Here is a 288358-nt window from a genome sequence, read left to right on the forward strand (position 1 = left end):
TCCTACTCAGACCCTCAGTGAGGTGGACAGCATAAAGATTTTAAAGTCAAATCGTCTGGGAAGATTTCTTTTCTTTCAACCATTTAAACATTTAATAGGTTTTGGAAATCATGCCTACCCACCAGAAAATAAGTTAAATATATTAATGGGAGACTGGAAATCGTCTGCCAAGCCTTCTCTTACTGTGCACATGAGGAAGTTCCCATTGAAGCAGAGCTATACGACACAATTATTCTCGAACACGGTGGGCAAACTACAGTCCTCCCATCTAAATCTAATCCGCCACTTAATTTTGCATGGCCCACGAGCTCAAAATGACTTTTCAATTTTCAAGTGGTTGAAAATAATCAAAAGAACATTTTGTGACACGTGAAAATTATATGAAGTTCACATTTCGGTGTCTATAAAGTTTTATTGGAATACAGCCAGGTTCATCCATATTGTCTAGGGCTGCTTTCTCGCTATAACGCTGCCGAGTAGTTGCCCCCAAAGCCTAAAATATTTACTATCTGGCTCCTTTTAGAAAAACGTTTACCAACCAGTGTTTTAGAACAAGAGGGCTGTATTGTTTAAACACCCTTCCAACCCTCTTCCCTCTCCAGCCGCTCCCCCCTTCCCCAGCTTCAGTCACATTCCTGAGGCTGACATGAAAGGGAGAGCGTTATAATAATGAATTGTACCATATCGGAAACCAGAGACACCAGACAGTAAATTTCTATATAAGGTAATACGAGTGGTTCTGCCACGGACTAGAGTAATGCCTGGGTTCGTTTCCCGATCATAAAAGTGGACATCAGAGCAGCAACCGCACGATTTCGTTTCAGAATCACCATCGTCATTTGCAAGAAGGTGCTTGGAAAGCATCACGGCAGCAAGTGTCCCGGCGCGGGGGTGCTTTTGCAGCGGGAGCCTCTCGGAGTCTGGATGTAGACTGAGGCTCCCTTTGCACTAGGCACCTCGGCCACCTCCCCCCAGCCCGTCCCCTCTGCTCCTGGCTCTCATTTTCATTCCCTTTTGGCCTTGCAGCCTGCTTTCTCCTCACCCCCGAGCACTCCTTAGGGGCTACCAAGTTCCAGGGCAGAGCAAGCCTCCGGCAAGCCGGCGCAGGTCAGCTGTGCCCAGCTCTTTCCAGCTTCGCCAGCTTGGGGTGGGGCCACACTGGGACCCCCGCAGGTGACAAGTATGACTCAGCAGGGCCCGGGGCTAGGACAGAGACCAGAACGCCAGTGCAGGGACAAAATCGCCCGCAGTACGAGAGGCCTCAAACATAATTTGAAGGACTCAAATTTGTGAACAACCAAAAATGTAATTCAAATCAGCTTCGGAGCGTTTGCGGCCTGTGCCTGAACAGGCCGCAGGTTTAGCCTACTAGGGAGGCCCGGCGGCTTCTGCAGTCACAAAACACCCGCGGCCTCTGCAAAAGGCCCCCTTTGCCTCCGACAAACCCTACCTCGGCTCGACCAGGCCCCAGAAAAGGCCAGTCGGCTGGAGGAAGAACTTTCGGGTGCAGAGAATTGCATGCCCGCGACTGTCAGGGAGACTTTGAGGGCACAGTAGTCTCTCGAGACTAGAAACCATTTTCCTTTCTCGCTCTGAGATTTTGCTTGGCTAAGCGGCGACAGCCTCCCTGCCCCATACCCCCACCGCCACGGCCACGGCCGCTGCAAGCAGCCACGCCCCGCCGCCTCGGGGCTCGCCGCCCCGGGGCTCGCAGCCCCCACGCAGCTTGCAAGCCGCGCCTCCTTTCGCCCCACCCCCGCGCGCCCCCATCCGCCCCCGCGGCCGGCCCTGGGAGCGCCGGGCGAGTCCTTGCGCCTGCGCCTCGCCGACTTCCTGCCGCGGAACGCCCCGCCCACCCCTAGAAGCCCGCCTCCGAACGCCGCGTGAAACCTGCCTGCCGCACGTCATTGGTCGAGGCGACGAAGCCGTCGGCTCCCAGGCCCGCCTCGCCACCGCCTCTCACTTTTCCCAGGGCGGATGCGCCTGCGCTCAGCTGCCTGGGCGGGCTGGGAGGCGCGGGTTGAAAAGTCTCGTTCCAAGTTTGGAGAGAGAGAGAAGAGCGCCTCAGACCTCGGTACCCGTAAGCGGGGAGGAGGTGAGAGAGAAGGACGCAGCGTCTGGGGAGCACCCAGGCTGTAAGACGGAGCTCAGGCTTCGAGAGCTAGAAGTGTGTGACGTGCCTGGGAAAGGCAGGAGCGCCTGCGGTTGGGCTGCTCTTGGCTAGCAAGGGGAGTCCGAGGAGGCGGCGAGGGGCGAACACCCGACGCAAGATGGCGAGTAAAGAGAGTAAGAGGCCCTGCGGGGCGGCGCGCGGCGGGGGGCGGCGGGCGTGCGAGGCCGCGGCACGCGCCGGCGAAAGGCGCGAATTGGCGTGAGGAGCAGGGGGCGGGGCCGGGCGCGAGGCTCGGCGCGCGGCTCGAGGGGCCTACGCGGGACGGGGCCGCAGCGCGGAGGGCTCCGAGCACTTCCGGAGCCGGGCGTGGGGCCGCGGGTTGGGCCCCCTTCCCGCCACCCTCCCCTCCCGCCACCCCCCTCCAGCGGCGGCGCTCCCTAGGCCCCCGGGCGGAGGCGGCCTCTGCCGCCGGAAAGCGGGCACGGCGCCTCCTAACACGCGCGCGCGTCGACCGCCTCGGGGTCGCGGCCCTTGTCCGGGGGATTCTGGAACCCGCTGGCTTATGGCTGCCGACGCGGGCTTCGTGGGATCAGAGGCCTCTCCTGGTGGGGGATGGAGGGAGCGGGCTGATGGGTTTCTGCTACACGTGGATTCGTCTCGCCGGGTGGGTCGGGGAGGTCCTCTACATACGGGTCGTCATCTTGGAACAGGTGCGAACAGCTGTAACCTGCAAAGCAATTGCGTTGTCTGTGTAATTACCCAATTTTGTATACGCAGGCGGTATTGATTTTAAAGTGCAAAAAAATAAGCTCCCTGGTGTTAATATTCTCTCCACGTTCTGGAAGAGCGGTTGGTTGTTCGTGTCCAAATTAGAGGTAAAGGGAAAGAGGAGATTAGGTGTGGTCGTCTTGAGGTGACCTCCAGTGGAGATTGTGACTCCGATTCCTCTCAGCCACTTAATCGTGTGGGCTTTCTCCAAATTTCAGTGTTTGAAGATACTGTGGAGGAGCGTGTCATCAATGAAGAATATAAAATCTGGAAGAAGAATACACCGTTTCTGTATGACCTGGTTATGACCCATGCTCTTCAGTGGCCGAGCCTTACCGTTCAGTGGCTTCCTGAAGTGACTAAGTAAGGGTTTCTGGCAACTTTTATTTCGCATAAATTTAACTATTGACTTGAATTTCCTAGGATTTTTTTTTGGCGTTTTATACATAGAACATACGCAAGTCATCAATTTAGACCTTGCGTGATGTGGCAGGTGATTTTTATTTTCAGGACTTAAGCGATTTATGGGGTGGTTTCTGACGTATAAATGTGGCGTTAAAAGGGGACAAAGAATCTGTTGTGAGATTAAGGATATATGTAGGATACACTGGATATATTTGACATTTCTTGGACTTAAATATAGATCAGCATTTCTTTGGGCCCCAGACTAATGGATTTCTTAATAACTTTATGGGAAAATAGCATGTGTACAGAAAAGTGCACAAATCATAAGCGTGTGGCTTGATGAATTTTTACAAAGTGAATACACCCTTGTAACCAGCCCCCAAGATGAATACGTCTTAATTGGCAAAGGTGAAGAGAATTTAGCAGCAGTTCACCAACGAAAAGGTGGTGGTGTTGGCTTATAGTATGGGATACACTTTGAGGTTGCTGTTGGTTTTTATAAGAGTGTTCTTTGCACCTCTTTGTAAAATTTCTCTGGTAATAATTGCTGACATTTATTGAGCACTTAGAACAGGGCCTGGCGCATCTGAAGAGCTTTATGTCCTATTATTTGGTTTAATACAACAGTACAATAATTACTTTTTAATCATTCTTTTTTTTAAATCATGTGGAAACTGGGGCTGAGATATGACATAACATGCCCCAGGTCACACAGTTGGTAAGTGGTGGAGCAGGCTTTCAAACCCAAACCAGGTGGCCCCAGAGTTGAGGCAACCTCTGCACTAGGTTATCTTTCTAATACAGTTGCACTTTTCCTAGTAGGAACTTGGCCTTGTACTTTATTTTTTTTTAATATAAATTTATTTATTTATTTATTTTTGGCTGCGTTGGGTCTTCATTGCTGCGCGCGGGCTTTTCTCTATTTGTGGCAAGCGGGGGCTACTCTTTGTTGCGGTGCGCGTGCCTTTGTACTTTAAAAGTGTATTAATTTTTGAGTATTGTGAGCATATAACTTAATGAGGATTAATCAAACTCTAGAGAGGGGATTTTGCAAGAACTTTTAAAAATAAGAGTAAATTACCTTCATATAAAACTCTTCATATGATGGCCAGATTTTCCATATGTGAACATTGACTTCCATACAGTTAGGGACTTCCACTGGGCCTCCCAAAAATCTCAATGTAAATGTGCAGATGTGGGAAGAAGAGCCAAGAACTAAATAGTGGAGGTTTCTAATCCTTGACATTTATAACTTTGACCGTCAAATGCTTAAGGGTATTGAGGTTCTGGTTTAGGGCATCATGTGCATTTGACTCTTTGTGTCTTCCTGTTAAGCAGATGATTTACATTGGCTTGGATCTTTTTGACCTACTCTAACTGTAGAAAAGAGCCGAGGCTTTAAAGTTAGAGACGTGAGTTTGAATTCTGCCCCTTGCTTCTTAGCTTTGTGAATTAGGGCAAGTTGATCAGTCTCTATCCTGGAGTAGTCTGGTCCGTAAATGGAGGTGCTCATGGTTCTGACAGCCTACACTTGAGGAAGTAAATAAGATCGTGCATGTTTAAGTGCTGGCACAGAGTGAGTACACAGTAAATGGTGACTGATGGTAATTCTCCCACCCTTTCCTATTCAGAAATCATTTGTTAGGGTGGAATATCTCTCTTTTTCCATTTGTATTTCAATGAATGCTGTTTACTGAAGTCTTTTTATTTTTATTTATTTATTTTAACATCTTCATTGGAGTATAATTGCTTTACAATGGTGTGTTAGTTTCTGCTGTATAACAAAGTGAATCAGCTGTACATATACATATATCCCCATATCTCCTCCCTCTTGCGTCTCCCTCCTCCCACCCTCCCTATCCCACCCGTCTAGGTGGTCACAAAGCACCGAGCTGATCTCCCTGTGCTATGTGGTTGCTTCTCACTAGCTATCGGTTTTACGTTTGGTAGTGTATATATGTCCATGCCACTCTCACTTTGTCCCAGCTTACCCTTCCCCCTCCCCGTGTCCTTAAGTCCATTGTCTAGTAGGTCTGCGTCTTTATTCCCGTCTTACCCCTAGACTTTTTTTTTCTTTAGATTCCATATGTATGTGTTAGCATACAGTATTTGTTTTTCTCTTTCTGACTTACTTCACTCGGTATGACAGACTCTAGGTCCATCCACCTCACTACAGATAATTCAATTTCATTTCTTTTTATGGCTGAGTAATATACTGAAGTCTTTTTAAAATGTTACCGATAACATGTTTTGCGTAAAGATTTTAAAATTATAGATCTGTGTATATCAGCCTTATAGATCTGTGTATATCAGCCCAGATATTACTTTTTTTTTAATTTATTTTTTTTTAACTTTTTAATTTTTATTTTTGGCTGCTTTGGGTCTTTGTTGCTGTGCGCAGGCTTTCTCTAGTTGCGGTGAGCAGGGGCTACTCTTCTTTGCAGTGTGTGGGCTTCTCATTGCAGTGGCTTCTCTTATTGTGGAGCACGGGCTCTAGGCACATGGGCTTCAGTAGTTGCAGCACACAGGCTCAGTAGTTGTAGCTTACAGGCTCTAGGGCGCAGGCTCAGTAGTTGTGGTGCACGGGCTTAGTTGCTCCATGACATGTGGGATCTTCCCAGATCAGGGCTCGAACCCATGTCCCCTGCATTGGCAGGCGGATTCTTAACCACTGTGCCACCAGGGAAGCCCCCCAGATATTACTTTTATATTAACACTTAGGAACTTAACAGAAAATACTTTAACTAAATTATATATTCCATGGTGTTCTTTGCATGCCAAGAAGTGGGATCTGGTTGTGGTACGTGCAGTGGCTCTGGGAATGCAAGAAAATGCCAGCCAGCCTGCATTCTTGGGTGTTGAGGACGGCTGTCTGGTGCTTTGCAGGGTTCTGTTTAGGGTATGAAGGGACTGTGATTGTGTTTCGTCACTATGTAGGACAGTAAAAATGTTGGCTACTCTTATAGCCTGGCTCTTTGAGAGATAGGCTCTACTCAACCTCATCAGGCTGGCCTTCTGCCTACATACAGCATGCTTCCGAATGATTACTTGCACTTTCTGAGCTGTTGTCCTTAAATTCACTTAGGTGATCATCCATATAATTGATTTGGCTCTTTAAACTTTTTATTTAGGTATTTCTAAGAAATTATTTTCCAAAACTGATAGATCATTATTTCATATCTCTTAATTGGATAATTTCTTAAACATGTTAAGACTTACTCTCTACCCAAAAACCTGTGTATACATTCAAACTCAGATGATACAAAACTGCATAAGTCCCCCTTCCACATCCTCTATTCTCCCAGTTCCCTTACCCAGAGTGGAGGCAGTCCTTGTTTGGTGATTTCTTATCCATCCTGCCGGCATGAAGAAGTACATGCTGTGTCCCTCCATCTTTTTTTCTGGTAGCAAGTTGTTGACTTGACTTTGCATCTTAGTTCCCTGACCATGCCCCCTGCAGTGGAAGCATGGAGTCCTAACCACTGGACTACCAGGGAATTCCCAATTCACTTGACTTTTTAATTAGAAGTTTATATTGGAGACTTTTTTCCTATCAGCATGCTTATATATATGTTCTTTTGTTTTAAAGGCTCCATAAAATTCCGTTTATGGATATACTATAATTTATGTCACCAGTTCCTTATTGATGGATATTTGTTTTCAATCTTTTGCTGCTTCAGGCAATGCTACCGAGAATAACCTTGTGATAATCTGTGGTTGTTGGGTGAATGTCTTAGCAGTAGAGTTAAAGTGGTCAAAGGATTCTGGCACTGAAAATGCACAAGGTCTTTTATAATGAGTGCTTCTGCAGCCTTAGGTGCATCCAGTATTGGAGGAAAATAGATATTGATTGGCTCAGGAAAATAGTCTTGTATTTTAATGATGGAGATGAAAGAATTTGTAGTAAAAAGAAAAATCCTTATGTGATGATCGGGTCAGGGGAAACCAGAATAATTGAATTTTAGAGTCAAAAGGAGTTTTTCAGACCCTCTAGTCCATCTGTGGTCCTGCTCCTTAGAAAGGTCATATGATGGATTGACGTGTTTAACCTGTAACTTTACCTGCTGGTCTTAGTTTTTTCTGCTTAATGACATTAAAAAGAAGTCACTTTCTTCCTTTTATGTCAGTCCTAACATTGCTCTGTGCTGCCTCCTTTCTCTCAAGTATTCCTATTTCTTTTCAAACGGTTCTCATGAGATATGTTTAGGTTCCCTTTCATTTTAAGCCACTATTCCTTGTAAAGGTTTCATTTTGTCCAAATCCTCCTAAAGTACATTGCTAGAGCCTAATTTTCTAAGTGTAGTTTTTCCAGTTAAAAATGAGTGAATGCTCATGTGTTTTGCCTTCTTCCCTATATAAGTTCATCTCAGATGAAATTAATTATCTTTTTTGATAGCCACGTCGTATTCTTGGTCACTGAATGCACGTCGACTCAGACCCATGTCTTTTTTCAAATAAACTGCTGTTGCTTAGCCATGGCTGCCTTATTCTTTTCTTGGCGTTTTTGTGTATTTATTGCTGTTTTTTACCCTAAGCCAAATATTGGTAAAATTTCGTCTTGTATTTTTTAGTTATTAATAGATTTTTAAAAATAAATTTATTCACTTTTATCTGTGTTGGGTCCTTGTTGCTGCACGTGGGCTTTCTCTAGTTGTGGTGAACGGGGGCTGCTCTTTGTTGCGGTGCGCGGGCTTCTCTTTGCTGTGGCTTCTCGTTGCGGAGCACCGGCTCCAGGTGCGCGGGCTTCAGTAGTTGTGGCTTTCGGGCTCTAGAGCACAGAGTCAGTAGTTGTGGTGCCCGGGCTTAGATGCTCCGTGGCATGTGGGATCTTCCCGGGCCAGGGCTCGAACCTGTGTCCTCTGCATTGGCAGTCAGATTCTTAACCACTGCGCCACCAGGGAAGCCCAGTTATTAATAAATTACATGCCTAGAAGTAACCCACAAACCTTTTTTTCTAAACCACTGAATCCTTTGTGCAACTGGAATTTAGAAACAGATAGTCTAGGCTGTCTGATGCTGGGGCCCAGAGCCTTACTTCTCAGCCTTCCTTACTGAGATGGGACCATGGAACACAGGTGAAAATTGCTCTTCTAGATAGTACAAATGGGAAAGCATTGTTAATAGATCCAGATGCAGAATCATTGCTTAAGCATTGTTAATAGATGCAGATGCAAAATCATTTCTTGGACCAGGGTGCCAAGAGGTATCAGTGATTTCTTCAGCCACAAAGTGAGTTTCCACAGAATAGGGTAACAAAGACCCACCTCCCCTCTCCCGTAAAAATGAGAATGCCTATTTTATAAGCTTTAAGCACCGTAAATATAAACAAGGGGTTTTCACGTAGTGCCATTTTCACTCATAACCTGTTGTTTAGGTGAAGAAACTGAGGCCCACAGGGAAGTTGTGATTTAAGGAATTGCGTATAACTAATTTTAGTTTGAGCCAGGATTTAAACCCAGTTTTTCTGACTCAGCACTTTTTTTTTCCGTTGTACTTTGTTGCTTCTTACTCGGAAACCAGAAACAACTAGTGTATTTAAAATTGAAGATTTTTTTTTAGGCAGTAAGTCATGATTTATGAACATGGGGATGGGTGATGGACTGGATTTGTTAGCAACTGATTTCTTAAAGGATTAGTATGACTTTCTTTCTTTCCTAAACAGACCAGAAGGAAAGGATTATGCCCTTCATTGGCTAGTGCTGGGGACTCACACATCTGATGAGCAGAATCATCTTGTGGTTGCTCGAGTCCATATTCCGAATGATGATGCACAGTTTGATGCTTCCCACTGTGACAGTGAGAAGGGTGGTAGGTATACCATATATTCCAGCATTGGTGTCAAGGAATAGGCCTCTAATTATATGCTATTAAAACGTTGTACTAATATCTTTTGGCCCAGCAGTTTAACTTCTAGGACTTTATCCTACAGAACTACTCACCCACATGTGCACAAGGATTTTACAGTAGCAGTATTTGCAAGATTGAAAAATTAGGCTCAACCTAGCAACCCAGATGTTAGTTCATAAGAAGTTGGTCAAACACATTATGGTATGTTTGAAATACTGTGCAGCAGTTACTAAGAATGACCTAACTTTGAATTTTACACACAGACAGGGAGATAAATCTGTATGCACTGGTATGGAAAGGTTTCCAAAATAAAGTGAGTAACTGGTATGTGTGATTATAGTAACTGTTTTGGTAACAGTAAGAATATGTGTTGGTGTAGGCATAGGAAAAAGTCAGGAGGCATTTACACCAAACAGTTAATAGTGGGTTTTTTATGGAAGCTGTTGACTCCCATCCCCCAATCCAATCATACATCCCCCTGTTTTGGTATTCCCACAACCACCCAAGTTTGGTGATTTTGCTAGGAGGACTCACAAGACTCAGCAGATTATGCTCATGGCTAAAGTTTGTTACAATGAAAAATACAAAAGCAGCAGGAAAAAGATGAGCATCAGGGAGTCTCAGGGAGTCTACAGAGGTCCAGCACAAGTCTCATCCAGGGCCACACAGGATGTGCTTTCCCTCTGGCAGCAAACGACAGGGACAAGTGTGGACTATCTCTGCTCAGGGACACCCATTCGAGGGTCAGGGTCTCAATCTTTCATGGCGGTTGGTTTTGTAGGCACATCATATTGGCAGCCAGCCATGACAGCTGAACTCGGGACCCCCGTAATGAAATCAGGTGCGTATCATCAGTCTTGATATTTGTGCAAAGCAACCCTGACAGACTGGTATAGCATGGTCCCTTGCTTCAGATGTACCCCACAAAATCAACCCATCAGTGACATCGAGAACATTCTGAGGTCATGGTCCCAGGAGTTGGTCAAGGGTCAGTCATGGGCCCAGTGTCCGTCAGAACTGTGAGGGCTAAGCAACCAGACCTGCTGGGTTAGTGCTTTCCCCACAGCCCCAAATGGTTGAATAGAGCTTTCTTATTGAAAATAAAATTCTACTTTTTAGCTAAAGTCTTGCCACCCCTACTCCATTCCTCCTTGCTTGCTTCTCCAGAATTCATCACGGTCCTGAAATTAGTGTGCCGTTTTCAACTATTTGTATTTTTTATTATTCATACAGTAATAAACATACATAATGTTGTTTTGCAGTTTGCTTTTTTCATTCAGTTTTGTCTGTGTATACTATGTAAATGCCTAGGTCATTCTTTTAACAACCGTATAGTATTCCATTATGCTTAAACCTTAATTTATTCTTCTATCAAGGGGCAGTTGGATTGTATCTGTGTGGGTGTTTTGCTGTTAAGAGCAATGCTTCAGTGAACATCCTTGTTCCATCTCCTCGTACACGTGAGAGAACTTATGTAGTGGAGTGGAATTGCTGAGTTGTGTGGTATATTCATTGTCAACCTAAAATAATATAAACCTTTTCCAAAATGATTTACTCAGTTTACCACTTCCACAATTCATAGTCCATTACCCTACAACCTTATGCATTATTTCTGTAAATATTGTTGTAATCAGAAAAATTTTAATGGCTGTTAGTCCTAAACTATGTACTTAATTGGACTTTCAGCTTAAGAATTAGTCTCTGTGCATGATACATGGAGATATTGTTATTAGTAACTTGTCCAGTGAATTACATTCTAACAAGTGACTACAGTAATTCACAGTTAACGCCTTTTAAAATTTTCAGTTATGGTATTTTTAATGGATACTATTGTCATTAAGATAGTGATTTTTCAAGCTTTTCCTTTTGAGTTTGAGAAAACAAAGCCCTGTGTACACAGTAAATCTTACCTGGAAGCCCAGCTTTTATTAAAGGAGAGCTGTTCAGTTTGTTTTCACTAAAGGAATTTGGAAACTTGAGTATCTTTGTAGCAGAAGGGTGAGAAAGAATCCTTGGGGTCCACGGTGGTGGGAGATTGAAAATATAAAAGCGGCAGCTTTGGAGCAGGGTCTCTGGTGGTGGCAGGTGATAGGATCAGGAGGGGTGTCTTGGAAAGGCTGAGGCATTTTCTTCCATTGACTCAATGGGAAGGGGAAGTGCTAAGAGGGAAATGGGTGATTGCGTATGGTTGTGTGAGAGTTGTTGTGTGAAATGGGCTATGACTTTGAGCCTCAGAAATAGTAAGCAGTGTTTGCCATAGAGAAGAATGGCTAAATTCTTCCCCCCATCCCCCCACCCCCGGCCCCGTGGCTTGCGGGATCTTAGTTCCCCAACCAAGGATCAAACCCGGGCCCCGAAGTGAAAGCACTGAGTCCTAACAACTGGACCGCCAGGGAATTCCCAAGAATGGCTAAATTCTGATAGTAAGGCATGGGAGCTAGTGTTGCTTGAGCATTCCCACATAGCAGGGCCTGGCTGAAACTGAGAAAAGGCTTACTGCTTTCGGTGTGTTTTCGCCAGGCCCCAGCCAGTCTGTTTTAGTTGTTACCTGCCTGGTTTCATTAGGCATTTGAGTTAGTGTTACTTGACCTGAGACACAGGGTGAGCTGAAAAGGAATGTGCAAAGGAGAAGAGATATAGGTCAGGAAGAAGTAACAGTTATAATGTGAAGCCTCCGAATTTTTTCAAGTCAGCAACTAATTCAGATTTGTATCTACGAGCACAAAAGAGAACATGTTCTTGTTTGCTCTTATCTGCTTAGATGTTCTCTACTTGTATTCTTTCTGCTATCACCTTGCTTCTGCTCCGAAGTTACACTTTTTATGTGGCTTTCTCACTTTTCCAAGGCCTTTTTTTTCCCCCAAGGCCTTTTTAGTAACTATTTAACATTGTAGTCATATTCCTACACCAGATAGGGAGGTTAGCCCACTCATTTTAGCTTTGGCACTCCACTAGCAGTTGAACCGACATGTTCAACTGGATTGAATGTGTTCAGGGATTCTGGTGGAACTGACGTACGTGTGTGTGTGTGTGTGTGTGTGTGTCTGTCTGTCTGTCTGCCTGTCTGCCTGTCTGTCTTGGGATTGAGTGGGTGTTAGTTGGATTTCCGATACGAGGATGTTTTTGACTTTAGACTCAAGGAGTGTTCATACTCCTGAGGATGAACCTGTCTTAATGAAACCTAAAATACAATTCTAATTTCAGCACTTCCAAATGAGTTGTATTTGAACTAAAAGGCTGAGGTGTGTTAATTGTGTGGTTGTTTGAATTTTCGTGAATAATTACATCATCTTCACAACTGAAAGAAGCTTATTTTTAAATGGTTTAAGTCCAAGGTGGAACTGAACTGCATAAAATAGGTATCAACATTTTCCAATTCACATGGGCTTCGAGAATAAATTAATTCCAAGTGACAAGCAAGCCTGTATTTTTGTGTTCTTGCGTGCCCTCTCTCCCTCTCTCTTGGCAATTTGTGTTGTATTCTGTCAGATTAAAATCTCAGGTTGATTAAACTGAGTGACTTGTGAATTTTAATCGTAAGTGTATGTGTTTATTTCTTTCTTCTCACATTAGAATTTGGTGGCTTTGGTTCTGTAACAGGAAAAATTGAATGTGAAATTAAAATTAACCACGAAGGAGAAGTAAACCGTGCTCGTTACATGCCGCAGAATCCTCACATCATTGCTACAAAAACGCCGTCTTCTGACGTGCTGGTTTTTGACTATACAAAGCACCCTGCTAAACCAGGTATGTAGTAATAAAGTCAGACCATTGCTTGACCCTTCTTCTTGATTCAAAATGATAATAGCTTTGACGTCATTCAAACTAGTATACTCTAATTTTTAAAGGTTTAGAAATTGTTTCAGGGGTCCCAAAACCATGCCAAGTTCAGTGATTTAACAGAAGAACCTCACAGCAGGTTATTATATTCCTGGCTAAAGTTTATTAGAGCAAAGGATATAGAGCAGAAAAACGGGAATAAAAACTGGCTAAGGTTTATTACAGCAAAGGTTACAGAGCAAAGGCAGGAGGAGAAAGATACACATCAGGCAGAGTCCAGAGAGGTCAGGCATAGTCTTGTGAATCCTTCTCCTCTGGGGCCACATACCACAGGGGCATAAATATCTCTGCCCAGGGAAGCCCATTTGAGTCTCAGTGTCTGGGGATTTTATGGAGGTCTGGTCACACAGGTACATTCTGCTCTGTGACCAGCCATGGTAAGGGAAACTCAGGACCCCAGCAGTGAAGCCAGATGCATCATGAATCTTGCTCAACAATCCTACAGGTCTCGACAAGCTGCCACAGCATGCCCCACTGCTCTGGGCATACACAGCTTCATCAGACGGCGACATGAAGAATTTTGTGAGAGTCACATTCCCAGGGGCTGGCTAGGTCAGTCATGGTTGCAGGCTACCTTGGAGACATGCAAGGACTGAACAGCCAGACCTGCTGTGTTAACTGTTTCCTCACAAAAATGTTCTTAAAACTGGACTTGGAGCTGGGGTGGGTTGTCACCATGTAAATTTGTGGGCTGGTATAGTTTTCAGTATTTTGTGTTAGAGCTTAGTACTAGGTTTTGCAAAGGAACAAGTCATTTTATGGTCACGAAACCTGGTTTGCACTGAGTATTTGAAATGAAGCACAGAGAACAGCTTTTCAGGGAAGCAGAGAGAACAGCTTTTCAGGGTGGTCGTGGGTGAAACCAAGTCCTTGCTTGTGTGTGGTGCTTTTCCAGGCATTATGATAAATGTTACGGCTCACTCAGGAGTGGGAATTTGCTCTTACCAGTTCTGATAAACAGATAATCACTTAGTAGTTAATGTATTTCTTTTTCTTTTTTTTTCTTTTCTTTTCTTTCCTCCTCTTTTTTTTTTGTTTTTTGTTTTTTTTAGACCCAAGTGGAGAATGTAATCCTGATCTTAGGTTAAGAGGCCACCAAAAGGAAGGCTATGGTCTTTCTTGGAATTCTAATTTGAGTGGACATCTCTTAAGTGCATCTGACGACCATGTGAGAAACCTATTCTTCCTAATCTACTCATGCACTGAGAGTTAAAGACTGTGTCACGGACAGCTCTGCACTGATGGAGACTAATAGATGAAAGGTTTTCTAAGATAATACTGATTGTTGTGATAACATTTCCACAGGATTTAGAGAAATGGTTATCACACTGCCCTTTTGGAGCCTTAGAATTCCACAAAGCTCTTCTGAAGCAGCCTTAGAGTGGAAGGAAAGTGGGCAAAAGGTGTCCCATTATTTAACAGTGGACCTCTGTAATGGAGACTCTTTTTAAAGTGTTTGTGAGGCCTGATTAATATAAATTACATTTTAGTTTAGTTGTTTTTTGGTTGTTTTGGGTTTTTTATACTGTTTTTTAAGTGTACAATCTGTAGGTTTTAGTATATTTACAAAGTTGTGAAACCATCACTAGTATCTAATTCTAAAACATTTTCATCAAATGTCACAAAAAGTAACTCCATACCCATTAACAGTCACTCCTTCCTTCCCTGAGCTCCTGGCAACCACTAGTTTACTTTCAATCAATAGATTTGTCTTTTCTTGATATTACATATAAATGGAATCATATAGTATGTGGCTCTTTCTGTCTGGCTGCTTTTATTGAGCATTAATGTTTTCAAGGTTCATCCATGTGAAAGCAGTGTCGGTACTTCATCCCTTTTTATGGCTGAACAATACTCCATTATATAGATATACCACAATTTAGTCATTTATCAGTTGGTAGACATTTGGGTTGTTTCCCCTGGGGCTACTTTTGAGTATTGCTACTCTGAACATTTTTGTACAGGTTTTTGTGTAGGTATGTTTTCATTTCTCTTGGGTAGTCACCTAGGAGTTGAATTACTGAGTCATGTGGTAACTTTATGTTTAGCTGTTTGAAGAACTGCCAAACTTTTCCAAAGCAGCTGCACCACTTCACATTCCTACCAACAATGTATGAGGCTACCAGTTTCTCCATGTCCTCACCAACACTTGTTATGGTCTGTCTTTATTATAGCCATTCTAGTGGGTGTGAAGTAGTATTTCATTGTGGTTTTGACTTATATGTACTAATGGTGTTGAGCATCTTTTCATGTGCTTACTGGCCATTTCTGTACCATCTTTGGAAAAATTTGTATTGAAATCCTTTGTCCATTTTCATTTTGTATTTCCTTGAGAGTGCTTTATATATTCTAGATTCAAGTCCTTTATCAGATATATGATTTTTTAAAAATTTCTCCCATTCTTTGGGTTGTCTCTTCACTTTTTTTTTCCCCCCCGGTATGCGGGCCTCTTACTGTTGTGGCCTCTCCCGTTGCGGAGCACAGGCTCCAGACACGCAGGCTCAGCGGCCGTGGCTCACGGGCCCAGCCGCTCCGCGGCACATGGGATCTTCCCGGACCGGGGCACGAACCCGTGTCCCCTGCATCGGCAGGAGGACTCTCAACCACTGCGCCACCACGGAAGCCCTCTTTTCACTTTTTTGATGATTTCCTCTGAAGCCCAGAAGTTTTAAATTTTGAGTTCAGTTTATATATTTTATGTCACTTTTGCTTTTGATACCATATCTAAGAAACCATTACATAATCCAACATCACAAAAATTTACACCTATGTTTTTTCTAAGAATTTTACAGTTTTAGCTCTTATATTTAGGTCTTTGATCCATTTTGATATGGTGTGAGGTGTAGAGGTCCAACTTCATCCTCTGTGTGTGGCTATCTAGCTTTCCCAGCCAATCTTTCCCTGTTGAGTTGCCTTGGCATCTTTTAATATAAAGTGTTTTAATTAATGAAAAGTACCACACAAATGCAAAGTGATCTTGTTAATTTATTATAGATCAACGTTTGTAGCATTCTTGCCACTAACAGCCCCATATTTTCTTTCATGGTTCCCATGCTGTAAGCCTGAAGTGTCTGGTATGACTCCAAGTACAAGCCGAGAGTAGACTTCTGGAGCTTTTGAAAGCTCATGTAACTTGGCCACAGTTAGCGTTTTATGTCAGCTTTGTGAGAGAAGGTTACTTGCCTTCTTCCTTAGTATATCCCCATACCTAGAACAGGGCCTGTCACATCACAGACCTTCTTTATTTGTCTGTTAATTGCAGTTTCTGTTCAGCTTTTTGAAATATTGAAAGTAGGCAATTGGCCCAATCAAGATTGTTTAGTTACAAACAACCAAAACCAACTCTGGCTGATGGTTTTGTTTTGTTTTGTTTTCTATAATTTTTCTCTACATTTTTGTAAATTTTAAATTTTTACTATTTTTATTTTTTGTTTTTAAGGATATTCTTCAGGGGCATTTTCTGAGTGCTTTTAAAAAATATCTCTTTTAATTTGTTTTTAAAAAATAAATGTATACCCCCTTCACCTATTTCTCCCACCCTCCACCCCTGGCAACCACCAATCTGTTCTTTGTGTCTATGAGCTTGTTTTTTGTTGTTGTTTTTAAGTTTCCATATATAAGAGAGATCATGTGGTATTTGTCTTTCTCTAACTTACTTCGCTTAGCATACTGCCCTCAAAGTTCATTTTGTCACAGATGACAAGATTTCCTCTTTTTATGGCTGAGTAGTATTCCATTGCGTATATACAGCACATCTTTATCCGTTCATGCATTGATGGATACTTAGGTTGTTTCCTTGTCTTGGCTATTGTAAATAATGCCACAGTGAACATGGGGGTGCAGATATCTTTACGAGTTAGTGTTTTCGTTTTCTTTGCATAAATACCCAAGTGGGATTGCTGGATCATGTGGTAGTGCCATTTTTACTTTTTTGAGAACTTCCATAACTATTTTCCTTGGTGGCTGCAAAGATGGTGCTGGCTGATTTAAACAGAAAAGTAATTGATTGGAAGGGCCTTGGGTAGGGTAGCTCACAGAAGTGCTGTGGCGGCTAGAAAATGGTCTGGAAAAGAGGGGAGGCCGGGTCGTTGACCCAAATTAGGCCAGTGAGGATGTCATTCTTGCCACCCTTGGAAAGTGGATGTAACACCCCCGCCCCCCAATCATCAGAACAGATTCTCCTTTTGTTGCTGTTCACAATTCAAAGACCTGGTCAGATGATTGAGCCCATGTCATGTTCTTGCAACCATGCTCCAAGGGAGGCCGGGAAGCAAGGGTCTACCTCAGTTCTCTGGAAGGAAGCTTTCCTTTGTTTCCCTCAAAGTGAACATCCTCCCAACAGGGAGGATGGGTTATACTCAGGAACTTAACTGCTAGTACTTTTTGAAGACACCAGGCTGGGAGTTGCTAGTCATAATTAATAGCTGACGTTTCCCAAGGGCTCCACATATGCCAGGGATCTTGCTAATGTTCCCAGGATCCTTCTGAGGTGAGGAACAGGTGATGGCAAGAGTTCCACACGTTCCGTCTCTTCCGTGCATGTACATTGTGCAAGTACCAACAGAGACTAAGGGCCATGTGTATTATGTAACAGAAACCCTTTCAGGTAAAAAAAAGTGATTTATAAAGAGATGAAGCTGATACTAGTGTCAGTGGAATTAGGTCGAATATAGCTTAATGGAATTACCTCTTGTTTTAAACCATTGAGATGAGAATCATTGCGCTATAGCTTGCAGTATTTTTTCATAGAAACTTAAGACTTTTCTCAACTATTTTTATGATGAGATGTTAAGAAGAGACTCAACTCCCAGAGCCTGCTGATCTGTGATCTTTGAGGTGTGGGCAGGCCCTGTGGCGTCTTCCAGTAGCCTCATAGGGGTTCCTAGGTCATTCACCTTTTGCACTTCCCGATGTGTGTAGTGGTTTCTGCCATGAAGTGAGACTTGGCCAAAGGCTTTTGCTTTTTAAGAGGCATATTTTAGTTTTAATTCCCAGTCTCCCAACCCAGCGTTAAGTTTTAAGATGTGCATTTCTGTTCAGTAGATACCGAACACCAGGCTGTCAGTGTTGTGTTGTGTAATCTGGGTGAATTTTAGATACTTGACTGAATGTATGTAGGTGGAAACTCTATCTTGAATTTCTTGCCTGCCACCATGCTGTCTTCCTGTCCCCATTACACTGTATCTTCCTTGCCCTCTGCATCTCAGATTGTGGAAGCTGTACCAATACACTCTTCTGTTTATGAAGCTTTACTTTTGTTTATATTTCCTCCTCGTGTTTATTTGTAACTTTTATATAGTTAAGTAGTTTTGTTTTTAATAAAGGTGTTTTAAATAAGGTGTTAGCATTTAAATTCAGTATCTTATAACTTGTTTTGTTCCTTCTTCAGACTGTCTGTCTGTGGGATATTAATGCAGGACCAAAGGAAGGCAAAATTGTGGATGCTAAAGCGATTTTTACTGGCCACTCGGCTGTTGTAGAGGATGTGGCCTGGCACCTGCTGCATGAATCATTGTTTGGATCTGTTGCTGATGATCAGAAACTTATGATGTAAGGTGGAAAATTCAGTGGGGTCTCATTATATGGGTGTCCTGAATGGCCATCAGTGATTGTGGTGGCCTGTGGTTTGATTTCTTTTTTTTGTAATTATGTCTTGGCCTTCAAAAAAAAGAAAAAAAATAGCTTTAGTGAGGTATAATTGACATAATAAACTGCAAGTAGGTATGGCCTTTTTACATAAAAGTTACTGTGCTGTATGGTTGAACACAACTTTTTATTTAGAAAAAGAAAGGAAAACAGGTATGTACACACAAAGAAACATGCTTAGGGCAGTGGTATGTATCAAAATTGGGATCAGGGTGGTTTGCATTGAAGTTGAGGGAGAGAGTGATTGCATCAAGGCATGGCCACGGGGCTGCATTCAACTGCCTGGAATGCTTTTTATCTCATAAGCTAATATCTGAGGCAAACAAAGCAAAACACGGAAATTTGACAAGGCTAGGTTGTAGGTATCAAATTGTTATTTTCTTTATGTAGTATTTTGTGTACGCTTGAAATAGCTGGTAATCCAGACAGGAACGTAAGGAACAAGAAAGCAGAAATAGCCCTAGTTTGTTTTGCGCAGGTTTAGCACATATCAGTTAGTGGTTGGAAGTCCAACTCTGCGTGGTTGGAAGTCCAACTCTGCGTGGTTGGTGTCCCTGAAGGGGCGAGTTAGCGAGAGAACAGTGGCGTGGGGTGGTGCTGGTGTGGGCGCCGAGCGTTGGGGAGAGAGGCTGGGTCGGGTTGAGCAGCCTGCTCGTGTGCTATGTGCCTTGCTTGTACCTTTGTGTTTTAGATGGGACACCAGGTCCAACACCACCTCCAAGCCGAGCCACCTGGTTGATGCGCACACCGCTGAGGTCAATTGCCTGTCGTTCAATCCCTACAGCGAGTTCATTCTCGCAACTGGCTCTGCGGATAAGGTTTCTTAAGTTTTTGCATACTTGGTGTTTACAAACCCAGTGGTCTTGTTACTGCAATATTTTAAAATTCTTATGTAAAGTGCATAAATGAATTCCTTTTCATTTATTTTTCTTCAGACTGTAGCTTTATGGGATCTGCGTAATTTAAAATTGAAACTCCATACCTTCGAATCTCATAAAGATGAAATTTTCCAGGTATGTGACAGTTTTCTGATATCTGTCAGATTTTAGTAACGTTTTGGTAGAGGGAAATCAAAAAATTTTTTTCTTTTATATCATGGTCAGTGGGCATTGTTTTTTTGTTGTTGTTTTGTTTTTTTTGGCCAAACCTCGTGACTTGCAGGATCTTAGTTCCCCGACCAGGGATTGAACCTACGCCCTCGGCAGTGAAAGCGCAGAGTCCGAACCACTGGACTGCCAGGGGAATCCCTGTTTTTTATTTTTGAAAGCTCCTCTTCTCCTATGTAAGTTAACTAGTGAGAAATAACTTGGATCTTTTTAGAAACTCTTAGTTCAGAAGTAGAAGGAAAAAACCTTGCAAAATAGGATCAGTTTAAAAAGTGAAGGGAGTTCCCTGGTGGTCTAGTGGTTAGGATTCGGCACTGTCACTACTATGGCCTGGGTTCAGTCCCTGGTCGGGGAACTGAGATCAGCGGTGTGGCACGGCAATCAATCAATAAAATAAGTAAATAAAATTTTAAAAAGTGAAATCCAGAGATTCTTCCCTTAAGGTATATCAGCATGGTGGGTCCTCTAGTGAAAAATATCTTGTATGTGGTTTAAAACAGAGATTTGCATAGGCTAAAATATACTTCATTGAAAATGTTAAAAGCTTCTGGGATGGTTTTGGGGCTGAATAAGTTTATTTGGACCCCTAGCTGAGTTCCCTTGTGTTGGGGAGTATGACCTTCCTGGGGGAAAGCTGAGGAGATGGTCCAACAAAATTGAGTTATTTGCAGTGAGGTGGATGGACCTAGAGTCTGTCATACAGAGTGAAGTAAGTCAGAAAGAGAAAAATACCGTATGCTAACACATATATATGGAATCTAAGAAAGAAAAAAGGTCATGAAGAACCTAGGGGTAAGACGGGAATAAAGACAGACCTACTAGAGCATGGACTTGAGGATACGGGGAGGGGGAAGGGTAAGCTGGGACGAAGTGAGAGTGGCATGGACATAAATACACTACCAAACGTAAAACAGATAGCTAGTGGGAAGCAGCCGCATAGCACAGGGAGATCGGCTCGGTGCTTTGTGAGCACCTGGGAGGGTGGGAGGGAGGGAGACACAAGAGGGAAGAGAGATGGGGATATATGTATATGTATAACTGATTCACTTCGTTATAAAGCAGAAACTAACACACCATTGTAAAGCAATTATACTCCAATAAAGGTGTTTAAAAAAAAAAAAGAGTACCTGAAGGGACAGAACAAAGAGGGTGAGGGCTTGTAGGCCAAGGAGAGGGTATAGAACACGAAATGGGAAAATGTCAAGGATTAGAACAATATCCACAAACTTAGGAACGGATGATTCTTTACATTTTCAAATATGTATTGCTAGGTCCACTGGTCTCCACATAACGAAACTATTCTGGCTTCAAGTGGTACTGATCGCCGCCTGAACGTGTGGGATTTAAGGTAACTCGGTATCTGGTGACAAGAAATTGCATAAATATGCTAATCTGGCAGATTATGTAGTAATTCATAAACTAGAAGAGCAATTTGCTAACCCCAGTTTAATAAGTCTAATATTAATTTTAAGTACCTTCCTGAAGAGTCTGTTCCATAAAATAGAAGTGAATCAGCAAATGGACTATAAAGTAAATTTATGCATATGTGAGTTTTGTTTTTCTATTGATAATTAGGACTGAAGTCAGGGGGCGGGGGTGCATGTGTGTTTCAACATCAAAATGATGGCATTGAAAACACTTCTGCTGTAGAAGGGGGTAAAAACATTAGCTGTTCATGTCTCCTTGGGTCACACTTACACCTGCAGGACTAGTCTTTCTCAGGTTTTTTACCATTTGCTCTTCTGTGCTTTCATTGGTTCTCTTCGCAGGTATGAGCTCCCGCTGTGGGTTGTGTAGCTGCTGGGGTAAACTTGGGAACAGGATAAGCACAGCCCGTGCTGTCAGAGATCTTAAGTTCTTCTGGGCGCTCATTGTGTAAAGAGTTGCTCCCAATTCTTAAAGTTCCTTGACTGCAGAGTTGCTGTTGCAAGAATTTCAGACTCCTTTGCTTTTTTTGAGCCTTTAGAGCCATTAATAATGTTCCGTTACATACATCTCTGTAAGATGTCCTTATCTCAAATTTAAATCATTAAATTCCTGAAAATAACTTCTTTCCTACCTGTATTGCTTTGAAGTGGACTAAGTTTTTAGTCAAGGCTGCCTTACTTACAGAGACAGTATAGACCCACTTTTCAGTGTATGGAATAGAGACACTGCAGAATAAAATGCTTGTGTTGTAAAACTGCTAAACATCTAATGTTCTGTGTTCTTATGGAACAAACTCTGGCTGTGATAGATGCTTGAAAATGTAGAGAATCTTTAAAACAGACACTTGAGTGATTTTTTTTTTAACTTGAAAACAATTTTAGTAGTAAAATTAGAAACCTTAAACAAAAACTACAGTGTTGTATGAACTGGTGCAGCAAGGTTTGAAAGTCTGATGTCCTGGCAACTGGATTGTCTTTAGGGGTGCCGTAAATAAATTTGCAGGCATTGTATAATTTCTTCTTAAAGTTTATTCATGTCTTGCTTGCTGTTAAAAGCATATATTAGATAAAATTATGGATTAAAATGGTCGATGTTAGCGATTGTTCTCCTGACAGTGGGAGGAGAAACATAATTGTCTAGCAGTCCCATGTGTTTGGCTTGTTCGATTAGCTTTATTGGAAAGAAAAAGTCTAGCACATGGAAAGTTGTGTATTTTGGCTGTATTTTTTTTTTTTTTAAGCAGCTATTACTAGCAAAGTCCACCTGTGTACCTAGGTATCAGGGCTGATGATTGGTGTGTAACGAGTGATTTCACTGTTGGAACTGCTGGCAGCAAATTCTACAAATTGACGTTTTTAAGATAAGAAAAAATTAAAACTTAACCTTTCCTTGGCTTATATATTCCATAGTTAAAGTTGTTTTGTTGTCATATCTTTAGACACATCTACAGTACTGATGTGTAATTGTATTTCACTCCTGGGATGAAAAAGGCTTTAAGAGTGAAGTGTAGGGACTGGGCATCAGTTCTTCTGTAGATATTTTATATTCTTTTCACCTTTTAATCCTAATGCAGGAAACACCTCAGTTAAAATAGTGAATGAATTTTAAGTTAATATTTATTAACAATAATTACTATTCTTCAGCTTCAGTTATGAACGGCTCTTATTACCATTTCCAGGAAGTAAGCACCACACCCTCCCACCAAATAATTAATACAAAAACTCTAACCGATAACACTAGAGAAGTAAGTTGCTTTTAGAGTGTGTGTTTTAGGATGGGATTTGTGGGCTGATGCTGGCTTTGCAAACATAGATGCTAGAAGAATTTCAGTAATGAAGGCATTGTGTTCTTTCTCAATAGCAAAATTGGAGAAGAACAATCAGCAGAAGATGCAGAAGACGGGCCTCCAGAACTCCTGGTATATATTGGCTTTTCTTAATGCAAGATGAAATGTCATATGCAGACTGGACTATTTGTTATTGTTTCATGTATCTGGAAAATGAGTCAAGAACTTCAAATTCTAGCTCTTGAAGATGATTTCAAATTGGAGGCCTTGGAGGTTATTGTGATAGAGTTTTGACATTTATTGAAAATAGTAAATAGAGCCCAGTAGGTTTTACCAATGTTTCACTAAGAATAATTTAGGCTCCTGGAAAAATAGTGTATAATAATTTCTCACTGATTCTTTCAATTATGATGTTTCTGAGGGTTTGGGGGTGAGGGGCATTGATATTCAATTAGCAATACTTAACACTTTCTAACAGTATGGAAAAACTTAATGACCTGATTAAGTTCCCTGCTCAGAAAAATGAATGCTTCCTCGATCTTGTTGATGCCAACAGTGCCCACCATCTTCCTCCCATTCCTAATTAAATTATCTTGGCATCTCCTTGGCCCTTTGAAGGTTTGCATGGTGGTATCTGTCCTCATCCTTCCTGACTCTGAGTCCTTCATTGTACACTTCAGGTCACTTTTCTATGATTCATTGCCAGACTTGGTAATGGTTCTTTGTCCTCACTCTGAATTCAACATTTATCTCCACCAGTCATTTGGCAGATAACCACTCGTTCCTCTGTAACGTATATTTAGCTCTTAGGCCAGTACTAATTTTTGGAATGCTTGGGCTTTGCCCACCACTTTTAAAAGGTAAAGAAGGCCATTGAGGATGAGCCCTGCACACAGAAGATGTTCACTAGATGCCACATAGTATGGCCATCCGAGACCCCCTTACTCCTTGCCCTGTGTGTTACCGTGCCTGATGTACTAGCACGTTCAGTGTTAATACTTCTGCTGCTTATAGTATTTCTCAATAAAGTGCTACCATAGACAGATGACAGCATCTAAATGCTGTATTCTGTATTGGGTGTCTTAATTTGAGAAGTCTGTTTTGTGATGCAGGGCCTCGTAAATTTTTTAAGTCTTTTTTTAGCTAAGGTGTTGCTACCAACCATTTTTACTTTTTTCTTTTTTTTTTACTTTGTTAACGCTTACTGAGATATAATTTACAGGTCATACAGTTCACTGAAGTATACACTTCAGTGATTTTTACTATGTTCATAGAGTTGGACAACTGTCACCACAAGTCAATTTCAGAATATTTTTTTTACCTCAAAAAGAAATTGTACCCTTAACCATCACTTCCCAGTCTTCTTTTGTGAGCCCCCGGCTACCACTAATCTACTTTCTATCTCTCTAGATTTGCCTGTTCTGGATGTTTCATATGACAGGAATCATGCAGTATGTGGTCTTTTGTGACTGATCCTTGCACTTAGTGTATAATGTTTTTAAGGTTTCCTGCTAGTTTTTGATATTGCAGGGAGAGGACAATGTATTTGTACAATGTCTCTGTAACAGTTTCATGGGCCTTGACAAAATCCACTAGTATTTTGCTTCTTTTTTCATGAGAGTCTGAAATCAAGGGACATTTAAGTGTAGTAAACTGGATACTAACAAGAATTTAAATATAACAATGTCTTGATTTAATGACTCCTGTATATATTCCAAGCCTGTGGCCTGAAAGGATTTTCACTTATGTCCCCTTTATGACTATATTTAAAAGCTGTTTATCCCATTTTATACTAGGTAAAATAGTTACATTGCATATAACCTAATTGGTGTAGATAGATCTCACTGTCAAACTAAAGTCAAATCTGACTTTCTGTCAGGAAGGGTGACTTACCAGTTCATAACAAAGTATTCATATTCTCCATGTGAAAATTGTTTCTTTTTTTTAATTTTAATTTTTTTTTTGGCTACACTGGGTCTTGGTTGCTGTGCGCAGGCTTTTTCTCTAGTTGCAGTGAGCACGGGCTACTCTTTGTTGTGGTGTGCGGGCTTCTCGTTGCAGAGCATGGGCTCTAGACCACAGGCTCAGTAGTTGTGGTGCACGGGTTTAGTTGCTCCGCGGCACATGGGATCTTCCCAGACCAGGGCTCGAACCTGTGTCCCCTGCATTGGCAAGCGGATTTGTAACCACTGTGCCACCAGGGAAGTCCTCTTTTTTTTTTGGCCGCGCTGCGTGGCACGTGGGATCTTAGTTCCCTGACTAGGGCTCGAACCTGCGCCCCCTGCAGTGGAAGCACGGAGTCTTAACCACTGGACCACCAAGGAAGTCCCAAGAACTGTTTCTTCTGAATCTTAATTCTAAGATAAATAAAGCCCAGTGCAGGAAGTAAGACTGCCCGCTTCAGCATTTCTTAGCAAATACCTCGGTTTAGGTCTTATGGGGGACCTTCTGGAGTCCCAAGAATTCTTTTTTTCCCCCAGCCTTGGGGCAGTGTGCCTTGGAAAGATTGAAGGATGGCTGAGAAGTATGCCTTTCCATTAGTAAGGGGGAGAAGGGGATCTTTCAGGGGGCCACAGAAGAACCAGGAGACTCCAGGTTGGCCAGTTTTAGGAGAGTATGTATAACATAAGACATCCTGGAAATGTATGACCTTGAATATTTGTATCTATATATTTGCTAATGAGGCAGAATTTTAGTGTTAATTATATTAGCTATGGAAATGGCACTGTGGTCGTGAAGGAAAATGTCCTTTGTTTTTGGTGATGCAGGCTGAAGTATTTAGGGGTTAGGTGTGCTGTCTGCAACTTTGTGGTGGCTCAGCAGGTGGTGTGTTAACGAAATAGTATTTGGGGAACCTAGGTGATGGTTATCCAGGCGTTCGTTGTACTATCCTATCACCTTTTTTGGAGGGTTTGGAAGTTGCCAAAATCAAGAGTGGTGGAGGGCTGGCTTACTAAGCCTGTACCACCCTCACTCCAAACTGCAGTTCAGCGACCCGTTACAAGACTGATGCTCTAAAAACTAACTTCTAACATGAGATATGAAACCAAGGCTTTTTTTCTTCTTATTAACAGTTTATTCATGGAGGACACACCGCCAAGATATCAGATTTTAGTTGGAACCCCAATGAGCCTTGGGTCATTTGCTCGGTGTCCGAGGATAACATCATGCAGATATGGCAAATGGTGAGCCTAAAGTATTTATTTTTCCTCAATGACTATCTTGGAGAGATTTTACTAATGATGTAATGTAATAGACATATATCAAACATTTAGGTACATATTATATCAAATATTTATAGAAAGTCTGAAAAGACCTTTTTCCATTTTAACAGCAGTCTTTAAGTTCAATATGCACCTGTTGGGTTGGGAGAAATCTGTGCACGTTGAGGTAGACATAGCACCTGCTCCGATTTTCATGATCGTTACGCCCTTTATCAGCTGGGCTCTTGGCATCACTGCTCCATGTCCAGTGTCTGATATGTCGTAGGCATGAAGGATACGGGAGGAAACATCAGTGCGTTCACACTGAGATACTGAGTTCTGTGGTGATGTGCACTAAGCACTTCAGGACTATCACTCCGTCGAAGTGTCTGAAATGCTTTTGGAAAACACCTTTTATGGATAACTGAAATAAGTAGTAGTGCATGGGCAGCTAGGTGTGTGTGTGGAGTTACATGCTGGCAAATAATTTTTGAGAACACTGGCGTGCCTTTTCCTCATGAAATTTATTGGTCTTTGGGGGTAAAACAAAAAGGAAACTAAGTTTTACTCCAAAATGTGTCCACATTTAATTTCCAGCACTAAATCACGCTGGCCAGTGACAGCTAAAATCTGGATAGAACTAGTGAATGCTATTTTTAGATAGTCTTGTAAAATCTTTGGGGAGTTTTACCTCTGATTTTATTTGGTTGTCTCCAGGCTGAAAATATTTACAATGATGAAGAGTCAGATGTCACAACATCGGAACTGGAGGGGCAAGGATCTTAAACCCAAAGTATGAGAAATGTTTCTATTGAATGTAATGCTACACAAATGCTTGATTTATCAAGCGCCAAAATGGCATTGTATAGTAGAAAGTCTAAGTGGGGTGGCATATGGCGTTCTTTACCTTCTGATCCTAGCACTTTTCAAGTGAGCTATTGCGTACTGTATCATATTGTAGCTTTTAGGGAAGAAAGGAATGTTGCTTAAGAAAGATCATCAGCCATTGTTTTAAAATACAGTAGCAGGGTACTGCCTTTGATTCAACTATTTTAAGTCCTTGTTTTCTCAAACTAAGTGCTTGCTCTTCCTAAATATGCAAGAATAATTAACTTTTACACTTTTTCCCTCCAACACTTCTTGATTGGCTTTGCAGAAATAAAGTTTTAAAATAAACTTTGTTTTATTCTTTTAGAACCTGGGTTGGGTGTGTGTGTGTGTGTGTATGGATGGATCTATGTATGTCCCTTCATGAGGAGGCTGTCAGGGTATACATGCTGAGAACTACCTGAATTTCTTTCCAAGGTACGCGATGGTATCCTATGCAGACGTGGGGAGAAGTTAGGTGTCTGTATTTTGTGCTTGATTGGTGAATCTAGAACTACCTAAAACTTAATGTCATTTGACCCATATGCTATTTCTGCCTTAACTTGGGCAGCTTTAAACAAACACGAGATTTCTCCCCAAGAAAGAAAAGCTTGTGTGGCAGGTGAGCAAAGGGGACAGACTGGCCTGCAGCTTGGCCCTCAACCTCTTCTGTGAGGCCTGCCAGCTAGGGATGGTTTTCGCATTGATTTTTTTTAAAGAAATATTTTTTAAGCATTTTAGTGAGTCAGTCAGTCAGTCGCACTGCACATTCCCTGACCAGTGATTGAACCTGGGCTCCAGGCAGTGAAAGCGTAGAGTCCTAACCACTGGCCAGCCAGGGAATTCTCTACATTGATTTTTAAAGGTTGTTTGTTGTTTAGGAAGAAACAACCACAGCAATCCTAAAATACTTACTTGCTGACTTACCTGACTTACAGGAAAAGTTTGCCAACTCCTTCGTATATTTGACTATATGTGCTTAAATACTTTTTGTTCACCATCAAATAAGGTCTTTTCCTATGTGCCCCTGTGTACATACCTACTCTCCTGCTGTTGAGATAGGTACACCCTGGAATGTGCTAAGAGCACCCAAACTGAAGAAATCCAGTCCTTGTAGATTTCTGAAGCTCTGACAGCAACTACACTGTAGAGTCTTCCTAGTTCTCTATTTTAGAGGTTAAAAAAAGGGTCTGGCTGCATAAAACTCGTCTTCTGTCACCCAATCTGAGTGGCTGGTGCCCCATCTTCTTTCTTGAATCATACAATAATGAAACTATTTTTTAAGGCACAAGGAACAGTATCTACAACTGTCTTTGCACTTGATCGGCATTAAGGTCACATGGGCAACAAAAGAATACACAGAAGCTGTTAAGTTTATCATACATATTTACTTAATCTATACAGAATTGAGTAGATAAAATCAGATTCACATTAGTGAAAAATCTCTACAAAATGTCTTTGAAAAGCAAAACAAGACTGCCTCTTAACAATTCGTATCCTCATGAAAGACGTGGGCTGTAAAAATAAAGCAGTGTGTTTAGCACAAACTAGAAGATATCTGCATCATTTTTTCACAGTTATTTCCATCTACAGTCTGAAAGAGGTAGATTTTTCTGCAACACCTGAGAATTGAATTGACAACCAGGTGTAGTAAAGGCAGTTGCATACATAACTAAAAAATACTGGTCTCAAGACCAAGAAACGTACTCCTACAAGTCTGAGGATGAAATGGTCCATTAGCCAAGACCCAAGTTTTCTCTACTCCTTGGAGTCTCCTGCCACTATAAATAATATACATCAAGATTCCATGATGGTGCAGCAAATGCAGTTGAAGCAAATTTGACATTTCCATCTTTCCTGGGCCAGCCTTAGTAGCATTACAGTGTTCTAGAATGTGGTAGAAACAGGGTGTGCTACAAAGCCACAACACTGGGCTGGCGAGGTGATTGCTTTAGGAGCGTGTCCTTCTCAGAGGGTCCCGTTTGTATTTATTCACAGGGTAATGGAAGGAGAGATTCTGAAAGGATACCAAATGCACCCCAGAGAGAATCCATGTCCTTTAAACACCATGAGAGCATCTAGCTAAAAATACACAGTAAGCCAAAAGCAGCAGGCCAAGTACTGTAAATCATGTCGCTTTACAAAGCCCTTGAAAACACACAACAGGTCCGTTACAATCTTCCACACAGGACAAGCACCACAAAGAAACGTGGCGGGCTACACAAATGGCTTAAGATGGTAAGAGCTGTACATCCAGCAGAGCGCTTGTGAAATGGGATCATTAGTACCAATTTTACAGTAGAGTGTATTTCTGATGTATACCTGCATTTCCTCTCAGGGAAATGAGTCCAATATTTCATTTAGTAACCGAAGGGGGGTATCTATAAAAGGCTGCTGGAGGAGGATGTGTTTGTTTTTGCTTCCGACTCATTTGCACAGTAATTAGATAACCAACTTTGTGGGTTTCTTTTCCTTCACTGTCTGGCCCTTTGATTAACATGACTGATGGCGGAAGCTTAGATATAATCCGCCACTCCAGGCGCTGTTGCCTATCTATTGGACAGTTTTCAATTCTTCAACCCAGTTTAGACCATGAACGTGACAGGACAAATAAAACTTTAACAAAGAGAAAAACCCTTTTAACTGGACAGAAGGGAGTTTATTCGGTCCAGTAAGCAATATAAGAAGTGTCAGTTTGATAGTTTTGCTCAGTGGAATGTGCTAACATCAGTTCTAATAGAGCCTTTTTATTTCATAAAGTATTTCAATGCAAATTATACCAGGGACAAAGTCAAAAACTCTCATCAGTGCAGCCTGGCTAATGATGTGTATAAACTCGACCACATGTGACACTGTGAAGAACAAAGGAAGTTAGAGAGCAAATCCAAAAGTGATGTGCTGCATTTCCGAAGTCCCCCATTCCAAGTGTAGACACCTTGATAATACTGGTTTTTACTAAAAAAAAACCCCAAAAAAACACTAAGAAAAGGGGCAGAAACAGACTGAAAGCATAAGTAATAAATAGATCCTGGCTACTCTCTGCCAAGTTTCCTCAAAGTTAATGCTGGTTCCAGTCTTTGTTTTAGAAATGGAATCAGTTTCATTCAGTTAGCATGATCATAATTAAAATTCCCTTTAAAAAACCCTGGAGAACGGTGCTGTTTGGACTGTCGGAACAGTTGGACACCAACTTTCAAGCAGCCAGAAGGTAGTGGAGGGACTTCCGCTTAAGGAAAGCTACACATGGTTTTATCCTCATCGCCTTACACTGACTGACAAAGGACTGTCAGTGGCAGCCCTCCGTGGGAAGTGGAGGATGCGCACGCAAACCAACCACCAGGCTCCCCACACAGCGGGCATCCAGGTGGTCCAAATTCAGATACTGCTTCTATCCTGAAAACAGTGGTGGGACTGTTTTTAATCACATAAACGTTAGCCCTGTCTCTCCAAGGATTTGCCTGTATATACTACTTTGTTTAAAAGTTACACCTTTATGTACATATTCTGCCAAAACCAAGTCTAGGCTTGCAGCCACCTCAATTTGTCAAGTAATAAAAATATCAAAAAGCTAATTTGAATCAAATATGCTATGCTTGTTTCTGACCCAAGCCTAGAGTTTTATTTTTACTTGGCATTTAAAATGGGCTATTAGACAAATATCTAATCACCTTGATATTTTTCTTTGAGTAATATTAATTGCGGGAGGGGCAGGATGTTTAAACGAGTATTGTTTTCACATCAGGAACCATTATCAGGGACTTCCCTGGCGGTCCAGTGGTTAGGACTGGTTCAATCCCTCGTCAGGGAACGAAGATCCCACAAGCCGTGGGGCGGGGGTGGGGGTGGTGAACCGTTATCAGAACAAAGTTCCCTTGTAATGGTCAGCCCTGGTGAGTGACATTTTAATTCGGACAATTCTGTGCAAGCAGCAGGGGAGAGGGAGAAAGGCAATGAGCACATGCATTCCGATGAAGGGGAAAGAGGCAGATGCAAGAGCTGTGCAACACAGCTGAGGAAAATGTAGAGAGTAAAACTATTCAAACCTGCCAAGCAGCCTCCTGTACCACATAAGTCCAGTAGTTCTAAGAAAATACAGATATGGTAGAAAAAGTAAGAAAATTTTCACCACAAAACCAAGTTACTACTAACAGAGAAAGTTATACACAAAATAGAGCTCTCGATACAGTGATCATACTTGATCTCAGTCAACTGACTCGATGCTGGGCCCGGCACCCAGGGACTCGGCCTCCGGGCTGACACGGGCAGTGCTTTGCCAGGCGGCGCTGGGCTCCTCGGCAGAAGCCGGGGCAGCGCAGGGCTGGGCCCTGGGCGGCGCTGGGCCCCCGCCCGCCGCCCTCCCCGAGACCTGTTCCTTCAGCACCTCGACCTTCTCACTGAGCTCGTTCCTCTCCGTCTGCAGGGCCCGGCACAGCTTCTCCAGCCGTTCCAGTTTTATGTGAAAGGCCTTGTACTCTTTATCTCGCACAGTTTTCTGCAAAGAGGAAAAAGCAGGATTTATGTAACCCAACTGAATACAAGTTAGGTTACCGGATACAACAAATTTAAGTCTTTTGAGCCACTTGTTGGGTCACCTCTTGAACATGTTCAGTTTCTTCAACACCTCCCAACGTCCCGCCACCTGCCTTCTGCACACATAGCTACAGACACCAATTAACGTGGTTCTGGGGTGACAAAATGAAATTCCCCGTCATGTTTCTTAAAAAGAACCAAAGCTGGGCTTCCCTGGTGGCGCAGTGGTTGAGAGTCCGCCTGCCGATGCAGGGAACACGGGTTCGTGCCCCGGTCCGGGAAGATCCCACACGCCGCAGAGCGGCTGGGCCCGTGAGCCATGGCCGCTGACCCTGCGCGCCCGGAGCCTGTGCTCCAGAGCGGGAGAGGCCACAACAGTGAGAGGCCCGCGTACCGCAAAAAAAAAAAAAAAAAAAAAAAAAAGACCAAAGCCCACTTTTAAAAGCATTTTGTATTGATGAATTACTAAGGAAATTGAAGATACTCACCACCAAAGACTAGCGGATAAAAAATGAAGGGCCTGCTTAAAAAAGAGGAGGACTCATCTTATTTCCACCTAGATTTCTCTTGTTTTTACCAATCCTCAGATGAGAACAGGATTTAAGGTGTGATATTTAGTGTTTGCAAACAGTACATCTCAGCTTCGTAAGACTGGCAAAAAGTACTATGCTACCTTTTCAGAAAGAGTAAGTCGAGGTGGAGAGAGAGGCACCCGAGTCAGTGGCCTGTGCTGGCCAGGTGGGCACCTGGTCGGAAGGCAGATTCCCCGACCCTCAGCCCCAGACCCAGTCAATCAAACGCCGGCTGAGCGGTGGGAAAGCCCACGTCACCTGGGACTCTAGCTGCGACTCCTGCCGGGACAGATCCCACTCAGCAGCTCTGGCCAGAGCCCTCGGCTAGGACGGCAGTGTCACAAGGCACGTCCCCCTGCCCTGTCAGCTACCTGAACATCATGAGCCCGCGGGAAACCACCTCACCTCTTCAGCCATTTGCAGAAGTGCTTTGTTATTGTTTTCCCATTTGGTCCGCCATATTATCGTTTCTTTTTCCAGTTTTTTAATTTTCTTTGTCATCTGCGAATCAACACAATTGCAAATTTAAATTCAAGGTTCCCTTATCTCTACAGCCCGCCCCACCCCCTGACCGTGCGCATACTAGTTCTCAGTTTAATATCGAGGATACCGCCTTCCTTATCACAGGCAGGAAAAAGAACCAGACGCCAAAAAATTGGTTTGCTTGAGGGAGAAAGAATTCAGTGGGAGTATAAACGAAGAAGAAGAAGGAAAAAAAAAGCTAAAAAGGTAGAAACACTGATCTGTATCGACCAACCAAAATACGTAGTTACTGTTCTGGGCGTGGTTGTCTTTAAATAATTTGATCTCCAAGGACATCGAGCTTTGTGAAAAGGGTGTGGGGTGGGGCTGGGAGGTATCACCTGAAGCAAGTAAAGACACCTTTACGGCTAGCAACAAATTGTATTTAATAGAGGAGTTAACTTTAATAAAGACAACTGTGAGGGCCTAGAGATCACTAGCTACATGGGGTACTACTGAGGGCAAAGTGACTAAACATGATGCCACTGGAGGATCAGAAGAGATGAAATGAAGACAGTACAGTAAAAACATGAACTCATCCAAGTAGCAATCATGCTTAAAATAGCTTCTTATATAAATTCCCCTTTAGGCAATACTCCACTAAAAATAGGCAAATACCTTTTCCATTTCCTGCCGGAAGGTTGTAAACAGTTCATTACTTTTTGCCATGGTAGTCTGGAATTCTTCAAACTTATCCATATAAAGAGAAAGCTACAGAAAACAAGTATAAAAAATTCAGAGTTCTAGGTAAATGATTTAAAATCCCAAACACTTTCAAAAAGAACATAATATGGTTAAACGTTACCTGTTATAAGCGACAGAAATAAGAACAAATGCACACCCAATCCTCGACCCCAGACATCAATGGCTGCAGTTCTAAGAACCCACTGGAATGCAATGAAACTTAGGAAGTTATGTTAACCTCACCATCTTTAGATGAAACTGTTTAAAATGTACAAATATTAGCTCCATTCCGCCAATTATAATAAAAACTGAAGTATGTGGAATAGCTATAAATTTCATACAATTAATCCTTTATGAACTACCTCCTCTCCTTATATTTGAAAAATTGTCCTTGGAAAAAGATCATTCTCTTAGAATACCACCTGCACAGTTCCTAGCTTGAAATCAGGGATATCTCTTTTCTTAATGTAGGCAGGAAAATGAAACAGAAGCCAAAGGATTGGTGTGGTTAGGGGAGAAAGAATTCAGTGGGAGTATAGTTAAGAGAAAAAAGCTGAAAGAAGTAGAAACAGCAATTTTTCTTTTAACTCCCACCCTTAAGGAATTTTTATTCTAGCTGGGAAAATAAGGCACTAACCGATAAGGCAAGCAGAATTTAGAACACAGAGTCACCTTCTCCCCCAGGACAGGAATTAACAGAAGCCAGGGGTGGGGGGAGGCGCGGTAGGGGTCAGAACAGAATAGTTAGGGAAGCTCCTTGTGGCTGAGGCCCAAGCTAGGTCTCAAGGGCAGGCTGAATTATTTCATTTCAGACAAGGTGGGAACCCTGAGAGCCCACCTAATGTAACTGCATTATTTCAGGATGAGGAAACAGGCCTGGAGGAATAAAGTGCTTTGCTCAAGATCACACAGCACATATAAAGAAAGCGGAGAAGAAAAGATCACCAGCGGCCAAGAAACAGCGTCAGCGATGCCTGTCCACCTTCAGCAGTGCTGTGTGCGGAGCATAAAGAGAAACCAAGACCAGGGCGGGAGGGGAGATGCCCTGGGAGGGAGCGGAGCAGCCGGTGGAAAGACGGGAGGCCAGCTCCGCTGTGTGGGAAGGAGACGCGGACCAAAAGCGACGCTACCAATGGCAACAGGCCAGGCGAAGCCACCATAAGACAGCCAAAGCACGCCCCCAGGAGGGGGAGGCTGAAGGCCGGGACCAACAGAAATTTCAGGGTGAAGAGAATAGCGCAGAGCATTTCCAAGCAGAGCAGTCCATAGAGGGGCACATGGTGACAGAGCCGCCAGGGCCGCTGGCCTGGGGTCGGAACAGCGGTGAGGCTCGGGCAGACTGGTGGAGCAGTTCCAGCACCTGAGGGAGATTAGAAGTTATGGCAGTCTTAGCATGGTCTGTTTTTATCAAAGACAGAACATCCAGGTGGACTGTCCCGTCAGAGTTCAACGCTGGCCCCCTCTGGGCAATGAGTAAGTGGCAACTACCATCTTGGACTTAAGGGCCTAGATTACAAAATTGGTCAAAACACACCAATAAGACTAAGGTCATCAACAAAGCCTGGAAACGGACATGGTGGGCAAGAGCAGAGAATGAGATGGACTCTTGGGAAGAACAGCACATTTGGGGAGCAGGAAAAGGAAGAGGCGGCAGCAAAGGAAACAAATTAACGATCAGATAACATGACTCAGGGCGACACAGATCACAGACAAGAGAAGCTGCACTGCTAACAGTACAACAGAACTGGAGCTGCCTGTGAACTCGGTAGAAGGGCCCTCTGGGGCCCTGCATTAAAGTCCATCTTCCAAAGCTATCTATAGACTTTTTATACGTTTTCCACATTGATTCTCTTCTCCATTTATGTGGACAACTGAATTTATAGGGCTAGTAAGGGGTTCAAAGTTTCCTAGAAGCATTCTAGCACAATAACTTATGGTGGGAAGTTCAAAAGACTTCTTCAGTTTTCACTCTAAGTTAGGCTAGCTTTATAGGAAACGAGTGTCACCATGCTGTAAAACGCACCCAAAGACAAACAGCACTCAAGAAATGTGTTCATACAGATTCAGGCCAGTCTGCATTTTAGAACTAATCTAGAGTCCTTACATTTAAAAAACGTGTTACATAATAAACTTTCAAAATGAGTAATACATTTTTTCATCAAAATGTAATCTACTTTTCTGAGAAAGGGTGAATTGTAGGTACAAATGCCTAATTTCACCTGTCTGTGAAGACATGGGAAGTCCTTCCTGTACCTCTTCTTTGAGTGGGGAGGCATCTGCTACCCTTACTCCATACAAGGCACCACAGAGAAAGACTGCATTAGAACAAACCTAAGGGGTCTGGACTGAAAAGCAGGGAGGCAACGAAGAAAAGCCTAGGCCTAGACAGCTTCATGGGTGAATTCTACCAAACACTGAAAGAAGAACAAACACCAATTCTTATCAAACTCTTCCCAAAAAGTGAAGAGAAGGGAATACTCCTGAACTCATTCTACAAGGCCAGCATTGCCCTGATACCAAAGCCAGATAAGACAGTACAGGCCAGATAAGAAAACTACAAGGATGGTTCAACATAGGCAAATCAATAAATGTGACACACCACGTTAATACAATAGCATGAAAGACAAAAATCGTATGATCTAATAGATGCAGAAAATGCATGTGGTAAAATACAACATAAATTCATGATAAAAATGCTTAACAGGGAATCCCTGGTGGTCCAGTGGTTAGGAATCTGCGCTTTCACTGCCAAGGGCACGGATTCAATCCCTGGTCAGGGAACTAAGATCCTACAAGCCGCGTAGTGCAGCCAAGACGAAACAAAACAAAACAAACAAAAAAACGCTCAACAAACTGGGTACAAGGAAGGAACATACTTAATATAATAAAGGCCATATATGACAGAGCCACAGCTAACATCACACTCAAGTCAGTTGAAGGCTGAAAGCTTTCCCTCTAAGATCAGGAACAAGACAGGATGCCCACTCTCACCACTTCTATTCAACACAATAGTGAAATTCCTAGCCTGAGCAATTAAACAAGAAATAAACAGCATCCAAAGCAGAAAGGAATAAGCAAAACTGTCTGTTTGCTGATGACATGATCTTATATATAGAAAATCCTGAAGACTCCACAAAAAAACTGGTAGAATAAATTCAGTAAGGTTTCGGGATACAAAATCAACATACAGAAATCAGTTATGTTTCTATACACTAACAACAAAATATCTGAAAAAGGAATAAACAGAAATAAATAAAATAATCCTATTTTCTATAGCATTAAAAAAATACTTAGGAATACATTTAACCAACGAAATGAAAAATCTATACACTGAAAACTGTAAGACATTGATGAAAGAAATTGAAGACAAAAATAAGTGGAAAGGTACCCTGTGTTCATGGATCAGAAGAGTAAATATTGTTAACAATGTCCACACTAGCCAAAGCCCTATCAAAACTCCAATGGCATTTGCCATAGAAATAGAACAAATAACCCTAGAATGTGTATGGAACCACAGAAACAAACAGAACAAAATAGCCAAAGCAATCTTGAGAAAACAAAGCTAGAGGTATTACACTCCCTGATTTCAAGCTTCATTACAAAGCTATAGTAACCAAAACAATATACTATGGGCATTAAAAGCAGAGACACAGACCAACGGGGTCAGAACTGAGAGCCCCCCAAAAAAACCCACACAGGGACTTCCCTGGTGGCGCAGTGCTTAAGAATCTGCCTGCCAAGGCAGGGGACATGGGTTTAAGCCCTGGTCCGGGAAGATCCCACATACTGCGGAGCAACTAAGCCCGTGTGCCACAACTACTGAAGCCCGCACGCCTAGAGCCCATGCTCTGCAACAAGAGAAGCCACCGCGATGAGAGGCCTGCACAACACAATCAAGAGTAGCCCCTGCTCACCCCAACTAGAGAAAGCCTGTGCACAGCAACGAAGACCCAACACAGCCAAAAAATAAATAAATAAATTTGAAACAAAACAAAACAAAAATAAACCCACACAAATATGGTCAATAATATTTGACAAATATGGTCAATAATATTTGACAATATTTGACAATAATATTCTTGGCTCAAGTATTTGAGCCAAGAATACTCAATGGGGAAAGGAAAGTATCTTCAATAAAAGGTGTTGGGAAAACTGGATAACCACATGCAGAGGAATGAAACTGGACTGCTATCTTGTACCAGTCACAAAAATTAACTTGAAATAGGTTAAGGACTTAAACAGGAGATATGAAACTGTAAAACTCCTAGAAGAAAACATAGGTTAAAAAGATCCTTGACAGTGGTCTTGGCAATTAATTTTTGGATATGACAACAAAAGCACAAGCAACAAAAGCAAAAATCAACACGTGGGACTACATCAAACTAAAAAGCTTCTGCACAAAAAACAATCAACAGAATGAAAAGGCAGTCTACGGAATGGGAGAAAATATCTACAAACCATATATATCTGATAAAGGGTTAATATCCAAAATATATAAAGAACTCATACAACTCAATAGCAAAAAATAAATTAAAAAAAATTTTAAAATCTTAATTTAAAAACCAGCTTGAATAGACATTTTTCCAAAGACATACAAATGGCCAACAAGTACATGAAAAGGTGCTCAGCATCACTAGTCATCAAGGAAATACAAATCAAAACCACAGTAAGATATCACCTCACACCTGTTAACAAATGCTGGAGAGGGTGTGGAGAAAAGGGAACCTTGTGCACTGTCAGTGGAATTGTAAACTGCTGCAGCCACTATGGAAAACAGTATAAAGACTCCTCAAAAAATTAAAAATAGAACCACCATATGATTCAGAAATTCCACTTCTGGGTATATATCCAAAAGAAATGAAAACAGGATCTCAAAGAGATATCAGCACTCCCATGTTCATTGCAGCATTATTCACAATAGCCAAGGTATGGAAGAAACCTAAGTGTCCATCAACATATAACTGGATAAAGAAAATGTGGTGTATATACACAATGGAATATTATTCAGCCATAAGAAAGAAGAAAATCTTACAATTTGTGACACAGTGGATGGGCTTTGAGGGCATTATGCTAAGTGAAATAAGTGAGACACAGAAAGACAAATACTAAATACCGTATGATAATCACTTACCTGTAGAATCTAAAAAAGCCAAACTCAAAGAAACAGAGTAGAATGGTGGTTGCCAGAGGTGGAGGGCGGGGAGAAAGGGGAAGATGTTGGTCAAAGGGTACAAACTTTCAATCAGAAGATGAATAAGTTCCAGGGATCTCATGTACAGCATGATGGCTATAGTGAACAATATTGTACAGGGGAAGAAGGGAGGGAGGGAGGAAGGAAAGTTGGGGGCCCGCATTAAGGTGGCCACCACCTCCATACTCTACCTGGGAGTGGAAATGCATGATCAATAGGTAGTTTTTAAAATAGGTTACAGGCTCATAGCACAAAATTTTAAAGATTTTACGTTACACTATATGAAAACGCCATTTTGTAGGTCAAATAAGTATCAGCAATTTCATATGGTTCAACCTCACAAAAAAGAACTAAAATCTGAAGATTTATCAGTTTTTCTTTAGTAGGAAATTAGCTGACACACATGGGAACAGACAGAGAAAGGGAGGAAATACGTGTGATACTGGAAGGAGGACCTGCACATAGCGGGACAAACTGTCCCTTCTGCCTGATTCCTGGGACCGAGTGCTAAAACCAGGAAAGTCCTAGGCAAATCAGGATGAGGTGGTCACCCTAAATGAAGATGAAAACTCCAAGAGGGACGTGTGATCTACTCTCAGGTCTGCTGGGAACAAGCAAAATCATCTTAGAGGAGATTCAAGGTATGTATCAAATGAACCATAGATTTTTTTCTTACAAATTCTACTACCCCTGCCGTCAAGTTACCTGCTGTTTTAGTTGTACTTCTTGTTGTTTCATTTGTTCATATTTGTGTCTTGATTCCGTTGCTTCTTTTAATAACTAGAAGACAGAAACATTCTGGCAAAATACTAATAGTCATTACAAATATGACTACAACGTCCAACGACCAGACAGTTAGGCTTAACCCTTCCACTCATTATTTTAGCAAGAACCACGACTCTATGAATGAAACATTCTGTCACATCAATTGCTAATTACCTGTATCTTTGATCTGTTCCATTGTTAACACTTAGGAATGTAGGAATACTCTTTTATTGCTTAGAAGAAGTACCCAGGAGGTTTACAAAACTCAGGGTTAAACTGTTGTCTTTTAGATGAAAATAATGAGAAGTCTAGTATTGAGCAGAAAACATGGCTGAGAATCTCGACATTATCTGGGTCATTTAGAAAGCCCCTCTGGGACGTCCCTGGCGGTCCAGTGGTTAAGACTGCGCTTCCACTGCAGGGGGCACAGGTTCGATCCCTGGTCAGGGAACTAAGATCCCGCATGCTATGTGGTGTGGCCAAAAAAGAAAAAAAAATTAGAAAGCCCCTCTGCTCCATGAGAGGCAAGATGAGGCACTGTATGGAGCAAAACAATGAAATCAGGAACCTGGTTTCTGATCACATTTTTTTTAAAGCTGGGGGTGGGGGTAGGGGTGGTGATGGGATGGGAGCTTTAATTTATATACTTGAGTTTAAGAAAATTATGTAGTGAAATTGCATAGTAGGCAGCTGTGAAATTCAGTCCCTGAAGTAAAATGTCACACTTAGTCCAGTAGGTTTTGAAAAGTCCTTAAAACCAACCAGAAATAGATGTATCGTATGTATTTATTTAAATATGTGTATCATATTTCTATTCTAACTTGGGAAATGACAACTGTCTCTTCAGTTATGCATGGGATGGCGCTGTCAGTTCACATGGAACGACCACGGTGTATGAAAAATGTCTCTCTCTTAACCCTAGACTCACACTCAGAGTGACATGTTCACATCATGAGGGCCACTCAGGACCCGAGTCTTCAGACCTGGCTCGCCTCAGGGCCTAGGTTACTTAAGTGAAATCTGCATGGGACCGTCCTCATTATCATAACCACTTCTGACTTTTTTTTTTTTTTTTTTGGTTAAGCAGGTAAAGTTAAATTTGCATGTGTTAAATATACAAACCCAATGACATTCCACTGTATTCACAATTACTGACAGGCCATATAATCTGAGCACACATTCTGAGAATAATGCTGAGTGATTAGGATGTAGAGAATTCTGTTAAAGTTTTTCAGAAAATTATACCAGAGTAAACAAATAAGTTTCCCTAGTTTCAAGTTACTTGTTTGAAATAAACTGTAACAGTATGAAGGACACCCATGTTTGGTAAGCTTGCTATTAAATCGAATCCCCAAATTTAATGTGTTAAATACTGCTATAATTCTTAAACTTGGTGGCCATTATCTAAAAAGTGAAATAAATATTCTAAGCACAGAAAAGTCCTATCAGTGCAGGTCTTTGCAGTAACTTGGTCTAATCTCTCCAGTGTATCTTCTGTATATAAAGTTAAATAGAAAGAAAAAGCTAATGTTTTCTAACACACACATGCCCTTCACAATCTAGAGAAAAAAACAATTAGCACAACCCAGTGCTAATTTAAATGTAGAATAAGTTTAACTGTTTTCAATGGCTTTAGTTACAATTTTGGCAATCATTTCTTTTTTTAAGAAATTGCAAACTTACAAACTCTCTCTCTCTTTGATGCTTCTCATCAGCTTCTTTTATCAGCTGTGTCGTCTGCTGCAGTTTGGCGTCCACAAGCTGCTGCTGCAGTTCCTTGTGTTTGAATACTTTATCAATGTGCTGCGGGGAACGTAAAATTTCTTCCGTCACTTAATGAAATAAGGGACAGGATGACGAGGAAACACGACACAAGTTACAAGACCTCACTCATGAGGCTGCTTTTCCTGCTAATACCACCGGGGCTAATACCAGCAAGGTGCCTGTCTGCATGCTGTGCTGGCAGAAGCCTGTGTCGGCATCCCTCCCTCCGGAGATGGCCCAGCAGCACCTCAGCAGCCGGCCTCATACTATTTCTGCCGTAAGGTGAAAATGAAGCTCAAATTGTATCAAGAAAAAGACGGCTACGGAGATCAAACTGTTAAACCCATAATACATCATACACATAATTACTGGATATTTTTTTCTCCCCATTAAATTTTCCCAAATCTCTCAATTGGAGGCAGCATGCTGTGATGGGAGGAATGGCCCCAGTCGAATTCTCCCCCTTGCTGAACGTCAGTCCCCTCACCTGTGGGGGGCAGCCACACCCACACTGCAGCACTGTAAAGGCCAACGCAATGGCTATACTATGTAAGGTGCTCGGTGCCTGGCACTTATCAGATAAATTTGATAAAAGGTCATTATGATTTCCAAGTGAAATTATTAAGTGGTTGTTTATGTACAATAAAGTCATCAGAACATCCCTCCCTGACCAAGGAAGGAACATTCAATAATACTCAAACTGAATAAGGCTCACAGGTAATGTGATTTCAACATACATAGCTTTCAAATTTTCTACATCTATAATGTGGCAGACTGTCATATTAAACTACAAAACTAAAACAATAATTTTAAGAAAAGTGAGGGCTTTATAATCTAATAGAAAATTTATTCTCTAGGACAAAAAAAGTTTCTTCAACAAACACACTGTAAGAATAAAAAAGAGAGAAAAGGAAATGTTTATGTTAGAGACTTGACACACGTCAGCCAGTGAAGCAGACGGGCTTTATCTGGATGATTCAAATAGGTTTTTTCTTTTTTAAAAAAAAACGGGGAGACAATCGGAAAAATGTAAACGATGACTAGATTTTAATATTAAATAATTACTGCTAATTTTTCAGGTATGAAAATGGTATTGTGGTCACATCTAAAAATGAATCCTTAGTCTTTGTGAGGTACACCCTCAAATATATATGAATGGACTGATACCTTGGATTTGCTTCAAAATAACCCAGGGGAAAGTGATGGGAATATAGTTGAAACTGTGGTTTCATTTGCTAAAACCACGTGATACAGTCTCTACTTTCTTCGTTTACAATTTTCCATAATAATAAGGGGGAAAAAGGTAAGCAAAAAGCATCGAGAGTGATAAAAAGAAAATCTTTAAAAAAACTAACAGTTTTTAAAGGGCTATATGGAAAACTAAATTAATATAAAGTTTGCCTTGAAAACTGGATAAAATAACCCACAGAGATGCCACAATCTTTTTTTTTTTTAAATCAGCTATTTTAATCTACCTCTATAAGGGATACAACACACATAAGAGAACATTTTACTAACTTAAAAGGCAGGGAATGTGTCATTTAAAGAACCTAACCCTTTGTTCCTGCCCATCTGACCTCTAAAAGGGAGGAACTTTAAAAAAGCACATGATCGCCTACTTGCATTTAATCTAGACACCACGCCCAGACTTCCCAACTGGCTTGTAGAACTAAGTCTTAGTTGGAGGCCAGTGACCAAGATGAGGTGCCACAGACCCTTCCAGTAAACTTTTTACTTCAATTGGGTGTATAAGGGTTTAGAAATAGGTTCGTTTTTTCTCCCAAATACTATAAAACCTCCACTAAAACAAAATATCTGAAACACAGGCATAATGGAATGATAGTGTAGACCATACAGATTATCATAGGCGTCTAAAATACAGTGTGGTTTGGGGCCAGGTATTTACTCACTTTTAGTCTAGACAAGGGGAAAATCTATGCTAAAATTACAATCTTCCAGAATCACATGGAAGACGAGTAGTGCTTAACACTGTCTCCAAGAAATCGCCTCACGCACCCAAATCCACTGACTTCAGGGCCATCGAGTATGGTCCCCACGAGTCCTGCGAGGGAAGGCCAGACTTCCACCATGCATACACAACGGTTCTAAAACACCCTGGAGGAAGAAGGTTCTAAAACACCCTGAAGGAAGAGCTTTAGTGAATGCTTTTGGTTCGTAGTGAGGGGACACACCAGCTGCCCTACCTCCTCCCTCAGTGCGTACTGCTCGATGAGCTTCTTCAGCTTTTCGCCCAGCTCGACGTTCTCCTGGCGGAGCTTGGCGTTGTGTATGTCGTGTTGCTCCAGCTGTGCCTGGATTTCATTCAAAGTGATTTGGAAGTGTGCAGTGGCCTCTTTCCGTCTTTCTTCCTCCTCTCGTGCCTGCTGCATATTTTCTTCCTTATTATCCAAAACAATTTCTGTTAATCGTACAGACCTATAAGATGGCACAGACGCCCACAAAAGACACTACTGCCATGTGGGTTCACTGCTTGCTGCCCTGAAGTGGTGCTTCTGAACTAGAATTCCTTCCCTTTATTTAGGACCGGAAGGCTCTCGTTTGAAAGCAAGCAGCTTCTCCTAGGTAGATAATCAGAGAGGCGCCGCCTGCCCTGCTCTACAGTAAGCGCTCTGTGATCAGACTGAGAGACGAGGAAGGAGTCTCGCCAGGCAGCTAGCCCCCTCCACGCGGGCTTCCCAAATACCCTCCCCCCTGGCTAGTCCTGCAGGGCAGCATCTGAAATCAGCCGGAAGAGGGTGATCCCTTCCTGCCCTTCACTTTCTGAGTCGCACCTTCTACTCCCTAGATGGCAAGGGACAAAAGGAATCTGCATCTTAAAAGCTTAGTCCCAACTCTTGCTCAGATCCAAGTGCTAAGAGACCTTTAGGTGTCTAGTGTCTAAAGCATTACCAGTCCAATCAAAGTGTGGACTTGCTATGGGGAAAAAATACCACTCAGTTTCGTGAACACCGAAATCCAAGGATTCAAAAGCAAAGAAAACCTAACGGCTCCCACATCAGGTCAAGATCCATTTCCTGAGGGCTCCTATGTTCTAGGGCCTTGGGTGCCTGCCATGGTGGGGGAGTCTCACGAGCAATGCGGCTCAGTCAGAATCACACCACAACTGCACATGAGGACAGGCCCACCCCTGTGTCTCTGCCTTCTTCCCTTCTTCCTCTGTTGGTACCAACTAACTTTTGGATACCCGCTGCTTTGTCTTTTAATCAGCCGAGGAATAAGCGCTCTTCTAAAAGTACTTGGCAATGGGGAACTGGGATGGACAAGCGTGGCCGGTGATATAACCAACGAACAGCCCTTGAGGAGCTCAGTGGGGCCTTTCCCTTCCCTCAAGTCTGCTCCTACTCGGCTTCTCATTTCATGTCCACTTTTCACACGTGCTAATGAACGACCTCAGTGCTCAGCAGGAAACTGCAAATTTGAGCTTCCTAAGCCATGGCTCCTAGTGGGAAAGCTGTGGTCTAAACATCAATCTCATCTAGATTCCCCACGAGCAAGTATGAGCAAGTATGAGGTGCGTTAAGAAGCACAAGGCCAAGCAAAACAGAACGGTGGCATCCCTGTCTCCAAGGAGAGACACGGATTTAGTTCAAATAGGTACACAGCGACTATAAATCAAGCTAAGCCAGACCCTCCTGAAAAACAGAAAACGGAACCAGACTTCCCTGGTGCTGCAGTGATTAAGAATCCACCTGCCAATGCAGGGGAGAGTGTTTGAGCCCTGGTCCAGGAAGATCCCACATGCCGCGGAGCAATTAAGCCCGTGCGCCACAACTACTGAGCCTGAGCTCTAGAGTCCTTGAGCCACAACCACTGAGGCCATAAGCCACAACTACTGAAGCCCGCACGCCTAGAGCCCGTGCTCCACAACGAGAAGCCCATGCACTGCAACAAAGAGTAGCCCCTGCTCGCCGCAACTAGAGAAAGCCCGCGCACAGCAATGAAGATCCAGCACAGCTAAAAATAAATTTTAAAAAATTAAAAAAGAAAAACAAAAGGAACCAACTCACCTTTAACGTCTTATTGTGACGCTGAAGTTCCCTGCAAAGAGACTCGAGTTTGCTTCTTGCCAAGATAGCCTTGCTGTGTTCACTCTGCAAATGAACTTTCTCTTTCACGATCTGGGCTTGCTTCTTCTGCAGAATCTTCATTTGCTTCTGAACGTTCCTGCTCTCCTCCAGCTAAAAGTAATAAGCACTTTACATTTAGGAAATACAGCGAAAACCTTTGAGTTATGGCTGGAAGAATTACAATAAGAACTAAGGAATACATTTCCAAAAACCCACAGTATTGTAGTGTAATATTTTATTTTAACTGTTTCATGCCATGCTGCCCTGCCAACCTTCTCTTTTCCCATTATGATAGGAAAGTAAGCAAATGATTTAGGGTAGGAAAAAAACAATCTTAATCTCTTTATTTATTTATTAAAAACAAAAAAAAATGACGTTTTGGACTTTTTAGGAATCGACACCAGAAAGTTTTACTTTCTTGAAAAACACACTCAAGCTACTTTATTGAAACAATCCTCCAAATCAGAACTCAATAAGCAGCACTCAGTTCTTTGCAAGTGAGGGGGGCGCACTGCAACTGTAGGTCTGGAGCAAATGCGTCTGTTTCAAGGTTACACCAACACTAACAGATAAGATGGCAGCCTTACTGACCTGTTAACTGGAGAAGAAAAGGATGCTGAGTCACTATTTCAAGAGCAAGAGCGACACCTTGTGGCCTCTCAAAACACACCACACATCCTTACAGGCGAGATGCTTATAGCTATTAAAAACACCTTTACGGAAATCCCTCCCCCCCCCCCCAGAAAATAATTCTGTTTTTGTAAAATACTCTCGTAAAATAACCTTACTCAGGACCGTGGGCTGCAGGATCTGCACACCCTATCAGTAACTCCACCGAGGGCTGGAACTTCCCCCGCCCTCCCCAGATTCAAGGTAACCACAACCCTGAATCCTGGGGTCACTACTCCTTTGCTCTCCTCTGTATTTTATGTCATCCGTGTGTGGTCCTAAAAGAAATCGTTTTTTTGTTTTTGTATTTTTGCGGTACGCAGGCCTCTCACTGCTGTGGCCTCTCCCGCTGCGGAGCACAGGCTCTGGACACGCAGGCTCAGCGGCCATGGCTCACGGGCCCAGCTGCTCCGCGGCGTGTGGGATCTTCCCGGACCGGGACACGAACCGTGTCCCCTGCATCGGCAGGCGGACTCTCAACCACTGCACCACCACGGAAGCCCAAGAAATCGTTTTGATTTTAGTTGTTCTGACTTTATTGTGGCTACTGCAACTGAGAAACCAAAATTTAAATTTTCTTTAATTTAAATGAACTCAAGGGACTTCCCTGGTGGTCCAGTGGTAAGGAATCCGCCTTACAGTGCAGGGGACTCGGGTTCGATACCTGGCCAGGGAACTAAGATCCCACATGCCACGGGGCAACTAAGCCCACACGACACAACTACTGAGCTCGCATGCCTCAGCTAGAGCCCACGTACTGCAAACTGCAGAGCCCACGCGCCACAACTACAGAGCCCTCGTGCCCTGGAACCTGCGCACCACAACTAAAGAAGAGAAAACCCGTACGCCACAACTAGAGAGAAGCCTGCACACTACAACGAAGAGCCCAGGTGCCGCAACAAAAGAGCCCGCATGCCGCAACAAAGATCCCACATGCTAAGACCCAACGCAGCCATAAATAAATAAGTAAATAAATCTTTAAAAATTAAAATAAATGAATTCAAGATTAAATGGCCACAAATGACTAGTGGCTACCATTCTGGACAGCACAGCTGAAGATTACACTGCTAGGATTCATTCAGATTGTTTGCATGTAGCTACAGAACAGGGACCAGCAAACTTACTCTGTAAATGGCCAGAAAGGAAATATTTTAGGCTTTGCAGGCCATAACATGTCGGTTGTGTCGTCACTGTCTTTTAAACAACACTTTTAAACAACAATTAAGTAAAACCATTCTTAGCTTGTGGTCAGTACAAAAACAGGCCTTGCTGGCTTTGGCCCTCAGGTTGTATGCTATTTCACTTTTTAAAAACTATGCAAGGGGCTTCCCTGGTGGCACAGTAGTTGAGAGTCCACCTGTTGATGCAGGGGACACGGGTTCGTGCCCCGGTCCAGGAAGATCCCACATGCCGCGGAGCGGCTACGCCCGTGAGCCATGGCCGCTGAGCCTGCGCGTCCGGAGCCTGTGCTCCACAACGGGAGAGGCCACAACAGTGAGAGGCCCGCGTACTGCAAAAAAAAAAAAAAACTACGCAGGGCACTTCCCTGGTGGCGCAGTGGTTGAGAGTCCGCCTGCTGATGCAGGGGACATGGGCTCGTGCCCCGGTCCGGGAAGATCCCACGTGCCGCGGAGCAGCTGGGCCCGTGTGCCATGGCCGCTGGGCCTGCACGTCCAGAGCCTGTGCTCCGCAACGGGAGAGGCCACAACAGTGAGAAGCCCGCGTACCGCAAAAAAAATAAAAAAATTAATTAATAAATAAATAAATAAAAACTATGCAGGGACTTCCCTGGTGGTCCAGTGGTTAAGAATCTGCCTTCCAATGCAGGCGACGTGGGTTCGATCCCTGGCCGGGGAACTAAGATCCCACATGCCGCGGGGCAACTAAGCCTGCACACCACAACTAAAATGAGCCCATGTGCCGCAACTAGAGAGCCCACGTGCTGCAAGGAAAGATCCCACAGGCCACAACTAAGACTAGACGCAGCCAATAAATAAATAAATATTTTATAAAATAAAATAAAAATACGCAGCACACAACACACTTTGTTGACCCAGTCTCTTGTCAATAGGCAATTGAGTTGTTTCCAGGTACTCAGAACAATTCGCATATTCTCACACATGGGCTTCCTGGTATACACCATGCAAGAATTTATCCTGAGTGCAAACCTAGAACTAGGGTTGTGGGGAAGTGATTTCTAAATGTTCTGTTGCAGGCTTCCCTGGTGGCGCAGTGGTTGAGAGTCCGCCTGCCGGTGCAGGGGACACGGGTTCGTGCCCCGGTCCGGGAAGATCCCACGTGCCGCGGAGCGGCTGGGCCCGTGAGCCATGGCCACTGGGCCTGCGCGTCCGGAGCCTGTGCTCCGCAACGGGAGAGGCCACAACAGTGAGAGGCCCGCGTACCGCAATCAATCAATCAATCAATAAATGTTCTGTTGCACATGACAATGGAACACTGTTTTCCAGAGTGGCCGGCACATTTACTCTCACACCAGCAATTTATAAGAAATCATGTAGATGCACTTCTCCAAAAACTTCATACGATAACAATTCTTCCTTTATGCCACTTACACTGGACATAAAATAGCATGTTGCTATGGTCTTGATTTGCATTTCCCTGTATTCATAAGATCGAACATCCCTTGTATGTTTACCTTTATGTTAAGATATCTTCGAATCTTGATGTTTCTCCACTTCTATGAAATGCCTCCTACACATCTCTTGCCCAGCTTTCCATTGGGCTAATTGTCCTTTTTGTATTCGTTTGTAGGTGTTCCTTGGATATTCCTCACATTGAATCTTCTACTGGTTATTATTTGTTGGAAATATGTTCTCCCCAGTTTGTAATGTGTCTTCTCACTTTCTTTGAAAATGTCGTTTGATGAATAGAAAGTCTTAATTTCAATACAGCCAATTTCTGAAATCTTTTCTCTGGTAGTGCTTTTTGTGTCATAAGAAATCCTTCTTTTAATTCAAGTTTGGAAAAATATTCACCTATTAATATATTTAAATAAAGCTAAATGATACCTAAAATTTTCATTTAAGTCCTTAATCACTGTATATGGTGTTCAAGGATCTAAATTCATTTTTTCCCCCATAAGGATATCCACTTTTTAAGCTCCGTTAATTTCTTAAGGATTGTATAATTCTCCCCTGAATGCAACTATAGATTCCATAAAATGCTCCTCAAAATCCCCAAGGGGTGTTTCCTTCCCATGGAACTAATAAGTTGAATCTAAAATTTTATAGAGTAAAGAGTCAAGAACAGCCAAGATACTTCTGATGAAGAGAAGATACACCTACCCAACCAGAAAATCAAGATTTATTATTACACTATAATAATCTACACAAACTAAGGAATGGGAAAGAACAGCACCACTACGTACTTAAGGACCATGTTACAGGCCTAATGGGATCCACACTTAGCAAGTGAAATGTGACAATTTCATAAACCCATGTTATCTGGTGAACGTGGCAGCCACAAGATCTCCCCAGAGGACAATCCCCATCACAGCGCAGGCACCCCTCCAGCTGCTCTACAGGACTTTCCTACCTGTCTGAGCCACAAGCACCAGTGATGTCAGACGATGCTGTCATCAAAAGGACAGAGGACAGTGATGGCAAAAGGGAAGTTTACGGAATAATCCTCGGGAAAAGCCTACTGCCTTGATAGTCTCACTGCTATATAACCTATATGCTCTACCTTTTAAAAGAAATGAGTGTTGTTTCAAGAAACAAAGCTTTATAACATTTTCTGAAAACAGTACACGTTTCGTCCTTCATATGCTCAGCACAAATCTAAATCAAAGAGAGGTTGCTCACTAAGCAAGTCTTCAACGTGTCACATCCTAAAATGAATGTAGCGATGATTACTGGTGCTTTAAAAGAATCAACCATACCCTCCCCCCACCACACACACAAAACAAAGGCCACAAACAAAACGCCCTAGACCCTTGCTGCTTAAAAAGTGTGATGCAAGGGGTAAGAGTATCATCATCAACCTCACCTGGCAACTTGTTAAAATGCAGACTCTCAGGCCCCAGACACAGTGAATCACAACGTGCCTTTGAACAACAGAAGTCCCAGCATCTGTGTGAGTCTAAGAAGGACTGCACTAGGCCACTATCTGCCCTTTCTTCTCCTAATCCACGTGTGACTGTCTGCGGTTGTCCCAACAACACTGGGTCAAGTAGCTAACCTGCTACACTACTTTTTTCTCTCTTACTCTTTTCTCCATTTTTTTTCTTTTCCCTTTTTTGTTTTTGTCTTCTTTTTCTACCACTTCTCACGTGATTCTCTTCATGTGGATGGAACCAAGAGGGACTGTCTTCCACAGCCAATGGAAGTGTTCCTTTCCTGAAGCCAACAATCTGACCTTGTGTTTTCTGCCATCTTTGTATCTGTGACTGTTCTAGGCTATTTTCATTGATGCACGGGGTGTCCTGCTGCTCTGAACAGAAGGTGCCAGACTGCTGAATGCCAGCTAAGTGGGGGTATTCACAGACCCCTTTGTAAACTGAAGGAAAATATAACTGTAATTGAGTAATAATTCATTTCCAAAGCTGGTCACTGACAAAAAGTAGCATTTACGACACGGAATAACTGCTTTAACAACAGACGAAAACGCATAAACATTGTCCATGATAACTCACCTAAGTATTTCACAAAAGACATTAACTTAGCATATTAGAACCATTCGTTCTAAAAGCTTCCCACAACCCTTATTTCAAACGGTTCAATGGCTTCCCCATTCTTCAACTTAAAGAGGACAGCAGTGTTTCCATATTGAGACTGCTTTCATAATTTGACAAAGAGAATTAATGCTACTTGAAATAACTCAGGCACAGAACAAATGAGGTTAATTTCTTTGGAAGATGGAAAGAGTAATGCCTGGCACATATTAGATACTAAATAAATACTTCCTGAGACACAGTATTGTTTTAGTAGACTATTTCACCTAACTCACAATTTCAGTCACAATGGTTAGAGCCTTTATCTCTAGAATTCCCTTGGGAAAAGTTAACTACAGGAACCACTACACTCCAACTGACTGGCATTTAAAGCAACACAACACAAGACTGAGTTTTAGAAAACCTATGCTGTATCTTCAGCATTATAATGCTCTATATATGTAACACCTTACAAAATGAAGTCATACAAGCAACAAAAAGCCCCAAGAAATCAGATTCTCCTCTTCAATTCTGGAGTAAAGTATAATTTTACATGTAAAGCCACATCAAAAGCTACATCATATTTTAAAAAGCTTATCAAGCACATACACATTTTGCTATACTTTATATGGACCTCACTCCCTTGATTTAATACTCACAAGATCGGCATATTTCTTACAGAGAGCTGCCAGCTTTTCTTCTGGAGTTGAAAGGGTGTTTAGGGCTTGCATCAATAATAAGACTTCTTTTCCTGATGATTAACAAGATAAGAAATAAGTCCCAGAAGAAGAATGAGATCAACCTGTAAATTCTAAATAACACTTCCTATGTTCTGACATCCAGAGTAAAATAATTTATGCCTATAACTAGAAATAAGAGATTTACTAGCTAAATTAAGAAAGCTATTTTTAAAATCTGGGTCAGCAGGCACCCCTTCCTCCCCATCTCCACCCCAAATTTCTTCACTCACTAACACTGCGAGCTATTTGTGAACAGAACTCTTGCTGAAGGCTTAAAAATTCCCTTGCTTAACCACTGATATTCAGGTTAAGACAAAGGGCAAGTTACAAAGGGCAGAATATTTTTATATGCTTCCTCCTAACCAAGTACGAATATAGAAGGAAGTTCAAAGGCAATTTCGGGTGGTACTCTCCGCCTATCTAAGACGCTCATTATCACTGGTGACACAGATCTTTGCCTTTGAGCAATTTAAATAACTTCTGATGACTTAGTAAGCAGATTCTGTGTGTTAACCAAATTTAGTGTAAAAAAAAGAAGAAGAAGGATGTCAAGATGGCACTTCCCTTGGGAAAAAGAGCTGAACAGTATTTTAAGGACTCTGGCAGTGAGAAGCAGGTGACTGAGACAGGATGGAACAAATGGTGTTTTAAAATAAGTGATAAGTTTTATTTCTTCAGCTGGGTGGTAGGTACCATTTTTATTTTTTTAAACGTTCACTCTTCATGAAGAGTATTTCATTAAAAATACATATGTGATGGCAATTCCCTGGCGGTCCAGTGGTTAGGACTCCACGCTTCCACTGCAGGGGGCACGGGTTCAATCCCTGGTCGGGGAACTAGATCCCGCACGCTGTGCAGCATGGCGAGAAAGAAAAATAAAAGTGAAAATGACTCTGACTTTGGTGTATGGTGTTCAGATTGCTATGAGGAAAACAAGTAGGCTAACTTCAAAACAGAATCCTTTTCCAACCACAGAAAATTTTAGCAACAAATCCTCTCTCGTTTGGCCCAAGGCCAATAAGAATTTTAAGAGAGATGACAAAATATGATTATTGAATATGATTAGAAATAACAGTAAGGTAACTTGCAATTTTTACGAAGATTTTTAAACTCACACTCTACCTGGTTTTTTCTGAGATACAACTCACATACCATAAAATTCACCCTTTTAAAGTGTACAGTTAAGTATAATCACTAAGTCGTACAACTATCACCACTGTCTAATTTCAGAAACCCCATGCCCATGAGCAGTCACTCCCGAGGCTCCCTCCTCCAGGTCCCTGGCAGCCACTACTCTACTTCCTGTTTCCATGGATTTGCCAATTCTAGACATTTCATATTAAGTGGAATCATATAATTTGCGGTCTTTTGTGTCTGGTTTCTTTCACTTAGCATAATAGTTTAAAGCTTCACCCACAATGTATGAAGACTTCATTCCTTTCTACCACTGAATAATATTCCATGTACAGACAGACCACATTTTGTTTATCCACTCATCAGCTGATGGGTAACTGTGTTGTTTGGACTTTACAGCTATCATGAATAATGCCGCCTTGAGCACTCCTGGACACGTTTTTGTGTGGACACGTTTTCAACCCTCTTGGGAATATAACTAGATGTAGAACTGCAGGGTCGCATGGTAACATTATGTGTAACTTTTTAAGACTCCTTCTGCTTTTACACATTTAACTGGGGCTGCTAATATTGAAGAAATTTGTCTTGTTCGTAAGGAATTAAAAATTTATAGAAATATGAAAAATAATTTTAAGTTTGCCAAGTTAACAGAAAATGGGTATAATACGAAGGATCACTCCAACTCAGCATATAGAAAACCAAACAAATTTAAACACTGTTAATCTCAGGTAGAATAAGTATAAAAAACGTAGGGGCAACCAGTAAGCTTAAAATAAAAGGAGAATTCAGATTTCCTAATGAGATTTACTGTACCGCATTCTTCATCCTGAATCTCAAACACAGCAGAAGAAAACATACCCTTGAAAACCAGTGTTAACCCACTTCTTGAACTTCACCCAACGTTATATCGTCTCTAAAGTTTTGTGACTAGGTTTAAAATAAAATGATCAAATAAATACACAGTTTTCACAGTAAATTTTGGTCAGACTACATTAAAGATGCAAAGAAGGCAAATCAAATACTACTTCCGTCTGGGACTTCCCTGGTGATCCAGTAGTTAGGACTCCGCGCTTTCACTGCCAAGGGCGCGGGTTCAACCCCTGGTCAGGGAACTAAGATCCTGCAAGCCTCATGGTGAAGCTGGGGGTGGGGACTACTCCTGTCAAATTGGCCCCAGATTTTTTTCACGAAAGCCCATTCTTGACTACTGAGAGAGAAGTAACCTCCTCCTCTGCTGTCTCGGGCCCCCCGGCACGTCACTGCAGCAGACAGGCTGCCTGCCCCACTGAAAACAACAGATGTGTCAGCTGAGCAACATTGCCCCCGACGCTGGCCATGTTCATCATCACCTGTGCTGCGGACAATACAACTCAAAGGAGCAACGTGTGAAACATGCAACCCCCAAGCTGAGGTTGTTACCTAAGGTTTTGTCTTTGTTCCTGTCGCACTCTGAATCTTGCTGACCATCAGGAGGATCTGTTCGAGCCTCTCGCCCAGGAATTTCCTCCCTTGACTCTCGTGTGCAGTACTCTGGGCTCACCAAACTCCTGCCCTTCGTGATAAAGTCACTGTGTGCATCCTCTTCCAAGGAATGCTTGTTACTTGTGCCACCACAGTGTGAGCCTTGATGCTGGAGAATATCATTGGACTGAGAGTTATGCAACATATCCGTTTTCACCCCTAGCCCGCACATTCCAGCTTCTTCCATTGTGCCAATCACAAACTAGAGGGAAGGGGAGAGGAGAAAAAAAGATGGGAAGGGGGGTTAAATTAAATGTAATCAATGTTTACAATCCATCACACACCACAGGTTGACAGCTTTTTCCTTTCTTAGTTGTTTGTAAAACCGATGTAAACATGGTAATTTCTAAGTTTCGCTGAAAGGTGACCTCACTGTAAATAAGAAAATTAAAGTTAAGATGGCCAAAAAACACACGGAAAGATGCTTAATATCACTAATTATCAGAGAAATGCAAATCAAAACTACAATGAGGTATTACCTCACACCAGTCAGAATGGCCATCATCAAAAAATCTACAAACAGGGCTTCCCCGGTGGCGCAGTGGTTGAGAGTCCGCCTGCCGATGCAGGGGACACGGGTTCGTGCCCCGGTCCGGGAGGATCCCACATGCCGCGGAGCGGCTGGGCCCGTGAGCCATGGCCGCTGAGCCTGCGCGTCCAGAGCCTGTGCTCCGCAACGGCAGAGGCCACAACAGTGAGAGGCCCGCGTACCGTATTAAAAAAAAAAAAAAAAAAAAAAAAATCTACAAACAATAAATGCTGGAGAGGGTGTGGAGAAAAGGGAACCCTCTTGCACTGTTGGTGGGAATGTAAATTGATACAGCCAATATAGAGAACAGTACGGAGGTCCCTTAAAAAACTAAAAATAGAATTACCATATGATCCAGCAATCCCACTACTGGGCATATACCCTGAGAATACCATAATTCAAAAAGATACATGCACTGCAGCACTACTGACAATATAGCCAGGACATGGAAGCAACCTAAATGTCCATCAACAGAGGAATGGATAAAAGCAGATATGCTACATATATACAATGGAATACTACTCAGCCATAAAAAAGCATGAAATGCCATTTGCAGCAACATAGATGGACCAAGAGATTATCATACTGAGTAAAGTAAGTCAGAAAGAGAAAGACAAATATCATGTGATATCGTTTATATGCAGAATCTAAAAAAATGGTACAGGGCTTCCCTGGTGGCGCAGTGGTTGAGAGTCCGCCTGCCGATGCAGGGGACACGGGTTCGTGCCCCGGTTTGGGAGGATCCCACATGCCGCGGAGCGGCTGGGCCCGCGAGCCATGGCCGCTGAGCCTGCGCGTCCGGAGCCTGTGCTCTGCAACGGGAGAGGCCACAACAGTGAGAGGCCCGCATACCACAAAAAAATAAATAAATAAATAAATTTTTTAAATGGTATAAATGAACTTATTTACAAAACAGAAATAGACTCACAGATGTAGAAAACTTACAGTTACCATGGGGGAAAGGGGGGGAAGGATAAACTGGGAGGTTGGGATTGACAGATACACACTACTATATATCAAAATAGATAACTAATAAGGACCTACTGTATAGCACAGGGAACTCTACTCAATACTCTGTAATGGCCTATACGGGAAAAGAACCTAAAAAACAGTGGATATATGTGTATGTGTAACTGATTCACTTTGCTGTACACCTGAAACTAACACAACATTGTAAATCAACTATACTCCAATAAAAATAAAAATTAAAAAAAGGAAGAAAATTAAAGTTAAAACAAATCACAGAACTCAGTGGTACCAAAGGAAGCAAGAAATGCCATTTAGTTGTACATCTAAACTTGTTTCAAAAAAAAAAGTATCAAGTTGTGTTAGTGCCCTAGCCAATAAAAAATAAACATATTTCCTTATAAAAATTCACCACTTAAAATAATTAGCATCTTAAAAGACATGAAATTATCCCAAGTTAACGAATGTTAATTATTCTGGTCTTAGCCTCTAGGACACAGTACAGCAGAGATGGCTCACTGGCTGTCCAGCAGAAACCCAGGCTCCTCCACAATCCTGTGGAGCCGGGACTGGTGGCCAAGTGCTCAGACCGGCCGACACTTCCCAGCCCCTGTCATCTGGCCGGGACTTCCATGCAAAGTTGCCACCAATAAAATGTGAGCCCAAGGAATGACTTTTCCTTCTGCAACAAAACTTTTTTTAGAAGCACACATTCTTTCTCCTCCATCTCTTTCCCATTCTGGCTGGACGCAGAGGTCTCCAAGACCCCAAGAGATGGCAGAGCCACAGGATGAAAGCAGCCCGCACCCCTAAAGCTCACATACCTATACAAGGAAAGCCATCTGTCTTACTAAGAACACCCACACTGGGCTATCAGATGAGAAAGAGAATACCTTTCTCTCTTATAAAGCCACAGACATTGTGAGAATTAGGTTTTAAACAGCTACCCCTGCCCTAACAAATACAGACAGCAGGCATGGGACAGACAGCTTCATTCTAGTATTTTATTCTCCATCAGTACTTTAAACTTCTCCTCTCTTCTATCATAATGTTAACCCATTTACTTATGGGGTGGTGTGTGTTTTTCCCCTGGTTGACACTACTTGGTCATATGATGGGGCACAAACTTAAATTCTGTGTATTTCCTCTCTGCGTGAAAGAGGGCCTCTTCCTTTTTTGAATAACATAACTGATGGGGAGGTGGCTAATACCTTTCTCTTATTACAAGTGGACAAAAGCTACTCTACAAAGTTAATAGGAAAAGAGAGATTTATTTTTTCAAGTTACAATAGTATCCAGCTGAAGAAATGACGATAATTTAAAGTATCAAAGTAGCAGAGGATGGAGAGGTTAAGGGAACTAAATCCGCATCTTTTATAGTCCAACGTTGATAAATCAAGTACTGTGCTTTCGCAAGAACAAACTGGTGCAGCCACTTTTAAAACCTTTTGCAATATGGCTACCTTCCAATCCAGTTAATTCTACCCCTAGGATTTTACCCTAGTATGTACAGATGTGCAGCCAAAGGCCAAGAATGTTTAAAACCACACTATTTGTAATTGCCCCCGAATGAAATCAACCCAAATTTCTATCAACAGAAGAATGGATGCATTGTGGTGTGTTCATACCATCCAGCAGTGAGAACGAAGTACTGCTACATGCAGCAACAGGGATGAGTCTCATAGAATTTTGTGAGGAAGGTGCCAGAAGAAAACATACTACAGGAAACCATTTACATATAAAGTTCAGAAACAAGCAAAACTAATCAATGGTGCCAGAAATCAAGATTGTGTTCACCGCTGGGGGTGGGGCCTTCTGGGGTGCTCGGTAATAGTCTGTTTCTTGATCTAGGTGGGGTAACGTAGATGTTCACTTTGTGAAAATTCATTAAGCCTAAACCTTTATGATTTGGATACTTTTCTGAATGTATGTTTTACTTCAGTAAGGTTTATTTTAAAAGTTGCAATTTATATATTATTCCAGCATTATGAAGAACCAAAACAGAAATATTTTCCTCTGGGGAGAGAGATTAGAGATGCATTCTTTTCTGATACTACTTTTTAAAAAATGTGCCTGTTACACTTTTTCTTAAAAAAATTAATGCATTAAGGAGAAATGCGTTTTTTAGAGTTATGGTTTGATGCTACACTCAAATTCTTTCCAAAAAATTCTCTTCCATACGTAATGCAGTCCATAAAGCACTATTTCTCAAATGTAATCCAGAGATATTAGGTCTACAAAAAATTACCAAGGATTTAGGAAATGTCTTTTGTTAAATTTCATTACTGCAGAAACTTCTTAAAGTCCTTGATAGGCCCAAATAACATACAGAAGTATTAATATCAAGCCAAATGCAAAGTGATCTTTTTTTTTTTTTTTGGCTGTGCCATGCGGCTTACAGAATCTTAGTTCCCTGACCAGGGACTGAACCTGGGCCCTCGGCAGTGAAAGTGCAGAGTCCTAACCACTGGACCACCAGGGAATTCCTGCCAAGTGATCATTTTAATGCTACATTATACACAGAACTACTAGTCCCACCTCTATTTTATACCAAATATTAAACTGTCATATACTCGTTGGGCAGATGGATAATGTTAACAGAGATCCTTTATGCAAAAGCAATACTGAGAAGAAGAAAAAAAAAAACCAACCTAGGGCTTCCCTGGTGGCGCAGTGGTTGAGAGTCCGCCTGCCGATGCAGGGGACACGGGTTCGTGTCCCGGTCCGGGAGGATCCCACATGCCGCGGAGCGGCTGGGCCCGTGAGCCACGGCCGCTGAGCCCGCGCATCCGGAGCCTGTGCTCCGCAGCGGGAGAGGTCACAACAGTGAGAGGCCTGCGTACCGCAAAAAAAAAAAAACCCCAACCCAGTGCTATTAATACCATCTTCCCCAACTTTTTAAAAATTAATTAATTAATTTTTATTTTTGACTGCGTTGGGTCTTTGCTGCTGTGTGTGGGCATTCTCTAGTTGTGGTGAGCAGGGGCTACTCTTCGTTGCGGTGTGTGAGCTTCTCATTGCGGTGGCTTCTCTTGTTGCGGAGCACAGGCTCTAGGCGCGTGGGCTTCAGTAGTTGTGGCTCGTGGGCTCTAGAGCGCAGGCTCGGTAGTTGTGGCACACGGGCTTAGGTGCTCTGCGGCATGTGGAATCTTCCCGGACCAGGGCTCGAACCCGTGTCCCCTGCATTGGCAGACGGATTCTTAACCACTGCGCCACCAGGGAAGTCCCCCCAATTTTTAAAAAATAATTTTTAAACCGATTCCCTGAAAACCATTAGCCCAATATTAAGAATAGGGCTACAAAACCACAATGCTGGCTTTAAACACTGATGAAAGTCTGTTAAAAGAAAATTAAAATGGAAGATTGCTTATCTCTAAGACAGAATTTCTCAGAAGCATAATGATAATAAAACTCACAAAATACCAGAAAACATGGTGTCAAGCAATATCAAAAATATAATGAGCAAGCAATTTGTTGGAAGAAGCAGGAACATAAATAATTTTCACCAAGAAAACCCAAGGCCTCTCCTAAGATCAATTTTATTGAGAAGCCTACCTGAGGATTGGAATTGGTTATTTCTAGTTTCCCAGTTCAATTAGTGATTTTTCATAACACCTTTATTGAGATATAATTCACATACCATCCAATTCACTAGTTTTTAGTGTATTCACAAAGTTGTGCAACGATCACCACAATCTATTTTAGAATACTTTGGTCACCTCAAAATGAAACTCAGTACCCTTTTCAGCTATAAACCCCTAATCCGCCGAAAACTCCCAGCCCTAGGCAATTAATGTGCTTTCTGTCTCTATAGATGTGGTTATCCTGAACATTTCATATAAATGGAATCATACAATATGTGACCTTTTGTGTCTAGCTTCTTTCACACAGCATAATGATTTCAAGGTTCCTCCACATGGTAGCATGTATCAGTACTTAATTTCTTTTTATTACCAAATAATATTGCACTGTATGGACAGACCATATTTTGTTTATCCATTCATCAGTAGATGGACATTTAGATTATTTTCAATTTTGGCTATTATGATTATTTTCAACTTTGGCTATTATAAATAATTTTGCTATGAACATAAATGTACAAATCTTCGTGGGGACATCTGTTTACATTTCTCCAGGGTATATACCTAGGAGTGGAACTGCTGGGTCATATGGTCACTTTATGTATAACCCTTTGAGAACCCGCCACACTTTTTCTAATCGATTGCACCATTTTACATTCTCACCAGCAGTGGGTGAGGGTTCCAATTTCTCCACATCTTCATCAACACTTGTTATTGTCTGTCCTTTTCATTATAGCCATCATAGTTGGTGTGAAGGTATCTAACTTAATGACCAGTGATGCTGAGAACATTTTCATGTGCTTATTGACCATTTGTATACTTCCTCTGGAGAGATGTTTATCCAGATCCTTTGCCCATTTTTACATTTGGGTTATTTGTTTTTTTATTATTGAGTTGTAAGAGTTCTTTATAGACACTGGATACAAGTCCTTTATCAGAGGTATGATTTGCAAATATTTTCTCTTAAGACTGTCCTTCATTCTCTCAATTTTGGAGAAAACTCACAGTATATTTATTCACCTATTTCAAAATGCCATAGGTGATTTAACTGCAAGTTATGCTGGCTTTCAGATTAAAGGCATATAGGTCAATTACAACTACCAGAGACAGAAAAAAGACAGGTTAGAAAGGCCAAAATGTTCACCTAACTCAAAATAATAGCTGGTGGCAGGCTTCCCTGGTGGCACAGGGGTTAAGAATCCGCCTGCCAACACAGGGGACACGGGTTCGAGCCCTGGTCCAGGAAGATCCCACATGCCGTGGAGCAACGAAGCCCATGCGCCACAACTACTGAGCCTGCGCTCTAGAGCCTGTGAGCCACAACTACTGAACCTGTGTACCACAACTACTGAAGCCTGCGTGCCTAAAGCCCGTGCTCCGCAACAAGAGAAGCCACCACAACGAGAAGCCCGCGCACCGCAATGAAGAGTAGCCCCCGCTCACCGCAGTAGAGAAAGCCCGCGCGCAGCAACGAAGACCCAATGCAGCCAAAAATAAATAAGTTTAAAAATAGCCAGTGGCACTGAGCATAAATAAGGATGTTAAATTAATCTGTATAGCGCACAACCATCATATCTAACGTTATCCTTCTAATTTTATTTCATCATTATCTTTAGCTAACACTACTTCTTTTTTGTCTTTCCAGACACTCCTTTCACCTTGAAATTCCTGCCATACATATTACATTATCACTTATTTGGTATGTACATCCTCCTAGATAGCGACAGCTTATGCATAAAAGGTGCTCAAGTGCCAAATGAGTGGAAAACACGAGGGGCCAAAATGGCTGCTTAAAACAAGCCATGGGAAGTATCTATAGAGAAAAACACCACTATTATTATTTTATCATTAGAAGCAGGACAGTATTACATTTCCCTTCTCTCCTGTACAGTTAAGTTTGATTTATTCTTCACATTTGCTAATGAAAGACTTACTCTGGCTCTACAAAATCTTTTTGTTTATGAATAAGCCCAGTTAGAGCTGGGCTTGTTTCCAACCCTAGTCTACAAATACTCTTGATATAGTAGGCCCCAATTTTCCCCACTTGAGGTTCCGCACTGGACCATTTGATATGAAGCAAATTCTTAGGGCCAATAACTTTATTTAAATTGTAAATGATTTCTCAGCCTTCAACTCCTTAAGCAGAGAATTCTCTATCACATGGCCAATACAACTTCCTACTCTGCCCTCTTTGACACCCATTCTGGATGCCTTTGCTTGGTACACTCTCTTGGATAAACAACAGCAACAACAGCTAGCACTTATACAGCAAATACTACAGCCAGGCACTACTGTAAGCACCTTCCTATACTCACTAATTTAATCCTCACAATAATGTCAAGAGACAGTTACCATTATTATCTCTATTTTACATGTGAGCAAATGGTGGCGTGGTAAAGTTAAGTACCTAGCTGAAGGTCACAGACAGTAAATTGCCCAGCAAAGATCTGAACCCTGGCCAACTAATTTCCGAGTCCACGCTCTTAACCACAACGATGTACTGCTTCATGAGTCACCTTTGTCTACCGTACAAACACCCTTGTCCTGACCGAGCCGTCTTACAGAAGTCTATTTGATAACGGGGAGAGATGCTCCCAAAGTATTATACATAAAAAGAAATTACAAAATAGTATGCACCATGTATTATGTATATATACACAGACACACAAAGTATTGGGAGGAAATACGTCTAGAAACAGATGAATTTGGGAATTCCCTGGAGGCTCAGTGGTTAGGACTCTGTGCTCTCACTGCCTGGGTTCAATCCATGGTCGGGGAACCAAGATCCTACAAGCCACGCGGCCCAAAAAAAAAAAAAAAAAAACAGTTCAAAAACTTTCACTTATGCTCCTTCAAATATTGTTGAAGCTAAAGAACCACCTTTCTTTGGCTTATTTTGTTTAAAAGAGCTTAAATGTTTTTAGTGATGGTTGTTCTTTTACTAAGACTGGTCTAAAGGAAAAAACAAAAAAGCCAACAACCACATTCACTCTCAAATTATTTCAACTACCATCTGCTTAAACCAGCTTGAATGCCTTTGACCAGTGCCAGACACGTGCTGAGCGCAGACACTCCCTGTGGAGAGCTGGGCGGCCACAGGAGGGGCAGGGGGGAAAGGCTGTGTACACAGATGCATTTCCCCATCCCCGCCAGAGGTCCTGAGCTCGCCTCTAGTTCCCAAAGAGTCTCAAGAAACTTATCAAGTAGGTAAAGGTAAACCTTCAGAACCTACAAGCCCCATTACCCCATTTAACCTTCTCCGCGCCACTGAGAAGTGGGTCTTAGGAAAATGAGACTCAGTGACATGAAGTAACTTGCCCAAGATCATATTCAAGTCAGTAAAATGGGCCAGTAAAACTCAAAACCAGGTCTGTCAAATTCAAGAGCCTATGTTCTCTCCATTACACCACTCCTTTCCCTTCACACATCAGCCTTGGAAAATGAAAGTTCAAAGTCAAACAAAGAAATCGGAGACATTAAATGTCTAAAAATACATACCATGCTAGATATACCAGCACGAATTTAGGAAAACATTGGGAAAGAGCTGGAGAGTTTTTAGCAGTAATTAACTCTGGGGTTTAGGGAGGCGAGACAACACTAATTTGGGAGTAGAGACATCTTTAAATAATTTTAAGTGATTATATTTAAGACATTGAAGGTTTTTTTTAAAAAAAACTTTTTGTGTCTTAGGATTAAACTAAATTATCTCTAAAAATCCTTTCAACCCTATGTTTCTAATAATTTCCTCTAAGAGTCATCAACGACGAAGCAGGAATGTGAAGACACAGAGCGCACGCCTGCCTGGCCTCAGACACCAGGCGCTTTCCCACTCTCAGCATGGCCACGACCAGGCTTATTTGGTTTTGAAAATATGAACCTCTTTTGTAAATGTTTCCAGTATTTTGAGGGGCTTTTACATTTCCAAATACAAATTTTACAAACAAACCTACCCATAAAACTTACATTTTCATATGCTTTTTTATTTGTTATTTTTTTAAATAAGTGGTTGGAGTTGGTAGGTTCATGTGCTTTTTAAATTAGAAAAGTGGCAGAAGATCTAAATAGATATTTCTCCAAAGACCCAAAAGGCACATGAAAAGATACTCAACATTGCTAATTATTAGAGGAACGCAAATCAAAACTACAGTGAGGTTATTACCTCACACCAGTCAGAATGGCCATCATCAAAAAGTCTACAAAACAATAAATGCTGGAGAGGGTGTGGAGAAAAGGGAACCCTCTTGCACTGTTAGCGGGAATTTAAGTTGGTACAGCCACTGTGGAGAACAGTATGGAGGTTGCTTAAAAAACTAAAAATAGAACTACCATATGACCCAGCAATCCCCCTACTGACATATACCCTGAGAAAACCATAATTTGAAAAGATACACGCACCCCAATGTTCACTGCAGCACTATTTACAATAGCCAAGACATAGAAGCAACCTAAATGTAGGTTGGATACATGGATAAAGTAGGTTGGATACATGGATAAATGGATAAAGATGTGATACACACACACACACACAATGATATACTACTCAGCCATAAAAAAAAGAAGGAAATAATGCCATTTGCAGCAACACAGATGGACCTAGAGATTATCATATTAAGTGAAGTCAGAGAAACACAAATATATGGTATCACTTATATGTAGAATCTAAAAAGACGATACAAATGAACTTATTTACAAAACAGAAACAGACTAACAGACATAGAAAACAAACTTATGGTTACCAAAGGGGAAAGAGGAGGGAGAGGGATAAATTAGGAATTTGGGAGTAACATATACACCCCACTATATATAAAATAGAAATAAGGACCTACTGTATAGCACAGGGAACTACACTCAGTATTTTGTAATAACCTACATAGGGAAAGAATCTGAAAAAGAAAATATATTTGTATAACAATCACTTTTTTTTTTTTTTTTTTTTGGCTGCGTTGGGTCTTTGTTGCTGCATGCGGGCTTTCTCTAGTTGTGGCAAGCGGGGGCTACTCTTCACTGCGGTGCGCAGGCTTCTCATTGCAGTGGCTTCTCTTTTGTTGTGGAGCACGGGCTCTAGGTGCGCGGGCTTCAGTAGTTGTGGCACCTGGGCTCAGCAGTTGCGGGACACAGGCTCTAGAGCGCAGGCTCAGTAGTTGTGGCACACAGGATTAGTTGCACCGCGGCACGTGGGATCTTCCCGGACCAGAGATCGAACCTGTGTCCCCTGCACTGGCAGGTAGATTCTCAACCACTGTGCCACCAGGGAAGTCCCTAAAAAATTTTAAAATGGCGTCATTTCAAACTGGTAAAGGAAATAAACGATTTGAGATATCTCCCAAGTCATATGGGGGGAAAAAGTGATAACCCATCACACCCCTCCAGATATATCAAGATTGAAACGTGAAAAATGAAAACCACAAAGAACTAGAAGTTCAAAGTGAAACTTTGGGGCTTCCCTGGTGGCACAGTGGTTGAGAATCCGCCTGCCGATGCAGGGGACACGGGTTCGTGCCCCAGTCCGGGAAGATCCCACATGCCGCGGAGCGGCTAGGCCCGTGAGTCATGGCCGCTGAGCCTGCGCGTCCGGAGCCTGTGCTCCGCAACGGGAGCGGCCACAACAGTGAGAGGCCCGCGTACTGCAAAAAAAAAAACGAACAAAAAAGCAGTATTATATTTTTTCACTATTCCACCACACCCCAGCCTCAGAGTCTGAAGAGTTGCAGGAGTTTCTTTCGAGTCATTTCAGGTCATCTTCTCCCTTCACCCTGCTCAACAGACCTCTGGGTCTGTCCCCACAAATCTTTACACTACACCTTCTCCTATAGTAGGAACACGATCTACTAAGCATGAATTTTTGTAGCCGTTCTGATACATCTCCTTCTTAAAACAATTATGAAAACTAAAATATCTCATTTAAACTTGGCCTCAATCTATAACTACGGCTAGGACATCTACCAAATCATTTTACCAGTTGAAAAAAAAATAGGTTCAATCATGGACAGTTAACTCTTCCCAAGTAGAATCAGACAGTCAACAGCTAAGCCTATACATAGAACACACAAAAGAGGGTTAACATACTGTATATAAGGCTAAGTTCTGACTAAAGGGAGAAAGGAAAAAAACCTAACATTTACTAATTGCTATGTGGTAGACATTTAAAATACTTTATTTAGTTGAGCCTTACAATTCTAAGACAGTGAGAATATTACTTCATTATACAGATAAACTAGGGAACAAAGTAGGAAGTGAGTGAGGGAAAAAAAGCCATGATTTGAGACCTACATGTACTGAGCCTGGTATGAAAGTAGTGTTTCTATGTCCTAAAGAATCACATCTGAAGTTAAGAAACGTGAAAACTACCCAAATGTCCATTGATGGATGAATTGATAAATAAAATATGGTAAAGGCATACCTGGTTTTATTGTGCTTCACAAATATTGCGTTTTTTACAAATTGAAGGTTTGTGGCAACTCTGCATGGTCAGATGACGATTAGGACTTTTTAGCAATAACGTATTATTTAATTAAGGTATGTACATTGCTTTTTTAGATATAACACTACTGCACACTTAATAGACTACACTATAGTGTAAACAACTTTATATGCACTAAAAAACCAAAAAATTCGTCTGACTCACTTTATTATGTTATTTGCTTTACTGTGGTGGTCTGGAACTGAACCTGCAATATCTCCAAGGTGCACCTGTATATACGTACATTAGGATATTATTCAACCTTAAAAAGGAAGAAAATTCTTTTTTTTTTTTTTTTTTTTGCGGTACACGGGCCTCTCACTGTTGTGGCCTCTCCCACTGCGGAGCACAGGCTCTGGATGCGCAGGCCCATCAGCCATGGCTCACGGGCCCAGCCGCTCCGCGACATGTGGGATCTTCCCGGACCGGGGCACGAACCCGGGTCCCCTGCATCGGCAGGCGGACTCCCAACCACTGCGCCACCAGGGAAGCCCAGGAAGAAAATTCTGACACATGCTACAACATGGATGAACCCTGAAGAAGACATTATGTTATGTGAAAAAAGTCAGACACAAAAGAACATAGTATGATTCCCCTTATATGAAATACCTGGAGTAGCCAAATTCATAGAGAAAGAAAACAGAATGGTGGTTGCTTGCCACGGGCAGGGCAGGGGGAATGGAGTACAGAGGTTCAGTTTGGGAAGATTAAAAGGTTCTGGAGATGCATGGTGGTGTAGCTTGCACAACACTGTTAACCTCTTAATGCCAATGAACTGTACGCCTAAAAATGGTTAAAATGGTAAATTTTATGTTATATATATTTTACCCCCACCCCCCCCAAAACATCATGATGAATCACAATTTCAAATATTCAAGTCTTTAGCAAATAAAATCTAACTTTATACTGGTCATCAGGAGTTAGTGTAAAAATATTCCAGTTGCTAGAATTACTGAATTGCTCCATTAGCAAGATAAAGCAGTTGAGTCAGTAATAAATGGTATGCCACATTCCTCAGAACAAGTCTTAGGCAAAGGCCCATGAAAAATAAGCCTATTCTCTTCTGACAGAATACAGAATAATCTTGGGAAAGATGAAACAAGAAAGAGCAGTCCCCACTTCTGATAAAACCAGAGGGCAGGGCTTCCCTGGTGGCGCAGTGGTTAAGAATCCGCCTGCCAATGCAGGGGACACGGGTTCGAGCCCTGGTCCGGGAAGACCCCACAGGCCCCGGAGCAACTAAGCCCGTGCACCACAACTACTGAGCCTGCACTCCAGAGTCCGCAAGCCACAACTCCTGAGCCCACGTACTACAACTACTGAGCCCGCGTGTCACAAATACTGAAGCCCACACGCCTAGAGCCTGTGCTCTGCATGCAAGAAGAGAAGCCACTGCAACGAGAAGCCCGCGTGCTGCAACCAAGCGTGACCCCGGCTCACGACAACTAGAGGAAGCCCGCGCACAGCAACGAAGACCCAATGCAGCCAAATAAATAAATAGATAGATAAACAAAATTTATTACAAAAAAAACCAACCAAACACAGGAGAGCAGCTAACAGCAGCCAGGTGGTGACCAGGACATTTTAAAGCTTCAGAATCCTGGAAGGCTCAGGAATTCTGAGCTACCTCTGAAGACAGAGGAAGAAATTGGTTATCAGGTGGGCAAATAGCAGTGTCTGCCACAGTTTAAAACAAAATGAAGGAAGAGCAGTATAAGCGTATTCTGAGATACAGAGGCAAACAGATGAAACTGCTAAGGATGTAAAATGGTGGTTTCTGGGAAGTGGGAATTGGGATGGGGACAAGCAGTTCGGGGTTTTGCTCTTCTGAAAGCCTTGCGTCATTTGACCTTTAAAATTAGGTATATACATCACTTAGATTTTTTTTTTTTTAAGCTGCTTTTGAAATGGGTATGGGGGAAAAGGCATGCAAGCACTGTAGATGGGAATATAAAGTTGTACAAACTTTCCGAATGGCAGCTGGGTAATATGTTTCTAAAATATGGGAAACATTATTAGATATAACCCACATTAACAAAAGCTCCCTGGGGTAATCAATAATTTTTAGGTATGCAAAAAGACCCTGAAACCAAAAAGTTTGAGAACTGCTGCCCGGCTGCAGTAGAGGAGGAACAGAGAAAGACGAGAGGCCAGCTCAGTGAAAGCATGGTCTGAGAGGGCTCCCAAACCAAGCAGATCCATCTCTAGGGAACACACCCTGGGACCGGGTGGGAGGACAGAGAGAAGAGTGTCCTTTCCTTCCTGTTCAACCACACCTAACAAATCAGCCTCTTTCCCTTTTGGTTAAGTCACTACAGTACCAATCACTATAATCCACATGGGTGGTGAGGGAGAATTGGTATAAGCCATTTTCCCTTGGCCTTTCTTTGTTGCTCTGGTTCATTCAAAAGCCTCTCCAACAGTAGTTGATATACTTCCTTGCTGAATCCTCAGAACTGTCTTAAAGGCAGGTATGATGAACAACAGCCTCAGTGATCAGGTAATCTTTTTTTTTTTTTTTTTGCAGTACGTGGGCCTCTCACTGCTGTGGCCTCTCCCATTGTGGAGCACAGGCTCCAGACGCGCAGGCTCAGCAGCCACAGCTCACAGGCCCAGCCGCTCCGCGGCACCTGGGATCCTCCAGGACCAGGGCACGAACCCGCATCCCCTGCATCGGCAGGCGGACTCCCAACCACCGCGCCACCAGGGACGCCCCAGGTAATCTTAAGTAATGTGTCCAGTCACGGACCTAGGACCTAGAAAGCAGAGACTGAATTCTCTTCTTTCTCTATAATATTCCAAAGAGTATGTTCTTCCAAAGTATGTTAAAAATAAACAAGTGTGGTGATGGCCACACAATCTGAATATACTAAACACCATCGAATTCTACCCTTTAAGTGGATGAATTGTATGGCATATGAATTATACCTCAATAAAACTGTTAAACAAAAAATGAATGAACACGAGCAATGACAGAGTTCTGAGGAGGGACACAAATTGGAGGCAAGGTAAGTTTAGGAATCATCCCAACTTTTTGTTTTGTTTTTCGCTGCACAGCTTGTGGGATCTTAGTTCCCCAACCAGGAATTGAACACAGGGCCCTGGCAGCAAGAGTGCCGAGTCCTAACCACTGGACCACAAGGGAAGTCCCAAGGAGTTGTCCCAGCTTCTAACTTTAGGCAGCAAAAGGCTCCAGAGTGATGTGTCACAGCATGTAGAGGACAAGGGAGCACACAGAGGCATTAATTAGGTAAATGAGAAGAAAAGAGGGGCAAACCAGTGCTGAAGTTAGGGCAAAGGCAACTGATTTCTCCCACTGGTGAAGAAGACAAGAAGGAGCCAACAGAAGCAAGAAGAACTACAGTCCTGCAGCCTGTGGAACAAAAACCACATTCACAGAAAGACAAGATGAAAAGGCAGAGGGCTACGCACCAGATGAAGGAACAACATAAAACCCCAGAAAAACAACTACATGAAGTGGAGATAGGCAACCTTCTAGAAAAAGAATTCAGAATAATGATAGGGAAGATGACCCAGGACCTTGGGAAAAAATGGAGGCAAAGATCGAGAAGGTGCAAGAAATGTTTAACAAAGACCTAGAGGAATTAAAGAACAAACAAACAGAGACGAACAATACAATAACTGAAATGAAAACTACACTAGAAGGAATCAATAGCAGAATAACTGAGGCAGAACAGATAAGTGACCTGGAAGACGGAATGGTGGAATTCACTGCTGCAGAACAGAATAAAGAAAAAAGAATGAAAAGAAATGAAGACAGCCTAAGAGACCTCTGGGACAACATTAAATGCAACAACATGCACATCATAGAGGTTCCAGAAGGAGGAGAGAGAGAAAGGACCCGAGAGAAAATATTTGAAGAGATTATCTCAAAAACTTCCCTAACATGGGAAAGGAAATAGCCACCCAAGTCCAGGAAGCGCAGAGTCCCATACAGGATAAACCGAAGGAGAAACACGCCGAGATACATAGTAATCAAATTGGCAAAAATTAAAGACAAAGAAAAATTATTGAAAGCAGCAAGGGAAAAACGACAAATAACACAAAAGGAAACTCTCATTAGGTTAACAGCTGATTTCTCAGCAGAAACTCTACAAGCCAGAAGGGAGTGGCATAATATACTTAAAGTGATGAAAGGGAAGAACCTACAGCCCAGATTACTCTACTCGGCAAGGATCTCATTCAGATTCGATGGAGAAATAAAAAGCTGTAAAGACAAGCAAAAGCTAAGAGAATTCAGCACCACCAAACCAGCCCCACAACAAATGCTAAAGGAACTTCTCTAAGTGTGAAACACAAGAGAAGGAAAGGACCTACAAAAACAAACCCAAAACAATTAAGAAAATGGTCATAGGAACATACATATCGATAATTACCTTAAACGTGAATGGATAAAATGCTCCAACCAAAACACACAGGCTTGCTGAATGGATACAAAGACAAGACCCATATATATGCTGTCTACAAGAGACCCACTTCAGACCTAGGGACACATACAGACTAAAAGTGAGGGAATGGAAAAAGATATTCCATGCAAGTGGAAATCAAAAGAAAGCTGGAGTAGCAATACTCATATCAGATAAAATAGACTTTAAAATAAAGAATGTTACAAGAGACAAGGAAGGACACTACATAACGATCAAGGGATCAATCCAAGAAAAAGATATAACAATTATAAATATATATGCACCCAACATAGGAGCACCTCAATACATAAGGCAACTGCTAACAGCTATAAAAGAGAAAATCGACAGTAACACAGTAATAGTGGGAGACTTTAATACCTCACTTACACCAATGGACAGATCATCCAGACAGAAAATTAATATGGAAACAGAAGCTTTAAATGAAACAACAGCCCACATGGATTTAATTGATATTTATAAGACATTCCATCCAAAAACAGCAGATTACACTTTCTTCTCGAGTGCGCACAGAACATTCTCCAGGATAGATCACACCTTGGGTCACAAATCAAGCCTCAGTAAATTTAAGAAAACTGAAATCATATCAAGCATCTTTTCTGACCACCACGCTATGAGATTAGAAATGAATTTACAGGGAAAAAAACGTAAAAAACACAAACACATGGAGACTAAATAATACATTAATAATTAACCAAGAGATCACTGAAGAAATCAAACAGGAAATCAAAAAATACCTAGAGACAAATGACAATGAAAACACAACAATCCAAAACCTGTGGGATGCAGCAAAAGCAGTTCTAAGAGGGAAGTTTATAGCTATACAAGGCTACCTCAAGAAACAAGAAAAATCTCAAATAAACAATCTAACCTTACACCTAAAAGAACTAGAGAAACAACAAACAAAACCTAAAGTTAGCAGAAGGAAAGAAATCATAAAGATCAGAGCAGAAATAAATGAAATAGAAACAAAGAAAACAATAGCAAAGATCAATAAAACTAAAAGCTGGTTCTTTGAGAAGATAAACAACAGTGAGAAACCATTAGCCAGACGCATCAAGAAGAAGAGGGAGAGGACTCAAATCAATAAAATTAGAAATGAAAAAGGAGAAGCGACAACAGACACCACAGAAATACAAAGCATCCTAAGAAACTACTACAAGCAACTCTATGCCAATAAAATGGACAACCTGGAAGAAATGGACCAATTTTTAGAAAGGTATAACCTTCGAAGACCGAACCAGGAAGAAATAGAAAATATGAACAAACCAATCACAAGTAATGAAATTGAAACTGTGATTAAAAATCTTCCAACAAACAAAAGTCCAGGACCAGATGGATTCACAGGTGAATTCTATCAAAATTTAGAAAAGAGCTAACACCCATCTTTCTCAAACTCTTCTAAAAAATTGCAGAGGAAGGAACACTCCCAAACTCATTCTATAAGGCCACCATCATCCTGATATCAAAACCAGACACACATACCACAAAAAAAGAAAATTACAGACCAATATCACTGATGAATAAAGATGCAAAAATCCTCAACAAAATACTAGCAAACAGAATCCAACAACACACTAAAAGGATCATATACCATGATCAAGTGGGATTTATCCCAGGGATGCAAGGATTCTTCAATATACGCAACTCAATCAATGTTATACACCATATTAACAAGTTGAAGAATAAAAACCATATGATCATCTCAATAAATGCACAAAAAGCTTTTGACAAAATTCAACACCCATTTATGATAAAAAACTCTCCAGAGGGCTTCCCCGGTGGCGCAGTGGTTGAGAGTCTGCCTGCCGATGCAGGGGACACGGGTTCGTGCCCCGGTCCGGGAGGACCCCACATGCCGCTGAGCAGCTGGGCCCGTGAGCCTGCGCGTCCGGAGCCTGTGCTCCGCGATGGGAGGGGCCGCGGCAGTGAGAGACCCACGTACCGCAAAAAAAAAAAAAAAACCTCTCCAGAAAATGGGCATAGAGGGAACCTGCCTCAACATAATAAAGGCCATATACGACAAACCCACAGCAAACATCATTCTCAATGGTGAAAAACTGAAAGCATTTCCTCTAAGACCAGGAACAAGACAAGGATGTCCACTCTCTCCACTACTATTCAACATAGTTTTGGAAGTCCTAGCCATGGCAATCAGAGAAGAAGAAGGAATACAAATTGGAAAAGAAGAAGTAAAACTGTCACTGTTTGCAGATGACATGTTACTATACATAGAGAACCCTGAAGTTGCCACCAGAAAACTACTAGAGCTAATCAATGAATCTGGTAAAGTTGCAGGATATAAAATTAATGCACAGAAATCTCTTGCATTCCTATACACTAATGATGAAAAATCTGAAAGAGAAATTAAGGAAACATTCTCATTTACCACTGCAACAAAAAGAATAAAATACCTAGGAATAAACCTACCTAGGGAGACAAAAGACCTGTATGCAGAAAACTATAACACACTGATGAAAGTAATTATAGATGATACCAACAGATGGAGAGACATACCATGTTCTTGGACTGGAAGAATCAATACTGTGAAAATGACTATACTACCCAAAGCAATCTACAGAATCAATGCAATCTCTATCAAATTACCAATGGAATTTTTTACGGAACTAGAACAAAAAATCTTAAAATTTGTATGGAGACACAAGAGACCCCAAATAGCCAAAGCAGTCTTGAGGGGAAAAAAACAGAGCTGGAGGAATCAGACTCCCTGACTTCAGACTATACTACAAAGCTACAGTAAGCAAGACAATATGGTACTGGCACAAAGAGAGAAACATAGATCAATGGAACAAGATAGAAAGCCCAGAGATAAACCCATGCACCTATGGTCAACTAATCTATGACAAAGGAGGCAAGGATATACAATGGAGAAAAGATAGTCTCTTCAACAAGTGGTGCTGGGAAAACTGGACAGCTACATGTAAAAGAATGAAATTAGAACACTCCCTAACACCATACACAAAAATAAACTCAAAATGGATTAGAGACCTAAATGTAAGACCGGACACTATAAAACTCTTAGAAGAAACATAGGAAAAACACTCTTTGACATAAATCACAGCAAGATCATTTTTGATCCACCTCCTAGAGTAATGGAAATAAAAACAAAAATAAACAAATGGGACCTAATGAAACTTCAAAGCTTTTGCACAGCAAAGGAAACCATAAACAAGACGAAAAGACAACTCTCAGAATGGGAGAAAATATTCAGAAACGATGCGACAAATGATTAATCTCCAAAATATATAAACAGCTCATGCAGCTCAATATTAAAAAAAAAAACAACCCAATCCAAAAATGGGCAGAAGACCTAAATAGACATTTCTCCAAAGAAGACATACAGATGGCCAAGAAGCACATGAAAAGTTGCTCAACATCATTAATTATAAGAGAAATGCAAATCAAAACTACAATGAGGTATCACCTCACACCAGTTAGAATGGGCATCATCAGAAAATCTACAAACAACAAATGCTGGAGAGGGCGTGGAGAAAAGGGAACCCTCTTGCACTGCTGGTGGGAATGTAAACTGATACAGCCACTATGGAGAACAGTATGCAGGTTCCTTAAAAAACTAAAAATAGAATTACCATATGATCCAGCAATCCCACTACTGGGCATATACCCAGAGAACGCCATAATTCAAAAAGACACATGCACCCCAATGTTCACTGCAGCACTATTTACGATAGCCAGGTCATGGAAGCAACCCAAATGCCCATCGACAGACGAATGGATAAAGATGTGGTACATATATACAATGGAATATAAGCCATAAAAAGGAATGAAATTGGGTCATTTGTTGAGACGTGAATGGATCTAGAGACTGTCATACAGAGTGACGTAAGTCAGAAAAAGAAAACAAATATTGCATATTAAAGCATCTATGTGGAACCTAGAAAAATGGTACAGATGAACCAGTTTGCAGGGCGGAAATTGAGACACAGATGTAGAGAACAAACCTATGGACACCAAGGGGGGAAAGCAGCGTAGGGGTGGGGGGGGCGTGGGGGTGGGGGGGGATGAATTGGGCCATTGGGATTGACATGTATACACTGATGTGTATAAAATGGATGACTAATAAGAACCTGCTGTATAAAAAAATAAAATTAAATTTAAAAATTTTTTTTAAAAAGGAGCCAACAGGTCTGGAAAAGGCCCTGTCAGAATGCAGCTTCTCTGGCTGCACGCTCTCTCCAGCAGGGGCTTGTGCTACTATCTCTAGTGGTTGGTGCTAACATCTATCTTAGACTGTGCACATCGTTTGCCTTTTAATCCAAGGATAATGGCACTCGATTTCACATTTAACTTCTATAGCCATTTCTTTTATTAAAAGGAAGGGTGCTGGACTCCATAATTTGCAAAATCACTTCAAGCTCTAAAACTGTAGTTCAGTGATGAGCAGCAATCTGAGAGATACCTGTATTAGCCTGAACACCTATCTAGGTGGCAAAAGGATCAGAAAATAAGATGTTAATTCCCAAAGCTACTGAAATGTGCTTGGGCCTGATCTACTTTGCAGAAGGGCAGGGGCCAGGCCACACATTTAGCATCTTCAAGCCACAGACTCCTGAGATGTAAAATGGTCCTCTACTTTTTACAGGTTACGTAAACGCAACACCCCTGTTCCAAATTTATGAAGTCATCCTTCGCCAGCTCCACATGGACCAATCATGATGCACCTTTGAAACATCAAACCTTCTCTTTCTCTTGTCCTACTTAACCCAACCACTTCAGCTGTTTGTTAACACTGTGCTATGCAGACTCTGAGAGGTTAAAAAAAAGGGTCTCTCTCTAAACCCTCTACCTTTTAATTCATCCAAACTACACTTGGAGGTGCCTTTGCAGGGAGTCAAAAGCACACTTCCTAAATCAAATATCTTAAGGTCAACCTGGGGCCTAAAGCAATGAAACAAAAGCTATAAGGCTCAAAATTCCCTGGGTTCCTGGATTACAATAGCTTTCCTATACCCCCAATGACCTAACCCCACCCTTTGTAACTTGATTTCATTCAGCAAAAACCATTACTCATTTTACCTATCACCAAGTTTTACTCACATTCAACGAAGAGCACATTTTTATTTACCATCCTCAAGAAATGTGTTTAGAGAGCACAAGAGACATGGAATATGGCTAATGGCTTTGGAGCCCAGAGACCCCGGCCTTTGAATATACCACTTACTACCTCGTGTGTTGCCATAGGGAGGTCAACCTCTCAGTTTCCTGATCTGTAAACTAGAGATGCACAGTACCTACCTCCTAGAGTAGTAAGATAAGCTGTAATGAATATATATTGCTACCATGCAGAACTGTTTATAATATGTGAATAAGGATGCATTTGCAAATTATGCATTCTCACTTTTAAATATGATCCACATGTCAATCTAAAACATCCTTGGGACTTCCCTGGTGGTCCAGTGGGTAATACTCCACACTCCCAATGCTGGGGGCCTGGGTTCGATCCCTGGTTGGGGAACTAGATCCCGCATGCATGCCGCAATTTAGAGTCCACATGCCACAAGTAAGACCTAGCGCAGCATAAATAAATAAGTTTAAAAAATGAAACATCCTTAACGAAACGTGCTTCTAAGCTACTGGCACATCTTCCTCAACAAACCATTCTACTTTGACCTGAATAGGGAAAGAAGAAAAATGAACAAGTGGTAGTTTAGCAATATTACTCGTGGCAGACTACAGAGTAGGAAGTGGGGGTAATGGGGGTCGTCCTGGGGACATTTTGGAAATGTAACACAGAATGCAAACCAGCACCCTGAGCAATAAATGTTAATAAAATTATGTTGCCAGCACAACAGGACAACAATGGTCATTTTATATATCTTTTCCTTCAAGTAATAAAATTTAAGTAGTTGTAAGTCCCAAGAGCATTTCAACTAGGAAATAAATTGAATCATAAAAACATACTCAAGGTTCAAACCCTTAAAGGGTCACCTAACCTATTTTATCCTCTTCTAGAAATGCCCCACTTGGGAAAATTTTAAACATAGCTAATTCTCAATGTTGATGAATACTATATTAAACTTGTATACCACTTTACACACTTTAAATACTGTCACATCCATTACATTAACTAAAAGTTACTGATAATCGTGTTAGAACCAAACAAAAAGTAATTGGGAAGAAGGGGGGTGGGGGGGGAAGAGGCAAAGGGATTTCTTTGGGATATTAGGTTAAAAAAGTGGAAACTGTAATCGTGTTAGAACCAAACAAAAAGTAATTGGGAAGAAGGGGGTGGGGGGAAGAGGCAAAGGGATTTCTTTGGGATATTAGGTTAGAAAAGCGCAAACTGTCCATGCAGTAGGGTACATCAGTTGCGTTATCAATTACACGATTATATACCAGCTCTAGGCCAACTTCACCAACTCTGAGCTGTGTTATTTAATTTGAGCAAGATTTGCTGTTGTTGTTTTGACTGAGCTTCAGATGCCTTATCTACATATCTAGGGATACCACCTATTCTGCAGAGGTAAGGAAGATATCAGAATGCAAGCACATTTTAAGTGCTGAGCACAATGCAGGAAACAGTGAGAACTCGAATTCCTTTCCTTTGAAGTACAACTCTCTGCAAAGTGTAAAACCTGAACAGCATATCTACTGAAAGGAAAACTATTATAGTGACTCCTTCTGTGAAGAATCCCACACAAAGGGAAATCACATGTGACCTGTTTTATGGAATCTGGATTTGGTATATACACTCCTAAATAAAACTTCTCTAGTCAAGACCGATATAAATGACACAAAATAACATATACAACACCTTCCAGTAATGTAATAAATAACTGTGGCATATTACGATCTATGAATGTGGTATTGCTAGAGGGATGTGCTGTATCTGGTCTGCTCTCATGACTGCTTTGCCCGTTTGGTTCTCCATGAAAATAAAACTTACCAAAGTTTGCTGATAGAATTAGATGACAATGTCGTAAAGAGAAGATCACTTTGATTCTTATTACTTAATCTCTGTGCTAGAAGAGTGGAAATTCATCATCAAGTCCGCAAATGGGGAGAAAAACAAGACAACGAAATGGTTTCTTCCTACCCCATACTCTCGCCCCACCCTGACCTGATTTCTCCTCATTAAGTCTATCACTGAGAGATTCTGGGAAGAGTGAAGGACACAAAGGTTGGAAGATAGATTTACAGAATAACACCCTAAAAGCAAGAGAAACGGATCTTTCATATATGCTAGCCTCCCCACCAAGTAAAATTCTACATGCCCGGCACTGGGCTGAACGTGTCACATCAACTTTTTTTTTTTTTTAATTTTATTTTTACTTATGTATTTTCGGCTGTGTTGGGTCTTCGTTGCGGTGTACAGGCTTCTCATTGCGGTGGCTTCTCTTGCGGAGCACGGGCTCTAGGCACGTGGGCTCAGTAGTTGTGGCGCACAGGCTTAGTTGCTCCGGGGCATGTGGGATCTTCCCGTGTCCCCTGCATTGGCAGGCGGGTTCTTAACCACTGCGCCACCAGGGAAGCCCTCAACTCTCATACTTCACAACAGTCCTATGCGGTAGGGATTAGCATCATCGCCACTTTACAGATGATGCAATTGAGGCTTAGAAAGACTGCGAAACCTGCCCAAGGTTGCACAGCTAATAGGTGGCAAGAGCCACGGACGGGTCTTGACTCCAAATCCATACTATTTGCCCACTACCACGCTACTTATTACTGTAGTGTAGATGAAAGGGTACTTTCCACACTCGGCTTCACCCCTTGGGCAAATCACTTGACCTTGCTGAGCAATTTGTCATCTATAAATGAGGACAATGACAGTTGCCCAGCCTTCTCCACAGCACCTGAGTGATGCTGAAAGACTTAATGTATGTGCAAAAATATGCTATAAAAACTATAAGGCAACATGTAAATGTAACATTTCATTAATTTGAGCATAGATTCCATATATCTTTATCCTTCCTATCTGACCTGAAAATAAGTTTTTAAGAGTAGTTAAATAATTTTTAACACTCCCAAGCAAAAATCTAGGGGGAAAAAATCAACCTTAGACATTCTGGAAAAGGCAAAACTATAGAGACAGTAAAAAGATCAGTGGTGGCCAGTGGTTTGGGGGAAGAGAGGAAGGGATGGAGGTTCTTAGGGCAGTGAAACTGTTCTGTATGATATCATAATGGTGGACACATGTCATTATACATTTGTTAAAACTCTTAGAATATAAATAAACAGCACCAAGAAGGAACCCTAATGTAAACTATGGACTTCAGTTAATAAGAATGTATTAATATTGGCTCACCAATTGTAACAAATGTACCACAATACTGCAAGATATAAATAATAGGGGAAAGGGGTGTGGTGTGAGGGGATAAATGGGAACTCTGCAATTTATGTTAAATTTTTTGGTAAACCTAAAACTGCTCAAAAAATAGTCTATTCGTTTTTTGAAAACTCAACCTTATAAAACAAATTCTAGTAAAAATACAAACAAACAAACAAAAAAAAACCCCACAAATTCTACACAAGGATTTAGGAAGTACTATGAAGGAGCTTGGTGTTCTAAAAAATGCCTGGAATACTTGACAAAGTAATATCCCATCTTTTTAGACCAGTGCTGTCCAACAGAACTTTATGCAATGTGCAATGATGGAAATATTCTAGATCTGCTCTAACACAGTAGCCGCTAGTCACATTGGCTACTGAACACTTGCAATGTGGCTAGTATACTGAGGAAGGGAATTTTTAATTTTACTTAATTTTAATTAACACTTAAATAGCCACAGGTGCCTAGCGGCTATCACATCAGACAGCAGTTTTAGACAATTCAAGAGACTCTTAGAAATGTACTGTAATGTTAAAAGAAAAAAGTCACCTTAAGAGACCATCCAAATAGCAGTAGTTATGAAACAATGCCACAATTACCTGAGGTCAAGAGTGACTAGATGGTTAAGACAAACAGGAAGCAACAAAGCCCATCTCCAATTGTTTCTCACTTTTAAGTCCCATAATGTAACCCAAAAGTGACAAAACGGTCACTGTTCCTTTAATTCCTTCAATATTTTCAAAACAACTCAATTAGTTAAACACCATTTCTGCTTCCTGAAAAAGAGGGCTGAGGTCAAGTTAGAATTACGAATATATTTTCAAGCTAGTGGCTCAGAGGAAATAAAAAACGAGGGGTCCGAAGAAAATAACTTAAAAAGTGACTTCTGCAAACACAAGATATTCACCCAATTTTTTAAAACGAAAATTCAGAAACTAATATTTAGCCATGTATTTCAATTCCACGTCATAGTCAATTGTAAATCAAAAGGAAAAAAGATGCCCAGAAAAGCCTGAGCAAAGAAGAATGGTGCCTGAGTAAGTAAACAAAACTGAGACAGTACAGACACACCTGACTATTCTTATCCAGCTGTTAAACAGAGAACTGCGTCAAAGGGTCATTACCTCTTCGTGGTTTAAAATGCTAGTTGATTAAACGTCAGTTCCTAGTGCTGACTTTTTATCCTTAGGCTAGGGGCATAAAAAGGAACTGATATCCTCAACTGCACTGGCTTTTTATCGGAGTCCTCCCCTGGGGGGCCTATGAAATCAAACCCTGAGATTGAGGCTCCCCACCCTCAGGGAATAAGTGAGGTGTCCAAAGTGACAGTGTTGAATCCCTAGAGTTCCGTTCGGTCCAGCTTCTTTTTCAGTCCTTCAAGTACTGGATCTTTCTTTTAGAGTACAAAGAGAGGGAGAGAAAGACAGGTAATTGAGAAGCAGTAACACGCTCATGAAGACAGACGTGAAAACACCTGACCTTAGAAACAGGCCTCGAAAAGCTAATTCTTGACACTCTGCGCAGAGGTAAAGCGAACCTTTGTTCTTTTTTTTTCAAGTTCACGAGTCGCATTAGAAAAATATTATTTCGTAATTTCCAACAGGAGTGATCTTTAAGAGTATTCAAACGCATAATTAAGTGACATTAAACAGCCCCGAGTGATCAAGCACGACGTCCAACAACTTGAATGTTTCAATCTGTTCAAACGCAAGGAACGAGACGGGTTTCCACCTTTCCAGTCCTTTTCCCCGCACTTCTCTCTTCCTGGGCCCTGAAAGCCCTGTATCCCGTTTGTTGTGCAATTTTTTTCGAACTCCACCCACTGACTCCAGAACAAGTGGAATTCTCCCATTCTGAAGGTCGGGATTTTCCTCCAGAAAGGGAGGGAGACACTGAAAACTCCTTGACTTGAGTCAAATAAGGCAAGGGGAACAATCCAGCCCGACTCCCAGATTAAGAGAGACCAAAGGCCAAGCTGGGGGAGGCGCTCAAGTTTCCGCTCACCAAGGCGGGGGGGGGGGGGAGAAAGAAAGAAAAGGGGCAGAAATAAAGAGCGAGAAGGGGAAGGAGGGAGGGCTGGATTGGGAAGACCGGTTATCCGCGATGCTGCTCCCAACTGTGCGGGACCCAGGTCCTCCAGCATCTTCTCCCCACGTGCAGCCAAGCCCGTGGCGCCCACAGAGCAGCCGCTGGGCCTGGGTCCCGGGGGCCGAGAGGCCCGGCTCGCCAGCCCGCGCAGTGGCGGGGAGCGCAGGGGGGCGGGGGAAGGGGGCGCAGCGCAGCCCCGGCTCCCGCGCGGTTATCTTACTGCGCAACAGCCTCGCCCGCGCCGCCCGGGCGCACCCAGCAGCGCGCCCCGCGCACCTGCCCGGCGCGAGGAGGGCGAGCCAGCGACCCCTGGAAGCCCAAACGGCGGCGCCCAGCGCTAGGAGCACTGGAAGCACGCGGAGGGCGAGGGCTGGGAGAGGGAACACCTGGCGCCCGGGGCCCCGCGGCGCCGGCCGCACGTGGCTGTCACACCTGGCGCGCCCCCGCCAAGCACCCCTTCCCCCTCCCACTCGGCTGCGCCCCCTGCCCTCACTCCCGCCCCCGCCTCAATCCCCAACCATCGCCCCCTCCCACCCCATCCACCCCGGTTCCACTCCCCTCACCTGCTCCCACCGTCGTCACCCTGGGAGCGAAGAGGGCCGATGGTCGTCCCGTGGCTAAAGGTAACCCGGGAGAGTGAAGAGGTGCACCCCGAAACAGCTAGCCCCAGCATTCCCCGGGCCCAGCAACAACGCAGGCACCCCCCAGACTGACCTTCTGCCGCGGGCTGCGTCGCCGTCCGCCCCGTCCGGCCTCAACTGCCTCCTCGGCGCCGCCGCCTCTTCCCCGCGAAGCCTCTTCTACCCGCGTCGCCATGAGGTGACGGCAGCAGCCAAACAAGCAGCCCGACAAGGGGCACGGAACCTCGCAGGGCCTCGCGCCCCACCCCTGAATCCCCCAGCCAATTGCCGCATGCAAGGCTCCCCACGTGACCGGAGGAGGTTGGCCCCTGAGGGGACGGAGCGGGTTGGGGGTGGGGAGCATCGAAGCCGGGGCTGGGCTACTGCAGGGCCGAAGGGCGAACAGAGGCCGCGCGAGCCTGCGCGAACGAGGAAAGGGACTCTGGAGCGGACTACAATCCCAGCAGGCTGCGCGGCCACGGCTCGCAGACCCGGATCAGGATTGGAGCGTAATGCGGCGTTCTGAAATGGGGGAAGAGTATCCACTGTGCTGCGCGTGCAGCCTCCTGGGATTTGTAGTTTTCTAGGGGCGATGTACCGGTACCGGAAGGTACTGCTTATCATCCTGCGGGAAAAGTTCAGAAATAGTTCAGTGTTTGGGAGGGAGCGTGGTCGGGGACACATTGTTCTGCTTTTGTTTTGGTTGCTCTTCTTCGGAACAGAGCCCGAATGATTGGGGGATGAGGAGAAATACTTCGTGACTTTCAAGGCGGGAGAGTTGTAATGGCTTTCAGAATTTGAGGTTTCTGGCTCGACACCTGTCCCGAGTCCTGCCCCTCCACCAGAGCTCTCAGCACCGTTCAGCGGTCCCGAGCTCCTGCGGGGTGGGGGCTGCGTCATATTCACCTTGGCTGAACCGCCCGGGCTTCTAGCACAGTTCTCCTCCCTTAGTTGGCGCTTAATACACATTGAACGTACTGGCTTCCTCCGCCAGTTGTTTCGTTACTGAAATTTTTTAACAAACTCGGTTTGCTGAATCGATTTTTTTTTCTTGACGAGATTAGGGCGGGGATGGATTTTTTTCTCAGGCATACTCCCTATTTACATCTGATGGAACCAGATCTCCAATGACCGAGCTTCTGATAGTCACAGAGCGTCATGAAATCCTGACATGTTGCCTTAAATAACTCATTATGAAAATTTGTGTAAATCCTATGTCATTTCTTATGAGAGAATACTAAGTAGTGGTGTCAGGCGCCAAAAATTTAATAACTTACGTGAGAGTAAATTTCAATATTGGGGAAATTCCTTCTATTAATTTTAATTATTTCTGTAAATTTGGGGAAAGTACCATTATTTTATTTCACAGGCAGAACACCTCAGTCCAGCTATGAGATTTCAAAACTAGAGCAGCAGATAATGAACCCATACCTAGACACTATATAAAGCTGATGGCCTCGGCCACTATTCCTCACCTTCTTAAAGGCAAAAGTCCCAGTGAGATGCAGAAAAAATCTATCGGTAATGCTGCCTCTAACCCGCCTGGGGAATTGAGTATTAAAATGCACCATAGTTAAATTATGGTGCAAGAGAACACCATGCAGCTACTAAAAATGATAAACATTTTTTAAATTGACCTAGAAAATATACATAGCACAGTGAGCTTAAAAAAAATCCATTTTCATAGAATTGCCTGTAGGTTTATAAAGAGATGTTTAGAAGGACATTAACCGAAGTGTTAAGAATGTTTTTCCCTGGGAGATGAAACTTGGGAGTATTTTTACTTCATGATTTTCTGTATTGTTTGAGTATAAGTATGCATGGAATTAAAAAAAATAGTTATCTTTATTAAGAAAACAAAAGGACTATGCAAGTGACCTCAAGTCTTAAGAGAAATGAAAAATAGTTAATTGTATTTGTTTTATTTATATACATTCTTATTTCAAAGGGATTTGGAAGGCTGTAAACATACACGATATGCCACGACATACATATGTGTGTGTGTAGATATATAGATATATGTCATATCATTCGTTTATATACAAATAGAGAGGCAGAGAGAGAGAGAGAGAGAAAAAAATGGCAAGAAAGTGAAAGTGAAAGAAGGATCAGGAAAAATAAGAAGTCATGGGTGAGTTGATTCCATAAAACACAAGCCTTGAGGTTCTTGTCCACAAGCTGGACATGAGCCAAATTTTTATTTTGAGCTTCTTGACAGCTGGGAAAAGAGGAAAACACAATTTACAGAGTGATTCACAACATAACAAAATAAGAACAAACCGGGTGCTCAAGAGAAACGTAGCTATTACTGCTCCCGCGAGAAATATGAATTTCAGAGGTCTGCTTCTTACAACGTCTTTAATAGAGGGGATGGTGTATTTTAAAATCTGTCCACAAGTTCTTTGATGCTCCTCCCTTCAAAAGGTGGAGTCTGATTCCCCTATTCTTGCAAGTGGGCCAGGCTTAGTGATCCGTTTCTAAGGAAAACAGCTTAGCAGAAGGGAGAGAGAAAGAATAGCTTCTGGCTGGCTCTCTGGGTCTCAGATCACTCTCTTCTTCCTCAGGTCAAACTAACCTGATTTTTGATAGACCCATTCTTTGTTTAAATGCCTTCAAAGAGGTTACTGTCCAGCCTTAACCCAAGGCTCTATAAAGCACTGTACTTATCTCAGCTGGGATCCATTATTGGGGTTATGTTTTAAGTCTTCAAGAGCTAACATTTCTTTTTTTTTTTTTCCCCAATATTTATGTATTTGGCTGTGCCAGGTCTCAGTTGCAGCATGCGGGATCCTCGTTGCGGCATTCATGCAGGATCTAGTTCCCTGACCAAGGATCGAACCCGGGCCCCCTGCATTGAGAGCACAGAGTCTTAACCACTGGACCACCAGGGAAGTCCCAAGAGCTATCATTTCTTTATTTCCAACTCTTTAATAGGCATCCCATGATCTATCTGCATTAATTATTCTCACGTTTTGCTCAAGGACTTATGGTCTCTGTTAAGAACTCTACCTGCCAGAAAGGTGAAGGTCACAAGAAAAGCAGCTCGTCGCCAGTAGGGGGTATTCTCCCCACTTCCTGCCTAAAGGCTATGCATGTACCTGAATACGGGCCCACTTATTCAGATGCTTAGTAAACAGCCAGGAGCCTGAGGCAGAAAGTTCTTAAGAGCAGTAAGCTCAGTGATGCCCCCAGCTCTCTGTCCTGTTAAGAGGCCAACTTGCCTCTATTACAGAGGCAGGATTCTGTTGGCCTTATGGCCACAGGGAACTGGAACCCTCAGAGTTCATAGCTGGACACAGGGCTATTTAGAGGTTTGGCCTGTAGTATTACCCCTTAGGGAGCAGGCTTCAGATTGCTAGGTTCTCATACCCTGTCAATGCAACGGTGAAGAGACTCAAATTTTAAGCAATGTACATCTTGAATATTACTAATTTCACCGCTGTGAGTCCATTTCTGACGCCCATCATACTGGCTAACAAGCTACTACTTTCACCAATGAAAACCCATTTCTAACTTTCATTTTGCTACTTAGCAAAGCCTCTGCTATTGATTGAGCTATGGCTAACAGAAGCATTTGTAGTAGCTAGAATCTGGAATACAGACTCCCTGATTAATATAGCCGACTACCCCTCCCCTGGTGTGTGACGTCCTGATTGGGCTCATTGCTAGCCCTTAATTTTACACAACACACACACACACACACACACACACACACACATACACACAGAGGCTACTACTACGACTACTACACGGTCTTTGCTGGCAGTAAATTAACAGACCCCGTCATACCGTATAATATGATCAAAGGTACTGACAAATCTCAAGAAGCAGTGTGTCTCATCAGAAGAGTGGAAACCTAGAAAAGGGAGAGTCAGGGAGGCCAGGCTGACTGGCCCATCCAAGCAATGTTTGGGAGAGAGAGAATCCTGGTCAAAAAAGAGAACTTCACAAGTAATGGCCCCGGGCTTCCCTAGTGGCGCAGGGGTTAAGAATCCGCCTGCCAATGCAGGGGACACGGGTTCGAGCCCTGGTCCAGGAAGATCCCACATGCCGTGGAGCAACTAAGCCCGTGCGCCACAACTACTGAGCCCACTTGACACAACTACTGAAGCCCACGTGCCTAAAGCCTGTGCTCCGCAACGAGAGAAGCCATCGCAATGAGAAGGCCGCGCACTGCAACGAAGAGTAGCCCCAGCTCCCTGCAACTAGAGAAAGCCCATGCGCAGCAACGAAGACCCAACGCAGCCAAAAATAAATAAATTAAATAAGTAATATTTTTTTAAAAAGCCAATTGAAATGTAAAATAATTTTTTTAAAAAAAGAAATAACGACCCCATTTCCAAGGCTATCCTTAGTGTGGGGACGGAGGCTCCAGCATGCTAATCTAATGCCTTTGAACAGGAGACTTGTTTTGATTTCTTACTCACCAAAAAACCTTCCCATTAGAATCTGTCTCCCTATGTGGGTCTGACTCTGGAGAGGGAACGTTGATGTGTGTAGTCGACTAAAAAAAAAAAAAAAGCACAACCTAATTGTGGGATCTCAGTTCCCCGACCAGGGATGGAATGCCGGGCCCTGTCAGTGAAAGCCCAGAATCCTAACCACTAGGCCACCAGGGAACTCCTGAGAATTATGTTTTATTCAGCGAACTTACTGAGGACTTGAGCCTGGGATACAGCCTCTCAGTTAGCTCTGAGAGACTGCTCCAAAGAGTAAGGAACGAGGGACTTCCCTGGTGGTCCTGTGGTTAGGACTCCATGATTCCACTGCAGGGGGCACCGGTTTCATCCCTTGTCAGGGAACTAAGATCCCACAAGCCGAGCAGTGTGGCCAAAAAAATATTTTTTAATTTAAATAAATAAATAAAATAGGTAAGGGAAGAGCCAGGATATATGAGTATTTTGCTGAGAAAAAAAAACATGTAGTCAACCATCAGAACATCAAAAGATTACTGCTAATCACAAAAACAGCCATCTCAAGTTAATGATTCTGGTTTGGGAAGATGCAAGAGTCTGGGCTCATTGAAATCATTCCTTTGATATGCACCTTAACTATCTAGGGCCACTATCCTGTTTTTCTCTATCCTGAATCCACTCAAGGCTCACCCTCAAGGGCGGCTACGGTGAATGGTGGCTTTATGGCCACAACATCCTTTGTTTACTGAAATGCAGGCGACATTCTCTGTCCACAGTGTATACTTGTATTCAGTGAGATGCTTCCACTGCTCATTATTAATAAAGGGACATTTTGACTTTGTAAATCGGGACTGAGAGCCATATTCTGGAGACAGTGCCTTCTGGGAGTGTGTTCGGAAGCCCCTCAGGGGGCCGGAATATTTTGGGTACTCCTGTTTTGCATCTCTAGCATGCTGTACTTCCCATATCAGGCCAGTCCCACACTTCAGTGTAAGGGCTTGTTTTTATTTTTTTATTTTTCATTTTTTGCGGTACACGGGCCTCTCACTGCTGTGGCCTCTCCCATTGCGGAGCACAGGCTCCGGACGCACAGGCTCAGCAGCCACGGCTCACGGGCCAGCCGCTCCGCAGCATTTAGTATCTTCCCAGACCTGGGCACGAACCCCTGTCCCCTGCATTGGCAGGCGGACTCTCAACCACTGCGCCACGAGGGAAGCCCTTTATTTTTATTTTTTCATGTTTTTTTTTTGGCTTGCTGAATCTCAGTTCCCCTACCAGAAATTGAACCCAGGCCCCGGCAGTGAAAGCATGGAATCCTAACCACTAGGCCACCAGGGAACTCCCTTGAGTTGTTTCTTTTTAGGGCTTGTTGAATGGACTCCTGCAGCTAGGTAGTAAATGAAGTGAGGGCAGGGGCCGTGCCCATGGAACTTCTATATTCTCAGCACTCAGCAGAAGGCCAGGCTTGGAGAAAGCTCTCAATACATACTTTTTGAGAAAAAGAGACTCTGAATAGCAAAAGTACACTGGCCACTCAATTTTCCGGATATATACAGATGAGGGCCAAACCTCCAATTCCCCAAGGTGATATCCCTTCTCACAACCTCTTGGAGAGTGTCCTAGTGGCAACATCCCGCTGCCACACTGAGAAGACCTCAGGCAGCCACGGGACCAAGATCATCCCAGGGTAAACTTAGTGGCAATAGAAAGTTCATTCATCAGTTAAACATTTACTGAGCACCTACTACATTCTGAGCACTTAATTAGACACCAGGCATACCACGATTTAGAATAAGGGCTCTCAGGCCAACACTGCCAGTGATACAAATAACAAACAGTAACATAATTCATCTGTAATGATCTATATGGGAGTAGAATCTACAAAAGAGTGGATATATGTATATGTATAACTGACTCACTGTACAGCAGAAACTGACACAACATTGTAAATCAACTATACTCCGATAAAAAAAATTTTTAAAAAACAGTAACAAAATTCCGAAGTAAAGGTATTGCAAAGTAACAGCTTAAGTGTAATTTTCTACTGGTGGTAGGGAAGTTTAAGGAAGGTTTAAAGTGACATCTGAGCCGTATCTTGAAGTGTCAAAAGGAGTTAAACCACGCTAGTTTGACTTGTCTACCTTGGAGAATTTTCAGAGAAAGAAAAGCTCCTACTAACCTTTAAAGTAGCCAAGGGTATTATTTCAACAAAAGAGTTCAATTTCATGTTTGTTGCATGCTCTTGGGGTTGTAGGTAGTGAAAAGGAGTATTTGCCTTTTCATAGAACAGAGAGCTTATTGTTTAATTCGATTACCCAATACCATCCTTCTATGCGCACCCTGATTTTAGTCCTTATAAGAATTTGGCCAATTTCAGCATTTGCTATACACTTCCACATTTCTGGCAGATACTGTAAGATTTAAAAAATGATTATACCTTATACCTAGCTTGCTCAGGCATACCGATGGCAGGCTGTAGAATGTACAGTTGGATTGGCAAACACTGGGGTGTCAGTTCCAGCAGGAAGAGGATACTTCAAATAAAAACTCTTGTCATATAGGGAATGTTGGGAGAGAGTACATGCATTTCAAAAATTCAAATACATATATTGCATATACAGGCTTCATGAATTTTGTTCTGATTTATTTCTACAAGTCTCGGCCAGAATTACAGACTTGCAAGGAAGTGGAAACTATATGTATGAAGAGAGTGGTAAAGAAAAATACAAAATACTTGTGGGGTTAGGCACTGTTGAAAATCTCTATATAGGACATTGGTTCAAGATGGCGGAGTAGAAGGATGTGCTCTCTTGCAAGAGCACCTGAATCACAACTAACTGCTGAACAATCATCGACAGGAAGACACTACAACTCATCAAAAAAGATACCCCAAGGGCTTCCCTGGTGGCGCAGTGGTTGAGAGTCCGCCTGCCGATGCAGGGGACACGGGTTCGTGTCCCAGTCCAGGAGGATCCCACATGCCACTGAGCGGCTGGGCCCGTGAGCCATGGCCGATGGGCCTGCGCGTCCGAAGCCTGTGCTCCGCAATGGGAGAGGCCACAGCAGTGAGAGGCCCGCGTAACGCAAAAAAAAAAAAAAGAATGGGGGACTTCCCTGGCGGTTCAGTGGTTAAGACTTCGCCTTCCAATGCAGGGGGAATGGGTTCGATCCCTGGTCGGGGAGCTGAGATCCCACATGCTTCACGGCCAAAAAAGCAAAACATAAAACAGAAGCAGTATTGTAACAAATTCAATAAACACTTTAAAAATGGTCAACATCAAAAAAAATCATTATAATATAAAGATTGGTTAACCCATGTATTGGAGAGCTGAAAAGGCAAAAAGGGAACCACCTTAAGGTAGTAACTGCTAGAAACAGCTCTGGCTCCTAGAACTGGAGGGAAAAACGGAGAGACGTTGTTATTATTAAGACTGACAAAAACAACAGGGATTTACTGTAGAGCACAGGGAACTATATTCAATATTTTGAATTCATGGTAATAAACCATAATGGAAAAGAATCGGAATAAAAGAATTTAGATATATACATATATATGTATAACCGAATCATTTTGCTGTACACCTGAAACTAACACAATATTGTAAATCAACTATAGTTGATAAACAAAGCTGGTCTCTCTATATTCTGAAATATTATTCAGCCGTAAAAAGAATGAAATCTGACACATGCTATCACATGGATGAACCTTGAAAACATTATGCTAAGTGAAAGAAACCAGTCACAAAAGGTCACATATTGTATGATCCAATTTTTTTTTTTTTTTTTTTTTTCTGTACACGGGCCTCTCACTGTTGTGGCCTCTCCCGTTGCGGAGCACAGGCTCCGGACGCACAGGCTCAGCGGCCATGGCTCACGGGCCCAGCCGCTCCGCGGCATGTGGGATCTTCCTGGACCGGGGCACGAACTCGTGTCCCCTGCATCGGCAGGCGGACTCTCGACCACTGCGCCACCAGGGAAGCCCTAAACGATTTTTGTTATTTGATTTCATGTGCATAAACACACCATCGATCCATCCTTTTACAGCCTTCGGGGCAGGCACATCAGCCCTTAGATGCTGCAGGCTTGTGAACACATAACACAGTTCTCAGAAAGCGTCGCCTCTGCGCTTGGTAGAGCACACACTTTGAAATGTGCTATTAGAAATATCTGATTTAGCAGGCTTATTCATTGTCCCCCTGGGAACTTGGTTCCTCTTAATTTGGCCATGTGGAAAGGGGAGTGGGCAGGGAGTGACAACTGGAACAGCAGAGGCACCTGTAACGCCAACTAGGAAGGCAGTGTCACCTGAGGACGCTAGTGGAAGAGTAAGAAGTAAAAAGCCCCAGAAAATTCTGCTCTCCTGAGCGCATTACTGCATTGGTGCAGCGCCTCTCAAGCCGTGGAGTCCATTCTAACCCCAGGGAATCTTGGCACCGCAGAGTCTGGGCCAGCAGGTCTGGGGCGGAGCCTGAGACCCTGCATGTCTAAGCCCTTAATTCTTTTCCCCTTTATGAAGCTCCCAGGGCAGGCAGAGGATGAGGGTTCCCGAGCTACACTCTGAGTAGTGAGGTACAATTTCCAGTGTGATGGACTATCCTCATATTTTAACGTTTCATGAAGCTTGTGTTTTTATGCACAGTATATCTTTTGGATGACCCCTAAGCAAGTAATAAATACTGAGAAATTTCCCACCAAACAAGGTTACAAATTATTTTGCCCTTTAAAAGAATAACACTTCACGGAGTTCCCTGATGGCCTAGTGGTTAGGATTCCAGGCTTTCACTGCTGTGGCCCTGGGTTCAGTCCCTGGTCAGGGAACTGAGATCCTGCAAGCCCAAAGGCACGGCCAAAAAAAGAAAAGAAAAATAAAAGAATAGCACTTCAGTTACCTGTATAATTTACAAAAGCAGAACATTTCACCACTGATGGATCCATAAAACTATAGCCTAAATGTATTTTTATGCTGTGTATAAAATCTTACTTTATCCTTTTATTTTCACAGGGCAACACACAATTAGGCAATGAGCATCATGTAAAACTGATAGCAACAACTTAACATACTTCTATTTTCATTTTAGGTTTTTATTTTTTAACATTCTCTGAAACCTTTCCTTTTTTTATATTTATTCAACACTTATCGTTAAGAATTTTAGTACACATACTAAGAGCCAAGTACTGTCATATTCTGATCTGCTTACATCTAGGATTTTTAACTACTTAAAAACATTTAACATATTTCTTTCCCTCCAGCAAACTCTAGCAAACTTTTCCCTTCAATAGGATTCTTTCAGAAGTTGCCAGATACCACCTCTGAGCTCTAACTCAGTAATCAGCAACTGTGGCACCACAAGTGGCAATCTCTTGATAATAGGGTCAGTGGTTTCATCGAATACAACACAAGTGATCCTAGCTGAGGAAGCCTGGCTTCTTCACAGGAGCATATCCCAAACTACAAACCTAAGCACCCAATTCTCTTGCTGACTATATCTTTGCCAGAGGACCACAGACTAATTTTTATGGGATCAAGACTGTAAATAAGTACATGTTCCCTATAAGAACTGTCTTAATTCTACTCCCCTTTATGAAATAAAGCCTCTTTGAAAAATCCGAAAGGTTCGGGAAGCAAACGCCGTGGAGTGTTCGGATGTTCAGCCATCTGTCCTTTTCAAGTGACCACGTTCTATGAACGGTCGTGCTGCTACAGCAGAATGCAGGCAGGATTGATCAATGAAGTTCCAAAAGTTGTATTCAGAGAACACAATTTTATAAAGACTGACAGTTTAATTAAGACAAAAAAAGCAAAAACATTTATATGTGGTGACGATTTAAACAACACGAGACTTTAAGGTGAACAGCCTTCTGACAGTCATCAACACTAAAAGGATGAAAGACCCTGCTTTCTACAAAAAGCACGATGTGAAATTTAGGAAAACATTACTAAATGTGGCATAATTTAAAAAAAAAAAGGCCCCAAAGAAAAACAAATATTTATTTTTTGAGAAACAGTATTTCTCAATGTCAAACTAAGTGATGTTTATATCATTATAATCAACATAATTATTTTATCTTTTGGCTTCCAGATGGAATTTTAGAAAATACTTGCAAGAAAACAGTTCTGAAAGTGCTTCCTCTTAAGTTCTTTGGTACCATTTGGTCATTTTGATAGTTATCAATCCATTAAGTAGGTACTTTAACGCATACGTATCAACAAAAATGCAACAAGAAGTACAAATGTTTAGAAAACCACAATTGAAGAATATATTTTATTTTTGACCTCACGGAAAACAGAACTCTAAAATTTTACTTGTGTTTCTGTGACAAAGATGTCTGTACTGACTACAAGAACGTCGCTAACTAGATTTAAAGAAATGTTACATAAAACATCCCTTTTTGATTATTAGAATAACTGTCCTATGTACTTTTTCTTAAGTAGAAGAGGCAAGTTTCAGCTTGAAAAAAGGATAATTTTGAATTTCATAAAGTCATACTCTTTTGTGCCTTCTGATTCAGCGAGTGTCAGCATCTAGAATTTAATGTCAGTTGCAGAATGTTAAGGATTATTCTTTTATTTCAGCTAATTTTCTTCCTGCAGCATTTTCTCTATCTCCTTATCCCAGTTTTCATCTCGTTTCTCTGATTCTGTCACCACTTCGTATTCTTGAAGTTCCTGTTGTAGTTCCTTCTCCCAATCTGCAGAATCCTCTAAAAGAAACAAATGAGAAAAAAAAAAAAAAAGATTCTGAATTTTTAATGCCAGTCTTAACAATGCAGTCCACCATAACTACCTGTGTAAGTCCTACCATGGAAATATTTACTGTGTCAGCCTTCAGCACTGTGTGCGCTCAGAAAAATTGAACAGATTTTTAACTAATATGATTAGAAAGATAAACTTATTAAATGTAGAAGCAAAGGTATCAGATGTTGTAAGTTTTGCATGTTATTTTTCTTTACCTAGGCCTCTGATTTTCCTTCTATTTAAATGGATAATTGATAATTAATATTTGGTCGCAAATTAATTTTTACCACTACCAATGATGATGATGGTAGCAAAAACAGCTAACATTTCTCGAGCACTCACTCAGCCAGGCCTAGGGCTAAGTGCTCTCTACATATCACTCTTTTCATCCTTAGAACAATACGTGGACCAAAGATACAGTTATACACATTTGACAGATGGGGAAATGGAGGCTTATAGGTTAAGTGACTGGCCCAAGGTCACACAGCTTGACAGTGACAGACATACGGATGGAACCACATCTGCAGGGCTCCACAGTCTGTGCTTAGTGGTCTCCCACGAGTGGCAAAAGACACCAGGACCTGAAGTCAGGCAGTCTCTCGCCAAAGCCTGGCCCCCCCATGTGGGTTCTACCTGACCTCTCACACCGGTGAGATTTAGAGCTGCAACTTGCCACTTGGACGCTCAATATACGGGTGTATGCAAATACATATAGGATAAGGCATCTGCTATGTAGTGTTATAAAACAGCCAGAAAACAAACCAGCTATTTAAAAAGTAAAAGCTAAAAGTCATTTTCATCTTGTAAAAATAAACCTTAAACTTAGTACCTATAGAGAAAAGAAAAACCAAATGTTTTCAATTTTTTATAGCAGTGACCATGTTGCATAGCAAAACACCGATTTCATGAATATTAGGTGCTTACTGGCTGCTAAGCTCTACTTTAGGTGCTGTAGGGGATAAAAAGACAAGGTGTACCTGCCCTTGAGGAACTTACAATTTAGCTGGGGGGCCAAGACAACTAACATATGAAAGAATATTAAGTGGTCCAAATTATCACTAGGGCAGGGATTCAAAGAAAGAATAGCTTGCCCGGAACGGCCAGCCAATGCCACGGGAATCCTGACCAGGCTTCCTTCCAGTCTCCGTGGGCTCTCTGCTACTAGTCGTCACCAGCAAGGGAAGCAGGGCACAGTCTGCTCGAGCTACTGCCTGCTGCACGCGGGGCGCGTGCCCGCCTTCCTTCCGCGGTGGCCAGCAGCCATCGTATCAGAAAATAGATGGGGTACAAGGGGTCTGGGGGGAGCGAGCCCAGATTTTCACTTCCCCACTCGCTTCTCTTTCCCCCACCAGCCGCTTCCCCCAGCAGTTCTCTCCTGCAGAGTCCCTCTGCAGTGTGCACGTGGGCAGGCGGTTCACCTCTGGGAGGTCAGCTTTCTCACCGGTGCTTTCTGCACAACAGTGGGAACAGCTGGCTTCCACGATGGTGAGTCTCTGAAGGCTTCATGAATGATGATTAACCCAAGCCTTTGCTTGTTATCTACTAGAAAGCCAGTAATTTGTCCTGATGTGCCAAAGAACGCAGTCCCATCACTTGCACTGTTTTTCTAAATTACCTTAGTTTTTAAGCTAATTTGGTTTCTTAAAGGCAGCCTACTCCTTCCCAGAAGCGATGTGCTAGTGGCACACAGCAGCTGGGAAAAGAGTCTTCTACCTACAGTATAAACCCCAGCAGGACGCAGCTTTGAAAGCAGAAGGCCGCAGGGCAGCATCTCCACGTGAAGGGGTGTGCCTGCTTTCTTGCCTGCTCCTGGCCATGTGTTCTCAGTGCTGAGACGTCTTGGAAGACTCACTTAACCTCTCTGATCTGTTTCTCCTTTCTAAGCCTCTGTGCTTAGAAGGGCAGAGGGACAGGAGATGAGGTCACGTGTGCTAGAATCCCCCTTCTAGTGGGGAACAGAGAAGCAGTTTTGATGCAAAAGTTACGACACAGTTTTGTGTATCTGCTCCAGAGTAACAATTTTCTATGGTCAGCTTCGGCACTGGGGACAGGAACGGTGATGTCGTTGGCTCTGTACCTTCCAGCGCGACTGTCTCCTCCTCTTTTTTGTCCAGCACCAGCTGCTCCATTTCCTTCCTCAGGTCCTCCTGATCTAAGTTACAGGAATCGAAGGCGTCACTGACAAACTCAGAAACACCTGGGCTGGTAGAAATCTCCTCTTCATCCTGAAATGCAACAAATGAGCTCTGGAAATGGTTTTTGAAGCGACATATAGAGACTAGAGCTCGTGTTTATGGTCATCTCACAATTTAATGCAGCCTCATTTTCATTCCCTTCCTCTGCTAGTCAGATGGTCGCTGCTCTCCACCTCCTAACCTGCACACTGGCTCGGTAACCACATGAGCTACCACCTGAATCTCTACGCTCATTCATGGTCTGGATCACTCCAATCGTTCTGTCCCATCCCTGACGAGCACATCTTGAACTACTGATGCCAGGGAATCGTCTCATGTCTCAGCTGTAGGTCCTTAACTCTTCAAGTACCGGACGCCTCTTCTTCAGAACAGATAAGACCCATATTCATAAGTAGTTTTGAAATGGTATCTGAGATAGTCAACACAGAGTTACTTCATTTCCAGACATCAGCTACTAGATATAATGTAAAACTGTATTACCTCTTGAGTTTTAAGTTGAGATTTGATTACAACAGGTGGCGTTTTGGGCCGTACTGCCTCTAAGAAGTGAGAATAAAAGAGACAAGAATTGCTTGATTCAATTCCGAATACATATTATAACAACAACTAAATTATCCACAAGCATGATCATACTAAATAATTTACAGAAATTAGCTTTTAATGTTCTGCTTTCCGTTTTTCTGCAGTAAGAACTACCCAGATGAAATCATCTCAGCCTCTTTCTTTTGGGGATCTTTTTAAAATGTATCATCATATTCAATACCCCTTATGTAAGATTTCCAGCAGGAAATAAATTTTGACTTCAGTGTTAGCAAAATGCACTGAAGAATAGTTCTGCTCTTTCTTTTAGGATAATGAGAATGAAGTTATTTATCAAGTTTTCCTTTTCTCACAAAGTAAAATGTAACGCTCAGGCACAGTGGCTCCTCTTCCTCACAGGCTGCGTCTTCTGTCTTCTCAACCTAACCACAGACGGGCTTTACTGAATCCTGTCTTAAGCCCATCTTGATACACGGGCAGTATTGGGTAAAATGGCATTTTCCAATAAAAGTAATAAAGAAGGAATACTAAAGAATGAGAGACACCTGGGATTCATATTAACATCTACATGCAAAATGCCAAATGGTACTGTGTAGAGCAGATTCATTACATTCCTCTGACCCTAAATGCAGTGTCAGGTACCTTCCTAGTGGTCCGTACAACCTGTGCCTTAGGACACATTGTTTTGTGTAATCATGTAAAATTCCATGAACGGATAAGTCTCCAGTTATAACGGGTACCTATACACAGCAGGTGTTCATTAAACGTTAAAAATGTGACACAAAATACATATCTTGTTTCAATTTTTATTATAGGTATTAAATCATTGCCGATATTATAAACCACTTTCCCCCAAAACCAGGGGTAAAACTGTCAGAATAAGGAAGAGTCATATGTGTAAGTGACTCGTGTCTAGCTCCAGGCTGGATATCTTAGCTCTGTTCTGCAGACTGGAGTACTGGGGAAATGAGCAGGCTGAATGGAAGACTGAGAAATGAAGCAGAGCAGGGAACTGAGTCAGCGGAGAACAGAAGGTATAAAAAGGGCAAGGAAAGAGATGGGAAGACGACTGGTGACGGAGGGAGAAATAAAAAGGAAGAAATAAAAAACCCAAAGAACGAGAGAAAGACAGCAAAGTAAAAGAAAGCTGGGGGAAGACGGTGAGCAGGGTCAGAGAGAGGGCAACAAGGGAAGAATGAGCATTTTCTCTGGAAAGAAAAGAACTTTCCCTAAGATGACAATGACATTTCTGGTATACACACGATGACAAGCTCATGAGAATCTCTAAATGAAGAATATTTTAAAAGTAACTCTTTTTTTTCCCACAGAGCGACATCTTCTCTGAATATACCTGTCAGTGGCAACTCATCCTCTCTGCCGTGGCCCTTCTCCTCCTTCCCGGTAGCCTGCTGCTGGGCCGCCAGAGCCGTGAGCTGGGCTGACTGCTTAATCAGGGAGACGCGGTAAAAGTAGTTCCTCCAAAACACTTCTTCCTTCACACTTTCAAAGATAAACACCACATTTGAGAAGGCATGCATAGTGTGTGCAGCGTTTAGCTGTTGCAGTGGAGGTGGGAACAGATGACTTTTAGGGACATTTTCAAATCTGAATGAGGCTCAAACGAAATTCTCATTGGCTTTTGAACTGAAAGCTGAATAACAGGATAAAGAGAATAGCTACCTTCTCCACAGCAGCAAAAGACAAGTTTATAGAACACTAATGAAACCTCAGTGTTTCTTGGTATTTTAATACCAACACTGCCCTCAGCAGAGGAAAACAGGGTACTGCTTTCAAAGCACCATGAGCAACCTGGGAGACGGAAGCAAAGCACCATGAGCAACCTGGGAGACGGAAGCAGAGCCGGGGCTCCTCCGACTGTCTGCTGTTTGCCGAAGGATTAAACGCTTTCAAGCAGTGAGAATAAAGTATTGTAGGTGTTGCTCTTCATGAGAGGAAATGTCTGGTAGCTTGCAAATAACCAGCAATCAGTAACAGTTAGCAATGAGGTGGAAGATGGTTGATAAAAAAGACTGAAGGCAGTTCAACCTGAGAACTCTCAGTGGTTCTCAAACCTGGCTGCACATTAGAGTCACCTGGGGTGGGGCGTTGGCGCCCAAGAGGGGTAAGGTAAGTATCCATACGGGGGCGGCCTGGAATGGAGAGTGAGAGCCTGAGCAGAGAGAGGAGGGTGTCTGAGCTCGGGAGTGGGTGGTGGTGAAAAAGGAAGATTGGTCGCTCGCAAGGGGATTGATTGCTTAAGGAAAAATATTAAGGATAGTGGAAACCAGGTTTCTCACCATCAGAAAAGGGAGTTACAATCATGGAAAGAGAAAACTCTAGAATGATCCCTGTTGTGAAGTATCACTGTGAACACATGGTTTTCATTTGAGAGAGATGCAAACAAGTCCATGTGTGTGTTATATGAGCACACTAGCTCTGTCCACTGAGTGGGCCAAGGAAGAGTGACACCCCAATAGCCATGAGCATGCCTAATGCTTAGACTTTGCTTTCTAAACACCACTTTCCACTAAAAGGAACCAGAACTCCTTGGATAAATGGCCAATTCTAGGGTTACAGCAGGGGAAGAACACAGTGAGCCTGGAGGACTATCTCATGCCAGAAAGGAAGGGCTCAAAAAATGGTAGGGAGACTTCCCTGGTGGCGCAGTGGTTAAGAATCCGCCTGCCAATGCAGGAGACACGGGTTCAAGCCTTGGTCCGGGAAGACTCCACATGGTGCGGAGCAACTAAGCCTGCGAGCCACAACTACTGAGCCTGCGCTCTAGAGCCCAAAAGCCACAGCTACTGAGCCCATGTGCCACAGCTACTGAAGCCTGCGTACCTAGAGCCTGTGTTCTGCAACAAGACAAGCCACCGCAATGAGAAGCCCGCACACCGCAACGAAGAGTAGCCCCCGCTCGCTGCAACTGGAGAAAAGCCCACACGCAGCAACGAACACCCAACACAGCCAAAAATAAATAAATAAAAAAAAAAAAAAAAAAAAAGAATCCGCCTGCCAACGCAAGGGACGTGGGTTCGAGCCCCGGTCCTGGAAGATCCCACATGCCGCGGAGCAACTAAGCCCGCGAGCCACAACTACTGAGCCCACGTGCCACAACTAGTGAAGCCCGCACGCCTAGAGCCCGAGCTCCACAACGAGAAGCCACTGCCATGAGAAGCCCATGCACCACAACGAAGAGTAACCCCCGCTCGCCGCAACTAGAGAAAGCCCGTGTGCGGCAACGAATACCCAACACAGCCAACAATAAATAAATAAGTAAATAATAAATTAAAAAAAAATGATGGGGATGAGTCAAAAGGACACAGAAGCCAGCCTGAACAGGCTTCCACTGGCAAATACGTGATGATGTGAGCATCAAAATAAATAACGATAGCAGTGGATTATAACCATTGCATAAAACAGGACCATGAGTCCACAGAGATATACATAAATACATGAATACATGGAAAATTTGAGGAGAAATGAGATATTCACAGAACTTCAAAGTACCTCCCCAGAAAATAGTTATTAATTTCATAGAGGAAAGGAGTAATTTTATAGTTAAGAAGGCTGGCAGACACCACTTTCATCAAGTGACCAAAGTGTGGACAGTAGTGGAACAAAATGGCAATACGTGCCACCTGACAGGATGCAACAGACTCAAGGAGACTGATGAGACACTAAAACTACTGTAAATGCAACATGTGAGTCTGAAGTGGATCCTTTTGCTAAAAAGGATATTATTGGGACAAATGGTAAAACCTGAATAGGGTCTGAGAATCAGACAGTAATAAGGCATTAAGTGACCATTTCCTGATTGGGATGGTTACATTCTGATTATGTAGGAACTCTTTGTTTGTAGGAAATACACACTAAAGCTTCAGGGGTGATGGGGTATCAGACCTCAAAGGATTCATTAAAAAAGTTCTTTATACTGTACTTGCCACCATTCCATAAGTTTGTGATTGTTTCAAAATAATAAAAAAAAAACACTGATGACTGTGCTCACCTCAGAGTAATTAAGTAAAAATCTCCAAGGTGGAAGACAAAACATGACTCAACAAAAAACACCCCCCTCCCAAAACAACAACAACAATACAAAACAAGGACAGCCAAGGAACGGCTTTGGTGACCTGCGGAGGATGTGTGGATTTTTTTTTTGTGCCTCATTTTATGTTCTAAAAATGCTTTGCTAGTAGAGAGGACAAAAGGGTAGGAGAATGCCTCTCTACCCCCTGGTTTAATAGAAGGGATGCAGGTTCTTAGAATGGAAGGGAAAGTCGAGAAAGTCGAGAAAGAAAGCATGACAGAAAAAGACTTTGAAGGAGTAGAAGAAAACCAGTGAGAACAGAAAAAAAATACTGAGACTCAGGTTTGTGAATGAGGACAGGGCTGGCCTTAGACAGGACATCAGAACACGTTGTTGTCACATCTAAGAATGGTGAAGCTGGGTCAGGGAGCTAGCTTTCTAAGTGACGGAAGCAAAATGCACGATTATCTACACAAGCTAGGTCAGGTAACAAGACGATAGGCAGCTAGACACAACTCATCTTTTCTTTCATTAATTCCACCAATATTTACCGAATGCCACATGCATCAGGCCTTATGCTAGGTACTGGGGGGATTTGGGGATGAATAAGACAAGTTGTCGGCCAAAACAGATGGTCACAGGAAAAATGACCTCTTACTTGTTAAGTTCTTACTATGTGCCCAGCAGCACTTCCCATAATCATGAGGCCTCATAACTGTCTTTTTCTTTCTTTCTTTCTTTTGGCTGCTCCATGGCTTTTGGGATCTTAGTTCCCTGACCAGGGATTGAACGCAGGTAGTGAAAGTGCTGAGTCCTAAACACTGGACTGCCAGGGAATTCCCGTAACTGTCTTTTTCTCTTGGAAGTAGATCACAGGAGGAAGACCTGACTTAACAATGGTTCATAAGTTTAGTTGTGCAAACAGTAGTACACTGCAGCTGCTGGAAGAGCTAAGGAAAGCTTAGGCTGCATTAAAAAGCAACATGACAGGGCTTCCCTGGTGGCGCAGTGGTTGAGAGTCTGCCTGCCGATGCAGGGGACACGGGTTCGTGCCCCGGTCTGGGAAGATCCCACATGCCGCGGAGCGGCTGGGCCCGTGAGCCATGGCCGCTGAGCCTGTGCGTCCGGAGCCTGTGCTCCGCAACGGGAGAGGCCAGAACGGTGAGAGGCCCGCGTACCGAAAAAAAAAAAAAAAAGCAACATGACACACTACGGTGTGCTGTTCTGCAATGAGACAGCACATCATATTCACTTAGGGGAACTCACTTTCACAGGTTAATGCCCTGGATGGTGACGGGGTACAGAGACTAGGACACCTGGGGACCAAATGAAGGAACTAGGATTGACTGTTTACCGACATACGTTCAAGGGTCTTAAACCCTAACATCACAGCTATACAAAACTGAGATTAGCCTTCCCAGGAGGTAGTGGGCTGCCTGAATATTTTCAAGGTCAGGTTTTTTTAAAAAAATTAATTAATTAATTTATTTTTGGCTGCATTGAGCCTTTGTTGCTGTGTGCAGGCTTTCTCTAGTTGCGGACAGTGGGGGTTACTCTTCGTTGCAGTGCGTGGGCTTCTCATTGCGGTGGCCTCTCTTGTTGCGGAGCATGGGCTCTAGGCACGCAGTAGCTGTGGCATGAGGGCTCAGTAGTTGTGGCTCGCAGGCTCTAGAGCGCAGGCTCAGTAGCTGTGATGCACAGGCTTAGTTGCTCCACTGCATGTGGGATCTTCCCAGACCAGGGCTCGAACCCGTGTCCTTTGCATTGGCAGGCGGATTCTTAACCACTGCACCACCAGGGAAGCCCTCAAGGTCAGTTTTAATTCTGACCTCTATGAAATGTCCAAAATAAAACAGGAATACTATCTCTCTACAGTGATCAAGGGCAATGTCTGCTCTCTTAATAACATCTGGACTGTTTTCTTTTCCAGAGTCTCTCCCTCTTGATGTAAGAGGAAGCGATCACAGGCACACTGCAGAGATATTCGGTTGCCCTACGGAGAGAGTCACAAAGCAGATGACACACTAAAGGTTCTGAGAAGTCCTATGATAAAGAAATCCATCGGCTGTAGCAACGCCCAAACGTTAATCTGACCACATATACCTTCATGGACTATTTTAAAGTATTCGTATGCTGTGAACACCTTCTGGGAAACAATGGGCACGTCACAGCTTGAGGTTGGAAAGACTTGTGACTTCCCTACTGTCATCAGTGGGAAGGCCTCAGAGGGTGCCCCTGTGACACCAGCAAGGGCCTTGTCTGGTGCTAGCACTGCTGTCACAGGGAAGTGCTAACACACTAAAAGGCATTTTGAAATACAGAGCAAGTGTTTGTTTTGTTTTCTAAATTGTTCCTGGTTAATGATGGCTTCTACTCAGAAAAAGTGTCCCAAGGCTTCCCTGGTGGCTCAATGGTTAAGAATCTGCCTGCCAGTGCATGGGACACGGGTTCGAGCCCTAGTCCTGGAATATCCCACATGCCGTGGAGCAGCTAACCCCGTGTGCCACAACTACTGAGCCTATGCTCTAGAACCCATGAGCCACAACTACTGAGCCCACGTGCCAAAACTACTGAAGCCCATGCCTAGAGACCGTGCTCTGCAACAAGAGAAGCCACCGCAATGAGAAGCCTGCACACCGCAAGGAAGAGTAGCCCCCACTTGCCACAACTAGAGAAAGCCCGTATGCAGCAACGAAGACCCAATACAGCCAAAAATAAATAAATTAATTAATTAAAAAAGAAAAAAAAGAAAAAATGTCCCAAATGATACAGGTTGTACTTCTGTATGTCAGGAAGGAAAAGTCCAGAAGTCTTATATTTGTATGTGATGGCTCATTTTTGTTTTGTTTTAATATGGAAATTTCAACAAAAGTAGAGAAACTAGAACAATGAACCCTCATGTACCTGTGACCTAACTTCAACACTTACCAGCATTCTGCCAACCACGTTTCAAAACCTATGCCCCTCTCCCCTGCATAAATGCTTTTCTTTGGGTGGGGTTGGAATATTTTAAGGCAATGCCAGGCATCATGTCCTTTCATCCATAAATACTTCAGTAAATATTCCTAACAGATAAAGACTCATAAAAAATAACCCTAATTTCTAAATCTTCCCTAACAGAATAAGCAGTAGGAAACTGGAATTATATTACTCAATGGGCAGTTTTTGTAGCTGGTGAGAAAACAAAAATACTATTTGCCAAATATCAATTCTCCAAAGCTTAAAAGAAATCTAAAATTACTGGCAGCAGCGAGAGGGAATGCAGAATTGGCAATAACCAAAACTACATGCCTGCCACGAGCACCCCAGGCCACACATCTGAGTGCCTCAGGGCCTCTGGACAGTCCTGAGAAACCGGCAGAGCCCAACGTGCGGCTTGGGGTGATTCGAATGGTTTTCGAGTTGCGGGAGCGCATCTGACCCCAGAGCTTTGCCACTCTTCTCTCAAAGGCAGCCCGTGGAGGCAGGAGGCACCGGGCGGCTCTGAAGGCTGGTGCCGAGGCCCCAAGGAGCGGTGAGACAGCCAGGGACTGAACTCCCGCACAGCAGAGACCGGGAGCCCAGGGCTCTGCACTTAGGGACAGTTGGTACAGCTGAGAACGGGGGCACATGGCTGTACTGAAGCTGCAGGGCTCAGGCTCTCCCCACTGTTTGGCCTACAGCCAGGCTAGAGGCCGAGGAGTCCTCTAGGGGAAGCCACCCGGCCCAGGGCTACTGAGCCGCTCTGCCCAAATGGCCCTGGTGAGCACACAGTCCCAAAGGACGGGTAAGAAAAGCCTGCAGCATGAACCACAGAGCCAGCCCAAATCCAAGATGCAGGGAAAGAGCATAGCGAAAAGGGTATCTCAAGAAAGCCAGACTTCATGTCCTCAGAGAACAGTAATACAACATCATACAACAAGAAGAGAGAGTCATAAAACAGGAACAGTCACGGAACACCAAAGACCGCTGACTTTAAAAATGGGGCAGATTCAAAAGAAGGCACTGGAATTAGAAAAGGTGAGGAAGAACCCATGGTGGCAGAGGGGAAGGGAGGTGGCCTCTGCTGATGGTCATGTCACAGAAGTCAGGATGCATGTGCTGAAGCTTAATGGACAAGCAGAGATCTGCAGAGGGAGAAGCCTCGGGTGGGAAGCAGAACAAGACTGCTGCTGCCAGAGAGCAGAGCCTGAGTGGAGAAAAGGCAGCGGCCAGGTCCTGATGGGCCTCAGGAGACCTTAATTTTATTCAGGAGGGCATGGGCACTTCTGCTGTTTTTATAGGAAAATTTGTTCTACCTTCTAACTGGGGAAGAAGAGCACATATCATCTGGACCCCAAAATTCCCAAAAAGTCCACCCTGAGTTTTGATTCTATGGCACCCTACGTGGGGGGTGGGGTTGGGAGGGTGCTGCTGAAGGGCCGCAGAGCCCCTTTTCACAAAGAGTGTCTGAGAGCATCCTGGCCCCCATCCCATGCTTCTTCTCCGATACCCGGTACATGACCAGGGCCATACATGCCACTCTGGCTCGAGAGCCCACTGCTTACAGTTTAGGAACAAGGGCAAATCTCATCCTGCTCAGGAGCTCGTCCTCTTGGAGCATGACCAGGGCGACAGGGTACATCTGATCAAAGTCAAAGTTAAACTGCACGCCGGCTGGAGGGTCACGAAGGAAGTTCCTCTTGTCCTTTCAAAAAAAGAGGAAAAACATGGGGAAAACCATAGACTGCAATTAATAAGTAATAACACATCAGTGATCTGACACACTGAATTCTCCTAAATGCTTTAGCCGCAAAGTACACTGAGCTGTCATTAACCTGCTTGCCTTAGAGAGAGTGGAGAATGACCAATCCTTTCATATATTCTTTAACAGTTTCAACTGGAGAGAGCACCGTGGGAGGCCTACAGCCAGGCCCGAGGCTGAGGAGTCCTCTGGGGGAAGCCACCTGGCCCACGGCTACTGAGCCGCAAACAGCCCTTTGGGCAGGGTAGCAAGTGTTCAGCCAAGGCTCGGCAAGGGAACCAACAATGAGACTTTCCCCTGCCTGGCCATGATCTGCGGAGAAGTGTCACTGAGTCTTTCTCAGTCACCATTGCATTCCCAGGGCATTTCTTGCCAATCAGACATGAAAAAGAAATGAAAGGAATCCAAATTGGAAAGGAAGAAGTAAAACTGTCACTGTTGGCAGATGACATGATACTATACATAGAAAATCCTAAAGATGCCACCAAAAAACTACTAGAGCTCATCAATGAATCTGGTAAAGTTGCAGGATACAAAATTAATATACAGAAATCTGTTGCATTTCTATACACTAACAATGAAATATCAGAAGGAGAAATTAAGAAAACAATCCCATTTACCATCACATCAAAATGAAAGAAATACCTAGGAACAAATCTAATAACTAAGGAGGTAAAAGACCTGTACTTGGAAAACTATAAGACAATGATGAAAGAAACTGAAAACGACACAGATGGAAAGATATACCATGTTCATGGATTAGAAGAATTAATATTGTTAAAATAACCATACTACCCAAGGCAATCTACAGATTTAATGCAATCCCTATCAAAATACCAATGGCATTTTCTGCACAACTAGAACAAATAATTCTAAAATTTGTACAGAAACACAAAAGACCCTAAATGGCCAAAGCAATCTTGAGAAAGAAGAATAGAGCTGGCTCATGCTCCCTGACTTTAGACCATATTACAAAGCTACAGTCATCAAAACAGTATGGTACTGGTACAAAAACAGACATCTAGATCAATGGAACAGAATAGAGAACCCAGAAATAAACCCATGCACTTATGGTCAATTAATCTATGACAAAGGAGGCAAGAATATACAATTGGAAAAGACAGTCTCTTCAATAAATGGTGCCGGGGGGACTTCCCTGGTAGCGCAGTGGTTAAGAATCCACCTGCCAACACAGGGGACATGGGTTCGAGCCCTGGTCTGGGAAGATCCCACATTCCATGGAGCAACTAAGCCCATGCGCCGCAACTACTGAGCCTGAGCTCAAGAGCCCACAAGCCACAACTACTGAGCCTGTGCGCTGCAACTGCTGAGGCCCACGCGCCTAGAGCCCGTGCTCAGCAACAAAAAGAAGCCACCGCAGTGAGAGGCTCGTGCACCGCAACGAAGACTGGCCCCTGCTCACCGCAACTAGAGAGAGCCCGCGCACAGCAATGAAGACCCAACGCAGCCAAAAATCAATCAATCAATAAATAAATGGTGCTAGGAAAAATGGATAGTTACATGTAAAAGAATGAAATTAGAATATTTCCTCATACCATATACAACAATAAACTCAAAATGGATTAAAGACCTAAATGTAAGACCATTAAACCCTAAAACTCCTAGAAGAGAACACAGGCAGAACAGTCTTTGACATAAACCACAGCAATACTTTTGGATCTGTCTCCTAAGGCAAAGGAAACAGGAGCAAAAATAAATGGGACCTAATTAAACTTAAAAGCTTTTGCACAGCAAAGAAAACCATTCACAAAATGAAAAGACAACCTACTGAATGGGAGAAAATATTTGCAATATATTAAAAAATGGGCAGAAGACCTGAATAGACATTTTTCCAAAGAAGACATAGAGATGGCCAACAGGCACATGAAAAGATGCTCATTATTGCTAATCATCAGAGAAATGCAAATCAAAATCACAATGAGATATCAACTCACACCTGTCAGAATAGCTTTCATCAAAATGACCACAAATAACATTGGAAAGGATATGGAAAAACGGGAACCCTCGTACACTGCTGATGGGAATGTAAATTGGTGCAGCCACTGTGGAAAACAGTATGGAGGTTTCTCAAAAAACTAAAAATAGAGCTACTATTTTTGGCTGCATTGGGTCTTCGTTGCTGCGGGCGGGCATTCTCTAGTTGCGGTGAGCGGGGGCTACTCTTTGTTGCAGCTCACGGGCTTCTCCTTGTGGTGGCTTCTCTTGTTGCGGAGCATGGGCTCTAGGTGCCCAGGCTCAGTAGTTGTGGCTCACGGGCTCCAGAGCGCAGACTCAGTAGTTGTGGTGCACAGGCTTAGTTGCTCCATGGCGTGTGGGATCTTCCCAGACCAGGGCTCAAACCTGTGTCCCCTGCATTGGCAGGCGGATTCTCAACCACTGTGCCACCAGGGAAGTCCCAAGTGAATTATTCTTCATGCTGCTGCACTCAGGCTTAGGTTAAGATACCTTAAACTAAGGGTTAGTGAATTCACAATCCATTAAGAGGTACAGTCAACACAGTGACAAAATAAAATGCGTCATACAAACATTTTATCATTAATATATTAAAACTGGAGTCTCATTAAAAAGAAATCCAGGAATTCCCTGGCGGTCCAGTGGTTAGGACTCGGTGCTTGTGGGGCCTGAGTTCAATCCCTGGCTGGGGAACTAAGATCCCACAAGCTGTGCAGTGTGGCCAAAAGAAAAAAAAAAAAAAAAGAAATCCAACCCAAGACTGTGTTAGAGAAAACATCCCCATCACAGAAGACCCTTATATGGCCCATGACTGCATGGTCAGTACATAATGTGGACATTCTGAGTGGGCAGCACTGTGAACCTCCAGCGCACCAGTACCTACTATGCCCAACCTGGAAGAGCTCTGACAGAGTCCATGTTTCTCTTGGACCAGTTCTCTTCAGTTAGTCAAGAAGTAAACAAAATGAAAGATCCAAGGGCAAACAAAGCTTTCCTGGATTAGGCAAATTTCCTAGGGAACGAGGTCGGTTTTGAACTCCTGAGATGGAGCAGGACTCACACTGATTAACATATAAAGGAATGTCTCCAAACCACCCCGTTTCCCACAGACTGAGCATAATCAAGGCAAAAGGCTGTTGTTTTGGATCACTCAAACAATTAAGACTGATTGTTGTTATTCGATTTCTTTTTTTTCTTAAACAGCTTTTTTGTTTGTAAATATGATACACATCCATTTTTTGAAAATTCAGAACACCAAAGAAAAACACAGTCAAAAATCCCAATACCCACAGACAACCGTAGTAAGATATTTCCTCAAACACCCTCCTGGATGCGTGTCTCTCTGCAAACACGCACGTGTCTGTGTGAATACAACATCTGTTTTTCCTTTCCACTCAAGAATCGTGAACGTCTTTCCATCTCCAATGTAGCTATGTCTACCCTGAATGAGCCATAATTTACTTAACCAGGCCCACTTCAGTAGTCATTTAGATTGGTTCTAATCTTTCCTTATAGAGAACCGTGCAAGTAACATTACTTTACACTTTTTATTCCCTTCTAAAGTGACCTTTTTAGACTGAATTCCTGGAAGTGGGCTTTCTAATGCAACAGTATGATGATTTTGCCACAGATCGCCCAAACTCTCCTCCAGCAGACGGCAGCAGTTTATACTGCACTAATAGCGGCAGTTTCATCTCATTTTGCTCATATTGGATTTTAACAATATTTTTGGTTTCTGATAATTCCTACACTAATAAGGCAAGAACAATTCTGAGCCTAAATGGATTTTATTTTATTATTATTTTTTGGCTGTGCCACACAGCTTGTGGGATCTTAGTTCCCCAACCAGGGATCAAACCCGGGCCCTCGGCAGTGAAAGCGTGGAGTCCTAACCACTGGACCGCCAGGGAATTCCCCCTCAATGGCTTTTAGTTATTTTACCTTCCAAAATAAACATTTCAAAGCCTGAAGTTGTCCCAATCATGTTTCACCTGGGTTTCTACACCGGCCTCCTAATGGGCACCTGTCTCCAGTCCCATTTCTCCCATCCCAAGAAAAACATATTTTACCTATGACTACAATCCTTCAATGACTCCTTGCTGCCTTTAAGATAAAACCTACAGCTTCCCTGGTGGCGCAGTGGTTGAGAGTCCGCCTGCCGATGCAGGGGACGCGGGTTCGTGCCCCGGTCCGGGAAGATCCCACATGCCGCGAAGCGGCTGGGCCCGTGGGCCGTGGCCGCTGGGCCTGCGCGTCCGGAGCCTGTGCTCCGCAGCGGGAGAGGCCACAACAGTGAGAGGCCCGCATACCGCAAAAAAAAAAAAAAAGATAAAACCTAAACTTAACAGAATGGTATGATAACGTCCTCATGACCTCTGCCTATCTACTTCTTCACCTGCATCCTACAGTCCAGTCAAACACAAATGCTCGCGATACCCCCTACCTTAATGCCAAACCCGGCCTCACGTCCCCCAAACATCCACACACTCTCCTAAGACTCAACTCAGCTCCAGTGCCGTCACTTCTGGGAAGCTTCCTTGGGCCCATCCTTTTCCCGCTCCACAATAAATGAGATGTTCCTCTCGCTGCGCGTCCTTAGCGTCCTGTATTACATTCCTCATTCCAGGGAATAATCCTGTATGTGCGTTCATCGAGCAGCTCTCTAGCAAGCCTACGGGCTCCTGCAGGGTGGATCTCATTTATCTCAAGTCCTAGGAGAAGGCTTGGCCTACAGCAGTTACTAAATTCGGTCTGCTGAATTGAGTTCTCACAAGTCTCTAGTGACAAATGTACTATCAACTTCTTTTCATGTATTATGTGGCCCTATGTGGCCCTCCAATATAAACAGCTTAAAGGGTTACTCTGCTATACACTCTGAAGTGTCCCAAACTAGTGCCTGGTAAGTTAGAGAATGTCAGGCAACTCCGGCAGAGACTGCTAACCGTCTCCCAGTATCCATTTCTACCTTCCTTTCTTTCAGGATCACAACTCTGAGTTCCAGCTGGGCATGTGGCCACACAGCCAGAGACCGGATTTCCAGGCTCCCTGGAGTACAGGGGTGGCTGTGTGTCTAAGTTGTCAAAGGGGTGTGTGCCTGAGTGATAAGTGCAGTTTGCGGGTCTCGTCCTTCAGGTGGTCTGGTACAGCCACCTCTTTCCCACTTCCCACAGGCTGGAACACAGTCATGCACACCATGTCCTAGGGGCTGCTTGGGAGTAAGACAAGAAGAACTTAGGTCTCTAAGTGACTTCGTTGGGCAAAGCACACCTACTGAGACCACCTACCTCTGGACTGACTGTGAAGGGGAAGGAGGGAGGGAGGGAGAGAAACTCACAGCTCATTTAACCTACTGTGTTTTTAGATCTATTACAGCAACTGAATCTATTCCTTAACACATTCAGCAGCCACCATAAAGGATGGATTGAAGACTGTTTCGAAGCCTCTGGGTCATGCCGAAATCTCAGAAGCTCTCTTGTAGGCATGCCTGAGTGCAACGTTTATTGCATCATTTATTCAGCAGATGACCATTTGGCACCTGCTATGCTCCGGGCTCCACGCCACCTGCTCAGCAGGGCACAGCACAGATGGAGTCCCTGCCTTCACGGCACTTACATTCCAGCTGGGGGCGGTGGAGCGCGGAGAGACACAAGGGTTTAGACTGCCAGGGCTCTGCGCTGCTGTACCTGGGCGTGCAGGGCTGAAAGCGTGCTGGCGGAAGGCCTCTAGGAGATGTCATCTAAGCTGAGATCTTGTGGAATGGTGCAGGGTGAGGTTCCAGGAAGAAGGGACAGCAAGTTCAAGGTACTAAAGCAGAACAAAGCTGATCTAGTTGTACATCAGAAAGCAACAGTGGCTGGAGGGCTGGCACTCAGCCCAGTGGGGCACGAGGGAGCAGTGGGCAAAGCCAGGGACCTTAGAAGCCAGCGGACGGAGTTTAGATCTTAGTCTACAAGAGATGAGACGCCACTAAAAGGGTCTGTGTAGGAGAGTGACACGAAGTGTGTTCACCATAAATGGACCCCTCTGGCTGCTGAGATGCACTTGTACTGGAAAGGGGCAAGGATGGGACAACAGTCGGGATGGGATGCCTTGGGCAGAAGACGATAGCACCAGGACCATGGTGACAGCAGTGAAGTGGACTAGAGCTATGCTCTGAACACAGCACTGTCAGGATGGGGGCGGGGGGAGGCAGGACTCAAGAAAGACTCCTTTAGAAAAAATTGGTGGATAACTGGAGTCTTTTATTCTGAGATGTAGAAGATGAGGAGAGGGACAGGTATGGGGGACAGAGGAGTTATGGGGACTTGGTTGGTATCTGACATTTACCCTCAAATGACACCGAGTCTCACTGTCAAAATTTCCTTCTGGGGATAAATAATCGGTGTGTGATGTCAGTGTCAAGTTTGGCTGTAACACGGTAAACAAAATACATGGTGTCCACAATGAACCTGGAATTGGATGCTTAGGCCTTTAAGGATTTACTAATGGGAAGAAGAAAACCTTAAAGTGCCCTGGGGCACTGGAAGGGAGGAAAAGCCCAGCTTTACACTTGTTTGTTTTCTAGACCAAGGTTCCATTTCTGACTTCGGTTAAAAAAAAAGAAAAAAAAAAAGAGTGGGTTAAAAATAAAGCTTGAAAACCACTGATATAGTAAAAAGCCTTATTCACTGCGTCCCACGCCAGGTGGGGTGCTGGATGCTGAGGACAGAGACCAAAGTCAGCCTCTGCTGAGAGTTCACAGCCCAGTGGAGACACAGATAAGAACTGAGGGTCAGGGACTTCCCTGGCGGTCCAGTGGTTAAGACTCTGCACTCCCAATGCAGGGGGTGTGGGTTTGATCCCTGGTCAGGGAACTAAGATCCCACATGCCGGACGTCCACGAAAAAAAAAAAGTGAGGGTCATATCTGAGAGTCACAGTCCCCACACCTGTACAGTGGTGGTAAAAGCCCCTACCCACCTCACAGGCATACCACGAGGCTCAAAAGGGATAGTGTGTGAGAAAGTGTTTCCTGAAACTGTCAGGTGCTACACGATTGTTAGGTGGTGTCACTCCGTTCCCTCTGAAGTCCTGAGAGAACATTTTGTGGCGCAGCATATGGAATTTTCTTTCTTTCAATTTCAGTTTCAGACAAATACATATAGTAGTTAAAGAGAAAATTTAGAATACAATCATTTCTTTCAGAACAATTAGAATGCTGTCTAGAAACTTCATGATTGCACATCTCAAAAGACTGTCTTAATAACATAAAAGAATCCTTTTAAGGCTGAAAGAATTATTTTGTGTAATAGGCTAGACTTTTCCAATAAGAGAAAGCTACCTAAGAAAAAAGCAAATTTAAAGTCAGTGAAAAAAAATGATGAAAGTTGATGTGTACATTCCTAACATCTCAAAATATTTTAAAAATTGTATAGAAGAAAAACATTCTGCTAAGGATAAAGTCATGATAGGAAGGAAGTATTTCTATACAGGGTATCACAAGATACTTACAGCTGATAGGGCCAAGATTTGTTGTTGAATTGTTTCTTCATCATTACTATCAACCCATGGTGGTACTGCTGCCTCTACAAGGTTTTTAATGGCAAAGAAGAAAAGAGAAAAACAGGTAACAAGGGTTAAACTGTGATCTGTGGATTGAAAGAATGAGAAAGCTTCCACATAACCATTTTAGCAATTTACTAATAAGTTCCAAATATGAACACTCATCACAACCTTCAGACTTAACGTATGAATCTTAGGCATGTATGCATTTGATTAAAAAATTCCTTAAATTATACAATGGAAAAATTGGGCAACGCCTTGACCAGGTGACCAAAATCAACATCACTAACGAGCGAGAGATGGCCATTGTGGGCCTCCAGATGCAATAGCCCGAGAAGGACACATCATCTATGTAGTATTCTGGCCAAGAATGAATAACCTGAATCTAATCACGAGGAAATATCAGACAAAGCCCAAATGAGAAATGGTCTAGTTAAAAAAAGGAGGGGGGAGTATTCTTCAAAAACATTAATGTCATAAAAGATGAAGAAAGGCTGTGAAAATGTTCCAGATTATAGGAGGCTAAGAGACATGACAAAAAGTGCAGTACTGTACCCAGGACTGGATGCTGTACTGAGGGGGAAAATGTATAAAGGACATTGCTGGGTCAAGTGACAAAATTAGACTATGAATATTATATCAATGTTAAATTTCCTAAAGCTGGTAACTGTACCACTGGTGATTATGTAAGAGAATATCCCTACTTCTTAGGAAATGCACACTGAATGGAACGGAAAAAAAAGACACAGAGTGAGACAGAGAACGTAAATGATAAGGCAAAGGGACTATAACAATCTAGGTGGAGGGTATACGGGTGTTCTCTGTACTACTTTTATTGTAATTTTTCTGTACATGGAAATTATTTCCAAATAAAAAGCCTTTATAAAAAGTTACTGTACTTGATTCATGACACAAAGTGATAAGGAGGTTGCAAGATAAGGGCTTAGGAACTGAGAAAAGGGTTGTCAGGAGTGAAAGCAAATGAAGAAAGAAAAGGGCAAATTGGAAGCAGTAAACAAAAGGGCTGGGATCAAATCCTCCATTAAGTCTTCAGAAGCAAAAAGCTGGGGATGCAAAGACAACTAACACGCAGCCTGCATCATCTGGGGCTCACAAGAAAGAGATGATTACAACTCAGCAGGATTATAATGCCACACGACAAACAGTAACCACCTGGAGAGGCGAGTCCCATGGAATTGAGAGACAGTGAGTGAGTGAGTGAGTGAGTGAGTGAGTGAGTGAGTGAGTGTGTGTGTGTGTGTGTGTGTGTGTGTGTGTGTGTCTGAGCAGCTCTACTGTCTGAGCAGCTCTACTGTCTGAGCCGAGGGCATGGCTAAGGCTGTGGAGCTGGGTGGTCAGCACGGAAGACAGCAAATGCAGAGGGTCCTCATATTTTTGCAGAAATAGTGCCTTTTACTATTCTTCAAAACTCAAATGGAAGACATATCCTATTGGGTACCAACTGATAGAAAAGTTATCTGCATGGATGGATGGATGGACACATGGACAGGCATCTGGTTCATTCTTTGGCTCATCCTAAACAAGCAAATGGTGGCAATTATAATCCAAATTCTGTTAATTATAAGGTAAAATTAACATATTCTCATACTTTTTAAAAAGTTAGGGTAAAGCCCCTTCAAAACTTTTTTCTTACACTGTTTAACATTTTGGTCTCCATTTTCAGTCTATTCACCTTGGGCAGCCTCTACTCGTGCCCCTTACCCTAGAATAATGAGGTCCTCCCAAGGCCCAAGCTACTGGTATGGAGGAGACACCCCCCCATCTCCCTGTTCCTCTAAGATGGTTCTTTTTAGGGTGACCAATAACCTCCTGCTTGCCCAATCCCATGGATATTTCTTAGTTCTTTTCTCCCTAGGCCAGTTTCCTTATCTGGAAAATGGAAATAATAGGAAGTACTTCAGAGAGTTACTGTGACCGTTAAGGGAAGTGATGCACGTGCCTTTCCTCATGGCCACTGTAAATGGAACTCACCTGACCTTGCTGTCCTTGAAATTCTTCCCTCTCTGTGCTTTCATTGCTTTTCTCTCCTAGCTGTTCTCTCTCTCAAGTAAATGGGCACTGGTTTTAACGGCAGATGTGTTTCATCACTTACTAGCTGAGCAACCTTCAGCAAATTACTTAACCTTGCTGATCCTTCCTTTTATTGAAGGAGATGTTGTATATAAAGTGCCCAGCAGGCTCTCAGAAACTGCCGACTCCTTCCATTCTTCCCCGTCCCCTCAACACTGGAGATCTCTACTCAGCACTGTTCACGCTGGACACGCTCTTCACTGAGAAGCTCACCTACTCTCATGGTTTTTACATGACTTGACTAACAATCTGCATCAGCAGACAGAATTCTCCTCCATGCTTCAAACAGGACTAAACTGCTGCTGAACCCCATTCCATTAATTTAAAGCGGTGCTGCCCAACAGAACTTTCTGCAGTGATGGAAATGCTCTATATCTGCACCGTCCAACATGGGAGCCACTAGCCCTATGTAGTGATCAGGCACTTAAAATGTGGCTAGTGCGACTGAGGAATGGATTTTCCCGATATGCCACCTTTGTTCCCTTCCTTGACTTTGTACATGTTCCTCTCACCAGATGTCTAATAAGCACCTCAAGCAATTCCATTCCTGGGTATATATCTGAAAAAAACAAAACCACTAATTCAAAAAGATACATGCACCCTTATATTCATTGCAGCGCTATTTACAGTAGCCAAGACATGGAAGCAACCTAAATGTCCATCAACAGATGAATGGATAAAGAAGATGTGGTGTATATATATATACTCATATATGTGTATGCACACACACACACACACACAGGAATACTACTCAGCCATTAACAATGAAATTCTGCATTTGCAACAACATGGATGGACTTGGAGGGCATTATGCTAAGTGAAATAAGTCAGACAGAGAAAGACAAATACTGTAGATCACTTATATGTGGAATCTAAAAAATACAACAAACTAGTGAATATAACAAAAAAGAAGCAGACTCACAGATAGAGAGAACAAGCTAGTGGTTACCAGTGGAGGGGGGAGGGGCAATATAGGAGAAGGGGTAAAAAAAGGGTTATTATGGGATTATACAAAATCAAGTGTGTGAAACTTTTGAAAACTGTAAAACACTAAAGAATTTAAAGAATCTTTCGCTCAACTAAAAAAAAAAAGTGAACCTGCCTCCAAATCTTTCACCCCCACTCCTTCCACAGTTCCCATCTCAGAGGCACCAACGAGCTCCTATACCAAGTCTCTGAGCCAGGGTCAACTTTAGTGCTTCCCACGAATCACTAAGTTATGCTAACCTGTACAGTACTTTATTTGTCCCAAAGAGCTACTTCCCACTTTTGAGTACTTAGGAGCAACAATGCCTGATGGGAACTTACCACAGGACTAACTAGTTCTGTTTGAATCTGTGGTACTGCTCAAACAAACTTAAGTATTTTACACTACTTTTGCCAAATTCAAATACATGAGGCCAGTTTTGTGTCTGCACACCACCAAACAGTAAAAGCAGGCATTTTGAGATCTTGCAACTGCAAACATTTAAATAAGCATTTGTCAGTAAAGAAATGTATTGAGTAAGTTCCCAAACTCCCCGTGACTTTTCACGGCCCTCTGTCACTTCCCTGGAAAGCTCTTTTGTTTTTTCTTCTGAACAGAATGGGAAGGGAGCCAACATTTGCTAAGTGCCTATTAGGTGTGCATCAGACACTGTGCTGGACCTGTAATAAAATAAGAAATAAAAGCTCACTCTTTCTCTGTCAGAGCCAGCTCCCCAGAAGGGCTACCTCACCCACCATCATAGCCGCCAGGAACTATTTCCTTCCTTCCTTTAAACCCTGAAGGTTTATAGGTTTGTCCCCACTAGTCTTTGTGCTACCTGAAAGATGAGGGCGTAACTTAGACATTTTTGTATTCTCAGAGCCTTAGCGGGGTGTCTAGCACATAACCGGTGTTCAATAAAATTTGGCAGGCGAGTAGGTCACGTATAAACCTGTACCATACCTGATTTTTTGGTATGCTGCTCCTCAACAAATTTTTTCTGTTCCTTCTGAAAATCTCCTATAATTGTCTGTTAAAAAATACATACAGTTATATTACTTTTAAAAGCTTATTATTAGATAAGAATTACGTTCAAGACTTGTGAAGTCTATTTGAGATATTTTATTCATTTTCTTCAAACAAAGAGACTAAAAAAGTGATACTTCTTCCCTTTCCCAATAAGAGGGGATCTTCGACATTTCCGAACTCTAAGTGTTCAGCTGCCTTTATGACAGATGATCTTTTCAAATGCAAAAATAAAATGAGTTAAAAACTGAATTTTTGTTTTATTCCATAAAACAATAAAAGACAGGTCAAATCTCATTCTAACAAATAGTACACACAACGAAAATATCTAAATAATAAGCTATCTAAAGTTTAACTGATGACCTCCTTAGTTCAAATAGTTACCAACATAAATGAAATTCCCTAGGCCTGTACCCCACCACTGCAAACAATGAACAAACTCACCCCTTAGTGTCTTAAAAGGGTTGTTCCTATTGGTCTAGGACTTTTAAAACTTACCCAAATGATACAAAGGCATAAATGTATTCTGAAATCGTTATAGTTGAAAATTAAACTCACAATATGAAAAGCTTACTATTACCCAAAAGTATCAATGTATTTTAGAATATATTAAAACAAAAACAAAGGTTATTTAAATCAGGTAACTTATAGCTACTTATTATACAAAAAAGAGAGAAAAAACCCCAAGAATGTGATATTTATCAGAATATGATACCCTGCTTGGGTTAATAAAGTTCGTAAGAAGAAGGGACGATTATATTAGCTGCTAATGAATTTCATAAACTTCTATTTCCAAAAGATATTTAAATGTACCTTATCAATGATGTCATCTATCTTTCCTTCTTCTACTGATTTCTTTATTGTTTGTGCTGTTTCAGCAACTGATTCAGTTATCTTTTTTGTAGCAGCAGTTGCAAAGTTAAATAGATAGTCTGCAAAGAATAAAAAAGAGTCTATGCTCCATTCCGGTACAGTGGTTATTGTATTTGTGATTTCTCCCTTAATAAGTGCTTGTAAGACTCTTAAACCGTAGGGCATGTTCCTTGTTAATGAGGACTTGAAACAATGAGCGAGAAGCACTGACAGTACTCCACTTTCTCAGTGGACAGGCCATCCATACTGGGCCTTTAATTCATTGCTTTCAAAGACTGTTAGCATAGTCCCCAGTTCACCCCAGTAGCTGTTTCAAACTTATCTTGCCCTTCTCCAGTCTCTAGTTCTAACTTATCTCAGCAAGTTATCTCCCCGCCTACTTTACAATAAGATCAAGGCTACTTTTTACTTTCTTTCCTTCCTAGACCCTAAGTATCCCATCTTTATTTTCTCCTTCCCTCTTGATCAAAAAAGAAGGAAAAAAGCCCCTCCTCTCCTAGATTAACTCATCCCATGATAAATCTGGGGGATTTTTTAATAAATAGAAATCTTGGCAAGCCCTAATATAAATCTCTTCACTAATAATAAGCAAATATATAGAACGAAATTCAAACCGGAACATACGAACTTCACAAGACAAAACGAAAACACAAAATTAACTTTTCTAAAGACCTGAAAAGACATTTGTATCAAGGCTCTTTTTGCACTATGATATGAAGGTGTATTTCTAGACAAACATCATTTCAAAGTCCACATTCTACAGAATCTGGGCTGCAGGAAGCGACCTCAGGCAGGTTGTAGTGGGGGATGCTCCGGGCAACTGGCCTTCAAATCTCATCCCACAGAAAATGCTCCGTAAGTTAGGGCAGACTTGCCTCTGCTACTTGCCCGTGCTGAGGGGGCAGGTGGGCTGACTCACAACACTCAGGCAGGGAGAAGACCCCGCTAAGAACGGCCCAGGGAGCCTGGCACCCCTGATTAAATGGGTGGTGCCACAGAAAATCAGGAGATTCGTACTGCTACCTGGGAGCAGAAGTACTATCTCCTGATCCGAAGGACCATCTCTACCACTTACCACCTCCTTTAGCATTAAACAGTCTCCTTTCTCCCACTGCGTCTGAAGGCGTTCATCTGTTCCTGGTATCAACACCCACTGTGACTATCTCAGGAAGCTCCTTGTCTCTGGGCTCATTCCTGTCATCCTCCTCCTCCTATTCTACACTCGTAGGACCACAAGAAATTCTCGAGTATCTCCAAGGAGGCCCCAAATATGTTATTCCTTGGTTTGAAACACTTTTATCAGCCCTTTCTTTTCCTGGCTAACTCTACGCATGCTGTGAGCCTCTGCTTACACATCACTTCTCAAGAAATGGTCCCCGGCTCCTTGGCCAGCGTAGGTGTCCCCAAGAGGTGTTCCCTCACCACCTGCGGTGCCAGATCAACAACATCTATGACACTCTATCCATTACCTGGTGAATGTGTCCTCTCAGCTAGACTGAAGACCCATCCTAAGCCCCACTGGGGCAGGGACCAAGGCTGTCTGATTCACCAGTGTATCCCCAGAGAGTGACCAGTAAGTACTCGCTAAATGCATGAATGGGGAGTGACATAAACGCTGAGCTTTAGGGAGATCCCTGATTTCCCTTTGGTTGTGACTAGCCTATTTACCCAGAGTGGTATGATAAAATGGGTAGACAGCCACACTACTTCCTAAAAATATTCTCTGCAGATAGATAAATCCAAACTTCTAAAAGAGCAGGGTTCCCTGTAAGATTTTCTCAGGAATACCTTTTGAATTAGATTCGTCTTTTTTTTTTTTTTGGCCACACCACATGGCTTGTGGGATCTTAGTTCCCCAACCAGGGATCGAACCCAGGCCCCCTGCAGTGGAAGTGCTGAGTCCTAACCACTGGACAGCCAGAGAAGTCCTGAGAAAGCACAGTTCTCGCCCTCAAGGGATATCCATTTCTCAACAAACAAACCAACGAAAAAGGATTCAAAGACAACAAGAGGAGCTAGATTATTCATTAAACTGAGGCACCCCAGAAGGGAGGGATGTCTCCCAAGAGTAATTAGAAATTCTGAAGTCAGAGGAGTGGGTGGTGGGAGAGCAGGACAAGAGGTTTTCAGGTAGGACGCTCAAAAAGACCAGAAGTCTGCTATTGTGCAGAAGAGGTCAGCTGACACCAAGTTAAAGACAGTTTTTATGAAGTGGTTAGAAAAACTGAGACACAGATAAGAGTTAACAGGAAGTAACAGGAGTACAATATCCACTTCAGAGACTTAGGCACAAGGAGAGAGGGTCTGAACTGAAGTGGCAACCAAAGAAAAGCAAGTCTAAGTAAAACGTGAGTAGACGCAGCAACTTTATGGAAGGAGGGGGCAGACCGCTAACCCTTTACCTTCATTTTCATCATGCCACAACCATCCCAGGAAGAGTGGGTATAAGTAGCCCGGTTTACAGGTAGGGAAGCCAAGGCACACAGAGGATAAATGATTTGTCCATGAAGGTGGGGCAGACCTGGCTGACTGCCTAGCCAAGAGCCTATCTGCTTCCTCCTACCTAAAGAAACCCCAATTTTGGTAGGCGCTCAGCAAACCTGGGGGTGGTCTTGGCGACCCCTGACACAAACAACAAAGGTCCTTTCTGTTTAAGCCTGTTTGTTGGACTTACTGTAATTTGCAAATGACATCACAATAAAGACAATAAGTAGTATAGGGAATTCAAACACAGGCTACCTGCCTCTAAATGGCAAGCTGGTGCCCCAATCCCACATTGCCTCACGTCAGATGAGCAAGTGACAAGGGCCTGCAGAACTGAATGGATGGTAAAGGTAAAGAAAAGCGGGAAGGTTCTCAAAAGGTCAGAAAAAGAGTAAATTTATCAGAGTAAATAGAGGAAGGTAGAGTTTAAGGCTTGCTTCTAGAATAGGAAAATAATACAGAGACAGTGGTTTTTAAGGCAGCTTTAGAAAATTAATATTCTTATGAAAAGGCTGGTTAATTTTTCAAAAATACTATATATTTCACACAATTTTAGAATCTTCGTGTTGGAAGGGACTTTAGCACTTACCTTATTCAGCCTCCTATCCAGGTAGCCCCACTTCTAGGGATGGGGAGCACATGACTTCGAAGGGCAGACAATTATTATTGTTATCCATCTCTAATTAGAAAATCCTTTTCACATCCCTTGTCATTTCTACCTCTCAGACTTAGATCTTAAGTAACATAAAATGACTTCTTTTCTACCAAAAAACCTTTAAAAATGTTGAGCGATGCCCCTAAAGTTTCTTCTTCTTGAAGCTAAAATCCCCTGTTCTTTTTAGTATTGTTCACAAGCCATGGGACCCAAGCTCTTGACCATCTGCACTGCCCTCCTCATGGTAAACCTGGGTCTCTCATCAGAACCGAACTGGGTATTTTACTTCTATATCAAAGCAGACATATATTTTCCTACATACACAACTAACTTTTGGAGTCCTTAGTTGTAAACTAAGCAAGTGAGGCATCTAGAACTTGAAATGCACTTTCCCTATAGAAAAAGAGGATGGTCTAATTAACACAGCTCTACTGAAAACACTAATAGCATTTTTCAAAGGAGAAGGAAGAGGAGGTGGCCCTTCCTCCATTCCTGGGCACGGACTGGCCTTAGGGACAGTTTTGAAAAAGCCAAAGCTTATCTCTGGCCACCCTCCCACTTATTTAAGCTGTGGAATGACTCATACTACACTCTCAGAGGTATGGGTTTGTTTTAGAGAAAGAGTATAGATAAGAGTATAGATAACTGGACTTTAACAAAAACCAACTAACCAATCTGCGCTGAATAAGAAGTTACTCTGGGGTATGAGGCCTTGGGAGGTAGGGAGAAGCTCTTCAGTGACTTTCCTAATAAACTGCCCTCCTTCTGTGATCACAGCAAGTCCTAAGTTCATCAGGAGGGAGAGCCAAGGATAAGGTTTAATTTGGGGTTAGGAAGTGGAATATAGGCCTGGGTGTCCGCCACTCCTAACTGGTGCCTAATTTATAAAGCTGCCTAAATGTAGAAATAGGTCACCGTTGATCGCCTGGAGGGGTGGGATAGGGAGGGTGGGAGGGAGGGAGACGCAAGAGGGAAGAGATATGGGAACATATGTATAACTGATTCACTTTGTTATAAAGCAGAAACTAACACACCATTGTAAAGCAATTATACCCCAATTAAGATGTTAAAAAAAAAAAAGAAATAGGTCACCTCGTGAACCAGAAGTATTTATGATACAATCTTGAAGGGAGTCACTCAGCAAAAGTTTACAGAACAAATGGGGCCCCAGGAAATTCCATGTAGATTTTATTATTATTATTTTAAGAAACACTGTGCTTTCCAAATATTTCTTTTTTTAAAATTAATTTATTTTTATTATTTATTTTTGGCTGCGTTGGATCTTCGTTGCTGCGTGCTGGCTTTCTCTAGTTGCAGCGAGCGGGGGCTACTCTTCGTTGCGGTCCGCGGGGCTTCTCATTGTGGTGGCTTCTCTTGTTGTGGAGCACGGGCTCTAGGTGCCCCGGCTCGTGGGTTCTAGAGCGCAGGTTCAGTAGTTGTGGAGCAGGGGCTTAGTTGCTCCGCGGCAATGTGGGAATCTTCCCGGACCAGGGCTCAAACCTGTGTCCCCTGCATTGGCAGGCGGATTCTTAACCACTGGACCACCAGGGAAGTCCCTCCATGTAGATTTTTAAAAGGCCAAAGAAATGAATCTACTCAGTGGGAATCAGGCACAGAGATGTTTAACTTCACTTTTCAAAACAGAGATGGGTCTTTCTAAATATACCTCTTAGGATCACTATGTAGAAATAAAAAGTATTTAATCACCTCTTGTCTTTTTGAGGGGTTGTGTACAAACTAGGACCTTTACATCTTTTTTAAATCAAATTTCGGAGCCAAAAGAGCTCTAATTTCTTTGGAAACTTTGCATTCACAGTGTGTGTGTGGGTGGGGAAGTACTTCCATCTAACCTTAGCCTACCCAACCTCAAGAGAGTCTGGGGAGGCAGACTTCCCTGGTATTCCAGTGGCTAAGACTCTGCGCTCCCAGTGCAGGGGGCCCGGGTTCGATCCCTGGTCAGGGAACTAGATCCCGCGCTGTAACTAATCCCGCATGCCGCAACTAAAGATCCTGCATGCTGCAACTAAGACCCGGTGCAGCCAAATAAATAAATAAATATTTTTTAAAAAGAGAGAGAAAGAGAGTCTGGTGAGGAAAGAAAGGGATGGCAGCGTTAAGCTCCGAAGTAGACATCCATATCGAAAACATTAAAAAAATATTTGGGGGTCTTTATTACGAAATATAAACATGAGATTTCAATAAAGCCCTAAGTTTTAAGAAGCCACTTTTGATACTCCTCTGAAGATAAACGAAAATGATTCTCCATGTTCTATGAAATCAAGGAAACAATCATACCCAGCTTTTCCTAAGGTGGTCCCACTTTTATTTATCCCAGCTACCTAACATAGCCTCTCTGCTCTAGTCAACTTCACCTCCTTACATCTCTTGAATATTCCAAGCTCGTTTCTCCCCAGTTTTCCACACAGGAAATAGCTGTTCCCTCTAGTGATTTCATTGCATAGCACTTAGTTTTATTTCTCTTGTACACTGTTTGGAGGCTTGGGGCTTAGATTGTGTACTGCCATGATTTGAGATTATGCCTGTTCTCCCTGCCTCTCCACCCCACAGTAAACTTTTTGAACGTTAGAGCCTTTCTTATTCAAGTATGTGTTTCTCCACTCTCAGGCTCCAGCCTGTCCTGTGCTCTTGCCTTGTAGTGTCTTGAAGTAAATTCTTTAAAATTGCTTGCAAAATTTAATCTCTCACTTGTAGTGTTGTCTGCTTTAGGGCCACCTTCTTAAAGACGTTTTCTTTGACTATTTAAGCCTGCCAAGATCTCTCCAGGAGCAGAATTACTACAGCATGTGTTTATTCCGCATGCCTATTATTTATATCCTCCTCCTGAACTAGACTGTAAGCTGGGAAAGAGCATGGGCTTTGAAATTAGACAGCCCCAGGTTCAAATTTCCCTTCTACCATTTACTATCAGCATAACTTTGGGCCGCTAACTCTGTGCTCGTTCTCCCAACTCACTGGGGTGTTTAAAGAGATGAATCGTTCACAAAACATCTAGTGCTGAAACTTGCAACACAGACAATAACTGGCAACTACTTTCCCGCCTTAAGGAAAAAGATCCCAATGCACCTAAAAGGACAAGAGCCTGCCTGCCATAGGCCCTAATAACTCCTCCTCAATTTACTTGGGACGACACATTCTGACCTAAGGGCAAAAAGGCACTCGAGCTCCTCAACGTCCCCTGTCCTCTGGGCGGAAGGCGGTGGAGATGAAAGTTGGTGAGTTGAACAAAACAGATACCTCGTCAAACCTAAAGACGTGGAGCCCCACTGCTTTACTGCGGCCCTGCTCCCAACGTTGACACACTCTGCAAAGAGTGACATGTCACTAGGAACTTCAGGCACAGGATTTGACTGCTAGATGAGGCTTCGGCCTTGCCCAGATCCTCACCAACGACAGACACACCTTCCTCTCCCCACCCCACACCCCCGACCATTGGTGGCCCACGCCCAGGAGGTGGGATGCGGGCGCTCTCCGAAACTCTGTGGTCCCGGAGGCCGGGGGAGACTCACTGCCGAGGCCTTTGGCCTGGTGAAGGAGCTCCTGGTCCCCGGCTTCTTGTAGCTCCCCTTCCACGGACTCCGCCACCGCCTCGGAGCGCTGCTCGGGTGGAGCGTCTCCCTTGGGCTGTCCGTCTCCCTGGTACTGCCGGTCACCCGCCTCCGGCTGCTCCAAGCCAAACCAACTGCTCAAACCCCGGAACATCCCGCCCGCGGGGCCGCCACCGCGGTCGGGGTCACCGGAGACCCTAGCGGGTGCCACCTACTCCCGACTCTACAAGGCGCGTCTCCCACGGCGATAATCGGAAGTACGACCTGGAAGCAGCCAGTCTATGTGTCGCCCCACCTCCACTGTTACTCAGCTGCCGGCCGCGCTAGCGTCACTTCCGGACAAAGGCCCCGCCCTCCCCGCTGACTGTTTATTTCGTAACTCGATAAGGCGTTTGGAAACCGGACAAAGGGCTTTCCCCACGTAGTCCCGCCCCGCTTCCTTTTCTCCTCCCTCGGCTTTGTGGGTTCCTGATCTAGGCCAGCACACCGCGTCTTTGTCACTCTAAGCAGCTCGGCTGGTGGTTTAGTCTCACCTTTTCTGGTTCTGCAGGGTTGGCCCCGCGTACATGGATGTCTTTAATCTCCTTGTGAGTCCACATCAAAACTAGCCCAGGCCCTCTGTGTCCACCTACCAATTTACAGGGAATACAGGGGACGGAGGAAACTATTAAAGGACACCACGGGATGCAGGGAGCAGAATCTAGGCTGTGAGAGACCACAGTCTGACGACCTTGTTTCTTCAAATAAATTGCAAGCAAGGGGGGAAGGGGAACCTATAGATTAAAAACGACCTAAAAAACAACCCATGGCAACTTGCGGATTTTCTTTAGATCCTCAAACAAACACAGTGGAGAAAATTTTTTGACGTTTATAAGAATTGGAAATTTGGGGACTGGATAGTTCATGAGATTAAGAAATTGTTAAGCTTAAAAAATTTTAGTTGTGCTAGACAAACAAAATTTACCACCTTAATCTTTTTTTTTTTTTTTGCGGTACGCCGGCCTCTCACTGCTGTGGCCTCTCCTGTTACGGAGCGCAGGCTCAGCGGCCATGGCTCACGCGCCCAGCCGCTCCGCGGCATGCGGGATCCTCCCGGACCGGGGCACAAACCCGTGTCCTCTGTATCGGCAGGCGGACCCTCAACCACTGCGTCACCAGGGAAGCCCCACCTTAATCATTTTTAAGTGTACAGTTAAGTAGTAGTAAGTACATTCACATTGTTACAAGTGGAACCAATCTCCACAATTGTTTTCCTGTTGCAAAACTGAAACTCTGTACCCACTAAACAACTCCGTTCTCCGTTCCCCCCTTTCCCTGGCAACCAAGCTACTTTCTGTCTCTATGATTTTTGACTACTCCAGGAACCTCATATAAGTGGAATCATACCACATTTGTCTTTTTGTGACTGGTTCATTTCATTGAGCAGATGTCCTCAAGGTTCATCCATGTTGTAGCATGTGTTAGAATTTCCTTAAAATTCTGCCTTAAAAAAGGCTACTTCGAACAGTCTTTGACATAAATTGTAGCAGTATTTTTTTGGATCTGTCTCCTAAGGCAGGGGTCCCCAACCCCTGGGGCCGCACAACAGGAGGTGAACGGCAGGCGAAAGAACGAAGCTTCATCTGCTGCTCCCCATGGCTCGCATTACCGCCTGAACCGTCCCCCGCCCCTCGTGGAAAAATTGTCTTCCACGAAGCCGGTCCCTGGTGCCAAAAAGGTTGCGGACCGCTGTCCTAAGGCAAAGGAAACAAAAGCAAAAATAAACAAATGGGACCTAATTAAACTTAACAGCTTTTACAGAGCAAAGAAAACCATCCATAGAATGAAAAGACAACCTACTGAATAGGAGAATATATTTGCAAAGGATATGACCGATAAGGGGTTAATATCCAAAATACAAAAAGAGCTCATACAACTTAATATCAAAAAAACCCAAACAACTTGATTAAAAAATGGGCAAAAGACCTGAATAGACATTTTTCCAAAGAAGACATACAGATAGCCAACAGGCACATAAAAGATGCTCAACATCACTAATCATCAGAGAAATGCAAATCAAAATCGTAATGTGATATCACCTCACACCTGTCAGAATGGCTATCATCAAAATGACCACAAATAACAAATGTTGGTGAGGATGTAGAGAAAGGGAACCCTTGCACACTGTTGGCGGGAACGTAAATTGATGAAGCCACTGTGGAAAACATTATGGAGGTTCCTCAAAAAATTAAAACTAGAACTACCATACGATCTGGCAATTCCTCTTCTGGGTATATATCCAAAGAAAATGAAAACACTAATTCGAAAAGATACATGCACCCCGATGTTCATAGCAGCATTATTTACAATTGCCAATATATGGAAACAACCTAAGGGTACATCAACAGACCAGTGGATAAAGATGTGCTATATATATGCAACGGAATACTACTCAGCATAAAAAGGAATGAAATTTTGCCATTTGAACAACATGGATGGACCTGGAGGGTTTTATGCTTAGTGAAATAAATCAGATGGAGAAAGACAACTACTGTATATCATCACTTATATGTGAAATCTAAAAAATAAAAAACAACCAGTGATATAACAAAAACGGAGGCTATCTTAAAAAAGGCTGAAGAGTATTCCATTGTAAGTATATTGCACATTTTGTTTACCCATTCATGTGTGATGGACATAGGAATTATTAATTTTTAAATTGTGGTAATTGTGTGTGTATTTAAAAGAGTTCTAATCTTTTAGAGTCATACTGAGATATTTACCAATGAAATAATAGGATGCCTGGCATTTGCTTCAAATTAATACAGGATGGGGGAAATGGGTGGGGATACAGATGAAACAAACCTGGCCATGGATTGATAATTGTTGAAGTTCGAGTTTTAGGTTTGCTTTTCTATATATTCAACTTTTCCCACAATAACGTGTAAACAAATGGACAACAACAAAAAGCTGGCCAAGTGAAAAACTCCCCCTTCAGAGAAGGGAGTTCATGAATGTATTTCCCAAGCACAGTCTTAAGCATTAGGTATTCCTCCACCCCCCACCATCTTGAGAAGAGTAGCCTAGTTCCAGTGACCTGTGTGAGTATGTGGGGGACAGATTACAATTCTGATTTCCTTGCTCTCCAGTTTTCCAGCCTGAGGTATATTTACAATTCTGGTCCAGGACTTTTTTTTTTTAATTGGAGTATAGTTGCTTTACACTGCTGTGTCAGTTTCTGCTACACAGCAAAGTGATTCAGCCATACGTGTACATATATCCCTTCTTTTTTGGATTTCCTTCCCATTTAGGTCACCACAGAGCACTGAGTAGAGTTCCCTGTGCTATACAGTAGGTTCTCATTAGTTATCTATTTTATATATAGTAGTATATATATGTCAATCCTAACTTCCCAATTCACCGCCCCCCCGTTCCCCCTTGGTATCCATACGTTTGTTCTCTACGTCTGTGTCTCTATTTCTTCTTTGCAAATAAGATCATCTATGCCATTTTTCTAGATTCCACATGTATGTGTTAATATACTGTATTTGTTTTTTTCTTTCCAACTTACTTCACTCTGTATGACAGTCTCTAGGTCCATCCACGTCTCTGCAAATGACACAATTTCATTCCTTTTTATGGCTAATATTCCATTGTACAGATGTACCACATCCTCTTTATCCATTCCTCTGTTGATGGACATTTAGGTTGCTTCATGTCCTGGCTATTGTAAATAGTGCTGCAGTGAACATTGGGGTGCGTGTATGTGTCTTTTTGAATTATGGTTTTCTCCAGGTATATGTCCAGTAGTGGGATTGCTGGGTCGTATGGTAGTTCTATTTTTAGTTTTTTAAGGAACCTCCATACTGTTCTCCATAGTGGCTGTATCAGTTTACATTCCCACCAACAGTGTAAGAGGGTGCTCCAGGACTTTAGCTTAACAGGCTCAACCTACTTTATTTTTCCAAACAGCTTTATCGAGATATAATTCACATGCCATCCACACCTGTCGAAACTGTACAATTCAATGGTTTCTGTTGTATTACACCATTATTATTTTTTAAAATTTATTTAAGTAATTTATTTTTGGCTGCGTTGGGTCTTCGTTGCTGTGTGCGGGCTTTCTCTAGTTGTGGCGAGCAGGGGCTACTCTTCGTTGCGGTGCGCGGACTTCTCATTGCAGTCGCTTCTCTTGTTGCAGAGCACAGGCTGTAGGAGCGCACGCTTCAGTAGTTGTGGCACATGGGCTTCAGTATTTGTGGCTCGCGGGCTCTAGAGCACAGGCTCAGTAGTTGCGGTGCACGGGCTTAGTTGCTCCGCAGCATGTGGGATCTTCCCGGACCAGGGCTCAAACCTGTGTCCCCTGCATTGGCAGGCGGATTCTTAACCACTGCACCACCAGGGAAGCCCCATTAATTTTTTAAACTGTGTAAACATATATATAACATAAAACTTGCCATTTTAACCATTGTTAAGTGTACAATTCTGTGGCATCAATGACATTCCAAGCTGTTTTTAGAGTCTGGGTATTGATTAACCTTTGAAAGTCAGGAGATATCATAGGACCAATGCCTTTCTAGGATTTAGTCAGAACCTGAAAGTGGTCAACACTTTCCAGAAAAAGGATATTTGGTTCAAGGGTGATTGGAATGAGCCTGGAATTTCAGTCAGAAGCCTAGGACAGGGGTGCTAACTCCACTATCTAATGGGTGAGTAAACTTGACTCATTACTCATCGTTTCCCCTTCGAGTTTCTTCACCTATGAAAGGAATACAGTGCTGACCCTTCTGATAGCAGAGGTGGGGGCCATCCCTTTCAGCCTTACTTTTGCTCTATCTCCACCCAAAATCATGACGAAGTCCATGTTCCCCAGGGTTCACAATCGTCCTGAAGGTTAGAATTCTTCAAAACAAAAGATTATAAAAGAACACGAGGGACTTCCCTGGTGGTCCCGTGGTTAGGACTCCACGCTCCCACTTCCAGGGGCATGGGTTCAATCCCTGGTCAGGGAAGGGGAACCAAGATCCCACATGCCACTCGGCGCCTGCCAAAAAAAAAAAAGAAAAAAAAGTAAAAAAGAACACAAGCCGTCAACTTAATGACAGACTTCTTTTTCTTCTTTTTTTATCCTCAATGCTATATAGTCCATGAATAAAACACCTGTTGAATGAGTGTACACTCTGATCCCACACAAATCAATCAATCTGGACCCTGTTATCAAATTTGTTTTTCTGCTCAAATATTTTCCCATTTTGGATTAATGATGCAATAGTTATCATAACCCCTTTGTATTCACAAAGTATCCTTCATCTGTTGACCTCGTAGATTAATAGAATAAGGATGAGGCCTTATATCCTGTGGTGAAGAGTCTGACTTTGGGGACAGATATTTTGGTCAGGGCATTTCACATCTCTAAGCCTTAGGTTCTTCATTATAATAAGGGGATCTTAATAGCTGTCCTGGTTGTAAAAAGGAAACAAAGTACCGAAATGTGGAGGGAAGCCTTACATACGTGGCAGGTATTAAGTATCACCGTCCATGTGAACCTGTTTCACAAGCATTCTTCCCACTGGGTCCTCTGGAAGACTTGTTTCACAAGAAAGCCCTCTGTGCTTCCGGCCTTTTTACAAGGTGCTTTCTCCTTAAAAAAAAAAAAAAAAAAAAAAAAAATTTTCTTGGCCTCCATGGAGACTTGGGTCTCCCCTACCATTCCTGCTGAGTGGAGCTCTTCTTTTTCCCAGAAGTTGACAACACCATCCTCAGCTCCTTACTGCTTCTTCCATGGCACTGCTCTGTCATTCTTGATAGGGAGAAACTCCCTTTTGTTTTGAAACTCATCGAATTTTGCCAGACATCCCTCTACCCTTCTTTGTTGCTGTCATTTACTAGCTTCGGGGCTGCTTCTCCACATTCACTGGAGACTTGGTTCCTTGGCCTCAACTGACTCCTCCAATTTCCGCCATCTTTCCGGGGGCCTTCAATGTCCCCCACACTGGCCTGGTGGGCGCTAGACCCAATTCCAGTGACGCCCATCTCACTTGACTCCGTTCCAGAGTCAGACCCTAAACTGGATCATCTCCTGGAATTGCTTCCCCTTTGACATTGCCGACACCCACACTGTGGTGACAACTCCTCAGTTCCTTCATTCCCACAGGCCCTCATCTTTTGGTCCATCTCTTTTCTCTCTTCCAGTCTATCCACTCCCTGCTCCTCTCCCTTCCTTTCCTCTGGGGACTAGACCCCTGGTGCCTCACTACCATCACATTCTTTCAGTGCTCTTAACTTCCTCACTCTCATCCTTCTACTCTACTCAACCAGCAAACTCTGGTTTTATCAATATCAATATTTATATACCGACCTATAGACATCTTGCACAACTATAGCTGGAGGTCGTTACACAATGATGGTTTCTAGACTCCACTGGGTCTTCAATGATGCTCTCCTCACTCAGCCCTCTAGTGACTCACCTGGTCAATCAAAATTTTCACCACTTTCCTAACCCTTCCGTCTGATTCCAAACCCTCCTATTGTCCCTAGTTAGATCCTTTCTCCTTCAGTGGTTTATGTTCTTCCCTTCGCCTTAATAACCTCCTGTGTCCTTTCCTGGCACCAAGGCACTAACCATCCTCCAAATACTCTTTAAAAAGTCACTCGGCGAAGCCCTGATTGTCGTCCTTCTGCCCCTCGCATTTTAAATTTTAATTTTTGCTACACGCGTACTGTTCCAGGAACCTTACTGATTCCAGTAGAGGTGTAGCCCTCACCCCAGATTGTGAGCCCCTCAAAGGCCGGCATCCCATCTGATCGTCGTCCTCTGCTCGGCGCTCCCGCAGTTGCTCTCCGTGACCGAGAGAAGCTCTTTCCGGCGCCGAGAGCGGGACGCGAGGACCCGAACAGGGTCTGGGCGTGCCGAGGGGCCGGGGCGCCGGGACCTGGCGTTCACCCGAGTCTCCGAGGTGCCGGTGCTCAGCAAGCCGCGGAGGGGAGGAGCAGTCCCCGGGCTGAGCCTGGCCTGGGGCCAAGTGCGTCCAAGGCGGAGGGTGACGGGAAGCCACCAACGCCTGAGGAGTCACTTTTGGGCGCTTGTTTCGGAGCACTGCACAAACCCGGGTGCCAACCCCGAGCTCACCGGCGTGAGTCAGTGGGGCCCGCGGCTGCAGGAGAGGGGGAGGTGGGCGAGGAGGGCGCCATGCACCCCGAGGCCCGCGCGGGCGGCGGGAGGGACACGGGGGCGACTCGGGACGCCTCTGGCGGCGGACCCCTCCCCAGCCCGACAGGTGAGCGCGGGCGGGCCTCGGGGCGGAGCTCGCCGGCTCCAACGACCACCCTCCGCGCCACCGCCGCCGCCAAAGCACAGGTAACTCCCCGTCAGGGCCTCAGCGCCGGGGCCGCCCTCCAGTCCGCGGCCCCAGCCCGGCGCGCACATGGGACCAGGAGCCTTTGTCTCCTCCGAGGGCGGCCACCGCACGCGTCCCAGCACCCTGTGCTCTCTGCCCGCGGGCAGACAGCGGCGGGGCAAGGCCGGGGCCCTGGGAGTCCGCCCTGCGGCGGCCCGCGGCCCGGGCTCTGGAGCGCCGCGTACGCGAGCGGCGCTTCGGCGCGCACCCCGCCTCGGAACCGGGCGCTGGGGCCCGCCGCGGCCCCCGCCCGGTTGCCCCCGGGCCCCAGGAGCCCCGAGATGGCGTTGGCAGAAGTGCAGCCCCGCGCGGAGTGAGATGGCCTTTCTGTCTCCTCCCCCGCCCGGGGCGCTAGTTAAACCGCGACCCTCGCGTTTCCCGGGTCGCAGCTGGTTAGGGCGCTCTGAGCCCGAGTCCGCTGCTGCTACAACATAGCTTTCTTTCTAAAACAGTTTCTCCACATTTGATGTCTAATTTACGTTCAGTAAAATGCCCCCATTTTAAGCGTGCATATCGGGGATTTTGACAAATTATACACAAGTGTAACCACTACCCCAACGTAGACATAAACCATTTCCATCACTCCAGAAAGTTACCTCGTGCTCCTCTCGGGTCGATCCACAACCGCCCTCACCCCTTGATTTCCATCAGAGCTTAGTTTTGCCTGTTCTAGAACTTCATAAGGTGGGCTCATGCAGTAAGTACTCTTGTTTTTGACTACTTTTTAAATGGCCGTCATTGAGAAGGTATCTATTGGTGCATCTGTTTTTGGTTGCTTTAGGCCTGCACTGTCCAGTGTGAGTTGACATGTGCTGTGCGTAGACACACCTAATTTCGGAAGACATTACAAAAAAAAAAAAGGGGATGTAAATTATCTCACCCAAATATTCTTACATTGATTATGGGCTGATTATGGGTATTTTGGATACCTTAGGTTAAATAAGATATTATTAAAATGAACTTAATCTGTTTCTTTTTACTTTTTATAATGGCTACTGGAAAATTTTAAATTACAGTGTAATTTTTTAAAATGTTTTTATTGGACAGTGGACAGCCCTACACATGCCTATTTTACAGACAATTGGGTCTGCTCACAGCATATAAGAGTAAATGTAAATAATGGTCTTCACAAGAGAAAAAAAATCCCGATTGTAGAAGTAGCTTGAAGAACCTGCTTTGCCTGTTGTTTTAAAATTTTGCTTTAAACTTACTTGTTTGCTTAAAATAGATAGAAAGGACTAGGTGTCTCCTTGATATTGTTACATTTTCGAAAAGGACTTTGTAAAATGTCTGATATGCTTAAAAAGGTATCTTGTGCTTTTGAAAATATGGAAAAGTAATAATTGCCTGCAACCCAACCACCTAAATATATATTAAAATGTAGCATTTTGGTGTAATTTGACCAGTCTTAATTAAAAAAAAAACAGTTGAGATAATAATATATTTAATTTTATATCCTGCTCTGTTGTGTAACATAAGCATACCTTATATGAAAGATTCTTAGGCTTTTTACAACCACATAATGTGCCTTCTCATAAATACTCTCCAGTTTTCTATGGCATTTTTCCATTTTGCTAACTTTTACAAATGGGAAGTCATTTTAATAGTGTGACGGTGCCAGAATAAGGTAGTTACAGAACAGCTTATTTGCCCCTTTATCCAACAGGAAAGGTGAAGACCAAGAGGACAGGGACCTTGACTTTTTGTTCACCCCCATATCTGCAGGACCTGGGAACACGTCAAGCGTATAATTTGTCTGGGAGGAAGAAAATTTCCTTCTACCCTTCTAGGTTCTTCTGCTGGTCTAAGAATTAAGTTGACATGAGACAGATTAACAGGAGAAAATCAAATAAAAGTTTAATAACGTGTATACATGGGAGAGACCCAGGAAAACTTAGTCACTTGCTAAAATGGTTAAAACCCTTGCCTTAAATACCATCTTCAGCTCAAGACAAAAGAAGATGTTGTGGGTAGTAGTTTGGGACTTCAAAAGGGAAGAGGGCAGGGCTTCCCTGGTGGCGCAGTGGTTAAGAATCTGCCTGCCAATGCAGGGGACACAGGTTCGAGCCCTGGTCCGGGAAGATCCCACATGCTGCGGAGCAACTAAACCCGTGTGCCACAACTACTGAGCCTGTGCTCTAGAGCCCGTGAGCCGCAACTACTGAGCCCACGCTCCTAGAGCTCGAGCTCCACAACAAGAGAAGCCACCACAATGAGAAGCCCGCACACTGCAAAAAAGAGTAGCCCCCGCTCGCCACAGCTAGAGAAAGCCCGCGCACAGCAACAAAGACCCAACGCAGCCAAGAGTAAATAAATGAATAGTTAAAAAAAAAAAAAGGGAAGAAGGCAATTAACATGGAGATGGAAAGGCAAATATTTTGGTAAACAAATGTTTGCTAGGTCAGGCAGAGACAGTGGTACACAGAGTGGACTCTGATCTCTAAGAGCTTCCCCGACCACATCTAGCTCATATTCTCTGAAGGTATCTCTGGTGATAGCTCTATGCCAGGAACAGGCCCTTTATCTAAATTCTTTAGGCAGCAAAGGGGGCAATAAAAAAGAAGGACTTGGGCTTCCCTGGTGGCGCAGTGGTTGGGAGTCCGCCTGCCGATGCGGGGGGCGCGGGTTTGTGCCCCGGTCTGGGGGGATCCCGCGTGCCGCGGAGCGGCTGGGCCCGTGAGCCGTGGCCGCTGATCCTGCGCGTCCGGGGCCTGTGCTCCGCGGCGGGAGGGGCCGCGGCGGTGAGAGGCCCGCGTACAGCAAACAAAAAAACAAAACAAAACAAAAAGAAGGACTTCCTGAGTCTTCTGTTTCTTAAAAATAATCAAACTAAATTAATGCTCATGCCAAAGAGGCACATTTTGGTGTGGCAGATTTTCCTCTTCTGCCTGTTCCATAAACGTTTATGAGCTGACTGAATCAGTGAGTAGAGGGCTCTGAAAAATAAGAGCTAAACTTGACTTAGCACTTGGGCGCTCTCTTTGTAAATACCCACACAGCTCTATACGGCTGGCACTGGTATTGTTTCTGTGTACTGCACAGGTGGAGAAAATTGAGGTTTAGAGAAGTTGAAATTGCCCAGGGTCATAGCTATTAAGTGACAGCACTTGAGCTCAGGCTGTCTGACTCCAGAGGAGGGACACTTATCAAAATAGAAAAAAATCAGCAGTGGGTTGAGTAAGGGAAGACTGTGATGAAATTCCCACTCTAACAACTACCTCGGCTAGTAGAAGTGGCAAGAGATGAATATTCAGATACATTTTGGATCTATAGGAGGAGCATTCTGGGTTTGGACTGAAAATCTTTTAGGCTAAATCTAGCTCAGGTGAGTGGATGGCCAGGTGGGTAGTAAAGAGGAACGGTGACATTGAACATGATCAACTGTGTTGTGTAGAGAAAGGCAGGCCCTTTGTGTAGAGAAAGGCAGGGACTTAAGGAAGCCATTTGGGATGGGACTTGTATATTTTGGATGACTTCAGTTTACTCGCCTTGACGGTGGTCAGCTAATTCAAATTGAACTCACAGCTCTGAAGTGAAAGGGCTCTACACCTTTTAAGTTAAGCTAGTTGTTTTTTTAAAAAATTTATTTATTATTTATTTTTGGCTGTGTTGGGTCTTCGTTTCTGTGCGAGGGCTTTCTCTAGTGGCAAGCGGGGGCCACTCTTCATCGCGATGCGCGGGCCTGTCACTATCGCGACCTCTCTTGTTGTGGAGCACAGGCTCCAGATACGCAGGCTCGGTAGTTGTGGCTCATGGGCCTAGTTGCTCCGTGGCATGTGGGATCTTCCCAGACCAGTGCTCGAACCCGTGTCGTCTGCATTGGTAGGCAGATTCTCAACCACTGTGCCACCAGGGAAACCCAAGCTAGTTGGTTTTGAAAGTAGAGGAAACTACAAAATCAGAATAGGCATTCCTTTGGGAAAGACAGGCTGATAGGATAAGCGGGTAGCTGAAATCATTCCTACCTGATTGCATTTGAGCTTGATATCCAGGTATTTAAAAACATTTGTGAATTACAATAGAAAGTGGGATTTATAGTTATTAGCTTTTGTTAGTTACTCTCTTTTCTTGTAGTTGCGATTTTATATTAATAGTCTTGGTTGGCCGTTTGTTTGCATGTCAGGACCACACGAATAACGCCGTTAAGGCTCACCTTCACGTGCATGGTGAAATGGCAAGGGCAGAAGGCCCCTGCCCAGGCTCAAGGGGAAAACAATAGTTCTCAGAGTAGAGTAGCCCAAGTAGCTCTTGGGCTTCCTGTCCGCCTCTAAAACAAAAGGGTTTGAATCAGACAGCAGCAGGAAAGTCAAATAAAATTTCTTTATGACATAATATTTTCTATCTTTTTTTTTTCTGCTTGAATATTTCTGCATGGTGAAATGGATGGGTAAGGAACAGATTCAGTCTTCCACATGCATAGTTAAGGAGGATACATTTATTATTATTAATAGTGACATTAGTAGCTAACTTTTACTAAGTTTTTACTGTATGTTAATATAGGGGTCAATTTTGACCCCCTCTAAGCCAGGTATCAGCAAATATTTTCTATAAAAGATAGAAAATATTTCAGGCTTTGTGGGCCAGAGGTCTCTGTTTTCCCAGCTACTCAGCTCTGCCATTGTAGCCAGAAAGCCACCAGAGACAATATGTAAATGATGGGCATGGCTGTGTGCTAATAAAACTTGATTTATGGACACTGAAGTTTGAGTTTCATACAATTTTAATGTGTCATGAAATATTCTTCTTTTGATCTTTTCTCAGTCATTTAAAATATAAAACATTCTTAGCTTGGCAACCATACAAAAACAGACAGTGGGCCAGATGTGACCTATGGGCCCTGGTTTCCTGACCTCTGATCTGTACCTTAGCTCATTTAATCCTCACAACCATCTGCAAGATTTTTTATTTTGTTTTGTTTTTAACATATTTATTTATTTGGCTGCGTCAGGTCTTAGTTGTGGCACGTGTGATCTAGTTCCCCGACTAGGGATTCAACCTGGGCCCCCTGCATTCAGACCGCAGTCTAAACCACTGGAGACCAGGGAAGTCCCAAGATTTTTTAAAATGTTGGCATATTTGAATACTGATTTAAAAAATAGACTATTTTTTATTTTATTTTATTTTTTTAATTAAAAAAGTTTATTTATTTTTGGCTGCGTTGGGTCTTTGTTGCCGTGCTTGGGCTTTCTCTAGTTGCGGCGAGCGGGGGCTGCTCTCGTTGTGGTGCGCGGGCTTCGCATTGTGGTGGATTCTCTTGTTGCGGAGCACGGGCTCTAGGCGCGTGGGCTTCAGTAGTTGTGGCATGCAGGCTCAGTAGTTGTGGCTGGCAGGCTCTAGAGCACAGGCTCAGTAGTTGTGGTGCATGGGCTTAGTTGCTTCGCAGCATGTGGGATCTTCCCGGACCAGGGATTGAACTCGTGTCCTGTGCATTGACAGGCGGATTCTTAACCACTGCACCACGAGGGAAGTCCCCCCAAATAGGCTATTTTTAGAGCAATTTTAGGTTCACAGCAAAACTGAGCAGAAAGTACTGAGTTTCCATACACCCACTGCCCCATGCCCACAGCGTTCCTCATTACCAACATCCTGAACCAGAGAGGTACATTTGTTACAGTCAATGAAGCTACACATCATTATCATTCCAAGTCCATAGGTTACATTAGCGTTCACTCTTGGTGTTATACATTCTGTGAGTTTGGACAAATGTATAATGACCTGTATCCACCATTATAGAATCATACAGAATAGTTTCACTGCCCTAAAAATCCTCTGTGCTCCACCTATTCATCTTTCCCTCCCGCACTAACCTCTGAAAACCACTGATCACTTTACTGTCTTCACAGTTTTGTCTTTTCCAGAATGTCATATAGTTGGAATCATGCAGTATGTGCCTTTTCAGATGGGCTTCTTTCACTTAGTAACCTGCACTTAAGTTTCCTCCACGTCTTTTCATGGATTGGTAGCTCATTTCTTTTTAGTGCTGAATAATATTCCAAGGGATTGGGATTGGTACTTTTTATTCCATTTCACAGATGAAGAAACAGGTACAGAAAGGATTAGTAACTCGCCCAGGTATAGCTTCTACAGATCTGACTCCAGAGCCTGATCTCTTAAAAATTTTACCATGCTTCTGAATCCCAGAGAATTTTGGCTTCTTATGATGAAGTTTGTCACACGACAGAGTTGGGGTAAATGTAAAATCAGGGTAATGGAGGCAGACATTTTGCTGAATCCAGAGCTTCCTGCATGTCGACAAGAAAGAAAAACCTAGACGATAAGACTTTGTTTCAAATACTTAGAAAAAGTGCTGTGTGCTTTTGAAATTCTGGTCCAACACACTCTCCACTTTACTGGTTTAAGAACATGTTTCTCTTCCCTGACCCTTAATTTCATTACCTTTCAGATTCTATCTGGGTGCTGGCACTCAGCCACTCCTCTGCCAATGAAGTACATCTTGGTCACTGGTGGGGTCATCTCGGGCATCGGTAAAGGGATCATAGCGAGCAGCATTGGGACGATTCTAAAATCATGTGGACTCCGAGTTACTGCCATCAAAATCGACCCCTATATAAACATCGATGCGGGCACTTTTTCACCTTATGAGCACGGTATGAGGGAGGACCACTTCCCCCCTATGAAGCACTGGGTTAAACTGAGGTTCTTTCTTGTGTTTGGGGTAATTTCTTTAGGATAGAGTTCCAGAAGTAGAGCTGCTGGGTCATACATTTTGGATCTGTGAATGTTCTCATGGTTATTGATACATTTTTTCTGATTGCTGATGACATTCTAAATGAGTCCACCCTTTTGGAAAACAGTGTGTGAGGACACCATTCTCCCTGTACCTTTTGTAGTATGGATTATGTTTTGTTTTATTTTATCATAAAGGTAATGTATTTCTCAACATTTCATTGTTAAGAGAAAAACTCAGACAATATAGAATATATTGACAATATAGAATGACCGGAAGAAAATAAAAATCGTCCATTTCCCACCACTTGGAATAATAATAATAATTATTATTATTATTATTTTTTGCGGTACACGGGCCTCTCACTGTTGTGGTCTCTCCCGCTGCGGAGCACAGGCTCCGGACGCACAGGCTCAGCGGCCACGGCCCACGGGCCCAGCCGCTCCGCGGCATGTGGGATCTTCCCGGACCAGGGCACGAACCCGCACCCCCCGCACCGGCAGGCGGACTCCCAAGCACTGCGCCACCAGGGAAGCCCTATACTAATTATTTTTATTTATTTATTCATTATTATTATTTTGGCCATGCCGCGCAGCTTGTGGGATCTTAGTTCCCTGACCAGAGATCAAACCTGTGCCCCCTGCAGTGGAAGTGCAGAGTCCTAATCACTGGACCGCCAGGGAATTCCCTATACTAATTATCTTAAAAAAGGCACTAGCCCTTATATACTTTCTTCTTAAACTTTTTACATACAAGCAAGAAAGTGTATAAATCATAAGTACCAGTAGATGAAATGAACATAATGTGTAATCAGCCTCCAGCTCAAGAAACAGAAACCCTCTTTATGCCCCTTCCAGTCTCTCCCCATCTGAAACGACCAGGGTAACCATTATCCTGTCTTCTAACATTATAGATCAGTTTTGCTTATTTTTGAACTTTAAATGAACTGAATCTTAGCCATACTATTTTTTTAATTGAAGTATAGTTGATTTACAATGTTTCAGGTGTACAGCAAAGTGATTCAGTTATACATATATATATTCTTTTTCAGATTCCTTTCCGTTATAGGTTTTTATAAGATATTGAATATACTTCCCTATTCTATATAGTAGGTCCTTGTTGTTTATCTGTTTTATATATAGTAGTAGGTATCCGTTAATCCTGAATTCCCAATTTATCTCTCCCCTAGTCATACTATTTTTCAATCAAAAATTTAAAACTTAATCTACTGTAGACATTTTAATAGATTCTATACTTCTAAAGGCTGCACAGAATCTATACAATAATAGGAAATCATTTCCAATTTATTGATATTATAAACAACACTGTGAAGGGAAACTTTAAAATTTATTTTTTTAACATAAATGCCTAGGTACAGAATTTCTGATTTGGTGGGTAGGTATGTTTTTCAGGTGTTTCAGTTTTCTTTATACCTTTGCTGAATACTATTCTTTTTAAACTTTACTAACCTGAGAGTACACCAAACAACCAAAAAAAGGAATAACCAGGGATCGAACCTGTGCCCCCTGCAGTGGAAGCGTGGAGCCCTAACCACTGGACTGGCAGAGAATTCCCGGGTATCTCATTATGTTAATTTAGATTTCTTTGATTTTCATTTTGTCGGTGGAGTGGCTTATTTAAGTCTTTGGAAGATTGTATGTTTGTTTGAAACTATCACCCAGCTTCCTGGGTAGAGTAAATTCCCTGCCCCACTGACTTTGGCCTTTGGCCATGTAGGATGGTTAACTCTTCCTGGTTTGTTTGGAACTTTCCTGGTTTTGAAACTGAAACTCCTGAATCCTGGGAACCCTTTTACTCCTGGGCAAACCAGAGAGGTCAGTCACCTTATCTGGCCATGTGATTTGTTTTGCTCTGTGGGATATTAGTGAATATGAAATATGCCTTTGTTGAAGTAGAACTTTTCAATGCAATGGCATAATTTGACTCAGTCTCTGTCGTCTTTCTGCCCTCTGCTGTGAGAGCTGCATGCCCCATATAGGGATTTCTCCTTCAGCCCGGGTCCTGGAATAAGAAGGCACAAGGTAGACTCACAACTGACCCACAACCCCTATGTAACATGAGGGAGAAATCAGTAAATGTTTTCTAAGTCGCTGAGATTTTAGGGTTGTTTGGTAGGCAGCAGAATTGACTAACGCCATGTGTTATGCCAATTTTCCTTTGGATTTTGAAAAATGATTTTCAAGAATACTTTGTGCAGAGTATATTAACCTATACTTACCACATGTATATATTTTTACTCTGTTTTCAATTTGTCTTAATATTACTTCTGCTGCTGATAAATTTCATTTTACCATTTGTGTGACTAAATGTATCAGCTGTTTCCTTTATGGTTTCTGCCTTTGATGTCACCTGTAAGCTTCTCTGTCCCAGGAATATTTAAATATTCATCTATATTTTCTTCTGGCACTTTTAGAGTTTCATTTGGTTTTACTTTATTTTTTTTTCTTCCAGTTTTATTGAGGTATAGTTGAAATACAGCACTGTATAAGTTTAAGGTGTACAGCATAATAATTTGACTTACATACATCATGAAATGATTATCACAATGTTTAGTTGAACATCCATCATCTCATACAGATGCAAAATTAAAGAAGTAGCAAAAAATTGTTTCCCTTGTGATGAAAACTGTTAGGATGTACTCTCTTAACTTTCATGTATAACATAGAGCAGTGTTAATTACATTTATCATGTTGTACATTACATCCCTAGGACTTACTTATCTTATAACTGGAAGTCTGTACCTTTTGACCACCTTCATCCAATTCCCCTCACCCCACCCCTATCCTCTGGTAACCACAAATCTGATCTCTTTTTCTATGAGTTTGCTTTTGAAGTATAATTGACTTACAACACTGTGTTCCTGGTGCACAATATAGTGATTTGATGTTTCTGTACATTTTTAAATGATCACCACCATTTGCTTTTACTTTAATATTGTTAATACATCTGGAATTTAATTTGGTGGGAGATGAGGATGTAACATAATTTTTTCTCTAAATTTTTTTCTGATTAGCCACTATTCCTAATTGCAATTATCAAAGATTGCATCCTTTCTCCACTGACTTGAAATACCACCTTTCAGTATATACTAAATTTCTGTCTTTGTATTCTGCTCTGTTCCAGATCTCTTTGTTTATTCCTGCCTACCATTTTAATAGCTGCAGCTTTTTATTATCAGGACTTTTCTCATTATTCCTTTTCTCCTTTTTTAAACATTGAAATGTTAGTTGTCTTCAAGATTAACTTCAGAGTCCTTTTATCAAAGTTTATGAGAAATGACTCTTTACATTTGGGGAAGAATTAAACACTGCAAATATTGACTGGCCTATTCAGGAAGTGTATAAGTGGCTTTCATTTTATCCATACCTTCTTTTATGTCTCTGAAGTAAAGTTTTCTTCATATAGGTCCTACACATTTCTTTGAAATTTATTTCTGTGTATTTTACCTACTTTGATTTGTAATGATATCTTTGGTTTTTTTAGTCATGTATTAAATTCCTTTATGTAATAGGGACTTTTTGGGGTATTTTGTGTAGTATTTGTTCATGTTGTCTTATTCCATATTTGTATATACTGAAATATATAAATATATACACTTTTTTTTGAATTTTATTTTATTTATTTTTTTAACACATATATATTTTAATCTTCCTTTACTCACTGTTATTTTTTAAGGGCTTTTATTTTTATTTATTTTTCATGTGTTTTGTTTTGGTAATCACACCTGTTTTTCTTCCAGATTAACTTTAGTTTCACTGTCAAGTTAAAAAAAAATCTGTTGGCATTTTTATTATAATTGCATTAAATCAAAAAAAAAAGTTCTTGAAGACATGATCTACAGCTTTTCTTTTTCTTCTAAAAACATAATAGGAATCTAAAATTTTAAAATTTAGGAATCTAAAATTTGAAGACCTTTGCCGTATACCTGGAGAATTGCCAAACTGGATTGGGCCTGAATTAACTAGAGAGATTTCAGAGATCTTCCCCTATTTGGCAGAAGTTAAGATGATCAAAGTACAAAGACTTTTCCATGGATTGGCAATTCCTGATAAACATGAGAAAGTAGAATTTGAACTGGAAATGGAATTTGGGAAACATGAAAATATTGCAATTTCATCATTTTGCTCTTTTGTCCTTAAAGTTAGAGATCTTTCCGGTCACACATAGGTACCTTATGAGGGAGACATAAATGAGACTATAAAAGGCTTCTGATTAGGTTCAGAAGCTAGCCAACCTTCTTTTTATGCTGTGAACATCTAGCTATAGAAGTAAATGATAGAATTTCCTTAATCAGGGAGAGGTTCAGTTCTGACAGGTGGCTTTAGGACATTGGACTCCCAATCGATGCCCTCAAGTAACGCTGGAGACCCAGAGGCATGCCTAGTAGTCAACACAGTTGCCGGTCATGTGATTAAGTCTTCATCTATACACACTTTTAAAAAATTAATTAATTAATTACTTAAATTTTTTTTTTTTGGCTGTGTTGGGTCTTCGTCGCTGCCCACAGGCTTTCTCTAGTTGTGGTGAGCAGGGGCTACTCTTCATTGTGGCGCGCGGGCTTCTCACTGCCGTGGCTTCTCTTGTTGCAGAGCTTGGGCTCTAGGCACGTGGGCTTCAGTAGTTGTGGCACGCAGGCTTCAGTAGTTGTGGCGTGTGGGCTTAGTTGCTCTGCGGCATGTGAAATCTTCCCGGACCAGGGCTTGAACCTGTGTCCCCTGCATTGGCAGGGGATTCTTAACCACTGCGCCACCAGGGAAGTCCCAAGTCTTCATCTGTATCCTTCATCACGGTGCTGTTGTGCAGGTGGCTTGTTGCTCACTTTCTTTTTGGCCTCAGTTTCACCAACTCGCCCCGTGGGCTAGTGGAGGCCCTGCTTTTCATCTACTGTCTGTTCAATAATGACTTTACCCAAGACTGGAATCAATGAAAATTTTCTTACGCCCATTTCAGAGTCCGGGATACTGATGCTTTGAAGTCAATTGCTATTTGTTTTAAAAATTGCTGTTTTAAAGTCCCTTTTTCATGTGGTATATGATGAGTTTGGAAAAGCTAAATCTTGAGGACAGAATTTCAGTAAGCATTTAAAACTACCGTAATAGAATACCAGAATTTTTCCAATGCACTTTCATGGATAGAATCGAATTGCTAAATTTTCCCATTGAAATATGGAAATGGTGATACACTATGGCTTATAAATAAGTCTTTTCCCAGCCCTTTAATATATTGTGCTCATCTTTGAAAAATAATCTACTGGAAGCAAATTTTTAATTTTTACATTGCCTTTTTATCCCAGGTGAAGTGTTTGTCTTAAACGATGGTGGAGAAGTTGATTTAGACCTTGGAAATTATGAAAGGTTCTTGGACATTAATCTTTATAAAGACAACAACATCACCACTGGGAAGATATATCAACATGTGATCAATAAAGAGAGGCGTGGCGATTACCTGGGGAAAACAGTACAAGGTATTATATTCCACAAACATTAGGGGCCCTATGTGCTGAGCACTCACACCCTGCTCAAAATAGACCTGAAGGTGAGGGGGTCCCTGTGCTCTACAAGCTCCAATCCTTTTCAGATCCCTGTTTTCTCCTCCTTTTCTTTCCTTCTTTTTTTTTTTTTTCTCCTGTTTTATTGAGCTATAATTGACATACAGCACTGTATAAGTTTAGGGTGTACAGCATAATGATTTGACTTACATACATCATGGAATGATGACCGCAATAAGTTTAGTGAACATCCATCATCTCTGATAGATGCAAAATTAAAGAAACAGACAAAAATGTTTCCCTTGTGATGAAAACTCTTAGGATTTACTCTCAACAACTTTCATATATAACATAGAGCAGTGTTAATTATATTTATCATGGTGTGTATTACATCCCTAGTACTTATTTATCTTATGACTGGAAGTTTGTACCTTTTGACTACCTTCATCCAGTCCCCCCTGCCCCATAACCACAAATCTGATCTGTCTCTTTTATGAGTTTGTTTGTTTTTGACGTATAACTGACCTGCAACACTATGTTAGTTCCTGTTACACAACATAGTGGTTTGATGTTTTTATACATTTCAAAATGATCACCGCGATGTCACCATACAAACCTTTACTTTTCATTTTCCTCAAAGGTTTCAAGTTCATCCTCCATGTTCCTGATTGATTGTATTTTCATCAGTCTTTTTTTTTTTTTTAACTAATGTCATTGTTTCCTTTAGTCCATGTTTCTGTCCTCTTTCTCTTTCTCTCTTTAGCTTTTATTTATAAAATCCATGGGGAACCATTTATTCATCACACATCTGATTGGGGTATAGATTTATTTTGGTTTGTTTTTGTCTGTCGTTTATTTAATATGTTCTTTTTCTACTTTTTTCTTGTATCTTTGCATGGATGATGATTACTCCCCTTTGAAGAAGAACAGTGATGGGGGGGGGACGTGGGGGGGGTGCGGGGATTGAACTGGAGGGCAGCATGATATGACCCTTTTTTCACCAACCCTTTTCATGGGGGGTATGATTCTTATTCTCTTTTGTCCTTGAAGAGAGACCCGCAGGCCCCCCCCCCCCCGCCCCGCTTGTATTCATAAGTTCCTACGTGGTAGGGTAAAGGTGCTAATTCCCCATCCCCTTTAAATCACCTTCATGTTGGAAAGCAGCTGAGAAGTAGATAAAGAAGTTGGACAGATGGAGATCAAAAGATCAGCTATGTTACTGCTGACACTGGACGGTGTGGTTTAGATCTTAGCTACAATTGTACTTTCTAATAGTTTTCCCCCAAGTGTAGGTATTGGGAAGACCCGGGGGAGGGAGAGTTGCTGCCTCATACCTGCCACGTCCCAAACTTGGGGAGAGGGCAAGGCCCCAGACCTGGGCCTTGACCCCATCCCTGCGCTGCCCACGTGGAGGCAGAGCCAGACCTACCCCGCCCTCCCAGAAAGGGGTCGGGCTGGGCATGTGTGGTGGGTCGTTCCAAACGCACCAATCAGAGACGACTTCCGCCTCGCGGGAGCAGTTGGGGCCGGGGAGGTGCAGGTGGCGGTGGAGCAGATGACAGGCGCTATCCGCGTCAGCTTCCCAGAGGCCAACATTCCTGCTTTGTACATCACATTAGGTTAGTTGGCTGCATCTTTTTGTCTCTTCGGCTGAGATTAGCAGCCTCAGGCCCCTGGTCAGCATGCAGGCCTCGTGTACACCCTCTGAGTGACCCTTCCACACTGGCTGGCGAATTGCCCAGGGTCTGCAGGGCTGGGCCACTCTGAGACCTTCTTCCCCTTGGAGTCCAGTATTCAGCACCCTTGGCAGCCCTCCTTGCACAGTTTTTAGTTGGCATTATAGGTGTTTTCTATAGATAGCATCAAAGATGGCATTTCTTCTCTCTCTCTGTGGTTGGTCGATTTCAAGGGAAATGGCATAACATTTAAATGACTAAACCTATGTTGCATCTATAGTATTAATTTCAGTGAGATGGATAATAATGTGAGGACTGTAGCTTGTCTGATTTGCCAGGTGGGTTTCAGGTTATTTGGGAGGTCTAAAGACACTAATACATTCATTTCTCATGACCGTGACCATGAAATAAGCTTTTGTGCTAATTATTACTTCTTTCTACAGTTGTCCCTCACATTACTGATGCTGTCCAGGAGTGGGTTATGAATCAAGCCATGGTGCCTGTGGATGGTCATAAGGAAGAGCCCCAAATATGTGTTATTGAGGCAAGCATGGAACTTTTCGTTATAATTTTATATCCTTATGGGTTTTTAAGCAGCTGGTCTTCATTCATTCAACAGATATGTGTAGATGGCCTCATGTGTGCTGGACACCGGCCTAGGAGGTGGGATTACAGCAGGGAGCGACATAGATGGCCCCTGCTTTTGTGGTCACAAGTCAGTGGGCAAGATTGGCTTAAACTGGGTGATTACTCCTGGGGTGGGTGTGCAGCAGTCTGCAAGTGAGGACTGGTCAGTCACAGAATGCATTCTACTGAGTGCTGTTTGCAAAGTGCTTTGGAAGTAGAGAGAGACCAAGTTAGGCAAGTCTGACTGTAGAGGTGATTTGGAGGTGAGAAGTGAGTATTAGCTGTTTAAAGAAAGAGCTTAGTATTTGAACTTGCCACTTGTTCACTGCTTCCCTTCCTCTCAATGTGCAGAATGAGAATAACATCCGTGTACTCCTTATCTAAAGGTCAGTTGACCTAATTGCCAGACGGGACAGCAGAATAATGAACATTTTGGTTCCTAGAGGCAGACTCCCCAAGTTCACATTTCTGCCCTCACCCCCAAGTGGTGTATGGCTTAGTGGTTAAGAGTCTGGAGTCAGACTGCTTGGGTTCATAGCCCAGCTGGTTCACTTACCAGCTGGGTGACCTTGGCCAAGTTTGCTTAACTACTCTGTGCCTCAATTTATTCATCTACCAAGTGGGGATAATGTTTTGAGGATTAAATAAGCCAATACGTTTAGTGCTTAGATTGTGTTGGATCTATACTAAGTGCTCGAAAATTATTAACCATTGTTAAGATGCTTGTATGACTTGGCAAGTTACTTCTCAAAGTGTCAATGTACTCATCTATAACAATATGATAGTGTAATATTGTAATAACAACAAGATAATAATAACAGGGTTGTTGCAAGAATTAAATATAATAATGTAAAAAGCACTTGGCCATGTCTGGCATTTACGAGGTGCTCAATAAACATGTTAGCTGCTATTATTGTCATCGTTATCAGTGTTTGCAAATAGATATTATGCTACCCACAATATCCATTTCGTTAATAGTAGAGCTGATAATCTTAACGTAAATGTGCTGTACTATCATATATTAATTATATGTTTTGCTACTATAATGGTATGGTTGATAAACTTAATGCAAATGTATAAGTGTGCTATATAAAATTTTCTCTCCCTTTGTATTTCTTCCTTCACAATTTACGAGGAAAGAGAGGATGCCTCCTTTATAATTTTTAAAAATCGGAGTATAACATAAACACAGAAAAGTGCACATATCACAGATGTATAGCTTGGTGAAGTTTTATAAACTGACCATGTCTGCATAACTAGGCTTGCTTCCTTTAAAAAAATTTAATATCTAGTACAGTGAATAGTTTGCAAACAAATCGAGGCAATGATAAAGACAAATAGTGTGAGAAAAGAGAAAGGCAGGAAAAGTGTCAGGAGAATAACATCTGATATGAGAACAAAGATGTAAACCGGGGCATAGCTTGACTCTACGGTGAAGGAGACTGGCACGGTCACTCTCTTTATTGATTTTCAGTTTTTAGGACCCATCTCCAGGATGAATCAGAGAAACCTTAAAAGCAGGAATGTGTCATCAACTTTGAAAAGAGGGATCGTGAGGTGGAGGGGGTGGAGGAGTGCTGGAGGGGAAGGGGGGTGGGCAGAACCTCATTTTACACTGCGAGGGTCTACAGATACTGTTAGTATTTGGCTGAAAAAGAAGCAAAAGTATCTCAGGTTAGGAAAGTAACCAGTAGAATTAACAATTGAGATTGGTATCTGGGGATGGGGGTACCGGAGAGCTGCATCCTCATCTGTCACAGCAGGAAGTACACCTACGTTCATTAGAGGGTGTCTGAAATAGCTAAGTTGAGGAAGAGCTGAGATGCATGAGCTTTGGTTTAGAGACATGGTGGCAACTACCAGAAGAAATCCCAACAAAGAAGTTAAAGCGCTTGCCGGGCTTCCCTGGTGGCACAGTGGTTAAGAATCCGCCTGCCAGTGCAGGGGACATAGGTTCGAGCCCTGGTCCGGGAAGATCCCACATGCTGCGGAGCAACTAAGCCCATGCACCACAACTACTGAGCTTGCGCTCTAGAGCCCGCGAGCCACAACTACTGAGCCTGCGAGCCACAACTACTGAAGCCCGCGCACCTAGAGCCCGTGCTCTGCAACAAGAGAAGCCACCGCAATGAGAAGCCCGCACACCGCAACGAAGAGTAGCCCCCGCTCCCCGCAACTAGAGAAAGCCCGCGCGCAGCAACGAAGACCCAACGCAGCCAAAAATAAATAAAGTAAATAAAAAAATAAAGCGCTTGCCTTGGGGAATCAGACTTGGGAGAGGGAAGAGTGGGGCAGGGAACTCTTGCTTTCTATTGTAAGCTCTGCTGTACAATTTGGTTTTTAACCATGTGCATGCATCATTTTACTTTTTGAAAAAAACTTATTAATGTCAACTTGAAGGTGCCATTTAGCAATTTCAAAATCTTAAAGGTCAGCCCAAGACTGATTTTATTCAAGCCCAGCAAAGGGTCGGACAAGCCCTCACACCTTTGGTTTACAGTGGTTATTTGTTGCAGAGTACCACCTTGTCCAATATGGTAGCCACTCTCCACATGGGGCTGTTGAGCATGTGAAAGTAGCCCATCCAAACTGAGACGTGCTGTGAGTTTAAAATATAACTGGGTTTCAAAGACTTAGTATAAAAAAAAAAGAATGTAAAGTGCCTCATAATTTAAAAAAAATTGGTGATGTTGAAATGATAATATTTTTGATACACTCTGCTACATAAAATATAGTGTTAAAATAAATTTCTCCACTTTAATTTTGCTTTTTTCCCATTTATTTATTTAATTTATTTATTTTTGGCTGCGTTGGGTCTTCGTTGCTGCATGCGGGCTTTCTCCAGTTGCAGCGATTGGGGGGTACTCTTCGTTGCGGTGCGCGGGCTTCTCATTGCGGTGGCTTCTCTTGTTGTGGAGCACAGGCTCTTGGCGCAGAGCGCGGGCTCTTGACGCGCAGGCTTCAGTAGTTGTGGCACGTGGGCTCAGTAGTTGTGGCTCACGGGCTCTAGAGCACAGGCTCAGTAGTTGTGGCGCACAGGCTTAGTTGCTGTGCAGCATGTGGGATCTTCCCAGACCAGGGCCTGAACCTGTGTCCCCTGAATTGGCGGGTGGATTCTTTTTTTTTTTAATTTTAATTTTTTATTTTTTAACATCTTTATTGGAGTATAATTGCTTTACAGTGGCGTGTTAGTTTCTGCTTTATAACAAAGTGAATCAGCTATACATATACATATATCCCCATATCTCCTCCCTCTTGCGTCTCCCTCCCACCCTCGCTATCCCACCCCTCTAGGTGGTCACAGAGCACTGAGCTGATCTCCCCGTGCTAAGCGGCTGCTTCCCACTAGCTATCGATTTTACATTTCGTAGTGTATATATGTCCATGCCACTCTCTCACTTCATTCCAGCTTACCCTTCCCCCACTCCGTGTCCTCAAGTCCATTCCCTACGTCTGCGTCTTCATTCCTGTCCTGCCCCTAGGTTCTTCATAACCATTTTTTTTTAATTCCATGTATATGTGTTAGCATACGGTATTTGTTTTTCTCTTTCTGACTTACTTCACTCTGTGTGACAGACTCTGGGTCCATCCACCTCACTACAAATAGTTCAATTTCGTTTCTTTTTATGGCTGAGTAATACTCCATTGTACATATGTGCCACATCTTCTTTATCCATTCGTCTGTTGATGGACACTTAGGTTGCTTCCATGTCCTGGCTGTTGTAAATAGAGCTGTAATGAACGTTGTGGTACATGACTCTTTGAATTATGGTTTTCTCAGGGTATATGCCCAGTAGTGGGATTCCTGGGTCATATGGTAGTTCAATTTTAGATTTTTAAGGAACCTCCATACTGTTCTCCGTAGTGGCTGTATCAATTTGCATTCCCACCAAGAGTGCAAGAGGGTTCCCTTTTCTTCACACCCTCTCCAGCATTTATTATGTGTAGATTTTTTGATGATGGCCATTCTGATTGGTGTGAGGTGATACCTCATTGTAGTTTTGATTTGCATTTCTCTAATGATTAGTGATGTTGAGCATACTTTTGTGTATTTGTTGGCAATCTGTATGTCTTCTTTTTTTTTTTTTAATCTGTTTATCTTCTTTGGAGAAATGTCTATTTAGGTCTTCTGCCCATTTTTGGATTGGGTTGTTTGTTTTTTTGATATTGAGCTGCATGAGCTGCTTGTAAATTTTGGAGATTAATCCTTTGTCAGTTGCTTCATTTGCAAATATCTCCTCCTATTCTGAGGATTGTCTTTTCCTCTTGTTTATGGTTTCCTTTGCTGTGCCAAAGCTTTGAAGTTTCATTAGGTCCCATTTGTTTATTTCTGTTTTTATTTCCATTTCTCTAGGAGGTGGGTCAAAAAGGATCTTGCTGTGATTTATGTCATAGAATCTTCTGCCTGTGTTTTCCTCTAAGAGTTTTATAGTGTCTGGCAGGTGGATTCTTAACCACTGCCACCAGGGAAGTCCCTATATTGTGAATTGATGAACATCATAAATTTCGTCAACATCCATCATCTCACATAGTTACAAAATTTTTTTTTCTTGTGATGAGAACTTTTAAGATTTACTCTCTCAGCAACTTTCAGAGAAGATTCCTTTCCTTAAAGGCAAAGTGGACATTGCACATCCCATAAATTTGTTTGACTGCTGCTTCAGCTTTGGTTTGGATAGATCTTAACGTGTCGTTATGGGTGATATTTTCCCTGTTGTGCGAGGAAAGAATTAACTTAGGGCTACTCTAGGAATAACACTGAAAGTTTCTGATCACAATGACGATAATGGTGAACCAGAGGAGAAATGGGACTTTCCAAATTGGCAGAGAGGGTGCAGTGGGGGTGGAAGCAGGTAACGTTTAAAGCTTTTGCTTCCTTTTCCGGATTCCCTGCTTACTCCCAGAATAGCCCCCATCAAAAACCAGAAAATGCGTCCTTATGGTTTAGTTTAAGTGCAGACCTCTTTTTTTCCTACATATTTTCCCCCCATTGGATTCTGGTGTATTATAGTTAGTGAGCACTTACACCCCTCACCCCCTGCCAGTTTCCTGATTTCATGTTTTATTTCTTGGATTTTCATAATTAAGTTTGTCACTCATTTACAGAATGATCATACATTTCTATCTGTTCCGTAGCCAGGAGAATTGAATTTTAATTATGTTTTGTTATCTTAGTTAAAGTTAGTAAAGAATAATTTCTTCTGTAGCAATGAAATCCTCAGACTTCTTAGTTTGATTCTGTTGTAATTATGGTAACAGGTACTAGAACGCTGTGACCTAGGGCTTATATTGAATTTCAAGACCATTCTGTCCTGTCCTGACCACTAACCTAAACTCCCAGTGCTGTGTGCAGGGCTCTGGACTTGTGCTGGAGGTACGGCAGGCAAGTTCCTGCCCTCATGGGCCTTACAGCCCAGTGGGGTAGAGAGGAGACAAGGACTCAAATAAAATAATGGCACCTTGTGCTGTGTTACTAGGAAGGGGAGAGACAGGGTGCTTTAGGTGGGTGGTCAGGGTTGGGCTCTCTGGGGGGGACACAGCTCCCCGGGTGGGTTGGAGGGCCTAAGGGGCAGGAAGGAAGACCGTAAGCCATCTGAGGACCTAAAAGGCCAGTGGGACTGGAGCACAGAGGTGGAGGCTGGGGGAGTAGGGGGATGGAAGGGGGCAGGTGGGAGTGGGGCATGAGATGAGATTAGAGATACGTTTCAGGGTCAGATCATGTAGGGCCTTTTGTTGGCTGCCTAAAGGAGTTAAGATTTTATTTTTAGTCAAGCAGTGAGCTGCTGAAGGTTATAAGCATGGGAGAGATGTATTCTGAGTTTTAAAAGGTCACTCTGCTGCTGTATGACAGATGGTTGGTAGGACAGGAGAGGGTGGAAGCTGGGAGGCCATTAAAATTGGGGGCAGCCAACTTTTTCTGTGAAGGGCCAGATAGTAAATGTGTTTGGTTTTGCAGGTCAGAGAGTCTCTGTCACAGCTACTCCACTCTGCCATTGCAGTGCCCAAGCAGCCTTAGGTGACGTGTGGGTGGGCGTGGCCGTGTGCCAGCATAGCTTCATGTGTGAAAATAGACAGCAGGCCCTCTTAGCCACCGCAGGCTTAGACGATTGCCGTAATCCCTGCAAAAGATGGTGTTGGCTTGGGCGTCTAGGGTGGTAGTGGTGGAAATAGCAGTGGAGAGATTTTCAAGAATGTTTTGGAGGTACAGCTCACTGGACAGGGTTGGGTAAGGAAAAGGTGGGAATGGAGGATGATTTCCAGACCTGTAGCTTGAACCCGTTAGTGGTAGGAGATGCTGTTGCTGAGATGAGGGAGAAGCCCGCAGACAAACAGGCCCAGGGCTGTGGGGACCAGGGGTTCAGTTTGGGGCATGGTAAGTTTGAATACTTACTGATCCATCCAAGATGTCACGGACAAGTTGGCTTCAAAGCCCAGCGGCGCTGGGAGGAGAGGTCCGGGCTGCAAGTAGATTTTGGACCCAGTCGAGTAGCCGAAGCCGGGGAAGGTGGTGAATCCTGGGCCTGGGCCCACCGTGATCTCTTCCTCCTCAGCATCCCGATCATTCCACTTCGTGCTCAAGTTTTGCTCTTGCTTTATTGTTCTTTAGCGCTGCCTTATTCTCCTCGCTAAACTCCGAGCTCCTCAGGAGCAGGCTGTCTTAAGTTCTTCCCAGCAGCTCATTTAAAGTGTTGAGCCCGTAGTAGATGCTCAAATGCTAAAGAATTAATTTAAAAATCTGGGTGATAATCTTTAAGTATTTAAATATGGTGAGGATGAATGCGTTAAGGTGAAATTTTATCCTTGTCTAAGTAAAATGCTTAAGTAACTTTATTGGAAGTACCATGTAAATTAGGTTAACATTTGTCAAAGGATTACACTGTCAGGGATATTCTCGGGGCTTTTGGTACTACTTCTTTCAGAGAGACAGCATGTTTTAGTACAAGTGATTTAATTCTGGTAGTACCACCATTACAAGGAGACTGTTGAGCTGCATACAGGTGTGTGTGTGTGTGTGTGTGTGTTTTTGTGTGTGTGTGTTCGTGAAGAGAGAGAGAGAGACAGAGACAGAGACAGAGACAGAGAGAGAGACAGAGAGAGGGAGAATGCTAACTGTTTCACACCGGGCAGAACCAGATGGCTCTCCCTTTTCTCATATTGTCACCGGATTTCAATTCTCCCTTCCAACGGGACCACTGGTAGAAACTAACTGATCTCACTCCTCTGTGGTGTATATTCTGGATCTTTTTATCTGCTTAGGAATTCCCTTCTCTTTTCTTAAAGTGCTCTTTTTTTTTTAAAACAAACCCTTTTTTTAAAAAAAATTTATTTATTTATTTATTTTTGGCTGCGTTGGGTCTTCGTTGCTGCACGCGGGCTTTTCCCTAGTTGGGGCGAGCGGGGCTACTCTTCATTGCGGTGCGCGGGCTTCTCATTGCAGTGGCTTCTCTTGTTGCGGAGCACGGGCTCTAGGCACGCGGGCTTCAGTGGTTGTGACTCGTGGGCTCTAGAGCACAGGCTCAGTAGTTGTGGCACACGGGCTTAGTTGCTCCGTGGCATGTGGGATCTTCCCAGAGCAGGGCTCGAACCCATGTCCCCTGCCTTGGCAGGCAGATTCTTAACCACTGTGCCACCAGGGAAGTCCCACTCCTTTTCTTTAAAAAAATTTTTTTTCAGTCTTGATGAGGTGAAGCGTTGACAGCCTATTAGTGATCCCCATTTTCGGGGGACTTCAGTTTTCACGCTTAGTGTATTAAGAATTGTTCTGTTAGTCTGTGTACCACGGAAGCTATTTGATCTCTTGTGTCTTTTTTTTCCATTCCCAGCTGGGTGGCACCATTGGAGACATTGAAGGAATGCCATTTGTGGAAGCGTTCAGACAATTCCAGTTTAAAGCAAAAAGAGAGAATTTCTGTAATATCCATGTTAGCCTTGTCCCACAGGTGAGCTTTCCAGATAAGTGTGTAGTCTTCAACTCCTGTAGGTCTTCCTATGATACTCTGTTTATTCCACTTTCTTTTTGTTTTGGCCGCATCGTGTGGCATGTGGGATCTTAGTTCCCTGACCAGGGATTGAACCTGCGCCCCCTGCAGTGAAAGTGCAGAGTCAACCACTGGACTGCCAGGGAAGCCCCCTATTCCAAATTTTAAACCAGGAAGCCATTCATTATCCAGAAGAGCTAGATGTCCAGTGTACTGACAGTGACCCATTTCTTTTCAGCCCAGTGCTACTGGAGAACAGAAAACCAAACCCACACAAAACAGTGTCCGTGCGTTGAGGGGCTTAGGCCTGTCTCCCGATCTGGTGAGTTAAAGAGAGTGGGTAAGTTTCTTGGAATAGGACCTCCATTTCTTAAACTATAACATCATCTAAGTCCTTCCTAGCTCTCAAATGGTTTCTATGACTGAGCTTTTTGTATCTGGGAGCTGCGGAAGGCTTATTCCCTCATCCTCAAGTGTCACTTCACACATTTCTAAATTGGCCATCTCTTCTTCTCCAGGTTCTCATTTGATTGGCCACACTGACATCTGGGCAAGTGCAATGTCCTGTCATCTGTGTGGTCCCTGGGTCCCTTAGAGGGAGGTGGGACCTGGGAGATTTTCCTATGAGCCTGCTAGGTGGGGCTATCCCTGCTCTTATTTATAGCAGTAATCCAGTTATTGCCAGTAGTCTAGATCAGAGGCTGGCAGGTAAGGGCCTGCAGACCTGCCTCCTGTAAAGGAAGTTGTCCACATTTATCTCTGGCTGCCTTTGCTCATGGCGGTACCGTGAGGAGTCAGGGCAGCAGCTGCACGACCTGCAAAGCCTAAAGTTTTTACCATCTGGCCCTTTAGAGAAAAGTTTGCCAACCCTTGGTCTGGCTCTATTCTTGTAGTTTTAAAGAAGTAACATTTGTGAGCCTCGAGTCTGTTCGCTAGAAATGCCTTGACATTTCCTACCGGTGGATTTGTGTTGAGTTTGGTTACACTTGCTTATATTACTGCTCAGACCAATTTCTAGTAGCCCAGTGGAACGCCCAGGGTGGAGAAATGCCCACTCGGTCAAGTCTTCTGGAGCAAAATTAATGTAGCGTCCTCCTGAAAATCAGTGGCGGTGTGAACAGCCCAATTCCTGTCTGCTAACCCCGTGCGTAATCGACTTTGACAGATTGTCTGCCGAAGTTCAACGCCCATCGAAATGGCTGTGAAGGAAAAGATTTCTATGTTTTGTCACGTGAACCCTGAACAGGTTAGTGCTGCTCTTTAGATTCGAATGCCTTGCAGGCGCTTCTGCTGATGCCAGCATTTCACACCTCTTAAGTTATCGTATTACTTTTCACAACATTTATAAAAGATTTGGGGGACTCATATGCAACTACGGCTCCCTTGCCCTTAAGTGAACAGTCTCGAGACTCCTGAAATAGATTGTGTGTTTCACTCCTTAAGTTTTAATTGTAGGTACAAAACCAGGTGGGTTGTTTTTTTTAACTCGCAGTCCAACCTCTAGAGAGAGAACCATTTGAAGCCTGCTTATCGTCTCTTTATCTTGTCTTTCCAGGACACTTATGGCTTTTACTTTGATTTCTCTTTTGTACTTGTTACAGCTTAACTCACCCCAAACCACACATTACGGTGACATTCACACTATCATTTCTGATTACATCAGTGACCTCAGCTCAGTTCACTGCTACAAAAACCACTGTGACGTGGGTTCAGGTCCTCTGTTCTGCAGGACTTTCCACCTGGGTATCCAAGAGCCGGCTTTTCTTTTCTCTTTCATCTTTTTCGCTTTCATCTGCTTATCTCTGTCTCTTGTTTCCAATAAGGCTCAGGCACAAGGGATTGGAGTTTAAAAAGTGATATGACGTGTGCTCAGGAAAAGGGCGAGGTTTGTCAGAAACCTTTTGTTTTCTTCAGATTAGCTGGGGGTTCTCTGAAGCCTAAAAACCACCTAATCAGATTTCTGAGTCTCAGGAGGCAGGCTGTTGTATTCACTGCCTGATGCTTCAGGGTCAGTGCACAAGTCTGAACTCCTTTGAAACATGTGAGAGCAGGTTTAAAGCACTCTCCTGTATCTGTGTGTCGTCAAGCCATTTGGGTTTTGTTCCGTTGTTTTTTGTAAGTAGTACTTGGTGTGGGTATCACACACATTTAACCTGGTTTCCGAAATAGAAGGATACAGCTTTTAGAGTTGGGTTGCTGAGAGCTCTGCGAACAGATGATACAGTCCAAACTTTCAACCGTATGGAGTCTCTTTTCTTTTCTTTTTTTTTTTGGCCATGCCACATGGCTTGCGGGATCTTAGTTCCCCGACCAGAGATTGAACCTGGGTCATGGCAGTGAAAGTGCCGAGTCCTAACCACTGGACCGCCAGGGAATTCTTGAGTTTATTTTCTTTATAACTATAGATTCTGAAGAACGTTCTATCTCATCAGTCCGCAGGCTAGTCTATTAGCCATTTTTTAGCACACTACTTTTTTTAAAAAAAATTTTTATTGGAGTATAGTTGATTTACAATGTTGTGTTAGTTTCTGCTGTACAGCAAAGTGAATCGGCTATACATATACATATATCTATCTACTCTTTTTTAGATTCCTTTCCCATATAGGTCATGACAGAGTATGGAGTAGAGTGCCCTGTGCTATACAGCAGGTTCTTATTAGTTATCTATATTTTATATACAGTAGTATGTATATGTCAATCCCAATCTCCCAATATCCCCCCCCCACTACTCCCCCCCCCACCCAGTAACCATAAGTTTGTTTTCTACCTCTGTCAGCACATTGCTTTTTCTCATATGAGTTAATTCTCCCATTTCTTAGTTCTTGGTGAACTTGCGTTTAGAGCTCTTCTCACCTGGATTGCTGAGGAGGGAATGGAAAGTCACAGGTGTCTCTGTGGTGTTCTCTGTTACCATGATATTTGAACAAATGTCTCTGGCTTGGAGGATAAATGAGTAAATAGCTCCACACCTCATGCCTTCCACTTGTGGGAGTTGTGGCTGTCCAGAGGTTTATCAATAATTTTAATTAATAATTGGGATGGAGCCTCATATCAGTGACATCTTGGCACTTTGAATTGTATCAGGGAATGCATGGGTGAGACACAATAGTCTTAAGTATCAAGTTGTCCATGTCCAAACAGCTTAGGAACCCTTGGTTGGATAGCTATGGATTGGGAAAGACTGAATACATAGAGTTGGCAGAACATTTCTTGGCATTTATTTAGGGTGTGGCAGATCCTTAGATGCCTGCCAGTAGCCCTTTGCATGTACCTGAGAGGGTGGTGAAAGCTCGTTAGGGTGTGAAAAACAACCACACCACCTGGCATTTAAAAGAGCCTTTTTCCCCTCACAAGTGTAAATTTAAGTGTGTTAATGTGTGCTTCTAAATTTACCCAAATGAAGGGAGCACAGACAAAAGCAACTACAGAGGCAGCAGCAACAACAAATGAGTGAACAAACTTCATACCCACACTTAGAAGACAAGGTGTAGGTATTCATTGCTACTGCCTTAACCTAGGCTTAGAAGATGGTGCCTTGGGCCGTGTGTCTTGGATACTGACATAAAGCATTCATGTTCCAGTACCAAGGGTGCACCCCCTTCCCGGTACATCTGTCAATTCACTGGCGAGGATGCTCCCCTGAGTCCTGATGTTCAGCCTTTTGATTGGAGTTTCATTACGTAGGCATGATGGAGTAAATCACTGGTCACCTGACTGAACTCAGTCTCTAGCCCCTGTCCCCTCCGTGGAGGTCAGGTGGCTGAAAGTTCTAGCCTTCTAATGACCTGCTTGGTTTTTCTGGTGACCAACTCCCATCCTGAAGTCATCTAGGGGCCACCCTGAGTCACCTCATTAACTTAACAAAGTTACCCCTATAACTCAGGAAATTTTGAATGTTTTTGAAGCCCTGTGCCAGGAACTACGAACAAAGAATGTGTATATAGGGAAAAACATATATATATATTCTACCATAGCATCCACGGTTCCAGATGTAGAATAATGACTTCAAAGTGTTTTGTAATTAGATCCAAGTCACCTTGTGTTAATTCTGACTCCTGTTTAGGTTGCTGTGTTCCTGGTTTTCTTCTGTCAGTAAAAATAAACTGCTATCTCTCTTGAGTTTTGCCTCATTCCTACGTTCATTTTTGTGGCATACTTGAGTTGTTCCATTAAATATGGTGTTTTATCATCATTGATCAGGTTATATGTATCCACGATGTTCCTTCCACCTACCGAGTACCTGTGCTTTTGGAGGAACAAGGCATCGTTAAATATTTCAAAGAGAGATTGGATCTGCCTATTGGGGATTCTGCAAGCAATTTGCTTTTCAAGTGGAAAAATATGGCTGACAGGTACTGTGAAAGGAATTACTAATGTAAGTTTTCATAATTCTTAGGTTTGGGGGTAGCACTGAGGTGTCCCTTGAAAGGTAACTATGTAGCGTTCCACTTTCCACATGGGTATGTTTGGTTCTGGAAATATCTAAAGCTCTAGCATATTGTTAGGGTGTTTTGCTGTACTCTGAAGATTTCTGGGGCCTTTGATTTTGCTCTACTAAAGCAAAGTGAATTGAAGGCATTTGGATTCCAGCATTTTAAAAAACTTTTGGAAGCAGTTATTTATTAGTTTATTATTTCGTTTCTGAATGTTTTAAACAGTTTAAAATGCTACAGGCTTTGTTTTGTTTTGTTTTGCTTATTTTTAAGATTTGGCTAACATTTCTTAAAGAAAATCCTTCTGAATGGGAAGTTTTGGCCATGGCATTGTCGTTCTATCCTGCAGTTATTAACTATCAGTATTGGCATTAAAAACCCCTGATAGGTTTTAGCTTTAAGACAGTCATATTAATTTCAGCAAGGTTTGTCTAATTTGATGTCATATACAGATTAAATCCCCATCACCTGTTTTCTTTTACTAAATGTTGCTGAGGCGTGACTCCATAAAGTCCTGGCTGCTTGACTTCTCCTGCAGCTGAAGTAGAGGCAATAGGCGCAGTAGTTACAAACGAAGGCTCTGGTGTTGCTAAGGAGTAGATCTTAAAAGTTCTTATCGCACAAAAAAATTTGTAACTGTGCGCGGTGATAGATGTTAACTAGAATATTGCGGTCATCATTTCGTAATATATAAATATATTGAATCATTAGGTTGTACATCTGGAACTAATGTAATGTTGTATGTCAGTTATATCTCAATGAAAAAACGTAAGCTCTGGTGTCAGGCACCATAGATTCAGAGCTCAGCTTCTCCTTTCACTAGCTGTTTTTGAGTTTGGGTAGATTACTTAACCTCTCTGGGCTTATTCTCCCATCCATACATATATAACTGGGGGGATACTGGTACCACGTTGTGGCACTTATGAGAGAAAATACACCAGGCCTTAACATCACATCAGGCACTATTGGTTACTGATGTCGGTAGCGATAATTTAAATGATTTGATGATGACAAAAGCACTGACCTTTGGTAGATGACTAGTAGATTGAAAGTTATTTTGCCCTTTCACTTTAAAATTTTAAAAGCGTTTTAGAATTTCTGGGGCAAGAAGAATCACGAACAAAGCACATTTTCTGAACTTAGGTGCCCCCATGACTGATGATACAACTAAGCCCCTGTCCTCCAGAATGCTTAAGGAATCAGTCTCTTCGTAGGAATTTTCTGAGTAGCTTGGGGTTGATCCTCTTTAAGCACTAGAAACTTTAATATTTTAACTCTTCGTGTTGGAAGTAGTTCTAAATTTTACTCTATGCCTCTGTGCTTTTTAAAGCCAGTGTTTGGTTTTTGTATTAGTTTCCCGTGTCTGCTGTAATAAGTTACCACAAAATGGGTGGCTTAAACCAATAGAAATTTGTTCTGTCACAGTTGTGGAGGTTAGAAGACCTAAATCAAGGTGTCAGCAGGGTTGGTTCCTTCTGGAACTCTGAGGGAGAATATGTTCCATGCATTTCTCCTGGCTTCTGGGGGCTAGCTTCCTTGGTGTTCCTTGGCTTGTGGGCGCATCACTCCAATCTCTGCCTCTCTTGTCGTATGTCCTTCTCCTTTGTGTCTTCTTCCTTTCACTTTTATAAGGATGCTTGTCTTTGCAGTTAGAGTCCATTCTAATCCAGGATGATCTCAACTGGAGATCCTTAACTTAATTGCATCTGCAAAGACCCTGTTTTCCAGATATGGGCACATTCATAGGTTCTGGGGGACATATGTTTTTGGGGGCCACCATTCAGTTCAGGATTCAAGCAAAGGGGATATTGAGCATCAGTCTCTCTGCATCATGTTGGCCGTGATGTTGGTTCATTGGTCATGGCAGTGTGAAGTGTCCATTCTTTAGGCCCTGTCCCCTCAGTACAGCCTGTAGAGAGATACAAGGAGGCACACAGAGGTCAAAGGGACAGTGTTGATCGTGGAGGTCCAGTGCTGCCCAGAGGCCAGGGGTCCCTGGTTGAGCTGGGTGGAAGAACTTGCCTGGGTCCTGAGGTGGGGACAACCCTGCCTCCCTGGGAACCTTCCTGCTGGGGGATGGGCCTACAAAGCCGACCAGCTGACTGCAGTGTCAGCTGCTGTGTCACACCCTGCTGATGGCTGAATGGAGAGCACGAGGGAGGGAGGTGCTTGGCTGGTCCGGGCAGTGAGCCCAGCCTGCAGGGCCAAGAGGGAAAGAGAGCACAGGGGCGTGGGCTCAGTATACCTCCCTGGATGGCGGCTGGACTGACCCAGTGGCCTCCCCTCTCCCCCACTCCCCCCCCACCCCGCCCCGGGAAGACCAGCAACGAGTGAGTGGAAGGAGAGTGGGTGCAAGGAGGGACTGGCCATGCTGACTGCAGCCCTGCGTCCCTCCCCTGAGGGACAGGATGTGCCCCCCGACCGCACATCGTCTTGGAATCTTGGCTTGATACCAACTTGCTTTGTTACCTGAGTCCTTTCCCTAGAGCTGGGGCGAAGCACAGGCAGGCAGGCAGGCAGTCTCCACAGCGACATAAAATTAACTGGTAAGTTAGAGGTTTAGCATCTTTCTCTCACGTTCTTCAATCACCTTCCTAGAAAGTCACCTCTGCTGCCAGTTTTGACTTCTTAGCCCCTCGTGCCTTTTTCTCCTCCCAGCCTGTTTCCATCAGGCTTCTCTTTCACTTTTTGCAGATGTTGTTATAAAGGAGGAATATTCCTCATCCCGGTAACATTTTTGTTCTAAGGTGTTTGGGGAACAGTTTGCTTCAAAGCCCTAAAAGATCTTCAGCCCCAAGTGACATTCCTGCATACTTAGTACCAGACCAGGCATTTTTCATGTTCCTTGAACAGATCTCCTGACGAAAGCAACGGTAAAGATTATGTCTCTAATGGTAAAATGTGATTGAGTGTCTCATGTAGAATGGAATTTTCTCATAAAAATGATCTAAGTGGCTTATAGTGTTTTAAATAGTTCTCTCAGCACCATTCTTCAGGAATGCCACAAATAACCTGGCGTTTGTGGGCCAGCTGGGAATGTAACAATTTTTAATGTAGACACTTTGAATGCATTTTCTTATATGGTATCACCTTACAAAGTTAATGTTGGAATGTCTCCTGTTGGCACTGAGAATGCATTTTCTTATACAGTGTCACCTTATAAATGAATTTCAGGACAGCTCATGTTTATGAGATGGGGAGAACGTTTTTTTTATTATTTATTTTTGGTTGCATTGGGGTCTTCGTTGCTGTGCGCAGGCTTTCTCCAGTTGCGGTGAGTGGGGGCTACTCTTCATTGCGGTGCATAGGCTTCTCATTGCAGTGGCTTCTCTTGTTGCGGACCATGGGCTCTAGGCGCGTGGGCTTCAGTAGTTGTGGCACATGGGCTCAGTAGTTATGGCTCGCGGGCTCTAGAGCACAGGCTCAGTTGTAGCACACAGGCTTTGTTGCTCCGTGAGATGTGGGATCTTCCCGGACCAGGGCTCGAACCCGTGTCCCCTGCATCGGCAGGCGGATTCTTAACCACTGCCACCAGGGAAGCCTGGGGAGAGCTTTTTTATTTTTAATGCTTTTAACTTTTTCTCTGATATACTCTCCTCAGATTTATATCTTTGCCTGCTTATGTAAGCCAATGTTGGGCTTTCTCATGATTTTCAAATCTCTTGGGGTACAGATTGTTATTCTTTGGGGGTGGGGTGGGGAATTTGAGTCAAGTACACCAAGTTCAAGGCACATCTGCTCCTCAGGTTTTAAAAAGTGCCTCAGGATAAGAACAGTGGCTGTCATTATGCTTGTGATATGATGTTACATGCATATAACCTTTAAGCTTGTTTTCCTTCCCAGGTATGAAAGGTTACAGAAAACGTGTTCCATAGCCCTGGTTGGCAAGTACACCAAGCTCAGGGACTGCTATGCCTCCGTGTTCAAAGCCCTGGAACACTCAGCGTTGGCCATCAACCACAAGTTGAATCTGATGGTGAGCCCCCACCTGGTCTTCTGCATGTTTCAGGCATTCATCGTGAAATCTCGTGTTGCAGAGAGGCAGGTTGTGTTCAAGGAGCCCCAAGTCCACCTCCAGGGTTAATGATTCACCAGGAGGATGCAGAGGATTCAGCATACAGCTGTACTCACGATTACGGCTTATTTCAGTGATAGGATGCAGAGCCAAATCAGCAAAGGAAAAGGCACGTGGGATGAAGTCTGGGGGAAACCAGGTGTAAGCTTCCAACAGCCCTCCTCCAGTGGAGTCACAGAGGACGTGCTTAAATCCCCCAGCAGCGAGCTGCAACAACACAGGTGACGTGCCATCTACCAGGGAAGCTCATTAGAGACTCAGCGCCCAGGGTTTTTACTGGGGGCTGGTCACACAGATGCCCTCAGCCTCCTGAGTGTCAAAATCTCAGACTCCCAGGAGGAAAGCAGGTGTTCACCTTAAATCATGTTGTTTCTTCAAACACTGTAGGCACGCTGAGCCACTCTTACTGGTTCTTGGGAATGGTGGGAACCCTCCCCAAATCCAAGTTTCCAGATGCCAGACAAGGGCCAACCTTGTAAGCAGGCATTTCCAAGGATTTCAGTCTGTTAACTTTTTTTCTGCATACAGGTTTAAGGCACAGTTTTTGAAATTAGGCTTTGCACATTCAGGGGCATATATACTTCATGCTCATTTAACTATTTTGTGTTTGTCTAATGAGAAAATAATAGAACGTTTTTTCCCCTTTAGCGTGGGAATTGAACCCAGATTTTTTAAATGCCGTATTTATATATATTTCCCTTTCTAACTCGGAGGACTGATATCTGGCAAACAGTGATTTTTTGTTTTTCAAACAGTATTACGGGATAGCAGAGGTGGAGTTTTATATAGCTTGAGTATATTCTTTGTTAGATACAGAAGTAGTATATGCTCAGTATAGAAAATTTAAGCAAAGCATAATGTAAAATGCAGAAAGTGGAAGATTCTTCCTCAGTGAAATCCCACTTCTCTTGATGCACCTGTCGTTCCCAGTTTGATGCATATCTTTCTAGAGTTTTCTCTCCCTATATAAATGTTTATATTTAATGTTATTCTCTCTGGGTATATCACAGTTTAGGGAGGCCTTATTATCTTGATTTAAATGGTAAAACCTTAATATAATGAGCCAAAAGATACACTTATATGTTCAAGAAATTTAGTAACTTTCAGCTTAGGACCTATCCAGTTTTCTCTCACCTGTTTGTCGCTTCCTCTCTAATCACTTTTTATTTTTGACTTTCCAAGGAATCGTTCCCTTCTTGTTCTTCCTCTTCCTTCCTAGTCTGCCAGTCCCTCGTAGAAAAAAGAAAATAGAAAATCTGTTATAATACTAATTTTATAAAGTAAAATTTTGTATCTTAAGATATATTCAGATAGTAATTTTTACAACAGAAATTCTAAAATAATATAGACATATAGGGACTGTTATGTACATAGGAATTGTTGTACGTGTTTTTCACGTAATAGAATTCATTGACGGTGGCTTCTCCTAAGTACTGTTTGAGTCATGGGCTTGTGCTGTGTTTATCTCGCCCGGCTTTTGCAGTAATTTCCTGACTGGTTTTCATTTTTCCCTCCCTTTCCTTCACTGAGCCAGAGTGATTTTTCTAAAATCGCTCTCTGTTCCTTCAGATTTTTCAGTGGCTTCAAGTATAAACTTCTCTCACCGGATGGAGCTTCTTTTGAGGCCCCCAGAGTGGTCACCACTTTCCGGTTGTTGTCTGTTTCTTGTCTTTCTGCTTTTTGAAGCTGCTCCTTCACAGCCCTCCCCCACCCCCCATACCCCTTCCCACTTGCCCCCCAACTGCACACGCGCGCTCGGCTTGCGTCCACTCATCCTCGACGGCTTAGCTTCTTGGACATCCCCTTCCCAGAGGACTTCCCTGAAGGTGCTCTTGCCCTTCTTCTCTCCAGTCCGCACACGTATCAGCTGCGGCTCCTGGTTCCTCCCGCAGCGTTCTCTTCTTTGCCCATCGTAGCCATTACCTCCCTGTGATGTGGATGCCTGTTTATTTGGTTTCATAACCTGCCTGAAAGATTGTAAGAGCCACAAGACAGAGATGGTGCTTTTCTATGCTAAGTGACCAGTACAGTGTTTGCATAATAAGTAGTCATTGAATAATTGTGTCAGTATTAGATGGCTCTAGTATTTTCCAGTTTTTATTTTTCTGAAATGTTCCTTTAGCTTGTTGCATGTTTTTAGTACATAGATTCCATTGATCTGGAGCAGACTACCGAAACTGAGGACCCTGTGAAATTCCACGAAGCTTGGCAGAAACTCTGCAAAGCTGAGTAAGTACCACGCCAGTTAGGAGAACGCCATTGTGATTTTTTCCATGATTCGATTTACCCCAATGACTAATTTTTGTGCATTTTGAAGTGTAGTTTGCGGTGATTCTGGATGGTTGTGCTGCATTCACGCTGCATTTACTTTGAAACGTGCCGTGTCAATGTTAGTGGCACGTGCAGTGGAGATGGTTTTATTCTGGGGAGGATGACGATACCGTATTGGTGGGAAAGTGAGCTGATGCTACTGAAAGATGCAGAGATGGACCTTACATATACAAAGTTAAAGTGCAAGAATGACAATCCTCCCTCCTCTCTTGGTTTTATTTTCTTTTCCACATCCTTTGATTCTAGGTTTTATCTTGTAAGTAATCAATAAAAATTTTGGGGGTGGCATTGTGTTGTGAGGGTAGCATGGCCCTTGGATTTTTCTCTTGAGCTCTTGCGTTTTTGTTTTTTTTAAAAAATGTATTTATTTATTTATTTTTGGCTGTGTTGGGTCTTTGTTGCTGCGCGTGGGCTTTCTCTAGGTATGGTGAGCGGGGGCTACTTTGTTGTCGTGCGTGGGCTTCTCATTGCAGTGGCTTCTCTTGTTGCAGAGCACGGGCTCTAGGCACATGGGCTTCAGCAGTTGTGGCGCATGGGCTTAGTTGCTCTACGGCATGTGGGATCTTCCTGGACCAGGGATCGAACCCGTGTCCCCTGCATTGGCAGGCGGATTCTTAACCACTGTGCCACCAGCGAAGCCCCAGAGGTCTTAACATTTGTATAAAAGTACTTTTAAAAGAACCTTAACCTATTTTTATTCAGATAATTCTTTCAGTGGCATTTTTAATTGAATTGAGCTTCTCAGTCACTATGCTCATGTGCTGCAAAGACCTATCAGAAAATATATATCAAGGTCAGTTGTGAGAACTTGTTGCAACTTCTTTATAACATTGGGAGGATTTCAAGAAGAAAGTTCAGGATGTGAAATCATGTAATCAGTTCTGAAAATAGACTCCAAGCGTATTCTCTAGCGGCTGTGCCAAGTGTCGGGTTTGGGATCAATAAGTATGAATGGCTGAAAACAAGAGTTTTACAAATAAAAATAATGTCAAATTTCCCCTCCTCTTGTGTTGCTTGCAGTGGTGTTCTTGTGCCAGGAGGCTTCGGAATCAGAGGAACGTTGGGAAAACTCCAGGCGATTTCTTGGGCACGGTCAAGGAAGATTCCTTTTCTGGGTAAAACTGATGTTTATGAATCCTAACTATGAGTTTTTTAGATTTTTGATACCTAGTAAGGTAACACGTAATAGAGTTTGTTAATGTGAAAAGTGTGATCTTGAATTTGAATATTCAGGTGCCAAATAGTTTGCTACAGGGTGTGGAAACTCTATTCTGCAAGCCTTACCTGGTTTGCAGCGTTTTTGTAAATAAAGTTTTATTGGAACACAGCCGTACCAGTTGGTTTACATATTGTCTGTGGCTGTTTTTGCGATACAGTAGCAGAGTTTGAGACCCTACAGCCTGCAAGGCCTAAAATCTCTGCTGTCTGGCCCTTGACCAAAAACATTTGTCAGCCCAGGAGAACTTACCACTGTTCTGGTTGTGTAGCAAGAGGCTGGGAGGAACCTCTGTTCATACCTGCCCTTCTCCGATTCCACCTTTCACCACTTCGAGCAAACATCTCAACAGAATGCCACAATGTTATTTCTCATCAGAAAAAAAAAGCTTAAATTGAAATTTATATGCTCCTTCTAGAAAAGATAATACAGAAAGACCGTCCAACGTTACAGGGACAGCTCTGTTAAGATTTAGTAGAGCTGGGTCTTTTCAATGTGTTTGTTCAAATTGCAAAGCATGGCTTCTGGAGCAATGAAACCAGATGAAATGGAACACTGATGGGATAAAGGCAGCCCTGCAGCTGGGGTTTCAGGCGGAAGAGGGAGTGGGGAGAGGCCATGTTTCATGCTGTGCTTGCGTGGGCTGGTGGGTTTATGAACTGAGTGGACCAGCTTTGGTACTCTTTACTTAATAACAGCAGACTGTTCATTTTCCCCCTTGCCTGTTCTTTGATTAGCTTCCTAGATGCTCTCCACTTGGGATCCATTTTCAAAAGAGAAGCCAGGAGTAGTTACCTTGATACCTTGCTTTGTTTTATCCATCTAAGCTCATCTGGGCCACTGTTTTCTTTTGAAGTAATCTTGTTTAGTTTCTGTCTAAATGTGGTTAGCGTTCTTCAGATAATTTTCACTGTGTAGAATAGTTTGCAGCTCTTTAAATTTCTCTTTAACACACTGTCTCTTTATGTCCTAGCCTTATGGAACTTTCTAAAGTGCCCCCAAAGCACTCAGCTGTTTCATGCTTATTGACTTCTGTTCTGGCGTGCCTGGTATATTGATTGCTCTCTCCTTTGAGCCCCTGTGTACCTTCAATATATCTATAAAAGCATCTGGAATGCTCCTTGGCATTTGTTTATTGGAGAGAATCGATGGGCCGCAGTGAATGTGGAGATCGGCGAGGGGCACATCCCTGCGGCAACAGGCCTGGGCCTACGCAGGTCCCCTTTTCTCCTTACTGAGCTCTCTGTTCAGTTCCATTTGGCCTCTCTGTCACGCTCCAGCCTGCGGTGGAGGTACCAGCTCTCCCAGCTGCTGCTGTTTCCCTGCAGTGAGGTTTAGGGCTGTTCTGGGCTCAGCAGCTGGGCACTGACCTCCCGCTCCCCTGCCCGCCTGTAGGTGCTCCTTGGATCCCAGCCTGCTGGCCAGCCGGGGGCTGCCCGCAAGCAGAGCCCGCATTTAAGGCCGTGACTCTACCTTGAGAAGAGGGGGTGTGAGGTCCCAGCCCACGGAGACTCCCTCTTGAATTGAGGTGTTGTTAGACATTCTCTGAAGGAGTCGGGCGCTTTGGGGCAGCCATGCAGCCCACAAGCGTGCCTCGATCTAGAGACACATTTGCAGGGAGGCAGATTTGCCTTTCGGACCTTGCCTTCTCCTTTCCTGCCCTTTTCTGACCTCGCATTTATTCCTCCTCGAGTTTGGGTTGTCCAGTCCTTTCCCTGCCCCTGCCACACATGTTCTGAGGGCAGAGGCTACAGCAGTAAACTTTCTTTTTTGGAGCCTACATTCTAGATGGAGGAGATAGACAGCAAATAAATGAACAGAAAATACGAAGCAGTACAAAATAACGTTCATTTGCTTTATATATGTCCTTTTTAAAATAGGAGTTTGCCTTGGGATGCAACTGGCAGTGATAGAATTTGCGAGAAACTGCCTTAACTTGAAAGGTAAGTCTGAGATTTTCTAATAACCTCTTAGTAAAAAGCATTCTTATTGCTTGAAGTATTTTTCAGCAGTATTGGTGAGTTGCTGAACTCATTTCTTTATCTTCAGATGCTGATTCCACAGAATTTGAGCCAAATGCCCATGTTCCTGTGGTAAGTGGCTTAACTTTCTGGGTTGGGTCATTGTTTTGGTTCTGGCTCGGCATAAACTCATGAGGGGTTATTATTACTATTTTTTTCATTCTGACATCAGGACATTTTAATTATATATGATTTTTCTTGTTCTTATTACTCTTATTGTTATTAGTTTATATCAAACCACTTTGTTCTCAATTGTCCATCTTGTCGGTTGTGCCTTGAAGGAAGACACAGTCCTAGATTGGCTTCTCTTTGCAATAGTTTTCAAGCTGAATGTTTAGGAATGGGTTGAGTTGACTGTGACGACAGTCACTCACAGCTGATGTAAACACACGGGCTGTCCTGTCTCTAGACCCATCCCCGTCTGTTCTTCTGCTGCTTCTCATCTTTCACCGATTCCTTTTCCTGTAAAACATTCAGTCCAAGATTTTGGCTGGGAGTGAAGGCCATCGTGCTCTGTCACCTGCTGCTCTGCTAACTTATCCCATGGCATCCCCCTCTCTCCTGCACTTGGGGTTTTATAGTTGGACTATCTGAATGAGTTTTTTAGATGTATCCTGAGATTCCCTACACCTGAGATGTCCGCGTCCTGCAACCTCCTTACCCCTGGAATCTCAATAAAACTGATGAAGAATTTAATTACAGAAATAAACCAAACCTCATTACCGACAACTTCCTATTCATCCCGGGAAGGCTCTTCTGACCTCCTTTGTTTCCTGGCCTCTGCCTTCTGAACCTTGTACCACCTCTATCAGAGTGTACACCTCACCATTGTGATTGGTTTTTTATTAACCGTTTATTGAGATATAATTCACATACCATAAAATTGAGCCATCGAAAGTGTATAATGCAGTGACTTAGCACATTCAAAGATCTCTGCAACTATCACCACCGTCAATTTTGGACCATTTTGATTATTCCAAAAAGAAATTCCACACTCTTTAGCTGACATCCGCAAGCCGTCTATCCTTCTAGCTCTAGGCAACCATTAATCTGTTTTCTGTCTCTCTATATTTGCCTATTCTGGCCATTTCATATACAGTTGACCTTTGAATAATGCAGGGTCAGGGGCTGACCCTCCACGCAGTCAAAAATCTGCCTTTAACTCCTAGTCGCCTCTCCGTATATGCGTTCCTCTGTATATGTGGTTCCGCATCTACGGCTTCAACCAACCATGGACCATGTAGTACTATTTACTATGGAAAGAAAGGCATGTCTAAGTGGACCTGCTCAGTTCAAACCTGTGTTGGTCAACTGTAAATGGAATCATACAATATGTGGCCTTTTGTGACTGGCTTCTTTCATTTAGCATAACATCGTCAAGGTCTGTCTATGTTGTAGCATGTATCAGTACTTTGTTTCTTATCCATTCATCCTTTGATGGACATTTGCTGTTTCTACTTTTTGGCTACTATGAATAATGCTGCTATGAATATTTGTGTACAAGTTTTTGTATGGACATATGTTTTTGTTTCACTTGGGTCTATACCTAGGAGTGGAATTGTGGGTCATATGGTGACTGTATGTTTAATTTTTTGAGGAACTGCCAGACTGTTTTCCAAAGTGGCTGCAGCATTTTACATTGCCACCAGCAGTGTGTGAGGGTTCCAATTTCTGCATATCCTCAACACTTGTCTTTTTGATTACGGTTGACTCTTGAACAACATGGATTTGAACTGCATGGGTCCACATATACGTTGTTGTTGTTGTTGTTTTCAATAAATCATACTACAGTACTACCTGATCCATGTAGGTTGAATTCACGGGTATGGGACTGCAGATACAGAGGGCCAAGTGTAAAGTTATATTCGAATTTTTGACTACTTGGGGGTCAGTGCCCCTAAGCCCTGCATTGTTCAAGGGTCAACCGTGTAGCGATTCTAGTGTGTGTGAAGTTGTGGCTCACTGTGGCTTTGCTTCACATTTCCTTGATGTCTGAGGATGTCGAACATCTTCTCGTATGCGTATTGGCCACTTGTATATCGTCTTTGGAGAACTGTCTATTCAGATCCTTTGCCCACTTTTAATTTGGGTTATTTGTCATTTTATTATTAAGTTGTAAGGGTTTTTTATATAATCTATATACGAGTTCCTTATTAGATATATAATTTGTACTGTTGACATGTGGAGCCGGATGACTGTCATGTTCATTGTAGGATGTTCAGCAGCATCCTTGGCCTCTACCCACTAGATGTCAGTAGTACACTTCTCCCAAACCCCAGTTGTGACACTAAAAATACCTCCAGACATTGCCGAACATCCGCTAGGGACACAGGTGGAATAGCCCCCGTTGAGAAGCACTGGTTCAGAGAAATCTAGTTCTGTTCTCTCCCCTGCAGCATAGTCCCTTCCTTCCCTATGGCAACCATTAATTCATTTTTTTAAATGGGTTATCTTTCCATTTTTAAAATATAAGTAAACCTGTATGTCTGCTTGTAACCCCCTCCCCTTCTTAGATAAATGACAGCATACTCTGCCCATTCTTTCTGCCTTGCTTTTTTCACTTAACTCTGTATGCTGGAGTAGAGATCACTCCGTGGAAGGATATAGAGATATTCTTCACTCATTTTTTTTTAAAATAAATTTATTTATTTATTTTTGGCTGCATTGGGTCTTTGTTGCTGCACGTGGGCTTCCTCTCGTTGCGGTGAGCGGGGACTACTCTTGGTTGCGGTGCGCGGGCTTCTCATTGCAGTGGCTTCTCTTGTTGCAGAGCATGGGCTCTAGGCGTGCGGGCTTCAGTAGTTGTGGCCCGTGGGCTCAGTAGTTGTGGCTCACAGGCTCTAGAGCGCAGGCTCAGTAGTTAGGGTGCACGGGCTTAGTTACACTGTGGCATGTGGGATCTTCCTGGACCAGGGCTCGAACCCCATGTCCCCTGCATTGGCAGGCGGATTCTTAACCACTGCATCACGAGGGAAGTCCACTTCACTCATTTTTATAGCTTGCAATTCAGACTATAATGAATTGTAATTTCCCAGCCAGATGACACTTTTAAGTCTTATGCTCAGAAGACTTAATACAAGTGAAGAGTTCCTTACAAGGCTTTAACAGAAACATATGTCCTGACTAATGGCTGAAATGGCTGTGCCAGGCGAACCTTGGGTTTTCTTTTAGAGAATACTTTGGGATAGGAAGTGATTTTACCAGTAGGTGCCACTGTTAGATAGCTTTGGCAAGGTTAATTCCTTGATGACTATACTTTACTCTTTGTGTGTGTGTTTGCATATTTTTAAGACATTTATACACAGGATAAAAAAGTTAAGCCCTACAGAAAAGGTATAAAACTGCCTCTCATGTGCCCCTACCTCACCTCAGTTCCCTTACCCAGAGGTGACTACCTTCATCCATTTCTTTTGTTATTCTTCCAAAGATTGTATGTGTGTATGTGTACAAATGCCTACCTACAAACATATATGGGCATATGTTCCCTTAAAAAATACATATGCTACCATGCTTGAGACATCGTTCCCCTTGCTTTTTTTAAAAAATAAATTTATTTATTTTATTTATTTATTTTTTACGTTGGGTCTTTGTTGCTGCGTGCGGGCATTCTCTAGTTGCGGTGAGCAGGGACTACTTTTCGTTGTGGTGTGCGGGCTTCTCATTGCAGTGGCTTCTCTTGTTGCGGAGCACAGGCTCTAGGTGTGCAGGCTCAGTAGTTGTGGCTTGCGGGCTCTAGAGCGCAGGCTCAGTAGTTGTGGCGCACGGGCTTAGTTGCTCCTCGGCATGGGGGATCTTCCCGGACCGGAGCTCGAACCCGTGTCCCCTGCATTGGCAGGTGGATTCTTAACCACTGCGCCACCAGGGAAGTCCCCTCCTTGCTTTTTGTACTCATCACTCCACATCAGTGCACAGAGATCTTCTACGTGCTTGCCTTGCTCTACACATCATTCTTTATTTAAACAGTCTCATATTGATGAATATTTAGGTTGTGTCCATTATTTGCTGCTTTAAATTGTTGCTGCAAATTAGTATGTGTGCATATGTTCTCGTAGCGACACATACACACTTCTGTGGGATGAATTCCTAGAAGGGGAATTGCGAAGTCAGAGGAATTGTGCGTTTTACATTTTGATAGTTTCTATACTCATAAGTGAGATGAGAACAATAAAGCCTAATTGCTACTGAACATCTTTATGTTGTGCATTCAGTTTGTTGGAGAAAAATAGCCTTAAGAGCCACCATTTATGAGGATGGGGAGAAGTCTTATTGAAGGAGAAGACTAAGGTGATAGAATCACCAGGGAGCAGACACCAGGAAGCCTGGGGAATCCCTTGAACTTGAGCAAATAACAATGACTTACAGTGGGTAATGGCCATTCTGGCCCTTCTCGCTAAAAAAGTAAATAGCTTTGGAAACCGGGAGCCTCCTGAAGGGTATATTTGCAGCTAAAATCTGTTTCATGGGTGTGGGGGAGAAAAATAATTTCCCTCTACTCTTCTAGATTCTTGGCCGAGGCCCCCTGTAATAAAGGAATAACAAGGGAAAAACAAACAGAAGCTTAATAACATGGATACCTCCTGTATACCCAGGAGTATACAGAGTTTCTGAGTAACTCCCAGAAATGGCCCAAGCCACCATCTTAAGTACCGTCTCCAGCTACAGAGAAGAAAAGAGGATGTTGGGGGTGGAGGTATTTATGGGAGGTTTTCAAGGCAAAGCACAGTAAACAAGGGTGAGTTTGTTATGCGGATTTAAGTCCCCGCCTTCTCCATTGAGAAGAGTTGCTAGAGATTTAGAGTCACCCTTCTCTTCCTGGTACAGAGAGGGAGACACCCTTACAAATGGAGGTTTCCCTTATAAATGCAAATGTCTCTAACAAAAGGGTAACTTCTGTTCTGTTTTAGAGCTTCTCCTATATCTCCTGTTTCTTAAAAATAATCAGCCCAGGATAATCTTTATGGCAAAGAGGTATATTTTGTGTGTGGGGGGCAAATTCTGCTCCCCTTCGTGGGCCATCGTGACCCTCCTTTGGCATGCATGATTAGTCTTATGGTTGCTTATTAAATCAGTAGAGATACTGGCATACAGCACAGATATCTAAGAGGGGGCGTCTCTTGTGCACGTAAAAGCAGAAATAGTTTTTTTCCTAAGAGTGAAGGTAGAGTCTTTCTGAGTCTGGAAGTACCAGGAGAGAGTGAGTAAAATTTTATTGTGCCATTTCTCTGCTTGATCCACAAGGTGCAATAGAAGGCTCTGGAACTTTGCAGAATATTTAGGTTCTACAGCAAGTCTGACTTTCTGGCCTGCTTTAAAGCAGCTTCACCCACCTTCTAGATGATGTGTACCAGGAACGCCGCTGTAGCTGACTTGTATTCTGACTCTGTATCAATCACATGGCAGCTGCTGACACCCTTGACATTGAATTTGGCTTCAGATCTCTCCAGTTCATGTGGAGGATAGCTCATGGCATTGTAGAGTTTATATTTAGAATGTTTTTGGCTTTTGAGATATATATAGGAAGAATGATCTCAATCTGATGTTTAGGTATGTGGATATGCATAATTTTTAGCATTTCTTTTCTGTTTACTGAAAAGAGTAACTTAAAAATATGAATTTACATTAGATATGGAAACAGAATCTGAAAACAGAATCCATGTTCCACATTCAAACACATCTACACAGACTGGTGTCAACTAAAAAAATAATACAGGAGGCTGCAAATAGGAAAAGAGTTTATTTGGAATCTTAAGAATTGCAATTTGGGGGAATTCCCTGCCAGTGGTTAGAACTCCGCTTCCACTGCCGGGCGGGGGAGCCCGGGTTTGATCCCTGGTCGGGGAACTAAGATCCCACAAGCCCCGCTGCATGGCCAAAAAAAATCTGGGTAACCCTAAAAGAGTGTTCTGAGGAAGAGAGAGTCAGGACTTATAAAGACAGAAAGCCAAGAGGTTGTTAAAAGTTGCCTGGTAGGAATTGTGATGGACTGTGATGCGAATCAGAGAATACTTGCCCTGAGGAATCATGAGTTGTTTTAGGGTAGGGGTCCAGTAAGTATCTTGAGTTTCTGGCCAGTGTTCTGAAGCCGAATCTGGCCTCTGTACCCCGAAACCAAATTAAATTTCAGAGACAGAGTTTTAGGTGAAGTAGAAAAGAATAGCTTTATTGCTTTGCCAGGCAAAGCAGTGGACTAATGCCCTCGAAACTGTGTCCCGACCGGGAGGGGGTAGTGAGGAGTTTTACAGTAATGGTTCAAAGAGGGCGTGATCAGCTCGTGGACGTTCTTCTGATTGGTTGGTGGTGAAGTTGGAACCTTCTGGTTCCAACTGGTCTGGGGTCTACCTGCTTGTAGGCAGCATGCAGTTAACTTCTTCCACCTGGTGGGGGCTTCAGTATCTGCTGAACAGCTCAAAGATATTGTTATGTGTGTCCCTTGAGGGGAACCAGGACCCTGCCCCAAGGCGGCACTGTTGTTTCTCTTGACTGTTCCTCCCTTGTCTCCGCATCCCCTCCCTTCCCTAATTAACACCGACCTGCTGGAACTCAGGGAAGGTCAGGGGGCCTGAATGAAGCCTATTGCCTGTAATCAAGAAATGGGGGACATGGAAGGGCTTTTGTGCTCAGGAGCCTCACAGGGTCCTGCTTGATATCAGTTCTGATGACTTCATTGAGTCAAAAGGTCAGATTCCATCCAGGTTGACACGTGCCTAAGTCATACTTCCTTAGTGGCCTCCTGGCTCCATTTTAGAGAGTTCTCTTAGCAATACTGAGTCCATTTGGATTTTTCCTTTCACATATGTACACTTGGATGGTGCTATTGGTAAGGAAGAGTGAGAAATGTGAAGCATTTTAAGCAGATGCAAACGGAGATTTGAGATTGTGGCATTTGATATTTCAGTTTTGGTTATTTATCATAGATGTGACTTCTTTTACCGCCCCCCCTTTTTTTTTTTTTGCGGTACACGGACCTCTCACTGCTGTGGCCTCTCCTGTTGCGGAGCACGGGCTCCGGACGCGCAGGCTCAGTGGCCATGGCTCACGGGCCCAGCTGCTCCGCAGTATGTGGGATCTTCCCGGACTGGGGCACGAACCCGTGTCCCCTGCGTCGGCAGGCAGACTCTCAACCACTGCGCCACCAGGGAAGCCCCTACCCCTTTTTGATCCAAGAATTTTCAAAGTCAAAATTAATTTTACATCTGACAGTGGATTTGTGATAGTCACATATAATTAAAAATGCATTCAGGTGAAGGGTAATTTGTGTTATATACTAAGTATAATTAATGCATAACATTTTCCTACCTTTAGTTGAAGCCCTGTTAAATTAAATATTTTCTACTTTCATTTATTTTTCAACAATTTCATATGGAAAGCAAATTAAGAGGGTTAAAAAACCCAGACAGCCACTTACAGTAACCTTCCAGGCAACTTTTATAAATTTGAAGACTGTTTTAATTTAGAACATTGTAGTAAGCATCTCCCAACTAACAAAATGATCTTAAAGAAGTCATTTGGAGCTTAGTTTGGGCTAAAGAACTTTTTTCTCATAAAAGCAGTGGTGAGGAAGACAGCTGTACCGTGTGTAAAATAGCTTTCTATGGACCAGTCTGGGAGCCTAATAGTCACTTAATCCTGTCTCTGTGGGGACCATAGGTTCAGAGCTGATATCAGGCTGTTACTGGAGTCTACTTTTTAAAAGGAGTCAGCACAGCTGGGAGTAAGCCCCCATTAGTGAATCAATAAGGGTAGCCCATAATTTTAACAATAACTGAATGACTAAATGAGTACTTCAAAGCTAATGTATTTGAAAGCTTTTATACATTTAGCTCAATGAGAAATGCCTTAGGAATAGGTATTTCAACAACTTCAAAGATTTTCTTTTTTTTTTTTGCAGTAGAAATAGCTGGATTCTAGTGGAAAGAGATTATTAAGAAAAAACTCACTGTGCATTTGGCACTCGTCCACTTAAGTGCAGTCCTAACTGTAGCGTATAACAGATGAGCAGCTGCCACAACCCTGCTTGCATGCAGTTTAGTTGGAGACACAAGACACAGACGCCTGAGACGTACAACCAAATGTGTGGCAGTATGTGAGTACGCCCTCAGTAATGCTACCAGCTCTGACAACCAGGACTTCTGCCATGAGAGAATGTTCTGGATCTGTGCCATCCTTTATGGCAGCCACAAGCCACATGGGGCTGTGGACCACTTGAAATTTAGCTAGGGTGGCCAAGGAACTGAATTTTATTTTTTTATTTTTATGTTATTTATTTATTTATTTTTGGATCACTCCCTGTCTCTCCCAGCTTCTGGTTGCTCCCAGAAACCCTTAGCTTCCTTGGCTACATCACTCTTCGTTTTTGGAATTTTATTTTATTTATTTTTTTATACAGCAGGTTCTTATTAGTCATCAATTTTATACACATCAGTGTATACATGTCAATCCCAATCGCCCAATTCATCACACCACCATCCCCACCCCCCTGCCGCTTTCCCCCCTTGGTGTCCATAAGTTTGTTCTCTACATCTGTCTCTCAATTTGTGCCCTGCAAACCGGTTCATCTGTACCATTTTTCTAGGTTCCACATATGCGTTAATATACGATATTTGTTTTTCTCTTTCTGACTTCACTCTGTATGACAGTCGCTAGGTGCATCCACATCTCAACAAATGACCCAATTTCGTTCCTTTTTAATGGCTGAGTAATATTCCATTGTATATATGTACCACATCTTCCTTATCCATTCGTCTGTCGATGGGCATTTACGTTGCTTCCGTGACCTGGCTACTGTAAATAGTGCTGCAATGAACATTGGGGTGCATGTGTCTTTTTGAATTATGGTTTTCTCTGGGTATATGCCCAGTAGTGGGATTGCTGGATCATATGGTAATTCTATTTTTTGTTTTTTTAAGGAACCTCCATACTGTTCTCCATTGTGACTGTATCAGTCTACATTCCCACCAACAGTGCAAGAGGGTTCCCTTTTCTCCACACCCTCTCCAGCATTTGTTGTTTGTAGATTTTCTGATGATGCCCCTTCTAACTGGTGTGAGGTGATACCTCATTGTAGTTTTGATTTGCGTTTCTCTAATGATTAGTGATGTTGAGCAGCTTTTCATGTGCTTCTTGGCCATCTGTATGTCTTCTTCGGAGAAATGTCTATTTAGGTCTTCTGCCCATTTTTGGATTGGGTTGTTTGTTTTTTTAATATTGAGCTGCATGAGCTGTTTATATATTTTGGAGATTAATCCTTTGTCCATTGATTCATTTGCAAATATTTTCTCCCATTCTGAGGGTTGTCTTTTTGTCTTGTTTATGGTTTCCTTTGCTGTGCAAAAGCTTTGAAGTTTCATTAGGTCACATTAGTTTATTTTTGTTTTTATTTCCATTACTCTAGGAGGTGGATCAAAAAAGATTTTTCTGGGATTTATGTCAAAGAGTGTTCTTCCTATGTTTTCCTCTAAGAGTTTTATAGTGTCCGGTCTTACATTTAGGTTTCTAATCCATTTTGAGTTTATTTTTGTGTATGGTATTAGGGAGTGTTCTAATTTCATTCTTCTTTTTTTTTTTTTTGTGGTACGCGGGCCTCTCACTGTTGTGGCCTCTCCTGTTGTGGAGCACAGGCTCCGGATGCACAGGCCCAGCGGCCATGGCTCAGGAGCCCAGCCGCTCCGCGGCATGTGGGATCTTCCCAGACCAGGGCATGAACCCGTGTCCCCTGCATCGGCAGGCTGACTCTCAACCACTGCGCCACCAGGGAAGCCCTCTAATTTCATTCTTTTACATGTAGCTGTCCAGTTTTCCCAGCACCACTTATTGAAGAGACTGTCTTTTCTCCATTGTATATCCTTGCCTCCTTGTCATAGATTAGTTGACCATAGGTGCGTGGGTTTATCCCTGGGCTTCCTATCTTGTTCCATTGATCTATGTTTCTGTTTTTGTGCCAGTACCATATTGTCTTGATTACTGTAGCTTTGTAGTATAGTCTGAAGTCAGGGAGTCTGATTCCTCCAGCTCCGCCTTTTTCCCTCAAGACTGCTTTGGCTATTCGGGGTCTTTTGTGTTTCCATACAAATTTTAAGATTTTTTTGTTCTAGTTCTGTAAAAAATGCCATTGGTAATTTGATAGAGATTGCATTGAATCTGTAGATTGCTTTGGGTAGTATAGTCATTTTCACAATATTGATTCTTCCAATCCAAGAACATGGTATATCTCTCCATCTGTTGGTATCAGCTTTAATTTCTTTCATCAGTGTGTTATAGTTTTCTGCGTACAGGTCTTTTGTCTCCCTAGGTAGGTTTATTCCTAGGTATTTTATTCTTTTTGTTGCAATGGTAAATGGGAGTGTTTCCTTAATTTCTCTTTCAGATTTTTCATCATTAGTGTATAGGAATGCAAGAGATTTCTGTGCATTAATTTTGTGTCCTTCAACTTTACCAAATTCATTGATTAGCTCTAGTAGTTTTCTGGTAGCATCTTTAGGATTCTCTATGTATAGTATCATGTCATCTGCAAACAGTGACAGTTTTATTTCTTCTTTTCCAATTTGTATTCCTTTTATTTCTTTTTCTTTTCTGATTGCTCTGGCTAAAACTTCCAAAACTATGTTGAATAATAGTGGTGAGAGTGGACATCCTTGTCTTGTTCCTGATCTTAGAGGAAATGCTTCCAGTTTTTCACCATTGAGAATGATGTTTGCTGTGGGTTTGTCGTATATGGCCTTTATTATGTTGAGGTAGGTTCCCTCTATGCCCACTTTCTGGAGCATTTTTATCATAAATGGGTGTTGAATTTTGTCACAAGCTTTTTCTGCATCTATTGAGATGATCATATGGTTTTTATTCTTTAATTTGCTAATATGGTATATCACATTGATTGATTTGAGTCTGTTGAAAAATCCTTGCATCCCTGGGATAAATCCCACTTGATCATGGTGTATGATCCTTTTAATGTGTTGTTGGATTCTGTTTGGTAGTATTTTGTTGAGGATTTTAGCATCCATATTCATCAGTGATAGTGGTCTGTAATTTTCTTTTTTTGTAGTATATCTGTCTGGTTTTGGTATCAGGGTGATGGTGGCCTCATAGAATGAGTTTGGGAGTGTTCCTTCCTCTGCAATTTTTTGGAAGAGTTTGAGAAGGATGGGTGTAAGCTCTTCTCTAAATGTTTGATAGAATTCACCTGTGAAGCCATCTGGTCCTGGACTTTTGTTTGGTAGATTTTTAATCACAGTTTCAATTTCATTACTTGTGATTGGCCTGTTCCTATTTTCTATTCCTGGTTCAGTCTTGGAAGGTTATACCTTTCTAAGAATTTGTCCATTTCTTCCAGGTTGTCCATTTTATTGGCATAGAGTTGCTTGTAGTAGTCTCTTAGGATGCTTAGTATCTCTGCAGTGTCTGTTGTAACTTCTCTTTTTTCTTTTTTTTTTTGCGGTATGTGGGCCTCTCACTGTTGTGGCCTCTCCTGTTGCGGAGCACAGGCTGTGGGCGCGCAGGCCCAGTGGCCATGGCTCACGGGCCCAGCCGCTCTGCCGCATGTGGGATCTTCCCGGACCGGGGCACGAACCTGTGTCCCCTGCATCGGCAGGCAGACTCTCAACCACTGTGCCACCAGGGAAGCCCTCTGTTTTCATTTTTAATTCTATTGACTTGAGTCCTCTCTCTTTTTCTTGATGAGTCTGGCTAATGGTTTCTCACTGTTGTTTATCTTCTCAAACAACCAGCTTTTAGTTTTATTGATCTTTGCTATTGTTTTCTTTGTTTGTATTTCATTTATTTCTGCTCTGATCTCTATGATTTCTGTCCTTCTGCTAACTTTGGGTTTTGTTTGTTCTTCTTTCTCTAGTTCCCTTAGGTGTAAAATTAGATTGTTTATTTGAAATTTTTCTTGTTTCTTGAGGTAGACTTGTATAGCTATAAAATTCCCTCTTAGAACTGCTTTTGCTGCATCCCATAGGTTTTGGATCACTGTGTTTTCATTGTCATTTGTCCCTAGGTATATTTTGATTTCCTCTTTGATTTCTTCAGTGATATCTTGGTTAATTAGTAATGTATTGTTTAGTGTCCATGTGTTTGTGTTTTTTACATTTTTTTCCCTGTAATTCATTTCTAATCTCATAGCGTTGTGGTCAGAAAAGATGCTTGATATGATTTCAGTTTTCTTAAATTTCCTGAGGCTTGATTTGTGACCCAGGATGGGATCTATCCTGGAGAATGTTCCGTGCACACTTGAGAAGAAAGTGTAATCTGGTGTTTTTGGATGGAATGTCCTATAAATATCAATTAAACCTATCTGGTCTATTGTGTCATTTAAAGCTTGTGTTTCCTTATTAATTTTCATTTAGGATGATCTGTCCATTGGTGTAAGTGAGGTGTTAAAGTCCCCCACTATTATTGTGTTACTGTCGATTTCCTCTTTTATAGCTTTTAGCAGTTACCTTATGTATTGAGGTGCTCCTATGTTGGGCATATATATTTATAATTGTCATATCTTCTTCTTGGATTGAGCCCTTGATCACTATGTAGTGTCCTTCCTTGTCTCTTGTAACATTCTTTATTTTAAAGTCCTTTTTTTTTTTTTTTTTTTGTGGTACACGTGCCTATCACTGCCATGGCCCCTCCCGTTGCGGAGCACAGGCTCCGGATGTGCAGGCTCAGCGGCCATGGCCCACGGGCCCAGCCGCTCTGCAGCATGTGGGATCTTCCTGGACCAGGGCACGAACCCGTGTCCCCTGCATCGGCAGGTGGACTCTCAACCACTGCGCCACCAGGGAAGACCCTAAAGTCTATTTTATCTGATATGAGTATTGCTACTCCAGCTTTCTTTTTTTTTTTGCGGTACGCGGGCCTCTCATTGTGGTGGCCTCTCCCGTTGCAGAGCACAGGCTCCGGATGTGCAGGCTCAATGGCCATGGCTCACGGGCCCAGCCACTCCGCAGCATGTGGGATCTTCTTGCACCGGGACACAAACCCACGTCCCCTGCATCGGCAGGCGGACTCCCAACCGCTGTGCCACCAGGGAAGCCCTCCAGCTTTCTTTTGATTTCCATTTGCATGGAATATCTTTTTCCATCCCCTCGCTTTCAGTCTGTATGTGTCCCTAGGTCTGAAGTGGGTCTCTTGTAGACAGCATATAGATGGGTCTTGTTTTTGTATCCATTCAGCAAGCCTGTGACTTTTGGTTGGAGCCTTTAATCCATTTGTGTTTAAGGTAATTATCGATGTGCATGTTCCTTTGAACATTTTCTTAATTGTTTTGGGTTTGTTTTTGGAGTTCCTTTTCTTCTCTTGTGTTTCCCACTTAGAGAAGTTCATTTAGCATTTGTTGTAGAGCTGGTTTGGTGGTGCTGAATTCTCTTAGCTTTTGCTTGTCTCTAAAGCTTTTGATTTCTCCATGGAATCTGAATGAGATCATGCCGGGTAGAGTATTCTTAGTTGTAGGTTCTTTCCTTTCATCACTTTAAGTATATCATTTCAATCCCTTCTGGCTTGTAGAGTTTCTGCTGAGAAATCAGCTGTTAAACTTATGGAAGTTCCCTTGTATGTTATTTGTCGTTTTTCCTTTGCTGCTTTCAATAATTTTTGTCTTTAATTTTTGCCAATTTGATTATTATGTGTCTCGGCATGTTTCTCCTTGGGTTTATCCTGTGTGGGACTCTCTGCGTTTCCTGGACTTGAGTGGCTGTTTCCTTTCCCATGTTAGGGAAGTTTTTGACTATAATGTCTTCAAACATTTTCTCGGGTCCTTTCTCTCTCTCTCCTCCTTCTGGGACCCCTGTAATGTGAATGTTGTTGCGTTTAATGTTGTCCCAGATGTCTCTTAGGCTGTCTTCATTTCTTTTCATTCTTTTTTCTTTATTCTGTTCTGCGGCAGTGAATTCCACCATTCTGTCTTCCAGGTCACTTATCCATTCTTCTGCCTCAGTTATTCTGCTATTGATTCCTTCTAGTGTAGTTTTCATTTCAGTTATTGTATTGTTCATCTCTGTTTGTTTGTTCCTTAATTCTTCTAGGTCTTTGTTAAACATTTCTTGCATCTTCTCGATCTTTGCCTCCATTCTTTTTCCAAGGTCCTGGATCATCTTCACTATCATTATTCTGAATTCTTTTTCTGGAAGGTTGCCTGTCTGTACTTCATTTAGTTGTTTTTCTGGGGTTTTATCTTGTTCCTTCATCTGGTATATAGCCCTCTGCCTTGTCACCTTTTCTGTCTTTCTGTGAATGTGGTTTTTGTTTCACAGGCTGCAGGATTGTAGTTCTCCTTGCTTCTGCTGTGTGCCCTCTGGTGGGTGAGGCTATCTAAGAGGCTTGTGCAGGTTCCCTGATGGGAGCGACTGGTGGTGGGTAGAGCTGGGTGTTGCTCTGGTGGGCAGAGCTCAGTAAAACTTTAATCTGCTTGACTGCTGATGGGTGGGGCTCGGTTCCCTCCCTGTTGGTTGTTTGGCCTGAGGCGACCCAACACTGGAGCCTACCAGGCTCTTTGGTGGGGCTAATGGCGGAGTCTGGGAGGGCTCACACCAAGGAGTACTTCCCAGAACTTCTGCTGCCAGTGTTCTTGTCCTCACGGTGAGCCACAGCCACCCCCTGCCTCTGCAGGAGACCCTCCAACACTAGCAGGTAGGTCTGGTTCAGTCTCCTATGCAGTCACTGCTCCTTCCCCTGGGTCCTGATGTGCACACTACTTTGTGTGTGCCCTCCAAGAGTGGAGTCTCTGTTTCCCCCAGTCCTGTCAAAGTCCTGCAATCAAATCCCGCTAGCCTTCAAAGTCTGATTCTCTAGGAATTTCTCCTCCCATTGCCGGACCCCCAGGTTAGGAAGCCTGACGTGGGGTCAGAACCTTCACTCCAGTGGGTGGACTTCTGTGGTGTAAGTGTTCTCCAGTCTGTGAGTCACCCACCCAGAAGTTATGGGGTTTGATGTTATTGTGATTGTGCTCCTCCTACCGTCTCACTGTGGCTTCTCATTTGTCTTTGGATGTGGGGTCTTTTTTGGTGAGTTCCAGTGTCTTCCTGTCGATGATTGTTCAGCAGTTAGTTGTGATTCTGGTGTTCTCGCATGAGGGAGTGAGAGCGTGTCCTTCTGCTTCGCCATCTTGGTTCAGGGCCTACTTCACTCTTATCTCTATCACCCTGGTCACATTGCTTCCTCCTCTTCCTATGTCTCTGTGTCTTCTCTTCTGTGAAGGAACTGAATTTTAAATTTAATTTAATTAAAAAAAAATTTATTTAATTAGTTTATTTTGGGCTGTGTGGGGTCCTCGCTGCTGTGCACGGGCTTTCTCTAGTTGAGGCGAGCAGGGGCTACTCTTTGTTGTGGTGCGCTGGCTTCTCATTGTGGTGGCTTCTCTTGTTGCAGAGCTCCGGCTCTAGGCACGCGGGCTTCAGCACTTGTGGCACGCGGGCTCGTTAGTTGTGGCTCGTGGTCTCTAGAGCGCAGGCTCCGTGGTTGTGGTGCACAGGCTTAGTGACTCGGCGGCATGTGTGATCTTCCTGGCCCAGGGCTCGAACCCATGTCCCCTGCATTGGCAGGTGAATTCTTAACCACTCTGCCACCAGGGAAGTCCGTAAATTTTATTTAATTTTAATTGATTTTAATGTCAATAGCCACCTAGTGTAGTGGCCCAGGTATTGCACAGCACAGGTAGACCTTGGATACTTAAGAATTCAGGGTCAGGGGTGGTGAGAGGGGGGAAATACTGTGGATTACAGTAAGAAGGGAAGATTGTGACACTCTTGGAGAGTTCACTGAAGGCAGGGGAAGCTTATGCTAGGCTGGAATGTCCAAGATTTTGTCATAAAATAGCGTGGCCAAAGCACATCTCTCCTGTACAGAAGTGGAAGGAAATAAAAGGGATTGGTGTGAATTTGTGGAGGTTCTTGAGTGTCAGTGTCAAAATTCATCCTGAAGAATCAGGGAATGAGTAAGATAATACCTGCCAACCTTGACATATTATGTAATTGATAAATACTGTACTCGTTAGTGAAGACTTTTCAGTAGAAATGGGTACTTTAGGAGGATTCAGCTGCCGTGGGAGACGGAGGGATGAGAGGGGAGAAAAGACTTCAGGCAGTGCACAAATCTGCATCACAGTCTTGCCCTTGTTGACTGTGCTTTTCCTAGTCACCTCCCATAACTGACTCTACCCACCTTCAACATCCTCTTGTCTGTGGCTGAAGTTGGTATTTAAGGTTAGGGTTTTGGCCATTTTGGTGAGTTACTCAGTTTTCCTGGGTCTCTCCCATGTATACGTGTTATTAAACTTTGATTTTCTCTTGTTAATCTGTCTCATGTCAATTGAACTCTTAGACCATCCAGAAGACCTTATAAGGGTAGAGGAAAATGTCTTCCTTCTTAACCACATGATGTTTATTTGTTGTGTTTCCTCTCTTTTTCAATGCCCAGTGCTGCCCCTTTTCTGCACGTTGTCTTCAGCGTTGCTCCTACAAATCCCAGTTGAAATACTACTTCTTAGATTAAGCCTTTCCCTCGCCTGATCTCAGAATCACTGACTTAGGATCTCAGAGGTCTGACAATTTGTATCTCTTATGGCATCTTGTATAATACCTTGCCTGTAGTAGGTGCTTTACGTATGTTGGAATTGAAAGAGATTGTGTATATTTACTTTGTGAGAGGCTGATTGAGATCGAAACCATAGGCGAAAATGGGAAGCTAGCATGACCTAAACATTAGAACTCAAGAAAGCACATACAACAAAAAATAAAACTCCAAGCTATAGACTAATATTGGTTATTAATAAAGATGTAAAAACCTTAAATAAAATTTTAGAATGTCTAATTTAATAGTGTTAAGGGATAATCAGTCATGAATGGATAGTGTGTTTATCCCGGGAATTAAATTGATTAACACATCATACTGTTCAAACAAAAGAGTGAACCCCCGTATCACCATAGACACTCAATAGGCAGCGTACAGTATCTACACCCTGGTGCTCACAATCTCATAACAAACTTGACAGGGTCCTTCAAACAAGAGAAAGAATATCTTTTACAAAACAGTACCCAACCATAAACTCAGTGGGAGAATAAAGATCATCCCTGACTTATGATGGGGTTGTGTCCTGAATATTGGAAGTCAATGCATTTAATACACCTAACCTACTGAACATCATATTTTAGCCTAGCCTACCTTAAATGTGCTCAGAACACTTACATTAGCCCACAGTTGGGAAGAACCATCTCACACAAAGCCTATTTCATAATAAAGTGTTACAAATCTCATGAAATTGTTACTGAACCAAACTTGGGTCCACATGCCCGATGCACAGCAAAGCCAGTCTGCTGACACCGGGTTGTGGTGAAGGACGGGACAGCGTTTATTGCAGGGTGCCAAATAAGGAGAACGTGCAGCTAGTGCTCAAAAGACCCAAACTCCCCAATGGCTTTTAGGCAAGGGTTTTTAAAGGCAACATTATGGGAGAGGGTCGTAGGGTGCCTGATCAGCTCATGGACGTTCTTTCTGATTGGTTGGTGGTGAGGTAACAGGGTGGTGTTTCAGGAATCTCAATCATCAGTCTTCTGGTTCCAACCAGTCTGGGGTCTGTGTGCAGACCCTGTGAAGTCAACGTCTTCCGCTTAGTTTCTGCAGAACAACTCAAAGATATGTGTCAGATCGTTGTCTATATCCCTTCAGGAGGAACTAGGAGTCCTGTGACTCTGTTGTTTAAGCTAGTAGTACTTTTCTTGTTTGATTGCTTTCCTTTGTTTCTACATTTTCCACTTCTCTAATCATTAACTGGGTCTGCTCTTTGGAACCCGGGGAAGGTCTAGGCGACAAAAGCTTTTTCTACAAACAAGCAACAGGAGACAAGGAGGGGCTTGTACCCAGGAGGGCCTCGCAGGGTCCTGCTCTGTTTCATAATTTATTGAATACTGTGCTGAAAGTGAAAAACAGAATGGTTGTCTGGGTGCAGAATGGTTGTACATGTATCAGTTGTTCCCCCTCGTGATTGCACGGCTGACGGGGAGCTGTGGCTGCCACCGCCCAGCATCACGAGAGGATTATATTGCATATCTCAAGCTCAGGAGAAGATCAAAATTCAAAAATTGAAGTACAGTTTCTACCGAATGCACATTGCTTTTGTACCATCTTAAAGCTGAGAAATGGAAAGTTGAAGCATTCTAATTTGGGTACCATCTGTAGTGGGGGATTCCCATAAAAACCAGAGATAATAAAAGATATGTACTGTTGCGATTAATGAAGTAGTTAAAATGAGACTGATGAATGCTGTCTGGGGAGTGAAGCTGATGCTCTCCTGCCTGTTTGTAGCAATATGAATCAATACAACCTTTTGGAAGTCAACTAGGTGGTCTCTTTCACAAAGCATAAAAATATTCATACCCTCTGACTTAGACATTTACTTCTCCGAAATTCTCCTAAGGAATCTGATATGTTGACAAAGAAGTGAACAGGTATTCACTATAACATTAGTTAGAAGAATCAGAAATGATAGTAATTTAAATGCCCCACAGTGGGGAAATAGTTGAGACCATTAAGCGGTATCCCTACAGTGGAATATAACTAGTCATTAGAAATGTTTAAGGCTTTTGATGCTATGAGAATGCTCTTGTATGAATTAGAATGATACAGATTGTGTTTAAATATTCCCTGATGGTGTATAAAAATCTCCTTTGTTTCTTGATGGAAGGGTTAGAACTCATTTTTCTTTTTTTCTGGTTAAATTTCTGAGTGTTTGAAATAGGTTCCAATATGCACTTCCCAAAATTTAGACGGTTGTATGTTCTGACTATTCCAAATAAGAAAGAGGATGAAAAGAGGCTCATTATGAAAAGCAACAATATGGTATTTTACAAATGTTTTCTTTTTTTACAATTTTATTTATTTATTTATTTATTTTGGCTGTGTTGGGTCTTCGTTTCTGTGTCGGGGCTTTCTCTAGTTACGGTGAGCTGGAGCCACTCCTCATTGCGGTGCGTGGGCCTCGCACCGCTGCGGCCTCTCCTGTCGCGGAGCACAGGCTCCAGACGCGCAGGCTCAGCAGTTGTGGCTCATGGGCCCAGTCGCCCCGCGGCATGTGGGACCCTCCCAGACCAGGGCTCGAACCTGTGTCCCCCGCACTGGCAGTCAGACCCTCAACCACTGCGCCACCAGGGAAGCCCACAAATGTTTTCTTTTTATTTAAAATTTTCTTTTATGCTTTTTGATGGGACACACATTTACAGGGTTGAAAAACCAAAAATGTACAATAAAATATGAAGTGAGAAGTGGCTTTCACACCTCTGTCCCTCATCTGCCCAGTCCTTTCCTTGAAACCGAGCAAGGGGTTGAGTGCTCGCTGCTCAGAAAGCCAAACTCTGACAGCGAGTATTTGCAGCAAAGTAAGGGTTTATTGCAGGGTGCCAAGAAAGGGAGTGGGAGGTGAGCCTCAGATCCCCTCCAATTTGGTCTTCGAGTTACGGGGTTTTTAAAGGGGAAGGACAAAGAAGGTGGGGCTAATCATTGTCTTGTGACATTTGTTAATCGCAGTTTCAAGAGTCAGGATGCCTAAGGTTTATGAGTCTTTGGCCAGGTTGTCCATGACCTGGGGAGGGGGGCAGTCTGTTAGCTCATCCTGCCCTGGAGAAACAGCCTGAGTTTGTTAAGGATGTTATGGACAAGAGCACTTTTAGTCCTCTGACTCTGGTTGATCATTGTTCAGTTAGCACAGGATTGAGGTCAGAGGGGATGAGAAAGGGGAAAAAGGTTTTAATAGAGAGGTTAATCATAAACTCGGCAGGGGAATTCAGTTTTAGGGGGACTCGGTTTCATACTAACATGTGACCACTGATACTAGTTTTGATTTTGATCACAGGCGTCAGTAAGCGGCAGCGAGCAGTAGCTGGAAGCAAGATCTTAGTTCCGGGACCGGGAGTCCTAACCACTGGATCACAGGGGCCAGCAGCTAGGGCCTGGGTCCCTAGTTCTTGCCTGCCTTGTCAAGAAAGAATTCAGGTGCGGAGGCAGAAGGTAAAGAGAAAAGTGAAAAGTTTACTGGAAAAGCAGAGTACATGCGGAAGGAAGCACAGGCGAACTCAGTGAGAGAGTCGATGAGAGTCGGGCCTTTGGGAAGTTTAAACCCTTTATGAGGGGGCAGTCTTCCGGGTCTTTGTCTTCTTCTTGGCCAATCGTATTGTTTTGACCCCATGGCTAATTTGTCTCTGGACCTTCCCCTGGGTGTACGTGCACCCCTCAATCAAGATGGCTTTCATCGCAAAGGCCTCTGGGAGGGAGGTAGCAGGACTTACTATGGTCTGGCATCTCCTGCCTTTTTGACCCTGTGAAGGCTTTTGTGCATGCGTAGTGTCTCCCTTGCCCCAAGGATGGGAAATGTATGACCTCTCAATCTTTTAACAGGGTTTAGCCCCTCTCTGTCTCTGCCATAAAAGTGTCCAGTGTCCGGTTATCTACCCTGTTCCTGTTTCTTATATCGAGGTGCAGATCTCAAAATATAGACAGGAGTCCGGTCATAAATATGTAGTCCTGGAGCCCGTTTGTCTCTTGCCCCAGGAAATGTAAACCGGGGGCTGGTAATGATTGTCTGGCCTGGAGCTCATCTTCTTCTCACCCCAGGAAGTGTGAACAGGAGGCCAGTTGTAAATGCCTAGCCTGGAGCCCACCTATCTCCTGCCTCAGTTTCTTCTGTGTCCTTTCAGAGATTTTTTTTTTTAGCTCATGTTCAAGCAAATTTAAATATATGACCTCCCCCGACCTTGCCCTCAAGTCACTATCTACTGCCTAGCTCATTTATGCCTGGCCCACTTTGGGTCACCCTGGCTGGCCTTGTTCTAGATTCTTACATCACCAGGACTTGCCTATCTGAGATGCAACTCCTCAGCCTATGGACAGCGCCCTGCCCGCTCTATGGGTTGCTGGGGAGGAAGACATTTTCCTCTACCCTTCTAGGTTCTTCTGGCTGGTCTAAGGATTAAATGGACATGAGACAGATTAACAGGAGAAAATCACACAAAAGTTGAACAACATGAATACATGGGAGAGAAGGCTTTCACCTTGAATACCATCTTTGGCTAAAGACAAAAGAGGGTGTGGACAGTGGGGAGTCAGTTATGGGAGGTGACCAGGAAAAGCATGGTAAACAAGGGTGAGCTTTTCATGCAGATGTAAGCCTTTGCCTTCTCCATTGATTAAGTTTCTAGAGATTTGGTCATCCTCCACTTCTTGGTACAGTCAAGGAGACACCCTTACAAATGGAGATTTTCCTTATGCGTGTAAATGTTTCTTACAAAAGGGTAACTTCTACTTGGTTTTCAGCGTTTCTCCCATGTCTGCTGTTTCTTAGAAAATAACCAGCTTAAAAGAATGAATATGCCAAAGAGACATAGGGGGGCAAATTCTGCTCCCCTACAGGGTGAACGAGGTGGGGAGTGGGTGTGTGCCCACCTTGGAGTGCCTTCAAGTGCACAGTTGAAGCCACTGAGAAAATTACAGCAGCCAACTTGACTGACATACCCAGCACACACTTCAAATATGTTAGGTTAAAAAAACTGACTCAAAGGCAGTACTTTTCAGGCAGTTTTTCTCAGCTTGAGAGTAAGGTCATAGCAGAATCTTCAGGAGGGCTTGTGTAGTTTTAAAACCATTCAATGTTGTCATTTCCTGCATTTTGAAAGTGGAAATAATCCCATACCTTTCTGATGTCAACTACAGAAAGTAACGTGTGGCAATTTTGGCTCTAGAGCATGAGTTAAAAATAAAAACATCAAAGAACATTGTTCAAAGGCATGCGCTATTGCTCCCAATGTTACCCCAAAACTGGGTTCACCTCTTCGTGGGTGTTGAGCCAAAAGATGCAACCAAGCCAGAGAATGGGAGGAGGAAGGATCTATTACTTGCAGCAAGTAAGGAGAACACCAGGGATCTTTCCCAAAGCAGTGTCTCCCTGAAAACTGGGGAAGTTTTAAGCTAAGGGTACATGCATATTCACGAAGGGGTTTGGGTGGTCCACACAGTCCAAGCTTTAGTTGATTGAAGTCACAAGGGTCAGAAAAGGTCAACATTATCATCCCTTAGGTGCCAGTTGATCTGGTGGTTGAGTGCTTCAGGCTAGTCTTTACTGCTGAAACAGAACTGGGGGTCTTTACAAGTGATGTATTATCTTTGCTCTTGTTACTTCTCTTGCCTGATAACAGTCATTTGTTCCTTCATTGTTTCCTTAAGGTAATTAATTACTGAGACCTGTTCAAGGACAAGCATTACAGCCAGGCTTAGATCACAAAATGGCTTAGGCCAAAGATGGGTTCTCTTATGTCAAAAAAAACAGCCATGCCTGGTTTTCTTCCTCTGGGGACGTGCTACCCTATGTGCTTACACCACAGGGGTTAAAATTGCTTTTGAGGGGGCGGTGGTGGGTCAAAAAACCATCTTACACCATGTCTAAAGCACAGATATGAATGTGGTACATAAACAGGTATACACACAATGTATATGTGGAATTAAAATTTTGTTGGAGGGGCAGTTGGGAAAAGAATGTCTAACAAGGCTCATTAGGAGGGTGATAATGAACAGAAAGGTTGAGATGCTGGTCAAAGGGAATGGGTGCAGTGCTGATGATTTGTGGGTGTTTCCAAGGAGGGGAGAGCAGTGGTCAGGATAAAGACCTGGCTTCCAGGGCACTGCTGTGGTGGGCTGCCGTGGCCAACTTAGACTGATTTGACTTTGCCATTTTAACTGTCTGGTAAGGGGCAGAAGAAAGTTACTCCTCTCCCACGCTCCTCCCTCTTTCCCTCCCCCCAGCTGGATTCAACTAGTAGAACCTGAGGACTAGCTGTTTCTCAGATACCCAGCGTCCCAGCATCGCAGGATGCCAGAGCTGGAGGGCCCTATGCCTTCCTGTCCCTTTTATTTTCCACATCACATACTAGAACCAAGGCCATCCCCTCAGTGATGGAATGGAACTGACTCTCTGGACATACATTCCTTTTGCTCCCCCAAAGGGTCATTGATTCAAGAGGCACAGCCGGTGCTGGGAGATGACTTTAAAGACAAGTGTCTGTTTTGTGAAGTCTGTTTCTCCATAGCCATTGACTAGAGTGAAATACGAGTTGATGTTGGGAATGATGTGAGCCCTGCTTGGCTGCGGAGGGACAGCAGGGAGGGGGTTATTCTGGTGGACGAGTGGAGGGAGGGAGTTGGTTTGACTCGTCAGAATTCTTTCCAACTCTCCGCCACCATCTTTGTGGTCTTGGTCAAGATCGTGGAACTATTCTGGGCCTTTTTTTTTTTCTTTATAAATCCATAAATTAGATGCATCAAATTAAGGTTACTTTCAAATCTAGTAAGCTACAGGGGTCAGTACTTGACAAGGGGAGACATGTCTACGGATTTCTTTATTCAGTAATTAGACCTCACTGCTTGATCATTACAATTGCAAAGAAGTAAGTGGAGACAATGGTGGTTTCATACAGAATAGGGCCACATCCCAGGCACTCTTCTTTCGGTTCTTAGAATGATCTGTTTTGTTTTTTCCTTCACTGGGATATCTTTTTTACTAACACCTGGAACTCTTCGAAACTAACTTCTCCATCTCCATTCCTGTCCAGTTCTTGAAAGAGGTCATCTAGGGTGCTTGGACCCTGGTTTTAGACAAAAAGGATGGGATAGAAGAGAGGAGAGAAAATGATTCAGTTACTGCTGCACATTTTCCGAATTAGAGACACTGGGTCTGCGTTCCTAGAAGGCAACCGAGTTTTCAGTCATATGTTACTGATAGAGATGAAAAAACCAACTTTAGTTGTAGTATTGCTTCATGTCACAGAACTGCCTACCCTTTTTTTAAAAAAAAAACTATATCATACATTTATTATTTTAAAATTGCTAATGTGTATTTTAAAATAATTGGTTTCCTATGTAAACTAAATCTAAATCATTCTTTTGAGAAGAAGTCCCAGGGCTTTACTTGACTGCCGAGGGGCCTTGCTCCAAGATTTCCCTGGTAGCTGGCTTGGCATCCAGCCCCAGAGCTGGACCAGCATGTGATCCTAGGCTTGCCATGGGCCAGCCCCGTGCCAGAGCTTTTCCTTATCCTGTGCAATTCTCCCAGCTGCCATGTGGGGGAGATCCACTTTACAGATGAGGAAACTGAGGCTTTGAGACACCCGCTGACTTGCTCAGCGCCCCCAGCTGTTAAGTAGAGGGCTTGGGGTTCAAACACTGACTCCAGAGCTCAACCCCTTAATTAGCAACCACCCTAGTTTTTTTGCAAACCCCGGGTTGCAGCCCACTGCTATGCTCTGCAGGATGACTTTGGCTCAGTGGTTCTCACACTTTGGCATGCGTCAGAATCACCAGGTGGGCATGCTGACCTTAGTAAACCCAAACTGATGGGTGGTCCTACTCCCAGAGCTTCCGATTCACTAGGCTTGGGGTGGGACCTGAGAATCTGTATTTCCAACAGGTTCCTGGGCGGGTGTGGATGCTGCTGGTCCAGGACTGACTACTCAGAGAACCACTGCTTGTTACATCAGATCATGTTCAGCTCAACTCCCTTTTGACTACTGGTATTCCTGTAGTGAATTAATTTTTGTCTCTGCTGTAGGGGTGGAAAATTTTCCCTTCTTCCCTTCTGGGTTCTTTGGCTGGTCTATTAATTAAATTGACATAGATCAACAGGAGAAAAACAAGTTTAATTACATACGTACAGGGTACCCCATAAAAGTATGATACCCAAAGGGCAGCCAGGTAACTGAGGCTTATATAACATCCTGGGCTAAGGCTACAAAAGGAAGGAAGGCCATTCAGATGTAGGCAGAGATGTTTGGAAAACAAAAGTTTGGCCTGTTATACAGATAAATTTCTTAGGACAAAAGGAATCTCTAGCAAGAGCTCTCTTCCTGGTAAAAGAAGAGCTCTGTTCTTTGCAGTATAAATTTAGGCAGCTGAGTGGGAGGTAAAGAGTTTTCCCTGAATCTTTGGGTTTTGATTTTTTTTAGTTCCAAGTACTCTTCATGCTAAAGTGGAGGAGACTTGTTCTGAGCCACAACTCTGACTTTCAGGTTAGGAGTCTCTGTGGCAAAATAGTACCCAGGAAACCTATTGAAATAACAGTTTAGTTTATAAGTCAGCTTCAAAAAATTTTTTTAAATTGTGGTAAAAATCGCATAAGATAACATTCCCCATCTTAACTATTTTTAAGTATACGGTTCAGTAATGTTAAGTATGTTCACATTGTCGTGCAACAAATCTCTACATCAAGGTATGCTTTAATCCCTAAGATTCCTGTAAAGACACTTGGCACTTAGCTATGCTCACAAGACCAAACTGTGTTAGTTATTTAGCATCTGTTTTATAAATACCAAGCACTGTTTTCCTGAAGCATTTGCTACATTCTAAACCATACAAGGTGATGTGATGTAAACAGTATAGCTTAGAAAACCTTAGAAATCCATATGGAAATGTAATCAGTACATGACTTAATAAGTAGATTTTTTCACAACTTACCATTAGTCTTCCTACCTTTATCCTAATTAGAAAAGTCATATGTGCTTTTTTTTTTTTTTTTTTTTTTTTTTTTTTTTTGCCATACGTGGGCCTCTCACCGTTGTGGCCTCTCCCGTTGCGGAGCACAGGCTCCGGACGCACAGGCTTAGCGGCCATGGCTCACGGGCTTAGCCGCTCCGCGGCACGTGGGATCTTCCCAGACCGGGGCACGAACCCGTGTCCCCTGCATCGGCAGGCGGACTCTCAACCACTGCGCCACCAGGTAAGCCCCATATGTGCTTTTTATAGGAAATACATAAAATATAGAAAAATACAGAAAAATTCACCAATCTTACCTTATTTAAAAACAAATTGTTTGAATAGATTGCCTAGGCTTCCCTGTCAGATTATTATTTTTCTTCTTTTTATTATTTTCTATTATTCCTATTATTATTTTTCTTCCTTTTGTTTTTTTTTTGAAAAGTTGAATCTTTCTCAGAAACACTGGTTTTTATTTTTGATTAGAAAGTCTCTTTTTCTGCTAGTACCTTTAACTTTTTAAGTTATTTCACATTTTAACTATAGGACAATATCGATTATAAGGTCATCGAATTCAGCTACTTCACTTTTTAGTACTAAAAACAGAAACCTCAACAACTAAAACTAGAAACCTTCTCATATGTCATATTGACAGAAGGGACATTTCTGGTTAAAAACTGAGAACCAAATTCTGAAGTTAGAGCTAAGTAGGGACCAAGTCAAATGTAACAGGTAGTTGCACAGTTGCTTCCATTTTGAAGATGGTTTTTAGTTACAAGGGAAAGAGAGTGTATTGGAGCAAAGAGAATTAACCTTTCCCTATTCCTTATTGCCTCTAGATGCATTTTGATGTTGATAACTCTGGGATGGCTTTGATCAGAAACTTTGTGGCTGAGGAAATGTAATCCTTTCCTGAAAGTTGTTTAGAAACTCATGGTTGCTCATTAGCACAAATGTAAATGCTTTTGAAATAGAAATGGGTGTCGCCAGAGGGCAATTTATCAGCATGAGGCTGGTTTTCTTAACAGACTGCCAAGTAAGCGTTGGTCTAGTTGAGAGATCCTACCTATTACAGAGGAGCACATCCAAGTCCAGCTCCTATAACCGTACAGGCCTCGTTGTTTTCCTAAAGCCTGGCACAGGGGTGCTGAATCCAGGCTGAAGGCCTTAGTGTGTTTGCTTGGCAACCTGCGGGTCTTCCAGGCCTAGCTCGGTAAGAGTGCGATCATGGCTTCTGTTTACTATGGCTGGTCCTGGGGAGTTCTGAGTCAAGGCTGTGGGCAATAGAAGGCATAGTCCATGCTTTCTAGGAACTTGCCTTCTGAAATGTGGCCTGCCCTCAGGGGAGGAAAGCACACATTCAAGCGCCCTCCCTCCGGTGATGCCCATGCCTGGGCTGCTGGGCGCTCCGCCTCAGATGGAGCTCTGATCCGTCTCGTCGTGGACCTCAGCCTCTCCCCGCGTCCTTTCCTCTCTTCTCTCCTCCCTTCCCACCATCGCCGCCCCATCAGCGGGCTCTGTGGTGGTATACTCACTTTCAGTAAACTGGGGAATTCAGTCTGAATCAATAGCTTCAGCTCCTCCTTCGACAGCTGGTTTGGATCACCTTCTTTGGCTGCGTATTTTTCAAAAATGCTCTTCAGTTCTTCAGGAAACTTGTTTGTACTCATTTTGGTGTCCTGTAAATTGGGAAAGAAATGAACTTACCAAAAAGGTGAAGTATTTTATACTGATGATTGCCAGCAGGAGTTGAGTGCTTTTGGGCTGTTTCCTTGGCATAGGTGAGAGAGAATAAAGAAAAGGGGAGAGGGGAAGATAAAGAGGAGGAGGAGGAGAGAGGGGGCGGGAACTGTGGGAATCACAATGTACCAGTGACTGAAAACGTGTTTTAAAAATAATCATCAGGCTTCCCTGGTGGCACAGTGGTTGAGAGTCTGCCTGCCGATGCAGGGGACGCGGGTTCATGCCCCGGTCCGGGAAGATCCCACATGCCGCGGAGCGGCTGGGCCCGTGAGCCATGGCCGTTGAGCCTGCGCGTCCGGAGCCTGTGCTCCGCAACGGGAGAGGCCGCAACAGTGAGAGGCCCGCGTACCGCAAAAAAAATAAATAAATAAAAATAATCATCTTAGATAGATTGTTAAATGTCTGTTTTTGGAATATATCTGTTAGAAGATAGTCTTTGGAGCCAAATACTTTTACTAGTAATTTTGACATTTTTCACTTTTTAGGTACCTGTTCTGCACTCTGTAGGCTGTGGTCTTGAAGAAACCTGACCACAGCTTCTAGCCTCTTAAGTTACTGGTAATATCTTTAGATGGCACAAACCCACTTTTTCTCTAGACCGTGATCTTTCACACCATTCTGAAAGGAAGCAGAAGCAGCTACAGGTAGTACGAAAATCACACTTACCTGGTCGTCCAGCAGTGAGGCAGCTGGAAGAATCAAATAGGAGTGTGAGAAGCTGAGCAGGATCCTGCGACTTTTATAGTCTTTACACCTACACCACCCTGATGATGAAATTTTCCTTTTGTTTGCCGTTTAAGGGTAATTATTAATGGTTTTTGAAACCCAAGCCTAAGACCGCATGAGCTTCATAATTAAGGGCAAGATCCAATAAAGGGCCACCTCAACAGTTGCTTAATGGTTCAGAGTCCCAAGTATAAGCTTGGATTCTTTACCCCTTAGATTACATTTTCCCTACAATGTGGAACTAGGATATTTGCTCACTGTTCACATTTCAGAAAGCTAAAATACGGAGGGTTGTTGTTTTTCAATTTAGTTGCATATTTAGGCTTGAAAAAAATAATTTTCTGCACATCAAGAAAAAAATGCTGAAATAGATAATCAAATACTACGTAGTTTAAAGAATTGCCCTATAGCCTTTGAAGTCCCTCTGATGTTTTGTACATATAAGGTGGTTAAATTTTTTTTTAATAAACATCCACTTTTTAAAAATAAATAAATAAATAATTTGGCTGTGTTGGGTCTTAGTTGCTGCGCGCGGGCTTTTCTCTAGCTGTGGTGAGCGGGGGCTACTCTTCGTTGCGGTGCGCAGTCTTCTCATTGCGGTGGCTTCTCTTGTTGCGGAACATGGGCTCTAGGTGCACGGGCTTCAGTAGGTGTGGCATGCGGGCTTAGTAGTTGTGGCTCGTGGGGTCTAGAGCGCTGGCTCAGTACTTGTGGCGCACGGGCTTGGTCGCTCTGCGGCATGTGAGATCTTCCCAGACCAGGGCTCGAACCCGTGTCCCCTGCATTGGCAGGTGGATTCTTAACTACTGTGCCACCAGGGAAGTCCCTAGGTGGTTAAATTTTTGAATAACTGAATGAATGAATAAAATATCATTGAGAAGCAGGTTTAAGAAGTCGGGGGAAGATACACAATAATTTGTGGTTTCATTTGGCAAAGCAAGATTGCCAAATAGCATGGTCATTTTTCAACTTTTTCATTATTTGTTGTTCGCATATGTGCTTTTTATTTCTTTTCCTTGCCAAATCTATTTTGTTAATCATTCTAAAAACTCGTGAAAACCCTTGACTTACTTTTATTCAATTGGAATTACTTCAAACTTTTGGAACTGCCAGGATTTAAAATTGGAGACTAAATTTATTTCTCTTAGAAAGAGTTCTATGAAAGAATTAGGACATTTCCTGGGAACATTGATCCGATACTGATTGTAACTCACAAAAGGGGGTTCCAGATCAACTTTAAAAGCACTTATCAGCTTTTAAATACTTGTATATGTCCACACTTTTTATGGACCTTTTCTATATTTAGTTTTCTATGGCCCTTTGTTATATTGCAGACAAATTCAGGATTAAAGTATTGGACTGTATTTCTCTCTGAGGCTTTTCAGTTCTAAAATTCGAAGGCCTTATTCACCTTGGAGAACAAATGTGAAATCTTATATATAGAGTTCCTTAAAAGCTGCCACCAGTCCTGAGTCCTGGTCAGTCCATGCACCTTAGCTGTCTTGTGTATGTTATTCTTGCTTTTACTGCAGATTATTTGACATTGGTATGCATCAGTACTGACTATGTATTAACTCACTTCTTAGAGTAAAGATAGGCATTTTGCTTTTAGCTGTAAGATTTACACAAAAATGTTCTGATTTTGGCAATGTATTTTAATCAAGATTTTAGAGAATTTCTCGGGTTTTTATACTTATGCTCTGTCTTACCTGGGAGGAAGGAGGCTTTTGTTGAACAGTCATGAAAATATCTTTTTCCGCCAGCATCTTTTTAAAAAAATTTCAAATCTACAGAAAATTTGCAGGAAGAGTCAATGAATACCAACCCACCTTTTGCCCAGATTCACTAATCGGTAACATTTCCACATTTGCTTTCTCTTTCTATGGATGACCCCCCCAACCCCAACCATTTGAGAATCAGTTACAGACATCCAGACACTAACCCCCTAAATAACTCAGCATCTTATCTTGTAAGGACAAGGACATTCTCTTACACAACCACAATGCCATGATCACAGCCCGTACTCACATCTCCCCAGTTGCTGAAATAGCATCTTAAATTATCTGTTCTCTCAAATTACTGCTTGTGAGCTAAAATCAACATGGTAGTTGTTTTATTTCTTGAGTCTACTGAAGAAATGATTTTAATAACTATATGTGATCTTAATAACAATATAATATATAACTATATGATTTTAACAAGTATATATTGTATGAGATAATATATGTTGTATACAACACATGAAATGTATATATGAACACACGTGTGTGTGAGCATGTGTGTATATAAAATGAACCCTAAGAAAAACATTTGGAACAGTATTGGTTAACAGTCTTTTAGGCTACAAATCTCTAGTTTCAAGGGAAGACCTCTGATTAAAACAGGCCCAGTGCTGCTTGTTGTCAGAACTTAGGCTTGTGGTAAACGCTGACAGAACGGGAAAAACACCCCGTTGGTCCTCTTATGTTTTCACTTGCTCACCTCTGCAAGTCACATCTCTCGCCTCTTATTTTTCTCTTTACCTGTGGACTCAAGCGTGAGGGTAAACCTGCAGTGGGAAACGTGAAATCCACCAATAGATACTCTCATGAAACATTAACTAAAAATATGTGGAGATGGGCGATAAATACAGGGTGTGTTCAAAAGAGTGCATTTTGAAACCAGAGAAGGGGGAAAACACGACAGGCACAAGATGGGTAATGGAAAAATGGAGAGGCAAAGGTTATTTCACCTCGCCGTTCAATTGCTTGATCTTTGGACAGACTGCAGTTTTTCCTGGGAAAGCCAAGAGTAACTTATTTTACAAGCTTGGGGTGCCACAGGTCTCCGTGGCCGGGTTACTGTGCTCAAAGGCCACAGCAGCAGGGCCTCAGAAAGCGCCTCGGGAAGAGGGTAGTGTCAGCGGCCAGGCCCTGCGAAGCAAAATGGGTGTGAAATGCTGTCTGTGGGCTCGTGTTGTCTTTGATGCTGAGGTTTGGGAGAGACCGTGACTATTAAAGAGCAGCTGTCCCTAAAAGGGAGGCCCCCCCGCCCCCCGCCCATGACAGACTTCACCTTTCGTTTCCAGCCTCTGCGCTGGGTGCCAGAGTTCGCAGAGGCCTCTATCAGAGCCTGGGACTATCGAGGGCTGCTTTTTCCCATGGGCTGTGTGCTGCCCCCCCACCCGACCCGTTAGCTCCAGAAATTCCACAGCACCCGTGTGAAGTGGATGCCGCTGTTACCTCCAGTCTACAGAGACAGTCAAGGACGCATTCAAGGTCACGTCACTGGGGACTGGCAGAGCTGGGATTCAAGTCCAGAGCCAGCCCGCACCGTCAGCCACCATGCCACCTGCCCCGTCTCAGGAGTAGGGCTTCTGTGAGGAGAGCTGGTCAATGTTAGTGTGAGGCTCAGAGGCAGGACTTAAGTGTCATGATCACACCTGAAGGTATAAGAATGTTCTTTTCCTAGTGGAAGTAATATAGACCTTATTTTACTGGTGGAAAAAAACAAGTTAAAAAAATTAGCGGGGCTTCCCTGGTGGCGCAATGGTTGAGAGTCCGCCTGCCGATGCAGGGGACACGGGTTCGTGTCACGGTCCGGGAAAATCCCACATGCCGCGGAGCGGCTGGGCCCGTGAGCCATGGCCGCTGAGCCTGCGCGTCCGGAGCCTGTGCTCCGCAGCGGGAGAGGCCACAGCGGTGACAGGCCCGCGTACCGCAAAAACAAACAAACAAACTAGAAAATATCTACATATTTCTAGGACTGCTTAATGCTTTCACCATTGTAGATTCCATCCTCACGCTGCCCTGATGCTGAAGAGAGGTACCGGCCCTGTATCAGGTGAGAGGTGAGCTTGGACACAGCGTACCTTGGCCTCAGAGCAGGCAACTGCCCCTCTCCCCTTCCGTCTGCGACTTGGTCTCAGAGACCCTCTACTTCTTGTAGGCCCACCGACCAGTCCCTGGGTCTCCTTTGTTAGTTTTTGATTAAAATCCAGGGAGATTAAATGATGGAACGCTTGATCCAAACCTGCCATTGTGCTGAACTCCGATGGTGCTAGAGAAGAAGATCTAGTCCTTGTGCGTGAGGAGCCCACACTTTAGTTTCTGAGAGGAGATGCATATACGAAATGATGGAGGAGGTTAAACTTGTATACGTTAAAGGACTGTATTAGTTTCCTATTGCTGCTGTAACAAATTACCACCAACTTAGTGACAAATTTAGTTTTTTACAGGTCTGGAGCTCAGAAGCATTTCTTCTGGAGGCTCTAGGGGAGAATCTATTTCTTTGCCTTTTCCAGCTTCTAGAGACTGCCTGCTCATGGCCCTTTCCTCCATCTTTAAAGCCAGCCATGTGGCCTCTTCCAGTCTCTCTCTCTCCTTCTCTCTCTGACCTCTGCTTCGTTGTCACATTTCCATCTCTGATTCTGACCCTCCTGCTGCTTCTTATGAGGACCCTGTGGTTACGTTGGGCCCACGCTGATAACCCCCAGATAAGTTTACCATCTCAAGAGACTTAATTTAATCAGGCTGACACGGAAGGCAGCATATTCACGGTTTCTGGGGACTAGGACTTGGACATTTTTGGGGGGGCTGTTATTCAGCCTACCGCTTATTGGAAATGAATGAACACTGTGTAGGTCATTTGTTTGGTAGGGTGAGCATAACACTGGTATTAAGTATGGCACGGTGAGGAGAACTGGAGGGTGCCCCTAAAGCGCAAGCCCACGTGGGATGGTGGGGCGAAGCCACCTCAGGGAAAGTAGTGAAGAGGCGGTCTGTATGTAGTGGCGTCGAGGGGAGGGGAGCAGAGGTAGAAACCACGGGTCAGAATATGTGGGGAGAGCATAGACGGTTCCTGAATGAGGTGGAACCTGCGTGCCACATGGAAGGGTTTAGATTTGGTCTGCAACAATGGAGACTGCTGTAGCTGCCCAGCTACTGAAGATGGTCTGCTGGGAGGTCGGCTCCTCTAGTGTCCCCAAATGAAATGTCCAAAGGCAAGGGACTGGACAGAAGCTGGCCTTACCAGGGTTCTGTCAGGAAGGTCAGAAGGCTTGCACTCTTTCCCACACTGCCATTTAGGAATTTCATCTTTGGAAATTCCTTGGCAGTCTAATGGTTAGGACTCCGCACTTTCACTGCCGAGGCCCAGGCTTAGTTCCCTGATCGGGGAACTAAGATCCTGCAAGCCGGCTCCGTGGCCAAAAAAAAAAGGGGGGGGGGAATTTCATCTTTGATAAGAGAACCTAACTTCCCTAGACTTTGTTGTTTAAGGCACCCAGGACTCCTGAAGTCTTGAACCCATTACACTTTTATCATGGGCTGCAGAAACTTTGGTAAAGGTTAATTAGGGCCGTGTTTATCCTTACATGGTACATTTACATCTCCTAAAGCTTTATCAGCACCAATATTCGTTACTTATTGATCCTTTTTTATTTTTCTTCTGCGCTATGGCTTGGTTCCAAGAAACGACAGCTCTGTAGTGGGGATCAGATGACAGCTTGTATTTAGGCAAACTCAGAATGGGCCGAGGTGACCCTTTTGCAATGGAAGAGGCATTTTCCTCTTAGATGCAAAATCTAGGGTATTTTGAAAATGTTGGGATTAAAGCTAAAGCATATCTGAAGTTCTTTAACCACCCCAGTAATGATAAAAGATATGTTTTAAAGCTGTGATGTTCTCCTATCTCTCAGGCTTTTTGCGGAAGGAATGCCAGGAACGAAGACGTTTCCTTAATTTTGTTGCTCAATCAGGTTGTTTGTAACCCGAGAGGCAGTCATACTGTCATCTTTAGAGCTGGTAGGAAGGACAGCCTGAGAACTCTGCAAGGCAACTGGTTTGGCCAGGTTTGACCAGAAGTACCCTGTGTTCTCTGCCTTCCCCAGCCGTCCCCTTCTGGAGTGTTTCTGTTCTCCCAGCTGGAGCCTGGCCTGGACGTTCTTTTTTTTTAACATCTTTAATGGTATAATTGCTTTACAATGGTGTGTTAGTTTCTGCTTTATAACAAACTGGATCAGCTCTACATATACATATATCCCCTTATCCCCTCCCTCTTGCGTCTCCCTCCCACCCTCCCTATCCCACCCCTCAAGGTGGTCACAAAGCACTGAGCTGATCTCTCTGTGCTATGCAGCTGCTTCCCACTAGCTATGGATTTTACATTTGGGAGTGTATATATGTCCATGCGACTGTCTCACTTGGTCCCAGCTTACCCTTCCCCCTCCCCGTGTCCTCAAGTCCATTCTCTAGTAGGTCTGCGTCTTTATTCCTGTCCCGCCCATAGCGTTCCTCAGAACCGTTTTTTTTTCTTAGATTCCATATATATGTGTTAGCATACGGTATTTGTTTTTCTCTTTCTGACTTACTTCACTCTGTATGACAGACTCTAGGTCCATCCATCTCACTACAAATATCTCAATTTCGTTTCTTTTTATGGCTAAGTAATATTCCATTGTATATATGTGCCACATCTTCTTTATCTATTCATCTGTTGATGGACACTTAGGTTGCTTTCACGTCCTGGCTATTGTAAATAGAGCTGCCATGAACATTTTGGTACATGACTGTTTTTGAATGACGGTTTTCTCAGGGTATATGCCCAGTAGTGGGATTGCTGGGTCGTATGGTAGTTCTATTTTTAGTTTTTTAAGGAACCTCCATACTGTTCTCCACAGTGGCTGTATCAATTTACATTCCCACCTACAGTGCAAGAGGGTTCCCTTTTCTCCACAGGACGGGGTTAAAGGAGCAGCTGCTTCGGGGGCTCTGGCTCACTCAGGCCGGGGGGGGGGGGGGGGCGGGGCACGATGCGGGGCGAGCCTGCGGCGGCAGAGGCCAGCAGAACGTTGCACCAGCCCGAGGCCGCCATGTGTTCTCCCGGGGAAGTTGTCCCTGGATCACGGAACCCTGGCAGTGGCGGGCTGCACAGGCTTCTGGGAGGGGAGGTGTGGACAGTGACCTGTGCTTGTTCACAGGCTTCTTGGTGGCGGCAGCAGCAGCCTTAGCGTCTCATGCCCGTCTCTTGGTGTCTGCGCTGATAGACGCGGCTTGCACCCGTCTCTTGAGCTCGTTTAGGCGGTGCTCTGAATCGAGGGGATTCAGAGGGGGTCCTTGCGCCCCCAGAAACAATCGTCTCTTGCCTCTTCGGCAGCTCCAGACTTTTCCCCGGACTCCCTCCCGGCCAGCCGTGGCGCACTACCCCCCTTCAGGCTGTGTTCACGCCGCCACCCCAGTCCTCTCCCTGCGCTCCGACTGAAGCCGGAGCCTCAGTTCCCATCCCCCGCCCGCCCCGGCGGGGGAGCAGACAAACCTCTTGGGCTGGTGAGTGCCGGTCGGCATGGTTCCTCTGTGCGGGAATCTCTCCGCTTTGGCCTCCGCACCCCTGTTGCTGTGCTGTCCTCCGCGGCTCCCAAGCTTCCCCCCGGCCACCCGCCGTTTCTGCCAGTGAAGGGGCTTCCTAGTGTGTGGAAACCTTTTCTCCTTCACAGCTCCCTCCCACTGGTGCAGGTCCTGTCCCTATCCTTTTGTCTCTGTTTATTCTTTTTTCTTTTGCCCTACCCAGGTACGTGGGGGAGTTTCTTGCCTTTTGGGAGGTCTGAGGTCTTCTGCCAGCATTCAGTAGGTGTTCTGTAGGGGTTGTTCCACGTGTAGATGTATTTCTGATGTATCTGTGGGGAGGAAGGTGATCTCCACATCTTACTCTTCTGCCATGTTGAAGGTCTTCCTGGCCTGGACATCCTTCCACTGAGTGTGTGATGGGCATCCCCGGATGAAGCCGCCTGTCAGTTCTTGCTCTGCTTTTCTCCTTTCACTGCCGTTCAGGGCATCATTTAGAGTTGGAAGCTACTTCCGTCTGCTCCCCCATCTTTTGTCTACCGTTTTCTTTGCCTCTCCAGTGGTTTCTATGGGAGCGTATTTTAATCGGAGGGTCACCGTGGCAGTTACACCTTGGGATTTCTTTCTGTGCTATCATATCAGCAGAAGGTCTGATATATTGCTTTTGAAAACAGCAGGGATAATGTGAACTAATACCCTAGTGGAAGGCCTATACAATATATTTCACTATTTGGGCCTTCAATTTGTATTTTCATTAAAGTAATTAAGTGTTCAACAATTCCAAAAAAAAAAAACCCAACAATTCCAAAAAGCCTATAATGAAAAAATTCAGTAATCCTCACCTCCTGTCTACCACACTCAACTCTTATAGCTGTTTCTCCTGATAGTTCATGTTTCTAAACAATGTTCTCATATTGCTCTTTCAGGAATTTCCAGACTTCCCTCTATGTTGGAGGAGTGTTTAAGACCCTTAGGCAGCCCTGTGCCCACTGCATTTAGCTTTTGGAAATATTTCTTTTGGAAATATTTTCTGGCCTTCTGTTTGTCAGATTCAACCCAAGTAAGCAGTAAGGGAGGATTCCTGTTCTTCGTTGGGTCATTTGACTCCATTTTCAGTGGTTTATACCAGAACATTCCTTGAATTCCAAACATGCCAATAACTGAACAAACTACATTAAAAGACTCTTCCTGAGTGGAGAAACCCAGTGCCGGAAGTAAGGCTGACTTAAAGCATTACAGTACACTTATAAGAAGAAACCAGGGGAATTTATTGCTGTGGTCTTCCTAAAGGGTTCAGGTTGTCTTCAGCTGAAGCGGAAATTGTAGCTGTGAATCAACCTAGGACTTCTTACGAGTCTGTGGCAGGTAATGTAGTCTTATCTGTCCTTTCCTAGAAAATACCCAAGGGGCTGAAAGCTAAACAGCTCAGTTTTCTGAACTGGAAGCTGATGCCCTCTCCTCACCTCACTCCTGTAATACTTAATCTAGCCGTAATTAGCCGACCCAAGAAGATAGGAAAGACACGCCAAGGCCAAAAGCACTTCAGAACCAAGCGCTCCATCTGCCAAGGGGTGTAGTCAAGTTTTTTCTCCACCCCTTCCTCTCAGTGACTCTTAGAGTGTACCCGGGCCACAGGGTTCAAATGGCTCAGAAAGTTCTTCTGGAGCACTGATAAGATCATACAAGTTCTTGGAAAATTCTAGTTGTCAAGGATTCCTGTAGAGCAACATGTGGCAGTTAGGGTATAGAAAAAACAAGGAGAGGAAGGTTTTATGAGAGGAAACTTGAGCAATTCCATTAGAACAGGTTAACTCACCCAACTGTAGTCTGTTCTAACAGCTTAAAGATGAAATAAAACCATGAGATTGTAGTGAACAGAATTGCGAAAATAGACCATTGGCTAACAAGAACAGACTTTTCATAAAAATCACATGTCTGCATTTCTGAGAGTTAATCCTAAAGATAAATCTGAAATTATTTGGTCTGAGTTCATTCAATCATCCCTGCATTCGTTCAGTGCATACCAGATGCCAGTTCCATGTGTGCTAGGGGCTGGGAAAGCGATGGTAAAAGCAAAAAGTGCCCCAGCTCTTAGCGATTCACAGTCTAGCGCACAAAGCACTCTACACACAAACGGAGGGGAGCACGGTGACGGGGAGCATGTTGATAGAGGACCCTGACTAGGGTATGGCGCCTGCTAATATCAACTCCTGCGGAAGCTCATATTGGATAGTTGAGCTAAGAGCTTAAGGTTAGGGATGGATTAATTTAGGAAAAGAGGGTAGGGGAGTGGGAGATGTTCAAAGTCTCCATGGTGGGAGGAAGGAAGATGCACTTGAGGAACTGAAGGAAGGCTCAGCGACCAGAGCTCAGGGTAGGAGGGGAAAGTCACCGGAAGTGAGGCTGAAGGGCTAGGTTGGGCCAGTACCAGGCAGTCAAGGATTTCAAGCAGGAGAAACACCACGACCACTCTGCCTGCAGTGCGCAGGGTTGGGGGGACATGTGAATGTGGGGCATGTCTAGTTGGTGAGCTCTGGCCGCAGTCCAGGTGAGGGGCTGTGGTTTGGGTGGTGGTGGGAGCTGTGGATGGATGCAGGAAGTCTAGAGCCGGTAAGTGGATAGGACTTGACACATTGGAGATGAGGGAGAGGGAGAGATCCAGGGTGGCACTTAGGTTTCTACCTATGGAATGTGGTAGAATGGATTATATTTTTTTTTCTTTAATTTTTTTAATAAGAGTAACCCTTCTAGGGGGCTTCCCTGGTGGTCCAGTGGTTAAAGACTCCATGCTTCCACTGCAGGGGACACACGTTCGATTCCTGGTTGGGGAACTAAGATCCTGCATGCCACATGGCATAGCCAAAAAAAAAAAAAAAGAATCCTTCTAAATGATTTTCTGCAAATAAGTTCAGTTGGCTCTCCGTATCCATGGGTTCGGCATCCGCAGATACCGATAGCTGACTGTATTATGCCGTTTTATATAAGGGATTGGAGCGTCCAAGGATTTTGTTATCCAGAGGGGTCCTGGAACCTGTCCCCCTGGATACTGAGGGACCACTGTACTTCTGGTATCCTTTTCCAAAATGGACAGATTTGCTTATGGAAAATCTTTAGGGAGTGGAGTGGGCGGTGGGAGAGGGTTGTTATTATAAGGGACGTGAAGACCAAAGCGGAAGGTCCCAGAAGGTGAAGTGTGAACATCGCCTGGAACTGACACTTTGACTAATGACAGGAGGGAGCTTATAAAGATGCTCCTGAGAAGTTTTTTACTTGTGATTTGAATGAAAGATGAGCAGCAGAGATGAAAAGGCAGCATACTGTGAGGAGTGTATAAAAGCATGACCGTGTTTGAATAGGAAGGTTGGAAGGAACGATCGGATTTTCTTGTTTAAGGAACATCCTTACCCAGTGAGCATCCCCTAAAAGTAAAGCTTGAAATGTGGGAAATTACGTTTTTACAAGATGGCAAAACCGGACTTGTTTTGTTTTCTAAGGTGATTGATATGCCGGAACACAACCCTGGCAATTTGGGAGGAACGATGAGGCTGGGAATAAGAAGAACTGTTTTCAAAACTGAAAATTCAATATTAAGTAAGTTTCTCAGATCATTTGTTTTATAACATGGCAGGCATCATTTACATGGCCGTGCCTGGCCACAGCCCTCCTGGAGCTCTCCCGTCCCGCCCCTGTCGCCCCTTCCCTGCCTCTGCACTCGCTGGTCCTCCTGCTTCCCCATTCCTCTCCCTGAAAGGGTTGGTAGAACACACATGGATGCCCCTCCTCATTTGCCCTCCGCCACACCCTGGCCAGTGGGCTGCTTTGTGCTTTCCCGATGCTCCTGGGGTTGACCCTGTACCAGGACAGCCCTGATTCCAGCTCAGTTCTTTCCAATCCACTGTTTTCTCCACTGCATCGAAACCAGCTCCCTGTTTAACTGTTTCATGTCTGACTGCTTTGAGCCGCTAATTTTTGAACTTCTTGAGAAGGGGGCCAGTTATGTCTCAGAAGTCTATTTCTCTGTTCCCCGAGTGGCTCCAGCATGGGGTAAGGAAAATATGACATGCTTCACTGTCTGATACTTGCTGATCTTCTAGTCCCGATAAGGTTATTCTAATTTCTGTGGAACTTTTTCCCATAGCTTAACATATGATATGAGAATAACTTAATGTAACCCCAAAACCCTTAATTCAATTTGATAAATGTATCTCAGGGCCTGCTCTGCGCCACATGCACTGTGCTCGATTCTGGAGACAGTACAGCAGTGGCCGGGACACATGCCTGCGCTGCTCACCTCCCCCTCCCCCCCCACCCCGCCCGTCCCGGATGCACAGGAGGGAACCCAGGTATCTCGGGCGCCCAGCATCGTTCCTGTGAAGTTATAAGAATACCTTAGAAAAATGCCTCCTTCACTCAAAGAAGAATAAGACTAGAAATATGAGGTTCTCCTTTAAGGCTGATAAACAGCTTCTAAGGAATATAAAGCTTCCTAGCAAGAAGGAAATTTAAAAAGGAAAAGTTTTAAAGTGCACATATTTCCCTACTCTCTCTGGGTGAGAAGCCAGTGTTCTTTAAGTGACTTTTTTCTTTAAGAATATAAGATTTTTTTCTCTTTGTGGGTATTAGCAGCAATTCTTTGGCTTTCAGATGTTTCTAAATACTTTGAAACTTTGTTCAAATAGTGGTCTAAGAGGCAAAAATGGTTAGTGAGAAATTTCATCTTTTAAAATTGTTATCTACTGTAAAAGATTCAGTTATAATCGTACTAAGCTTTTTAAAAAGAGCATTGTGTTCAATATATTTAAAATTTTTACCTGTCTTGATGGAAATAAGACTGATTTAGGATTTGTTTTTCTTTACAGTAGACCTGAAAGTAGCATCGATGATTTTTATGAATCTTAAACATAACACCAAAGTTTGTTGCTTAATTAACATCTTTTGCCTGCCTTGAAAAAAAATTTTAAACAGCTCTATTAAGATGTCATTTACATACCATACAATTCATCTGTTAAAAGTGTACAACTCACAGAGTTATGCAACCATCACCACAGTCGAATTTTGAACATTTTTATCACCTCAAAAAGAAACCCTGTTCCCTTTAGCTATCACCACCACCCCCTCCAGCCCTGAGCCCATTACCTTAATCTATAGTTTTGCCTTTTCTGGATATTTCATATAGATAGAATGGTATGATCTCTGGCATTTGTGTTTGGCTTCTTTCATTTAGCATAATGTTTAAACGTATGTGTACATTATAGCATGTGTCAGTACTCCATTCCTTGTTTTTCTAAACTTTTTCTTTTTAAGTTTTCATGGTCTTTTCTAAACTTTACCTATCAACCTTAGTTGTTTTTTTTTTTTTTGCCACACCACGTGGCATGCAGGATCTTAGTTTCCCGACCGGGGATTGAACCCCGGGCCCCCTGCAGTGGAAGTGTGGAGTCTTAACCACGGGTCCACCAGGGAAGTCCCTATCATCCTTAGTTTTTATATAGTCTGTTATAGTAGCAAACTTTTTCATGTATTTAGTCTTCATGTCTATTATTTGGACATATATTTAATTGAGTTAAGGAACCATAATATACTGATTCATTTCCATTTGCTAAGCATTTCAGGTTGTTTCTGTCATTTTGTTAGAAAAATGCTGATGTGAACATTTTGACCCAGTGTTCTTTTGTTCTTTTGATTGTTTCTTTAGGATAGATTTCCAGGAGTCAGACTATTATGTCAAAGGGTATGAACACTTTTACAACTGATAATTCTGCTGGATTGTTTGAAAGAAAAGGTGAACCAGTTCATAATGATGTTAACTGTAGTGTCGTGTCCTTGCTTTCTCTAGTCTTTTTGCTAATATTTTTATTATTTTTCTTCTTTTTCTATTAACAAGAACAAAAAGGGCCTTGTATTATTGTACTTTAATTTGCATTTGTTTTCATTTCTACAAAGTGGAAATTTCCCCTTTCCAGATGTTGGTTTACTTGTTTGTATACCACCCATGTCTGAAGTCTCCACCAGCACTTAATATGGGAAGAGAGAGGTATACCAGCCCAGAGTCTCTTACCTAGATGGTCTAAAGCAAGGGTTGGTAAGCTTTTTCTGTAAGGGGCCAGATAGTAAATATTTTCAGTTTTGGAGCCATATGGTCTCTGATGCAACTACTCAACTCTGTGTTGTAGTGTGAAAGCAGCAATAGGCAAATATGCAAGTGAACGAGCATGGTTGTGTTCCAATGAACCTTTATTTATGGACACTGAAATGTGAATTTCATGTAATTTTCATGCATCATGAAACATTCTTTTTCTTTTGTTTTTTTTTAACCATCTGAAAATGTGAAAACCATTCTTAGTTCCAGAGCTGAACAAAGACAGGGGAATCCTGTTCTGCCTTGGGGTTGCCACGGCTTACAGAAACCCCGTCTAAACAAAAGAAGCACAGGCTGAAGCAAGAGGCCAAGGCTGCAAGGCTGCTACCCTCCTGGGGAGCGTTCAAGGACATCTCCCCACTTGTCCATTTGCCTGCCTAAATACCCTATTTAGTGACAGAGTAAGGCCAAGACGGCTTTCAGAAGCCGTTTGGTCCAGGCTTTGTACTGTTCACCTGAGCCCACAGGTGGAACCCTGTGGGGGCCCACAGGGTCCCAGGAGGGCCCACAGGTGGAACAGCTCGCCATGGGTGGGTGCGGGGGACAGGCCTCGGCTGCTCTTCTCACATTGTTTCTAGTCTTCTACTGGAACACGTGGCCCTGGCTCCACAGCCCACCGTTACGATCACTCTCCAAAACGGGACTCTTTAAACACACATTTCAGGATTGTGAAACTTGTCAAACACCTCAGATGTGTATATTTTACTGCATGTAAATTACACCTCAGTTTACAAACCACACACATTTTATCTGGGAATGTAGATGGTAGGACTTGTCTACTTATAGTGATACCATTACTTGGTTGATTAACTCATTAGATGACTTTTGAAAAGCAGGGGGATATGGTACAAAGCAGTTAAGTCTTTTTTTTTTTTAAACATCTTTATTGGAGTATAATTGCTTTACAATGGTGTGTTAGTTTCTGCTGTATAACAAAGTGAATCAGCTGTACATATACATATATCCCCATATCTCCTCCCTCTTGCGTCTCCCTCCCTCCCACCCTCCCTATCCCACCCCTCTAGGTGGTCACAAAGCACGGAGCTGATCTCCCTGTGCTATGCCGCTGCTTCCCACTAGCTATCTATTTTACATTAGCAGTTAAGTCTTAAATGGGGTGCTTTGAAGAGTGAGAGATCTAGATTGAGGTGTGGCTAGAGATGGAGGGGGTCAGGCTCAGGTGAGAGGGGAGCCAGGGAGAGCACCGAGGAACTTTGGTATGAGAGGGTTTTAAGACTTCAGAAACTTTATTGTTTTGCTTGTGGCTCTCAACTGAGTGTGAGAGCTGGGAACATACTGAAGTACAAAGCAATACAGGCAAGGTTCAGAGCTCATTCAGGGGACAGCTGACAGCCTTTTGAATAGTGTGTCCAAAATATTATAGGTCCCTGGCTTAATTTTTTTGGTCAGGTCCCAAGTATGTTGCTAAGACATCCAGGAAAAGAAGCCTGTTTTGTCTGTGCCAAGTGTGGTCTTTGAACCGAACTGCCACCAGCGGCAGGAACACATTATTGGGACCATTCAGGTAGCGTGTTTGAATACTGCGCAGTCTGGTGTGGGTGTGCGCTGGTAGGAACGCTAGAGTAAACCCAGTTTAAAGCAGTCCCAAACTGGGTATGCAATCCGCGTGACTCTGCCCTCCAAACCAGCACCCTTGCACTCGGGGAAGCAGAGGAGGGAGAGGGCCAGCCCCTGAGCACGGTGGGGCTGGGCCGTGGGGTCGTTAAAGGTGAGTGGATGCTGTTTTGCCCTCCAGGGGTGTCCGGTCCAGTGGCGGATGCAGCATGATGTATTGGAAGGAATTAGGAGCCCCCTGCTGTGCAGTGCGCACGGCTGGAGACCAGGTCCTGGTGATTTCCCATCAGAGTTCTGACGTGACCCTCATCCTCAGGGCAGGCGACATGGGGACAGTGAGTTGATGCTGGCAGACGTCCGCTGGCAGAGGAGGCTGGGAAGAGCTCCTCAGGGTGACGCCAGCTGCTAGTGAGTGTGGCAGAGTCTAGGCTGCAGGAGGCCAGCGAAGCTGTCTGGACGCAGCAGGTGAAAATTGAATAGTTTAGGGAAAAACTTAGTTCCTTTTGGGGACCTTGTCTGCATTTCCTCATAATAAGGAGAAGGACTTGACTGAAAGCTTGGTTCTGCGTTACTGTAAGAGAAAGAGGTTTTTGTTTTGAGAGGACAGAGGCAAGAGGCCAATTAGGAAGGTATTGAGTGAGTCCCCGTATTAAGGATCTGGGTAAAATTCAAGGCATTGGAAATGCAGAGTGGTTTAATCTCACATTTGAAAGAACTGAAAGACAGGCGGATAAGGGGAAGAAATTTTCAGGCTAGAAAAACTGCTTGTGCTTTCTTATCTCTTATCCAAGCGTTGATAGACAGAAACAGCTTCTAGTTCCTTGTGTGATTAGATTGTTAGGAAGTTTGAGGAAAAAACCAGCCGCACAAAAAACCTTGGCTGGGTTAATGAGGTGATTTATAAAACAGTTTGAAAGAGATCACTAGGGAGTTAGGGACCCAGAAGGTCTGTGCCACGGTAACATGTTGCGCTGAGACAGGAGTTTGAAAGGAGCGTGATGGGCCTCGGGAGAGGAGTGGGCCAGCCTCCCCGTGGACAGCCCACACTGGGGGTCCCTCTCTCCCCGGCTGCTTCTTGCCTTTTGCTGGGGCTTTCCCAGCAAAGTGTATTCGTGCATATGGGGGCTCACAGGTCTGGGACATAGCTCCTTTAATTGTAAGGGGTTAAAGCATTTATATCCCCCTTACTGGACCAGCTCTGTCCTGAGCACTTCACCTGTGGGAACTCGGGAGGTGGTTACAACCCAGCCCCTGGAGTCACACCGCCCCATCCCCAGCTCTCAGTCGCTGGCTGTGTAGCTGCTCACCCTCAGTTATGCATCTAGAAAATGGACATCAGAAGAGCTGCTACCTTGTGGGGGCCTTGTGAGGGCTAAATCAGCTATGCACGTGGGTCCTTAGAACAGCACCTGGCACAGGAAAGCACTATTCCAGTGCGACGCTGCGATCGTGACTGGGGAGGGTTTATCGTATTGACCTGTGATTCTCTCAGAGCTCGGGATAAACTTCAGTTAGTGGCCTGTGTTAAGAATGGGCTCTCACGGGGCCAGTGGCTGGGGAGGAGAGGTGAGCCGAAGGGTGGGGGGCAGGCAGCCCCTTTGTCTTGCAGGTTCTCTCAAGCCCCTCCCTTCTGGTTTCCTGGCTCCCCAACCTGCTAATATGGTCTAGCAGAAGAACGCAGAAAATCTAAGAAAAGAGTTTAAAAAAATGCGATGAGAATACTAAAAGGGGGGGTGGGGGTGGGAATAAAAGGAGATACAAGCAATGGAAAAGCATGTGACCCTGCAGTGCAGAGTTAAAGGGAAGGACTAGCATTTTTAAACTAGAAAATTAACATTTTCATAATAGAAAATTGAGCAGAACATGAAAAATAAAATTAGGGTAAGGGGAGGAGTTTAGATACTTAAAAGAAATGAGATGTTTTCTAAAAATTAAAGGAATGATCTGCTAAAATCCAAAAGTAAAAGATGGAGAAGGAGAAAGATACCGGACCGTGCACTTTCTAAGTATCGGTCACTAGGACACGATGGGCATCTTTTCAGTTATGCCTGTCAACACCCCTGGGACCCAGCCGCATTTTGCACGCGAGAACGGTGTCGTAGCATGGCAAAGTCACTTGTTAGACAGTCACTGAGCTGATTTCAGAGCCCGAACTCCTGACCACCTCACTCTGCCAAATGGCTGGACCTTAATCAGAGGGGACAGAAACCCCCAAACAGCTCCCAGAGCTGAGCCTCCTCGCACTGAGAGCCCCAAGACAGGCTTCCGCAGGTTTCAGGAGGAGTGTCTTGTGGAGGAGAACAGGGAGTGAAGAGCCTACCCCTGGCTTCTGAAAGCCAGTTGAAATCAGGTGCTTGACTTGAGGAAGGACCCTGTATCAACCTTGGACTGAGCAGCTGGGCCAGTAGGCCCCGGTTGGGAATGTGAACGAGTTACACAGACAAGTGTGAGAAATGCCATGGCTTGAGCTCAACAATCAATGGCAGTTAACAGTGGGCCTCAGAGTTAGAGAGGCCATAGGGAATGGTGGGGCCTGGGGCAAATTGACAAGCACTTGACCCATCAAAGGAGTAACTGCTGTAGCTGATAGTTGCATGAAGGACTGTGGATTGATTCACTGTTGCCAGTCTTCTAAATTTTTAAGAGAATCTGGAAATCTAGAGTTTTATGAGAAATCTTCTGATTCTTAAATGTTGGCAACATATTTAAAAATTAATAACTGTGTGTCTGCCGACACTGTGCAAGCCAAGTACACCAAAAATCTGCACTCTGGGCAGCCTCTTGGGATCTCTAGACAAACACCAGCAAATCCTTGCACATACAAAGAGAGCTCTAGCTCCTATAATACCTAATTAGTACAGGGCAAGGTTCTGGGCAGTCTTAAAAGTGAGTCAAATTAAGACACGGGTGCAGCAGTTAAAAGATATTTGTGCAAAAGCACAGCAGGTATTCTGAGAGAGAGGTAATGAAGCCCATCAAGTAGTGATTTTAGCTTTATTGCACACTACGGGTGATGTCTTCTGGCCCCCTGGAAATAGGAAATGTGGAGGCCCGGTGAAAGGTAAGGATCGGGAGGTGTAGAATGGGAGCGTAAGGCTGACGGCTTCCCGGGGAGTGAAGGTGGGAGAGGAAGGGAGGGTGTAAGCGTGGGCGGCCGTCCCCAGTGGAGGCCGCAGGTCAGGGAGGCGGGGCAAGGGGAGTCCAGAGAGGAGCAGAGGTCACAGATGGGGGATGGGGGCGTTACTCCAGTCCTCACTGAGGACAGATCTGCTGGGTTGTTCAGTAAAATGACAGGAATGAAAGCTGGGTTGCAAAGGGTGGGGATGGGGTGTTAGATAAAGGGGGAGTCAGAGGAAGAGGGAGTGGTGGCGGCAAGAATGGGGCTGTTTACCTTTTACTTTTTAAAATTTTAGTTGTAAAACACACATAACATAAAATTTGTGATCTTAACCATTTCTATGTGTACAATTCAGAAGTGTTAAGTATATTCACATTGTTGTGCAGCTGATCTCCCGAACTTTTTCATCTTGCAAAACTAAGACATTTTACCCATTAAACGACAAGTCCTGATTCCTCTTCCCCCAGCCCCTGGAAACCACCATTCTGCTTTCTCTCACCAAGAATTTGATGACTCTGGGTGCCCCATATACGTGGAGTCATGTAGCATTTGCTTTTTGTGGCTGACATTTCATTTAGCATAAAGTCCTTAAGGTTCATCCATATGGTAGCATGTGTCAGGGTTTCCTTCCTTTTTAAGGCTGCATAATATTCCATTGCATGTATATACCATTTTTGTTTATCCATTCACCTGTCCACGGACATTTGGGTTGTTTCCACCTTCTAGCTTGTATAGCTTTTTGTGGGGGAAGTTTTTGCTCTGAAAAGGAAAGAGAAAGGTTCAGGTTCAGACGCTAGGATTATTAACAGGAGGGTGGGGATTGACAGGACCGTTAGTGGGTTAAATATATATTATATATGAGACAGAATCTACCCAGTAGCAAATTAGAGAAGGAGAAGGTGTAATTCGGCAGGGTTTTTGTTTCCGACGATGCTATTATATGCATTGTTGGTGTCTTGCTGCCTACACTGAGAGTGTTTTGTAGGTCCTAAGACCTTATCAGGTGTCTTTCTCTAAAGCTTTGCTGCTACGTGCTTCTTAAGTGAACATTAAGCTTATGTGCAGTTAATCTCTGTTGCATTTTATTTTGTCTCCAAAAAGACTAGGACAGGAAGGAAGACCATGTCACTTTGTCATCGTTGAGGATGTCCCCTGTGCCTAGGCTTACCACATGGCACGTGTGCTCAATAAATCCGTCCAGAGAAGCGCTCCTAACAACATGGCATATCTACCCCTTAGTCTTTTCAGTCCACAGCTGGATACAGTCTGCGTCCAGCTGCATCCAGCATCTCGCTTGTCATTGATTGTCCCCCCAACAGCACGTTCAGTGATACTGTGGCTCAGTGGTTACTGACGAGGAATGCACAGGGAGTCACTTGGTGCTTTGTAAAAACCCACGTGCCTGGGCACTCTCCTGAGAGCATCGAAATCAGAATTCCTGGTGCCAGGGCGACCCTGCAGTGAGAATTCTTAGTTTTTGATTTTAAGGTGTTTTCATCTGGTAACACTCTGAGCTGATTCTCAACATATAGTTTTAATGGAAATTTAAATTTTTTCTTTTTTCATGGATATGGCAATGGATTAATTTCATAAATTCATTCTTGATAGATTTGTCAGTGATTAAGAAAGATTTTGAATGCACAAAACAGCATTTCCAAAGTTCTGAAAACATGTTTCATCGTGTACCACGTACACCCCCTGCCCCATATATATGCTTCATTCATTAAACAAATATGTATTGAGTACCTGCTTATATGCTAGACACTGGTCTCAAGAATTGAGGGAATGGGTCCCTATCTTGTCTATTATCTTGTACAACTTATGTTCTAGCTTCCACTCTTTCTGTTTGGATTTCATAGTCTAGAGATAACAATACCAGTCACATGGTTTACTTACTGTTTTAAGTGTTTCACATGTTTTGATTTATTCAGTCCTCACAACAACGCTATGAAGTAGAGACTGTCATCACCCCAATTTTACAGATGAGGAAGCTGAGGCAGAGAGGTGCAGTAATTTGCCCAAGTCACACATCCATTACATGGTATAGTGGAATTTAAAGCCAGGCATTCTGGCTCCAGAGTCACTATACCTCCCCTCTTCCTGTCACTTCTGGGATTTCATAGCAAACACAAAGTTTGCCTTAAGCCAGGCAGCAGGCGCAAGCCACACAGGTTCAAAAGTTCGTCAATATCCTGCTAGTCCCGATGACTCAGATATAATTCCTCAATATAATTCCTTATATCCTAATTTGGAGGTTTTTGCCCTTTTTGTCACCATCTCTATTAGTATTGGCAGGCTCTGTTATTGGATTTGCTTAGTCATCTGTCCTAATGAAGGAAGGAGAGAAGACATTTTGGACTCTAGGAGGAAAAGATCAATGACAAAGTTAGAGGTCAGAGGAGAATCAGAATCCTCTCAAAGTTAGGTCCAGATGTTTCAACTGCTTTTTCTTGTAACATCAGAGTATAAGTGTTTCCATTTTTTCCAACTGGGCATTATTGTGCTATCATCTTCCATTTTTTCTTTCATTTTTATGAACCGATAGTTTGAGTACAAAGGGCTCTGTCTTGAATGACCCCCTGGCAGTGGCATGTTGGAGTTCTCTCAAAGGAGCTCCCTGCCCCCACTATGCCCATTTTTCTTCCAAGGCACATACCTAAATACTCACTGTCATTAACATCGCCACCAGGGAACTCAGTTTGTATGCGCAGAATTGCAAGTAGAAGTTCAGTCATGATAATTGATCACACTTAGTCATGGAGAATACAGCCAGTTTGAGTTTTCTGTATCCAAGTCAGAAGCTCAAGCGAGATGTGAGACATTCGGTCTCTTGGTTGAAACATCCTGTTCCGCGGCCTGATGACACCTTGGAGAGTCTGGCAATCCCCTGCCTGTGGACTCGAGCCCTGCTCCTGATTCTGCTGGGGTTCAGCGATGTGTTCCAGCGCTGTCGGCAGGTCTTCCCGTCCCCTGGCTGTGAGCCTGGGGTCTGCGTGCTGAGAGCCGGTGCAGAGGGAATAGTCGTCGGCCCCTGTGCCTGCTCCAGTGCTGTGACCCACTTGGCCATCCTGCTTCTCTACGTGCTCCATGGGCCCTGTGTTCTTGAGAGGTGCCTGGTGACAGACCCCGCTCCTCTCCACCTCACACTGGGGTCACTGGGCGTCCCACTGGCCCCCGTGTCCATCGCCAGACAGGCTGTGCCCGAGATGCTGCCCTGGGCTGCGGCCCCCGCTGCGACACGGGCCTGTCTAAGCAGCCGCGCGTGTGATTCTCTGCCACACACCCCTGGTTGAGAACTGTGGGTGGAGATGTGCTCTCATTCCTGCCAGCAGCCCTCCGTTCCTGAGGCGATGCTGGTTTCCGACTGTCCCCTGCTAATAACGCAGCAGGTCACATCTTAGTGGTTACATCTCTGTCCTCGTTTTTGTTTTCTGGAGTAAATTCTTAGAGGTCAAATTTTAGTCAAAGGATAGTCATATTTTTAAGGTGGGGTGTAAACCAGTGTGGCCGGTACCACACGTGCGAAAGAAGAGGCGGCTGGTGTAGTGGAGAATGCGTTGGGCCGGGAGTGAGGAGGCCTGGGCTCCAGACAGGACGGCATGGCCAGCGGGGCGGGGCTTTGGGCAAGTCCTTTCTTTTCGTTTCCCTTCCCTTGGTTTCATTTTCTTCTTTTGTAACATGAGCCCCGTTGTGAATCTGCACAGTGGTGATGGTGCCGATGTCACTGGGGCTCTCTGTTCTGCAGGCAGGCGTATGAAAGGAGGGCCTCTGCTGGAGTCCGTGGTGGGCTTCCCTCTGTGCACTGCTGACGGCTTACTTGAGAATTGCTTCAGGGTTTCAAAGAAGCTATGGCTGTCCTATAGGAAAAGAAAATCGAGATTACTATCTAGAGTCTGGTTCATTTTTAGGCCTCTGATAGACGGATGGAGATCAAAGAGATTTCCCCCACACAGATGCCATGGATGTGGTTCCAAAGCTGATTGCTACAATATTCATTTCACTTTCATATGTTTGCAGGGAAACTTTATGGTGACGTTCCTTTTATAGAAGAAAGACACAGACATCGGTATGAGGTATGGCTGTTACACTGAATTACTGTGGAATATAGATGCTTAGTGTGAGGAACCCCAGTGATCACAAGCGGGCCTCTGGAGAAGCTGTCCGGCCTGGTATCCATAGGGCTCAGGGGAGAAGTGTCAGATTTCCCAGAGGGGGCGGGTAGGGGTGGGGAGACTCTGGTCTTGGCTTTCCAAAGGCAAAATCTTTAAGTATCTGCACATGGGACATTTCAGGGCTCTCTGTTACCCTAACTGCTGTCTCTTAGACCGAGATAAAGTTGTTATCCTTATCCTGAACCTCCTGCCCTTTATTTTGGCAGAGTTGGGAAAAGGGTACTTGCATCTTCTGAACCAAATGCCTCTCGGGATAGGGATGTGGCTCTGGGTATCACATGATGGACTCTTGGTTTGGGAGCCTCTTGGAAGCTACATTGAGCATGAAGCTTAGTGTCGCATGATGAAGAGGAGTTATTGTTGAGATTGCCGCATGAGAAGCCTACGTTCCCCAAAATGCAAATTGTCTGTTCAGGGATTAATTGGTGTACCAATTACATTGCTTTTGACTGTGAAGAGTCAAAATTCCTGCTCATTATTCACTGATACCAGCCTAAGCAATAAGGAAATTTGTTATCTCAGGTAACAGGTAGTCCAGAGGCTTGGCGGGCTCCAGGCATGGTACAATCAAGGCTCTTGCTTTGTCTAGGAGTCCCTTGGCCCTACCCTTTTCTGTGTGTCTGCCTTGTCCTTAGGCTGGTCTCCCTCATAGTTGTAAGATGGCTGCCAGTGGCAAGTGAGGCAACATGCATCTCTCCTAAACCTGATTGGGTCAATTTAGATTACCTGCCCACTTGTGAACCAGTAACAGTTCAACTGCTATATATATATATATATATATATATATATATATATATATATATATATATAATCTCACATCTTCTTTTTCCATCAGTGGACACTTACGTTGTTTCCATAGCATGGCTATTGTAAATAATGCTGCAGTGAACATCTTTTTGAATTAGTGTTTTCACGTTCTTTGGATAGGTACCCAGAAGTGGAATAGCTAGGTCATATGGTAGTTCTACTCTTAATCTTTTGAGGAGTCTCCATGCTGTTTTCCTTAGTGGCTGTACCAATTTACAGTCCCACCAGCATTGTAGGACTTTTCTCTACATCCTTTCCCACATTTGTTATTCCTTGTATTTTTGATGATAGCCTTTCTCACAGATATGAGGTGATAGCTCATTGTGGTTTTGATTTACATTTTCTTGATAATTAGTGATGTTGAATATCTTTAAATGTACCTTTTGGCCATCTGTATGTCTTCTTTGGAAAAAGGTCCATTCAGATCCTCTATCCATTTTTTAATTTTTTTTTTTTTTTGGTGTTGAGGTGTATGAGTTCCTTATATATTTTGGATATTAACCCCTTATCAGATACGTGATTTGCAAATAACTTCTCCTATTCAGTAGGTTGCCTTGTTTTGTTTGTTTGTTTGTTTGTTTTGGTCATGCTGCGTGGCTTGCGGGACTTCAGTTCCCCAAGCAGAGATTGAACCCATGCCCCTGCAGTGGAAGTGTGGAGTCCTAAGCACTGGACCGCCAGGGAATTCCCCGCCTTTTTGTTTTGATGATGGTTTCCTTCGCTGTGTAGAAAGTTTTTAGTTTGATGTAGTCTCACAGTCCTACTTTTTGAAACTCATCTTTGGGGAGGAAGGTGATCTCCGCGTCTTACTCTTCCGCCATCTTCCCTGCTTTTTTTTGAAACTCATCTTTGGACAGTAGAAGGTGGGCCTCCCAAATGTAAGGGCTGTGATCCAACTATTTCTCAGGTTCATCATGAATTTAAAAATAGGCTTTGAGATTTGAATATAAATAGAAATTAACTCCTAGTTAGAGCATCACCGAAATGGAAAATCCACCCAGTTGGTGGAGGACATTTTCATAAGCTGATACGTCTGTATTGCTCTGCTGTCCAAAGACACTTCATTTCTTGCTTTTCCAGGTGAATCCTAGCCTGATCAACCAACTTGAGCATAATGACTTAAGTTTTGTAGGTCAGGATGTCGACGGGGAGCGGATGGAGATCATTGAACTGGCAAGTAAGTGGGCTCTTCATTTTTGAAAACTTTTGTGGTGATTGTGGTGAGCTAATGTCTCTTTGTCGACTAAGCATACAAAGATATAACTTGAGACCCATTTTATTTGCTCTCCTTTTCCTCTCTCCTTTGAAATAAATATGCAGCTAAATAGAAATAATATGCACTAAGTATAAAGTGCATGAAAAACTAGATTGCTTATAATACTAATCATTTTGGGGCCTATTAGAGTGAACCTGCCATAAAATGATGTCGTGTTCGGAGCCTACCAGATCTACCAGTAGTGTGCTTCCTGGCGTCCTTGCTCCCTTCCTGGGGCGTCTCTTGTTGCAGCTTCTGGGTTAGACGCTCTGGGAAAGGCAGGCAGCCCACTGTTGAGTAGCATTCTGCTTTCTCCCTCCTCTGAGGAAGAATGGCCCAGTGCCCCCTCACTACTGGTGACTGACTGTGCAGCACATGTGACAATAATTTGTTAGATAAACCATCCTCGTTATTGAATGCTTAGTGTGTTCAGGATACTCTAAAAATGGTAGCATCGTTTTCTAGAACCTACCTTTTCCAATCTGTGTACTTTAGGCTCCAGATAACCCGAACTACTTACTCTTCTTCTAACTTTCCTACTGTTTGTTCCATTTTAGTCCACGTCACTGTTCTTCTACTTCAAATTCCTTTTCTCTGTCCCTTTCCTTTTCTGTCTCTCAACTGTTCAGGTACTTCAGAAGTCCCGAGCAGGGAGGAGTACTAAAGTTGGGAAAGGCTTCTTTGACCACTGTAGCATGTTACCTGGACCCAGAAAGAAGGCAAGCAGTGGACATTGAGTGTGCACTCACTAGATGCTTCTCACCAGACCCCTTGCTAGGGACTCTACGTGCCTTATGTAACTTACAAGGCAGGTGATGTTATTCCTACTTTATGGAGAGGGAGACCCGAGTGCAGAGAGGTTAAGCAACCTGCCAGGGCCATCCAGCCAGCCCCTGGCGCGACTGGAGCTAAACCAGGTCGGAGCCTCCTTCTGCCACCACCTCTGTGGGATTTTATTGTTCTTCTTGTTTTCATTGGACATTCCACTTAAGATTATCAATCCATGCCTGAAGTTTTAAATTAGAATATGAGGATGTATTTTCTGTAGTCCTTCTGATGGAAATGCCCATCATTTACAATTGTTATAGAGTGGATCACTGTTTGGTGTTGAAGTCTCTTAAGGCTGGCATGTGAGAGGGCAGAGAAATTTCTTATGCAAATGACTATTTGTTTACTTTGTTCAAGTACTTATTCTCTTTAATTCTCCTGTCTCTCATTATTACCAGCAAGCACTTAGAAGCTTCTTCATCGCAAGGATTTAGTTTCCCACCGACACTTTCAAATTTCATGTGGGTTGGAAAGGAAATGAGACCTGCTGTAAAACCTTGCAGTTTTTAAAAAGCTGACTGCAAGGGAATTCATTTTATTAAGGAAAATTTCCCAGAAGATTTTGATCTTAGCTACCCTTATCACATCCATGAATCACTACGTTCCTGAAGGAGTTCTAAAAGGAACAACAAAGCTTGAGATTAGTATAATGTCAGAATTTGTTTCAAAGCAATTAAGAGCATTATTTAAAAGATACTTTGACTGATAGAGCATCATCAAAATAAAAAGTTTTAGTCTCTTTCCTCATATTGGATGTTTTGGGTAAAGTGATTCAGAGCAACGATCCATTCGTTCAAATATTCTTTCCCTGGCTATGACACGATCCGTTGCTTAGTTTCTGTCTCTAGTGGTACAAAACCACAATTATTGTCGGCTTCTTTCAGAGACATCCCTAGATGCTGTGCTGCAAGATTCATCACATCTTTAATTTAAAGAGGTATTGTTTTCCTTTCTAAAGGCAGCTGGTTTCTCTTCTTTTCTTGAGGGGACACTTTCCCGGGAGAAGGTGGCATTCCTCTCACCAAGCTTTCATACCTGAATGTTATTCTAATTCAAGGAGGCTTCTTCTTGGATATGATGTAGAGGATGTCTACACTGGGTTTTTCTGGATTCAGAGCTGTCCAGTAGAATCTGCTGCAATAATGAAGTGTTCTGCCCTGTTCAATATGGTAGCCACTAGCTGTGTGTGGCTGTTTAGCTCTTGAAATGTGCTCAGTTAATTTGAGTGAGTTTATTAAATGGTCACCTGTGGCCAGGGGCTACCATTTTGTGTAGCAAAGCTTTATTATTTTTTTTCAGGTTTCCAACTTTTATTTAGTTAAGTAAGGAGTAAAAATTAAAACAAACATGAAAAACTACTCTCTGATCCTGCCACTATTTTATAAAGAAGACTCAAAATAGGAGAAGGATCATCATCATCATCGTTTGAGAATTGAAAGATCAGTCCTTTGCAGAAGAGAACAAATGGTGATCTTACATCAAAGCTTCTGAAGCGGGCAGTGAGCGCCCCAGGACACACCTGGCCCCACGGGTGCCAACGGAGGCGTGAGCTAGTCAGACGATGGAAGCTGAAACCCCAGCTAGCCGACCAGGAACAGGACAAAGCTTCTCCAGGCTTCTGCGTCTATACCTGGACATTTACCCTACTTCTGAAGTCCTTTCCTGTTCTAAAGTTCCGTAACCATTAGATAAGAACACTCTGCTAGCCTGCTACATATTTTATTAGGATGAGGGATAAGCTTTAAATGATAACCTTAAGACAGTGGACATTGCCGTTCAATCATCATTTCCTTACTACTGAGCAGTAGCTTTGGGTCTTCAGTGGTAAGTGATGGGGATTTGTGATTTTGAATTTCGTACTAGACTTTCAGATCACTTGATAAAGCATCTCATTGAAAGATTTAAAGTTATATTTACTTCCTCCTATAAAACTTATATTTTATCATCTTCAGTTTGATATGTATATGGCCATTAAAATGATTTTTAAAGTAAGGAATACATACTGACCATGCTTTGACTATAGCAATTATGGGATTAGAGAGTTGCCCAATCTCTAATTAGGAGTTGCTTCCTAATCTGGGAATAAACATAGTTTTTGAGAGTTCTGAGTTGGGAGAGGAATTTGTAATCCTAGAAAATTTCTACCCAGATTTGGAAATGTTGCCCATTAATTTTTACCATTCCCAAACAAGGGATTTCAGATACTTGAGAAGAGCTACTTTTCTGTTCCTATTACATCTAGGAGAACTTGAATTGCTCATATAGGGACTTCTTACAACCCTCAATGTATAATAGCTTTATTTGCCCTCTGATAATGTAAGAAATATGTGTTCATTGTAAAGGTTCACACGATACAGAGAAGTATCAATATAAGGGAGAAAATTAAAATATCTTGAACTCTCACCCCTTGAGCCATAACCACCATTAACATCTTGAAAGGGCATCCTTTTATCACTTGGAGACTCTTCATCACAAGAGATACGTTGGCATCGGCTGAAACATGAGTGCCTGTTCAGCTTCATGGTGCTATCCGTGATTAATATCCAGCCCAGAGCTGTGACTAGAAAAGCAGTTATACCTGGTGCATTCCCAGGGGACCCATCCCTTGGGAAAGGAGACCTTGTGGAAAATGGCCTGAAGTCATCTAAGAGAAAGAGTGACTTACAGTTAGCCTTAAGTATGAGGATACCAGGGTGCTGGGAGGGGACCGTTCCCCCCTACCCTCTTGAGTTCTTGTGGCTAGACTAATAGTAAAATTGACCCAAGACAGATAAGCAGGAGAAAAACAAATTTTAATGCATGCAGACGGAGGTCTCATAGAAATGGGACCTAATAAGCGGCCAAAGCAGGCAGCCTTTATACTTTTTAGACAAAGAAACAATAAATATGTGAGGAATTAACAGGACAAAGAAACTTAGGCTTTGGGTGCTTAATTAGTGAAGAATCTAAACAAAGTTTGGGCTTGGGTCGTAAATTAACGAAGTCACAAGATGTGTTTCTATAGGCTCCTCTGCCCAAATTCCCAAAGTGTCCCTCTTGCATCAGCTCAATTTTTTTTTTTAATTAATTTATTTTTGGCTGCGTTGGGTCTTCGTTGCGGTGCGCAGGCTTCTCATTGCGGTGGCTTCTCTTGTTGGTGAGCACGGGCTCTAGGAGCGCGGGCTTCAGTAGCTGTGGCAGGTGGGCTCAGTAGTTGTGGCACGTGGGCTCTAGAGCGCAGGCTCAGTAGTTGTGGCACACGGGCTCAGTTGCTCTGCGGCATGTGGGATCTTCCCGGACCAGGGCTCGAACCCATGTCCCCTGCACTGGCAGGTGGGTTCTTAACCACTGTGCCACCAGGGAAGTCCCCATCAGCTCAATCTTAAGTAACTTTAATTCAAAATAATCAATATGCCATTTAGGCATATTTTAGGGTGGCCTGCCCTGGGCCCCACCCATGGAAATGGAACCACTGTACCTCTGTGAAGGGTCTAGATAGCGGGCAGATTTGGAGAAAGCAGATCATCTTCCCATTCAAAAACTTTTGCTTAACTTTGCTCACTCTCTAACACCTTGCACAAATAAAATGCTGGATCTCTTATTGATGTGATGTGTTTTGCAATGTGAAATTCTGCTACCAAGTTGGATCACGAAAATAACTGGCTATGATGGTAACAAGTTAAATAATCATCTTACCACTTAATGAGTTTTCTTATATTTATCTGCTTCAGTTGCATTATGATTATTCTCATTTCAGATCACCCCTATTTTGTCGGTGTCCAGTTCCATCCTGAGTTTTCTTCGAGGCCAATGAAGCCTTCCCCTCCATACCTGGGGCTATTACTTGCGGCAACTGGGACTCTGAATGCCTACCTCCTTCAGGGATGCAAGCTGTCTTCCAGGTAACCAGCTTACAGTTCTTAGCAGTGACTTGAGGTGCAGTTATCAACATCTTAGGTTTCTCATAAAATTTAATATCATTGTAGGATTTTTTTAAAAAGTGGAGAATCATTTTTTTCCCCTCTTAACAAGCATACTTTTTTCTCTTAGTGAAAATGATTTAATCACATCTACAGTGGTAATGTGTCAGCTTTCAAAATCAGGCTGATACTGAGTATTGTTTTAGAGATTTTTGTCATTTTGATAGGTTAAAAAAGGGATTTTCTTTTGTTGACTTTTTGATTAATAAATATATATGAATATTTTATATATTTATTGGCCTTTTGTTTTATGAATAGCCTGTTCATATCCTTTGCCCTATTTTTCCTTTTGCTATTATCCTTTTTCTTTTTTAAAAATAATTAATTAATCTTTGGCTGCGTTGGGTCTTCGTTGCTGTGCGCGGGCTTTCTCTAGTTGTGACGAGCAGGTGCTGCTCTTCATTGCGGTGTGTGGGCTTCTCATTGCGGTGGCTTCTCTTGTTGTGGAGCACGGGCTCTGGGCGCGTGGGCTTCAGTAGTTGTGGCTCGCGGGCTCTAGGGCGCAGGCTCAGTAGTTGTGGCACACGGGCTTAGTTACTCTGCGGCATGTGGGATCTTCCTGGACCAGGGCTCGAACCTGTGTCCCCTGCATTTGCAGGAGGATTTTTAACCACTGTGCCACCAGGGAAATCCCCTCCTTTTTTCTTAATGATTGATAAGCTCTTTATATATAAAGGACATTAATCCTTTGTTAGGTTACACATACTTTTTCAAAGTGATTTTGTTTTTTTTCTAAGTTGTTAATGGCTTTCATTAGTTTTTATTAGTTTTATCTTAGTTTTTATTTTCCCTAAAGTTTTAAATAAAGACTTTATGTAGTCCTTATTCATGTATTTTTTATTTATATGTGGTCAAATCTTTTACTTTTGTGGATTATGTCTTTAGTATCCTGCCTAAAGTCTTTCCCTATCAAAAGATTATTATATAAATAGTTACCCATTTGTTTTCCACTAGCACTTTTATGGTTTCTCTTTTTTAAAATTTTTTGAATTGAAGTATAGTTTATTTACAATGTTGTGCTAATTTCTGCTGTACAGCTAAGTGACTCAGTTATACATGTATATACATTCTTTTTTAAATTTTCTTTTCCATTATGGTTTATTCCAGGAGATGGGATATAGTTCCCTGTGCTATACAGTAGGACCTCGTTGTTTATCCATTCTAAATGTAATAGTTTGCATCTAACAACCCCAAACTCCTAATCCACCCTTCTCCATCCCCCCACCCCCCACCCGTGGCAACCACAAGTCTGTTCTCTATGTCTGTGAGTCTGTTTCTGTTTTGTAGATAGGTTCCTTTGTACTATATTTTAGATTCCACATATAAGTGATATCATGTGGTATTTGTCTCTCTCTTTCTGACTTACTTCACTTAGTATGATAATCTCTAGTTGCCTCCTTGTTGCTGCAAATGGCATTATTTTGTTCTTTTTTATGGCTGAGTAATATTCCATTGTATTTATGTACCACATCTTCTTTATCCATTCATCTGTCAGTGCACATTTACGTTGTTTCCATGTCTTGGCTATTGTGAATAGCGCTGCTATGAACATAGAGGTGCAGCTATCTTTTTGAATTACAGTTTTGTCCAAGTATATGCCCAGGACTGGGATTGCTGGATCATATAGTAGCTCTATTTTTAGTTTTCTGAGGAACCTCCATACTGTTTTTCCTTATGGCTACACCAACTTACTTTCCCACCAACAGTGTAGGAGGGTTCCCTTTTCTCCACACCCTCTCCAGCATTTGTTATTTGTAGACTTTTTAATGATGGCCATTCTGAGTGGTGTGAGGTGATAGCTCATGGTAGTTTCAATTTGCATTTCTCTAATGATTAGTGATGTTGAGCATCTTTTCCTGTGTTTCTTGGAAATCTGTATGTCTACTTTGGAGAAATGTCTATTTAGGTCTTCTGCCCATTTTTCAATTGGGTTGTTTGGTTTTTTTTGGTTGACTTATATGAGTTGTTTGTATACTTTGGGGATTAAGCCCTTGTCCGTGGCATCATTTGCAGATATTTTCTCCCATTCCATAGGTTATCTTTTTGTTTTTTTTTATGGTTTCCTTTGCTGTGTAAAAGCTTGTAAGTTTGATTAGGTCCCATTTGTTTATTTTTGTTTTTATTTCTATTGCCTTGGGAGACTGATATGGTTTCAATTTTATATTTTCAATTTGTAATTTATATGGACTTTATTTTTGGTGTATTGTGTGAGGCAGGGAATCCGCATCCCCCTTATACTGCCCCCCTGCCCCCACACCCCCGCCAATGAAGTAATTTAGATTTGTTTCAGGGATTTCTGTTTTGTTCCATTGGTGATTTCATCTCTTTTTTCTGAATCCTTACCACCCTTTTCATTATCATAGGATTATTGTAAATCAAGCCCTTATCTACCCTACTCTCATTTTTATTTAACATTTTAAAAAATGTGTTTTGTTCTCTTCTGGAGGACCTGTATAATGATTTTTAGAGTCAAGTTTGAATAAAAAAATCCCTTAGGGATTTTCGTTAAAATTTCTTTATATTTAGGGGCTTCCCTGGTGGCGCAGTGGTTGAGAGTCCGCCTGCCGATGCAGGGGATGCGGGTTCGTGCCCCGGTCTGGAGGATCCCACATGCCGCAGAGCGGCTGGGCCCGTGAGCCATGACCGCTGGGCCTGCGCGTCTGGAGCCTGTGCTCCGCAACGGGAGAGGCCACAACAGTGAGGGGCCCGCGTACCGCAAAAAAAAAAAAAAAAAAAAATTCTTTCTATTTAAATACTCATTTGGGGAGAATTTACATTTTTACTTCCTCTCATCTAAGAATATTGTATGTAATAACTTTCAAAGTGAAAGGAACTAGCCGGAATCATGTTCTTAGGTAGGGGTTATTACCACAATAACTGGATATATCTTGTTTAGAAGATTACCATTGTGGACCCTCATCCTAGCAAATGAGCCTGGCGATATTGCATTTGAGGACTGCCAGGATCGCTGTGTGGTGTGTCTACGTGTGCTTTGTTACGCAAGCCTGCTTGTTTGCGATATTACCTGCTAGGAGAGACTCGCAGCTCTCTAGCGTGTCCTTTAACTGTGTGTTCAGATGGGAATAGCTTTACATATTTTGCATGTTGGGTCTCTTAATGAATTAATGATCACTCCCTGCACTCTTGAACCAGTGCAGTGGTTTTCACACCGTGCCTGTGGAGCTGGAATCCAGGCTGCCATGAGGAGTAGACTGGGATCGGGGCGGGGAGGGGGGGGTGTTTCCAGGCTCTTCCCTGCTTCCCTACTTCAGTGGAGCTTCAGCTCCACTCTTCCTGGCTCACGTGGCCTGGTTCTGCATGAGATTGCATATGAAGACGAGCTTCCTGTGCTGTAAGGCTGCATGGCTTACACAGCAGATTGGACATTCCAGTGTGGTCCCGTGTTGGATATATGCTCTGTCCCTTCCCAGCCACTTTATTGTCTCCATTATTTCAGGTGCTCACACGTGAAAGGAGGATGACGGTGGAACAAGTGAGATGGCTGGGAGAAATAACGCACACATAATCGTTCATGCATAACTATCTGGTTGTTTGCAAGCATCAACTAATATAGAAATGGCGTCTGCTTTGTGTGGTCCACCCACCTGTGTGCTGGCTGGCCCGCCAGTTCTTGCCTGGGGCCTGGTGGTCTCTGGGTAAAGCTCACCAGTAGTTTCTGAGAAAAGTGACTGCCAGCAACTGCTGAGCGAGTCACAGGGTCTCAGAAAGAAAGGAAAGATCTCTTAACAAGACTCTGATGCTGGGATTGGGATCACAGCTGACTAGCAGGCTTCCATGGTGGTCAGAGAATTCCTGTCTATCAGCCACCAACTGGTGTGGTCCTTCAGAGCAGCCAGCATCTTATTTATCTTGGTCTCCTGGCTCCCTAGTATGCAGTGGTTGCTTACTACCCATTACAGTACTAAATGTAGGTAGCAGGGGAGGATATAGTCTAGTATAATCTTGACACCTTGCAGGGGGTTTTCCAACTAACAATGGTGCCCCTGACTTAATCCAGTGGCAGACCCTAGGGTTCCAGAGGAACCTTGCACTTCAGCTCCTCTCTGCCTGGCTCCATGGTGTTAGTGAGCACTGAAAAGCAAATAACTGCTTTGATGGCCAGGCGCTAATGTGAGCTGAGTTGGGACTGTATTTCTGTCAAACAAGATTACTGTCTGTAATCAATCCTAAACAAATGTGTCAAGAAATATGAACACTAGACTAATGACTTCCTTTCCCAGAAATTGGCTGATATTATTTAAATGTATGGCACATGTGCAGCTGATGTCTTTAAAACCCACAATGTAAAAAAAAAAAAAAAAAATCCTTGGCTTTGAGCAAATACACCTGGGCTCTAACCTTTGCTTTCTGCTTCGTGGAGAGCATTTATCTTTTATTGCCTGGGAAGTTGCAGTAAGAATATTATTTTGGGATCTAGAGCTGGTGAGCTGAACTCTCAGCTACTCCGGTATCTATAGAATGGCAGCAGTTACAAAGACCAGGTCCACCACCTGTGGTGGTCTGTTCAAGAGGCATAATAGTTTTTTCTTTCTTTCTTTTTTTTTTTTTTTTGCGGTACGCGGGCCTCTCACTGCCGTGGCCTCTCCCGTTGCGGAGCACAGGCTCCGGACGCGCAGGCTCAGCGGCCATGGCTCACGGGCCCAGCCGCTCTGCGGCATGTGGGATCTTCCCAGACTGGTGCACGAACCCACGTCCCCTGCATCGGCAGGCGGACTCTCAACCACTGCGCCACCAGGGAAGCCCCCAGGCATAATAGTTTTAGGATAGTATTTTAAATTTTTTTTTAGATTTTTATAAGCTACTCAGAAGTACTTGCAAAATCAAACTAAGTCTTGTTTTGGGGGTCCCCCAAGACCACCCACACATTCGATGATTGACTAGAAGGAATCAATATAGTTGTACTCATGGCTAAAATTCATTTCAGTGACAGAGTAAGCATACACAGCTGGCTCAGTAAGGGAAGGAGGTATAAGTAGAGTCTGGAGAAATCTATCTGCAGGTTTCCTATGTTCTCTCCCTCCTGTGAGAGGTCACACAGAACTCACCCTCCCTCCAGCAGTAAAAATGCAGTGTGTAATGTTTATGCCCAGAGAAGCCCATTTGACACTTAAGAGTTTCTATAGGAGACTGGTCACATGGGCATTCTCTGCCTAGCAACTACCCAAATTCCAGGCTCCCAGAAGGATAGCAAGCGCTCACCACAAATCACCTTGCTTGTACAAACAGCCTAGGCCCAGTGAAATGACCTTATCAGTTAGTAATGGAGAAAACATTCTGAAAGCTAAGTTCCCCAGCAAGCAGGCCCTTCTAAAGATAGCAGCCTCAGGCCTGCTGTGTTAACTCTTTTGCACAAGTCTAATAAACCATTTTTAGAATAAAGAAATCAATGGGAAATTATGGTCCATTAAATAAATCATTGTAATTCCTTGCTGAGGTCTCTCCCCTGGTGTCTAAATATAATTTGTCCCATGTTTAAACGGTATCCACAAATTTGCGTGGCTTTGCGGTGTATGATGTAATAGAATGAGACTGCTTCATGTAATTGTAATAAAAAATTGTAGATTTATACTAAATAGAATATCCAAAGGTTCTTATAATTGCAGGTTTTTCAGTATGTAGAAACAAAGCACAGGATCTCTGTCCAGAATTCCATTTTTTTTTTAATTGCAGTATAGTTGATTTACAGTGTTGTGTTAGTTTCTGGTGTACAGCAAGGTGATTCAGTTTTATATATATATTCTTTTCCATTATGGTTTATCATGTGATGTTGAATATAGTTCCCTGTGCTATACAGTAGGACCTTGTTGTTTCAGAATTCCATTTTTAAGCAACTGGAAAGAGAAGAGGGATGGGAGTCTGAAGTTCATAGGCTGTTTTTCAGTCTGCGTGTCTCTGGGGCTGCCCTGCAAGGCCCTGAGGTGCAATCACTCCACACCGAGGTCAGGAACGACTTCCAGTTTTTATGATTCCAACATTTATCATGCCCCTCTGTCAGGTCAGAGTAAAACTCTTGTGCTTAGATAGTGCTTGTTCTATGTGCTCTATGCCTGAAAGCAAGAAATGAGATGGAGTTCAGTCAACAGTTCCCAGAAATGCAGCTCTTTTGGGAAACATGTTTTTAAAATACAAAACCGTAATCTTAAGACATGTGAGTAGCATTTTATTCTAGGTTTTAGGATCTTAGATTCCATGTCTCCACCCAATACATACTATCTCTTATGCAGAGAAATCATCTTTTTGTGGCGAGACAGGAGGCAGGCCGATACAGAAAGAGGAGGGAAGTTAACTCCACGATGCACTGTATTAGCTTGATCGTTTCAGACCAAACTCAGAAGTTGAAACTACTTCATAATCGGAGGGTCCTTAGAGGAAGTACAGAGCTGGAGTCAGCGCCTTCCGTTTCCTGAGCCCGGGTGTGCTCCTGGGATCTGAGTCCCTTCTCTCCTGCAAGCTCAGGCTTCCCTCTTCACTTTTCTCTTTGAATCTCGGCAGCAGTCAGGGAGCAAAGGCACCCATTTCCTTCGCCATTGTCTCTGGTCTCTCTCCTGTGACTCCTGGGCTTTTCCTTCTAAGTGACATGCTGGCTTCCAGCCTGGGAAGATTTTGTTTTCTGTGGACTTCTAGCTGAGGCATTACAGAAAATTGGGAAAAAAAGGAAAATGGATCCATAAACCTAACATAGTCACTGTGCTCGCTTTTGAGTCTTTCCTTCCAGTCTTTAGTCCATATCCGTATATGACTCATTTCATGCTTGTAATCATAATAGTGAGTGTGTGTGTGTGTGTGTGTATTTTTCCTGATTCTTTTATTTTGAAAACTTTCAAGCCTACAGAAAAGATGAAAGAATAGTACAGTGAATACTTGTAAACCTTTCACCTAGATTCATCAATTGTTGCCTTTTTACCACATTTGATTCTCTCTTTCTCTGTGTATATACTTATTTCTGAATCATTTATAAGTTGCAAACATCATAGCACTTCACTCCTAGATACTTTATCATTCATTTTCTAAAACTGAAGACATTTTCTTACGTAAATGCAGTATCATGATCACACCTAAGAAAATTAACATTAATTCAGTGACATCATTTACTATCCAGTGCATTTTTTTTTTTTTTTTTTTGGCGGTACTTGGGCCTCTCACTGTTGTGGCCTCTCCCGTTGTGGAGCACAGGCTCCAGACGCGCAGCCTCAGCGGCCATGGCTCACGTGCCCAGCCGCTCCGCGGCATGTGGGATCTTCCCGGACTGAGGCACGAACCCGTGTCCCCTGCATCGGCAGGCGGAATCTCAACCACTGCACCACCAGGGAAGCCCTCCAGTCCATATTTAAATTTCTCCATTTATCCCCAAATGTATCTTTAGCTTTTTTTTGAAATCAAAAAAATGTAATCAGTGCTCAATTTGAGGTTCATTTGGTTATGTTTCCTTAGTTTCTTTTAATCTGGGTAAATCACCCTCTCGTTTTCAGTTCTGCATAACATTGACTTTAATAAAGAGGCCAGGCCAATTGTCTTGTAGCAATGACCAGAATTTGGATTCATCTGATTGTTTTCTCATGATTAGAATCAGGTTAGACATCTTGGGAAGAGTATTTCATTGGGGCTGTTGTAGACTTTATACAGACACGTCAGGAGACACGTAAGGCACATAACCTTCCCTCTGTTGTCACACGGTGGATGGGGCTGAGTTTATCACCTGGTTAAGGTAGTGACTGTGTGGACGTCTCTTTTGTAAAGAAACATTTTTTTCCATTTCAGTTTCTAAAATACCATCCCCCACTGAAATGAACTAGGGTTCCTGGAAGAAACGCTTGGTTTCAGGTCTGGGGCAGGGAAAGTACAAGATGAGCCCAGAATGTGTTGCTAGACTTAAAGGAAGGGAGAGTTCAAAAACCAAGGGGGAGATTTTGTATAAGATCAAAGAAGCCACTTGAAAGGGGCTCACTTTGGACAGTTCGAACATCAAAAACAATCATGACAAAATTGGATTATAACACATTACATTTTTAAAAAATTCCATAATAATACTCAAAAAAACCAAAAGGCCAATTAAAAGAAATGTAGATGCAACCCCCAATATAATAACTGAGTCAAATAAGGATCATCAGTGGTTGCCAAAACCATTGGATGAAAGGTTTCGGAAAACAGGATATTCATGTGTTCTCAGAGCATCACCACAGAGTCTTTATTAATTACAAAAGCCTGTCTTTTGAACTGAACACCTCGTACACATTTTTCCAAGTTGCATGATGCTCTTGCTGTTTGATGGCTGCGTGCTTCAGCGTCCACTCAATGCGCCACATGTGCTGGAGCTCACGCCATCCCAGCCATGGTGCTGGGTGCAGGAGAATCAACTGCAAGTCCAATAAGAACACACACCCTGTCCTGGGGGACTCATCGGGTAGTTTAATGGTTCTCTACATTTTGAGGCTGACAAATCACCTTCCAAGAAAGTGATGAAAGCTGTGGACCCACTTCCTGGAAGGCTGCACACACATAGCAATTGGAACGGTATTCATATCCCAGAAGCCTCCCATCCATCGAATCCATCGATATTCTTCTAGGGGTCCTCAGATACAGACCCCCAGCTAAGAGAGTCTTTATAAAAAGGGGATGGTAATAGTACTCACTTCACATGGTAGTGATGAAGAGTACGTTTTATTCTAAATGGAAAGCACTTAGCACAGTGCCTGGTCTATGGTAGGAAATTAAATGGGAATTATTATTGTGCTATTATTAATTTCACCTTAGTTCCCGTCTCCTTCATCTCTTGCCTACTCAAAGCCTCCTACCTGCTCTCCAGGCCTCCAGCTTTCCTCTTCTCAGTCCATCTTCTGCTGGCAGAATGCTCTTCCTGCATTATTTTGGAGCTTGAATCTCTAAATGGCTTCTCTTGACTCACAGCATAAAATGCCCACAAATCCCTACGAACAGCCTGAACTCCCCCAGAGGGTTTAGTGCTTTGGCTTCAGCTCTCACGTCTCCCTTGGCTCCTGTTATACATTCCTGAAGTGCTTAGCGAGAAGGGAATGCCAATCTGTAGCCTGTTAGGATGCTGGTTCCCCAAATTGTTACTGATGGTGGGCATCAGAGGTGGGTGTGGCCTCTCCGCTGATTATATACAGAGTGTACATTTCTCCCTCTAAGGCGTCCTTATCCCACTTTGGGTGTCTCTTTCTATTTGACTAGGAGAGTAAGATACTCTTTTTCTCCTGTGTGAATCTAATGTGCATTTTCCAGCACTGTTCTAAACTTGGAATCACCTTCCTTTTTATTTTAACTCTTGGGCTACATGGTTGATGTTGCCAGGGGCCATTCTTGCAGTATAAGGTGCAAATATTTTATTTTTGTGGGGACAGTGTGGGCAAGTAGAGCGGGTGCTATGGGTTTATTTTCTGGATCTGCCACTTACTGGGTAATTTTTTTCCAAGTCCCCAGTCCTAAACCTCAGGATCTTCATCCTTTAGGGTTGCTGTGAGGAACAGTTGAGATGGTGCTTTGTAAACTTTCAACTGATATAAAAATACTACTTTTCCTCCTTTGTTACATTTCAAGCAAAAGTGAACTGGAAAAAAATATTCTTTTTTGCTTTCTTTTTTCACAGTTCTTTTAAACATCTTTAAAACAGCCCCCCTCCCTTATTGTTGGACTCCAAAACCATACCTGGAGACTTTTTCTCGTAAAGTACTGCTGATAAACCCCATTTGAGTATGCCTTCCGTCAGGGATTAAACGTTGCTTAAGAGGTGCTCTTTACTGATCGTGATTCACTGCCTGCAGATGATGTGGTACCAGCCAGGGACGGAGTTAATAGAGACATAGACTACTGTGCTTTTAACGCCCCGCTGGGGTTGTGTTCTACCGTTTACTATTCAATGCAAAACTCATTCACAGCATACTAAGTTTTTATTCCATTGCTCTTATATTTTATGGCTTCCAGGGGCTCTTTGAGAAGGAAGGAAGCATAGCAATAACAATGCTTTGGGGGAAACTGTGTGCATGGAAACCTGTTTTAAAATATGCTTTCTCCATATGAGATGGATTTTGATATAAAGTGTTACAGGAATGTATGCATGCTGGGAATCTTAAGTATGCTATTAATTTTTTTTTTAATTCCGACCACCTCTTTTTGTTAATGGAGAAGAAATGGTTTAATGGCTGCATCAGGGTAGCAAAGAAGGTGGACTATATGAGACATTACTCTACCCTTGCCCTGGTGCCTTGGAATATATGTTTTCTTATATTGGGGATTTATTAGGAACCAGGAGTCTTGGACAAACAAACTTGACTATGACAAGCCTTTTGTTTGTCAAAGAACCACATGTAGACCATGGCGGTCAAGTCTTGTAAGTCCAGCCAGTGTTTAAGGATAGCGATTCCCTTGCGTTGCTGCTGGTGATTTTGATTTTGTCTTGTAAGAAATAGTACAGTAAAAAACTTTTTTAGAAAGAGTGCTTCCGTTATTTGGGGGGTACATGCATGTATGAGAGAGAGTTGCTGTGATTTTGACTGTACATAGCCAGACCTTAAAAAAAACCTTTCTTAGGGAGTGATAAGGAGAACCACTGCATGGTGATTATGGTTTTTTTTTTAAAATCATCATTCATTTGTTTTTAAATCAATGCTATCCAATAGAACTTTTTGCCGTGATGGAAATGTTCTATAATCTGCACTGTCCAATATGGTAGCTGCCAACCACACATGGCTGTTGAGCAGTTGAAGTGTGGCTCAGTGTGTACACGTGAGGAATGGAACTTTAACTTTTATTTGGTTTTAGTTGATTTAAATTTAGATAGCTACTGTGGCTCGTGGCTACCACATCGGACAGTGCAGGTTTAAAATTTTCTGCTCCTCAAAAGTAACAAGGCACACACGAATAGTTCCGTATTCTGCGGCATTTCAAAAAATTTAACATGTAAGACCCTAATATCTAATAACTCTCCCCACTGAGAAGTGTGTGTGTGTACAGAGGTTATTTAAAAAGACAGGTTGTCTTAAGATAGAGCTGAGATGTCTCGAATTAAGTGAAAATATGCCCCGATAAGTATCTTATGACTTAAGTCCGTTCTGTGTGAAACAAAAATGAAGCCCTAAGTCTTACATGGCACAGAGCAGCACCCACATTTTATTGGATGTGCAGGAACCACTGCTGTCCTGCATGTGGAATTGTGTTTCTAGCACTTGTGTTTTGCTGGAGCATGAATGCCATAAAATCAGCATGTTTATTGAGCAGCATTGCCTATTTTGAGAATTCTGTCCTTGAGTGTTGTGGTTTATGTGGTTGTTCCACCTCCGCCCCTGAACACATATGGAAGAAAATTAGTGAACCGTCATTTGCCTTGGAGCTCCCCTTCGTTAGACTCAACCTGTGCCATTTTGATGCCTTGGCAGAGTTTGGGGCTGACAGCCAGCAGACAGGAAATGAGAGCCATTAGGTTAGACCCACCCAAGTCCACCTGCTGAAGTGGGTAGGGAATTACTCTTGGTACAGGAAAGACTTCTGAAAATCATGCACTTGGCAGTTTTCGCCGCTTCTTTATATTTCCATGACTTTTTGAGAGATGCCATGTTGTAAACACATAGCCCCCATAAACAGCAACAGCTCCTATTTTCATATAATTTCAGAGCACATTTAGGCATTCTCTTTCGGCCCTCATAACATTTTGATGAGGTGGTAGGTATTGTTACTACTTTTTTCTAGACTCTCAGGCATGTGGCTAATAACCAGTACAACCAGGAGTGTGAGGGCGAGGATGTGGGCCCACCCCACTCCTCCATGGGCTCGGAGGTGGGGAAGGAAGCTTGAGATACTTGAGAAAATGGAGTTCCCTTGGCCCTTTGGCCCTTCTCACTTGTGGTGTCAGGGTACATGCCCTGTGGGGCCCACTGCAGCACACACCTTCGACTTGAGCCTGTGGCCTGGGTTAGCACGATGGGGATCCTGGTCCCACCTTGAACAAGCTGTGTGCCTAGCGAGTCACTTGAACATCCTTGACCTTCATTTCTTCTCACATGGGGAGTTGAGTGCATCTTCCAAATTCCCTTTAGTTGCAGAGAACCAGGAAGGAGTCGACGTTTGCGTAGTAAGAGTGCATGGATAAGGATATATCAATTTTGGGGGGTTGTTTTTTAAAAATATATTTTCTTTGGTTATTCCTGTGTTTTCTTTATTGGAAACCCTTTTGTAACAGAAGTGGTTTTCCTGAATTAAAATCTAACTAGGAGGTATCTTCTACTTGATTGGTTTTAAGGATATGTTGATTTCTTTGTTCACCTAAGTAATCTTGTCTTTTCTGCCAATTCTTGATCTTCTTCTGTGTCTTCTCCGTACTCTAGCCCCACCCTCCCCCTTTCCAGTATTTTGTCCAAAAGTCAGGGAGGAGAGTGAGGTTGTCTGTTATGATTTTGTTTATGTATTTATTGATATTTACTCCATATGTTTAGGGTAAATCTTTGTTTTCTAGCCTGTCAGCATAGGGTTTCTCCAGTTGTTCCCTCTCCTCTCTTTAAAATAAGTGAATTTTCACCTCTTATGGAATTCAGACTTCTATTGCTATAAGTCAGCAAAAACTTGGCCAAGGCTAGGAACGGGTCAGCATAAAACACTTACTTCCTGACAATGTCATCTTCGTAGATCAGTAGAACTCTTGAGGGGTTGATCAACCTGCTGACTTGCTTGGAACCAAGCAAGAGGAACCCCAAACTGAGTCTGTGGCTCAAAGTGAAAGTACAATTACAGGCCTATCTCATGGAGAAGGTGTATTTCTTCGGGAACCCAAGATGGCGGCACCTAGGTCAATAATCAGTCCTACTTTGAATACTACATGTAACTTGAGGTAGTTGGATCATCACATAAAGTTTCTAATTTGAGAACAGCAAAATTGTGCAAATTATTTCTCAAACCCTTGGACCTATGAGAATGTTTATTGGAATGGAAAACTTTCATGCTGTTGACCTATACTAGTGGTCTTCAGAAGGTTATAAATTTCAGTCTAAATTGAAATGCTTTTATAAATTTTCTGAATAAGGTACTTCCAATTTAAGACACAAGCAAATGATCAGTTCCTCTGACAAAAGAAGGAGACCCTTGGTTGTGGTTGGACTCACGTCTTCCTGGAGTGACTAGGAAGTAATAATAGAATATTCCTTAGTATCTTCTCTTAGTGGGGGTTAATTATGGAAAGTGTTTAGGATTGTAAATAGGATAATTGCCCAGAGTTTTTTTACACCTTGCTAAGTTAATTCGTCTTTTGCTCTAGTGATAGATACAGCGATGCCAGTGATGACAGCTTTTCAGAGCAAAGGATAGCTGAGTTGGAAATCAGCTGAAACTGATACGTGACTTGGAATCACCAGGACTGCCTGAGAGGGTGAGATGGAACCTTTAAGTTCTTGTTTGTTTCCCAGACAGGCTGTCTTCTTGGTGTAGAAGGGAGCATCACAGGACTGGTCCCGCAGGATCCTGCTCCCCTGGGACGCTCCTGTTTGCATAGTTAGCAGGACAGACTTGACAGCTGACGGTGCTTCTGGGAATCTGGAATGCACCTGAGGAAGCAGGCAGTTAGGAATGCGCCTGAGGCCGGGAATAAACATATCCGGGTGCCTCTAAATGGATACGTGGAGGCTGATAGTGTAGCTGAGGGGTCAGCAAACTTGTTCTGTAAAGGGCCAGACAGTGACTGTTTTCGGCTTTGTGGGCCCTCCAGTGCGTTGGAGAGGGAGAGCAGGCTTGGACAGTATGTACATAAATGGGCAGGGCTGTGTCCCAGTAAAACTTGATTTCCAGACACAGTGTGCTGACCCCTGGTCTAGGTCACTCATGGAAAAGCAGAGTTCCTTGGATTTGTAGAAAATAAAATAATGTTTTCTTTCTTTGTAGGGAGATGCCAGAGACTGGCTTGGCTTCCAAGGGCAGCTTATGTCCCTCACGGCTCCTGGAGGTTTTATTAGAGAAGGTAGCAGCCTGGATGGCTTTGTTCCATTCATGCTCAGAGGCAGGTGCTGCCTGGACAACCCTGCTCTTTAGCAGGGACAGCAGCTTTTGGAAAATTCGTGCGGAGTCCATCGCTCCAGTGTGATTTCTCTTCTTATTTCACTTGGGGGCAGAACATTCCTGTTCACCAGGGAAGGCACATCCGGGCCTATTTAGGTTTGCCTCAGACATGGAGACCTTCAGAAGCAAACCAAAATGGTGCAAAGATTAGTTGGAGGCACTTGTAAGACATATTATTCAGCTTTCGATGTGGCTAATACTTCTTTTTTCTTTTTTTTTTTTAAGGCTCTGAAGTAACCGAAGCCAAGATGAAGGAAGTATCTAAGGAAATCACCACACTCATAGAATCACTCTTTTCTCCACCAAACATGGGATGTACAGCCTCGAGGGGAATCTAATAATATGCACTTCCATGAACCAGAATCAAAGGGGTAGTTTTCTTTTTCCTCCAGAGGTGACCTTTGGTTCTTGCAAATTTCTGTAGCCAATTAAACTTTTCCGAGCAACTTCAGCGGGCAGAAAGTGTGTTGGTGTCTTGTCTGGTGTATGGAGACGTCCAGGTGGTGAGGAAGGATCCAGGTAGCTGAGCCTTCTCTGGGCTATATGGGAAGGCCGGCAGGGCACACGCAACAACTAATTTTGTGTCAAAAATGAGTCATTCTGTTACCTGGAATTCAGCCACAGATTTGCATGTGGCCCAAGTTTATTTCAGTTTGTCACTCTGTTTATTTGTAGTAAAAAGTAAAATGAAACAGGTCCAAGACTGGGGGTGGTAAGTAAGGCCCTGGCCTCAGGCACAGAATATAAGGGGGCATAAAAAAACTCAGGAATCAAGATCGGTAACATATGTATATATATTTACTTGGGGTGAAATATCACATAACATAGATTAACCATTTCAGAGTGAACAGTGCAGGAGCACTGGGTCCATTCGCAGTGCTGTGCAACGACCACCTTCATCTGGTTCCGTCCCTCTTCCCAGCCGCCCCCACAGCCACTTATCTCCTTTCTATTTCTATGGATGGGCCTATCCTGGATATTTCATATTAGTGGAATCATATCATGCGTGGCGTCTCGTGTCTGGCTTCTTTCACTGAGCTTGATGTTTTCAAGGTTCATCCACGTTGTGGCCTATGTCAGTTCTTCCTTGCTGTGGCTGAATGAATTTCCTGGTGTGGATTAGGCTACAATTTGTTTATTCATTCATCCGTTGATGGACATTTGAGTTGTTTCTACCTTTTGGCTCTTTTGGATAGCGCTGCTGTGAACATTCATGTGTAAATAAATTTTGTTTGTTTGTTTGTTTTTGTTTTTGCCACACCGTGCCTCAGCTTGTGGGATCTTAGTTCCCTGACCAGGGATCCAACCCGGGCCCTCGGTAGTGAGAGCACAGAGTCCTTAACCGCTGGACTGCCAGGGAATTCCTGTAAATAACTGTTTGAGTATCTGTTTTTAACTCTTTTGGTAAATGGTTACACCTAGGAGTGGAATTGCTGGGTCACGTGGTAATTCTGTTTGACTTTTGGCGGAAGCATCAGTAATATTTTAATATAAGATTTTAAAAAACCAAAATTCATAAAAACAATTTACAAAGAGCAAAATAGCAAATTTTAAAATAAGGACAGGATCCAGCCCTGCCCCTCCCTCACCGGCCGTAGTCCTGGGCCAGTTGTACAACGTTCTCATCCAGTATGCTTCCTGATTTCCCTGTTGAATGTACTTGAGATGACTTAGTTGTTGCTTACATTTGAGCCTTCTGAAACTGATTTAAATATTTTAACTGCTCGGTTAATTTTTTTGTGGTTGTCTTTGGCCTTTAACTGTTCTCTCTTAATGCTGTAAAGCATTATTTTGTGAACTGCTACAGAAAATTTATCTACCAAACGGATGCAGAAATGAAATGAATAATTCTGGTAAACAAAAATATTAAAGAACACTAGGACTCCACTTGTGAAAATTACAGCTTGAAGATCACAGGAGGCTCCAAATGAAAAGCCCACAAGAGAGGTTAAAAGCTGGTATAGGCCTCCTAGAGAGAGGTGTGTAAGCACAGAGGGGATGCTTGAACAGCACAAAGAGGTAATCTGGCTTAAATGGGAGTTTTCAATTGTAGTAATTATGACTTGTAAAGTTACTTATAACAGAGTGCTTACCTTCGGGCTAATGATTAAGAAGCAGCAAAGCAGCCTCTTCGCCGTTGCTGCACGAGATTTCCTCTTTTGGAGACACCTGTTGAACTTGGACTTCAGCGAAGTGCGGAATGGTAATAGCATGGCTGCTTACGGTGGTGGAGCACATAGAAAGGTATTATAAATCAGTCATTCGACTAATGTATCTTGAGCCCCCAGGATGCGCGACACATGGTGTCAGGTGCTGGGGGAAGTGAAGGGGAGCAGAATTTGCCCCCCAAAAATGTTTCTTTGGCATAAGGATTATTTTAAAGAAACAGCAGATACAGGAAAAGCTCTGAAAACTGAATAGAAGTTGCCCTTTTTAAGAGACATTTACATTTATAAGGGAAACCTTTGTTTGTAAAGTTGAGTCCTTCTTTGTACCAGGGAGAGACCGAGGGCTCTACATCTCTGGAACCTCTTCTCAGTGGAGAAGGCAGGGACTTAAATCTGTATAACAACCTCACCCTTGATTACTGTGTTTCGCCTGGTCACCTTCCATAACTGCCTCCCCCACAAAAACATCTTCTGTCTTTCGCTGGAGATGGTATTGAAGGTGGTGGCTTGGGCCATTTTGAAGAGTTACTCAGTTTTCCTGCGTCTCTCCCATGTATACAGCAGGTACACATGTTATTAAACTGAAACCAAGCAGGACCCTGCAGGGCCCTCCCAGGTACAAAAGCCTTTCCATGTCCTCTGTTTCTTGTTTGTAGAAAAAGGCTTTAGTCTCCTAAGCTTTCCCTGAGTTCCAAAGAGCAGACTCAAGCAGTTACTAATTGTGGAAGTGAGAAGATGCAGAAACAAAGGAGAAGCAGTCGAGAAACAATAGTTCAGTGATAATACGTAGCCCTAGTTCCTCCTCAAGGGATGTATATGACAGTCTGATGCATATCTTTGAGTTGTTCTGCAGGAACTACAACCCGCACCCTGGTGATGGATGGTGACTGCGTGCTGAGCACAAGCAGTAGACATCAGACTGGTTGGAACCAGGTTGAGGATGTTGACTCCCAAAACATTACCGTCACCTCCCCAGGCACCAATAGAGAACTGTGCGCGAACCGGTCACACACCCTTTTGCCCCTTTTGCCTTTAAAAACCTTACCCCCAGGCCAGCCAGTAAAATGGATCTGAGATCAGCCTACATCTCCCATCTTCTCGGCTGGCGCCCTCTCAATCAATAACCTTTCTCTACTCAGGACTCCAACATTTCGGTTTGTTTGGCTTCAGGACACACAGGCACACAATCTTGGGTTCAACAACAAACCTTGTTTGTTTTTCTCCTGTTCATCTGTCTTTTATTACAGAAGGGTGTCAGCCAAGAACCTAGAAGGGTAGAGGGAAAATGATTTTTCTTCCCCTACAGAAGCAACCTACCTTCTTGCACCTGACCTTCTCTCGGGGGAAGGCAGGCTTTAAACAAATCTGTAGGAAAATAAGCATTTAATCATAATTGTGAGATGTTCAGGGAGCTATGAGTGTTAAGAAGAAGGACAAAGAGACTGTGAGAGAGTGTAAAGTGGGGTCCTCTGACAAACTGGGCAGCCAAGGAAGGCCTTCTGAGCAAAGCTGGTAAATGTTTCACACAGATTTGTGCCTGTGGTCACACAACGCAAAGATGGTGAGCAAAGAGCTCCGAGAACCAGTGGGCTGTGGTTTCCCAGACTGGCTGGCAATTGGGTGAGTGGTGACACTGTTTCACTGGTGTCATCACCTGCTTGGTATCGGCCCACACCTTTCCTTGGTTGAAATTTGGACTAAAGCTGAAGGGACTCAGCTTTTTTGTTTTCTCCATAAGCTCTCCAGCTCCATTCCCAATTGTCACTTTTGTTGCTGTACTTCTTACTTGGACTTTATATTTTGTTGAAGCGAAAAGTACCACTTATCTGCACATCTGTGCTCTGATAAGGTCAGTGCCAGACATCGACACGCATCACAGTTTTCCCCTAGAGTTGAAGTCCTGCACCCCAAAGATGCCGTACAAGTTGAGGGGAGATATGCAGAAACAACACCAGAAATCCAGAGTTAGTGAAATGCTGCCTGTGGGTTCTTTTCTGTGCTAGTGTCTTTGGGGTTTGATTGAATTTCTTGAACGGAGCAAGAAAGAGCTCAAGATCGTGTAGCAGCAACAGGTCTGCATCACTCTCTCCCTAGGCCGCCAAGCCCTTCTCAGAGTCTCCCTTCTAACTCTTCTGTTTCACTTGTGGATGAGGAGATGTGGGGTTCTTTCAAGTCTGCAAAATACAATCACACTTGTATTCTCAGGGTCAATGGTAAGGAAGCAGGCTCTATACTCGTCGTTAATCTGAGCAGCACAGTCAGTGCTAGCCAGAAAGTCAACTTTGGGGAAGTGACCAGCCTCTTAGTTCTTTTGGAGGTAGGCTTTTCTTGTGTGATACCATTATTTGATTTGTGTTTACATTTGAATATGGGTTTATTAATAAGCCAGATATAATGATGAGCTGCCATTCTGCATGTCACTGCTTCTTCTATTATCAGTCATAATCAATAGGTGAGCCATATTGAAAAACAGCTCATTCTATTGTGACTCACACTGCACTTGAACAAAACCACTGTATTGCCATCTTTCTTTGCGTTTTTTTTTTTACATCTTTATTGGAGTATAATTGCTTTACAATGGTGTGTTAGTTTCTGCTTTGTAGCAAAGTGAATCAGTTATACATATACATATGTTCCCCATATCTCTTCCCTCTTGCGTCTCCCTCCCTCCCACCCTCCCTATCCCACCCCTCTAGGTGGTCACAAAGCACTGAGCTGATCTCCCTGTGCTATGCGGCTGCTTCCCACTAGCTATCTATTTTACATTTGGTAGTGTATATATGTGCATGCCTCTCTCTCACTTCGTCCCAGCATACCCTTCCCCCTCCCCGTATCCTCAAGTCCATTCTCTAGATCTGCGTCTCTATTCCCGTCCTGCCCCTAGGTTCTTCATGACATTTTTTTTTTCTTAAATTCCATAGATATGTGTTAGCATACGGTATTTGTCTTTCTCTTTCTGACTTACTTCACTCTGTATGACAGACTCTAGGTCTATCCACCTCATTACAAATAGCTCAATTTTGATTCTTTTTATGGCTGAGTAATATTTCATTGTATATATGTGCCACACCTTCTTTATCCATTCATCCGATGATGGACACTTAGGTTGCTTCCATGTCCTGGCTATTGTAAATAGACCTGCAATGAATATTTTGGTATATGACTCTTTTTGAATTATGGTTTTCTCAGGGTATATGCCCAGTAGTGGGATTGCTGGGTCATATGATAGTTCTATTTGTAGTTTTTAAAGGAACCTCCATACTGTTCTCCATAGTGGCTGAACCAATTCACATTCCCACCAGTAATGCAAGAGTGTTCCCTTTTCTCCACACCCTCTCCAGCATTTATTGTTTCTAGATTTTTGGATGATGGCCATTCTGAGTGGTCTGAGATGATATCTCATTGTAGTTTTGATTTGCATTTCTCTAATGATTAGTGATGTTGAGCATTCTTTCATGTGTTTGTTGGCAGTCTGTATATCTTCTTTGGAGAAATGTCTATTTAGGTCTTCTGCCCATTTTTGGATTGGGTTGTTTGTTTTTTTGTTATTGAGCTGCATGAGCTTCTTATAAATTTTGGAGATTAATCCTTTGTCAGTTGCTTCATTTTCAAATATTTTCTCCCATTCTGAGGGTTGTCTTTTGGTCTTGTTTACGGTTTCCTTTGCTGTGCAAAAGCTTTTAAGTATCATTAGGTCCCATTTGTTTATTTTTGTTTTTATTTCCATTACTCTAGGAGGTGGCTCAGAAAGGATCTTGCTGTGATTTATGTCATAGAGTGTTCTGCCTATGTTTTCCTCTACGAGTTTGATAGTTACTGGCCTTACATGTAGGTCTTTAATCCATTTTGAGTTTATTTTTGTGTGTGGTGTTAGGGAGTGATCTAATCTCATACTTTGACATGTACCTGTCCAGTTTTCCCAGCACCACTGATTGAAGAAGCTGTCCTTTCTCCACTGTACATTCCTGCCTCCTTTATCAAAGATAAGGTGACCATATGTGCGTGGGTTTATCTCTGGGCTTTCTATCCTGTTCCATTGATCTATCTTTCTGTTTTTGTGCCAGTACCATACTGTCTTGATTACTGTAGCTTTGTAGTATAGTCTGAAGTCAGGGAGCCTGATTCCTCCAGCTCCGTTTTTCATTCTCAGGATTGCTTTGGCTATTCGGGGTCTTTTGCATTTCCATACAAATTGTGAAATTTTTTGTTCTAGTTCTGTGAAAACTGCCAGTGGTAGTTTGATAGGGATTGCATTGAATCTGTAGATTGCTTTGGATAGTAGAGTCATTTTCACCGTGTTGATTCTTCCAATCCAAGAACATGGTATATCTCTCCATCGATTTGTATCATCTTTAATTTCTTTCATCAGTGTCTTATAATTTTCTGCATATAGGTCTTTTGTCTCCTTAGGTAGGTTTATTCCTAGATATTTTATTCTTTTTGTTGCAATGGTAAATGGGAGTGTTTTCTTGATTTCACTTTCAGATTTTTCATCATTAGTGTATAGGAATGCAAGAGATTTCTGTGCATTAATTTTGTATCCTGCTACTTTACCAAACTCATTGATTAGCTCTAGTAGTTTTCCAGTAGCATCTTTAGGAATCTCTATGTATAGTATCATGTCATCTGCAAACAGTGACAGCTTTACTTCTTTTCCGATTTGGATTCCTTTTATTTCCTTTTCTTCTCTGATTGCTGTGGCTAAAACTTCCAAAACTATGTTGAATAAGAGTGGTGAGAGTGGGCAACCTTGTCTTGTTCCCGATCTTAGTGGAAATGGTTTCAGTTTTTCACCATTGAGGACAATGTTGGCTGTGGTTTTGTCATGTATGGCCTTTATTATGTTGAGGAAAGTTCCCTCTATGCCTACTTTCTGCAGGGTTTTTATCATAAATGAATGTTGAATTTTGTCAAAAGCTTTCTCTGCCTCTATTTAGATGATCATATGGTGTTTCTCCTTCAATTTGTTAATATGGTGTATCACGTTGATTGATTTGCATATATTGAAGAATCCTTGCATTCCTGGAATAAACCCCACTTGATCATGGTGTATGATCCTTTTAATGTGCTGTTGGATTCTGTTTGCCAGTATTTTGTTGAGGATTTTAGCATCTATGTTCATCAGTGATATTGGCCTGTAGTTTTCTTTCTTTGTAACATCCTTGTCTGGTTTGGGTATCAGGGTGATGGTGGCCTCATAGAATGAGTTCAGGAGTGTTCCTCCCTCTGCTGTATTTTGGAAGAGTTTGAGAAGGATAGGTGTTAGCTCTTCTCTAAATGTTTGATAGAATTCACCTGTGAAGCCATCTGGTTCTGGAATTTTGTTTGTTGGAAGATTTTTAATCACAGTTTCAATTTCAGTGCTTGTGATTGGTCTGTTCATGTTTTCTGTTGCTTCCTGGTTCAGTCTTGGCAGGTTGTGCATTTCTAAGAATTTGTCCATTTCTTCCAGGTTGTCCATTTTATTGGCGTATAGTTGCTTGTAGTAATCTCTCATGATCCTTTGTATTTCTGCAGTGTCAGTTGTTACTTCTTCTTTTTCATTACCAAGTCTGTTGATTTGAGTCTTCTCCCTGTTTTTCTTGATGAGTCTGGCTAATGGTTTATCAATTTTGTTTATCTTCTAAAGAACCAACTTTTAGTTTTATTGATCTTTGCTATCGTTTCCTTCATTTCTTTTTCATTTATTTCTGATCTGATCTTTATGATTTCTTTCCTTCTGCTAACTTTGGGGGGTTTTTTTTGTTCGTCTTTCTCTAATTGCTTTAGGTGTAAGGTTAGGTTGTTTTTTTGAGATTCTTCTTGTTTCTTGAGGTAGGATTGTTTTGCTGTAAACTTCCCTCTTAGAACTGCGTTTGCTGCATACCATAGTTTTGGGTCCTCGTGTTTTTCTTGTCATTTGTTTCTAGGTATTTTTTGATTTCCTCTTTGATTTCTTCAGTGATCTCTTGGTTATTTAGTAGCGTATTGTTTAGCGTCCATGTGTTTGTATCTTTTACAGTGTTTTTCCTGTAATTGATATCTAGTCTCATAGTGTTGTGGTCAGAAAAGATACTTTATACGATTTCAATTTTCTTAAATTTACTGAGGCTTGATTTGTGACCCAAGGTGTGATCTATCCTGGAGAATGTTCCATGAGCACTTGAGAAGAAAGTATATTCTGTTGTTTTTGGATGGAATGTCCTATAAATATCAATTAAGTCCATCTTGTTTAATGTATCATTTAAAGCTTGTGTTTCCTTATTTATTTTCATTTTGAATGATCTGTCCATTGGTGGAAGTGGGGTGTTGAAGTCCCCTACTATGATTGTGTTACTGTCGATTTCCCCTTTTATGGCTGTTAGTATTTGCCTTATGTATTGAGGTGCTCCTATGTTGGGTGCATCAATATTTACAATTGTTATATCTTCTTCTTGGATCGATCCCTTGATCATTATGTAGTGTCCCTCTTTGTCTCTTGTAATAGTCTTTGTTTTAAAGTCTATTTTGTCTGATATGAGAATTACCACTCCAGCTTTCTTTTGATTTCCATTTGCATGGAATATCTTTTTCCATCTCCTCACTTTTAGTCTGTATGTGTTCGTAGGTCTGAAGTGCGTCTCTTGTAGACAGCATGTATACGCGTCTTGTTTTTGTATCCATTCAGCCAGTCTGTGTCTTTTGATTGGAGCATTTAATCCATTTACATTTAAGGTAATTATCGACATGTATGGTCCTATTACCATTTTCTTAATTGTTTTGGGTTTGTTAGTGTAGGTCTTTTCCTTCTCTTGCGTTTTCTGCCTAGAGAAATTCCTTTAGCATTTGTTGTAAAGCTGGTTTGGTGGTGCTGAATTCTCTTAGCTTTTGCTTGTCTGTAAAGGTTTTAATTTCTCCACCGAATCTGAATGAGATCCTTGCTGGGTAGAGTAATCTTGATTGTAGGTTTTCCCCTTTCATCACTTTAAATATGTCCTGGCACTCCCTTCTGGCTTGCAGAGTTTCTGCTGAAAGATCAGCTGTTAACCTTACAGGGATTCCCTTGTATGTTTTTTTGTGGCTTTTCCCTTGCTGCTTTTAATATTTTTCTTCATCTTTAATTTTTGATAGTTTGATTACTATGTGTTTGGGCGTGTTTTTCCTTGGATTTATCCTGTATGAGACTCTCTTGCTTCCTGGACTTGATTGACTATTTCCTTTCCCATGTTAGGGAAGTTTTCAACTCTAATCTCTTCAAATATTTTCTCAGACCCTTTCTTTTTCTGGGACTGCTATGATTCGAATGTTGGTGTGTTTAATGTTGTCCCAGAGGTCTCTGAGACTGTCCTCAGTTCTTTTCATTCTTTTTCCTTTATTCTGCTCTACAGCAGTTATTTCCTCTATTTTATCTTCCAGGTCACTTACCCGTTCTTCTGCTATTGATTCCTTCTAAAGAATTTTTAATTTCATTTTTTGTGTTGTTCATCATTGTTTGTTTGCTCTTTAGTTCTTCTAGGTCCTTGTTAAACGTTTCTTTTATTTTCTCCATTCTATTTCCAAGATTTTGATCATGTTTACTATCATTACTCTGAATTCTTTTTCAGGTAGACTGCTTATTTTCTCTTCATTTGTTTCGTCTGGTGGGTTTTTTATCTTGCTCCTTCATCTGCTGCATACTTCCCTGTCTTCTCATTTGGTTTAACTTACTGTGTTTGGGGTCTCCTTTGTGCAGGTGGCAGGTTCGTAGTTCCCATTATTTTGGGTGTCTACCTCCAGTGGGTGAGGTTGGTTCAGTTGCTTGTGTAGGCTTCCTGGTGGAGGGGACTTGTTCCTGTGTTCTGGTGGGTAGGGCTGGATCTTGTCCTTCTGGTGGGCAGGGCCACGTCTGGTGGTGTGTTTTGAGGTGTCTGTGACCTTAGTATGACTTTAGGCAGCCTCTCTGCTAATGGGTGGGCTTGTTTCTATCTTGCTAGTTGTTTGGCATGGGGCATCCAGCACTGGAGCTTGCTGGCCGTTGGGTGAAGCTGGGTCTTAGCGTTGAGATGGAGGTCTCCAGCAGAGCTCTTGGCAATTGATATTACGTGGGGCCAGGAGGTCTCTGTTGGTTCAGTGTCCTGGACTCGGCTCTCCCACCTCGGAGGCTCAGGCCCAACACCCTGCCGGAGCACCAAGACCCTGCCAGCCACACGGCTCAGAAGAAAAGAAAGAAAAGCAGAACAAAAAACAAAGAAAATGAACAGACAGAACCCTCGGACACATGGCAAAAGCAAACCTAAACAGACAAAATCACACAAAGAAACATACACATACACACTCACAAAAAGAGAAAAAAGGAAAAAATAATTAAAAAATAAAAAAGTTTTTAAAAATTAAGAAAGCAAACAAACCAATAACCAAATCCACCAATGATAACAAGCACTAAAAACTAAACTAAGATAAACATAAAACCAGAAACAAGTGAGACGCGGAAAGAAAACCCCATGTCTACAGTTGCTCCCAAAGTCCACCACCTCAATTTTGGGAACATCCATTGTCTATTCAGGTATTCCACAGGTGCAGGGTTTATCAAGTTGATTGTGGGGATTTAATCTGCTGATCCTGAGGCTGCATGGAGAAATTTCCCTTTCTCTTCTTTGTTTGAACAGCTCTTGGAATTCAGGTTTGGTTTTGGCCCTGCCTCTTCATGTAGGCCGCCCTCAGGCATCCGTTCCCTGCCCAGACACGAGGGGGTTAAAGCAGCAGCTGATTAGGGCTCTCTTGCTCACTCAGGCCAGGGACAGGGAGGTGTACGGTAGTCATAATTGGAATCCGGGGTGAGCCTGCAGTGGCAGAGGCTGGCGTGAGATGCAACAGCCTGAGGCACGCCGTGTTTACTCCTGGTGAAGTTGTCCCTGGATCACGGGACCCTGGCGGGGGTGTGCTGCACAGGCTCCGAGGGTGTGTGGTAGTGTGACCTGTGCTTGCACACAGGATTATTGGTGGCAGCGGCGGCAGCGTTAGCGGTTCATGCCCATCTCTGGGGTCTGAGCTGATAGCCACGGCTCGCACCTGTTTCTGGAACTCGCTTAGGCGGTGTTCTGCCTTCTGTGGGCACACGGAGCAGGAATCTCTGCTCCTTGTGCACCCTGAAACAATGGTCTCTTGCCTCTTCTATAGGCACAGACATTTTCCCTGACTCCCTCCCGGCTAGCTGTGGCGCACTAGCCCCCTTCAGGCTGTGTTCACGCAGCCAACCCCAGTCCTCTCCCTGCGCTCCGACCGAAGCCCGAGCCTCAGCTCCCAGCCCCGCCTGTCCCGGTGGGTGAGCAGACAAGCCTCTCGGGCTGGTGAGTGCTGGTTGGCAGCGATCCTCTGTGCAGGAATCTTTCTGCTTTGCCCTCTGCACCCCTGTTGCGGCACTCTCCTCTGTGGCTCCGAAGCTTCCCCGCCGCCACCCCCCATCCCCATCAGTGAAGGGGTTCTCTAGTGTGTGGAAACTTTTCCTTCTTCACAGCTCCCTCCCACTGGTGCAGGTCCCGTCCCTATTCTTTTGTCTCTGTTATTCTTTTTTCTTTTGCTGTACCCAGGTACGTGGGGAGTGTCTTGCCTTTTGGGAGGTCTGAGGTCTTCTGCCAGCGTTCAGTAGGTGTTCTGTAGGAGTTGTTCCACATGTAGATGTATTTGTGGGGAGGAAGGTCACCTCTATGTCTTGCTCCTCCTCCGTCCTGAAGGTCTGAGACTACTTGTTATAATGGTCGCTTCTGTAGAGAATCTAATGGTAAGCAGTCAATATTTAGTTAATTTAGATTATCTACATTTCTGGAGTAGCAATTTCTGAATTTATTTGCATAAGTGTATATTATTTTAGTGTCCAACTTGAGACGTATGAAGACTCAGAAGTAATTTTCAACCCAGAATGTGACTTCTTTGTTGCCACCATTGATTCTTACCCAGAAGATTTCTGATAGGATGAGAGTTATTCATGGCTTTTGAAACACCTTTGTTTTTCCGAGTGAGTATTACAACTTTATGGTTTTATATCATAAACTAGATGTTTTTCTTCTGTTCTGCATTATCTTTATCTTTTTTTTTTTTTATGGTACATGGGCTTCTCACTGCTGTGGCCTCTCCCATTGCAGAGCACAGACTCCAGACACGCAGGCTCAGTGGCCATGGCTCACAGGCCCAGCCACTCCGCGGCATGTGGGATCCTCCCGGACTGGGGAACGAACCCGTGTTCCCTACATGAGCAGGCAGACTCTCAACTACTGCGCCACCAGGGAAGCCCTATCTTTATCTTTTTGTTCCAACATTACTAGCATAATTCTTAGCTTGAGTTGAAGGGAGATTTGTTTTAACATGTTTAAGAATGAAAAAGTAAAGAATATGATTACACATTCTTTATTGTTCAAAGGAGGCACTCTCTAAAGCAGGGTGGTCGTAGGGGGAGTGACAAACTGGCCACAGGCTAAATTCTGCCTGTTTTTTATTATTTATTTATTTATTTTAAAATTTATTCATTTATTTTTGGCTGTGTTGGGTCTTCATTGCAGCGCATGGGCTTCTCATTGTGGTGGCTTCTCTTGTTGCGGAGCGCGGGCTCTGGTTGCGCAGGCTTCAGTAGTCGTGGCAGGTGGGTCAGTAGTTGTGGCTCGCGGGCTCTGGAGCACTGGTTCAGTAGTTGTGGCACCCGGGCTCAGTAGTTGTGGCTTGCGGGCTCTAGAACGCAGGCTCAGTAGTTGTGGTGCACGGGCTTAGCTGCTCCGCAGCATGTGGGATCTTCCTGGACCAGGGTTCGAACCCGTGTCCCCTGCGTTGGCAGGCAGATTCTTAACCACTGTGCTATGAGGGAAGTCCTGCCTATTTTTTAAATTAAAGTTTTATTGATCCACAGCCACACATGTTCCTTTACATATTGTCTATGGTTGTCTTCATGCTACTACAGCAGAGTTGAGTGGTTGCTACAGAGACCCACAAAGCCTACAATATTTACTATCTGGCACTTTACAGAGAAAGTTTGTTGACTGCTGATCTAAAAGGTACAATGCAAGAAATAATATTTGCAAGTCTCCAATGGAACCGAAGTTTAAAAAAATCTTTTTTTCTATATAGTGAAGATATTCTCTTAAAAAGATTTTAAAAGACTTCTTGACATGAGGTTACAAATTGAAAGGTTACAGAAAAATCTCTCTTCAACCTCTGTCCTTAGCCACCTTGTTCCCTTCCCTGGAGAACATATTATCAAATGGTTCTGGGTTCTTCCAGAGACATATCATGCAAAGATTATTGTTTTACTATGTTGAAGCAGCATTCTTATTTCAGTTGTGGTTATATTTCTCTATTTAGTAAGAAAAAAAAGACGGGGCTTCCCTGGTGGCACAGTGGTTGAAAGTCCACCTGCCAGTGCAGGGGACATGGGTTTGAGCCCGGGTCTGGGAGGATCCCACATGCCGTGGAGCAACTAGGCCCATGCACCACAACTGCTGAACCTGCGCTCTGGAGCCTGTGAGCCGCAGCTACTGAAGCCCACATGCCACAACTACTGAGGCCTTCATGCCTGGAACCCATGCTCCACAACGGGAGAGGCCACAGCGGTGAGAGGCCCGTGCACTGTGGCGAGGAGTGGCCTCTGCTCGCCACAACTAGAGAAAGCCCACGCACACCAACGAAGACCCAACACAGCCAAAAATAAATAAATTTTTTAAAAAAAGAGTAATTATGAGAAAAAATGAACACGGGAAAGGTCAATTCTTAGTTCAGCTTGTCACAGATATTGTGTACATGCTGTGGGCCCACCCTGAATTGATGCAGCAGAGAATATGGAAAAACCTGTAAGATGTGGTCTAGCTGAGGAGTGGCCTACTACAGTGCTTGAACCAAATCCTGATGCATGAGTAGGAGTTGAGTAAATGCATGTTTGTATTATAAATACTGCCAAGACTGAAAACTCCCCTAACCTGGGAAAGGAAACAGATATCCAGGTTCAGGAAGCACAGAGGCTTCCAAACAAGATGAACCCAGGAGGTCCACACCAAGACACTTAGTAAATAAAATGGCAAAAATTAAAGATGGAGAATCTTAAAAGCAGCAAGTAAAAAGCAGCTAGTTATGTACAAGGGAACTCCCGTAAGACTGTCAGCTGACTTTTCAGCAGAAACTCTGCAGGCCAGAGGGACTGGCATGATATATTCAAAGTGATGAAAGAAAAAACCCTACAATCAGGAATACCTGTCAAGGCTATCATTCAGATTTGAAGGAGAGATAGAGTTTCACAGACAAGCAAAAGCTAAAATACTTCAGCACCACTAAAGCAGCTTCACAAGAAATGTTAAAGGGACTTCTCTAAGCAGAAAAGACCACACTAGACATATGAAACTTATGAAAGGAAAAATCTTATTGGTATAGGCAAACATTCAGTAAAGGTAATTAATCAAACACTTATAAATCTAGTAGGAAGGTTAAAAGACAAAAGTAGTAAAATCATCTGTATCCACAATAAGTAGTTAAGGGATACACAGAACAGAAAGATATAAAATATGATGTCAAAAACATTAAAGGTGCGTGGGGGGAGTAAAAATGTAGAGTTGTTAGAATGTGTTTGAACTTAAGAAATTGTCAACTGAAAATAACTGTGTGTGTGTGTGTGTGTGTGTGTGTGTGTGTGTGTGTGTGTGTTGTTATATATGAATGTTATGGTAACCAGAAATCAAAAACCTATAATATACACACAAAAACAGAAAGGAATCCAAACATGAAACTAAAGGTAGTCATCAAATTACAAAGAAAGAGCACAAAAGAAGGAAGGAGCAAAGAAGAACTACAGAAACAACCAGAAAATAATGAACAAAATGGCAATAAGTACATACCTATCAATAATTACTTTAAATGTAAATGGACTAAGCGCTCCAATCAAAAGACATAGACTGGCTGAAAGGATACAAAAACAAGATCCAGGGCTTCCCTGGTGGCGCAGTGGTTGAGAGTCCTCCTGCCGACACAGGGGACACGGGTTCGTGCCCCGGTCCGGGAGGATCCCACATGCCGAGGAGCGGCTGGGCCCGTGAGCCGTGGCCGCTGAGCCTGCGCGTCCGGAGTCTGTGCTCCGCAATGGGAGAGGCCACAACAGTGAGAGGCCCATGTACTGCAAAAACAAACAAACAAACAAAAACAAAAACAAGATCCATATATCCTGCCCACAGGGGACTCACTTCAGATCTAAAGACACACACAGACTGAAAGTGAGGGGATACAAAAAAGTATTCCATGGAAATGAAAAGAAAGCTGGAGTAGCAATACTTCTATCAGACAAAATCGACTTTAAAAGAAAGACATTTTATAATGATAAATGGATAAATCCAGCAAGAAGATATAACAATTGTAAATATATATGAACCCAACATAGGAGCACATAAATACATGAAGCAAATATTAGCCAGTGCTGTCCAAAAAATGTGAGCCACATTTGAAAATTTCTAGTAGCCATATTAAAGTGAAAAGGAACAGGTGAAATTAATTTTAGTAATATATTTTAGTACAATATATAAGTAATATATAATTTCAACATGCAGTCAATATAAAATTGTTAATGAGATATTTTATATTTTTTTGCTATGTGAAGTCTTTGGAATTTGGTGTGGAGTTTACATTTACAAGCACATCTTAATTCAGACTAGCCACTTTTCACGTGCTCAGTAGCCACATGTAGGAGTAGCTTTGGTATTGGATAGCACAGCTCTAGATGCTGTATAAAGGGGACGTTCACATCCACCACTTGCTCATGGTGGAATCCCTGGGTGTAATTCAGAGAGAACAAGTATACATATTAAAATCATAAAGCATCTCCTATTTAGTGATGCATAGTTTTGTGTTTGGGGTGAAACCAGTATAGTATAGCCACGTGTGAGGCTTGCTGTTGGGTTTGGCAGTTGGTCATCTGGCTGGTTTCTTCTGATGGCTCCCCAGGTACCTGAGTCCTACCCCTGCCTCCGTTTTTTGAGGAAGTCTTGCTTCTCTCTTCCTTAGACGTCTCCAGATACTGAATAGTGTTCTTAAAGAGAGGAAAAATGCAGGTTAGTTGTTGTTGTTGTTTTTTTAATATTTATTTATTTTGGCTGCACTGGATCTTAGTTGCGGCATGGGAGATTCTTTTAGTTGCGGCAGGCGGAATCTAGTTCCCCAACCAGGGATCGAACCCGGGCGCCCTGCATTGGTAGGGCGGAGTCTTACCCACTGGACCACCAGGGAAGTCCCAGGTTAGTTGGTTTTGCTTTTCTAGCGTTTTCCACTCTCTACCCAGGACCATCGTAGGGGAAATTTACTTGGCAGGTTCTTTCAGATTCCCCTTAATAATACTTGTAAGTAATGAGTATTTTCTGCATTCAAAGGAAAATAAACATTTACAGCAAAATCTACTGATTGCCAGTGTTGTACTTCTACATTTTGCCCTTGATTTGGGTATAGGTTAGAAAATAGCCAGACCCCCTGTCAAAGCTTCGGGTGGAAGCTACTGTTGATCAGCAAATTTGGCCCTTTTAATCGTTAGGACTGAAGAAAATGGAGTTCTTAAGAAAGAAAGTTTGAGACACATGGATAATTCAATCCATCAAACATTTTTTTGAGTCAACTTTGCCAGTAGGGTGCTAGACAGTAGACTTCAAGCCCTATGTTAAGATATTCAGATAATTCAGTGTGATGTTAGGGCAGATAGGAAGAGACTTACACGTGAGTAACGTCTGAGTCTTTCAAGAGTTCTTTAATGGAGGGATAGAGTCGTGTCATGGCATATTACTTGGGAGGTGATGACATGTATGTGAGGCTTTCTGCTTTACTCAGAGAAGCTGTACACACATGTGAACATGCACAAGGATGATTTCCTCCAACCTAGGGTAGAGTTGGGTAGATTTATGGGATTGTGACATGTTTTGTGAAGGGGTTTTATAATAACAATAATGGGACTTTCAGCTGTTGAATGATGAACATTTGGAAATGCAGTCATACTCTGCAGTTGGAAATTTATTAAATTTATAAATTGCACTAGAATCCCTTTCCATGGCTCTCATGATTCATGTCTGTTTCTAGCTTGATAATAAATAATTGCATCTTAGTACAATTCTTTTCTAATCTAAAACAGAATGAAAGCAAGCTAGGAAGCCTGTCGAGGGAAGGGAACCCCTAATGCTATTGACCCAATCAAAGTTTTAAAATGGCAGTTAACAAAGGAAAACGATGATTTTGGACTAGAAAATTTTTCAAGTGGCTGCATAAATGATGTCTTGCTTAATTTAGCAGTGAGATTTATGTTTATTGGGCATTTGTTTTAAATTTAGCATATACTCTGGGTCTGTTGATCTCGACAGCATGTTTCAGTGCAGACTAGCCACATTTCCAGTGCTCAGCAGTGGTTCTCTGTGATATGCCAGACTCTGTGGCTGGCCACACAGAAACAAGAAGCTTGGTGTCCAGAATAATCCTTAGTAAAAATGTATGTATAATGTTACTTCCACCTTTATGAGCCAGAGGAAATTGAGGTCAAGACTAACCTGAACTTCCAGTTTGTATCATGCAAAGCTGGGATTCACCAAACAGCCAAAGCCCCTTCATGGAGAAGTACTACTTTTCTGTGTAAGAGAAATGGGGCTGAATTCTCACACAGAATACCGCTGGTCTAGACAAGGGTAAAGGGCCTGGCCAAGGTGGCAGCCCTGGCGAACTACCTCTCAATCAGCGTGTGGTAGCATTTTCCGACACCCATTTTGTCTGTGTTTAATTGGGAGCCATACAATGTGGATTGGCTAGTTTGGGAATGGTAGTTATTCGCTCTTGATATGTTTCTGGTCTTATAGAAAAGCCCAGTTTAATCTCAATTCTGGTCCCAGGCAGAAAGCATTGAGAAAGAGCGTCAAAGGAAAAGTAACATGTTACCTAGTATACCAAATGGAAATACAGTACAAGTCAGGAAAACTCTTGAGGTCTGTTTGTTTATTTATTTTTATTTTTTATTTTTTTTTGGTACGCGGGCCTCTCACTGTTGTGGCCTCTCCCGTTGCGGAGCACAGGCTCCGGACGCGCAGGCTCAGCGGCCATGGCTCATGGGCCCAGCCGCTCCGCGGCATGTGGGATCTTCCCGGACCGGGGCACGAACCCGTGTCCCCTGCATCGGCAGGCGGACTCTCAACCACTGCGCCACCAGGGAAGCCCAGGTCTGTTTATTTTTTGTCTTATTTTCTTTGACTCCTTGATTGCAACTTCGCTCTTACGCCGCTCATAGAAAGTCAGCAAGGCAACTACGATAGTACTTCAGGGGTTAAATCACTTAGAATTTAAACCCCAGAAATAAGGTTTATTGTGAAGGCAAAACTCCCTTTGGTGGGATTCCACAGCTGTGAGAAAATGTGGAGTGCCTACAAATTGACAACCAAATCAAGATAGTTTATTTATTGTCCACACCTGAGGTTTTCTTTAGCGCTAAGTCATTTGATGTGCAAAGAAAATAGCAAAGTAGGTAAATGTGGTGGCATATACTCATCATGTAACTGAAAATGTCTTTTTTTTTTTATATCTCTTTTTTCCCTTCAGAGACATACCTAATAGTGACCTTATTATGCAAGGCAGCAAATCTGGCTGTTGAAAACTTGTAAAGCACATTTGCCGTACCTTATTTAAGCATTGGAAATCCTATTTTATGGTAGTAATCAAAGTGGTAAAATTATAAATCACTTATGCGTAATAGAGCTGCATGAAAAGTAGGAAAAGTATAAATTGTTAATATATAAAATAGCTGTATGAAATCACTTTAAAAGAAGCAATTCTTTGAGAAAACATTGGGAGTATTAACAATGGTTATCTTTGGGTGATGGGAAATATAGGTGAATTTTTTCCTTGTTCTAATTTCCTTTATTTTTAAAGAGTCATCTGGAACGAGTCAGTGAAACATTTGACTTTTGTTTATTTAATTAAAAAAGATCTCTGACAGAGAGCTTAGTTCATCATGAATCTCCATTCACGGCTTGCTATCCTCTGTGGTCAGTCCAAGGCCCCTGATTTTTTTTTTTTTTTTTTTGGTATCCCCTCTCCCTACCATGTTCTTGAAAAGGTACAAATCCCTGAAACATTGACAGTGTTGTTTTATGCACGTGTTTATGTCTCATTTCTATAAATGGCATTGTGCTACAATTCTTATTCTGTTTTCTTACTGCTATCTTTCAGCACCATGATTTTAAAGTCTATCCCCACTGCCATTTGTACGTTTAGTTCGTTGCTTTGGGTTGCTGCGTAGTATTCCTCAGTCTGTATTCATTACGTTTCCTTTTGTATTTCTTGAGTTGCATCCACTTTCCTGCTACCACAAACAGTGCTGCAAAGGTTATCTTTGAACTTGTGCCCTAGTGGAGCTATCTGCGAGTTTCTCTGGAGTACACAGATCCAGGAGCAGAATTGCTGGGCCATAGGAAACAGGCACACTTAACTGAGACACAGGCAGCCAGGTTGCTTTTCTGGAAAGTCGCTGCAGCAGCCTGTCCACATTTCCATCAGCAGGTCAGGCATAGGCCAGGTCCCCCCCCCCCCACCTGCTAAGTATTACCCACCTTTCTAATTTTTCTCTGTCTGATGGGTGCAAAGTGGTATCTTGTTGTTTTGACATTTCTCTGATTGCTGGTGATGTTAGCATTCTGACTTCCACCTTCGTGCATTGCCTCTTCTTAATCTTTGTTTTTGTTTCTCTGATTTCCTGACTTAAAAAAAAATCTATCTATATCTATACTAGCTTTATTATTTATTCACACATCATACAATTTACCCACTTAAAAAGCATTCATTGCTTTTTAGTATACTCACAGTGTTGTGCAACCATCACCATGATCCATTTTAGAACATTTTCATCAGCTCCCAAAGTGGCTGTTCCTTGAGCTCCAGGAGACGTGTTTAGGTTGGGCACTCCCTGTGACCTTGCTGATCCCACAGGCCTGAACGAAAGGTCCGTGGACTCTGGTTGCTGAGGCCCTGGTTTCTGCCTTCCACAGCTTGGTCGTTCAGCTTGCTTTTGAGTGTGTGTCCTTCCGATGAATTCTCCCACAGCCCACTCCCTCGCTTTGTGCTTATTGCCAGCATTGGTTTCTGTTTGCTTACAACCAAAAGAAAACTAAGTCATAAATTTGTACATACTGAAGGGATTTTTGCAAGGAACAGACCCTAGAATGTGAAACTGATTGAGAATGGCAGAGCCTGCCCTGTTTTTTATAATAAAGGGCAGCAAAACTGCTGATCAGACTTTGCTTCATTTTTTTTTCCTGGGACTGTGCACCTTGCGTGTAAAATATCTGGATGTTTCCCAGGGTGGGCTACTTTTCTGCCTTTCTCAAGGTGCTTCCAGAAAGCACTAAGCTTTGGTGTACAGCATCATTAAGAAAGCATATACCCTGGCTGATGATCCGACGTACCAAGCGTCTGTCGGTCACGCTCCCTTAGGAAGCAGTCTGCTAAGATGGTGTCGTGTGCGGCAGGGGAACCCTCCCACCACTTCGCTCGGGTGGGGTCTTGGAAGACACTGGGTGAAGGAAATCCAGAGGACACAACCTGAGTTGATCAAGGACCTCTCTCCACGGCCAGGGAGGTGAATTGACAAGGAGACTCTAAGGACGTTCCAGGAGGATCACGTCCATGCTCGACATGTTGCTTTTCTTTTTTCCTTTTTATTGAACATTTTTGGTCCCTCCCTGCTCATGTTGTATAACGGATATCATTCAGGCCACAAGTTGCAAGACCATGAGACGTCACGTCTCATCCTGCTTGAGTCATGGACATCACCAAGTGATACTTGCCTTGGAAGCTGGATGGGGAGACTGATTTTGAGTTGCCTCATATTGGGAAGGGGGTCAGTTCATTTTTGGTTGTATTTGGATTAGCTGTAGTAGGTGGTAGCATTTAAAAATATGCATAGGAACAAAGGCGTGTGTGTGTGTGTGTGTGTGTGTGTGTGTGTGTGTATACGCACAATAAACTACCAAGGATAGACTGTGGTATATACACTTGTTGTTTTGTCTTCCCAGTGAAGAAACCTGTAGTCAGGTTTCTGGTGTGATAAAGCGACATAACAACTAACACCCCCAAATCTCAATGGCTCACAGAAACAAGCACTTATTTCTTACTCATGGGTCTGCAAGTAGTTGTGGCTTTGCAGCACTTGGCTTCTGGCTGGTTGGTTTCTGGTCTGCTCCATATATCCCCAGCGGCTGCTCAAGGCCTGTTCTCATGGCCAGTGGCAGAAGCGCAAAAGAGGCCAAGCCAAACCCTGCGAACACAACTAAAGCGTCTGCTGTAATGCCATTGGCTAAATCAGCGAGGGTTGGGACTTATTCTCTGCCCACAGTAAACCCTGGTAAAGGAAGGGAAGGAAGGAAGAATTGAGAACAAATAATCCATTCTTCTACACTCCCTCTTCTTTTGAGAAATCAACCATGTGATTTCAGTGTGTTTTCTCTCTCCACAGATTACATTGTTATCTGTTCAGTTGCTCATGTTAGAAGCCTAGGGTATAAGAGAAGTTCCAGATTGGGAAGGAAGGAGCATTTGTTCAGTTTGAGATACACTGAGTTTGAGCTGACTATGGGATAGTCAGAGAGATGAGGAGACTGTTGACTATATAGATCCAAATCGAAACTATTGTGGTTATTTTCTCACTCAAGTTCCTACAGGTTTTATGAGTGGGGCTGATGACAAGTGTTACTAATTTCTTCGACTGAAGGCCACTAAGTTGTCCTTATGCTGTAACTCTTAAGTTTTTCTGTATTCTGAACCAAGACTGGTCCTCTTACCTTTCATATATGACTCTGTGGGTTGTTAAACGTCAACATCAAGGTTCTCTGTGTGAAATTCCCATGCAGATTTTGTTGACTTCAGAGAAGTTATATGACTGAAGGGCATTAGCAGGTCATATTTTTCAATGTAGACCTGCTTTAGTGCACCATTTGTAAAGGTTCTCCTGAAAAAGGATTTTCTGTGTTTGTGTAAATACACTTGTGTCATCATATCTCATGCAAATTGTCTGTATTGATTAATGGTCTCTTGTTTGCTTCCTTTTGCTTGTTGTATTTATAGCTCACATTACGTATAATTGTTGGACAACATAATATGAACCAGATGGCTTCATTATTCTGTGTTTCACATTTTGAATTTTAAATTTCACATTGGACTGCTTGTCAGCGGCCAGCTGTGTCCTGGAGGAGGAGATAAGGCCAGACCGTAGTTGAAAGATCCTGGGTCCGATACTGTGGACAGTAAGCGCTGTCGAGGTGTTAGCATTTGAGGTTTCTTCTGGCCCTTGGTTTCACTTGGGAATTCAGAGTGGAAGGCCAGAGAGAGAGAGACTGGACGTCAAAGGCCTTCTGAACCACTCAGCTGGCCTGTGATTGCAATGTGTTTGAAAAGACTCTTTACCAATAAGCCCACAGAATCTATTATATGTTAGGAATTTTGACCACAGGTAGTAATTTTCAAAAATACGAGTATCAGTCAGGGGCCCAGCAGGAGAGAGATGGTATATTCAAATAGGATAATTGAGGAATGGTTCCTTAAGGAACTATTTCCAATAGCATGGGTTAAGGAAAACAAGGTTCAGTGAAGTAATATTCTAGACTTGAATGAGCAAGAGGGAGGAGACCCAGAGAGCAGCTACAGGTATAGGAGAGAGTGACTGGGCCATAGGATAGCCAGATATTTGGCCTCCCTGATGTGGGTGGGCGTCATCCAATCTGTTGAAGACCTGAGTAGAATAAAGGGGCTGAGTAAGAGGAAACTCCTCCCGTTTGACTGCTGAGCTGGGACAAGTCTTTTCTGGGCTTGGACTCGGCCTAACACATCAGCTCTTCCTGGGTCTTGAGCCTATTGGCTTTTGGACTGGAACTTACTTCATGGGCTCTCCTTGTTCTCAAGCCTTCAGACTCACACTGGAACTCTTCTGGGTCTCCAGCTTGCCAACTCACCCTGCAAATCTTGGGACTTCTCAGCCCCATAATCATGTGAGCCAATTCCTTATAATAAATCTCTATTCGTCTCTCTGTCACACACACACATCCTATTGGTTCTGTTTCTCTGGAGGACGCTGACTAATACAAAGGCCAAGGCAACTGGTGCTGTGGCCTTTCTTAGACATATAGACATCCTGGCAGGGAAGACATCATAGGCAGGGAAGGAGCTGAAGGAATAAATACTTAAATCTCACCCTTCTCCCTGGTGCCTCCAATTGGTTGAACTCGCCTGGAAGTTCTAGAGCAAGGGAGCCAGTGGAGGCAGTCTTTAAAGAGTCTGGGATACAGAGCAGGATGGAGAAAGGTGAAAAGTGGGTCTCGAAGGGCTAATGGAGCCTTTCCATATAATGTATCTAAAACGACTATTGTTACCACTTTCTTATATAGCCTCCCAGAGATATGCTATGCATACAAAAGCATATATGGTGCTCTTGGTAATTTCCATGATATTTCAAAGTCTTCCAAAAATATCAGTTTGATGGCTGCATAATATTAAAAGCCTTTTACTATGAAATAGTCTTACATAGATGTTACACTTATATAATATAAATATATTAATGAATGACACTCCTGTGTATCCCATCACCCTGCTTAAGAACTAGAACACTGCCCAAACTTCAGGACTGCTGTGGGTGCCTTCCCAGTTCCATTGAATGAAGGTTAACCATTATTTTAAACTGTATTATCATTCCTTTGTGATAATAATTTCATTATAATATTTCTGAATATATATGTGTTCCTAAACAATATATTGTCAAACTTTGTATGACTTCGGCATTTATGTAGTTTCAAATGTATTTGTGTAGTTTGCATGTAGACTTCTGAGAATCGATTTTTATACTTAACATTATAATTTTGTGATTCATCCAAGTAGATGTATTTTATTTAATTTTTGATGCTGTATAGTGTTCCATTGTGTGTATATACTAGAATTTGTTTATTTTACTGTCAATGGACATTTGTCATTTTTACCTTTTTATAGTATTGCTATCCAATTTCTGTGTGCATTTGTGCCAGAGATTCTCTAGGCCAGATACCTGGAAGGAAAGAAACTGGGTTATGGTGATTATCTTCAACTTTACAAGGTAATACCATACTATATTCCAAAGTTGTTGTTCTAATATTCACTCCCCATTGCCAGTGTATTAGTTTTGTTGCTCCGTATCTAAACACCTTTAATCATGAAAACATAACATTAATAGAGTGAAAAGGCAAGACACATAATATAAGAAGAAAATTTTCAACACATATATTGAACAAAGGACTGATATTCAGTTTATCAGTGAGAGAAATACAGACATCTCAACTTTTAAAAGTGGGCAAAAGACTTGAACAGATACTTCATAAAAAAGGATTTCTGAGTTGCCGATAAACATATGAAAAGGTGCTTCGCTCATTAGTTCTTCAGGGAAATGCACATTTAAGACACAATGAGAAGCCTCCTCTGTACTCCCCAAATCCTAGCACTAGGAAAACTGATCTTGCTAAGTGTTGGCCATGATGTGGAGTACCAAAAACTCTTTTTCTCTACTGGTGGTCATGTATCTCAGTACAACCACACTGGAAACTTGGTAGTATCTACTAAAGCTGAACATAGGCATAGCTATAACACACAATTCCATTCCCAAAAGAAATTCCTACAAAATGTCAGTAATAGCATTATTCATCAGAATCAAACACTGAAAATAGCCCAAATGTCCATCAAAAGTTGTATACACTTGCAACAAAATGGATGAATCTCACACAACTATGGGGAAGAATGAAAGATACTAGATACAAAAAAGAACATTCTGTATTTTTTTATATATATATATAAAATCCCCCAATGGACAGAACTGACTGATGGTAATAGAAGTAAGGATGATTAGTTAGCTTCGGGGAAGGTGATGACTTGGAGTGGACATACTGGGGGCATCCAGGACTAATAATATTCTTTATCTTGTTCTGAGAATGAGTACATGGGTAAATTCATTTTGTGGGAGTTCAATGAAGTATGTACTTATGATTTCTGTACTTCTGGTACTTATGTACTCTTCAGTAAGAACTATCTTGAGGGGACTTCCCTGGTGGTCCAGTGGTTAAGACTCTGAGCTCCCAATGCAGGGGCCTGGGTTTGATCCCTGGTCAGGGAACTAGATCCTGCTTGCATGCTGCAACTAAGACTCTGCAGGTCGCAACTAAAGATGCCACATGCTGCAACTAAAAAAGATCCCGCGTGCCACAACTAAAGATCCCATGTGCCGCAACTAAGACCTGGCGCAGCCAAATAAATAAATATTTAAAAAAAAAAGAACTATCTTGAAAATGCCATATGTTTGGAAATTAACAAACACATGTCTAAATGATCATGAGTAAGAAAAGAAATCATGATGGAGATTTAATAATGACAATACTGCATATCAAAACTTGCAGGTTAAGTGGTACTATAAGGGAAATTTATAGTCTTACATGTTTACATTGGAAAAGAAGAAAAGCTTATAAATATGTGTGGTGTCCAAATATAGCAATAAAACCTTTTCTAAAAAAAGGATAAAGAAATAACAATAAATGGAATAGAAAACAGACACAATTTAAAAAACTCAACAAAGACCAAAAGTTGATCAAGAAAACAAAAAAAGAGAAAAAGCACATATAAACAACTTTAAGGATGAAAAAGGAGGACATAGCTACAAGAAGTCCAACCATGTCTACCTGTACAGATTTTGTTTTCCAAAGATCACCCTGCTTGGGGAATGTATTATAGAGGAACTTGAGTGAATGCAAACAGAGTAGTTAAGAGTTTATTGCTGTAATCCAGGTAAGATGTAATGTAGCTTTTATTGGGACTAGAGTCTTGCTTAGGGATGACACTCACATTCTAAGGTTATCCATTTACTGTCTTAACTTTTCTTCTAATATATATATATATATATATATATATACTTATTTATTTATTATTATTTTTTTGTTTTGCAGTACGCGGGCCTCTCACTGTTGTGGCCTCTCCCGTTGCGGAGCACAGGCTCTGGACGCGCAGGCTCAGCGGCCATGGCTCACGGGCCCAGCCGCTCCGCAGCATGTGGGATCTTCCCGGACTGGGGCACGAACCCGTGTCCCTTGCATCGGCAGGTGGACTCTCAACCACTGCGCCACCAGGGAAGCCCGCCTTCTAATATTTTTATTGTTTTATTTTTACACTTAAAACTGTAATCTTCGTCTGGAATTTAAAAATATATAGTAGGAGGTAGAGCTATGGTGTTTTTTTTCAGATGGAAAACCATTTAACGTAATACAACTCGTTTAAAAATAAATTGAAATACCACCCTTGTAAATTAAGTTTCTGTATTTACTTGAATCTGTTTCTGAATTCTGCATTCTTTGTTCTACCATGAATTTGTCTCCTCCTATGCAGATACTGTACAGCAGGTTTTACAGTAAGTCTTAATATCTGGGAAGATAAATTACTCCCCTCAGAATTTTTCTTTTATTTTTCCTTGGTTTTATTTTGTTACATTTATTCTTCTATATAAGCTTTAAAATAATTTTACCCTTTAAAAAATTCTGATATTCACGCTGATTGGAATGGCGTTTGTATTTTAATTTTAGAAGAATTGACACTTGTCTTCCCTTCCAGAAACATGTTCTAACTTTCCGTTTATTCAGGTCACCTTTTCTTTGCCATGAATATAGATTTCAGAACTTGACTGTAATTATGTTCAGCATTTTATGTCTTTCACTTGAATATTTGAAAGTAATATTCATTTTACATTATGCACTTTAACAAGCAAATAGTGCTCATTTAGTTAATCCCTTAATAGTCTAAACATTTCCAACATTTCAAGTATGTCATTTTGAATATGGAAATTCTTCTTGCTCTGAGAATTACTGAAAACCTCTGATTCATGATTAGGTTGAAGAGAAGGAAAAGTATTAAATTTAGATTAATCAGTAGGGGTGAGGGATAAATTGGGAGGTTGGGATCGATACATACACAATACCACGTATAAAATAGATAACTAATAAGGATCTAATTATAGCACAGGGAACTCTACTCGATACTCTATAATGACCTATATGGGAAAAGAATCTAAAAAAGAGTGGATATATGTATATGTATAACTGATTTGCTTTGCTGTACACCTGAAATAAACACAACATTGTAAATCAACTATACTCCAATAAAAATTATTAAAAATAATAAAATTAGACTAATCAACTTAATATAACTTAACAGACAGTCATGTGTAACTTTTGAATATGTTATGCACCATTGTCTCTTTTACAGATGCCTCTTTGCAGCTTTTCATTTCATCATGTAGCAAAGACACAGGGGATTAGTTTGGGATTTGAATCAAGTTATCTTCATAGTTTCTGAGTGAATCAGGTTTACAAGTTCATCCAGAATTATTCAACAGTCAATAAAGAAGGTGCATGGACATCTAACATCCTCCACTCCCCCTGTAACCACCACCGTGATGCTTAGAGAGGAAAGAGACTACTTTCAAATAGCAAGACTCCCAATGAGTGGGAATGATCAAAAGGCGTTATCAACACGAGCAGTTATTTTTCTTTTATGTTTCAGTGAGATTCTCGTCTAGCAGAGTAAGATGACAGATGCAGCCCCTACTTATTACTTGGGTTTCCCTACAGAAATGATTCTGGAAACACCAACAGGCTTGCATCCTTACGTGAGGCAGAGGATCTTTGGAGATGGACATAGAAGGTAAGTGAAGGGGAACTAATCAACACTCTCCTTTCTCTTGCCAAAGACAAATCCTTTTTTTTTTTTTTTTGGCGGTACGCGGGCCTCTCACTGTTGTGGCCTCTCCCGTTGCGGAGCACAGGCTCCGGACGCGCAGGCTCAGCGGCCATGGCTCACGGGCCCGGCCGCTCCGCGGCATGTGGGATCTTCCCGGACCGGGGCACGAACCCGTGTCCCCTGCATTGGCAGGCGGACTCTCAACCACTGTGCCACCAGGGAAGCCCTTTTTTGGGCCATACCCCTGCAGTGGAAGCTCGGAGTCTTAACCACTAGACTGCCAGGGAAGTCCCAAATCCGTTCTTATTTAGTGAAGACAGTGCCCAAACCAGAAACTGCAAAACTGTGAAAGGGAACTATTTTGGGAAAATATTTTTCTTGTTGCCGTTATCTAAAATGAAGCAGCCATGAGAATACAAGGGAAAATCTAAATATGGTATTTTGGGGGGAAGGGATGACAGGGTTACTTTTCAGTATATTTTAATTGAAACAAGACGTGAGTTGGCTCTAGTCACACAGGTGGAGTGGGGCTCCTTTGTGACAGTGGATCGCAACCCAGGCTACACATTAGAATCACCTGAGGTGATATGGAAAATGCTAGTGCCTCAGCTCAGCCCTCAACAAGTTCTTACTCAATTGGCCTAGGATTGGCCTGGGCCTGGGTCTTTTTTAAAACCCCTAGTAAGTCCTAATGTGGAGCCAGTGATGAGAACACTGTTTTGGAGAAATTACCAAGGGTTTGGGAGGATCAGTATTTTTTTAACAATGTGTGAAACAAAATCACTGCCAGATTTGGCAGGAGATTGCAAAGTGACATGCCAATAGAAAGTATGATAGTAAACCTCTATTTTAGCTTATTTATTAGGGAACAACCAGTGTCCTGCTAGTTAACTTTGGGGGGCTATTTTTTCTAAGTTAGACTTTTCATACTGAAATAATACTTCCATCAAATGAACATCATTCCCTCACATTTGTCATTGTTTGAAGTCATATCTTGACCTTCCAAAATGCCTTTAAAATTTCCTTTTGAGTCAGTTAAGTGTTACTCCTTCCTGGAACAGATAACTGGTTTAAGTGGTTTTTGGAATGTTCTCTGGTTTGATTTATGACTGTGAAAGTGAAACCGCACAACTTGGATGGGACTTGAACCCAGCCAAAACCCAGACTGGGTCTTGAACCCACTGTCTTTTAATTGAAATCACACACCTGGTCTCAGGACTTAATGAAGCTCAGGTTCTTTATATTTCAACTTAGAAGGAATTCAGCCAGTGGCAAAGTGATAGGTAAGTAGATTTATTTAGAGAGATACACATTCCGTAGAATGTGGTCCATCTCAAAAGGCAAGAGTGACCCTGGGAGAAACACATTCCACAGACAGTGTGGGCCATCTCAGAAAGCGACAGCCTCCAAAATACGGGGTGTTTAGTTTTTAGGGGCTGGGTAATTTCATAGGCTAATGAGTGGGAAGATTATTCCAACCATTTTGGAGAAGGGTTGGGGTTTCAAGGAATTGGGCCACTGCCCACTTTTTGCCCTTTTATGGTTGGCCTTGCAACTGTCATGGCAGCTGTGGGTGTGTCTTTTAGCTAATGTATTACAATGAGCGTATAATGAGGCTCCAGGTCTACTGGAAGTCGAATCTTTCACCATCTTGGACCTAGTTAGTTCTAACCAGTTATGTCATATCCTCAATGGCTATGTCATTCTTTAAGGGTTGTGCCCTGCCCCCTTCCCTCCTGTTTCAAAAGGAGCCTGAAATTGTGCAGTTGTTGGTTACTTGAAAATTTTTCTTGAAAAATTCTAAGGAAATGGGCAAGACTTTAGCTGACTAGGGGTTCTGTTTTCAGCATCTTATTCAGCTACTGCCTAATTCTATTTTGTCTCCTGTATAATTGTTAAATATTCATTTTCTGCCTGTATCTGAAATTCATGAGTGATATTGCTCTGTATTTTCCATGAGTGATCCTTGTTTTCAGCCTGAAGAGTCTTTCCTTTTCTTTCTTGTTTTTAATTTCCCAAGAGCCTTCTTAGAACTCGATTTTTATCCACCCGTGATATCCCAACAATTTATGTTGGTCCTCTAAGACCATTGCTATAGGACTCAATGGTGTTCTCTTATCTATCGGTGTTGTTTTTGATTGATTTGATGCTGGACTCCAAAAAAACATTTATGTTTAGAAATTTGGAGATTTCCTGATGCTGCTTCATGGCTGGTTCTCCCCTGACATAGAGTAGGAAAAGTCCCAAGTGCTCTGTCCTGCAGGACAGCCCCACCATACACGCCCCCCCCGCCCCCAACTTCACCCATGGCTGGAGAAAGCAGGCTTTTCCTAGAGCTCCCTGTGTCTGTGCCCTCTCCCTCTCTCCTGAGTTGCGGCCTACCCTCGAGCTTGAGCTGAGATATACAGAGAGAAGAAAACCTAGGAACTCTCTTCCAGGTCATCATTTAAGACCTGGGTTCCTTACCCAGTCCTGCTGTTCTTTATTCACTGTAGTAGGCAGAATAATGCCTCCCCACAGAAAAAGATGTCAATATTCAAATTCCTGGCACCTGTGACTATATAACCTTACCTGGCAAAAGGGATTTTGCAAACTTAATTAACTTAATGATTTTGCGATGAGATTAACCTGGATTATCTGGGTGGGCCAATGAAATCACAAGGGCCCTTATAAGAAACAGGCAAGAGAGTCAGAGGTAGTGGAGCTGTGGTAACAGAAGCAGAATTAGGAGTGCTGTGAGTCAAGGAAGGTAGGCAGCCTTTGGAAGCTGGAGACAAGGAAACAGAAGATTCTCTAGAGCCTCCGGAAGGAACACAGCCTTGCAGACCCATTTTACGTTTCTGACCTCTAGAACCGTAAGAGAACTTATCTGTGTTATTTTAAACCACTAAATTTGTGATAATTTGTTTAAGCAGCAAAAGAAAGCTAATTCATCCACCTTTCGGAGTCATCTGGTAGTTGCTTTATGGATTTTGTCTAGGGCTTTTAGTTACAATCAGAGGGAGAGATGTGTTACCGGGCCCTTTCTAGATTCTTGGACAGCATTACCATAGATATAAATGAATATTGCTTCCACAAGACTCTTAGGCAAGCAAAGCTTTTTGTTAAAAGAAAGAGCTTGTGCACAAGGGAGAAGGCAGGAAAAAAATGCCAGCTCCCGGAGTAGAAGGGGCGAGTTGCTTTTATAACAAAAGGGAGGGTTTGTCTCATTATAACTGATAGTTTTGAGAAGTCGTTAAACTTTTTGATCAGCAACAGATGGCTCCACAGTGGCTATCGGGAATAGGGAGCGCTTCTGGGAGGGGAAAGGAGTGCCTCAGAGTTTTCTGCAAGAAAGCACAGGAGTAGATAAGGTTAAAATTTATAGTTGAGGGCTTCCCTGGTGGCACAGTGGTTGAGAGTCCGCCTGCCGATGCAGGGGACACGGGTTCGTCCCGGTCCGGGAAGATCCCACATGCCGTGGAGCGGCTGGGCCCATGAGCCATGATGGCCGCTGAGCCTGCGCGTCCGGAGCCTGTGCTCCGCAACGGGAGAGGCCACAACAGTGAGAGGCCCGCGTACCGCAAAAAAAAAAAAAAAAAAAAAAAAAATATATAGTTGAGCTTCTTGTCTTATGGCAACTAGGTATACTTGCTAGTGCAACAGAGACAAAGGTAATTTTCTATTCCCGGGAGCCTGGTTTTTGTCTCTGGGGCTCAGGCCTCCAGGGCCTTTGTTCTTTAGCTTGCAAGGCCTGTTTTGCCCAAGGCCATTCCCTAGTCCTTCTCCAAAATGGCTGTGCTCTTTTCATCCAGTCTTCGATGGTGTGGAGTGTCCTTACTCCAGCTTGAGTGGAACCAGAGCCCATTATTATTATTTTTTAATTAATTAATCTATTTATTTTTGGCTGCGTTGGGTCTTCATTGCTGTGCGCGGGCTTTCTCTAGTTGCGGCGAGTGGGGGCTGCTCTTCCTTGCGGTGCGCGGGCTTCTCATTGCAGTGGCTTCTCGTTGTGGAGCACGGGCTCTAGGCACATGGGCTTCAGTAGTTGTGGCTCGCGGGCTCTAGAGCGCAGGCTCAGTAGTTGTGGCGCACGGACTTACTATTATTCAATGAGGCATTTACTATACTCCTTCCTAAGAGCATCAGGTGGGGAACACGTTTTCTAAACTAGATCTAGGAAGTGGGATGTGGAATCAATCTATCCTCCTCCCCTTAAGGGCTGTCCAATGGTTAATGAATTAAAAAAACATGACTAAATAAACAAATCCCACACACAGTCCCCCACCCAGAAAAAGGAAAAAAAAAAAAAAACCCAGAAACTAGATGTTCCAGATTACTCGCCAAAGTGGAACCCGGGAACAGCTTCAACAACCCAAATTAGTCTGTTACAGAGTCATCACAAGCATGCCTTGCTTTCAAACAAAAAATAATTTTTTTGAAACAACAAAATAAAAACTAGTACTGATCACTTTTCTGACCATACACTATTACTCAAAATTAACTAGTACTGAGAAGGGGAAGGGGGCCATAGCTATGGGCCTTGTCTCACACGCGTGCGTGTGGGTAGGTGCAGGGCAGTTGTCATTATTGCAAAAATGAATTTTAATTTTTTAATCTTTAGTTTGATTTAAACATTGCTTTTAGTATATCATGAGTGATATTTGCAACAAAAAGAATAAAATGCCGAGGAATAAACCTACCCAGGGAGACAAAAGACCTGCATGCAGAAAACTATATAAGACACTGATGAAAGAAATTAAAGACGACACACATTTTTTCAGCTGTCTATGGGCTTCATTCTGTCCACCCACTCAGAAGTCGCCCATGGCCATAAGCAGTTTATGAGCCTTTCGTAAAGACAGTCTTCTGAAATCAAGAGACTCTGTGTTAAAATGGAATTTTGGTTTTGCTTTTTTACGGCAAAGATAAATGCAGTCATTGAGATAAATAGGCTCTTAGAGCAAGTTCCGTTTGTTTTTTTCCGAAAAGCTTTGGAATTATTTTAGTGATCATGGGGTATAAAGAGTTAGACCTGCGGTGTCCATATGTACCGACTGTTTTTGACAACTATGCAGTCACAATTACGATTGGTGGACAGCCTCGTACTCTTGGACTTTTTGATACTGCGGGGCAAGAGGATTATGACAGATTACGACTGCTGAGTTATCCACAAACAGATGTATTTCTAGTCTGTTTTTCAGTGGTCTCTCCATCCTCATTCGAAAATGTTAAGAAAAGTGGGTGCCTGGGATAACACTGTCCAAAGACCCCTTTCTTGCTTGTTGGGACCCAAATTGATCTCAGAGATGACCCCTCTACTGAGAAACTTGCTAAGAATAAACAGAAGCCTATCACCCCAGAGACTGCTGAAAAACTGGCCTGTGACCTGAAGGCTGTCAAGTATGTGGAGTGTTCTGCACTTACACAGAAAGGCCTGAAGAATGTGTTTTGACGAAACAACCCTGGCTGCCCTGGAGCCTCCAGAGCTGAAGAAGAGCTGCAGGTGTGTGCTGCTATGAACGTCTCTCCAGAGCCCTTTCTGCACAGCTGGTGTCCATATCATACTAAAAGCAATGTTTAAATCAAACTAAAGATTAAAAATTAAAATTCATTTTTGTGATAATGACAAATGCCCTGCACCTACCCACATGGACTCGTGTGAGACAAGGCCCATAGCTATGGCCCCCTTCCCCTTCTCAATACTAGTTAATTTTGAGTAATAATGTATTGTCAGAAAAGTGATCAGTACTAGTTTTTATTTTGTTGTTTCAAAAAAATTATTATTTTTTGTTTAAAAGCAAGGCATGCTGTGATGACTCTGTAGCAGACTAATTTGGGTTGTTGAAGCTGTTTCCGGGTTCCACTTTGGCGAGTAATCTGGGACATCTAGTTTCTGGGTTTTTTTTTTTTTTTTTCCTTTTTCTGGGTGGGGGAGTGTGTGTGGCATTTGTTTTTATTTAGTCATGTTTTTTTAATTCATTAACCATTGGACAGCCCTTAAGGGGAGGAGGATGGATTGATTCCACATCCCACTTCCTAGATCTAGTTTAGAAAACGTGTTCCCCACCTGGTGCTCTTAGGAAGGAGTATAGTAAATGCCTCATTTAATAATATACTCCTATATGAAAGTTGCCTTTTCTCTCCACCCTTGAGTAGGTCCAGTATTTGATGAAACTCATGAGAGTGGGTGGAACCTGTCTTGCCCCTCCTCTTTTCTAGGATGCACTATATATGTGACTGACTCTCAAGGAAATTTGTTTGCCATTTGCTGATTTTTTTTGAAGTTAATTTCTAACTTCTTTCACTGATAAATGAAGAAAAGTATTGCACCTTTTGAAATACAGCAAATGGATTGAGTATGTAACGAAAAAACAATTTTTCCCTGTCAATCATTGTCTTAATATGCTGAGCATAGATGTGCAGCTTAAGGGTGTATGATACAGTGTTCTAAAACATAGCTGAAGACCTGGCATATAGAGGAAATCCAAGGGGTGGTGCTAGAAGACAGATGTCTGTGGGATGATTCACATCCTCTTTCAAGTTACGAGGGTAGAGACCTGCTTCATTAAGAAGCTGGGGGTGGGGTGGGGTAGGGTCGGGGTGGGGAGAACATTTAACCACATGGGGACCAGTCAGGGGAATCCCCTTATTTCTGTTTTGCATATGAGGAATCCTAGAGCAGCCAGGTGAGGCTCTCTAGTTTAATAAGAATCCTGGGGAGGGTCTTAGGAAGACTCTTCATAAGCTGATAAAATCCCTGTTAACACTTTTCTTGGTTGCAGTGTCCAAGTCTTAAAAATGTTAGGTAATCTTCCCCACCTTCCCCAAATCCGAATTCTTCTAGATGTCATTAGTGTTGAACCAATGCTTTCTCATGTCTCAATTCTTTGTATATGCATTCTTTTCAGATGTATTAAATAAACAAACCCTTAAAAAAAAAAAAAAAGGTGCCTGTGCCATGTGATAATAGGATAAATTCGATATGAAATTCACTTGGTCATGCAGCTGTTGGATTAAGAGATTCTTGAATTTTAAAAGTTATGGATGAGTTATTTCACATTTCGCATGTACAGTGAGACTTCATTAATCTTCTCACACTGCAGTATTACAAATCTGCTTAATACAAATTGGCAGACGATGAGCACTCCCTTAAATTCCCATGCTCAGCCTCCACCTCCAGCACTCTGTTGGAACTCTGGTCCCTCCAGTTCCTTCCAGATGGTCTTGGGAGTCTCAGGCAGGGATCTCATGAAGGCTCCAGGAAAGAGGTCCCTTGGCCGCCCTGTGGCGCCCATGTTTATGCCCTCTCCTCCTCCAGACCTCTGTGGGAAAGTCTCTTCACACTGTTAACGTCCAAGATAGCGGCTGGTTCTTTCACTGTTGGTGGTTTTCAAAGATGAGGCCAGAGCCGAGGTTTGTCCTGAAGCTGCCCAACCTCCAAGCTGAGGGCACTGATGTCTGCCTGGAGGGCGCAGTTTCCCATTGCTGCAAGAACCATGGGCAGTGGGTCCTGTTGCCTGTGAATGGAACTGCCACGGTTGGCACCTGGTGGTTCAGCTCTTGTGGGTTTTGTTCACTCCTTTGCTTTGGGCCCCTGGTTCTGGGACTGCATCGTCAATCCATGTGATCTGGATGGCCAACCTTCTTTGACCTTGTCCACTGTCCTGGTGCCCAAATTGTTCTCACACTTCTCTTCCCTTAGAATGAGTTTCTTTCTTTCCTTTTTTCTTTTTGGCTGTGTCGGGTCTTAGTTGTGGCATGTGGGATCTTTCATTGCGGCATGGGCTCTTTGTCGTGGCACGCAGGCTTCTCTGTAGTTGTGGCACACGGACTTCTCTCTCATTGAGGCATGCGAGCTTAGTAGTTGTGGCATGCGGGCTTCTTTGCCCCATTTCATGTGGGATCTTAGTTCCCCGACCAGGGATCGAACCTGAGTCCCCTGCACTGGAAGGTGGATTCTTTGCCACTGGGCCACCAGGGAAGTCCCTAGAATGAGTTTCTTTTAATGGTATATTTCCTTACATGCCCAAGGATCCCGTATTCTACCTCCCAAGCCCATAAACATACCTGATTTCTGTGGTGAACAAAATTTAGATTCAAGCTGAGTTCCCTCCTATACTTAAGGAGAACAGTATAAGTTACATGTTCCCTCCTTTTCATCAATCATCCTTAGTATAGTGCTGAGTTACCCAGTGAGTAGCGGCCATCTCAATTTTACTTTAATAATCAGCTCCCAGAAGAAAGGCAGGCACACAATAGGGATTCAAGGAATATTTGTCAAGTGAACGAGCTTTTATTTGAGGAAATCTTCCTTTTTGAGAACAAGGCTGTGTCTTTTTTCGGGTACCCTAATCAAGGTCAAATTTCAGTCTTTGTTCAGAGCATCTGTTCCTTTTGGCATTGGTGTCAGACGTCAGAATAGGAGCAGGACGCACGCCAACATAGCAGAATAGTTAAGAGTCAGACAAACCTGAGGCAGGATAGTGATTGGACGAGTTAGTTAACCTTTCTGATCAGAATAACATCTAAGCATAGACTTGTGAGAAGAATAAATGAGACAATGAGTCTGTAGCATTATATCTGTCACATAATATTTGCCCAACAGATGGTAGTTATTAAAAAATTCTATTGATATTTTTAGAGAAGAACAAGGATCCCAAGTGTTTGAATATCATTTGAGTTTGTCAATCTTTTTTAAAAATTTTTTTATTGAAGGATAGTTGAATTACAATGTTGTGTTAATTACTGCTGTACAGCAAAGTGACTCAGTTATACATACGTACACATTCTTTTTCATATTCTTTTCCATTATGGTTTATCACAGGATATTGAATATAGTTCCCTGTGTTATACAGACCTTATTGTTTATCCATTCTATATATACCAGTTTGCATCTGCTAATCACAAACTTCTAACCCAACCCTCTCCCACTCCCCTCCCCCTTGGCATCCACCAGTCTATTCTCTATGTCCCTGATTCTGTTTGTTTCATAGATAGATTCATTTGTGTTATATATTAGATTTCACATATAAGTGATACCATATGGTATTTGTCTTTCTCTTTCTGACTTACTTCACTTAGTATGATAATCTCTAGTTGCATCCGTGTTGCTGCAAATAGCATTATTTCGTTCTTTTTTATGGCCGAGTAGTATTCCATGTATATATGTACCACATCTTCTTTTTTTTTTTTTTTTTTTTTTTGCGGTACGTGGACGCGCAGGCTCAGAGGCCATGGCTCACCAGCCCAGCAACTCCGTGGCATGTGGGATCTTCCCGGACCAGGGCACAAACCCGTGTCCCCTGCATCGGCAGGCGGACTCTCAACCACTGTGCCACCAGGGAAGCCCCATACCACATCTTCTTTATCCATTCATCTGCTGATGGACATTTAGGTTGTTTCCATGTCTTGGCTATTGTGACTAGCACTGCAGTAAACATTGGGGTGCATGTATCTTTTTTTTTTTTTTTTTTTTTTTTTTTTGCGGTACACAGGCCTCTCACTGTTGTGGCCTCTCCCATTGTGGAGCACAGGCTCCGGGCGCGCAGCTTAATGGCCATGGCTTACGGGCCCAGCCGCTCTGCGGCATGTGGGATCTTCCCAGACTGGGGCATGAACCCACGTCCCCTGCATCAGCAGGCAGACTCTCAACCGTTGCGCCACCAGGGAAGCCCTGCGTGTATCTTTTTGAATTACAGTTTTGTTTGGATATATGCCTAGGAATGGGATTGTTGGATCATATAGTAACTCTATTTGTAGTTTTCTGAGGAGCCTCCATACTGTTTTCCACTGTGGCTGCACCAACTCACATTCCCACCAACAGTGTAGGAGGGCTCCCTTTTCTCCACACCCTCTCCAGCATTTGTTATTTGTAGCCTTTTTAATGATGGCCATTCTGACTGCTGTGTGGTGGTACCGCATTGTAGTTTTGATTTGCACGTCTTTATTAATTAGCAATGCTGAGCAGCTTTTCATGTGCCTCTTGGCTATCTGTATGTCGTCTTTGGAGAAATGGCTATTTAGGTCTTCTGACTATTTTTCAGTTGGGTTGTTTGCTTTTTTGTTTTTGTGTTGTATGAGCTGTTTGTATATTTTGCAAATTAAGCCCTTGTTAGTTGCATCATTTGCAAATATTTTCTCCCATTCTGTAGGTTGTCTTTTCATTTTGTTTATGGTTTCCTTTGCTGTGCAAAAGCTTGTAGGTTTGATTTGGTTTCATTTGTTTATTTTCGTTTTTATTTCTATTGCCTTGGGAGACCTAAGAAAACATTGGTACAATTTATGTCAGAATGTTGTGCGTATGATCTCTTTGAGGAGTTCTATGGTGTCACATCTTTTATTTTTTTTGGCTGCGTTGGGTCTTTGTTGCTGCACACAGGCTTTCTCTAGTTATGGCGAGGGGGGCTACTCATTGCGGTGCGCGGGCTTCTCATTGCAGTGGCTTTTGTTGCGGAGCACGGGCTCTAGGCACCCCTGGGCTTCAGTAGTTGTGGCACGTGGGTTTCAGCAGTTGTGGCTGACGGGCTCTAGAGTGCAGGCTCAGTAGTTGTGGCGCACGGGCTTTGTTGCTCTGCAGCATGTGGGATCTTCCTTGACCAGGGATTGAACCTGTGTCCCCTGCATTGGCAGGCAGATTCTTAACCACTGCACCACTAGGGAAGTCCAATGGTGTCATGTCTTATGCTTAAGTCTGTCTATCTACCTGTTTATTTATAGCTGCATTGGGTCTTCGTTGCTGTGTGTGGGCTTTCTCTAGTTGCGGTAAGTGGGGGCTACTTTTCGTTACGGTGTGCGGGCTTCTCATTGTTGTGGCTTCTCGTTGCAGAGCACGGGCTCTAGGTGCACGGGTTTCAGTAGTTGTGCCACGTGGGCTCAGTAGTTGTGGCTTGTGGGCTCTAGAGCTCAGGCTCAGTAGATGGGGTGCACGGGCTTAGTTGCTCCATGGTATGTGGGATCTTCCTGGGCCAGGGCTCAAACCTGTGTCCCTTGCATTGGCAGGCAGATTCTTAACCACTGCGCCACCAGGGAAGCCCTTATGCTTGTCATTAAGCCATTTTGAGTTTATTGTTGTGTATGGTGTGAGAGTGTGTTCTAACTTCATTGATTTACATGCGGCTGTCTAGGTTTCTCAACACCATTTGCTGAAGAGACTGTCTTTTTCCCCTTGTATATTCTTGCCTCCTTTGTTGAAGATGAATTGACCGTAGGTGTGTGGGTTTACTTGTGGGTGAGTTAGTCCCTCTCATCTCTGAGTACAGATCTTGGAAACCATGACCCTTCAAATCTTATGCAAAGACAGTAAAAATGCTCCCCCAATTCCACACGATTTATATATATGGATGGGAATAATATTGCATCAAAATAGTCTGTAGGTCAATGTATAGGAGGGGTTTTTTGGTTATCAGTATTTCTGCTATGTCATTATTGCCTATCTGTGTTCCTGGGTTCAGAGGCTATTTAAATTTCTTGATTCTTACGCAGGCATGCCTCATTTTATTGCACGTTGCTTTACTGCACTGCACAGATGTTGCGTCTTTTATAAATTGAAGTTTTGTGGCAACCTTGCATCGAGCAGGTCTATCAGTGCCATTTTTCTAACAGCTTTTGCTCACTTTGTGTTTCTGTGTCCCATTTTGGTAATTCTGGCAATGTTTCAAACTTTTTAATTGTTTTATTATGGTGATCTGTGATCTCTGATGTTATTACTGACTCACTGGAGGCTCAGATGATGGTTAGCATTTTTTAGCAATAGAGCATTTTTTAAAAATTGAAGTATAGTTGATTTACAGTGTTAGTTTCAGGTGTACAGCAAAGTGATTCAGTTATACATATATATATATATATTATTTTTTAGATTCTCTTTCATCATAGGTTATTACAAAATATTGAGTATAGTTCCCTGTGCTATAGAGTAGGTCCTTGTTGGTTGTCTATATATAGTAGTGTGTCTGTGTTAATCCCAAACTCCTGATTTATCAAACCCCCCCTTCCCCTTCAGTAACCAGAAGTTTGTTTTCTATGTTTGTGAGTCTATTTCTGTTTTGTAAATAAGTTCATTTGTGTCATGTTTGAGTTTCCACAAATAAGTGATACCATATGATATTTATCTTTGACTTATTTCACTTAGTATGATAATCTCTAGGTCCATCCATGGCAACAGAGTATTTTTAAATTAAGGTATGTACGTTGTGTTTTTAGACATAATGCTATTACACACTAACTAGACTACAGTGTAGTCTGGGCACTGGGAAAACAATACATTTGTGTGACTCACTTCTTTGCAATATTCATTTTATTGCGGTGGTCTGGAACTGAACCTGCCATCTCTCTGAGGTCTTCCTGTACCATATGTATGAATAGAATGCCAGGAACTTAATAAATGTCTGGGCAATGATTGCAGCAAAGAACTCCATTTCTGAAATACTGTTTTGCGTATTGATCGTAGATGAAGAACAAAATCAAAATCATTGCGGAATTATTGTTGAGGAGAAACAATAGTTTGGGAGTCACACTATATAAAAACTGCTCAGCAATCAGGTTTTTTTTTAAGTAGTTAATGTTAATATTTGAGTGTCAAAAGCTACATTATTTTAGTATGTTATATGCTGAGTAAAAATAACCAGAAGACCCGAAGTTATAGTTGGACCAGATTAATGTGATGGTTCAGTATGGGCAGTACAAGCCTATAAGGATTGGCCAGAGCCTCAGGGACTAGAGAGGCCTTGGGCATTTGTCCACTGTCAGCCAGCACCACCGAATGGGGTGGCATCTTCCCAGCTGAGGACTAAGCCTTCTCTGGCTGGAAGGACAAGTAAGGATGGGTGCTTGTGCATGGGAGTTGTGGTGTGCTAGCTGGAAGGCCAGTGGGCACCAGGTACCCAGGCAGCACCCACGTAGGCCTCCCCAGACCTGGGGTGGTCCTGTCAGTGTGGGAGGCAGACCTCAAGGAGCTGGGGGCAGCAGCGGTTTTCCAGTCAGCATGAGAGCACTTCTGAATTTAACAACCTAGTTTTGAGATCTTCCTGGTGAATCTGGTTGTTTGGTGGGATTTCTGGTTTCTGCTAGGAGATATCACTTACCACAATAAGCAAAGAAATTGACAAATAGAAGGGCAAGGGGTTATACGTTAGGGGATAACACATAGAGTTAATCACAAGGGTAGAGCTAAAAATTTGTAGCAGGTGGCAACCTAGTCCAGTGCTTCTCATCGTGCTTGTGTCCTTGGATTAGTTGACATTGGTTTCTTTGGTCCTTTTCTTTGTTGACAGCTTGACATACCTCCTCACTCCCAAGTTGCTTTGCTCCTATCGAGGATTAAAATTCCCTCCCAGGGAGCAAAACTGCCCACTAAGCAAGATAATTTGTAGTTGCCAGCATAAGTGTATCTCATTTAGTATTAGCCTTCAAGGTAGGTGTTCATGAAAAGTTGTTTACAAAATTAATTTATGGAAAGAGAAGTTTCTTTCAGCTGATGATGTTTTGAGAAAAAACACTTTGGAAAATGAGATCAGGACTCTGTGAGTGCTCAGTAAAAAAGATTTCACTCTAAACAAAATGTGCTGCTGTAGAAGAGTTCCTAGTTTCAGACAGGCGAGGCCACGTAGTGCTGCTTCTCCACCGTGAGATCAACTAATTGACGTGGGAGAATGGATGTGGATTTCAGCTCTCCAGGTCGTTTTCTTTGGACATGGAATTGTCTATCCTCTGAGGTTTCTACCAGCTAAGCAGTTATTTACTCCAGCAAGCCATCACAGCTCTAAGATTGATGCCACAATGTGGGACACACAAAAGGGCCCTGGACTGAGAGCCACAACCCTTGACGTCTAGGCCTGGCTCAGCCACCAGGTAACTGTGGGTGCTTGTGCTCTTTGTGATTCAATAAGAATCAAAGTGACCTTGTCCACCTAGTGCACGTGCTCTCTTAAGCTGCCTGGACTCATTTATTTAGCACAGGATTCCCAAGTTAAAAGTCTGCAAAATATGTGATGTACAAAATCACCACATGCCAGATGTGTTCTTCTGTATCGGTGGGGGAGATTAGCATCCAAGGTAACATCCACGCTGATGTTCTTGTGTCGCAAAGGACTGGATGTGAACCCCAGATAAAGGAGCTGAAGTTTAACATCCACAGGCTAGAAAAGTACCTGGGGCCACAGAAGGCTAGTCCACTTACACACAGAGAGATGTCCTTGGGTCTGTGTTGAGGTGGGGAGTGGGAATTGGAATCCCAGACTAAAGCTGGCCCCCTCAGGAAACGCTGCCCCTGTGTGGAAGTGTAACTAGAAAACTCTGCCTGTGGGTCTAGGAGAGAAGCCATGTTGAGAGCCAGTTGTGGTTTGAAGTGAGGAAAAATAAATCTCTTGTGAGAAACTAAAACCCCAAACCTGCCTCGTACAAGGTGTGGAGCCCGAATTTAGTCTCCACATGTGTGGAAATCCCTGGCCAAAGAATTAACATAAACCCAGCCGTAGCCAATGCCGTAAGGCAAGTAAAAGAAATGAGGCACAACTTTTATGAAGGAAGATAAAAAGCTCATTACTTGTAGGTTCTGTGATTGTATACCTAGAAAATCCAAAAGAATCCTCAAATTCTTAGAATTAATAAGTAGATTTTGTGAGGTCCTGCATATTTATATGAAAAACAAAAATGTAAATAAAACGAAAATCTTTGCCTCATGCCTCAAACCCACTGTCCACCGCATCACGCGGCAGGTGACCTTGTCTCGTACTTCAGAGAAGAATGAGGCTCTGAGGTGTGAGCTCCCACAACTTCCCCACCTCATGACCTCAGACTGACCTTAGTCAGCCCCCACCCTTGCCTCCTATCCTGTATTCATACGGGGCATCCTTTTCTCTTCTGCTTTTACAAACAAACCCTTTTCTCTGTGCTTTTGAGTCTCTTCCCTCCCATCTCCACTAGAATAAAGATACGGCTTCCTCTGATACTTCTTTGTCTTATATGTTCAACCTGGCTCCTACACTATAACTTTTAAAGATACTCAAGTTGCTGTTATCTTTTAAAAACAACAACAACAACAAGAACTATAACAAGCCTTGGCAGACCCCCCAAATCACCTCCAGCTCTCACATTTTCAAAAGAACAGACTAAACTTGTATATATCTTACACTTTTTAGACTCAAGCCTATTTCATTCAGATTTCCCTTCCTATTACTACTCTGAAATGGCTTTTATCAAAGTGACCAAATGACCTTCTTAACTGTTCAATCCATTGGACTCTTGGCAGTCTCTGGCACCCACCACTAAATTGCTCAAGACTGCTACCTACAGCTTGAGTATGAACTTCTGGGTCCTTGTATAGGTGTGGATGGTTCCTTAACCCTGTCCTTTATACTCAGTCTTGCCTCAGCTCCCATGATTCTAGGCAAGGGTTCTCTACATTCCCCATGGTATGGCAACAAGGGCTTAGGAATCTGGATAGTTTCCTGGGTGGAAATGTGGCGTCAGGGCAGGCAGAGGGCTGAGATGTAACATATGAGTTGGAACAAGATTATGGTGCTGTCACTGAGGTAGCTTCTAGGGGCGAAGGGAGTTTTCTCTAACCCTTATTACTCACTGATGAATGTGTGCATCCCAGCAGAGAGGAAATAATTGTAACTGATGGTCACTGAACTTTTCGGCTATAACCACTGCAGACTACTGATTGATGACTGATTTGGAATTGGGACTTTTTACAACCCAGAGGGGAGGGAAGGGAGGTAGACTCAAATGATTAAGGCTGGATTTCCTGCCAGCCAGGAGGAACTAGGGCTCAGAGTCCAATTTAGGTTGACCTCCAGACAACAAAGAAATGTGGCCTTTGTTGCACAGTTAAGCTGAGATCCACACCTGTTTGCTATTAAGTGTCCAATTGTAGCTTTTAGCGTGGGGACTGTCCATAATTATCCAGCTCCCCAAATGTGGCATAGTGTGCTGAGGGACTCAGCTGTTGAAGCAGAAATGGTCGGATACACCAGATTTCCAGGACGAATGTGACCGCTTCTGACTGCAGAGCAAGCAGAGACATAAAGATCCTTGTGGCAAGAAAGCAAACTTGTAGGGTTATCTGACCTAAGAAGGGCCCTGGAGAGATCTGTGATTTTGCAATAGGCAGAGACTGAGAAATGAAGACATGCGGCTATTAGAAGCACTGAAAGAAATGTATTCTAAGCAACATTTCTGCCTGAATGCATTAACAAATGCAAGAATAAAATTTGAAATTTCAGCTCATTATCCTTCTAGTTTTGGCAGCATGATTTTCCCTGAGGCTTTTAGATCTTTCCTTGGAGTCCTCTATATTGACTTTGGATCTTTGATATGTTTTCAAATATTGGCTTCAAGCATCACAGGTTCTTATTTAAGTGGATAAATTGGCTGTCTAGATGTATCCTATTTCATATACAAATATGTATTTTCAAGCAAGTAAAACAAACTTCTGTAGGAAGTTGTTCATAATATAAAGTGTTGTAGGAAACTCATGCAAATTTCCTCTCTGTCTTCTGGCTTCTTGATTACATTATTGTTAAATCATTTATTTATACCAATACCTTGTTAGTAGTGGGACTAAATGCCCTGAAGCATTCCTTTTTTAATTTTCCTCATTGCCTATATCACATACAAACAAATTAGAAAAAGAAAACCCCGTTGATGTATATATAGGAAGGATTTTTCCAGCCGTAATTATCCCAGTGACAAAGGATCGTTTTCTGTACTTGCGTGTTACTCATCTCAGTGTTTGCCTTCCAAATCCCCTTCCATCGGACCCCCTGAACCTTTATTATATTGAACAACCTTCCCTCATTTTCAGGGAATGGCAGAATTGAAAGTCTGGAAGGTGCTTTAGAACCCTGCTGCTCAAAGTCTGGATCATTGTGCCCCATCTCTGTTAATAACTTGGCATCTCCATTTCTAGTCTGAATCAGCTGTGCCCTCGGCATGCCAGGTATGATTTTGCAATAGCTTTTTGGATATGTCTGTGCAGATGTCAGCTAGTATATCAGAGCCAACATGCTTAAAACCCAAACACACAGAGACATGGCAACACACGATCAAGTCACCATTACCCCCTTCATTTGCTTCTTTTTCTGTAGTCCATTTTTCATGAATGACATTGCTGTCTTCTTGATCCTCTCAACTGGACATGGGAAGTGCGTTATAACATCTTTCTCTCTCAGTACCACTCCCCCCCACACACCCGCCCCCATCCCAATCTGATCAGCCCATAAATCCTGTCAATTAAATTTCTCAGGCCCTGGGCATAGATCCCTTCTTCTCTACTCATTATTACTGTTCTGATGTCCATTTTCATGGTTTCTTGTTTAATGCCACCTCTCCTAATGCATCTCTTTGCCTTCTCCACTCCCTCTTCTCTGTAGGCCATTTGTATTACCTACTGCTGCATAGCAAATTACCCCAAAACTTAGCTTAAAACTCGCAAATGCTATAGGTCAGAAGCCCAGAAGCAGCTTCGCTGGGTGGATCTGGATCAGGAGAGCTCTTGTGAGGCTGCGATCAAGGTGTTATCCAGGGCCGCAGTCATCTGAGGCTTGGCTGTGGAAAGATCTGCTTCCAAGTTCACTCATAGGGTTTTTAGGAGGCCTCGGTTTCTCACCACATGGGCTTCTCCAACACGCTGCTTAGCACAGAGCGCATGGAAGCTGACTCCTCCCACAGAGAGCAATGGGATGGAGTGAGTGCTCTCTCCAGATGGAAGTTGCGGTCTTTTTATAACCTAACATTGAAAGTGACATCCATCACTCCTGCCATATTTTATTGGTTAGAAGAGTGTCACTAAGTACAGCCCACAGTCCAGGTGAGGGAATTAATTTCCATCCCTTCAGGAGAGCACTATTGAAGAATCTGGATGTATCTTTAAAGTCATCACAAGTTGTCCTCTGGCCACAAATAATTTATCTTCTTCCCACATGCAAAATTCATATCAAAGAATTTTTGGGACTTCCCTCCTGGCACAGTGGTTAAGAATCCGCCTGCCAATGCAGGGGATTTGAGCCCTGGTCCGGGAAGATCCCACATGCCACGGAGCAGCTAAGCCCATGTGCCACAACTGCTGAGCCCACGTGCCACGACTACTGAAGCCCGTGCGCCAAGAGCCCGTGCTCTGCGCCTAGAGCCCGTGCTCCGCAACAAGAGAAGCCACTGCAACGAGAAGCCCGCGCACCGCAACGAAGAGTAGCCCCTGCTCGCCACAACTAGAGAAAGCCCACGCGCAGCAACAGATATCCAATGCAGCCATAAATAAATTTATTTTAAAAAAAGAATTTATGGACCTTCACACATCTTTTTTTTTCTTTTGGCTCCAGACGCTCAGGCTCAGCGGCCATGGCTCACGGACCCAGCCGCTCCGCGGCATGTGGGATCTTCCCGGACCGGGGCACGAACCCGTGTCCCCTGTATCTGCAGGCGGACTCTCAACCACTGCGCCACCAGGGAAGCCCCCTTCACGTATCTTTAAAACTACCATACAGCCTTCACAGGAACTGGTATCTTGAGACATAACTTTGTTCTGAATATTTTCTCTGACTCCACTTTACAGAAGAGATCAAACTCCCCAGATCCTTCATCATCTGGCCCTAATACATGTTTTCTACCATTTGTTTATGAATCTGCATGCAATCAAACCAAATGATTCCCCATTTCCTAATCATACCTTAAATCTACCATTTTCTGTACCTTCATGAATGCTGTTTCCCAGGCTGGAAGGTGCCCCCTTATCTCTTTGTTTTCAAATTCTCTTCAAAATTCCAGCCTTGACTCCTTCATAAATTGTGGCAGGTCCCCACAAATAGGATGTATCTACTTTCTTTGATTTTAAGTTCCTGGAGGACAAGAACCATACCTTGTTCATCTCTATATCCCTCAAAATAAGAAGCAGATTTCCTTGTACCCAACAGATGTTCAACAAATGTCGAGTTGAATTATATAAAGACAGCACTTCTCCATTTAGGCGAAACAAACACACTGAGTTTTTTGTGTCCATGTGGTATACAGCAACACCATAAGAGCATTTTGCTTGTTGCATACGCTCTGTCTTTCAAAGACACAAAGCCAAAATTGCTGTATGTGGGACAACCTAACAGAATTGGTGGTAGAATTTCCAAATTATATCAGCATCTTCAAAGCACCAGCCTTCTGCTGCTGTGTTGGAGGGGCAAGAAAAGTTCACTTACCATCATGTCGATGTTCCACATATATCCCACAAAGTGGGAATGATGGAGCTGTACAACTAGGCTGTCTTTAGCTATGCTATAGTGGGACAACTGTTTAATCTCTGAGCAACTTTCTCTCTCCCACCTCCTTTCCTCTCTCCTTCCCTCCCTTTCTCTCCTTTCCTTCCTTCCCTTCCTTCCCTCACTCCCTCCCTTCCTTTCTTTCTCTTTCTTTCTCCATTTCTCATTTCTTTCTTTTTTTTCTCTCTTCTCTTCCTTCCTCCCTCCCTCTCTCTGTCTCTTTCTCTCTCTTCTTCCTCCCTCCCTCTCCTTTTCTCGCTCTTTCTCTCTCTTTCTGTCTGTCTTTCTCTCTCTCTCTTCTCCCGCTCTCCCTCTTCTCCCTCTCTCCCTCTTCTCCCTCTCTCCCTCTCTTTGTTTCTCTTTTCTTCCTTCCTCCCTCTCTCTGTTTCTCTCTGTTTTTCTCTCTTTTCTCCTGCTCTTTCTTTCTTTCTCCCTTTCTCCCTCTTTCCTGCCTTTCTTTCTTCCTTTCTTTGTCCATATTACTTGCTCCTCTGACCTCTCCTTGTTATTTTCTCCCACCACTCTGAGGTTGTTGCATGGCCATTCTCATGGGATTACTGCCCCTTAAATTTAGCCTTATGGAAGTTCTCTCTTTGTTAGCAGCTTTATTGAGGTATAATTTACACACCATAAAATCCATCCAGTTTAAGTATACAATTCAATGATTTTTAGTAAATTTATAGGGTTGTGTAACCATCACCACAGTACAATTTTAGAACATTCCCATGACCCCCAAAGGCCTCCTGGGCTAACTGAATTATTAAATTTTTGTACCTTTTTTCTTTTTACAAAAAAAGTGATTTCACATAATTTAGAAAATATAGAAAAGCAGAAGGAAGAAAATAAAACTTCTCTTCATTCCACAGCCTACGGATAATCATTGCTATTCGGGCATATATTTAGTCCTTCTGTCTACTTATCTGCCTCTTTATTCATATCTTAAAAGGGAAACTACAGTTTAGGGGCTGCTGAGAAGTTGATTAGATCTAGGGACACAGCAGCTACATATTTTTATTTTATTTTTTTATACAGCAGGTTCTTATCCACTTTATACATATTAGTGTATATATGTCAATCCCAATTACCCAGTTCATCCCACTGCCACCACCCCCCGGCCATATTCTCCCCTTGGTGTCCATACATTTGTTCCCTACATCTGTGTCTCTATTTCTGCCCTGCAAACCGGTTCATCTGTACAATTTTTCTAGGTTTAACATATATGCGTTAATATACGATATTTGTTTTTCTCTTTTTGACTTACTTCACTCTCTCTGACAGTCTCTAGATCCATCCGCGTCTCTACAAATGACCCAATTTCATTCCTTTTTATGGCTGAGTAATATTCCATTGTATATATATACCACATCTTCTTTATCCATTTGTCTGTTGATAGGCATTTAGGTTGCTTCCATGACCTGGCTATTGTAAATAGTGCTGCAGTGAACATTGGGGTGCATGTGTCATTTTGAATTATGGTTTTTTCTGGGTACATGCCCAGTAGTGGGATTGTTGGATCATATGGTAATTCTATTTTTAGTTTTTTAAGGAACCTCCATACTGTTCTCCATAGTGGCTGTATCAATTTACATTCCCACCAACAGTGCAAGAGGGTTCCCTTTTCTCCACACCCTCTCCAGCATTTGTTGTTTGTAGATTTTCTGATGATGCCCATTCTAACTGGTGTGAGGTGATACCTCATTGTAGTTTTAAGTGCATTTCTCTAATAATTAATGATGTTGAGCAGCTTTTCATGTGCTTCTTGGCCATCTGAATGTCTTCTTTGGAGAAATGTCTATTTAGGTCTTCTGCCCATTTTTAGATCAGGTTGTTTGTTTTTCTAATATTGAGCTGCATGAGCTGTTCGTATATTTTGGAGATTAATCCTTTGTCCGTTGATTCATTTGCAAATATTTTCTCCCGTTCTGAGGGGTGTCTTTTCGTCTTGTTTATAGTTTCCTTCGCTTTGCAAAAGCTTTTATTAGGTCCCATTTGTTTATTTTTGTTTTTATTTCCATTACTCTAGGAGGTGGATCAAAAAAGATCTTGCTGTGATTTATGTCATAGAGTGTTTTTCGTATGTTTTTCTCTAGGAGTTTTATAGTGTCCAGTCTTACGTTTAGGTCTCTGTTCCATTTTGAGTTTATTTTTGTGTATGGTGTTAGGGAGTGTTCTAATTTCATTCTTTTACATGGAGCTGTCCAGTTCTCCCAGCACCACTTACTGAAGAGCCTGTCTTTTCTCCATTGTATAGTCTTGCCTGCTTTGTCATAGATTAGTTGACCATAGGTGCATGGGTTTATCTCTGGGCTTTCTATCCTGTTCCATTGATCCATATTTCTGTTTTTGTGCCAGTACCATATTGTCCTGATTACTGTAACTTTGTAGTATAGTCTGAAGTCAGGGAGTCTGATTCCTCCAGCTCCATTTTTTTCCTTCAGGACTACTTTGGCTATTCAGGGTCTTTTGTGTCTCCATACAAATTTTAAGATTTTTTGTTCAGTTTTGTGAAAAATGATATTGGTAATTTGATAGGGATTGCACTGAATCTGTAGATTGCTTTGGGTAGTATAGTCATTTTCACAATATTCATTCTTCCAATCCAAGAACAGGGTATATCTCTGTATCTGTTTGTATCATCTTTAATTTCTTTCATCAGTGTCTTATAGTTTCCTGCATGCAGGTCTTGTGTCTCCCTAGGTAGGCTTATTCCTAGGCATTTTATTCTTTTTGTTGCAATAGTAAATGGGAGTGTTTCCTTGATGAAAACTCTGAAAGAGAAATTATTAGTGTACAGGAATGCAAGAGATTTCTGTGCATTACTTTTTATCCTGCAACTTTACCAGATTCATTGATTAGCTCTAGTAGTTTTTTTGGTGGCATCTTTAGGATTCTCTATTTATAATATTATGTCAGCTGCAAACAGTGACTGTTTTCCTTCTTCTTTTCCAGTTTGTATTCCTTTTATTTCTTTTTTTCTCTGATTGCTGTGACTAGGACTTCCAAAACTATGTTGAATAATAGTGGCGAGAGTGGAAATCCTTGTCTTGTTTCTGATCTTAGAGGAAATGTTTTCAGTTTTTCACCATTGAGAATGATGTTTGCTGTGGGTTTGTCATATATGGCCTTTATTATGTTGAGGTAGGTTACCCCTATGCCCACTTTCTGGAGAGTTCCTTTTTTTTATCAAAAATGGGTGTTGAATTTGTCAAAAGCTTTTTCTGCATCTATTGAGATGACCACATAGTTTTTCTTTGTCAATTTGTTAATATGGTGTATCACATTGACTGATATGCATATATTGAAGAATCCTTGCATCCCTGGTACCCCACACTGGTTCATGGTGTATGATCCTTTTAATGTGCTCTTGGATTCTGTTTGCTAGTATTTTGTTGAGGATTTTGCATCTATATTCATCAGTGATATTGGTCTTTAATTTTCTTTTTTTGTAGTATCTCTGTATGGT

The 288358-nt window shown here is 42.9% G+C and overlaps 5 protein-coding genes, 1 long non-coding RNA gene, 1 other non-coding gene and 1 pseudogene across 21 annotated transcripts; 3 read left to right on the forward strand and 5 right to left on the reverse strand.

The window, feature by feature from the left end:
* Nucleotides 1–1946: 1946 nt before the first annotated feature.
* Nucleotides 1947–27318, forward strand: RBBP7 (RB binding protein 7, chromatin remodeling factor). Of its 4 annotated transcripts, none has more exons than XM_067723487.1 (13): nt 1947–2286; nt 3100–3244; nt 8949–9094; nt 9915–9974; nt 12707–12880; nt 14026–14141; nt 18363–18523; nt 19311–19437; nt 19555–19632; nt 20997–21073; nt 23014–23071; nt 26014–26124; nt 26860–27318. In XM_067723487.1, the coding sequence occupies exons 1-13, from the start codon at nt 2271–2273 to the stop codon at nt 26926–26928; spliced, it is 1338 nt and encodes a 445-aa protein (XP_067579588.1). In that variant the 5' UTR covers nt 1947–2270; the 3' UTR covers nt 26929–27318. The 4 variants fall into 4 exon arrangements, with proteins under 4 accessions (XP_067579588.1, XP_067579589.1, XP_067579590.1 ...); XM_067723488.1 differs by having other exon boundaries at nt 12734–12880; XM_067723489.1 differs by lacking the exon at nt 9915–9974 and having other exon boundaries at nt 1948–2286.
* Nucleotides 27319–28377: 1059 nt separating this feature from the next.
* Nucleotides 28378–81120, reverse strand: TXLNG (taxilin gamma). 4 transcript variants are annotated; one of them, XM_067723486.1, is made up of 12 exons: nt 80953–81120; nt 53757–54060; nt 51123–51214; nt 45066–45236; nt 43242–43436; nt 40957–41076; nt 39214–39288; nt 33252–33344; nt 32517–32612; nt 31391–31501; nt 31053–31091; nt 28378–28524 (listed from the first exon to the last, which is right to left on the reverse strand). In XM_067723486.1, the coding sequence occupies exons 1-12, from the start codon at nt 81052–81054 to the stop codon at nt 28441–28443; spliced, it is 1482 nt and encodes a 493-aa protein (XP_067579587.1). In that variant the 5' UTR covers nt 81055–81120; the 3' UTR covers nt 28378–28440. The 4 variants fall into 4 exon arrangements, with proteins under 4 accessions (XP_067579587.1, XP_067579586.1, XP_067579585.1 ...); XM_067723485.1 differs by having other exon boundaries at nt 31205–31501; nt 80953–81119; XM_067723484.1 differs by having other exon boundaries at nt 28378–31091; nt 31205–31501; nt 80953–81119.
* TRNAE-UUC (transfer RNA glutamic acid (anticodon UUC)) lies at nt 57763–57835 on the reverse strand. Its single transcript has one exon. It is a non-coding gene; the product is annotated as a tRNA-Glu (tRNA).
* Nucleotides 81121–91001: 9881 nt separating the features above from the next.
* Nucleotides 91002–122987, reverse strand: SYAP1 (synapse associated protein 1). The gene is made up of 9 exons (XM_067724055.1): nt 122635–122987; nt 115909–116027; nt 115033–115099; nt 110961–111034; nt 103301–103440; nt 96096–96244; nt 94685–94743; nt 94087–94234; nt 91002–91975 (listed from the first exon to the last, which is right to left on the reverse strand). The coding sequence occupies exons 1-9, from the start codon at nt 122825–122827 to the stop codon at nt 91848–91850; spliced, it is 1077 nt and encodes a 358-aa protein (XP_067580156.1). The 5' UTR covers nt 122828–122987; the 3' UTR covers nt 91002–91847.
* Nucleotides 122988–124588: 1601 nt separating this feature from the next.
* Nucleotides 124589–130068, reverse strand: LOC137216295 (uncharacterized). The gene is made up of 3 exons (XR_010939687.1): nt 129417–130068; nt 128165–128293; nt 124589–127696 (listed from the first exon to the last, which is right to left on the reverse strand). It is a non-coding gene; the product is annotated as an uncharacterized lncRNA (long non-coding RNA).
* On the forward strand, nt 129524–238254 carry CTPS2 (CTP synthase 2). 9 transcript variants are annotated; one of them, XM_067722212.1, is made up of 19 exons: nt 129654–129785; nt 136453–136657; nt 142052–142222; nt 144366–144466; nt 152373–152489; nt 152767–152850; nt 153694–153774; nt 156729–156880; nt 160805–160937; nt 163177–163265; nt 164388–164482; nt 166464–166526; nt 166633–166676; nt 205372–205468; nt 216727–216782; nt 218769–218865; nt 223508–223652; nt 237010–237120; nt 238029–238254. In XM_067722212.1, exons 2-18 carry the CDS (start codon nt 136492–136494, stop codon nt 237077–237079), a joined length of 1761 nt encoding a protein of 586 aa, XP_067578313.1. In that variant the 5' UTR covers nt 129654–129785; nt 136453–136491; the 3' UTR covers nt 237080–237120; nt 238029–238254. The 9 variants fall into 9 exon arrangements, 8 of the variants coding, with proteins under 8 accessions (XP_067578317.1, XP_067578313.1, XP_067578310.1 ...); XM_067722208.1 differs by lacking the exon at nt 129654–129785 and adding an exon at nt 129804–130009; XM_067722216.1 differs by lacking the exon at nt 136453–136657 and having other exon boundaries at nt 129524–129785.
* On the reverse strand, nt 189956–194579 carry S100G (S100 calcium binding protein G). Its single transcript, XM_067722508.1, has 3 exons — nt 194499–194579; nt 193625–193768; nt 189956–190207 (listed from the first exon to the last, which is right to left on the reverse strand). The coding sequence occupies exons 2-3, from the start codon at nt 193757–193759 to the stop codon at nt 190103–190105; spliced, it is 240 nt and encodes a 79-aa protein (XP_067578609.1). The 5' UTR covers nt 193760–193768; nt 194499–194579; the 3' UTR covers nt 189956–190102.
* A 32408-nt stretch (nt 238255–270662) lies between the features above and the next one.
* Nucleotides 270663–271421, forward strand: LOC137216736 (cell division control protein 42 homolog pseudogene; annotated as a pseudogene).
* The last annotated feature ends 16937 nt before the right edge of the window (nt 271422–288358 follow it).

The sequence above is a fragment of the Pseudorca crassidens genome, chromosome X (genome assembly GCF_039906515.1).
Source record: "Pseudorca crassidens isolate mPseCra1 chromosome X, mPseCra1.hap1, whole genome shotgun sequence".
Classification (NCBI taxonomy): domain Eukaryota; kingdom Metazoa; phylum Chordata; class Mammalia; order Artiodactyla; family Delphinidae; genus Pseudorca; species Pseudorca crassidens.

Bases quoted from the DNA above. Each gene is read 5' to 3' on its own strand.
- RBBP7 (XM_067723487.1), top strand. The intron at 9,095-9,914 runs GTAGGTATACCA...TTGGTTTTGTAG, and splicing joins CTGTGACAGTGAGAAGGGTG to GCACATCATATTGGCAGCCA. The intron at 9,975-12,706 runs GTGCGTATCATC...TTCTCACATTAG, and splicing joins GACCCCCGTAATGAAATCAG to AATTTGGTGGCTTTGGTTCT.
- TXLNG (XM_067723485.1), bottom strand. From the start codon at position 81,054: ATGGCGACGCGGGTAGAAGAGGCTTCGCGGGGAAGAGGCGGCGGCGCC. The intron at 54,061-80,952 runs GTCAGTCTGGGG...CCTTCCCTCTAG, and splicing joins GACGCAGCCCGCGGCAGAAG to TTTGTGATTGGCACAATGGA. The intron at 43,437-45,065 runs GTGAGTTGGTTC...TTGGATAATAAG, and splicing joins GTCACAATAAGACGTTAAAG to GAAGAAAATATGCAGCAGGC.
- SYAP1 (XM_067724055.1), bottom strand. From the start codon at position 122,827: ATGTTCCGGGGTTTGAGCAGTTGGTTTGGCTTGGAGCAGCCGGAGGCG. The intron at 103,441-110,960 runs GTAAGTATCTTG...TTTTTTTGAAAG, and splicing joins AAATCTTGGCCCTATCAGCT to GACAAGAGGAACTTCCTTCG. The intron at 94,235-94,684 runs GTAATACAGTTT...GTTGCATTTCAG, and splicing joins CTCAACTTAAAACTCAAGAG to GATGAAGAGGAGATTTCTAC.
- CTPS2 (XM_067722208.1), top strand. From the start codon at position 129,842: ATGCACCCCGAGGCCCGCGCGGGCGGCGGGAGGGACACGGGGGCGACT. The intron at 152,490-152,766 runs GTGAGCTTTCCA...ATTTCTTTTCAG, and splicing joins ATGTTAGCCTTGTCCCACAG to CCCAGTGCTACTGGAGAACA. The intron at 166,677-205,371 runs GTAAGTGGCTTA...TTGTTTTCTAAG, and splicing joins CAAATGCCCATGTTCCTGTG to GTGATTGATATGCCGGAACA.
- S100G (XM_067722508.1), bottom strand. From the start codon at position 193,759: ATGAGTACAAACAAGTTTCCTGAAGAACTGAAGAGCATTTTTGAAAAA. The intron at 190,208-193,624 runs GTGAGTATACCA...GTCTAAAACCAG, and splicing joins AATTCCCCAGTTTACTGAAA to GGTCCAAGCACCCTAGATGA.